The 288358-nt window shown below is 42.7% G+C and overlaps 5 protein-coding genes and 1 long non-coding RNA gene across 13 annotated transcripts; 2 read left to right on the forward strand and 4 right to left on the reverse strand.

Moving 5' to 3' along the window:
* Positions 1 to 3216: 3216 nt before the first annotated feature.
* Positions 3217 to 43521, reverse strand: LOC139566971 (inactive tyrosine-protein kinase 7-like). The gene is made up of 20 exons (XM_071388356.1): positions 43040 to 43521; positions 27967 to 28263; positions 25875 to 25977; positions 25414 to 25598; positions 24578 to 24725; positions 19435 to 19565; positions 18841 to 19107; positions 18236 to 18372; positions 17377 to 17512; positions 14972 to 15091; positions 14265 to 14414; positions 13753 to 13897; positions 13197 to 13324; positions 12631 to 12828; positions 12096 to 12257; positions 11712 to 11965; positions 11260 to 11337; positions 10799 to 10950; positions 5281 to 5459; positions 3217 to 4840 (listed from the first exon to the last, which is right to left on the reverse strand). The coding sequence occupies exons 1-20, from the start codon at positions 43161 to 43163 to the stop codon at positions 4680 to 4682; spliced, it is 3255 nt and encodes a 1084-aa protein (XP_071244457.1). The 5' UTR covers positions 43164 to 43521; the 3' UTR covers positions 3217 to 4679.
* A 4496-nt stretch (positions 43522 to 48017) lies between these two features.
* LOC139566958 (heme-binding protein 1-like) lies at positions 48018 to 60228 on the reverse strand. 3 transcript variants are annotated; one of them, XM_071388344.1, is made up of 6 exons: positions 60096 to 60228; positions 53518 to 53703; positions 52846 to 52937; positions 52280 to 52421; positions 51779 to 51962; positions 48018 to 51524 (listed from the first exon to the last, which is right to left on the reverse strand). In XM_071388344.1, the coding sequence occupies exons 2-6, from the start codon at positions 53675 to 53677 to the stop codon at positions 51350 to 51352; spliced, it is 753 nt and encodes a 250-aa protein (XP_071244445.1). In that variant the 5' UTR covers positions 53678 to 53703; positions 60096 to 60228; the 3' UTR covers positions 48018 to 51349. The 3 variants fall into 3 exon arrangements, with proteins under 3 accessions (XP_071244445.1, XP_071244444.1, XP_071244447.1); XM_071388343.1 differs by lacking the exon at positions 60096 to 60228 and adding an exon at positions 59626 to 59674; XM_071388346.1 differs by lacking the exon at positions 60096 to 60228 and adding an exon at positions 57150 to 57170.
* Positions 60229 to 72056: 11828 nt separating this feature from the next.
* LOC139567033 (kinesin light chain 1-like) lies at positions 72057 to 113577 on the reverse strand. Of its 3 annotated transcripts, XM_071388448.1 has the most exons (16): positions 113250 to 113577; positions 103658 to 103932; positions 102626 to 102856; positions 101239 to 101317; positions 100640 to 100868; positions 100322 to 100409; positions 99652 to 99753; positions 89580 to 89753; positions 88889 to 88988; positions 86755 to 86804; positions 86136 to 86191; positions 85914 to 86022; positions 85481 to 85597; positions 79915 to 80039; positions 74276 to 74339; positions 72057 to 74003 (listed from the first exon to the last, which is right to left on the reverse strand). In XM_071388448.1, exons 2-16 carry the CDS (start codon positions 103904 to 103906, stop codon positions 73920 to 73922), a joined length of 1857 nt encoding a protein of 618 aa, XP_071244549.1. In that variant the 5' UTR covers positions 103907 to 103932; positions 113250 to 113577; the 3' UTR covers positions 72057 to 73919. The 3 variants fall into 3 exon arrangements, with proteins under 3 accessions (XP_071244549.1, XP_071244550.1, XP_071244551.1); XM_071388449.1 differs by lacking the exons at positions 72057 to 74003; positions 74276 to 74339 and adding an exon at positions 75788 to 75917; XM_071388450.1 differs by lacking the exons at positions 72057 to 74003; positions 74276 to 74339; positions 79915 to 80039 and adding an exon at positions 80928 to 83523 and having other exon boundaries at positions 113250 to 113575.
* Positions 113578 to 114536: 959 nt separating this feature from the next.
* On the reverse strand, positions 114537 to 212417 carry LOC139567039 (phosphofurin acidic cluster sorting protein 2-like). Of its 4 annotated transcripts, none has more exons than XM_071388464.1 (25): positions 212030 to 212417; positions 165362 to 165449; positions 159015 to 159104; positions 158546 to 158671; positions 156345 to 156507; positions 154826 to 154917; positions 154385 to 154468; positions 152230 to 152289; positions 150836 to 150987; positions 150254 to 150347; positions 147606 to 147695; positions 145721 to 145872; positions 142786 to 142918; positions 142565 to 142669; positions 137082 to 137188; positions 136636 to 136790; positions 136182 to 136292; positions 131462 to 131564; positions 130941 to 130973; positions 128315 to 128357; positions 124545 to 124587; positions 124037 to 124175; positions 123149 to 123372; positions 122677 to 122790; positions 114537 to 118523 (listed from the first exon to the last, which is right to left on the reverse strand). In XM_071388464.1, exons 1-25 carry the CDS (start codon positions 212260 to 212262, stop codon positions 118405 to 118407), a joined length of 2853 nt encoding a protein of 950 aa, XP_071244565.1. In that variant the 5' UTR covers positions 212263 to 212417; the 3' UTR covers positions 114537 to 118404. The 4 variants fall into 4 exon arrangements, with proteins under 4 accessions (XP_071244565.1, XP_071244564.1, XP_071244566.1 ...); XM_071388463.1 differs by having other exon boundaries at positions 131462 to 131573; XM_071388465.1 differs by lacking the exon at positions 130941 to 130973 and having other exon boundaries at positions 131462 to 131573.
* Positions 176876 to 204224, forward strand: LOC139567032 (uncharacterized). The gene is made up of 3 exons (XR_011673211.1): positions 176876 to 177080; positions 203291 to 203508; positions 204024 to 204224. It is a non-coding gene; the product is annotated as an uncharacterized lncRNA (long non-coding RNA).
* A 38693-nt stretch (positions 212418 to 251110) lies between the features above and the next one.
* LOC139566986 (transmembrane protein 121-like) lies at positions 251111 to 259044 on the forward strand. Its single transcript, XM_071388380.1, has one exon. It carries the CDS (start codon positions 252942 to 252944, stop codon positions 253968 to 253970), a length of 1029 nt encoding a protein of 342 aa, XP_071244481.1. The 5' UTR covers positions 251111 to 252941; the 3' UTR covers positions 253971 to 259044.
* The last annotated feature ends 29314 nt before the right edge of the window (positions 259045 to 288358 follow it).

The raw sequence follows: 288358 nt of genomic DNA on the forward strand, positions 1-288358 counted from the left end.
ACAGCGTGTTTCACTGCTCCAATGGCGGCGAGCTTCACACCACTCCAGCCAACGCTTGGCATTGTGATCGTAGGCTTTTGTGCGGCTGCTCGGCCACGGAAACCCATTTCATGAAGCTCCTGGCGAACAGAGGCAGTTTGGAACTCGAGGCGATTTTCGCGCGCGACTTGCTTCAGCACTCGGTGGTCCCGTTCTGTGTGGCCTACCACTTTGCGTCTGAGCCATTGTTGCTCCTAGACGTTTCCACAGCACTTACAGTTGACCAGGGCAGCTCTAGCAGGGCAGAAATGTTCAAACTGACTTGTTTGAAAGGTGGCATCCTATGACTGTGCCACATTGAAAGTCACTGAGCTCTTCAGTATAAGCCATTGTACTGCCAATGCTCATCTATGGCGATTGCATGGCTGATTTTAAACACCTGTCAGCAACAGGTGTGGCTGAAATAGCAGAATCTACTAATTTGAAGGGGTGTCCACATTTTTGGCCATGTAGTGTAATCAAAATGAGCTGAAACGAGCCCCCTAAGATTCCCCACATGGCAGCAGCTTGTCATTGTTGCCAGCTATCTGACTGTTCAAAATCGTAAAACAAATCACTTCTTCCGGCCACATCAATGCGCGCGGATCATTTGTGACGTTCTCAACCTATACGATCCTTAAAGAGATTGTCATAATGACCATCCGTCATGCCCACCGGCACAATCAGTTGAAATGGAATTGTATTTAACATCTGGCTTCCCGCAGACTGTTTCTGTGCAAAGTATTCAGACCCCTTGACTTTTTCCATATTGTTACGTTACAGCCTTATTCTAAAATGTATTTAAGGTTTTTCCCCTAAATCAATATACTCACACACACACACAATACCCCATAATGACAAAGCAAAAACTGTTTACACATTTATTTAAAAAACTAATCACATTTACATAAGTATTCAGACCCTCAGTACTTTGCTGTAATTGCTGCCTAAGGTGCTTCAGAGTCTTCTTGGGTATGACGCTACAAGCTTGGCACACCTGTATTTGGGGAGTTTCTCCCATTCTTCTCTGCAGATCCTCTCAAGCTCTGTCAGGTTGGATGGGGAGCGTCGCTACATAGCTATTTTGAGGTCTCTCCAGAGATGTTCGATCGGGCACTGAATGGGCCACTCCAGGACATTCAGAGACTTGTCCCGAAACCACTCCTGCATTATCTTGGCTGTGTGCTTAGGGTCATTGTCCTGTTGGAAGGAGAACCTTCACCCCAGTCTGAGGTCCTGAGCACATTTCACCAAGGATCTCTGTACTTTTCTTTCCCTCGATCCTGACCAGTCTCCCAATCCCTGCCGCTAAAAAACATCCCCACAACAGGATGCTAACACCACCACCATGCATTACCGTAGGGATGGTGCCAGGTTTTATCCAGACGTGACGCTTGGCATTCAGGTCAAAGAGTTCAAGCTTGGTTTCATCAGACCAGAGAATTTTGTTTCTCATGGTCTGAGTCTTTAGGTGCCTTTTGGCAAACTCCAAGCGGGGTGTCATGTGCCTTTTTACTGAGGAGTGGCTTCCGTATGGCCACTCTACCATAAAGGCCTGATTGGTGGAGTGCTGCAGAGATGGGAGAACCTTCCAGAAGGAAAACCATCTCCACAGAGGAACTCCCTGACCAAGGCCTTTCTCCCTCGACTGCACAGTTTGGCCGGGCGGCCAGCTCTAGAAAAGAGTCTTGGTGGTTCCAAACTTCTTCCATTTAAGAATGGAGGCCATTGTGAATGCTGCAGACATTTTTTGGTACCCTTCCCCAGATCTGTGCCTCGACACAATCCTGTCTCGGAGCTCTACGGATAATTCCATGGCTTGGTTTTTGCTCTGACGTGTGTGCCTTTCCAAATCATGTCCAATCAATTTAATTTATCACAGGTGGACCCCAATCAAGTTGTAGATAAATGGAAAAAGAATGCATCTATGGTCAATTGAGTCTCATAGCAAAGGGTCTGAATACTTGTTTTTTTATTTGTAATACTTTTGCAAAAATGTCTAAATCTTTGTGTAGATGAGTAATTTATTTGATTTTTATCCATTTTAGAATAAGGCTAACATAACAAAATGTGGGAAAAGTGAAGGGGTCTGAAAACTTTCCGAATGCACTGTAAATATACCAGCGTGGCTAAAAGCAGCTAGGACTGCAACTGCTCTCTGCTGTGCTGGACGATCCACACTAGACTGGAGACGCTGAAGTAACTGTGGGCTACAGCAGGGTTGGTCTTAATGCCTCGTCTGTCTTAGTCCTCTAGAACCATTGTGGAGAATTTTGCAACTCAGTAACGGTTAACATTCTTCCACCTTGTGGACCATTTGATGCTGGAACAAACCAGAGCTTATGAAACGTAAGTTCAAAACTTTGTCCTAATATAGCTGGGGGAAATTTATTTCAATGAGCATAACTCTTCAAAATAATGTTATGTATTGTTACAGATCATAGGGACAATCTGTCTTAGGCCTAGTTATGACAAATGATATTAGCAGTCTGATAGAAAAATCTGTCCCTCGGATGCCTATCGGCTGACACTGTAGGACAGAGGAAATCGACATCTCCCGTTGAACCTAACAAACCAAAAGGGATTCGATGTCAAGAGCAGCTATTCGGCCACTGCTACTGGGAGGGAGAGTGGACTGGAGGAGAGAAACCCAGAGCCATATCAGTGGGGGTGATGTCTAAACAGACTCAGAAGGAGGAGTAGTGAAGGAGTACATGGGGCAAAATGCAAAGGCTGGGGGATCAAGTTCGATCCTTCCTCTTGACAGCTGGCCCGTGCTCATCAGTCAGTTTGGTGTTTATCTGAACTGGCCCAGAGACGGCCTGTGATTCTACCTAATCGTTTCACGTGGGTCAAGTGTTCCTCTGCATGCATTCCACACCACGTTCACAGAGCCACACAATGCTGGGTTTAGGATTCGCAGATCTTCATCCACTCTCTGCAAGCTGGACTGACCCTCAAAGACAAAACAATACAGACTTGCTGAGTTTGATACCGATATTAACTTTGGATAAATATCAGATTTGGACAAAGCTTGAATATCCTTGCAGAGGGTTATTTTTTGTTCAACTGTTGATAAAAAAAGATATCTAAGGTGTACTCTTACTCAAGCCACATGCTACATGTCACCAGTGAGATCTTATATTTGTTAATGATGCTATATGCACAATATTTCCCAAACGGCATAAACAGAAAATGTACATTTACAACAAAAATATTTTATTGGACCAGCGGCATTATGTGTTTGTATAAACATACTTAAAATAGAACCAATATCCAAATTACTACAATTCAGATGATAGATGGATTTTGTACATAAAAACAAAGGGGAAAAACTGCAATGTATAAAAATGTTCAAGTAAAAAAATTAATATTAAAACAATAGCAAGACTGATGCAAAGTCCTTCATTTGCCAGGCACTTAATTATTATTATTTTTTAATTTCAGGAGAACCTTAATTCCATATGTTTTGGTTCAATAAATGACAAATGAACTATTCCACACAAATCCTAAAATGCCTTGCACATAAAAATAAAATGATATCAAAGAAGCTTAGTACCTTTCTATACAGTGAAAACATACAAAACAGGACCTTGAAAATAAGTTTACAGGTCTCCGAAAACAATCCTTCTAGAATACAAAAATGTATAATTGTGATCAGTGCATGTTTTAAACATGTATACAAAGAAAGCTTTCTCCCACTCGGATTGGAAAATCTCAGGTCGCGGTCGGATGATTGATGGGCAAACAGAGCAGTAACATTCAGACATATTTGATAGGAGTACAAAACTGTCCATGACAGGATGGCCACAAGCTAGCCTATAATGCTACAGCTCAGATGGCCTGTTACCTCAAATAGCATGTTGAAGCTAATTCAGGGTCCATACTGTGTCATGACTATACTTTAAATAAACCAAAGATTTACCTTCAAGGCAAGGAAAACGAGCGTTGATTCCATCCACACTCCAGCCAAACTACACACAAGTATAATATTGCCACCGCTGGCCCTTTACCTTGTTCTGATCATATCTAACAGGGTGAGACACATTCGATTTTTACACCTGAAGAGGTTGTAAACTTAATGTCCCGTTTGGCTCTGGGCAGAAGATGTCCCTTTTGTCGTGTCCATTCGCAAACATGAGCAACAGCAAAGATCCAATTGGGGTGAAAACCGTGCCAACATTAACTGTCATTAGTTTCTAGATTAAAATGTTATAGACACCATTTGACCTGCTAAGGCACAATATAAGTCGTCATTGTAAAAAAAAAAAGGGTCATTTTAATCCATAGAGACGTGAAGGAGAAGCTTGTCCGATGTTGATCTCTTCTCGGCTGGGTCCTCATTTGGGACCAAAGTTCCTTGTTAAGAGACTCTTTCTGCTCTTGCAGACTCTAACTACAGAAGTCAACAAGGCAGAGTAGGATAGTCCTTGAGTGCGAGACACACAAATTCAAAAAGGCCAAAACATGCATGCTCACGCACACACACCAACACCTCTATACGTCCTTCACATACACACTGATCCACCGGTTTGTGTGTGTATGGACTTAAATCACATTTGTACACAACTGCTCTCACACACACACTTGTCACCTCCCCCATTCCTAACACATTCATACCCTTACACAAACACACACAGTGCACCTGGGCCGTGTGTGTGTTACACCTTGCTCTCGGAGGGCAGTTCGCTGAGGGCAGAGACGATGTCGCTAAAGCAGGAGCGGTCCTTGGGGCTGGAGGCCCAACAGCGAGTCATCAGCTTGTACACCCGGGAAGGACAGCCCTGGGGCAGGGGCAGCTTCCCCCGACCCTCTCTCAGCTCTGGTAGAGGGGAAGACGTGAGAGAAAGACACACACATGGGGTGAGCGAGCGAGATGCAGGGAAAGAAGTGAAAGATGGAGGGATAGAGAAATAAAAAGGACAGAACAGGAGAGAGCAATAAACCTTAAAAGGGCAATTCCACCACTTTTGAACCTTATAATTTCCAGCATTACCACAATGTCAAAATGTGAAAACAGCAGGTATCTATGTTTTGTACAAAAAAATGTATTTTTTTGGATAACATCTTCCAGTGACATTGGTGACGTCATCTGGTGTGCATTGTGTGGTTTTAAACAACTATGAGCTGGCAAAGGTTAGTAAACTAACCATGAGGAAGGTGACAAAATGTATGACCCTGGAATAGTGGACTTCTACCCGCATCTGGGGTGAATTAGCATCCTTCAATAACACTTCCAGGCGCCAGTTCGACTGGCCTCACCTTCGAGGACCTTGTCGTGGTCGAGGGCAGCGTGCGGCAGCTCGCCCAGGCTAAACACCTCCCACATGAGCACGCCGAACGACCACACGTCCGTCTTGGTGGAGTAGTCGTCCTCGAACACGGCCTCGCTTGGCAGCCAACGCAGGGGGATCCACGCCTGCCGGTAGTGATAGTACTCACTGGAGGGGGAGAGAGGACACACAGGTTAGCACCAGGACTAAGGTAACCTCCACTTTGGGTGTTTGGTAGTCTGGCCACTGGGTGTCACCACAATTTAATCTGTCAATTCATCAAATCAATCACATTTTATTGGTCACATTAACATGGTTAGCAAATGTTTATGTGAGTGTAGCGAAATGCTTGTGCTTCTAGTTCTGACCATGCAGTAATATCTAACAAGTAATCAGTAGTAGTCAGTATGTTGGCAGCAGCCACTCAATGTTAGTGATGGCTGTAAACAGTCTGATGGCCTTGAGATAGAAGCGTTTTTTCAGTCTCTCGGTCCCAGCTTTGATGCACCTGTACTGACCTCGCCTTCTGGATGATAGCGGGGTGAACAGGCAGTGGCTCGGGTGATTGTTGTCCTTGATGATCTTTTTGGCCTTCTGTGACATCGGGTGGTGTAGGTGTCCAGGGGGGCAGGTAGTTGGCCCCGGTGATGCGTTGTGCAGACCTCACTACCCTCTGGAGAGCCTTGCGGTTGTGGGCGGAGCAGTTGCCGCTCTCGATTGTGCATCTGTAAAAGTTTGAGTGTTTTCGGTGACAAGCCAAATTTCTTCAGCCTCCTGAGGTTGCGCCTTCTTCACCAGCTGTGTGTGTGGGTGGACCATTTCAGTTCGTCCGTGATGTGTACGCCGAGGAACTTTCCACCTTCTCCACTACTGTCCCGTTGATGTGGATAGGGGGGTGCTCCCTCTGCTGTTTCCTGAAGTAAACAATCAACTTTGTTTTGTTTGACGTTGAGTGTGAGGTTATTTTCCTGACACCACACTCCGAGGGCCCTCACCTCCTCCCTGTAGGCAGTCTCGTCGTTTTTGGTAATCAAGCCTACCACTGTAGTGTCATCTGCAAACTTGATGCTTAAGTTGTTGAGGATCAGCGGGGTGGAGATTTTTCCTACCCTCACCACCTGGGGGCGGCCCGTCAGGAAGTCCAGGACCCAGTTGGGTGGGGTTAATGACGAGTTTGGAGAGTACTATGGTGTTAAATGTTGAGCTGTAGACGAACAGCATTCTTACATAGGTATTCCTCTTGTCCAGATGGGTTAGGGCAGTGTGCAGTGTGATTGCGTCGTCTGTGGACCTTTTGGGGCGGTAAGCAAATTGGAGTGGGTCTAGGGTGTCAGGTAGGGTGGAGGTGATATGATCCTTGACTAGTCTCTCTAGTCTCTCAAAGATATGATCCTTGACTAGTCTCTCATAGTCGTTTAGCTCAGTTACCTTCGCTTTCTTGGGAACAGGAACAATGGTGGCCCTCGAAGCATGTGGGAACAGCAGACAGGGATAGGGATTGATTGAATATGTCCATAAACACATCAGCCAGCTGGTCTGCGCATGCTCTGAGGACACGGCTAGGGATGCCGTCTGGGCCGGCAGCCTTGCGAGAGTTAACACGTTTAAATGTTTTACTCACGTTGGCTGCGGTGAAGGAGAGCCTGCAGGTTTTGGTAGCGGGCCATGTCGGTGGCACTGTATTGTCCTCAAAACGAGCAAAGAAATAGTTTAGTCTGTCTGGGAGCAAGACATCGGGGTCCGGGGCTGGTTTTCTTATTTAGTCCGTGACTGACTGTACAGTCGTGGCCAAAAGTTGAGAGAATGACACAAATATAAATTCATAAAGTCTGCTGCCTCAGTTTGTATGATGGCAATTTGCATATACTCCAGAATGTTATGAAGAGTGATCAGATGAATTGCAATTAATTGCAAAGTCCCTCTTTGCAATGCAAATAAACTGAATCACAAAATTACATTTCCACTGCATTTCAGTCCTGCCACAAAAGGACCAGCTGACATCATGTCAGTGATTCTCTCGTTAACACAGGTGTTAGGACAAGGCTGGAGATCACTCTGTCATGCTGATTAAGTTTGAATAACAGACTGGAAGCTTCAAAAGGAGGGTGGTGCTTGGAATCATTGTTCTTCCTCAGTTAACCATGGTTACCTGCAAGGAAACACGTGCTGTCATCATTGCTTCACAGGCAAGGATATTCCTGCCAGTAAGATTGCACCTAAATCAACCATTTATCGGATAATGAAGAACTTCAAGGAGAGCGGTTCAATTGTTGTGAAGAAGGCTTCATGGCGTCCAAGAAAGTCCAGCAAGCGCCAGGACCGTCTCCTAAAGTTGATTCAGCTGCGGGATCGGGGCACCACCAGTACAGAGCTTGCTCAGGAATGGCAGCAGGCAGGTGTGAGTGCATCTGCACGCACAGTGAGGCAACGACTTTTGGAGGATGGCCTGGTGTCAAGAAGGGCAGCAAAGAAGCCACTTCTCTCCAGGAAAAACATCAGGGACAGACTGATATTCTGCAAAAGGTACAGGGGTAAAGTAATTTTCTCTGATGAATCCCCTTTCCGATTGTTTGGGGCATCCGGAAAAAAGCTTGTCCGGAGAAGACAAGGTGAGCATTACCATCAGTCCTGTGTCATGCCAACAGTAAAGCATCCTGAGACCATTCATGTGTGGGGTTGCGTCTCAGCCAAGGGAGTGGGCTCACTCACAATTTTGCATAAGAACACAACCATGAATAAAGAATGGTACCAACACATCCTCCGAGAGCAACTTCTCCCAACCATCCAGGAACAGTTTGGTGACGAACAATGCCTTTCCCAGCATGATGGAGCACCTTACCATAAGGCAAAAGTGATAACTAAGTGGCTCGGGGAACAAAACATCAATATTTTGGGTCCATGGCCAGGAAACTCCCCAGACCTTAATCCCATTGAGAATTTGTGGTCAATCCTCAAGAGGCGGATGGACAAACAAAAACCCACAAATTCTGACAAACTCCAAGCATTGATTATGCAAGAATGGGCTGCCATCAGGGTGGATTGCAGAGGTCTTGAAAAAGAAGAGTCAACACTGCAAATATTGACTCTTTGCATCAACTTCATGTAATTGTCAATAAAAGCCATTGACACTTATGAAATGCTTGTAATTATAGTTCAGTAATCCATAGTAACATCTGACAAAAGTATCTAAAGACACTGAAGCAGCAAACTGTGAAAATTAATATTTGTGTCATTCTCAAAACTTTTGGCCACGACTGTAGACCCTGCCACATACCTCTCGTGTCTGAGCCGTTGAATTGCGACTACTTTGTCTCTATCCTGACGCTAAGCTTATTTGATTGCTTTGCGGAGGGAATAGCTACACTTTGTATTCGGTCATGTTTCCGGACGCCTTGTCCTGATTAAAAGCAGTGGTTCGCGCTTTCAGTTTTGGGCGAATGCTGCCATCAATCCACGGTTTCTGGTTGGGGAAGGTTTTAATAATCACTGATGCACTTGCTAATAAACTCGCTCACTGAATCAGCGTATACGTCAATGTTGTTGTTCGACGCTATCCGGAACATATTCCAGTCCACGTGATCGAAGCAATCTTGAAGCGTGGAATCAGATTGGTCGGACCAGCGTTGAACAGACCTGAGCACTTTTAGTTTCTGTCTATAGGCTGGGAGCAACAAAATGGAGTCATGGTCAGAGTTGCCGAAAGGAGGGCGAGGGAGGGCTTTGTATGCGTAGCCAGAAGTTAGAGTAACAATGATCCAGAGTTGCCGGCCCGGGTCGCGCATTCGATATGCTGATAAAATTTAGGGAGCCTTGTTTTCAGATTAGTCTTGTTAAAATCCCCAGCTACAATAAATGCAGCCTCAGGATATGTGGTTTACATAGAGTCCAATGAAGTTCTTTCAGGGCCGTCGAGGTGTCTGCTTGGGGGGGGGGGGGGGGGTATACACGACTGATTATAATCAAAGAGAATTCTCTTGGTAGATAATGCAGTCGGCATTTGATTGTAAGGAATTCTACGTCAGGTGAACAAAAGGACTTGAGTTCCTGTATGTTGTTATGATCACACCACGACTCGTTAATCATAAGGCATACACCCCCGCCCTTCTTCTTACCAGAGAGATGTTTGTTTCTGTCGGCGCGATGCGGGAAGAAACCAGGTGGCTGTACCGACTCTGATAACGTATCCCGAGTGAGCCATGTTTCCGTGAAACAGAGAACGTTACAATATCTGATGTCTCTCTGGAACGCAACCCATGCTCGGATTTCTTCTACCTTGTTGTCAAGAGACTGGACATTGGCTAGTAGTATACTCGGGAGCGGTGGGCGATGTGCCCGTCTACGGAGCCTGACCAGAAGACCACTCCGTCTGCCCTCTGCGGCACCGTTGTTTTGGGTCGCCTGCTGGGATCCGATCCATTGTCCTGGGTGGTGGACCAAACAGAGAATCCGCTTCGGGAAAGTCGTATTCATGGTCGTAATGTTGGTAAGTTGACATTGCTCTTATATCCAATAGTTCCTCCCGGCTGTATGTAATAAGACTTAAGCTTTCCTGCTAGCTACTGCCCTCATACAATGCCATTTTGACTATGCTAGTACTTCCTGGTTTGAGGGCTTATCTAAACTTATGAAGGGGAAGCTCCAGAATTAGCTGATCAGGGTAGTATTGAAGGTGAGTCCACGTACTCACATAAGCAGGAACTGCTTTCAGGAACTAAACTGGCTGCCTGTTGAGGCTAGGGTGTCCCAGATTAGACTAGGTTTGGTTTACAGGAGTATTTATGGTCCTGCGCCCAGATATCTAAGTGATTACTTTCCTCGTGTTAGGGATGCACACAATCACAGCACCAGATCAGGTGTTGCTGATGTGTGCTTATACAGGTTCAGGAGTAATGCTGGGAAAGGTACTTTCTTGTATACTGGAACCTCAGAATGGAATGAGTTGCCTCTGCCTATAAAAACAACGTCGTCTCTGGACAGCTTTAAAAATAAAGTAAAAATATGTTTGATGTCCATATGAATAACCCCTATGATGTAACTGGAATGATGAGATAGATGTTCTTCTATATTTTTTGTTTGATTATTTCACTGCCATACTGGGTTGGATCTTGTCTAGCCATCTTGTCTCAAGAGGACCACAATGGAAATAATTCCCAGACTTTGTGTTTTATCCTCGATTTTATTCATGTGTATGTATGGCTTTTTCAAAGTTTTATGTGTGCTTAAAAAAAAAAAAATTGGTTGAATTACTAAACTCAACAGTGTAAGAAATAATACATAAAAAAAAAAAAAATACTGCATAGTTTCCTAAGAGCGCGAAGCGAGGTGGCCATCTCTGTCGGTGCCTTTTTCACTGTACATAATCACAGGTCTCTTTAAATGGAGACTTTGGGAAATCTAAATTATCGATACAATTATGCTGTGACTGGATTCATTGAAATTAATAAAAACCTTAAATGTGGTTTTCAACCGCAAGGGATCAATCAAGATGAAATCAAATGTAATCTTACTCGTTGTAGACATCTTTGCTGAGCCCCAGTGCAGACACCTTGACCTGTCTCTTGGCGCTGATCAGACAGTTGCGGGTGGCTAGGTCCTTGTGGACGAAGCGCTGATTGGATAGATGCTCCATCCCCCGGGCAACCTGCAGACACACCCCCACCTGAGGGAGAGAGAGAGTGGAACATACGGAGCATTATATCACTGTGTGTTTTCATGCATATGTGTGCCTTCAAGTGAGTGAGTTAGTGCGTGTGTTTAAGCATTTGAATGGCTTTTTTTTATTTATTACATCTTCTGGTTAATCTGTTTCTCCTTCTGAGTGGTCCAACAGACAGTGAATGCCAGTGGCATGATGCAACAGGAGAGACTTACTGTAAGCACCAGCTACCAAATCATGGCCTACTGCACCGAAGCCAAGACCTGATTAAGATGCTAATTTATGCCTTCTTGTGTGTGTGTGTAAACTGACCTTCTGCTTGGTGCTGAGGTGATGGGACTTGGGTTTCTCCTCGTTCTTGGACATCTTGAGGTATTGCTTCAGGTCCCCCTAGGAACATATACACAGGTCTGGGGTCGATGCTAAATCATGGATGATTTTTTTTAAAGTACACCCGCACACGTTTTTCAATGCACTGGGGTCAGTGTGTGCATACGTAGCTCATATTTTAAATAGTCTTTATTGTATCAAGGCATTTGCCCTTAATACCCATGTATTTCAATGATGCAATTGACTGCCATGTAGGATACATAAATAAAGTGTGTGTGTGTAGGATGAAGTTAAGTTGCCCGAAGACACTGATCTTGGGTCAGTTTAGCATTTCCCCCACTAATGGTTAAGGTTTGGCGGAGGGGAAGCTGATCCTAGATCTGTACCTAGGGGAAACTTCACCCCGGAGCGTAAACAGGTAGCTCCCTCCTTACCAATTCAGCGTACTCCAGTATGAGGTAGTGAGGCTCAGCTTCTCTACACATGCCCAGTAGGCACACCAGGTTGGGGTGGCCCAGCTTGCCGAACATCTCAACCTCGCGACGGAACTCCAGGTGCAGGGTCTCGTCCCGCGTCTGCAGACTCTTCACCAGCACCACTGTCTCCTCCTCATCCTCACTGCCTCTTGCTCCTGCCGACATGATGCCCTTGGCTTTGGCCAGGAACACCTCGCCAAACTCACCTTTCCCTGTGTAGGAGAGGGGAATCAGTATAATTTTTTATATAGCCTTTATTTATACAGGTAAGTCAACGAAGAACAAATTCTTATTTACAATGACGACGTGTGTGTGCGTGCACATGCATGTGTTGCTCTATACCCAGAGTGGTGATGGTGGTCAGGTTGGCGCGGGGGTAGTGCCCTTTGTCGTGGCTGCTGTTGCGCTTGTTGTTGGCGCTGCTGGCCGTGGTGCCCATGTTGGTCAGTGCCACCTCCTCCTGGATCTCAGCGGTGGCCTGTCCGTTGGTCTGCACCGTGCCCCCTGTAGTGCCAGGACAAAATGGCATCCTTCAATACCGGTAACTAAACATGACTGCTTGTACATACTCTATAGTCCTCTTCTTATTTCTAGGTACAGAAATGTTAAAGAAATAGAGCCATGGAAATGAAACAGTTCCGTTTTAGAGCCCAACTCAAGAGGATGTTTTTATTTTTTATTTTAGTCATTTATTGATATCGTACAAAAAAAAAAAATGCTGACACCAATATTGACTTCACATATCGGTGCCTGTCACAAGTAATAAATGTAAACGTATTGTTGTTGTACTACATACTTGTAATGTTTTCAATACATTTCACACTACCAGGAAAACCAGACACTATTGAATTCAACTGAATGGACTGCGAACGCTGACCGTTGAGGTGCTCCGTCTCGGCCTCCTCTCCCTCGGGGCCCTTTAGTCTCTTGGCGTTGCGTCTCTTCTTGCAGTAGAACATCAGGCCCAGGACGATGATGATGTAGGCCACGGCGGCGCCCACCGATAGGCCGATTGTCTGGATCATCTTGTATGGCGCCTTTTCGTCGTCCTCCAACGAGTGGTGCACAGGCTTCTCTGTTGACACACACGTAAGCATACGCACCACACACACACGAAAGAGTCAGGCGATGTGCTTCTCTATTGAATTAAAGTCTTCTATTGGAGTCTCCACTGAATCACCATCTCAACCTCAGATGCCAAGTGGACAGCTCAAGATGGCACCTCTCAACTACATTCTTTCTAAATGAGACGTTGCAGTGCTGAACTGTGATTCATTTGTCTTGACCCCGCTACTATCATTACACATTCAAGCGCCTAAAGAGGTATTTACAGTTTGGTGCGCTGCTTTATTTCCTCCACCTACCACAACCATTAAAATACTTTAGACAGCCGCCTGGCAGACACAGGCGGCACAGTCGACCCCCCCCCCCCCGGTGTCTTACCTACGACATAGAGCTCTGCCGACGTGTGGCCGATATTGCAGCTGTTGCCAGCGATGCACGTGTAGCTTCCCGTGTCCTCCACACTCACGTCGTGGACGACCAGAGAACCGTTGGGCATCTTCTGAAACCTGGAGAGCAAACGGCACGGGAGACAGGGGTGAGGCCGTGGCTGCATTCAATTCTTTCCCCCCTCGTTTACGCCCATTCACAGTTGATCCGGTTCTAATTTCACTTCCTACCCCTTCCCCCTGGCCTTAACCCTTTAATATCAGAGGGGTCTCGAGGTATCAGCAGTGTGGTAAAAGCCCTTCCACCATATTGCATTTGCCTTATTGTATTTACCAAACAATGAAGGGTTAGGCCTAAGGGAAGGGAATTGGGACTGATGGCAATATGGCAAAGGCTAGATATTTTTTTTTTTGGATGGTAGGGAAGATGTCACTATCCAGACATGCTGCTTAGCACGGTGTTCAGAACGAAAAACACACAAATGAGAAACCAAAATACTACAAAATGACTTTGGGCCTTAACAAAACAGACAGTTGTGGTTCTCCACCTGCTCTTGCGAGGCTCCAGGAACTTGTCTTTCTTTTTCCACTGGATAAAGGGCTGGGGGTCGCCGGTGGCCTGGCAGTGCAGAATGGCTGTGTGGCCCTGGTAAACAGTGGTGTGCTCCGGCTCCATATTAAACGTTATATACACTGGGAGAGAGAGAGAAGGAAATAAAGAAATAGTGGAAGTGTTGGTTAAGATGGATTTAGTTGTGTTGGGAGTCTAGAGATGGTGGCATTAGCACTGTTGAAATCAGATAACATAGTTCTGACGTTTTTGTTTCTAAACCTAACCCTGGAACTTAATCAATTACTGTCACAGGTTGGCTGGAGCACACACACACACACACACATTTTTCACAGGTAGAAATCAATCTCTGGTAAAAGGTAGAGGGCGACAACCGGAGGACCCTTGGTCTGTGTGGTGTCTGGTTGTATAGGTGGCAGCTTTGTGGTGCGTCTGTGACCTGCATTGGTGTGGTTGGCATTAGTTCCACTGGTGTTAGTGAAGGGATACCTGCTACGGTGAGCTGCACAGCGGCTGTGATCTGGCCCTGCAGGCTGTTGGAAGCCAGGCAGGTGTAGTTGCCCGCATCGTCCCTCGTCACCTTTGCGAAGTGGAGCACGCCGCCGGACTGTACTACATGCTCTGGCATCTCACTGCCATCTGCAAAGGGGGGAATATTAGAGATTCAGATTCACATTTATTGTCCTACAAGTGGAGCATAGCTCACACATTAAATAGTTTTGTCTATTTAGAAAACACAGCAGGAAGCAAACAATGTAACAGTTGAGAGAGAGCAGTCCAATATCAACCCCCTAGCCCAGGCTTATTCAATTCCATTCCTGGAGGGTCGAATACTCTTCTGGATTTTATTCTAACCTTCATGTGTCGGAGACTGACTTATACATGGGATAACATGTACGTGCAACTTCCATGGAGAAGTGGAAGCCCTCTAGCACCTCGATTGAATAGCCCCTCGACCCTACCCCTAAAACACATCTACAATTAAACAATGGGTGTACAAAATGCCAGAAAATCTGACTATGCCAATAAGCTAGGAAGTTATTACCATATTGCTTACACCCATGTTATCCTTTGAGATCAACTAGAAGCGTCTAGGTACAAGGGGTAGGGGCTAAGAGTAGATTTTGGATTGGCTTGAGCAACATAGGACTCAGACACACACGTACAAAGGCAGGCAAGGAGGTCCGAACACCCACCTGCTTTGGTCCACTGGATGGTGGGGATCTCGCGGCCCTTGGCGGAGCACTGCACAGTGCCCTCCTTGTCCAACTCCAGACACTGGGAGGGCTGGGGGGTGGGGGTGAACTTCAGCTTCTCTGGAGGAAGGAGACAACCGTGTTGGTGACAGAACGTGGAGTAGAGTGACACAAGCATACACACACACACCAGGGCTTCCGTTAGGAAAATTTGGCGCTGGCCAAATGACCTGGAAGAACACATTTATCGGACATTTGATACATTTACCGATCATCCATATGGGTTACGCGTCCAATGCATTAGGTCTTCCAGCCAGCGCCGCCAAAAGAAACACTTCGATGTCCTTAAACAGCCTATAACTAATTACAAAATATGATTTATTCCTTGTGTTTCGATGTGTAGTATATGCAAAACGGAATTTCTTTATACTTGTCAGAAAGGAGACTGTGACTGCTGTACAGATATAGCCGTTCAGAAGGGGGCTAATTCGTTAATTTTCTAACAGATAAGCGTTTATTGTAGTAGTCTGGTAGGCCTAAAACATTCTTCCTCACCTCATATGTCGAAGTCAGTTGGAGCGCCGGTGCACACTACCTTCATATTATAGGCCTGCAGTATAATAGGCTACACAACACCAAACCTTTACAAAAACTTCTAAACTTTATTAGGGTAATATCAAAAGTAAAAGAAAATGGCTCAACAGAATGAAACAAAACACTTGTCCAGAAAGTTTTGAACAGGCTATATTGCAGCAATTACCAAGGCAGGCTAATGCCTACCGTACCCAACAAACGCAAGCAATAGGCTAATGATATTTATATTTATTTTACAACAGGCCTACTTAAAACTAAATACAGAGCACACCATTAAAAAAAGACAGATCAAAATTAAATTTAGCCAACAAAAATGTCTCAACAGAATGAAACAAAACACGTTTTGCATATTTAAAGAACTGGTTTAGATTAATAAATAAGCCTACAATAAATACATATTTCAAAATTGCATCCTACCTGGATATCAAGTTGCAGCCTGCATTTGGCCATGCCAACATTAATCTCATCTTTGTCCACTACAATATTAGAAGGGATCCAGACTAACATTTTCCCCTGGTGGCACTTGTGCCAATAAGTTTTCAGTCGGTGGCACCAACCCATGATTTGTTCACAGCATCATGCAATAGAAAAACAATTGTAGGCCTATCATCTTGTAAACTAATTCAGTGCTTTATTAAAATGTGTATTAGACTACTGATGGTATTGAAGTAATAACTTGTTTCATTTTTTCATGCGATTCAAAATATTTATGTCCAACCATACTCCAGTGATTGTCATGCATTTTGGGTCGAAAATTATACTATTATATTTTACTGTTAATATTTTATAGTTTTTTGGGGGTTCAAAAGAGATGACTTTGCCTGCATCTTTATGTAATCTAATATCAAACGTATTTATTTGGTGCCAATTCACCACCTGAGTAAGTGGAAACTCAAAACACATGCTAGTAGCCATGTATCAAATCCAACAGTACATTTAATGTCCCCAAAAAACATTGCAGTTGTAGCCTACTGCCCAATGAGGCCTATGCACTCACAATGGCCAATGCGCAGCTCGTGCGCTCCGTATCACACAGCCATATCAAATATCTTATTTGTAAAATAGTTGCTATTGAACTCAAAATTGAAAGTTGAGAAATAAAAAGTATATCTACAGAAAGCTGAGAACATCCCCTCTCCCCTCTCTTTTTAAAATGTTATACAATCAGAACACTTCATTCTCCTGGAGCATTTTCCCCCCCCGGGAAAGGAAAGAGTGGCCCGCTCGACACAGCAGCAGGCTCCAGCGAAACCAGTCCAGGGGCAGGAAAGCAGACACTTTCATTACAGGAATCATGAGGATAATGCACTTTACTGTTTGGAGTGAGGTAAATGAATGTGCAGCTCGCACCGATGCGACCAATAGATGTTTTAAACTCGTACAGCCAAGTCAAAGGTCCGCAATATGCGACTAAATGGTTGCAGTCTGGAGCCATGCCTTCTAACTTTCGTTTTACTTGAATGAAAAAGGCCCAAATCTTGGTAATCAACAGTAGCCTAAGCCAAGGCTCCTCTCTCAGCGGGGCAGCCCCAGGCACTTTGGCCGACTCCAATTTTATTTACCGGCATTTCATTTATTTGAAAATCGGCCAAAAGCCGGCAATTACCAGCCAACGGAAACCCTGATACACACATATATAAAACATGGCACTCCCACACACAAAGTTCTTTCTCTCGCTCACATGCATACACTCTCACACATACACAGGGCACACCACAAACACATTACAGCACTAACCACAACACACTTGCATGCTGTCTCTCTCTCTTACAAAGTCACACCTACGCATGTGCGCGCACACACACACTCACCAAGAACGAAGACCCTGGCCCGGCCCTCCACCCTCCCGGCCTCCGTCTGGCTCCGACACATGTACAAGTGGTTATCATACACCTCCACGCTGTTGATCCTCAGGGTCCCGTTGGGGTACAGCTTAAAGCGAATGTCCTACAGTCAAAAGACAACAATGGGTTGACAATAGGTTTCATAGAAATGAAAGTTACAGATTGCACCTTTATGCATATTTATAGTTCTGGGCATTAAAAAGTTAATCTGTATTGCAGCACAGTAAAAAGTTTATGTAAATGCACCGGCAGGGGCATATTTGAGAAATGCATTTCATGACATGGATTATCGTTGATGAATCTTAAATGAACTTGACACTGCAAGAGAATATCACATTAGCAATGTCCAGAACCGTATGTAAATATAAGGATATACACGCAGTGCACAAAACATAACATATTGAGCTGCACCTCCGTTTCCCTCAATTCATCGGGGCGTTGACTACAAGGTGTCGGAAGCGTTCCACGGGGGCGCTGGCCCATGTCGACTCCTGTGATTCCCCACAGTTGTGTCAAGTTGGCTGCATGTCCTTTTAAATATTTTGCCTTACCCATTTACCCTCTGAATGGAACGCACACACAATCTACGTCTCAAGGCTTAAAAAGTACTTATTTAACCCGTCTCTTCCCCTTCATCTACACCGACTTAAGTCAATTTAACAAGCGACATCAATACAGGATCATAGCTTTCACCTGGATTTAACTGTGTCATGGAAAGAGCAGGTGGTCCGAATGTTTCGTACACTCGGTGTGTAGTAGTTCTTAGTGTATATTCCCACTTCTTTTCAGAATGATCAGGACACACAGTTCGGACCACAGGACTGACCTCGGCGGTGAGGGGGATGAAGTTGCGGTACCAGGTAACCTCGGGCTGGGGCGTGGCACGGGTGTGGCAATGCAGGTACCCAGGGAGGCCCTCCTCCAGTTGGCTGTCCTCTGGCTTCGTCACCCATTCCGGAGGGGCTAGGGGATACACACATTTAGCATCTCTTAAAAGTAGTGTCTACACCCAATACATTTCAGCAGGTGCAGGTCACAACGAATGCCACAATCCTTCAGAGTTTTGTCCAACTCCCGCCTCAGCAGTGAAACACCGAGTCGTGTTCATTAGGGTACACTGTAACAAAATGTTACACAACGGAAAATGGAACTTAGAGGTTTTATTTATTTATTTATATCTATTTTTTTTTTTTATCGGACAAGTTTACATACTACTTCCTTCGATTTTAGACCATTTTCATTCAGTTTGACCACAAATACCCTTTTCACACCACCTTGCTGACCTGGTCCAAACTGTGCTAGCTCCGATATTGTCATTTCACATTGTGCTTTTCATCAGAGTTCCAGAGACAATTGTGGATGTGTAACCAGACCAGCTTGGCTGGGCTCAGTAGTATGAAAAGCCTTTAGGGTCTTGAGGTCTATACTCACTGGCCACGGTGACGGTCAGCTCCTGCCTCCTGGTACCGGCCTTGTTCTGGCCCACGCAGGTATACAGTCCAGAGTCTTCCCCCTGGGTGGGGCTGAAGACCAGCTCCAGTCCGTCCTGGTATACCCTGCCCTCTGAGGGGACGCGTTCCCCGCCCCGCTCCCACCACACATCGGGCTCCGGGTGGCCGCGAGGGGGGCGGCAGGACATCCTCTCCAGGGAGTTGGCCGAGAAGACCCGGGTCTGGCTGGGGCCCATCTCCTCGATCTCTGTAAGGGGTGGGAGGAAGTATTTGAAGTGATAGTCCATCATGACATCAGTAACAGAAAACAAAAACCATGAATTAAGACTGCAAAACGAATATCTTGTGTTCTAATCATGAAGGCAATGCAGTATACCACTCAACTGCAGAGTGGAACAGTTGACCATGCCGTGCAAATCCAGTTAAAAATAGTGCAGATTAGCGAGGGAAAAAATGAATAAATGGCATTATACTCTGACAGGGTTAAGTGAGTTAGACACAAAGTGAAGGATTCAAACATCTGTCTTGAGACAGTGTGTCAAAACGGTGCATGTCTGTGTGCGCACTCCCTTACCTGCTAGGTTCACGGTGGCCTCCAGAGTGACAGGGAGTCCGCGGGACCATTTGGCTACACATTTGTAGAGCCCAGTGTTTCTGGGCTTCACCTGGGTTATGAGTAGGGAGCCATTGTTCAACATCACCAACCTAGGGAGGAAGAGAAAGAAGCGTCAAAACAAAAAAACACTGAATATTTTCTGGAAAGTTGGCCAACTCAGGAAAGAGGACTTGTTTGTTTGACATTTTCTGTGTATTTTTACATTTAAAAAAAAAAGGACTCTTGGAAGAGATACTAATAAACAATAAAAATTTTGCGGACTGCAGAATTAACCTGAATGTCGACATGCTTCAAAAACATTCATAAACAACATGCACACATCTGTATGCGCACACACAGCCGTAGAGTGGATGTATATAGCGGAAACCGTACTTCACATCTAGGAGACGGTACTTAGTCTTCACGCATCTGGTGTGTGTAATTATATACACGTCTAACTCACTGAACCATGTCACAGTATAATGCCATTTATACATTTTTATCTCTCACTAATCTGCATCTTTAGCTGGATTTGCACAGCAGGGTCAATTTATATATATATATAAAAAAAACTCTAATCTAGCGCACCTGATTCTAATAATTAGCTGGTTGATAAACTGAGTCAGGTTAGTTACTACTGGGGTTGGAGCGAAAACTTTCAGGAGGGTAGCTCTCCAGGAACAGGGTGTGAGAGCGATTACATACACCTTAGCCAAGTACATTTCCACTCAGTTTTTCACAATTCCTGACATTTAATCCTAGTAAACATTTCCCGTCTTAGGTCAGTTAGGATCACCACTTTATTTTAATAATGCGAAATGTCAGAATAATAGTAGAGAGAATTATTTATTTCAGCTTTCACATTCCCAGTGGGTCAGAAGTTTACATACACTCAATTAGTATTTGGTAGCATTGCCTTTAAATTGTTTAACTTGGGTCAAACGTTTTGGGTAGCCTTCCACAAGCTTCCCACAATAAGTTGAGAGCTGGTGTAACTGACTCAGGTTTGTAGGCCTCCTTGCTCGCACATGCTTTTTCAGTTCTGCCCACACATTTTCTATAGGATTGAGGTCAGGGCTTTGCGATGGCCACTCGAATACCTTGACTTTGTTGTCCTTAAGCCATTTTGCCGCAACTTTGGAAGTATGCTTGAGGTCATTGTCCATTTGGAAGACCCATTTGCGACCAAGCTTTAACTTCCTGACTGATGTCTTGAGATGTTGCTTCAATATATCCACATAATTCTGCTCCCTCATGATGCCATCTATTTTGTGAAGTGTACCAGTCCCTCCTGTAGCAAAGCATCCCCACAACATGATGCTGCCACCCCCGTGCTTCACGGTTGGGATGGTGTTCTTCGGCTTGCAAGCCTCCCCCTTTTTCCTCCAAACATAACGATGGTCATTATGGCCAAACAGTTCTATTTTTGTTTCATCAGACCGGAGGACATTTCTCCAAAAAGTACCATCTTTGTCTCCATGTGCAGTTGCAAACCGTAGTCTGGCTTTTATGGTGGTTTTGGAGCAGTGGCTTCTTCCTTGCTGAGCGGCCTTTCAGGTTATGTCGATATAGGACTCGTTTTACTGTGGATATAGATACTTTTGTACCCGTTTCCTCCAGCATCTTCACAATGTCCTTTGCTGTTGTTCTGGGATTGAGTTGCACTTTTCGCACATTCATCTCTAGGAGACAGAACGCGTCTCCTTCCTGAGCGGTATGACGGCTGCGTGGTCTCATGGTGTTTATACTTGCATACTACTGTTTGTATAGATGAACGTTGTACCTTCAGGCGTTTGGAAATTGCTCCCAAGGATGAACCAGACTTGTGGAGGTCTACAATTATTCTTCTGAGGTCTTGGCTGATTTCCTTTGATTTTCCCATGATGTCAAGCAACGAGGCACTGAGTTTGAAGGTAGGCCTTGGAATATATCCACAGGTACACCTCCAATTGACTCAAATTATGTCAATTAGCCTATCAGAAGCTTCTAAAGCCATGAAATCATTTTCTGGAGTTTCCCAAGCTGTTTAAAGGCACAGTCAACTTAGTGTATGTAAACTTCTGACCCACTGGAATTGTGATAAGGTGAATTATAAGTGAAATAATCTGTCTGTAAACAATTGTTGAACAATTTACTTGTCATGCACAAAGTAGATGTCCTAACCGACTTGCTAAAACTATAGTTTGTTAACAAGAAATGTGTGGACTGGTTGAAAAACGAGTTAATGACTCCAAGGTATGCGGTCAGCTGTAGGGCTGGCTCAGGGAAGAGGACGCCCCTGCCTTGCATAGTCCCGTGGGAAATCTTAATTGGGCATGGGACACAAGCTAAGGCTTGATCACCCTTTAGCTGGCCATCTTTGATGAGGGTGTTTAGTGATTAAAGGCCGAAACACCCACTGATTCGAAGGCACACTACTGAGGATGTGTCCCAAAATTGACATCTTAACCCAGTCTAAGAAATAAACCTCCCATGCCACTCTGTCAACATCACGGCAAATCTCATGTGAGTGCATACCATCTATTGGCACAATGGACAGTTTTAACATCTCGTCCCGTGTTTTATGATTCTAAGTGTACGTAAACTTCCGACTTCAACTATATGTATGTAGTGCCAGTCAAAAGTTTGGACACACCTACTCATTCAAGGGTTTTCCTTTATTTTTACTATTTTCTACATTGTAAATTAATAGTGAAGACATCAAAACTTTGAAATAAAACATATGGAATCATGTAGTAACCAGAAAACAAATGTTAACAAATGTTAAAATATATTTTATATTTGAGATTCTTCAAAGCACTTGTTGTCTGCTTTTCTCCTCACTCTGCGGTCCAACTCATCCCAAACCATCCCAATTGGGTTGAGGTCGGGTGATTGTGGAGGCCAGGTCATCTGATGCAGCACTCATCACTGTCATTGGTCAAATAACCCTTACACAGCCTGGAGGTGTGTTGGGTCATTGTCCTGTTGAAAAACACATGATAGTCCCACTGAGCGCAAACCAGATGGGATGGCGTATCGCTGCAGAATGCTGTGGTAGCAATGCTTGTTAAGTGTGCCTTGAATTCTTAATAAATCACTGACAGTATCCCCCAGCAAAGCACACCACCTCCTCCTCCATGCTTCACGGTGGGAATCCACACATGCGGAAATCATCCGCTCACCTACTCTGCGTCTCACAAAGACACGGCGGTTGAAACCAAAAATCTCAAATTTGGACTCAGACCAAAGGTCAGATTTCCTCCAGTCTAATGTCCATTGCTCGTGTTTTGGTAATTCGACGCAGAGGGCAAATCACTTCTTATTGGTGTCCTTTAGTCGTGGTTTCCTCGCAGCAATTCGACCATGAAGTCCTGATTGACGCAGTCTCTTCTGAACAGTTGATGTTGAGATGTGTCCTTTACTTGAACTCTGAAGCATTAATTTGGGCTGCAATTTCTGAGGCTGGTAACTAATGAACTGCAGCAGAGGTAACTCTGGGTCTTCCTTTCCTGTGCAGGTCCTCATGAGAGCCAGCTTCATCATAGCGCTTGATGGTTTTTGCGACTGCACTTGAAGAAACTTTAAAGGTTCTTAAATGTTCTGGATTGACTGACCTTCATGTCTTAAAGTAATGATGGACTGTTGTTTCTCTTTGCTTATTTGAGCTGTTCTTGCCATAATATGGACTTGGTCTTTTCCCAAATAGAGCTATCTTCTGTATACCACCCCTACCTTCTCACAACACCACTGATTGGCTCAAACGCATTAAGGAAAGAAATCCCACAAATTAACAAGGCACACCTGTTAATTGAAATTCATTCCAGGTGATAACCTCATGAAGCCGGTTGAGAGAACGCCAAGAGTGTGCAAAGCTGTCATCAAGGCAATGGGTGGCTACTTTGAAGAATCTAAAATCTAATTTGTTTAACACTTTTTTGGTTACTACATGATTCCATGTGTGTTATTTCATAGTTTGATGTCTTCACTGTTATTCTACAAAGTAGAAAATAGTAAATATAAAGAAAAACCTTGGAATGTTGTCTTAGGTCTCTTTATGTAGTGTTGTCTCTTGTGATGTTTTTGTGTGTGATTTCTTGTGTGTTTTGTCTTAGATATATATTTAATCCCAGCCTCCGTCCCCACAGGAGGCCTTTTGGTAGGCTGTCATTGTAAATAAGAATTTCCTGGTTAAATAAAATGAGTAGGTGTGTCCAAACTTTTGATTATATATATATATATATATATATATAGGCAGAGTTGCAAAGAAAAAGCCATATCTCAGACTGGCCAATAAAAGGAAAAGATGAAGATGGGCAAAAGAACACAGACACTGGACAGAGAAACTCTGACTAGAAGGCCAGCATCCCGGAGTCGCCTCTTCACTGTTGACGTTGAGACTGGTGTTTTGCGGGTACTATTTAATGAAGCTGCCAGTTGAAGACTTATGGGGGCGTCTGTTTCTCTACCTAGACACTAATGTACTTGTCCTCTTCCTCGGTTGTGACCCGAGGCCTCCCACTCCTCTTTCTATTCTGGTTAGAGTCAGTTTGCGCTGTTCTGTGAAGGGAGTAGTACACAGCGTTGTACGAGATCTTCAGTTTCTTGGCCATTTCTCACATGGAATAGCCTTGATTTCTCAGAACAAGAATAGACTGATGAGATTCAGATGAAAGTACTTTGTTTCTGGCCATTTTGAGCCTGTAATCGAACCCACAAATGCTGATGCTCCAGATACTCAACTAGTCTAAAGAAGGCCAGTTTTATTGCTTCTTTAAATCAGAACAACAGTTTCCAGCTGTGCTAACATAATTGCAAAAGGGCTTTCTAATGATGAATTACCCTTTTAAAATTATAAACTTGGATTAGCTAACACAACGTGCCATTGGAACACAGTAGTGATGGTTGCTGATAATGGGCCTATGTAGATATTCCATTAAAAAATAAAATAAAAAATAAGCGGTTTCCAGCTACAACGTTAACAATGTCTACACTGTATTTCTGATAAATTTGATGTTATTTTAATGGACAATTGTTTTTTTTGCTTTTCTTTCAAAAACAAGGACATTTCTATGTGACACCAAACTTTTGAACAGTAGTGTATGTAGATAGATATACACACACACACAAAATCCAGTCTTACCGGGACTTGTTGGTGATGAGCTCGTCCTGATGGTACCACTCTTGGGTGGGAGGGGGCTCGGCAGTGAACAGGCAGTTAAGGAGGGCCTCCTCGTTCCTCATCACCACCAGGTCCTCAGGAACCACCACGGGACGAGGGAAACTTTTATCTATACAGAGGGTAAGGGTGTGAGTGTGTGGTATGAAGAAACTGAGAAAGAGTACATAGGAAAGGAAAGAGACAGGTCAAAGGGCTCTCTTCGGCTCTGGCTTCTAGTCACAATGTTGATGCCGGTGGGGCTGGGTGTTCAAATTTATTTATAAAGCCCTTCTTACATCAGCTGATATCTCAAAGTGCTGTACAGAAACCCAGCCTAAAACCCCAAACAGCAAGCAATGCAGGTGTAGAAGCACTCTGGCTAGGAAAAACTCCCTAGAAAGGCCAAAACCTAGGAAGAAACCTAGAGAGGAACCAGGCTATGAGGGGTGGCCAGTCCTCTTCTGGCTGTGCCGGGTGGAGATTATAACAGAACATGGCCAAGATGTTCAAATGTTCATAAATGACCAGCATGGTCAAATAATAATAATAGTTGTAGTTGTCGAGGGTGCAACAAGTCAGAACCTCAGGAGTAAATGTCAGTTGGCTTTTCATAGCCGATCATTGAGAGTATATCTCTACCGCTCCTGCTGTCTCTAGAGAGTTGAAAACAGCAGGTCTGGGACAGGTAGCACGTCCGGTGAACAGGTCAGGGTTCCATAGCCGCAGGCAGAACGGTGTTGCCTTGCAATTAAACTATGGGGGAAAAACTGCCATCCCTCCTCACCTCTTCTTTATTGAATCTTTGTCCATATACACACCTATGATATTGAGGGTGAAGTTGACATTGCTGCACACGTGCCCAGCTGGATTTTTGGCACAGCAATAGTAGAGGCCATTGTTGTCTGGGCTGGCACTGGGCAGGGTCAGAGTTCGCTCCTTGTTGTTGATCTGATGGCTCTTCTCCGGCAGGCGCACGCCGTCTCTGTACCAGTGGCATGTTGGTCTGGGGGAGGAAGACATGACAACTTAATATGCATGAGTGAGTTGGCACATAAGAATAAGTGGAGAGACTGTTGAACGCTTTGAGGCCCCAAGGCGTCAGAATGCTTCAGTTCGGCTAGCTGAACGAGTATGCTCGCATACGCTCTTAAAAGATGTTCGCTTGAAAAATAAAAAAAAAGCGGCAAGTACTCTGTCTATTTTAATATGCATGAACTCTTCCGAACAGTTTCGGGAGGGGAGCATGCGGACACCTTAAGGCCGTGGTTGTGTTTCTCACCGTGGGTGTCCATCGATGTTGCACCTGAACGTCACAGGCGCAGAGCTCGCGATGTCCTGCTCTGATGCAGGATCCTTCAGGGTCACCCCACCACTCTCTAGCCCTGTGTGACAGATGGGGGGAGGGGAGAAAAAAAGAGAGAAATAGTTAGGGCAGAAAGGAGTAGAGAGTAGTAAGAGCGATGGAAGGTATATAGACAGAGAGGTAGGTAGGTTGAGTGAGTGTTAAAAAAAAAAGACAGAAAAAAAAGACAGAAGGTAGAGAGCGAACACGAGGGTTAATAAAAAGGCGTAAAAAAAAAAAAAAAAGTGTCAAACCTCCTCTTGCTGCCCATTTACGCAAACAAACCAGCCATTCACACCCAGCCGGCTAACTTAGTGCCCGGCTACCAAAACGTCCCCTTTCCTTTCAGCTGACCTTCCTTGTTTTGTGACACAGCCAGCCAGACCAGCCGGACGCTGCAACTTCACAAGCGGTGCATCTTGGTAGAGGACATAAATGACCGCTTTGTCCGCCCCACACTCAAAATAACTTCTCACGCAGGCGTGATTTCGTTTTTTGGTCCGGCGGAAATAAGAGTTAGAAAAGGAAAGCACTGGCGGGCTCTCGTAAGAGTCTTTATAAGTATGAGGCGGCGTTTTCTTAGCGCTTCAAGAGATGCGTTTGATGGTTGTAGAGACACACATGGGAGGACATACATATTGAGTTTGCATATGGAAGAATAAAACTCAATACGTTTGAATCTATGGCTGCAAAGGCAACTGTCAATATTCAAAACAGGTAGGTCCTCATAGGGTCTAATATGGTGTTAATAGCTGTGCAGCCAATTCAATGCATTTGGCAAAATTATTGCAGTAAAATAATTATGGCCTATCATTTGCTATTACGCTGCCACCCATGCTTAGTTTGAGTGCTAGTTTGAGTCATATCAATATATATTAGAGGTCGACCGATTATGATTTTAACGCCGATACCGATTATTGGAGGACCAAAAAAAGCCGATACCGATTAAAATCAGATTTCTTTTTTTTTAATGTATTTGTAATAATGACAATTACAACAATACTGAATGAACACTTATTTTAACTTAATACATCAATCAATTCATCAATCAATTTAGCCGCAAATAAATAATGAAACATGTTCAATTCGGTTTAAATAATGCAAAAACAAAGTGTTGGAGAAGAAAGTAAAAGTGCAATATGTGCCATGTAAGAAAGCTAACGTTTAAGTTCCTTGCTCAGAACATGAGAACATATGAAAGCTGGTGGTTCCTTTTAACATGAGTCTTCAATATTCCCAGGTAAGACATTGTAGTTGTTATTATAGGAATTATTGGACTATTTCTCTCTATACGATTCGTATTTCATATAACTTTGACTATTGGATGTTCTTATAGGCACTTTAGTATTGCCAGTGTAATAGTATAGCTTCCATCCCTCTCCTCGCCGCTACCTGGGCTCGAACCAGGAACACATCGACAACAGCCACCCTCGAAGCAGCGTTACCCATGCAGAGCAAGGGGAACAACTACTCCAAGTCTCAGAGAGAGTGACGTTTGAAACGCTATTAGCGCGCACCCCGCTAACTAACTAGCCATTTCACATCGGTTACACCAGCCTAATCTCGGGAGTTGATAGGCTTGAAGTCATAAACAGCAGAGCTGCTGGCAAAACGCACGAAAGTGCTGTTTGAATGAATGCTTACGAGCCTGCTGGTGCCTACCATCGCTCAGTCAGACTGCTCTATCAAATCATAGACTTAATTATAACATAACACACAGAAATACGAGCCTTAGGTCATTTTAACTGACTTGCATAGTTAAATAAAGGTGTAATTATTATTTATATCGGCAAAATCGGCGTCCAAAAATACCGATTTCCGATTGTTATGAAAACTTGAAATCGGCCCTAATTAAAATCGGCCATTCCGATTAATCGGTCGACCTATAATATATATGTGTATGAATTTAACAACTGCACCTCTTCTTACAGTATTTTGGTTATGAGATCTCAAAACACTGATTTAAGGGAAGGGCTTACATTGATGAGAAATAATGAAGTAAAATGAAGTAGTATTTAAGTAAACTCACATTTGATGTTGAAGGACGCCTCCATGGAGCGCTCTTCTCCTCCCGTGGCATTGTTGCTGGCCAGGCACAGGAAGGTCCCGGCATCCAGCACCCGGTCCACATAGGTGAACTTGAGGTTGCCGCCCTCCCGAAAGCGGCGCTCCGTGTCATTCACCGCGTCGCCGTTTTGCAGCCAGCTGTAACTCACGCCCTCTGCGTCGCTGACCTCGCAGCGTAACATGGCGCTCCGGCCGTGCAAGGCATCCTGGGACTTGGGCTCCTTGGTGAAGTGGAAGGAGGCGGCGTGAAGGCTGAGAACTGGAAGATGAAAAGAGAAAGAAAGAGAGGGGAATTAGTTGCTATGCTCTTACGTGTTACGCTAAACCAAAAATTATTCCGTTCACAAAGCCTGGATTTGATGCACATAAAAATTCATCTCATTTTTCTTCCTTGAAAAGATCAAGTCAAAGACTACTTTCAGCCATTCGCACATCAACTCAGATCATAAAAAAGGAAAGAGGACAATGCTTTTTCCCTTCCACCTTCTCCCCTCTATGCCCTTGGCTCTTTTGTCCACTGGCAGCTGGGAGTAGAGAGACAGACACCCAAGTGTGCTGCAGACAGAAAGACAGACACCCAGGTGTGCTGCAGACAGACAAACAGACAGACCATGGGCCCCAGCTTCTCTGGACATGGTTCCTAACTCCTTGGCCTCCCTCCCCTTGCTGAGTGACATGCCAGGTATGTACTCTCATCCCAAATAATAACCACGTCTCCTGCAAGACCATCCGTTTCCACTAGCATTGCTACATGCACAAAAAAATACTGGCCAGGAGATTTGGGATGTTGCTAAACACCCGGCCAATGAACTTCAAAGTGGTTTGGATGATACAACAACACCCTAGGTGAGCTGTAAATAAGCAAACACTTCACAAAAGTGAACTATCCCTTTAAGGGTGCAGTATAAGCCATTAGAACACCCTACAGGACACAGCCATTCATTCCATTAAAACAATACTAGGTTGTCCTTTCGGCTTGTTTCAGAGACATTCAAATGTCTAGATCCCAAATTGAGCGCATTGCAAATCAGACTTTCGCGCAACTCATTAATTGATGTCAATGGGAGATGTGACCTGAAAATTCTAGTTACACAAGCGGCTCAAGCCAAATTACTAGAATAATAAGTGTGCACCTTCAAATGAACAAATGCTAGTAATACTAAGTATGAATTTCAATGACGGATGCGTTTCTCTCTCTCTGTCCCAGACGTTGAATAGAGTGCCACTGATCCTCGGTGATTGGCAGGGCCTGTCTGGAACTCAGAGCCGCCCATTCATCCAGACAGACGACTGCCTGAGACCGAGACGGACTGCCGTCTCGCTCCAGTGACTGGTTATTGGGGCCCAGGCCGAGCGAAGGCCCACGCTGGGAGCGGACCGGTCTGCACTGGGAGTGGGAAATAAAGCCTCGGCTTTCCCGTGGAGAGGAAGGGGGGGGGGGGGGGGGAAATGGCACAAGTAGGCTACACTTATAATGAGAAAAGGGGATGAATGACTGGCACTCATCAACTGAGCTGTAATCAGTGTTTTCCCTCATATTGTCGCAGGTAGGCGGGCACTGTGCCATCACTCAGTTGACCCCCCCCCACTCCACCATGGAATGCATACCACCTTACTTTGGAATTTGGCCTCTGTTGGTGTACAGGTTGCTGTGTTTTACAAAGGGGGTGGGGGGGGGGGACAATAACTGGCTATGACTGATACTATATCTGTGTTTTTGAGTACTGAATTCGTCATAGTTATATTCATATTATGTTCCCGTTTCATAAGTCTATCGACAATAAAATGTGGTGCGATGGTGACATACGTGTGTGGAATCAAGAGACTGGTTGAAAGAACAACAACTAAACAAGAATGTGTCCTGGACAGTTGGAACCGAAACAGTTCAACTGCGCCCAACGCGGCCGCACCTGGTTCGGTCTCGTACTAATACACACGGGACACAATGTCAACACGCCGCAGGTCGAGAGTGCATACCGGCGAAGGGGATGGAATGCGGAGTGGCATCTGCCCGGCTTCAAGAGGATGAGGTATTCATTCATACTCCTCCTCAGCCTTGGACGAATGGGACTCCTGGGTTACCCAGCAAATGTGCGACCGAGTAAAAGTGTCTGAACATCCATGCATTTTAGTTACCTGTATTCATTTAAAAAAAAGGTTAAGTCAATTAAGAGAAAATGTTTATTTACAATGATGACCTGTCCAATGACCTCTTTGTTCTGGTGGGCTATCACGCTCCCCCCTCTTTCCATCCAAAATTAAAAGCTCAAAGCCTCGCTAGCTACACAACTCCAGTCAAATTACACACTGCTGTTCTCACTGTTTCCGAGAGTGGTTCTATCATTAGAAGTACCTAGTGAGAGTCTAATTGAGACTACAGGAAGGAGAGTAGCCCTTGGTGCCCAATAACAATGCCCCCAGGACTCGTCTCTTTGGCTCTGTACTAGCTAGTACACGTCCTGTGGTCCACTAATAAATAAAATGTATACACACACACACACACAGAGACTAGCTCTCTCCTCTACAGGGAAGGACACATTCCAAACTTAGCGCAGCCAGAGGGACAGGACAAGCCATTATCTGTGCCTGTTGCTGCTATGGAGACAGGATCCTCTCAGAGAATACTCTTGATTAAGAGGGTACCAAGACCTAGAAGAACTGAACGGACAAGAGAATAGGGAGTCATTTCTGCAATGTAGGCTATAGCTATTCTGTCTACTCACACCGCCATTATTCAAAACTACAAGTCACAACAAGTATAAAAACAGAGCCTGTTGGTGTCAGTCAAGAACCATTGCAATTGATAAACAAACCTAAATCTAGGCTATTCAATAAATGACCTCTTCTATTTAAAGATTGAACTCTATGTGCTCCCTGTCCCAGACCTGCTGTTTTCAACTCTCTAGAGACAGCAGGAGCGGTAGAGATACTCTGAATGATCGGCTATGAAAAGCCAACTGACATTTACTCCTGAGGTGCTGACCTGTTGCACCCTCGACAACCACTGTGATTATTATTATTTGACCCTGCTGGTCATCTATGAACATCTTGGCCATGTTCTGTTATAATCTCCAGAAGAGGACTGGCCACCCCTCATAGCTTGAGTATTTCCTAGCCACCGTGCTCCTACACCTGCATTGCTTGCCGTTTAGGGTTTAAGGCTGGGTTTCTGTACAGCACTGTGACATCAGCTGATGTAAGGGCTTCATAAATACATTTGCTTGATTGATTCAATCAGACGTTCCTCTCAGAAAACAAAAGAATGGTGACGCCTACTTTTATCATAAGCAGTGGTGAACTAGCAGCCACAGAGAAACCTAACATTTCCTGGCACTGGTACATTCCCAAACGTCTTCCTTGAGTCCAGGGCAGGAATTTAAAGTGACAAAGGTGGCATTCATGGTTGCTGGAGCAGTGGAACTACACTAACCGAGTGTAAGCAAACCTGATTGGCTGAAACATGAACCACAAATGGAACCTGTTGCTGCATAAAAACGCTGTACATTACATCACAACTGGGATCTGCTCGACAAACATAACCTACCTCCCAAGACGGAGCTAAAATCAATATTCATGTGAACCTAAAGAAGCAAATCGTGCACCAAACCAGGAAGCAAATAAGTTGAGGCATCAATTGTGATGTTACATGCGTTGGATCGGTCGAGTTGTAAACTCTTTCATTCGGTATAGGTCATGCACCCGGAGCTTTAGGGCACTGGTCTTTCTCTTCCAGCTCGTATAGTGGTACTCTACTTGGCTCTGTTAGTGCCAAAAAAAACTCCTGTGGTTTCTCCCTCGCTCTCACAAAGGAGGGCTTTGATGCACAGCGGTCAATGACCCTTTGGTGTAAAGATACTGGGTCTGTGACTGGTTCCATTTGAAGATGCCTACAAGGCTTCGTTGCAGATGCAGGGACCTCCCACCAAGCGCTACTGACTGTAGGCAGGAAAGATGGGCACGGAAATATTTTCGGGTTTAATTCCAAAGATACAGAACGCTGTGGAATGTGAAGAAGACTGGGAGAGACCACAACGGCAAACTGTAGAATAAAAATGAGAATGTCACCATATATTGTGGGCTTCCTCCGTTGTAACTTCAAACGGACCTATTTTGGTGCTATATATCAGGCGTTAGGATGACTCCATGGATGCGAGCAGACTCATATTTAACAATTGTGTCGAGTTGATTTGGACCACCTGTCCACTAAAAGGAGCCAAGCATTAAATTGAGCCATAAAACAAAACCGCCCTGTGAAATATGACCTACCATAAGGGGTGTCCATAAATGACAACAGCATTGTACGTACGCTTGCCATAACTTTTACTGAGGTATGTTTCACCACACCCGCGGTCCACAAGGCTGAGGAGCATCGTTATGCAAATACACAAGTGGAAACTGAATCTCCCGTTGTCCTCATCTCATCCACTTGAGACAAACGCCACGGGAGCATGCGAAAAGCCATTTATGACATCAAGCTCCGTGGCTGGCAAGAAGGCAACATATTAAAGCACATCACATTCAGCTGCTGATTTCCCCGGGGTAACTTAATAGTCCGGAACGGCCTAATAGTCGGGCAAGGCAGTTGGGCCTGCGGTATCACTGGGCCTGGACCCCTCAGACAAACAGCCATTTAAGGGGCGTTGCAGTCGAAGGGAGTAGGTAGGCGTTCACGAGGCCAATCAGAGGGTCCGGGACAGCAGGAAGTTGGATGTTTGTGCAGCTGCTCCCACGTTGAGGGACAGCGTCAAGCTGGACATGGATAAACAGGTGCCCGCTCTGAAAATGCCCGCAGATACTGAGATGAACCAGTTGGGGACTGCAGTCCATTGGGACGGTGCAGTAGGAGCAAGTCACCCTCCATTTAATAACACAGTCCAGATTGAGACAACAGGCAAAAGGGGAGACGGTAAATCCACTCTCATAAGGGCCACGATGCAGAGGTGCAGGGTACCAGTGATTTGGTTTCTGGGAGACTCCTCCACGACTCACGTTCCTCAACCAGTCTGTCATGTAGGACGTGGAACTCATTTTAAAATATGAATATTGAGCATCCGCCATTAAAATTCAAACATAGTTCCTAATTTGACATCACCGTGCTCTTGTATGACATGACATTCCATGAAAGACAGATTAACTAGCGAGCAAAATTATTACAAACTTTGAAAGTGATTTAATAGTACGCAAAAATGTTTAAATAAACCAGTGGCTATCTCCTGCACAAAGGCTGCGCAAGGACGCTGGTTGCCATTGCAGTGACTTGATCAGCTGTGTAGCCAACTGTTGTAACTAGCTTACTGACATGAATGACACAAAAAGCTTGCATTAGCCTGTTTAAATTCCCCTGAAGTTGTAGACATGCAGCCCCACAATTCAAAAGAACTGATATCAGAAATCAGTCCGTAGGATCTCCCCGTAATTGTATCATTGGGTCAGCTGAGCACAACAGCTGACTCGCGAGGCTACTGCAGTGACTCGTGGCAGCAGAACAGCTGCTTCATGAAAACTCAAATGGAAGCACTAGCTAGCACTACCAGCTACAGTAACTTGCTAGCTAGCTTTTTTTGGAAGACGACATTGTGTGCAGTACTAGGTTAGCTGGTTAGTTAGCAGCACCGTTTCAGTCAAAGATGATTTCAGTGACTGGCTCAGTAACGTTAGCAAGTTAACGTTGGACAAATGTGTTAGCTTTTGGGCTTATAGTCAAAACTTCAGAACCACTGCTCGTTGAAGCACAATAATCCTTAGCTCACAAACTAACAAAAAAAGAAGACATTTGTTTTAGTTTAGATTAATTCATACAATTTTGATGCAGAAATTGAGTTCCGCAGACGATGTCACGTAGGGAATATTTTCAACGTTATGGCAGCACTTGGAGCCGAGCTAATTTTGATCTATCCCATTACCATTTACGAAGATACGAGACATCCTGATTTTTGCGACATCCCGATTTTTTTCAAAATCATGGGCGATTCACAAGATATTTTGTTTATGTTCTCTAAATAAGCATTCTTGTACAATTAAAAGGTCAAATACATCGCATTTCAAACAGTCAGCAATAATCTAATGAATTCACAGCGTGTGAAATTAGGCTAAATAATAATATAATTTCTCTAACTAGTTTCACCTGCTTTTGTTTTGCAATAATAGCTGATCTGACTTTCAAGTCTATGAAAATGCCCTTTTTGTTCAAACATTTTACCAGAACAATGCATAATGTACATTCACCAATAATGACTAACTTCCTGTAGCAGGTATTACCGTACAGAAAATTAACACAGGTCTCAATCTCTCAGGCAAAATAACATGCTAGTGAGTAGCCAGTTACTGTTTATTTCAAGTTTAGCAAACTTGAATCTATTTGTTCGCTAACAAGGCAGAACAGTTTAATTGTTGTGAACACACCCTTCTGTCCGTCTCCCAACTGTTTGAACAGCATGTTAGCCTGTCCACTTTGTTCAGATGTTAAAGATGTTAAAAATCAAGTGGCCTACCTTATTTCTGAATGAAAACGAGTTGCCAATTATGTTTGAATCCTTATGGCACATTTATTAAAATGAAAAAAGACCACACAGCTAGCATAACAGTCTATAGCTAAAATGCTGATAGAGGTACATGGTACCGCAATGCTGTGCGACAAACTGAGCATTCGTTTTCCAGAATCAATGTTCACTGATACTCCTGTTTTAGTAGCGTCTGCTCTGCGCGCAATTTGAGGAGTTGAGACATACAAAAAGGTATCGTTAGAAAGGTTAACTTCATGTATTACAGTAAAATGTGTTTCAGTCTCCATTTGACGGATTCCGTTGGACCGAACCTCAAATGCAAATTGCGAGTTGAAACTGCTTGTCAGAGGAAGAAGTGTTCTCTCAACTTTGTTGGTGTGGCGGGGGGAGGGGCTCGGTGTGTGTGTAAACAGAGAGGAAAAGGCGAAGAGAGGTTTCATTCTTGCCCAAATCCTGTCCAAAATAAGCTTGTCGCCTGCCTTGCGGCGAAGGAGACCAAAAAGACAACATGAGAACAAGCAGACAAACGCTCATAAAAAAAAGGTCATACAAAATAACTTCATGCGATACAAACATTTGGAATATCGCAGAAAAACATTCATTGGAATTGATTCGATAGAAGAGACCAGACCTAGGACAGGTTTGCATTGCAGCTGTTCTCTTCTGTCCTGTCATCACAGAGAGCACGGCATGAGATTGTATCGGAGGACGATGAGACTTTAAAATCCTTGGTGAACCGTTCCCTTCATTTAACGCAGGGGCCCAGCTGTGAGATGGATACCCATCTGTGGCCAAAACATTTATATGAGAATCCCCTGCCCCGTCACTGCACATACAAGGGACAAAACAGCTGGAGGGGGGGTGGGCGCAGAGATGAGTGGGAGCTTACTATGGCCATACATGGTCATTTTCTTGGTGGAGATTATGAATGTAAAAAAAATATTTAATTACATGACTAAGACAAATACTACAGAAAAGACTAATGGATTAACCCACCTATATACAGTATTATAATACATTTTTCTGTACAGTGCTACATTGTGCCGTACTCTATTTAGCCGACTAAACTCAACGATTTACGATGGAGTTGAACGGCGACTAGTGTGTGGGCAAACTGCAACAGTATCACATGAATTGTCCTGTGTAAAAGCGGCATATTCTTTGGGTACTGAAATGTGTAGTTATACTCCACTGTGCTGTGCTATCCAAACTTGTGAAATATAGGTTCAGATTTGGTCCAGTCCGTCTGCGGACGTTAAACATCAAGGCCAGGGTCGACTGACCAAATGTAAACTACTTTTCAACATCCATGGACGTCCGATGTCGGTCAGTGCGTTAGGATGCTTGTTATAGTAAAATCCCTGCAGAGTTTGTTTTATTATAAGTAGGATATTGTAGATGTGGGTAGACGTCAGTGTGTGTGTGTGTGTGTGTGTGTGTGTGTGTGAGAGTGAGTGTGAGAGAGTCCAGACTCAGCCTGTTTTAACACTCTTGGTTTGACCATGAGACAGACAAAGCTGTTCTGAGCTGAACATGACAGTGGAAGGGAGGACAGTAGCAGGTGAACCCAACTGTGATTTGTGACTATTATGATTTTCCATTGTAACCAATTCAGTTGCAGTAATTCCATTAGTGATTTATTTGGTAATTTAGTTACCAATTTGGTAACGGAATTACGAGTTATATTCACTTAATAATTCAAATAAAATTGATATCAGTAAAATCACTAACTAAAAAAATAAAAAAAATAGGTACGTTTACCATTACCTATTACTTTGTGAAGTTTCATTATCCTCCCTCATGAGGGAGAGACATTTTAAAATATCTTAAAAGATATGTCGGTTTTGGTTACGGAATTAAGAGGCCCAAGGCAATATATATAAAACAATATTTTTGTTTTTAAACTCAGAACGTAAACAATTCCTCCAAAACCAAATATAAAGTGTTGAAATTAGTTGGCAGGGGTTTTGATGCATTTCTGATAAGACCTTTTCCTTGTAGATTCTAACATTTTCTATCTGATCCAGAAATCAAAGCCTTTACTTATGCCTAATTTGACATGCTCCTGGAGAAGAAAATAAAAGCTGTGTACCTCCATCGTTAGAGTCCAGAGCCAAGTTTACGGCCCTGGAAGAGTCAGGGGTTCAGCAACTTTTCTCATGTGAGCCTTGGGGCTTTAATTTTACTGTTGGCTAACTGGCTTGAAGGTGATAAAGAAGCCTACTCTCTGTTTTCGTGGGGAAATAACAATTGATGCACCAAAGCCAGGTTACAACCCATGACATCTCAACTATGCCCCCTCATCCTCCGTGGTATGGCATCTGCCGCAGGCAGCTCAGACTTGGAAGTGTATCCAGAGTATGTTTTCGATGTGAGATTTAGAATGCGATGCAATTAGCTGTCCCCTGTGGGGGGGGGGGGGGGGGGGTTCATCCTCTCCACCCCCTGCTTCACCCCCTCCACGCCTGCCAGTTGGCAGTGTTGACCTCATGCTGCGAGAAGTGCAAGCGACTGATGCGTACCACAGAAAGAGTGGGGCCCCTGACAAACAAACAATACCCCTACAGCACACAAGGAAGGACAAAATACAATAAACATTAAGGGAGGCCAACAGCAGAGGATGTTGAAAGTCAGAAAAAAATTTAGGAGACGAGGCTTGGGACTTTCACAGTTGCGCAACCCAGCAGTTTTTTAGACCTCATATGTTGATAGTTAACCAAGTAATTATTTCTTCTCACAAACTAAATTGGCGGGAAGGGGTAATGTGTGTAGTACTGAAGGTTAGTCTTTCCTCCACAGTAAATTCCACACGCTTCTCTTTATAGTACATAAAATCTAAAAAGCCTTTGGTGCTCTGGGAATGTTGTGGTACTTCTAAATCCGGTTCTGGAAATAGATGGAGCTTAATGAAAAGCATATGGACTTCAATTTAATTACACAAATTCTGAACTCATAACAAGAACCACTTGTTCTCTCTGCAGAGCACTCAGGAGTTTCACCAGGCAACTTCACATTGGTTCCAGGCAGGTCAACAGACTAAAATTGTCCCTAAAACAAATCCCTCCAGACAGCCCTTGAGAGGACCGGGAAAGGGTTAATACGCAACAGAGGGCAAAAATCTGGCAAAACATCTAGCAATAAATATTGTTTTACCACAGAGGGACTCAAAAGGTACCAGCACTCATGTCCCTAGTTCTTCAAACGGTTCAGACTGAGCTTGTTCTTGGGTGGCGAAGTGTAAAAACATCTCTTCTCCCCTGCTCGTGACCTCTCTGCCCTGGATTCAGTCTGTGTGGGTTTCCCTTGATGATTGGAGCCTGTGGCTTTTGAGCAGCCTTTGGTTTACCTCATGTTCAACGAGAGCCATGCATAGCTGTGATTGGCTCTGTCAGACAGGGTTCTTTTCATCTCAAAGTTTTGCTGTCCATTTCACATGCCATCGTCATTTTAGAGGAGCATGAAGGGATGGCACGGACATAAACAGTTGGACCACTACTTTGTGTAAACTTTATACACTGTGTCAGTGATTACTCTTATTTCATTACTTATCATTCGCACAAAACCCAAGCAGTTCTGGGCGTGTGTTATTCAGGGTTTACACGCAAGTATTTTGATGGCATGCTATTTTCCACTCTATTTTATCTGCAAATAATCTTATCAAAAAGCCATAATCAGTCTTCAATAAATTAAATACGTGTCACATGCGTCATAAACGACAGGTGTAGACTAACAGTGAAATCCCGCTCTAAAAAATGGGAAAGAAATGCAGCCAAATCTCTATGTGGAATTGTGAATGACATCTGCCGGGCTCTCCTAGTGTACTTTACAACATGGAAACACTCTTCTTCCCAGTCAGCAGCACTGAGGTTTGCCAGGGTTATAAGGCTATGCACCTTGACGATGGTGCCAATGGCTCATATGTGGCTGAAAGACAAGCCTAGGTCCTAGCTTCGGCAGAAAGGCATGTCTAAAAAAAGGGTGACATTTTGATTAATCTATAAAGTGGCAATGAAGTGTGTGCAACGGCAAAAAAAAATGTTTGACCTCATGCCCAACAGACTACTTAATTTCATCCTTCTCCGTTAACGTAAAGACAATGGAATCATAAAACAAAATTGGGTCATCAAAGGTATTCTGCAACTGATGACTCACACTGTCTTTGGGATTTATCTTCCACACAGTTTTTAATCCTTGTTGCAACCAGTGAAAGCTGTTGATTTCAACCCAACGTTTCCTGGCCACACAAAGGAAATTGGAGCCGTTTTCAGGAACAGATCCTCCTGAAATAGCCAAAGGAGCCTACTTCAAGTTCAAAGCTAAATATAGCTCTTTTTTTTTTAACCAACAAAGCCGTTTCCATCAAGGAGTGAAAAAAGGGATTTTTATTTTTTATTTTGGTATTTTTTTTAATAAGCACCTAAGTACGCCAGAGTAACAGATCCACACACAAATGTCGTTTCCTAAATTGGTTCTAAAGAATGTCCAATTTATCAAGAATAACTATAGTTAAACCAAATGCTTTGAAATGTTTAAAAAACACACACTACCTACCATGAGTCTGGAGACCAAATAGTTCTGAGCTTTGTTGTTGTTGAACAGTTCCTCATTAGACACTTCAAAACAGACCCGTTCTCCCACCATTTTGTTCAGGTCATTCCTGGCAGACACTCCATATCAGACAACTTGACATCTTATGAGCAGAATATCTTCCTCCTTGCCAAGGCCCTGCTACTTCTCTGCCGGCGAGCGATCTCACGACGGGTGGCATGGTTTTACACGGGCATTCGTTTCAAACATCCGCCAGGCTGTCATTTCAGGAGCTCTTTAAGCGCCATCAGATCAAAACATCAGTTATGTCAGCCGCTGGCATCGTCTTTATGCACAGGGTCGGGCGCCAAATACGGAGGGCATTGTGGAAACTAATTACAAGCGCCTCGGTTAAAACATGCTTTGGCACGACCCGGCTGGGTTGACCCAGGGTAGATTTACTCAACAAGCAAATAAAGTGGCGTCAATCATCCTATGAGTTGGGTATAGAGGAGCATCTACCATATCAGAGGACTCAATTATAAAATGTTACCTTTACACCCCCCCCCCCCATGTCATTTTGAAACCTTTGACAGTGTAAATAGTGTCACTGCTGTTTTGCTTTAAATACTGTGCAGCAGTTAACAGCTACTCCTCTAAATACTGAACGTCCACCGTTACATTTAAAATTGTGCATATTTCATTTGTGTGTGTGACGCTGCAGAGGTCGAGGTCTTATTTTTACACTTCTAATAATAGTACGACAAATCTTTATACATCAACCTCCCTCTCAAATAAATGCCCTATATCAGGGCTGCCCACTGACTGCTAACACCATTTGCTTTGGCTGACTAAAAGGGCAATAGTGTTGAGATTGATTATCCCCCCCCCCCCCCCCCCAAAATAAACTCCTTCAAAACATATTTTCCAGAGCTTAAAGTTCGGCTGTAATAAACACTTGTGTGTCTGATCAAACCGCAGCTGCCAGAGGTGTACCAAAAGAGAATAGTGATGGTTACCCCTGACATTTAGCGGCACAGTCCCAAAGACCCATGAGACCTCAGAGGAGAGACAAGAGGGAAGAACATGCCATCACGCCTAATCCAGAATGTGTTTCAAGAAAACAGTCAGCTGCTTATCCTCCATCCTCACATTTGTCATAGACCAGAGTGGCCCTCTCTTTCATGCGAGTAGTTGCCATTGCTTTAACAAGACACACACAGTAGGAACAGATGGCAGTACCGGAAATAAGGACTGGGTTTTGATCGAAACAGGAAATTTGGACAAGCTCTGAAAGGACTACACAAATTGGATGAATGTTGGAAATTAAATTAGAATACTATCGGCATAATTCAATGTTTCAGAAAATAATCCAGTTCCATTGCTGCAAATGGTGATGATTGATCTTATTGTAAACCGAGGAAGCTCAATTATCATTATTTCAGTATGCGTTTGGTTATCCTCGCTTCCTCATCTCTGTGATATAGCCGGCTGTAGCATCCCCTATGCCCTGTGTGATATAGCCTTCTGTAGCGTTGCCTATGTCCTTATGTGGGTGCTGTTGGTTTAAGAGAGTTCACTCAATTTACAAATGTACCTCATGTGAAAGGTAATATTACCAAGAAAATAATCTATACTAGCGTCAGCAGCCCAGACACTGGCAATACAGCAAAGTAAACAAACCCAAATATTAGATCGCCGGCTCTCCGGGTACATAGACCACTCTCCAAATAACTATAAAACAAGTTACATGTGCAATCAAACTGAAACCTCCTTAGACTCAGGCCATATTCCAGTACTTCAAGGCGAAGGATGTTTCACATTATACACTGTAGATCTTAATCACGACACAGGACCATCTTGTCAGGGGAAAAGGGGTCACAATATGGTTTTGATGTAGAAGTATCTGAAGACATTTTTATCTCCCTCTCTGAAGCCCCAGAAATCAAAACGTTGGTATTTCAAACAATACACGGTGCATTGCATCATTTAAAAACAGTCCAATAAGACCGAGGGCTCTTTTCCACTTAATTATAGTGTCAAAACCATACTACAGCATAGCATGCTTCTCAGTCCTCTTAGTTTAGAATAAACAAAAAAATGTGAGTCCAATTCAGAGCAAAGGGACTTGTCAAGTGAAATGATACTACCTCTGTCTTTGCAACTACAGTGAGTGCTTCTAAAAGTATTTTTCCCCAGACCAATCCTGATTTCCATAACAATGGAAGGAGATGGTCCCCCTCGCGTTCTAAAGATCAAGCAGGCCTCTCAACTACCTGTGAAGTCCCTTCAGGCTGCTTTTATCTCTTGGCTTTCCATGCAAATGTCATCCCATTTCCTCCAGAGACCCTGAGGCCAACGACAACACCCCAACACACATTTTCTCCACGTCTCCAAAAAGATACAAATCCATTCCCTGACTGTTTCTCGACACTTCCACTTACCTACATGAGAAAAAATATATACTGTAGTCATAGATTGGGGGCATTGCGGAAGAACTAAAGCAAAAGCATTGAGCTTGAGCCATACCACTTCTTTGCTTACCTTAAACTTCTACAGGCGGCTTTAGCCTGCAGCATATGTAAAATACCCTTCTACACGCTGTACTACAGTATGTGCCTTACCAGCATATCCATAGGATCCTATAATTCAGTTACAGGATCTCTATGAACATATCATTCCTGACAAGCTATAACAATCAGCCTGTGCTGCCCAATTAGAATTGGAGCTCTTGAGATGACTGGAAAACGTTTGAGCAGTAAGAACGCCTGCTCTCCATGACAGACTGACCAGGTGAATCCGGGTGAAAGCTATCGATTCCTTATTGATGTCACTTGTAAAAATCCACGTCAAATCAGTGTAGATGAAGGGAAGGAGACAAGTTAAATAAGGATTTGTAAGCATGGAGACAATTGAGACATGGATTGTGTATATGTGCCGTTCAGAGGGTGAAAGGGCAAGACAAAAGTGCCTTTGAACGGGGTATGGTGGTAGGTGCCAGGCGCACCGGTTTGTCTCAAGAACTGCAATGCTGCTGGGTTTTTCATGCTCAACATTTTCCTGTGAGTATCAAAAATGCTCCACCACCCAAAGGACATCCAGCCAACTTGACACAACGGTAGGAAGCATTGGAGTCAACATGGGCCAGCATCCCTATGAAAAGCTTGACACCTTGTAGAGTTCATGCCCCCAACAAATTGAGGCTGTTCTGAGGGAAAGAGTGGTGCAACTCCTTAAGATGTTCTTAATGGTTTGCACACTCATTGTAGGCACACTCACTTCCCCCACTCTCTTCAGCCCAGGTCTGGCCATATTCTATGAAAGAGCCTGTTGAATCAAGCTGAGCAGTAGGGAACCTTCTGAAGTCAGGCCATGCCTGACATGAATTATAATTATTCTGCCTTCTGCCCAAAAACAGTTGTTAGTCATGGTCCTGTTATGAGCTCTACTACGCTCAAATGACATACTGTAAAATGCATATTGTTATGGAAATATTATGGAAATTGCAGCATTACCATGTGTGGCATTGGAAGACAGTTCTTTGTGTGCCCTGCAATGCTGTCAAGTCAAAGACCAATGCTCAAGGGGATAGAATATGTGGTCATGACATTATCCAAACTAACCAACTGGACAGCAAAAAATACATAATGGGTAACACGATTTTCACTGATTATGTTTTTGGAATATGGAGTTTTTTGGGGAGTGGGTGACAACGAGCTTCCTGCCGTTAAATATTACACAAGACTTTTGTAAAATAAAGGTTTACATTTTTAAAAAACAAGACAACGTTGTTTCCACTTTGTTTGTGGGCGCTTACAACTTGGGCTATTGGATAACGTCCTATACTCTAGTCACCAACATTTTTCTGAAAGAAAGCTTGTTTGTTACATTGAAGTAGTAGTCTATAGTATAGTATAGAGTATTGTACCGAGTGGTAAGCACACCTTCAGATAACTTAACATGTATAACACCCGGCGGGCTTGTGGCCACTTGGTGTCTTCTTACCTTTGGTGAAAATAAGAAAGAGAGTCGTGGTGTGTATGGTCGGCATGACTCCTTGTCTACGCCTATTCGCCGAGTTCAGGTTACTCTCTTTGAAACCATTATTTTCTGTGGACGGTAACTCCATAATAGAACTCCAGAAAAGTAAGCCACGACTAAGTTAAATCATTCGCACAAGAAAACGAGACCCAAAAGCAAGGGAAGTCAGCGCGAAAACCTGAACTATCAGCGTTTCACAAGACCTAAAAGGTACTCCAACGAGGAACGACTGCTTTGTCTAGTGGTCGTCCGATGATACGACTGTTGCACGATCAATTCGTAAATGTGAAGACGTGGGCCCTATTCCATTATTTCAAATAATGGCAAAAAAAAAAAAAAGAAAGGTGCCTAAATGCCATTACTTCGACACTACTGAATGAAAGTAGCCTTTTTATTTTTCTCTCTCTCTCCTTAGCTCCGACTTTGGATGAGAGGCTTCCGGTGTTTGGAGAAGAGAGGGAGGGGTGAGGGGATGGTGGGCACTAAATAATATTTTTTTTGAAGGTAGCGTTAGTAGGTCAAACGTGTTTGCACTTTTCTATGCAAACATTTTATTATTATTTTTTATTTTACCAGGTAAATTGACTGAGAACACATTCTCATTTACAGCAACAACCTGGGGAATAGTTACAGGGGAGAGGAGGGGGGGATGTTATTTTATTTGGATCCCTTTTAGTCCTCATTTGGACTAATCTTCCAAGAGTCCTTAAACATTAAAAAACTATTTGTAATAAGATCACATTTTCACATATAACACTGTTACAAACAGACATATTATTATTATTGACCCGATAAATACTCTAACAGTCTAAAAAGATAGATTGATTCTTCATCTAGTCAAGCACAACTTTCCTATGTATTATATTTAAATTGTTTTAAAGCATTGTTTAAATTGGCAGACCAGGGGGTTTGATCAAGACGTTTACACAGATCAGACACGGACAGAGTATGATTAGCTCGGTTTCAAGGGTGTTTATTAAATAATAAATCAAAAGAAAAGGATCGGTCTCCCCCATGAGACCCTCTCTGGGACATCGTCTTCTGGGCTCCGTCTTGCTGTATCCTGTCGGGCACACAAACTCAAACTCCCTCGTCTTAGCTCGGGCACCGTCTCCAACTACACGAAAGTCACCTTACTTCCCCCAGTCCTCTCCTGTGTGCTGCCCTTCTGGCAGCTTTATGGGGCTTCACCAACTCCCCAATCAGCCCCAATTAGTCCTGGGCGGAGAGCCCGTCGAGACCTGGCACGTCCAGCAGATGGAGCCATCGCCTCGTGATGTATACTCCGTCTGTCACTAGGCCTCAACGAGTCTCCCGCCGGTGGCTGACCTGCTGTACGCCACACTCTACATCGAAATGTTATTTTGCCTATTTCTCTTTTCTGTCTGGATAACACATAGATGGTGGACAATCTATTCCTAGTATTTACTGAATATCTGTCTCTTACCAACTGAATACCTTTTGTGAATAGAGTTTGGCTGTTTTAAATGTTGTATAGTGTGATGAAACAGGCAGGGAGCAGGTCTCGAACCCTCAACCTTCTAGTCCGAAGTCCAGCGCGCTATCGACTGTGCCCCAAAAGCATGCTCAAGCGGCAGAGTCAATATCCCCACTTATAAACCCAGGGTCGTTACACTACTCCCTGATATTTTCCAAATCTACTTGTAGAGCTTGCTGTACATGTTGAACCGATTGTCTTGCTGTATAAATTGTAGTATTATCTGCAAATATAGTAGCTTGAGTTTTAGATAAGGCATAAGGAAGGTCGTTGGTATATATTAAGTAAAGAAGTGGCCCAAGGCAGCTGCCCTGCGGTATTCCACAGTTTAAAGCATGAGGGGAAGAAAATGAACCATTGACATAGGTGGACTGTTTCCTGTCAGTTATATATGACTGACCCAATTCAGTGCTACCTCCTTAAAACCATAATGCATTAATTTTGTCAAAATTATTTCATGATCCACTAAATCAAATGCTGCACTAAAATCTAAAAATTGAACACCCACAAACCTGCCATTATCCATAGCATTGAGCCACTGGTCAGTCATGTCAACCAATGCAGTTGTAGTGGAATGTTTTTTGCGATCAGCATGCTGATTGGCTGTAATAAGATCATTCTTTTCCATGTTCTCCCATATTTGTCTACTCACAATTACCCTCCAATATCTTACTGAGTGAAGGGAGTAGACTAATTGTGTCACGATCGTCGTCAGGGTGGAAATGACCGGACCAAGGTGCAGCGTGGTAAGCATACATTTTCCTTTATTTTTTGAATGTCGCCAACAAAAACAACAAACAACAAACGTGAAGCTGACTAGGGCCATACAGGCCACTAACACAGACAACTACCCACAACTAAGGTGGAAAAACAGGCTGCCTAAGTATGATTCCCAATCAGAGACAACGATAGACAGCTGTCCCTGATTGAGAACCATACCCGGCCAAAACATAGAAACAGAAAACATTAGAAATAAAGAAACTAGAATGCCCACCCTAGTCACGCCCTGGCCTAACCAAAATAGAGAATAATGGCCAGGGCGTGACAAATTGGTCGACTATTGGCAGGAGTAATGGGTTCTTTGCTGTCTTTCGGAATAGAACACAGTTTAGCATGCTTCCATACATTTGCAAAAATCCCCTTTTCCACTGACCAATTAAATATGTATTTCAGTGGAGCTGCAATCTATGGAGCAGCATAGTGAAGTAAAAAATTGTCCATAAGACCATAACCTGTAGATTTCAATAGGTTTAACACCTCCTCTACTGACACCATTTGTAGACTAAAAGAGCAGGTTTTGTTACTCATAATATGATCATCAATACGTTGGACAATAGCTTGTTTGGAAGAATGTGTGTTTACATTATCACTCAGTAAATACATTTTCTTTGTAAAAACATTGGCAATATCAGCTGGTTTTGTTATTGTTCTCCCGCCAACCTCCACACTAGATGGGCATGATGAGATAGATGTACAAGTAAGCCCTTAACTGTATTCCACACCTTTTAAGAATAATTTTTACAATCAATAAAAGCATTTTTGTAAAATAACATTTTTTTCTTCTTAAAATATTCAATTTATCTGCATAATTACGCAATGTTCTATAATTCTGTTCATCAGTTTCTAGTTTAGATTTGGCTGCTAAGACTTTTACCATATTTCTTTGATAAAAAGCCTCACCCAGTTAATCATCACTCCATGGAGATGCACGAGCCCCAACTGTCCACTTTCTTACTGGGGCATGATGGTCCATTACCTCAGTGAGCAAATCAATAAAACATTCTGTACTGTGATTTAAATCATCCTTTTGATAAATCAGCTCCCAGGGTACAGCAGCCGTACTATTTAGAAATAGCTCATGATTAAATGTTTTACAATTTCTCTTGACCACAATCCTTGGGGGTTTCTTTGGAACCTTGGTGTTCATGGTTATGGTTACAATATTATCGTCTGTCCAGCCCACTGGCATTGATCTGGCTTTTAAGCATTGCAATGGTATATTACAGAAGTTCAGATCAATGCATGTGTCTGAACGGTGACCCAACTTAGTTGAAGATCTAGTAGTATCATTATCCATTTGTTTCAAACCACAGTTCTCGGCATATCTCATCAATTTAGTTATATTTGAATTATTATGATCCTTCCAATTTATATTAAAATCACCCAAGATAAACACATCTCTGTTACTATCTGTGGCCTGGTCAAACCCAGTGCATAAGTCATCCAGATAGGACACCTTAGAGCTAGGAGGTCTATACACACATCCTACCAATATGGGTGCCTGGTGAGGCAGATGTACTTGAGCCCATAGTGCCTCTATTTGACATAAATTAAGGTCATCCCTCCTCTTAAAAGGTATATGATTCTGAATATACAGTGCTACACCCCCACCATTCCTATTCCTGACCCTTCTCAGTAGACTATATCTATGATTCCTGTCCCTTCTCAGTAGACTATATCTATGATTCCTGTCCCTTCTCAGAAGACTATATCTATGATTCCTGTCCTTTCTCAGTAGACTATATCTATGATTCCTGTCCCTTCTCAGTAGACTATATCTATGATTCCTGTCCCTTCTCAGTAGACTATATCTATGATTCCTGTCCCTTCTCAGTAGACTATATCTATGATTCCTGTCCCTTCTCAGGGCTACATACATTAACCTGAGCAAAATGCAGCCCTTTCCTTATCAAGTGGAGATCAATAGAGCATGTATTCATTATAGTGGAGATCAATAGAGCATGTATTCATTATAGTGTAGATGAATAGAGCATGTATTCATTATAGTGTAGATGAATAGAGCATGTATTCATTATAGAGGAGATCAATAGAGCATGGATTCATTATAGTGGAGGTCAATAGAGCATGTATTCATTATAGTGTAGATGAATAGAGCATGTATTCATTATAGAGGAGATCAATAGAGCATGGATTCATTGTAGTGGAGGTCAATAGAGCATGTATTCATTATAGTGGAGATCAATAGAGCATGTATTCATTATAGTGGAGATCAATAGAGCATGTATTCATTATAGTGGAGATCAATAGAGCATGTATACATTATAGTGGAGATCAATAGAGCATGTATTCATTAGTGGAGATCAATAGAGCATGTATTCATTATAGTGTAGATCAATAGAGCATGTATTCATTATAGAGGAGATCAATAGACCATGTATTCATTATAGTGGAGATCAATAGAGCATGTATACATTATAGAGGAGATCAATAGAGCATGTATTCATTATAGTGTAGATCAATAGAGCATGTATTCATTATAGTGGAGATCAATAGAGCATGTATTCATTATAGAGGAGATCAATAGAGTATGTATTCATTATAGAGGAGATCAATAGAGCATGTATTCATTATAGTGGAGAGCAATAGAGCATGTATTCATTATAGAGGAGATCAATAGAGCATGTATTCATTCTAGAGGAGATATATATTATATATATTTTATTTTCATTTTACATAAAAATACAAATCGTACAGTGCAAAGATTATGAAATCTGCATACAGTGTCTTCAGTATGTATTCTCACCCCTTTACTTTTTCCACATTTTGCTGTGTTACAAAGTGGGATTCAAATGGTTTTAATTGTAATTTTTTGTAATTGATCTACACAAAATAGTTAGAATCACCTTCGACAGCAAACACAGCTGTGAGTCTTGTGGGGTAAGTCTCAGAGCTTTGCACACCTGCATTGTACAATATTTGCCCATTATTCTTTTAAAAATTCTTCAAGCTCTGTCTAAGTCGTTGCTGATCATTGCTAGTCAGCCATTTTCAAGTCTTAACATAGACTTTTAAGCAGATTTAAGTCAAAACTGTAACTAGGCCACTCAAACATTCTATGTCGTCTTGGTTAGCAACTCCAGAGTATATTTGGCATTGTGTTTTAGGTTGTTATCCTGCTGAAAGGAGAATTTGTCTCCCAGTGTCTTTTGGAAAGCAGACTGAACCAGGTATCCTATAGGATTTAGCCTGTGCTTAGCTTAATTCCATTTATTTTTATCCCAAAAAACTCCCTAGTCCTTGCCGATGACAAGTATACCCATAACATTATCAATGTTATTATCAATGTTATTATCAAATCAAATTGTATTTTTCACATGCGCCGAATACAACAGGTGTAGATGACAACAAGGTGACCTTACAGTGAAATGCACACTTACAAGCCCTTAACCAACACTGCAGTTTAAGAAAAATAAGTGTTAAGTAAAAAATTGATTATATATTTTTTAAAGTAACAATTAAAGAGCAGCAGTAAAATAACAGTAGTGAGGCTATATACAGGCGGTACCAGTACAGAGTCAATGTGCGGCGGCACCGGTTAGTTGTGGTAATGGAGGTAATATGTACATGTAGACAACACCATGCTTGAAAATATGACGAGTGGAACTCAGTGTTGTTGCTCCAAACATAATGCTTTGTATTCAGGCCAAAAAGTAAATTTCTTTGCCACATTTCTTTGCAGTAAGTGCCTTGTTGCAAACAGGATGCATGTTTTGGAATATTTTTTTATTCTGTACAGGCGTCCTTCTTTTCACTCTGTAATTTAGGTTAGTATTGTGGAGTAACTACAATGTTGTCGATCCATCCTCAGTTCTCACATCACAACCATTCAACTCTGTAACTGTTTTAAATCCCTGAGCGGTTTCCGTCCTCTCCTCTCAAGTTAGGAAGGACGTCTGTATCTTTGTACTGACTATAGATACACCACCTAAAGCTTAATGAATAACGACACCATGCTCAAATAGGTCATTTTTCTTTTTCTTTCCCATGTACCAATCGGTGCCCTTCTTTGCAAGGCATTGGAAAACCTCCCTGGTCTTTGTGGTTGGATATGTAGTTGAAATTCATTACTCGATTGAGGGACCATATATGTGGTCCCTCAATGTATATGTGGTACAGAAACTGCGTAATCATTAAAAATGAATGTTAACCACTATTATTGAACACAGAATGAGTCCATGGAATTTATGTGATTTGTTAAGCAGATTTTTACTCCTGAACTTATTTAGTCTTGCCATAACAAAGGGGTTCAATACTTATTGACGCAAGGCATTTCAGCTTTTCATTTTTAATTAATTTGTCAAATCTGTGACAAAATCTAAATTTAACACAACAAAATGTGGAAAAAGTAAATGGGATGTGAATACTTTCTGAAGGCACGGTACGTTTTTAAGTGTAAATGTATATCAAATCTCCGTTAACTTACACTGGCAATCTTTTAAGTAGTTTAAAGATGCACTATACAGAAACCTCTCTGTTTGCTAAAATTTCTAATTTTGGTATGTGACAAAACAAGCAAAAATAGTGTAGAGGGATCATTGTACCATCTAAACTGCTGTGAAATATATTTTCCATAAACAAAAATATAGTATTTTCATCTGTTTGAAGTTATTGTACAAAACAGAAAGTAAAAGAGGTCAAAACTAAACTTAAGAACAGAAAGCATAGAAATAACACACATAGAACAGATCTACTACATCTTAGACTTGCTTTCAATGAGAATGAATGATCTATAACTCCTCACAATTCTACTTGAATTTGGTCAGGTTGCCCAAAAAGTTATATATTGCAGCTTCAAATTGAAGCAACCCACTACAATTCACACTGCAATTCTGAAATGTATGCTTTGAAAACAGTTGAAAACAGCATAGAAATACAAGGTCACAAAAGAGAGGCCGGGTGCAATTTTAACATATCAAAAGTATACCGTACTAATTATTGGAGAATAGAAACAAATACACACTTACTCTGAGAAATATATATATAAAAAAAAATAGGCAAGCACAGTAAGAGCACATCATTTGGCCGTGCTGAACAGACAGGTTCATAAGTCACTTAAATTAAACTTCCATTCCCCAACCATCATTAACTATAGCTATGAATCTTCAAAAAGCTTGAACCTTCCTCAAAATCTAAAGAGCCTGGTCCCAGTCTCAGCTCCATTTACAACTAACCTCACCAAAACCAATCTATTCATTTGTGAGATATTCACCAATAAGCAAATAAATAGACCAAAAAACATAATACAAACGTTACTGTTTGGTTGACACCTAGTGGCAACCGAAGGTAACGAATGACCAATCTGTCTATCATTTTGTGGCTGGGGGAAGGGGGATAACCATTTACTTATTCGGACACCTATACCCAAAATCCCTACACCAGCCTCAAAATTTAGGTAAAGTAGCAAAGTGTGGGCAAAATTCACTAGCAGGATCAAATTCAATGGCAGTTAAGAGTAAGAGAACACCCACATATCATAGCAAGTAACTTTGAATGATAAAGTTGTGTCAGAATGACCTACGTATATGGATAATAATAGGTGAAACCTGGATGCCTACTCTAGTCAACTGCACATACAACATTTTTGTAGTAAGTTACAGACCTATAAGACATAATCCTTATAGTTTAGAAAAAACATTATGGTATCAACATCATTAAGAAAAAAAGTATTCAAAAGTATGCACTCACTGCTGTAAGTCGCTCTGAATAAGAGCGTCTGCTAAATGACTCAAATGTAAAACGGACTTTGACACTACGTGACACCAGTTTGCAATGATTAGATGATATTCCCAATTTTCTTTTACATAAAAAACAAGAAAAATAAAATAAAGATAAAACGTGATGGAAATATAAGACTAATGTAATGCCCAGACAGTTTTTCACAGAGATACAATATACTTGTATTTTAAACACCATATTTGTGGGATAGGGGGATGTCGGGATGATACAGGAGGGGACAGGTGGATGTTATAAGAGATTTAGGGGTCTCGTCGAATTAACCAAATCTCGTTCCTGCGACAGGACACCCCAGGGTTGTCGTAGACAGCCACCATGTAGGAGTTGCGATGCATCTCCTCGCTGGGGCCCAGCATCTGCCACAACAGGTTAATCTGAGGCATGATTGTCTCCTCCGTGGTGGTGCCGAAGAACGTCCTACAGAAGACCGCATTTGTTATTCTTGTTTAAATAAATACTATCATTACTGCTATTATCTGATTATTTTTTACCTATAATTATTTCCACCCATTTTGGCTAGATATTGTCTATCTAAATCCATTGTCTATTTTTACATGTAGATATGTAAATAGGTCAGAATAGGGCTCAAAACCACAGGCGAAGTAGAATAGGCCTCAAATCAAGCCTGGGGCTTGAGTATAGAAGTCAGCCAGAGGTGGGAGTGTCCTTACCGGGTGATGACTCGTAAGTCCTCCCTTTGGAGTATGGTGATTTCTAGGTCAGTTGGCTGGGGCGGGTTGGCCTGGAACTCAGCAGGCAGGTAGTATGCCGTCAAGATGTCCTTCTGAAAGCCATTGCCGTCCTCCAGCATTTGGATACTGTTCACAATGGGTACAGTCATTCCCAAATAGCGTCCTGTCGATACAAGAGTGTGCTATTATAATTACTCACTGTTACCCTGTCTTACTACACACTATATTTAGGTCTATGGTAAGGATTAGGATTACTGATGTAAGTACAGTAAGAATGACTAATTAATATACAATAGAGTCTAGGCCCCAAATCAATAAATTGTAGATACACTGTACTTAAGGTTATGGTTAGGGTTACTGCTGTACGTACAGTGGAACAACGAGTGATTACAATATAGTTGTAACAATGAGTGATTACAATAGATTTTGCACTATACTTACATCAATAATTACACAGTAACATGAACACTAAGCCCTTACCGACAGAGTTCTCCTTGCAGATGAATTTCATGAGTTTCATGAAGCCCAAGGAGATGCTCTGCTCGTACAGCTTCTCCCCTTTAGTGATGCACGCCCACTTCCCTGCAGGGTACACCCTCTCCTCAAACAGCACCTCGCCCAGCTGCAGAAATAGACAAACACACACTTCGTTATCCAGGGAATATAAGAGATCTTTCACTTCACTCTGCACTCGAGCAATGGCATGGATGCTCAAGCTGAAACACACACGCGAGCACACACACACACAACATACATTGCACTCAAGCAAATACATGGACGGTCATACGGCAACACGCACACAGATTTTACACACCACATTGCACTCAGGCATTTACACAAATCCGTTTGAACATACACACAGCTTTCATTATTTATTTACTTATTTATCATTCAAACACTCAAAAGTACATATTTTACTACAGACTTTCCTTCACTTCCTGCCATTACATGATGGATAGACGACCCAGAAAATGGAACAGCCAACATATCTGCCATTGTCATCCTGACCTAAGATTGGTAAGAAGTGGAAGGGACACATACTGTACCTTTTCATGCTGAGAGATGGAGGCAAAGGGGACCTGCTCTCTTTCTTGGGTTTGGTTCCGTCGCGTCATCTCTTGAATTGGTCCTGTCATTTCTATCAAAACAACACAGAGGTCCTCTTCATTTATTTTAAAGTTTAGAGAGAGCAGCCTGAACGCAAACCTCACTGGTAAAAACCTCACCGGAACCAAGTGAAGTGGGGGGATATTCGTCATTGGCTTATGCTTTATAAACGGTACCCAGGGCTAATGTCAAGTATTCAAGTCTCTAGGAAAATGGGCCTGCTCTAATATCTACAAGCTTCTTACTAGGCCTAAAACTGTTACCCATTTTGAGTACGCCATGATAGAGACTTCAGTACACACACTATAGCAATCAAGTGATACTGCTGTATTGCAGACGGTTTGGAATGTGGAAGATAAAACAATGTGCCGTAAAACAATGCACCGATATTGTTGAAATGTCATCATCATTATCTGGGACTTGGTTTCGCCGTCTTTGCTTATGGACAGGATGTAGCAACTAGAATCTGAGATTTTTTAATTTCAACTGTTGGAAGAAACCATGTCCTGTTGCAACGAGTTTGATTTCTCAGATTGATTGTCTCCAAATACACTGCTGCCAAGCAACTACCTCGAATGGGACTGTTTTACTCCACCGCCTATCTCGCTTACCTCGGGGGACGGACACCTGGTGTGTGCTGGCGATCGCCTGCCAATGGGTGTACAGCCTCTGCTGCTCGTCGTCCTCCATTGGATCAGGGTTGTCAGTGATGTCATTGTCCAGTTCCTCGTCCTCCAATCCGTCGAGATCCTCGAGGGAGATTAGTGCCATTGTTTTCGTCCACAGGCCGGGTAGATCTGCAAATACAAGACCAAGAAGACAAGTTTGTTACTTTTCCGAGAAATAGGGCCATTGTTAACGTCCATCTCCAGTTGACCTGGAAATAACTAGGCATTTAGGCCTACTAAGATATGACTTGGTTGTGGCCTGGCTGGTCTAGTGTTAATGCCGCAGCCTCCAGCACACCTCTACAGTCTGCATTGGTACGAATCGGGCCTAACGCCCTTTGACACAACCTCTCTCCGACTTTCCCCACTGTCACCCTCCTTCACTAATTGTTCAATAAAATCAGAAAATCCCATATATATATATATATATATATACACTGCTCAAAAAAATAAAGGGAACACTTAAACAACACAATGTAACTCCAAGTCAATCACACTTCTGTGAAATCAAACTGTCCACTTAGGAAGCAACACTGATTGACAATAAATGTCACATGCTGTTGTGCAAATGGAATAGACAAAAGGTGGAAATTATAGGCAATTAGCAAGACACCCCCCAATAAAGGAGTGGTTCTGCAGGTGGTGACCACAGACCACTTCTCAGTTCCTATGCTTCCTGGCTGATGTTTTGGTCACTTTTGAATGCTGGCGGTGCTTTCACTCTAGTGGTAGCATGAGACGGAGTCTACAACCCACACAAGTGGCTCAGGTAGTGCAGCTCATCCAGGATGGCACATCAATGCGAGCTGTGGCAAGAAGGTTTGCTGTGTCTGTCAGCGTAGTGTCCAGAGCATGGAGGCGCTACCAGGAGACAGGCCAGTACATCAGGAGACGTGGAGGAGGCCGTAGGAGGGCAACAACCCAGCAGCAGGACCGCTACCTCCGCCTTTGTGCAAGGAGGAGCACTGCCAGAGCCCTACAAAATGACCTCCAGCAGGCCACAAATGTGCATGTGTCTGCTCAAACGGTCAGAAACAGACTCCATGAGGGTGGTATGAGGGCCCGACGTCCACAGGTGGGGGTTGTGCTTACAGCCCAACACCGTGCAGGACGTTTGGCATTTGCTAGAGAACACCAAGATTGGCAAATTCGCCACTGGCGCCCTGTGCTCTTCACAGATGAAAGCAGGTTCACACTGAGCACATGTGACAGACGTGACAGAGTCTGGAGACGCCGTGGAGAACGTTCTGCTGCCTGCAACATCCTCCAGCATGACCGGTTTGGCGGTGGGTCAGTCATGGTGACTGAGGGTGGTATTTCTTTGTGGGGCCGCACATGGGGTGGTATTTCTTTGTGGGGCCGCACAGCCCTCCATGTGCTCGCCAGAGGTAGCCTGACTGCCATTAGGTACCGAGATGAGATCCTCAGAGCCCTTGTGAGACCATATGCTGGTGCGGTTGGCCCTGGGTTCCTCCTAATGAAAGACAATGCTAGACCTCATGTGGCTGGAGTGTGTCAGCAGTTCCTGCAAGAGGAAGGCATTGATGCTATGGACTGGCCCGCCCGTTCCCCAGACCTGAATCCAATTGAGCACATCTGGGACATCATGTCTCGCTCCATCCACCAACGCCACGTTGCACCACAGACTGTCCAGGAGTTGGCGGATGCTTTAGTCCAGGTCTGGGAGGAGATCCCTCAGGAGACCATCCGCCACCTCATCAGGAGCATGCCCAGGCGTTGTAGGGAGGTCATACAGGCACGTGGAGGCCACACACACTACTGAGCCTCATTTTGACTTGTTTTAAGGACATTACATCAAAGTTGGATCAGCCTGTAGTGTGGTTTTCCACTTTAATTTTGAGTGTGACTCCAAATCCAGACCTCCATGGGTTGATAAATTTGATTTACATTGATCATTTTTGTGTGATTTTGTTGTCAGCACATTCAACTATGTAAAGAAAAAAGTATTTAATAAGAATATTTCATTCATTCAGATCTAGGATGTGTTATTTTAGTGTTCCCTTTATTTTTTTGAGCAGTGTATATATAAAATAGAAAAAAGACAAGGTCAAACTGTAACAATGTAATAACCAATTATTTTTAGTAAGTACCAAGAGCGCCTATTGTTAAAATGTCCCATTAAAAACCAGGTGAAAACAATACCATAAAATAATGTGCTACCTTATTATTACCAGTAGAAAATAGAACAATGTGATATTATTCAGTCATTTATTCACTTGTTGAATGTAGGCTACACGGGATATTATGATCTGTACAGGATCATGGATACCATGTAGATACATGAAGCTGCTTTGACACAGACTTCACTATTTAGATCACAGTCACACTGGATCATATCAAAGCTGCTTGTCAGACCTTTTCGAAAAAAGCTTAAGGGGGATTGGTGCCTGTGGTAGGAGCTTTATCCTATCTCTGCAAATGACCAAACGGCCATATGGTAGACAAATGTGTGTGTTATTACAAATGGCCGATTATATCTGCTATCAGATCCAAGGCTATACATTTATTGTTCCAAAACATTTATTGCTGCAAAATAGGTCTTAGCCAACAATGCATAACATTTAAGGTGAGGGCTCCAAATCAAGGTGGTTCATTCAGAAAGTGTCAGCTACAGTCACAGAAATCCTATAATTCTATGGCTTGGGTAATGTGAACTAATCTTATTATACACCATATAAGTCATAGATGCTTATAACAAGGAATAAAGCATTTTACCTGTCAGCTTTTAGTATTAGCTTATAGGGCAACCTTTACTTGGCTTTTGGAACAAACTTAACTAAACACAATAGCCTACACCATCGGGCTACTGTCGCGCCATCATGAGGACACAGGTTTGAAAATGTACAGTAAAGAATGGCATTGAAGACTATACCACCTCAGTCACTGGATTCATCAATAAGTCTATCGACGACGTCATCCACACAGTGACCGTACGTACATATCCCAACCAGAAGTCATGGATTAAAGGCAACATCCACACCGAGCTATAGGCTAGAGCTGCCGCTTTCAAGGAGCAGGAAACTAACCCGGACGCTTATAAGAAATCCCACGATGCCCTCAGCCGAACCATCAAACAGGAAAAGCGTCAATACAGGATTAAGATTGAATCCTACTACACCGGTTCTGACACTTGTCGGATGTGGCTGGCTTGCAAACTATTACAGACGACAAAGAGAAACCCACCGGCAAGCTGCCCAGTGATGCGATCTACTAGATGGGCTAAATGCCTTTTATGGTCGCTTCGAGGCAACCAACACTGAAGCATGCATGACAGCACCAGCTGTTCCGGACGACTGTGTGATCCCGCTCTCTGTAGCCGATGTGAGCAGGACCTTTAAACAGGTCAACATTCACAAGGCCGCAGGGCCAGATGGATTACCAGGACGTGTACTCAGAGCATGCGCGGACCAACTGGCAAGTGTCTCTACTGACATTTTCAACCTCTGCCTGACCGAATCTGTAATATCTACATGTTTCAAGCAGACCACCATAGTCCCTGTGCCCAAGAAAGTGAAGGTAACCTGCCTAAATGACTACCGCCCCATAGCACTCACATCAGTAGCCATGAAGTGCTCACATCAACACCATCATACCGGAAAGCCTAGACCCACTTCAATTTGCATACCGCCCAGACAGATCCACAGATGACGCAATCTCAATCGAACTCCACACTGGCCTTTCCCACCTGGACAAAAGGAACACATATGTGAGAATGTTGTTCATTGACTACAGCTCAGCGTTCAACACCATAGCGCCCACAAAGCTCATGACTAAGCTAAGGACCCTGGGACTAAACACCCCCCTCTGCAACTGGACTGTGGACTTCCTGGCAGGCCGCCCCCAGGTAATCAGGGTAGGCAACAACACATCGGGTGAGCTGATCCCTAACATGGGGGCCCTTCATGGGTGCTTGCTTAGTCCCCTTCTGTACTCCCTGTTCACCCACGACTGCGTGGCCAAGGACGACTCCAACAGCGGTAGGCGGTAGACTGACAACGATGAGACAGCCTATAGGGAGGAGATGAGAGACCTGGCAATGTGGTGCCAGGACAACAACCTCTCCCACAACGTGAGCAAGACAAAGGAGCTGATCGTGGACTACAGGAAAGGGAGGGCCGAACTCGCCCCTATTCACATCGACGGGGCTGTAGTGGAGTCAGTTGTAAAGAGGGCATGACAATGGGTCCCCAGATCCTCAAAAAGTTATACAGCTGCACCATCGAGAGCATCCTGACCGGTTGCATTACCACCTGGTATTGGCAACTGTTCGGCATCCGACCATAAGGCACTACAGAGGGTAGTGCGTACGGCCCAGTACATCCCTGGGGCCTAGCTTCCTGCCATCCAGGACCTATATAATAGGAAGGCCCAAAAAATTGTCAAAGACTCCAGTCACCTAATTCATACACTGTTCTCTCTGCTACCGCACGCAAGCAATACCGGAACGACAAGTCTAGGTCTGAAAGGTTCCTTAACAGCTTCTACCCCAAAGCCATAAGACTGCTGAACAATATATCAAATGGCCACCCGGACTATTTACATTGCCCGCCCCACCCTTTGTTTTTACACTGCTGCTACCTGCTGTTCATTATCTATGCATAGTCACTTTACCCCTACCTACATGTACAAATTACCTAGACTAACCTGTAATCTGCACATTGACTTGGTACCTGTACCGACGGTACCTGTTCTTGGTGCCCCTGAATATAGCCTCATTATTGTCCTTTTATTGTGTTACTTTTATATATTTTTTTACTTTAGTTTATTTAGTAAATATTTTCTTAACTCTATTTCTTTGACTGCAATGTTGGTTAAGGGCTTGTAAGTAAGAATTTCACAGTAAGGTCTACACCTGTTGTATTCGACACATGTGACAAATACATTTTGATTTGAAAAGGTGATTAATGCTTCATCTGGTGTGATGCAATTGTGGAGCCTCTGGAGGCTTGTGTAGGCCAAATTGAGGTAGCAATGCGAAGGGCTCCGCATAGCTCTGTATTGGCATGTTGGTTGGCATTAGGTGGGGGCGGTACATCCTGTATAAACACAAACATGGAGAACTTTGATGAAAGTCTATCAGAACAAGTTCACAAATAAAATACATATTTATGATATCTCATGTAGGGATTTCAAAGACACAAAAAGGAGTTAGAACTCCTGGAAGGAGATCAGGGAGGATTTGTACACATTCAACAAATCATATCAAACAAAGTGGATATTTGTCAAATCCGTTATGATTTATGTATTGTAACAGGCCCACAATGTGGTTACTAAAATCAGATTTTGATCAATTTGGCTGTTTTCGCTGCATAACATTTAGAAGTTGTCCCTTTTCCGGTTTAGATCAAGTGCTGCCATGCTCCCATTCATATAAACTGGTAGCATAGCTCGCATACAGAAATCGGTGCTAGTATTCAGTCACTTTTAACTGTAATGCAGTTGATTGATGACATGAACATGTATTGGGGTTGACATCCATACAAGGACTATACTCTTATGTTTACCTCAACATAGTGTGACATAAACAATAGCCTGAATGTAGTCTAATTTTGCTGGGGGACATCGGGGAGATTCAGGTGGAAAACCGGTGCAGCATTTTTACTACTAGAATTGGCTGAGCTCCTACTCCAACATCTCAGAAGATGTAAGGTCTTGTCATTTCGTTTGGCCAGTTGTTCGTCATTAGCTGAAAAGCTATCACTACGAGTGGTGCACCGCAGACCCAATTTATTGGATGCGTATGACAGCTCCCCAAAGCGCAAGCAGTATGAATGCTTTGACTTCTGCAGAGGTCGCATCTCAGTAAATGCTGTACTGCCGCTACAGCGATCGGATTAACCATAGGTTTAGCTTTTACCCCACACAATTAAACTCAGTTAACTACGGCAGCCGGGCTGCACATTACTCAACAAAAAAACAAACACAAAACCACTAAAAGGAGTGCACAACAGCACAGCCTTCATTAAGGATTTTAGTAGAACATCCGATTAATCATAGCTGGTGAGATAATTAAATGGGCAGTGAACTCACTACCGTGTTCGAGAGCGTCAAATCCATGATGCATTGTGGGTAAATGGTGACACTGGCTGATCAACAAATAATAATGAGTAGTTATTTGTGATGCAAGGTATTTGTAGATCAGTCCGTCGGCAAGTCGCCTGCAATGTCGAACAAACACCCTGACTGCAATGCATGACAGCAAAAGTAGGTCAACCCTAGGGAACCAGCACACCTAATAACGCGGCAAAAATGTCACTAGTGGTTGCTTGAACGCATGCCATGAAATTAATAGGCTTTAGGATAGACAGCTCGTCGTTTTTTTTTGTTTTTGTTTTTACAATCATTTATATTGGTTAAGCCCCAATCGGTTATTAATTGTGTAGAATCTGTGGACTTTTCGGACATTTAGCTATTCATTTGTTATATTATTCCCTGTACACTAGTTTAGACCAACTCGTTTACCCGAATGTAACATTTAGTAATAAAGTCGGCGTTCTTACCTGGTCAACAAAGTAAAGGATCGTATTTGAGCACTACTTCTTCTGATCTACTGTACAATCAAACAGGACATATAAACTCAATGCCGCACGAGTATTCTGCCAGCAGCACAAACAATGACGGCAGTTCTGTATGCTAATAATAATCCCTTCAAAATAAAAGCCCGCATTTCAAAATATTAAAATGTGGATAACTATTTCAAAAGATACAGTATAACATTTTAATCAATGTCCCATTTTTATTGTGCATAAAGCAAACGCAAAAAGGACTTTATGAAAACAATTACAAATATGCTTCTAAAAACCTTTTGTAAGACCACTATCAAAAATCACAATGTTCAGATCGATATGTTCACAACACTGGGCTGTAGAGAAAAAACGATTCTATGTGCTGAGTCAAAAGAGAGGTTGGTAATTCTCAGGAGAGTAGAATCGATATATGGTGTTATTTTTTGGGGGACTGAAGTCTAAATACCAAGCCGCACTTTCCACTCGACCTACAGACCCTACTGAGTATTCCCAACCCACTTTTACCTCAGCATATACAGCAGTTTATATGTATAAACCCATACAGTATGTAATTCATATGCAGTGTATTGGATTGTAATGAATGTAGCGGCTGGAGTAATGAGTCACCAGCACTCTGTATTAAACCCACTGCCCAGCACAAGAGACCAATTTAAGTTTTGCAGACTCTATATTGAGTAATTCCGATTACATATTGTATTTTGTTAAGTGTATAGTGACTGCCCCTGAAAAGCAACTAATCCCTTTGAAAATGGCCTATGTGGCTTCGAAATGAGTCAGAAACATTTATTATAGTGTCAAAATTGACTACAAAGTGAAAATAGGATCATTTTTGTCATAAATGCAGTCTCGTCAAAAATGGTTTTTTTAAATTTATTTTTTTACATGTCTTTTTCTGTTTTGACTGTTGAGCAATACATCCTTGCCTAGTCATGTCGAGTTATGTGGATCTATGTATGTGGAAATGTTTAATTGTGGAAAAACTACACTTAAGAAAAATATAAACGCAACATGTAAAGTGCTGATCCCATGTTTCATAAACTGAAGTAAAAAGAACCCTGAAATTTTCCATAAGCACAAAACCCTTATTTCGCTCAGATTTCTTTGCATCAATTAGTTTGCATCCAGGTTTGTGAGCATTTCTCCTTTGCCAAGATAATCCATCCACCTGACAGGTGAGGCATATGAAGAAGCTGAATTAACAGCATGATCATTACACAGGTGCACCTTGTTCTGGGGACAATAAAAGTCCACTAACATGTGCAGTTTTGTCACAACACAATGCCACAGATGTATCAAGTTGAGGGAGCATGCAATTGGCATGCTGACTGCAGGAATGTCCACCAGAGCTGTTGCCAGATAATTGAATATTAATTTCTCAACCAATGACGTTTTAAAGAATTTGGCAGTACATCCAACAGGCCTCACAACCGCAAACCACATGTATGGCGTTGTGTGGGCGAGCTGTTTGCTGATGTCAACGTTGTGAACGGAGTACCCCATGGTGGCGGTGGGGTTATGGTATGGGCAGGCATAAGCTACGGACATCAAACACAATTGCATTTTATCGATGGCAATTTGAATACAGAGATACCGTGATGAGATTCTGAGGCCCTTTGTTGTGCCATTCATCCACCGCCATCACCTCCTGTTTTAACATAATGCACGGCCCCATGTCACAAGGATCTGTACACAATTCGTGGAAGCTGAAAATGTCCCAGTTCTTCCATGCCCAAAATTCTCACCAGACATGTTACCCATTGAGCATGTACAACAGTGTTCCAGTTCCCGCCAATATCCATCAACTTCGCGCAGCCATTGAAGAAGAGTGGGACAACATTCCACAGGCCACAATCAACAGCCTGATCAACTCTATGAGAAGAACATGTTGCGCTGTATGAGGCAAATGGTCACACCAGATACTTACTGGTTTTCTGATCCAAGGCCCTACCTTTTTTTTTAAATTTACGTATCTGTGACCAACAGATGCATATCTGCATTCCCAGTCATGTGAAATCCATCGATTAGAGCCTTATGAATTTATTTCAATTGACTGATTTCCTTATATGAACTGTAACTCAGCAAAATCTTTGAAATTGTTGTGTCCCTTCATTGAATGGGACTCCATTGTGTCATCACCCCCAATGCATTCAAAGGATGGCAGACTGAAAAGCCCTATACGGATTGACCATGCCTCCACAGCCAAAGTTGTATGTCTTGCAATGCATGCCCTGCCAAAGGACCCTAGTATGCAGAATAGTTAGCCCTGCCAAAGGACCCTAGTATGCAGAATAGTTAGCCCTGCCAAAGGACCCTAGTATGCAGAATAGTTAGCCCTGCCAAAGGATCCTAGTATGCAGAATAGTTAGCCCTGCCAAAGGACCCTAGTATGCAGAATAGTTAGCCCTGCCAAAGGACCCTAGTATGCAGAATAGTTAGCCCTGCCAAAGGATCCTAGTATGCAGAATAGTTAGCCCTGCCAAAGGACCCTAGTATGCAGAATAGTTAGCCCTGCCAAAGGACCCTAGTATGCAGAATAGTTAGCCCTGCCAAAGGACCCTAGTATGCAGAATAGTTAGCCCTGCCAAAGGATCCTAGTATGCAGAATAGTTAGCCCTGCCAAAGGACCCTAGTATGCAGAATAGTTAGCCCTGCCAAAGGATCCTAGTATGCAGAATAGTTAGCCCTGCCAAAGGACCCTAGTATGCAGAATAGTTAGCCCTGCCAAAGGACCCTAGTATGCAGAATAGTTAGCCCTGCCAAAGGATCCTAGTATGCAGAATAGTTAGCCCTGCCAAAGGACCCTAGTATGCAGAATAGTTAGCCCTGCCAAAGGATCCTAGTATGCAGAATAGTTAGCCCTGCCAAAGGACCCTAGTATGCAGAATAGTTAGCCCTGCCAAAGGATCCTAGTATGCAGAATAGTTAGCCCTGCCAAAGGACCCTAGTATGCAGAATAGTTAGCCCTGCCAAAGGACCCTAGTATGCAGAATAGTTAGCCCTGCCAAAGGACCCTAGTATGCAGAATAGTTAGCCCTGCCAAAGGACCCTAGTATGCAGAATAGTTAGCCCTGCCAAAGGATCCTAGTATGCAGAATAGTTAGCCCTGCCAAAGGATCCTAGTATGCAGAATAGTTAGCCCTGCCAAAGGACCCTAGTATGCAGAATAGTTAGCCCTGCCAAAGGACCCTAGTATGCAGAATAGTTAGCCCTGCCAAAGGACCCTAGTATGCAGAATAGTTAGCCCTGCCAAAGGATGCTAGTATGCAGAATAGTTAGCCCTGCCAAAGGATCCTAGTATGCAGAATAGTTAGCCCTGCCAAAGGATCCTAGTATGCAGAATAGTTAGCCCTGCCAAAGGACCCTAGTATGCAGAATAGTTAGCCCTGCCAAAGGATCCTAGTATGCAGAATAGTTAGCCCTGCCAAAGGACCCTAGTATGCAGAATAGTTAGCCCTGCCAAAGGACCCTAGTATGCAGAATAGTTAGCCCTGCCAAAGGACCCTAGTATGCAGAATAGTTAGCCCTGCCAAAGGATCCTAGTATGCAGAATAGTTAGCCCTGCCAAAGGACCCTAGTATGCAGAATAGGTGGTTGGAGTGAGCTGGTCCCCAAGTCTGCACCAGTAACGCTAGCTTGGTGTGCAACGACTAGTGGTGGTGAGTATAACCAGAGAGACTTGAATATCCGACGGCTGCAGCTGTACATAGTCCATCTGTAAATAGCCCACCCAATCTACCTACCTCATCCCCATATTGTTTTTATTTACTTTGCTGCTCTTTTGCACACCAGTATCACTACTTACACACCATCATCTGCTCATCATCATCTGATGATCTATCACTCCAGTGTTAATCTGCTAAATTGTAATTAATTTACTACTATGGCCTATTTATTGCCTTACCTCATGTCATTTGCACACACTGTATATAGACTTTCTTTTTTTCCTATTGTGTTATTGACTGTACGCTTGTTTATTCCATGTGTAACTCTGTGTTGTTGTTTCTGTCGCACTGCTTTGCTTTATCTTGGCCAGGTCGCAGTTGTAAATGAGAATTTGTTCTCAACTGGCCTACCTGGTTAAATAAAGGTGAAAAAAATCTATATCTATAATGACCTCGCTGGTGAGTATAACCAGAAACACTGGAATATAATGACCTCTCTGGCTTTTCAGTCTTAGCTGAGTAACATTCCCCAGCAAGAAAACCAAATGTCACTCAAACAGAAGGGAGAGTCGCTGACAACAACCAAAACAGGTGGGGTTTTAGGAGGAGTTCTGAAAGACACTCATGTGGGCGTCCACTTAAAGTTGACTAGCAATGAACAACAACTGGAACCTAAAAGACACCCACCCACTAAATTAGCCTAAGAAGAGGAAAACAAAAGAAAAACCTACACCAAACTTAAAGACAGTAAGAAAACCAAAAAGATGGGGCAAAACTAAATCAGATAAAGGATTGTTTGTATAGAAATCAACATAGGGAGCGCCAACTAAAGGTGTTAACCCTCCGCCACCATCAAGACAAGTGGAGCACTGGGCCACCCACTCTTAAATAGCACCTGGGCCAGCACATGTGAAACACCTTCCCAATAACAAGATGGCAACCAGCACAGGTGTAACACATACTGACTAACACGGCAACACCAAGATTTACGTGCTAAAGTCCAATCTCAAAAAAGAAATGGAAAAACCAAAGCCTGTAACACCTTCCCCCTTACGATGAGGACAGAGGGCGCTGTTGTCACTTTGGGGGAAAAACGTGCCCAATTTAAACGGCCTCGTACTCAATTCTTGCTCATACAATATGCATATTATTATTACTATTGGATAGAAAACACTCTCTAGTTTCTAAAACCGTTTGAATTATATCTGTGAGTGAAACAGAACTCATTTGGCACAAACTTCCTGACCAGGAAGTGGAAAATCTGAAATCGATGCTCTCTTCTGGGTCCTGCCTAAAAAATGGGCATGATACCTATTAGTATACATGCACGTCATACACCTTCCCCTGGATGTCAAGATGCAGTGAGAGAAGAAATGGAGTGTTTATCTTGGTCTGAGATGGAATACGTCCTCTTGGAATGACGTGTCACCGATTTCTTGTTTTCAGGAATGCGCGAGGAAGACAGTGAGATTGCCTTTTGAAAAGCTGTCGTTATAGGCGACTACTATCTCCGGCTTTGATTTTATTTGATACATGTGACCATATCATCGTAAAGTATGTTTTTTCAATATAGTTTTATTAGATTTTTGAAATTTATTCGGGACGTTAGGCGTGTTGCGTTGTGTGCCTTTGTTCAGAAAGGAGAGCTTATCGCCACTTGGCCAGTGTGCTTGCTAATTCAAGAGGGAAAAACGATGTTCTAAATCCAAACAACGACTGTTCTGGACAAAGGACCCCTTGTCCAACATTCTGATGGAAGATCACCAAAAGTAGGACCCATTTTGTGATGCTATTTCATATATCTGTCGAACTGTTTACTAGTAGTTTTGCGCCCAGGTTTTGGCCACTCTCTCGCTATAACATAAGCCTTATGTCGTAATGAAGATATTTTTAGAATTCTAACACTGCGACTGCATTAAGAACTAGTGTATCTATCATTTCCTATACAACATGTCTTTTTTTGTAATGTTTATGAATAGCTATTTGGTCAGAATAGGTGAGAGTCTAATAGAAATATCCGCACATTCTGGGAAAAAGAAGCTACGTTAGCATAATGGATAACCACTGATTTCAGCTCTAAATATGCACATTTTCGAACAAAACATAAGTGTATGTATAACCTGATGTTATAGGACTGTCATCTGAGGAAGGTTTATGAAGGTTAGTGAAAATTAATATCTTTTGCTGGTTTATTCGCTAACGCTAACGTGCCTATTGCTATCGCTAACGTGCCTTGATGAATGAATGCGGTAGTGTGGTAGGCTATTGTAGTAAGCTAATATAATGCTATATTGTGTTTTCGCTGTAAAACACTTAAAAAATCGGAAATATTGTCTGGATTCACAAGATGCTTGTCTTTCATTTGCTGTACACGATGCATTTTTCTGAAATGTTTTATGATGAGTATTTAGGTATTCCATGTTGGTCTCTATAATTACTCTGGCTGCTTCGGTGCTATTTCTGACGGTAGCTGTGATGGTAGCTGCAATGTAAAACTGATTTATACCTCAAATATGCACATTTTTCGAACAAAACATAGATTTATTGTGTAACATGTTATAAGACTGTCATCTGATTAAGTTGTTTCTTGGTTAGTTTGGTTGGTTCTTGGCTAGTTAGGTTGGCTTTGTGCATGCTACCTGTGCTGTGAAAAATGTCTGTCCTTTTTTGTATTTGGTGGTGAGCTAACATAAATATACGTGCTGTTTTCGCTGTAAAACATTTTAAAAATCGGACATGTTGGCTGGATTCACAAGATGTGTACCTTTCATTTGCTGTATTGGACTTGTTAATGTGTGAAAGTTAAATATTTCTAAAAAATATATTTTGAATTTCGCGCTCTGCCTTTTCAGTGGAATGTGGGAGGAATTCCGCTGGCGGAACGCTGGGGCGGTAAAGGATAACTTCTTCTGGCCTAATCTGAAACAGGATGTTGTGGCTTACTGTAAATTCTTTCATGTTTGCCAACGGATGGGTAAACCGAACCAAACTGTGCCGGTTGCATCTTTGCAGTATATTCCTGCTTTTGACATACCTTTCAGCAGGGTTCTGGTGGACTGTGATGGTCCTTTGCTCAAAGCAGAGTGGTAACAAGTTTCTTTTGACCATCATGTGCGCTGCCACTCGTTTCCCTGAGGCCATTCCACTGAGGAAAATCACGAGAGGAAAGTTACTACTGATATTGCAGCAGTTCCCCCTTGAAATCAGACATGTCCGTGGTCGAGCCAACTTGGTTGCTGATTGTCTTTCAAGAGAGGGCAGTCAATAAGTTTTGTCTTTTGTGTTGAGCCAGTGTGTAGCCCTGGCTCACAATTGATTTTGACTGCACGTTTTGCCATTTTGGAGATGAGTATTGTTTTGGTTGCGATCGTTCCAAGGGGACAAGAGTTATAGGAGCGTACAGTATGTGAGTTTCTCAAAACTTCAGTTTTAGACAGCTATAAAAAAAAATATATATATATACAAATTCATAATAAAGATTGTAAAAAAAAAATTAAGCATATATATATACACATTTAAAAATAAGAGGTGGCTGTTTTGTCATGTTTTTGCAATGAAAGTTGTTTTCTGTTGATGATGAGAAAACTTGTCCAACAAAATTATAGGATATATTTGTTGTCTTATACAAGATACAGTCATACATCTTGTTGACCCCAAGATGGCTTGCCGTACTACCATCATGAGCCAACCTCAGTATCTCTTATCGTGGTGTAACTATAACGACAATTTGAGATACACTACACTAGGCCAATCGTCTTGCCCCGAAGTGAAGCGAGGATGCCATTTCCTCATTAGAACATTTTACTGTTTCGCAATCAGCTTATTCCTGGACATCGAAGTGTCAACTCTAGGAACCCTCGCTCACCTTTGGGGTTTTCAAAGGAGAGATCAACTCAGGAGGTTTAGCGAAATCAGGATCACCCATAAACGTCTCGGACATATCGACCACGGTGGGATCGCTGACATCCTCCTCAACACTGGACTTGCTCCCGGCGACTTTCTTAGACGTAGCATGTGTAACTGCACACACTCAGAACACTAAGATAATTTTTTGATAACCCATCAGGTTACTTTACTCTGGGTTCCTTACCAACAACAGGATTTGGCACGACCATCCCTCCAGCCAAATCATTTCCCAAAATGAACGAGACCCCCTTCACCGGTGGGCTAGGCCTCACTCCAACAACAACGGAACCAGAAATAAGATCAGACTCGAGTTCCACATTATACAAAGGAACTTCCATGCAATCCATCTCCACGTCTTGTACTAACACACTGTAACCAGTTGCTGAAGTGTCAGACAAAGGCAAAACACCCTCCAAAATGAAGGACTGGGCTGCCCCGGTATCTCACAGTATCTTCTCCGGCTGCTTTAACAGCATCCCAACTCCTCAGAGGCACGAACCCGTCTGAAACAAAGGGTTATAACACATCTGATCCAAAATCTTGTTTACGAAATACACCAGTCCTAACCAGCGACTTGAGCTGGAGTGCTCCCACAAGAAGAAACTGCTTTTTCTCTCATTTTTCTGTTTCAACTTAGAACACTGATAGACAATGTGTACTTTCTCACGGCAGTATTGACAAACTGGCGGATACAAAAAAATAAAAAATAACAGTATTCTGCTGATCTTAATCTTTGGGCACTGTAGAAATGGACTGAAACCTCACAGTAGGTGACTTCTCTGGATTGCTTTTTGCACAAGGATACCTACTGGTTGATTTGTTTGTGAAGGTAGTTGTATGTGTCAACAAACTCATCTGCTAGAACTGCAGCTTTCTCAAGAGTGCGATCTTTGTGCTCATGAATCCAGGTTGCAACCCTTTCGTGAAGGCAATTCTCGAACTGCTCGAGAAGTATGAGTCTTGTTCCCTTGCGAACTCACATGGCTTTTATTTTTTTTACATTTACAGAACTGATGTCTGTATGCCTCTGTGACCAACTCACAAGCCCGAAGGACAGTAACTTCAACAGTGCACAGTCCGATCTCCAGTCAAGAAACAAAGCAGTGCACACCCTCTTATTTAAAGCCTGTGTGTTTATTCAACTTTCAAATTGATTCCACCAATCTTATAACCCCTCAAGGTGGATGTCAGTGAAAGAAACTTTACCACAAAAGTTTATTTTGAACACTCAAATATCTGGGTATAGCAGAGCTTCAGAGTATGTGACTGGAGCGACCACCATACTCATGGGAAACAATATCCCAGACAAGCCCCCGTTTTGTTATGTTCCCTAGCAAGAAAACCAAATAATGTCACTCAAACAGAAGGGGGAAACTAACAAAAAGTCACTGACAACAACCAAAACGAAACAGGTGGGGTTTTAGGAGGGGTTCAAAAAGACACCCACCATGAGCACCCACTAAATTTGCCCAAGAGGCAAAACAAAAGAAAAACTCACACCAAAATTAAAGACAGGAAGCAAACCAAAAAATTTGGCGCAAACCAAATTCAGATACAGGATTGTTTGTCTAGAACTCTTTCAATAGCTAGCCCGCTAACTACATAATTACCTTGCTAACTACCTCATTACAATGTATCTAGGTCATCATAGCTCATACAAGTTTGTGTATTTTCTAGATACTGTTGGTTATGTAACGTTATCATTTGATAATGCTAGCTAACATTTGCTAAAGTGCTTATACAAGTGTATTGTCTAGGGCAAAACAAAATAATAGATGCCGCTATTGTCATAGCTAACTCACTCACGTCTGAATCTGACTAACACAGTGAACTAGGAGCAAAAAAACGTATAGGCGGCGTCATCGGTCTGAATCTAATCCAATCTGGAGCTACAGTCAGGCTACATCTGTCAAGCATAGAATAGAATTCGCTTGATCCGAGTTACTGCCCTGATGACACAGAAGGCTTCATCAACAACTGTAATGGGTGTTATATGAAAAGTTTTATAAAAAAATACATGGTTTGATAAACTTGTAGGTTAATTACCCAGCCAAGCAGATACAAGTAGTAGAGTCATTTTGGTTGTGAAGTGCATTATCAAAAAAGTTCAGGAATGGTTAAAAAATCACAACATGCACTTAAAATGAACCTTACAAATAGTTGTGTTGGGCGATTTAGAAAGCCATAGTCAGTCAATTAATAATACTCGTAGGAAAGGTTTTCATCTTTAGGTCACAATCTGTGGATAAAGGTATGATTTGAAAGGTTAAAAAATAATGTAGGACATCACAGCAAAATTGAAAAATAAATTGAAAAGTATATGGCACAAACCGACATGTCCTTGCTTTGAGCATTCCTATAATTGGAGCAGGGAGTACACTTAAATCAGGTTGGTGACATTTGACCCGGTCAAAGGTCAAAACAGTTTAGAGTTTTGTCCAAATTCACCTTCATAACCTAGCCTGGTGAAACCAGCCTGATCAACGTGTTTACCATTCTATTTCACTTCACAAATGATATCTGAAGTGAAATAAAAAGGTGACTGCATCGATCAGGTTGGTTCAGTCATGCTAATCATAACCACCATTGACAATGTAATCAGTGCTTTGGGACTGTGTTTGTGTGTGACTGTCCAGTATATTTGACGAGGGGCCAGGGGCTGATCTGTACTGCCATACTTATCAATGGGGTGCTGGCAAAGACCTTACCTCCAGCCTCATTTCTTTCCCACTCATCAATGGTCGTTGATTAGGTAGGTTTAGTCTGACCTCTTCAAGCTTCAACATAGTATATGTTTGTCAGATATCACTTATCCTAACTGCCATTGGTAATAGAACAGTGACTGCGTGTGCATGTGTTCACAGAAACATGTATGCAGTCAGCACATGGAGACTTGCAAGATGTGAAGTCCAGTCTGACAGATGGGCTTGATACTGATGTCTTTAAATGGAGAGACCTGTCACTTAGCATAAAAAAACGTACTAAACTTTTACTTGTATTGTATCAGTCATTATGGGGAGGGAGTAACCCTGTGTATTCTGCAAAAGGATCTAGGAACTCCTTTTGCATACAGGACATCATATAGGAAGGTATGACCACTGACATGTTTGCCAAGGTTGCCTCATTTCCATCAGACAAAATTATGAATAGGCACAGTATCTGTATCGGCTGGGAATGACAATAAAAGGTGCACATTGTTATATTAGTAGAACACTGCTTCTATGGTAATTATGTAAAGGCTTGTTTATTCTACATTGACCTGTTACTACATTTGAAAGTTATCAAACCACTTTGTTTAGAATAACTACATAAATTCAGCAATTGCATTCTCCTCAAATTACTCTGTAGGCTACTGACCTATTTAAAGCTTGCTCTGGCATCTCACCATACATGTATCTGCCTGTAGTTATTGAACTCAACATGCGTGAGGTTTGTTTGTTGATTGAGTGGGGTGAAACAGCTGCAGGCAAGGTTCTGACAGATGGGTGTGTCTTGATGGTGGCAAGGACACACCCAAGAAACACCCACATCAAAGTTTTGCTTCTGGCATGGCCACCAGGATTTCTTGAGCAACCCAAAAAACAAGGCCAAATCAGCCGCTGCAGTTCCCCTTGAAATATAACCTGCCCTATACAATAGCACAACAATAATACTTTGAACAAACCTGATTGGTGTAAACTTTTTAAAGAAATGGTAGTATAAATAATACATAAAAAAAAAAAAAAGGTATGTCAAATTATCCTTTTATTTTTTTCATAGGTGGTTGCAATCCTGTGAAAAACAGTTGTGCTGCACTAGAAAAAAAATCGATATGCCCAAAGTGTTGCATTAATTTGCAGGAGGACTCATAATTAAAAATAAATCCCCGATCGAGCTGCCAACATAATATCCTGCTGCTATGAGAACGGTACTCAATGCAGCTGCTGTATAGGAGACGGGGGTGTCATGTGCACGTCCTTGGGAAAGAACAAATGTGCTACATCAAACCGATGACAGTGCGAATAATAATAGGGTTTATACAGTATACGACATTGGTATATCAGCCAACAATGTTCCATGAAACGATGCCTACCATTGACTACACACTATACTTGACTCTTAAAATGATAGTTTATCATTAAGTCTCGATTCCTCGTCGGACTCTATTTTGTTCATTCTATTCAATATGCTGTTCTTGTTCTATTATGTTACATTCAATTTCCATTATTAGAAAAGCGATACCCCTTGATAAGTTATAGTTTGAGCCATTTTCTCAAGACAACTGCTGATGGCTTGCTATGATTACCCAGCAATGAAATGACTGCAGTTATGCATACAGTCATCAAAGGCTATCAAAAGGTTAGTAATAACAATCAATACCAGGATATGATAGCAGGTATTTTATTAAGGGTTTGTTTACATTCAATAAAGGAATTCTGACTGAAAATGATTGCATGAGTAGAATATCATAAACTGAAAATGGTTAACAATCAGTTTTACACCACTAAAAGACCCTTTAAAACATTGAGTCATCTGAATATGAAAAACCTTCCGATCTACATATATATTAACACATATATAGCACCGAAATGAAACATTTGAAATCTTAGTCATATTTAAACAAGTATTAAATATTAAAATATATTCACAATTCAAGCCTAATGATCTTTTTAGTGCAATACTATATTCATATGATTCATAAACTCAATAAAACAACCATTTTTCATTATATAATTTGATTTCTGTGCTACAACTGGTAAATAGATCTAATGGAACGCATCTCTTGCATGGCTGAATGAAAACAAATGTTTTACTTTGTGTCTCTCCAACGTTCTTAGGGAGGAAAAGCTAAAGAGAAAATGAGCCTCCACTCTTCAACATTGGAACATTTTGACATCCATAGAAAGTTAGCCCGTGCCAGTATGTTTGTGCTATCATGCCAAACATGACAATTTTGCTGTGAGGCTAGACTGTTGGGCTTGACAATGTGCAATGGCGTGGGTAAGAGCACAAACAGATCAAGACCAGGGAAGACATGGCATAGTTACACGCTTAGGAAAAAAGGTGCTATCTAGAACCTAAAAGGGTTCTTTGGCTGTCCCCATACAAGAAACCTTTCAAGAACCCCTTTTTGGTTCTACATGGAACCCAAAAGGTTTCTTCTATGGAGACACCCGAAGAACCCTTTTAAAACCCTTTTTTCGAAGAGTGTATTGCATGAATTGATACAGCATTGGAAAGTATAGCTTTGGGAAACACTCGATCCCAGACCCTGAGAAAAATAATTACCTGAATTGCCTGAAGAAATGTAAAATAACTAGGTCAATATGTGGTTACCATCTAACCTAAAAATGATAATTGCATTTGGCCTTTACTGAGTAAGTACTTAGATTAAGGTTAATTTCAGTAGGTGCGCACCCCCCCCCCCCCCCAAGAGTTATTTGTGCTCATATTGCCCCTTTACTTGAAAATCTCTGAGAACACCCTAACTAATAAACATGGTCAAAAAATAAGTCATTTGAAACAAGCAAAACAGGAGTCCTAGCACCACTTCAATTGTTTTACACTCAACAATGCTCAAGGCTAAGCTGTAGTAGCTATATAAACAAGAAATATCTGGCTCCATCAACTATTTTCTTCATGTACATTTTTACGAAGTGAGGTACCCCTTTAAAATTGCAGATATATTTGATTGTATATTCATGAATACCATCTTCATGACTTAATTACTATTTAACTACAGTACCGAGTATCTTCATGGTTATGGAAAGGGGGGAAAACAGTGTAAAAAGAAGCGTAATGGCTGAATTGGACAGCTCTTGAGAAGAATAATCCTCTCTGATATGGGAAGAGTACTGACCCACCATGCATTCGGAATCTGCAGGTATAGTGAATAATAGCTAATAACCATGCTTGGTCTCCATGTGAAACACTATGGTCCACAATACACTGCCCTGAGTGTCTGTTTGCACAGAGCACCTTAAGGGGATTTGTATCAAACTAATCCAAGCAGTAAGGATTCTCGCTGTCTAATCTCACAATATATCAATGACATTAAAACCAAGCACATTTTTACAATATATTTTTTGAATTCTACAGAAAGTCTACAAAATTTGTACAATGTCTAGAAAGCAGCAATAACATTAAAGAGTGTTTAAATGTAGGAATGGAAACTACAGAATTTAGATTCAGAATGGCACTAGTGAAAATTAAACATCATATTTGGAAAAACTGTTGGGAGTGTGTGTGTTCAGTTTCCAGTTCCACTGTAGAGGTCAACAGTACTGGAACTCAGGTTCCTGCTCTGCCTTAGCCTCCTGTCACCTGCTGGACTCTGTAGAGAGAAAGAGGAGGGGGAGAGAGAGAGACAGAGAGAGAGAAAATGAAAGAAATACAGAAGAAGAAAAAACAGAAAAATACAAGGTCATGCTTTATCGCTAAACTTGATTCTGAAGAGAGAGAATAGTGTTTTTAGAACAGGTATCGTGGTCCTGGGTGAACTAAGGTGAACTATCCAGCAGGCAGCTGATAAGTTGCTACAAGGCCATAATGCAAACTAAGCAAGAAGTATGAATAACGGAATATATTCACTAGGAGACGTGTTACCTGAAAGGAGTCGTCGTCATCACTGCTCTTGTTCAAATAGTTCAGAGAGGCAGCTCGTTTCATACTGCAAAGGAAAAACAAAGCATTTTCATTGGAGTGGGTCTTAAGCCAATTTATATGAAATGTTTTATGCTTTGGCGAGTGTGTGCGTGAGGCCACTGAAGGGTACTGGACCAAGCATGAATAGAGGGGTGTATCATGTTGTGTGAATTTGTGTGTCAAGTGAATGTCACAACATTTTAATTTGTTTACACATTTATCAGGTGCATTTCATATTTTTTTAAATTATGATTCAGTAACACCGTTACTGAGGTACTTGGTTAAAATAATGTCCAATGTGTGAATATTGTAATCTAAATATATATATATTATATAAATATATATATCTTTTTTAGGCCAGGGTATTTTGACACTATTGAGACCGCATGGAAATCAGATAGGGAAACATTGTACTGAAATGAATCACGTTTTGACATAGGCTATTTTGGCATTTAAAGCCCCTTCAGCCTCCAAAGCACCTCATTTCCTGAGTCACTTTGTTATGCAAATATATATTTTTAAACCTTTCCCATATGCGTTCATCCCCCTCTTCAAAGGGGGGGGACACTTGACCCAAACTGCTCCAGACCTATATCTATCCTACCCTGCCTTTCTAAGGTCTTCGAAAGCCAAGTCAACAAACAGATTACCGACCATTTCGAATCCCACCGCACCTTCTCCGCTATGCAATCTGGTTTCAGAGCTGGTCATGGCTGCACCTCAGCCACGCTCATGGTCCTAAACAATATCTTAACCGCCATCGATAAGAAACAATACTGTGCAGCCGTATTCATTGACCTGGCCAAGGCTTTCGACTCTGTCAATCACCACATCCTCATCGGCAGACTCGATAGCCTTGGTTTCTCAAATGATTGCCTCGCCTGGTTCACCAACTACTTCTCTGATCGAGTTCAGTGTGTCAAATCGGAGGGCCTGTTGTCCGGGCCTCTGGCAGGCTCTATGGGGGTGCCACAGGGTTCAATTCTTGGGCCGACTCTCTTCTCTGTATACATCAATGATGTCGCTCTTGCTGCTGGTGAGTCTCTGATCCACCTCTACGCAGACGACATCATTCTGTATACTTCTGGCCCTTCTTTGGACACTGTGTTAACAACCCTCCAGACGAGCTTCAATGCCATACAACTCTCCTTCCGTGGCCTCCAACTGCTCTTAAATACAAGTAAATCTAAATGCATGCTATTCAACCAATCGCTGCCTGCACCTACCCGCCCGTCCAGCATCACTACTCTGGACGGTTCTGACTTAGAATATGTGGACAACTACAAATACCTAGGTGTCTGGTTAGACTGTAAACTCTCCTTCCAGACTCACATCAAACATATCCAATCCAAAGTTAAATCTAGAATTGGCTTCCTATTTCGCAACAAAGCATCCTTCACTCATGCTGCCAAACATACCCTCGTAAAACTGACCATCCTACCGATCCTTGACTTCGGCGATGTTATTTACAAAATAGCCCCCAATACCCTACTCAATAAATTGGATGCAGTCTATCACAGTGCCATCCGTTTTGTCACCAAAGCCCCATATACTACCCACCACTGCGACCTGTACGCTCTCGTTAACTGGCCCTCGTTTCATACTCGTCGCCAAACCCACTGGCTCCAGGTCATCTACAAGACCCTGCTAGGTAGTCCCCCCTTATCTCATCTGCTCACATTGTATATAGACTTATTTTTCTACTGTATTATTGACTGTATGTTTGTTTTACTCCATGTGTAACTCTGCGTTGTTGTATGTGTCGAACTGCTTTGCTTTATCTTCGCCAGGTCGCAATTGTAAATGAGAACTTGTCTACCTGGTTAAATAAAGGTGTAATAAAAAAAATAAAGATATTTAAGTAATTTCACAATTTGTCTTAATAGTCTTATGAACATAGCAACTTGGGTGCATCTTCTATCTGTGCTATAGTGGTTCAGAAGGCCATAAAATAAATGGATATTGGTAACAGTCCAGAATATCCATACCGGTCATCCCTAATTGAATGTCTAAAACCAGATAGAAAGTATTGTAGGCAGGTCCAAAATTATTGGCACCCTGATAAAGATCAGCAAAACATTTATATTATACAAATACTGAGCAATATATATTTTTGTTTTACAATTATAGTATTTTATACTAATACTCAGAGAAAGAGAGATTTTGTTTAACAAGTAATAAATAAATACAAAATCGATAAAAGGGTCAAATATATTTTTATGAGATTGGCGAAAACAATGGGAGGGATCTTAGACCATTTCTCCATACAGAATCTGTCCAGAACCTTGATATCCTTTGTCTGCACTTATGGACTGCCCTCTTCAATTAAAATCACAGGCTTTCAATGGGGTCCGGGGACTCATATGGCTATTGCATAAAAATCTTTAAAAAATGGTCAATTAACAATTTCTTTGTGGATTTTGATGTGTGCTTGTGGTTATTGTCTTGCTAGAAGATCCACTTGCGGCCAAGTATCAGCCTCCTGGCAGAGGCAACCAGGTTTCTGGCTAAAATGTCCTGGTACTAAAGATCATGATGGAAATCAGATTGGGATAAAGGCAGGTGGGAGAAACATTGGGATATATGAATGCAGGGATTGAACCCTGGTCTCAAGCAGGGAGATTTGTACATGTGACTTATGCTGGGAGTGTTACCACTCAACCATGGCTCTGACCTATAATGTCCATAATATAATCACTTCACTATAGTGGCTTGGGAGTGTGAACACAACTAAAAGTATGCAAATAATTAGTAGGAAACCACTTCATCATAATGACGTCAAATTTACTTTAGACATGGCTGTGTTGCCACATTAGCGAGCAACTATAGTCATAAAAACCTAGCAATTCTAACAATAGCTTACAAAAATACAGCAGTTTTTATTCAATTTTTGACAGACAAAACCTTGACTTCAGATGTAGTATAATGTTGGCTAACTATTTGCTTACTTGAGAAATCTAATTGTATTTCCAGCCACTGTCAGTCAACCAATGCCAACTTTCAGTTGCTGATTGGTTGTTGGAAATAAAAAAAAATTCATGACAACATTTTGTAAAGAAGACGAACTAAGGGGCTTTATTTTCATGTGGCGCAAGTGTCCAACGTACGTTAGTTGGCTATTTCGGCATGTAAAAACAGGCGATCTGGCACTAACCACCCCTGTGCCTAACCCAACCTGGTCTCTGAGCATCTCGTATTATTCATTATCTAAATTTACACACTGCAAAAACTGAGCTTGGATATGAGGCTTCCACTATTATTTATTGTTCCTGCAGTGAGGGTTCAACCAACGATGTATACAAACCCTGGATTACTGATGCTATGTCTTGGCCAATGAAAGGCTTTGAAGCCGCCTTTGACCTTAAGGGCCCCAGGACCAGTGGAAGCAAAATAACCCCATAACATCAAAGCCCCCCACCATATTTTACAGTAGGTATTTGTATTTATTATGGATCCCCATTAGCTGGTGCCAAGGCAGCAGCTACTCTTCCTGGGGTCGAGCAAAATTAAGGCAGTTCATACAATTTTAAACATAATACATTCACAGATTTCACAACACACTGTGTGGACTCAGGCCCCTACTCCACCATTACTACATATCTACAGCACTAAATCCATGTGTATGTATAGTGCGCATGTTATCGTGTGTATGTATACATGAGTCTGTGCCTACGGTGTGTGTTGCTTCACAGTCCCCTCTGTTCCATAAGGTGTATTTTTATCTTTTAAAAAAAATCTAATTTGACTGCTTACATCATTTACTTGATGTGGAATGGAGTTCCATGTAGTCATGGCTCTATGTAGTACTGTGCGCCTCCCATAGTCTGTTCTGGACTTGGGGACTATGAAGAGACCTCTGGTGGCATGTTTTGTGGGGTATGCTTTGGTGTCCGAGCTGTGCGCCAGCAGTTCAAACAGACAGCTTGGTGCATTCAACATGTAAATACCTCTCATAAAAACAGATTGACATGCATATTATTAATATTAGCTCTCTGTGTACATCCAAGGGCCAGCCGTGCTGCCCTGTTCTGAGCCAATTGCAACTTTCCTAAGTCCTTTTCTGTTGCACCTGACCACACACCTTTACAGTAGTCCAGGGGCAACAAAACCAGGTCCTATAGGACCTGCCTGGTTGATAGTGCTGTTAAGGCAGAGCAGCGCCTTATTGATATACTCCTCTTAGCTACTGTTGTATCAATATGTTTTGACCATGACAGTTTACAATCCAGGGTTACGCCAAGCGGTTTAGTCACCTCAACTTGCTCAATTTCCACATTATTTATTACAAGACTTAGCTGAGGTTTAGTCAATTATTTGTCCCAAACAACAATGCTTTTACTAACTTATTCCTTGCCACCCACCTACTCTGAAACGAACTGCATTTTTTTGTTAAGTGTTAAAGCCAGTGGCATGTCATTAGTAAAGATTGAAAAAAGTAAATTGGCCTAGACAGCTGCCCTGGGGAATTCCTGATTCTACCTGGATTATGTTGGAAAAACTTCCATTAAAGAACACCCTCTGTGTTCTGTTAGACAAATAACTCTTTATCCACAATATAGCAGGGGGTATAAAAGCCATAACACATAAGACTATGATCAATAATGTCAAAAGCCACACTGAAGTCTAACAAAACAGCCCCCACAATCAATTTCTCTAAGCCAATCATCAGTCATTTGTGTAAGTGCTGTGCTTGTTGAATGTTCTTCCCATATACGCATGCTGAAAGTTTGTAGTTAATTTGATTACTGTAAAATAGCACTGTATCTGGTCAAATTTTCTTTCCCAAAAGTTTACTAAGGGTTGGTAACAGGCTGATTGGTCAGCTATTTCAGCCAGTAAAGGGGGGCTTTACTATTCTTGGGTAGCGGAATGACCTTTGCTTTCCTCCAAGCCTGGGAGCACACACACATTCTAGTAGGCTTAGACTGAAGATATGGCAAATAGGAGTGGCAATATCATCCACTATTAATTATCCTCAGTCATTTTCCATCCAAGTTGTCAGACCCCAGTGGCTTTTCATTTTTGTTAGACACCAATCATTTTCTCACCTTTTCCACACTCACTTTACAGAATGCAAAATTACAACGCTCGTCTTTCACAATTTGGTCAGATATACTTGGATGTGTAGTGTCAGCGTTTGTTGCGGACACCACATCCGTTTTTCGATGCCAAACTCACCACCGGTGTGTGTGTGGCCAAAGAGCTCTATTTCACGTCATCGGACCATAGCACCGGTTTCAATCCAGGTGCCAATGCTGTTTCGCAAACTCCAAGAACTGCTATTGTCAGATGGGTCTTGGGTCCTTCGAAAAGCAAGTGGCCACGCATCTTATGTGAGAGCACACACGCCAAATTCTACAGCCAAATCGTACTCGAACACTGTTATACTAGCAGCTGCCAGAGGCGCAACACTGGGGTCTGAAGTTATGTAATCTTCAAAGCATTTTATTCTCTGATCCTTGCCACTTTATTATGGGCATTTAAAGCCATTTGAATGAAGAAGTATTACATATTGTACCTTTAAGGCAGCAAAATGTTATAACTGTGCATGGGGTGTGAGGACTCAATAAGCACTGTGTGTTTGCGCATGTTTCTCTTACTGGGGGTTGCGTGGGTCGGGGGGACCGTTCCCCTGTAGTTTCTTCACCAGCATCTCGCTGCTTCGCCGTAAGACGTCCCGGAGCCTCCCCATCGATCCTGCTCTCCTCAGGATCCCACTGCCATCCTGAAACAACACCAGGGTCAGACAGTCCTGGAAACTCAGTTTCCCAATCCATTCCTGATAGACCCCGGGGGGTGTGCATTCTTTTCCAGTCCAGCCCAAACATACCAGATTGCTTTGACAAATTGTGTCCAAAAAGCATCAGCAATAAATCTCGGCTGCCATCCTGAAACTTCCTTTCACAATACCCACTTAGGTTTTTTTTTGTGCTGGCCTCGAACAAAAGCCTGCAGACCTAAGGGCTCTCCAGGGGTGTATCAACAATCTAGTAAAGTGGCTTACTCATACTCACCTTGTCTCCTTTCCTTCATCTGCTATGATCGGTTAGGGTTAGTACTGAAAGACTAAAATCAAGTCCACAAATTTGTATCCACCCTATGGTTTTATACTGTTCAGTATTTTTCAGACCAGTACAAATGAAGGCGGCAGACGAGAAAGCTACCAAACCTAACCCTGCCCTCGCTAAGGCATAGTCAAGGGCATTATTTCAAAATCAGTACTTCTCCAGTAGGGGGCAGGAGAGGAATTTACAGTGTGTCGAAGATAATACATTTCAAACAAAAATGTATGAATAGGATGAAGCTGTAGAAATGCTCTTTGCTTTGAGAAACTAGTCTTTCATGCCCTACCACAACTGAAGCAAACCTAAAGTACTTAGACACTAAGTGCACACTTCAGGTAGAAGGGGGTGAAATGTAATTGGATTAAATCTGCAGCGTACTACATTTTAGTATGGCAGTGAAGCCTTCATGCACCAGAGCTTCCGGGTTGTGAAACTAGGTCAATGGACTCCAGAGGGGGGGGAGATAAAGAGAGTGAGTGGGAGAGACCATTTTGGATGTGCGGTTCCCCCTCAGGTCGGTTTACACAAGCATCCAGCCAAAGAAAAGCCCAAATGAAAGTCTTTATTTTCAGTCAATGTCAAACAAAGTTAAGAGACCCATTCATCACAATGCAACAAAGGGAGGGTGTACGTAGGCCTACACAATGCCAGGACAGGAGTATTAGTAATGGAGAGCATTCTACAGACAGACCAATGAAATAAAGTGGGACGTAGCTAAATTGCTCCACTACATAGGCCTACCAGCCGGACAGCCAGTGTGTTTCAGAATTGGCTAGCTCCACTATTACCGTTTATTATTATATTTTTTAAAATCGGTTAGCAACATTGGAGTCGTCTCTTTACACCGAGATACCAAAATGCCAGTTACACGGAATTGCATTTCCATATGGTATCAAGTGTAATTACCTTTAACTAACTGAAGTAATAGTCTCATAGTACAGCATGTGTTTAGGTTTAGCACATGCACTTTAACACATCTGTAGATGTACTATGATGTACTAGTATATGCCTGCACTGATTGTGATAGTTATTATATAATAGTTAAAGTGCTTATAGAGTAACTACATGGCATACAGGCAACTTCAATTTGGTGGTGTTGGCTAATGCTGAAACGACTGGCTAGCTAGGTTAGTTACTAGTACTACACTTATTCAGCCTAAAATACATCATATGAAGATAGTTTCCCTCATTCTAAAGTGACTGAAACATGGGAAATATAAAATAAAAACATGGGAAAGTTAGGGGACAACAAGGCGTACATTTCAAGCTACAGCGCTGTTTGAAAAATCTTTACATTCAGGTAACATAACTGTTCAACGATGCCTCACAATGATCACGCCTAATTTAAATTCCCAATCTAAAGCCGATCTTTAAGCTGCTGTAAGCAGAGCAATGTTGCCATCAGGAGCGTTCATAAAATCTGATGTCAATTTATAACATATATCTTATGAGCAGCCGGCTAGGTCACATGTCACTGTGTTCAAGGTAACTAGGTTGTTGGCTGACAAGATAGCTCACCTTGGTCGTTTCATGTGCGCGCCATGGCTGCTCATAGGTGTTATAAACTAACATAAGCTGTTACGACTGCCTTGCGTCATAGCAGGGTAAAGTAGGCTTTTAAGACGAGACGATAACAAGAGTGAAAGCTGTGCGAGGAACAACAAGAGGACCATTAGGCTAAAACCAAATAAGTGACCTCACGAAATGCCACTCAGAAGCTTACAAAGTCAAATACAACAACTTGGTGCAGCAGTGTACATTAAATGTGTGTGTTTCTGTGTCTCTGGTGTTTGTGTTCCTTTTCAATGGCTACTTGAAAATATGAAACAAGTTCTCTAGCTTGGAGCATAATTAGAGAGAACATTTTTTCCCCAAGCTATGGCCTTGGAGAAAGCAATTTGCACAATGCCATTCAATTCAAAAGACACTGATTCTACAGTTAGTAAGCTGTTCCTCTTTAAAACGTCAATACCATAGTCAGGAACCGGCACCATCATTACTAAACTTATGGCTATATAATAATAATAAAGCAATTGCTTAGAGGTAAAATGCAAAGATAAATAAACATCATGATAAACACTATCCTATATAAGAAAATATTTAAAAGTAAACAAAATAAAAACAGGAGACAGATACACTAATCTCAATAAAACATAAGTAATCGGTGTGTAAACTCAAAAGGTGCTTTTAAGTGGCGACGTGACTTGGAATCATAATAGCGTCACTATATATTTTTTTATTGTCTTACATTGGCTCCTATATAACATAACAGTACGCATAAATATTTTACAAGGGTCATGGTCACACTTAAAACAAGTTGCAAGTTAACAAAATTTGTGAACATAAAAAAAGGCACAAAGGTAGATCAATCCTGGTCAAATGTCAGGACAAAAAGCGGGCAGCAGCGAAACAAAAACCACTACTCTAGCTGGTTGCTCGTCAGTGGCCAATAAGGTCACAGCGATAACAAAACGAGATAACAATTCTGACTGGTCTCATTTGGTAGTGGACCAATAATTGATGCCGTTATAACTGCGCGACTGTGCTTGGTGGAAATATCGAGATCAATTGAAAAACAACCATATTTGCATACAAGAAGAACAGAAAAGAGAAAATCAAACAACCACAGCTTTCTTTGATGGTTAAGTTTCCAGTGTTCAATTGGACTCTGGTGCCACTGTCCACCGTCTCTTATTGGTTAGAATATCATACATACTAGACAAGTGATGACACGGCAAGAGGAAGGGAGAGACGGGGGATAGAGGAAGAGAAAGGCTGGAAGATGTGACGCAGAATGATGAGAGGAATGAGTGGGCATGAACGAGAGCGCAAGACGGCTAGAGAGAGGGATAAAGACAACGCAAGAGGAAGAGGGCAAGAGACCAGGGGAAGAGGGGCAGATTGTGGACAATGCAAGAAGATAGAGAGAACATGCGTGGGAGTGAGAGTCCCCGAAAGGATGGGAGGTAAAAGGGATAATCAGTTTTGGGATAGAATTGGGAGTGGGGATGAAGGAGGAGTCCTCCATGAAAGATTAGAAGAGGCTTCACACAGAGGAAATGACAAGAGACATCCATTTTGATTCGATTGGCTTGATTGGTTGAGGAGAGTGAGGCGGAGGAAGGTCATCCTGCTGATTTAGGCCTAATGGAGGACAGAACGAGAGAAGAGAACAAGAAAAGTGGAGAGCGAAAGAGACAGACAAGAGAAATTGAGGAGAGAGAGAACCAGAACGGGGAGAAAGAGACACAGCAGAAAAGAGAAAGATGAGACAAAAACACAGGTAGAAAAACACAAGGTTAACACACCCTTCAAGAGAGGAATACAGCAAGATTAAAAGATCAAAGCTTGGAACATTGTTATGACCAATATTAATCAATCTGTATCAAATGACTGCACATTTGCATTTTGCCATAAAGAATTAAAATGTAGAAGACAATCATTTGTTGCCCTACACTGTGACAATTATCACATTTGAAAAGGTTTAGAGAAGAAAGCGAATACTACAAAAGCTATGCTGCACTGAACGCAGTCAGCTAATGACATCAGTGTGAACCGCAGTGGGACTCTAGGGGCACCTTAGCAGTCTGCTCACCCTGCAATGCAGCGTGCTCCTAACCATCTACAGTTAGGGACCAGGGCTGTGGAGAATCTGCTTTAAAACCATTATACACTCAGTACACCAAACATTAGGAACACCTTCCTGATATTGAACAGCCTCAATTCGTCTAGGCATGGACTCTACAAGGTGTCGAAAGCGTTCCACAGGGATGCTGGCCCACGTCGACTCTAATGCTTCCCACAAGCTTGTCAAGTTGGCTGGATGTCCTTTGGGTGGTGGACCGTTCTTGATACACACGGGAAGCTGTTGAAAGCGAGAAGAACTGCAACGCTGCTGGGTTTGACAAACCGATGCGCCTGGCACCTACTACCATACCCCGTTCAAAAGGCACTTACATTTGTTTGTCTTGCCCATTCACCCTCAATGACACAATCCATGTCTCAATTGTCTCAAGGCTTAAAAACCCCTCAACCGGTCACCTCCCCCTTCAACTACACTGCGTGAAGTGGATTTAACAAGTCGCATCAATAAGGGATCATAGCTTTCACCTGGCCAGTCTCATGTATACCTAGTATATATTAAACCCAGTAGAATATATAAAGACGTGATTAGAAGGTATTAAGTTATTAATAATATGTCTTCTGGATTGACAAGTTGCTGGCAAAGAACCAAATCTGTGTTAGAAATACACTACACGAGCAAAAGTATGTAGACACCTGCTCGTCGAACATCTCATTCAAAAACCATGGGCACTTATATTGAGTTGGTCCCCGCTTTGCTGCTAGAACAGCCTCCACTAGATGTTGGAACATTGCTGCAGGGACTTGCCTCCATTCAGCCACAAGAGCATTAGCGAGGTTGGGCATTAATGTTGGGCGATTAGGCCCACAGTCAGCGTTCCAGTTCATCCCGAAGGCGTTTGATAGGGTTGAGGTCAGGGCTCTGTGCAGGCCAGTCAAGTTCTTCCACGCCGATATCAACAAACCATTTCTGTATGGACTTCGCTTTGTGCACGGGGGCATTGTCATGCTGAAACAGGAAAGGGCCTTCCCCAAACTGTTACCACAAAGTTGGAAGCACAGAACCGTCTAAAATGTCATTGTATTCTGTAGCGTTAGGATTTCCCTTCACTGGAACTAAGGGTCCTAGCCACAAAAAGCAGCCCCAGACCATTATTCCTCCTCCACCAAACTTTACAGTTGGCTCTATGCATTGGGGCAGGCAGAGTTCTCCTAGCATCCGCCAAACCAAGGTTAATCCGTCAGACTGCCAGATGATGAAGTGTGATTTATGACTCCAGAGAACACGTTTCCACTGCTGGAGAGTCCAATGGTGGCGCCCTTTACACCACTCCAGCCGAGTGGCGTGTGTGCGGCTGCTCGGCCACGGAAACCCATTTCATGAAGCTCCCAACGAACAGTTCTGCGCTGACGTTGTACCTTTGTATATATAGTGTATATTTCACACTACATTTGCACTCTATGCCTTCCTAAATAATATATTAAGTCTCAGGTGTGCGTGTCTGTGCAGTGCACTCACCCCGTTCCAGTCCACGCTGCCGTCCTCCCCCGCTTCGGAGGCGCTCTCATATTTTACGCTGCTCAGACTCTCCCTGCTCCTCCTCCTGTCTCCGTCTCTCTGCAGCTCCACCACACCCTGAACAAAACACACAAATCCGTTCAATTTTGCAATATCATTTCACCTTTTGATCTAACATTATTATTATTGAAAGTAATTGGTGCAACTGATTGGTAAAAATCCGTAAACCATGCAGTCACAAACACACAATCAAGCAAAATAGTCCATGAATATACAGATGCAAAACACAAATAACAAATATGCAACAATAGATCTTAAAGTCTCTGGATGTCTACCTTCAGTTCAAGCATTTCCATAACTGAATATACACACACGTTTGGATTTAAGCTTGAACGTGTGGGTGTGTATTTATAAATGTGAGAGAGAAGCTGACCTGTTTTCGGGACCTCAAGGCACACTCCTCCAGGGTCTCAGCGGCCTCTATCTTGCCTTGCCGGCGGTACAGAGCTCCCAGATTACGCAGGGTGGTGTTGACAGTGGGGCTGATGGACACACACACCAAGGTCACTTCAAAAATCACTGCAGTGACTAGAGATGCTAATCAGTGCCATTCCTTTGCTTCGGTAGTTCTAACAAGTCTAAGTGGACTTCTTACCTGTTCACCTTGCAATTTTTATACCAGCCGCCATAATCTCCATAGCCGTCTTTGCTCTGGTGATACAAGGATAGAGAAGGAGGGGGAGAGAGGAGCACAAAAATACATGTCACAAAAAGGGAAACCCCTCACATTTTCCAAAAAGTCCTCTCCGATTGACTCAGATATTTGACAAACACAGCGGGGACAACATCCTGCTCAGAGAAAACAGATTTGAAATCAGTCCAGACCACCACTACTGACTGTTAGCAATGTGCACCTTCGGTAAGAGCTTTTTGCTGCTGCGGATTTCAGTTAGCAGGATGTTGCTGCCTCGATGTGTATGGTGTCTCATCACTGAGTCTACAAAAGATAAGCATTTTTTCCCCCTCATTTTTGACATTTAGCAGACGCTCTTATCCAAAGCAACTTACAACAGTGAGCGCATACATTTGAAATGTTTCTTACTGGTCCCCCATGGGAATCAAACCCACAACCCTGGTGTTTCAAGCGCCATGCTCTACCAACTGAGGAACATGGGACCAGACAGTATTGACAACAAAATAGGCACTCCTTATAAAAATGGGCACCCCTGCCACATGCCTGTGCTCTCGCACACACACACTTTACATAGACTCACCTTGCACTCCTCCCGCTCCTCGGCATGCATCCAGATGGGCTTGTTCTCAGCTGCAGAGACAGAGGAGAAGGAGAAAGGTGTGCTGTATGCTGGCAAAAACATCCTCAACAAGTAACAGACAGGCATTTTAACAAAACGGTAGGATACAGACGTAGACACCTGCACCTTGCCGACATGTAGGCAACATTAGTTAAACATGGTTCCTTTCTTTTGCGAGACGAGATCCTATCGCAACCTCTCAATCTCAGTAATGGTTTGAGATTGTTTAAACGCTGTTTCAACCCGAGACCAGAGTTCTAATAATCCCTCAAATTCATCCCCACCCCCGCACATAATCAATTGAGACCTATTTGTTAATTAACCATGTATTATATATTGGCATAGTGAGAAACTCAAGAGAGAGACAAGGTCACAATTATGTCTCAAATTTATTGAGAATATGGAAAAGGAAATGTGAAAAAGTCAACCCATCATTTCACATGTTAAATCTTGAGAGAACTTTGATTAAAGGCATTTCATTTAATTATGGATAAAAAATAAATGAAGCATATTTAATGACATAAAAAAATATTATAAATCATTCAAAATAAATTCTAAAGAATATTGTCAACGTCAAAAACATTCAATACAAAATCAACATAACATGTGACTGAAAGACAACGGAAGCACAGTAAAGAAAAATACATGAGAAATTAAAAGGATGTGGTAGCTTACTTGAAATATCTTGACATGTTACGCCTGAATAACACTAATCATAATGAAGAAAACATGCCTATCAAAAAAAATATGTTTGACAGTGTACAATAACCAACCTTTTCTTTACAGCGACATCATAAGTATTATGCTAGTAGTTACAAGAAAAGGTTGGCTGTAGTAAGTGGTCATGTATGTGATTCTATAACAGTGTTACGAAGGCATTGTGTCAAGACTACTTCAAGAAGGGATTTCCAAAGAAAGTTGGTGAAGTAAGAGACGTCATGACAGATGAACCCAAAAATACAATGAAACATAAAATGTTTCACCATCACAAAAATCATGAAAAATATATAAAAAGTATGGAATTTTACACAAGACAAAAACAAAACACAAAACGAACAAAGTCTAGACTTAAATATCTTTGTTCACATTCTTTATATCGCAACTGGTAATAAATAATTAAAATGGTGGGCAATATAATAAGCACCACCTATGTAAACCAAGTTGGATTTTGTTCTTGTTTCAGAATTGTGCATATTTCACTCTGGGGGGAAAAACCCCCATCAATGTTCCACTCACCTTCATTGTTGTGTATCATGTTGTGTATCCTACAATGTGACATGGCATTTAGAGTGACCTTATGGCACTTTGATCATCCATAACACCTCAAATGAAAAAGATCATTCATTGCGCATCAGAAACAGCTAGAAAATAGGAAAAATGTTCACGTTCCCAATACACTCAATATGGGAAGAAGTTTTTTTCCAAATACTTCTTTCAACATAGGAATTTAACAAAACAGAATCTGTTAGTTAGCCAGCTAGCCCTTCAAATATTCTAAATCTTTACGTCTAAAAAATATATATATAAAAAAATAGAAATCTACAAAACAATCCTTTCATATACTCCATACTCCTAGTAACCAGTTGCTTTCTTTATGATCTAGAAAGTAAAACATTATTTTGAAGTATTTACTGAACAGCTCTTAAAATCGGTCTGCTCTAGCCTGCACTATTCTGTAAGTGGTTGAAGTCAAATGTCGACTATGTTCTCATTAGCAATGAACCCTTACACTTCAAGTCGACTTGTCAACTACGTTGTCATTAACTGGGGCGTCATAACCCGTCGTAACAATTGATGGCAAAACTTAACAAATCAGTTAGCCAGTACAAAATGCTACGTGTGAAATAACGTGTTCTACGATGTCAGATCCACAGACTTACTGTATGTCTGTGGTCAGTACAGTCCAGCACTCTATTGTTCATTCGAGAAACGTAAGACTTTGAATTCATGTGAAAGAAACACTAGAACGTACTGTATCTTTGAGTAGATGAAGAACAGATTGAAAAAAAAAAAGGTTTGCAAATAAGGAGGCAAAGTGACTACTACCCCCAAGTGTTTGTTGTGGCCCTTTCGAGTTTCGGACTAGTTTGCTCACCATCCACGGATCCAAATTCCTTCTCGTGAGCTTGGGTGAGAATCTCTTTGTAAAGGACTTCCGCCTCCTTGTACTTCCCCTGCTTCAAGTAACACGAAGCCTGGGAGACGAGAGAAAAGGTCAGACATTTCACCTTTGAACTAAAAGTATGCACAAGCAAATCACCGAACCAGGTTCTATCTACACAAAGCAACAACCGTCACAGTTAATGAGACTTAAAAAGGAAACAAAGTTCATTCCCTGCACCATCTTGTTTAGTCATCCACCAATATAAATAAGAACATAACAGGATCAAAGAGCTACGGCAAGGATGAGCAACTTTGGTTCTCATAGGACAGGGTTGTCAAACTCATTCCACGGAAGGCCTAGTGTCTTTCTAAAATATTTGTATTAAGCCCTAGACAAGTAGGTGTGGGGAGTTAGTTCATCAATCAAGTGCAAGGGAGGAGCGAAATCCCCCAGACACATGGCCCCTCTGTGGAATGAGTTTGACACCGGTGTCGCAGGGCCTTAGTGTCCGCAGGTTCTTGTTCTTAATTTGAAACCGCCGTCTGATTTAGACCTGGGAAACCAGGTGTCGGCACTTCTGTGCAATTAGTGTTAGATGAAAGAGAAAACCAGCAGACACAGAGTTGTTCACCCATGAGCAGCAGTAGTCAAGAACGGCAGTCAAGACAGGCAGCCCCCTCACCAGGTTGTTCTTGGTCTTGGCCACGTTGGGGTCGTCAGGACCCAGCTTGCGCTCGTAGATCTCCAGGGCACGGCAGTAGTAGTACTCCACCTCTTCGTACTTGCCCTGATTCTGGCACAGCAGGGCCAGGTTGTTCAGCTGCTTGGCCACATCAGGATGGTCCTTGCCCAGCACCTATATGGGAGGCGAGAGGACAGAAGCGTCAACCAACACGAGTTGAGGTGCAGCCAAATAACCATTGGAGCACTTCGAAAGATGGCAACGCAACTCATTTTTTAAGATGTACTGTATAAAGTCTCAGTCAAAAGTGGACACCTACTTATTCCAGGGTTTTTCTTTATTTTTACTATTTTCTACATTGCCGAATAATAGTGAAGACATCAAAACTATGAAATAACATATGGAACTACGTAGTAACCCAAAAAGTGTTAAATCAAAATATATTTGAGATTGTTCAAAGTAGCCACCCTTTGCCTTGATGACAGCTTTGTACACTCTTGGCATTCTCTCAACCAGCTTCATGAGGTTGTCACCTGGAATGCATTTCAATTAACCTTTTGTCAATAGGGGGTGCTGTTAGCACTTTTTTTTTCTTGACGTTGCCAAATTAAACTGCCTAGTACTCAATTCTTGCTCGTACAATATGCATATTATTGTTATTATTGGATAGAAAACACTCTCTAGTTTCATTCTACAGCACTTTTCCTGCCAGGGAGTGAGATTTCAGAAATCTTGGCCCCTGCTCCCAGGTCAGTTTATAAGTCCCTGTGAATGCTATGGGGCTACAAACACTGCCTACGCCTTCCTCTAGATGTCAGTAAGTGGTGACAATTTGAATGGGGTCGATTGCGCAATCTGGGACTTTATAAAAGACCAAGATACGGAAGTACCTTTCTTTTCAGCCGTGCGCTCGACGCAGAGTGGTCGTCGGACTGGCCTCCTTCCAAGCTTTGGTTTAGGCACTTCTATATCCTCGGTCATATTTTTATTCGTTATAGGTGTTAAAGACATCATAAAGTAGTTAATTTAAACCGTTTTATAGCAATTTATATCCGTTTAGTGCGATTTTGAGGCATTTCTTTGTGATGCACTTTGAAGAGTTGGACACTTTTCCTGTAGATGCCGAACGTTAGTGGCCATTTCGACAGGACAAGAGGACATCTTTCGACCAAAAGACGATTAGACCGGAGAAAGGATACATTGCCCAAGATTCTGATGGAAGCTCAGCTCATAGTAAGAACTATTTATGATGATAAATCGTTGTTCTGTTGAAAAATGTTAAACGCATATATCGTCATTTTTTGTTGTGTAGCTTCGCTTTGGCGCACCCTGTATTGCACAGTAAGGATAATTTTAGAAATGTAATTCAGCGATTGCATTAAGAACTAATTTGTCTTTCAATTGCTGTCCAACTTGTATTTTTTTTGTCAAGTTTATGAATAGTTTTCGATAAAAATAGGTGTCTTTCCAAGATGGCGCCGGGCAGATTGCTTGAGTAGTTGGACAGTATTTCCATTGTGTAAGCACGATTTGTGCCGCTAAATATGCACATTTTCGATCAAACTCTATATGGATTGTGTAATATGATGTTACAGGAGTGTCATCGGAAGAATTCTGAGAAGGTTAGTGAAAAAATTAATATATTTTGGTGATGATAACGCTATCGCTCTTTTTGCCTTGAATCAATGCTCGGGTAACGTTTGCACATGTGGTATGCTAATATAACGATTTATTGTGTTTTCGCTGTAAAACACTTAGAAAATCTGAAATATTGTATGGATTCACAAGATCTGTGTCTTTCCATTGCTGTGCGCTGTGTATTTTTAAGAAATGTTTTATGATGAGTAAATTGGTAATACACGTTGCTCTCTGTAGTAATTCTAGTCGCTTTGGGGAGATTTGTGATGGTGGCTGCAATGGCAAACTATGATTTATACCTGAAATATGCACATTTTTCTAACAAAACCTATGCTATACAATAAATATGTTATCAGACTGTCATCTGATGACGTTTTTTCTTGGTTAGTGGCTATCAATATCTTTATTTGGTCGAATTGGTGATAGCTACTGGTGGAGAGAAAAAATGGTGGACTAAGAAAAATGGTGTCTTTTGCTAACCTGGATAGCTAATAGATTTACATATTGTGTCTTCCCTGTAAAACATTTTAAAAATCAGAAATGATTGCTGGATTCACAAGAAGTGTATCTTTCATCTGGTGTCTTGGACTTGTGATTTAATGATATTTAGATGCTAGTATTTACTTGTGACGCTATGCTAGCTATGCTAGTCAGCTTTTTTACTGGTGGGGGTGGTGGGGGGTGCTCCCGGACCCAGGTTTCTGAGGCGGTAGAAGTTAACAGGTGTGCCTTGTTAATTTGTGGAATTTCTTTCCTTCTTAATGCGTTTGAGTCAATCAGTTGTGTTGTGACAAGGTAGGGGTGGTACACAGAAGTTAGCCCCAAGTCCATATTATGGCAAGAACAGCTCAAATAAGCAAAGAGAAACAGTCCATCATTACTTTAATACATATAGGTTTGTCAATGCGGAAAATGTCTAGAACCTTGAAAGTTTCTTCAAGCGCAATCGCAAAAACCATCCAACGCTATGATGAAACATGAGAACTGCCATAGGAAAGGAAGACCCAGAGTTAACTCTGCTGCAGAGGATAAGTACATTAGTTAAATTGTACCTCAGATTGCAGCCCAAATAAATGCTTCACAGAATTCAAGTAACAGACACATCAACGGTTTAAAATATATATATATATATATATACAGTGGGGAGAACAAGTATTTGATACACTGCCGATTTTGCAGGTTTTCCTACTTACAAAGCATGTAGAGGTCTGTAATTTTTATCATAGGTACACTTCAACTATGAGAGACGGAATCTAAAACAAAAATCCAGAAAATCACATTGTATGATTTTTAAGTAATTCATTTGCATTTTATTGCAAGACATAAGTATTTGATCACCTTCCAACCAGTAAGAATTCCGGCTCTCACAGACCTGTTAGTTTTTCTTTAAGAAGCCCTCCTGTTCTCCACTCATTACCTGTATTAACTGCACCTGTTTGAACTCGTTACCTGTATAAAAGACACCTGTCCACACACTCAATCAAACAGACTCCAACCTCTCCACAATGGCCAAGACCAGAGAGCTGTGTAAGGACATCAGGGATAAAATTGTAGACCTGCACAAGGCTGGGATGGGCTACAGGACAATAGGCAAGCAGCTTGGTGAGAAGGCAACAACTGTTGGCGCAATTATTAGAAAATGGAAGAAGTTCAAGATGACGGTCAATCATCCTCGGTCTGGGGCTCCATGCAAGATCTCACCTCGTGGGGCATCAATGATCATGAGGAAGGTGAGGGATCAGCCCAGAACTACACGGCAGGACCTGGTCAATGACCTGAAGAGAGCTGGGACCACAGTCTCAAAGAAAACCATTAGTAACACACTATGCCGTCATGGATTAAAATACTGCAGCGCACGCAAGGTCCCGCTGCTCAAGCCAGGACATGTCCAGGCCCGTCTGAAGTTTGCCAATGACCATCTGGATGATCCAGAGGAAGAATGGGAGAAGGTCATGTGGTCTGATGAGACAAAAATTTAGCTTTTTGGTCTAAACTCCACTCGACGTGTTTGGAGGAAGAAGAAGGATGAGTACAACCCCAAGAACACGATCCCAACCGTGAAGCATGGAGGTGGAAACATCATTCTTTGGGGATGCTTTTCTGCAAAGGGGACAGGACGACTGCACCGTATTGAGGGGAGGATGGATGGGGCCATGTATTGCGAGATCTTGGCCAACAACCTCCTTCCCTCAGTAAGAGCATTGAAGATGGGTCGTGGCTGGGTCTTCCAGCATGACAACGACCCGAAACACACAGCCAGGGAAACTAAGGAGTGGCTCCGTAAGAAGCATCTCAAGGTTCTGGAGTGGCCTAGCCAGTCTCCAGACCTGAACCCAATAGAAAATCTTTGGAGGGCGCTGAAAGTCCGTATTGCCCAGCGACAGCCCCGAAACCTGAAGGATCTGGAGAAGGTCTGTATGGAGGAGTGGGACAAAATCCCTGCTGCAGTGTGTGCAAACCTGGTCAAGAACTCCAGGAAACGTATGATCTCTGTAATTGCAAACAAAGGTTTCTGTACCAAATATTAAGTTCTGCTTTTCTGATGTATCAAATACTTATGTCATGCAATAAAATGCAAATTAATTACTTAATAATCATACAATGTGATTTTCTGGATTTTTGTTTTAGATTCCGTGTCTCACAGTTGAAGTGTACCTATGATAAATATTACAGACCTCTACATGCTTTGTAAGTAGGAAAACCTGCAAAATCGGCAGTGTATCAAATACTTGTTCTCCCCACTGTATATATATTTTTCACTTTAAATTATTAATTTTTTTATCCCCTTTTCTCCCCAATTTTCGTGGTATCCAATCGCTAGTAATTACTATCTTGTCTCATCGCTACAACTCCCGTACGGGCTCGGGAGAGACGAAGGTCGAAAGCCATGCGTCCTCCGAAGCACAACCCAACCAAGCCGCACTGCTTTTTAACACAGCGCGCCTCCAACCCGGAAGCCAGCCGCACCAATGTGTCGGAGGAGACACTGTGTACCCGCCCCGCTCGGTTAGCGCGCACTGCGCCCGGCCCGCCACAGGAGTCGCTGGAGCGCGATGAGACAAGGATATCCCTACCGGCCAAACCCTCCCTAACCCGGACGACGCTAAGCCAATTGTGCGTCGCCCCACGGACCTCCCGGTCGCGGCCGGCTGCGACAGAGCCTGGACGCGAACCCAGAGACTCTGGTGGCGCAGCTAGCACTGCGATGCAGTGCTCTAGACCACTGCGCCACCCGGGAGGCCCTTTTTCACCTTTACCAGGTAGGCAACGGCGACCTAGGCAAGTTAAAGCACAGCAGTGCGACAAAAAAACAACAGTTACACATGGGATAAACACAAGTAGAGTCAATAACACAATAGAAAAATCTATATAGTGTGTGCAAATGGAATAAGGAGGTAAGGCAATAAATAGGCCATAGTAGCGAAGTAATTACAATTTAGCAAATTAAACACTGGAGTGATAGATGTGCAAGAACAATTTTTTTTAACAAAAACAATATGGGGATGAGTTAGGTAGTTGGATGGGCTATTTAGAGATGGGCTGTGTAGCAATAGGTAAGCTGCTCAGATAGCTGATGCTTAAAGTTAGTGAGGGAAATAAAAGTCTCCAACTTCAGTCATTTTTGCAATTCGTTCCATTCTTTGGCAGCAGAGAACTGGAAGGAAAGGCAGCCAAAGAGGTGTTGGCTTTGGGGATGACCAGCGGGTTATACCTGCTGGAGCGCGTGCTACGGGTGGGTGTTGCTAAGGTGACCAATGAACTTAGATAAGGCGGAGCTTTACCTAGCAAAAACCCCAGTGGGTTTGGCGACGAATATGTAGCGAGGGCCAGCCAACGAGAGCATACAGGTCAAAGTGGTGGGTGGTATATGGGTCTTTGGTGACAAAACAGATGGCACCGTGATAGACTTCATCCAGTTCGCTGAGTAGAGTGTTAAAGGCTATTTTGTAAATGACATCGCCGAAGTCAAGGATTGGTAGGCTTTGTTGCGAAATAGGAAGCCGATTCTAGATTTATCTTTGGATTGGAGATGCTTAACTTCTTTGGGGTAGGCGTCAGTATTTTCACATCCGGATGAAAAGCATGCCCAGAGTAAACGGCCTGCTACAAAGCCATAAAAGCTAGAATATGCATGATGTTAGTATATTTGGGTAGAAAACACTCTGAAGTTTCTAAAACTGTTTGAATGATGTCTGTGAGTATAACAGAACTCATATGGCAGGCAAAAACATGAGAAAAAAATCCAACCAGGAAGTGGGAAATCTGAGGTTGGTTGATTTTCAACTCAGCTCCTATTGAAGATAGTGGGATATTGGTAATGTTGCACTTCCTAAGGCTTCCACTAGATGTCAACAGTCTTCAGAACCTTGTCTGATGCTTCTACTGTGAAGTGGGGCCGAATGAGAGGGGAATGAGTAAGGTCTGCCATGAGCTGACCATGCGCGTTCACGAGAGGGAGCTCTGTTCCATTGCACTTCTGAAGACAATGGAATTCTCCGGTTGGAACATTATTGAAGATTTATGTTAAAAACATCCTAATGATTGATTCAATAGATCGTGTTTCTACTGACTGTTACGGAACTTTGACATTGTCTGCTTTTAGTGAACGCGCTTCGTGACTTTGGATTTGTTAACCAAACGCGCTAACAAAAGTAGCTATTTGGACATAAATGATGGACATTTCCGAACAAAACGAACATTTCTTGTGGAAGTGGGAGTCCTGGAAGTGCATTCCAACAAAGATCAGCAAAGGTAAGTGAAGATTTATAATGCCATTTATGACTTTTGTTGACTGCATAATATGGCGAATATATTTGTGTCTTGATTGGGCTCTGAGCGCCGACTCAGATTGCATGGTTTGCTTTTTCCGTAAAGCTTTTTTGAAATCTCACACAGCGGTTGCATTAAGGAAAAGTGCATCAAATTCCATGCATAACAGTTGTATCTTTTAGCAATGTTTATTATGAGTATTTCTGTAAATTGATGTGGCTCTCTGCAAAATCAAAGGATGTTTTGGAACTTCTGAACGTAAGGCGCCAATGTAACCTGAGATTTTTGGATATAAATATGAACTTTCCCAAACAAAACATACCTGTTTTGTGTAACATGAAGTCCTATGAGTGTCATCTGATTAAGATCAAAGGTTAGTGATTCATTTTATCTATATTTCTGCTTTTTTGTGAATCCTCTTTGGCTAGAAAGTGTTATTCTGTGAATAGGCACTCACCTAACATAATCGTTTGGTTTGCTTTTTTCATAAAGCCTTTTTGAAAATCAGACACTGGCTGGATTTACAACAAGTGTATCTTTAAAATGGTGTAAAATACATGTATGTTTGAGGAATTTTAATTATGAGATTTGTTGTTTTAATTTGGCGCCCTGCACTTCCACTGGCTGTTGTCATATCAATCCCGTTAACTTCTTACGGCTGAGATCCCGTTATCACAGCGTCCAAAGAAGGGCCAGAAGTATACAGAATTGTGTAATCTGCGTAGAGGTGGATCAACGAATCACCCGCAGCAAGAGTGACATCATTGATATATACAGAGAAGAGAGTCATTTAAGTCATTTAGAGTCGGATCGATAATTGAACCCTGTGGCACCCCATAGAGACTGCCAGACGTCCGGACAACAGGCCTTCCGATTTGAACACACTGAACTCTGAGAAGTACTTGGTGGACCAGCCAAGGTAGTCATTTGAGAAACCAAGGCTGTTGAGTCTGCCGATAAGAATGTGGTGATTGACAGAGTCGAAAGCCTTGGCCAGGTTGATGAAGACGGCTGCACAGTGCTGTCTTTTATCGATGGTGGAATGCACAGTGGAGACGGTACGATGGGATTCGAAATGGTCGGTGATCTGTTTGTTAACTTGGCTTTAGAAGACTTTAGAAAGGCAGGGCAGGATGGATATAGGTCTGTAACAGTTTGGGTTTAGAGTGTCACCCCCTTTGAAGAGGGGGATGGCCGCGCAGCTTCCCAATCTTTAGGAATCTCAGACGATACGAAAGAGAGGTTGAACAGACTAGTAATAGCGGTTGCAACAACGGCGGCGGATAATTTTAGAAAGAGAGGGTCCAGATTATCTAGCCCAGCTGATTTGTACGGGTCCAGGTTTCGCAGCTCTTTCAGAACATCTGCTATCTGGATTTGGGTGAAGGAGAAGCTGGGGAGGCTTGGGCAAGTAGCTGCGGAGCTGTTGGCCGGGGTTGGTGTAGCCAGGAGGGAAGCATTTGCCAGCCGTAGAGAAATGCTTATTGAAATTCTCGATTATCGTGGATTTATCGGTGGTGACAGTGCAGTGGGCAGCTGGGAGGAGGTGCTCTTATTCTCCATGGACTTCACAGTGTCCCAGAATTTTTGAGTTAGAGCTACAGGATGCACATTTCTGTTTGAAAAAGCTAGCCTTTGCTTTCCTAACTGACTGGGTGTATTGGTTCCTGACTTCCCTGAAAAGTTACATATCGCGGGGACAATTCGATGCTAGTGCAGTACACCACAGGATGTTTGTGCTGGTTGAGGGCAGTCAGGTCTGGAGTGAACCAAGGCTTTATCTGTTCTTAGTTCTACATTTGTTGAAAGGGGCATGCTTATTTAAGGTGGTGAGGAAATTACTTTTAAAGAACAACCAGGCATCTTCTACTGACAGGATGAGGTCAATATCCTTCCAGGATATCCGGGCCAGGTTGATTCGAAAGGCCTGCTCACAGAAGTGTTTTAGGAAGCGTTTGACAGTGATGAGGGGTGGTCGTTTGACTGGGGACCCATAACGGATGGAGGATACGAGGCAGTGATCGCTGAGATCCTGATGGAAAACAGCAGAGGTGTATTTGGAGAACAAGTTGGTCAGGATAATATCTATGAGGGTGCCCATGTTAACAGATTTAGGGTTGTACTTGGTGGGTTCCTTGATAGTTTGTGAGAGATTGAGGGCATCTAGCTTAGATTGTAGGACGGCCGGGGTGTTAAGCATGTTCAGAGGAGACTGCGTGAATCAGGCCTTCATGATCGAATTGCTGAAAAGAAACTACTACTAAAGGACAACAATAAGAAGAGACTTGCTTGGGCCAAAAAACAAAAGCAATGGACATTAGACCAGTGGAAATCTGTCCTTTGGTCTGTTAAGTCCAAATGTGAGATTTTTGGTTCCAACCTCCGTGTCTTTGTGAGATGCAGAGTAGGTGAACGGATGATCGGCGCATGTGTGGTTCTCACCGTGAAGCATGGAGAAGGTGTGATGATGTTTTGCTGGTGACATTGTCTGTGATTTATTTAGAATTCAAGGCACACTTAACCAGCATGGCTACCACAGCATTCTGCAGTGATACGCCATCCCATCTGGTTTATGCTTAGTGGGACTATCATTTGTTTTTCAACCGGACTATGATCCTAAACACACCTCCAGGCTGTGTAAGGGTTATTTGACCAAGGAGAGTGATGAGTGCTGCATCAGATGACCTGGCCTCCACAATCACCTGACCGCAACCCAATTGAGATGGTTTGGGTTGAGTTGGACCGCAGAGTGAGGGAAAAGCAGCCAACAAGTGCTCAGCATGTGTGTGGGAATTCCTTCAAGGCTGTTGAAAAAGCAATCCTCATGAAGCTGGTTGAGAAACTGTCAAAGTTCTTGAAAGGTTCCAGATTGACTGACCTTCATGTCTTAAAGTAATGATGGACTGTCGTTTCTCTTTGCTTATTTGAGCTGTTCTTGCCATAATATGGACTTGGTATTTTACCAAATAGGGCTATATTCTGTGTACCACCCCTACTTTGTCACAACACAACTGATTGGCTCAAACACATTAAGGAAAGAAATTCCACAAATTAACAAGGCACACCTGTTAATTGAAATGCATTCCAGGTGACTACCTCATGAAGCTGGTTGAGAGAATGCCAAGAGTGTGCAAAGCTGTCATCAAGGCAAAGGGTGGCTACTTTGAACAATCTCAAATATATTTTGATTTGTTTAACACTTTTTTTGGTTATTACATGATTCCTTATGATTTAATTCATAGTTTTGATGTCTACACCATTCTACAATGTAGAAAATGGTACAAATAAAAACATGCTTGAATGTGTAGGTGTGTCGGAACTTTTGACTGGTACTGTATATATAAAACATTGATATTTTATGTCTGCCATGAAACCATTAGAAGTGTTAAAACCTCTGCCATCATCAAATCTATAAAAAATGTATTGTCATGTAATATGACCTCAATGTCTCGCCATGTCATAAATCATAACACTGAGCTGGTGATGAACTTCGGTTATAAGCACCACCTGTGTAAAGTTAAATTTCAATTCCAGATTGCGACATTTGCAATTGTTGAGTATATTAATTAGTAATATTTCTAATTGAATGTAGCACAGTACAAATTAACTGACATTGTATCATTTTACCAAGTATGCACTGGATATGTACTGCGCTAGAACCTACCTTCTCTCTGATCTCCAGAGCCCTCTTGCAAAGGGGCTCAGCTTCCTTGTACTTCCCCCTCTTGCCATACAACACTGCCAGATTGTTCAGTGTCGCAGCCACCTGAGAAACAGAGATGGATTAGTGAGCAGCTTCCATCATGTTATGCAGCTGCTCTGTGCCTGCAATGCGGTGAGTCAAACAAGGGAGCCTGTACAGTTTAAATGCTCCCAAAAGTACAACTACAAATGTGTCGTCTTATAAACCTCTAACACCACTACATATTGTCAATATAAATTGACAATAGTTGTACAATTTGTGATAACGGACATTTCAACTTTGGGAGCATTTACATTACAGTGAGCGAGCACCTTTTGGAATCCTATTATGCCCATGTACTATCCAGGAGCCTGTGATGTGGATGCGTACGAATGGATGTTAACTAACTTCTCTCTGCCTAGATGTCTGCCCAAGTGCTGACAACCAGATTTGCCATTAGGAACGTGCTAAATAGTACATTCCTGTAATCTATTAATGGCCAACATGCTTGAGGCTTAGCCAGCCCTTGGAGCCGCTGACGGCAGTTTCAACCTGACCTTCTCCTTACGAATCCTAACAAAAACACCGGCAGAAAAGTCCCTTTTGTCTAGTGAAAAAAAAAATGATTGCTCCATCTGGTAGACTCACTCACCGCAGGGTGGTCTTTCCCAAGGGTTTTCTCCCGGATAGACAGTGCATCATTGAGCAGGTGAGCCGCCTCCTTGTATTTGTTCTGGTCCCTGAAAAAAAGAAAAAAAACATAATAGTCTAAAAGAAAACCCTGAATAAACTCGGTGCAGAAGGGAGAAGCAGTGTGTAGATAAGTGGTATTGATGGTGGAAAAGTGTGGTTATATAGATGTTACAGTATAATGATAAAGCATAGCAGCACATACGTGTGATAACCGGTTTCCTGCTGGAGCCGTGTTAATATGGTGGCTACAACAAAAAGACCAACGTAAAACGCACACCTGTAGACCAGGGCCAGGATGTTGAGCATGGTGGCCACGTCAGGGTGGTCGTGTCCGGATGTCTTCTCCAGGTCCTCCAGAGCCTGTTTGCAGAGGGGCACGGCCACCTCGTAGCGGCCCTGGGAGGCGTACTGGATCACCAGGTTGTGTAGGGTCCTCAGGCGGGCAGGGATCTCATAGCCACCCTGCTGGGCTGCGGCCACCGCTGCACTGTTATGCTGGTGTGGCACTGAAGGAGAAATGCGCTTTGTTCACAGGTAGAAGTTTTGGGCAGTTGCTGCAGAGTTTTACGTTCATATAATATGGATTTAAAATTCTATCTTTTGTATACAATCCATAGAATACATAAATATTTGAAGATCAGTAAAATGCCAGTTCTGTGCTGATAAAATGATCAGATGAGGGTCCTCAGCTCTATATTAGAGCTACTCAAGTTCAAATATGGGACCTTAAATATATATATATTTTTAAATATGACGCAACAGGTTGTTGTTTGACGTTATACACCAAAGCAATGAACATTCAACTAAAATAAATAAATCTATGCTAATCCGATACAGGATGATGACGCAGGATATGGTTGTAGGTAGACGGCTTACTTCCTTGACTGTTGTCCTCCTCATCATTGGGGAAGAGGTCGTCCAGTGTATCTTTAGGAGGCTCTCCATCTTTCTCCTCCTGGAAAAAATACTATTTGTCACTTATTGGTTTAAGGAGTGGAATTCTAATTCTATACTCAGTGACAGTTACATTTGCCAAGACACACACCACAGTTTCAAAGAGCTGGGCAGCACTTGACTAGAAATTAAAGTTACATTGTGCCTTTCAATTCGATGGAAACTTCTTGTGGCCATCTGGGATTTAGAGTTAATGTTTGAGAGACAACATATGAAAATCCATGCCGCAGGGTGCTCAAGGAGACTCATGTACCTCATCACGGTTCCCTTCAGGCTGAACTAGAAATACCTCACCCCTCACATCTTCCACATTCATACCCCTTGTCCTTGCATTCTCAAACATATACTACAATTAGAAATATGCAACAGCTGACATCATTTGAACGGTTCTAAATTCCAAGACTACATTTGGTACATATTAACAAAAGCTCGTCAAAATATTAATGACTAAATTAATTGCCTTAGCAGCCAAACGATAGAGGACTTCTGTCCACCATAAACTTTAAACAGTTCATAATGGTTGGTGCGTCATTGTAAATTAGAATTTGTTTTTAACCGACATGCCAAGTTAAATATAGGGCAAATAAAAATGTAAGTAAATAAGACCAATTCATTCACCTTGGCAGCCTGCATTGCTCAGAGGGAAGAATAAAGAAGATTACAAGAGGAGTGAAATGGCTCTTTTATGACAGAATATGGAGCTTGTCAGTCAGGCCTGGGCAACTCCAGTCGTCGGGGGCCTGATTTGTGTCACACTTTTGCCTCAGCTAACACACCGGACTCCAATAATCAACTAATCATGATCTTCAGTTAAAAATGAAATTAGTTTAAAAGCAGGTGTGTTTGCTAGGGATGGGGGTTAAAGTGTGACCAATCAGGCCTTCGAGGACTGGAATTGCCCAGGCGTTAACTAGGCTTTACAAAAGAGGTGCTCTCAGCTTTCATTTCATCTTGTAGGGAGAAATCCCTAGCCATCAATCCGCTCTAAAAAATTATCTTGCACATTAATGGAGAGATCAAAACCCTGGTTGAGAATAGAGAATGTAGACTATAGGCAGAAGAAAAGAGGTCAAGTTTTATCGATAGGTCACAGTTGCAACCCGCCAGAAGGGGCTTCATCAGCTGAGGCTTATGCAAAGCCTGATTACTTGCATGATGATTACAGCTCTATGATCAGGGAGTGTGTGTGTATATATTACCTCAGAGAAGGAAATGTTCATCATAATTCATGAACTGATTCGCGAGCAGTGCGTTTGTGCAAGCAATTGTGTTGTGCATTTAAGTGTGGGTGTGTGAGTGCATAACTCACAGTAGGGGACACATCCTCGTCGTACTTCTTGAGCTGGTTCATGAACTCCAGGTGCTTCTTCTCCTCCTCTAGCTGGGCCACACTCTGCTCGCTCTTCTGCAGCTTTTGCTGGGTGCCCGCCAGCTCGTCTCGCAGCCACTGGTTCTCTTGGCACAGCCGACGTACCTGGGCACGCAGCTTCTGCTTCTCCGACTCCACAGCGTTCAGGTGGGCAGACAGGGCCATCATCACCTGACAGAGAAAGGTGCATACATGCAGAGGGATCAATTAATTATGCATCATTGTATGCGATTCAGCCCGAGGACCATGCCTCAGGACTACCTGGCCCGACGACTCCTGGCTGTACCTGTCCCCAGTCCACCTGGTCGTGCTGCTGCTCTGCCTGCGGCAATGGAACCCTGACCTGTTTTCACAAGTTTTACTACCTTGCCCCAGACCTCCTCTCTTTCGCTCTCTCCAGAACCTGCCCTCTCAACCTCGGAATGCTTGGCTATAACTAGGTTTCTTCTTAGGTTCCTGGCTTTCGAGGGAGTTTTTCTAGCCACCGTACTTCTACATCTGCATTGCTTGTTCTTTCAGGTGTTAGGCTGGGTTTCTGTATAAGCACTTTGTGACATCTTTAAAACACATTTGATTGATTGAAATACGATTGATTGATAAAGGTAACAATTTGTGGCAGCTGGCAACAAGCCAGAGAAAGACTAGTCAACTTCAAAACATGAAACTGCCGCATGCAACATTAATTCCAGTTAATGTTTACTTTATTTAATTAGGCAAGTCAGATAAGAACAAGTTCTTATTTACAATAACCAAAAAGCTTCCCGCGGGGACGGGGGCTTCACATTTTTAAAATAATAATATAGGACAAAACACACATCACGACAAGAGACACCACACCACTACATAAAGAGACCTAAGACAACTCATGGGGATCCACCCCAAGAACGGATTGATTAACAGTGCTATAACCACCCCAAGACTCTCCCGTATGGCTTACTCTATCCATATCACCCAGGGACCGTCAACCCTTACCTGCGCCTCGCCCAGCCCCAGCTCGATCATCTCCACTGACTTGCGCAGCAGGCTGGACTTCTCGTGCACCAAGTTGGCCTCCTCGTCCTTCTTCAGGCAGCGGATGGTCTCCAGCAGGCTGTGCAAGATTGAGTTGTGCTCGCTCTTCAGCGCCTCCAGGCCCTGGATGACCAGCTTGGTGCTGGAGATGATCTCCTCCTGGGACAGCTTCTCCAGACGGTCCTCCCTGGGGTACACCATTATTGACATTGCCTGGTGGACCTAGGACTTAGAGGCTGGTGGAGGGAGAGAAGTGGAAGAAAAGGAAGGTAGACGTTAGGTCACTCTTGGGGCAGTGGTTCCTTTTAATGCAATGACCTCACTTTTGGGGATTTTCTTTGGACCCATCAGAATAAAATAGCAGACTTCACGAGATTCCAACATTGAGACTTCCACTGTCATTATCAGCAGAAAAAAAAGGTTGCTCCGTTTACAATCCATGATACATGTCTTTAATTAAACTGGATAGAGATGTACGAGAAAATGGAAGCCTTGGGATAAAAAAAATGACAGGGTAGGAGTCCAATCTAGCCCACACTCCCTGCAAATCGACAAAGCCAGAGTAATAAAACACTTGGCTCCCTCTGCCTTCACAAGACAGTCACATGATTAGGCTTGGCGTGGGCATAGCAGCAGAAAATTAGGCTAACCCCCGAGTAGTTAGCCCTGAGTTCACCATCAAAGCGCTTGTAGATAAATAGGAGTAAACTGTTGTAGCCGACTTAATGTGTATTTCCGTTGTGGAATAATTCCGCTCTAGTCACTCGTATTGGTATTCATATTCCAAAACATAAAACAGGCATATAATCTCTAACTCTGTGGTGATTTTGGCATTTAAATATCCCATTAAAAAAGGTCTGTTTAGAGCCATGGAAACAGCCTGACAGAAATAGACCACCAAGAGCCAATCATAAAATGAGAACTAGTCCTGCAACTGTGCCTACGTATCATTTCACCTGGATGCACACTTGCACAAGTGCGCCCACACACACACACACGCAGCTTGCCAGAGTAGTACAGTACGCTACTAGCTTGTATGACATTCCTTTCATATTGAAAACACACATGGCATTGAGCCCCAATCCATTCTTTTCAGCAAGCCTTCTAAAAAAATAGGTTGACTATAGAGCCAAAACCTATAGATTCAGAAGAATACAGAATTGCTTTCATGGGATTCGGCTGAATGTAACCTGGAAACAAACTAAAAGGATATCTAGACTCTAGATGTGCTGTAGACTACACTGAACACAGGGTAAACAACTAGTGCAAATGGTAGCACATAGGCTTGTCACCAATGTTGATTCTAGGCATGACGGATTACAGAGGTCCAATTTCAAAGAGTCATGGCGCTTTTACAGGAGCATGAGTCATACTTCATGAAAGCGGCTACGAAGTCCCAATTAGACTTCTCAAAGGACATCTGTAGGGAATTCCAAGTCAGATTAACCCCGAGGCACAGTCAACAGCGTTATTACCCAGGGGGGGTTCCCTTTGGAGGACGCCGTGTTCCAAGAAAGAAAAAAAACATGATTCTTTGAGCAAGCATAGACAAAGGAAAGACTATTTCAATACCATAACTCAGTTAGTCCATACGTTCAAAAGGTAATGAGATCTGGTATCAAAAACACTATAGATTTACTTTCATGGTAAAGCAAAGTAGTACAGCAATAATGCCCCACATGTGAGCCTAGGATACAGCAGTGATCGTCTTCACAGGGTCAAGTACCGTTAAGCTACAGTTGGTTAAGATGTAGGCTAGTAGATAGTCATTTTTTCTAATTATTCATCACAGTATGTTAGTTAGCTGTGGGCAAAAAGGAAGCTTGAAATGAGTGCTCTTAATTATTTACACAATGTCCCACACACAGAAGAAGCAGAAAAAGGCACAAAGCAGAAAAAAATCATGATGTTAGCTCACATGAATAAGGGATATTGGGTTCCCTCAACAGAAAACACTAGCCAGTGTTGTAGTCATTTTCAGCCAGTCAATTTAGGGAATTTAGGGAAATTAATTGAAATTCAACAAATTAATTAATTGCTCATAATTCTTTACTATGGAGTTTTCAATTAATGAATTTGAATTAAGTTCCTTAATTGACATGGCACTGACCCCAATCCAGCTTCGAGCAAATATGACGATGGGCTCAAACTGATTTAAAATGGTGACCAGAGCACACTACCATTTAAAGGAGAAAGAAGCTGAAATATAAAATTGCCCGCCTTATCGCTTCCTCTGCATAATAGACCACCACGAGTGACATAAAAATTTCATGAGAACAGTGTGGGTTATACAGACGCTGCCTCCATCGCCACGCCCTGTCTCGTGTCACCCCGTCTCTTCGGTAGCATAAAGCCATTCCTCTCCAATCCCATCACGTCCAGATGGAATTATAGGGCCCATTGGAGAGCTATATTTTTGGTGTTGATGGCTATGGGAGTGCTTTATCACCTCCTGCCTCTGGTCTCTGCCGGTTACTAGTGGATAGGAGAGATTGCAGACTGATGTTTCGGATTTAGGGACACGTGGGAAGGAGGCACAAGGTGGCTTTGGTTGGGGAGATGTAGGGACAGATGGAAACCTACTGGGGATGTTAATTAAAAAAAGAATACAACTTCAAAATACCTAAAATAGCTTGGTATCAGTCAGCTTGGTACACAGTCATCATAAAATCAAAAAAGCCTTCTTTGCAAAGTGGTGAAATTGATGTAGCCTACTGTTTACATTTTGATCTTCCATAAACATGAGTATAGCGAAACAGGAAGATACTGCTGCTTATACTGATGGTGGATTGGCTAAGCAACCATCTTTTGAAGAACCTGACTTCGTGCTCTTCACTTCTTCCACTGACATTTGCAAGTACAAATGTTACAGAAAGTAACTTTAAGATTGACAGCCTTACTTGAGTCTAGAGGTCGACCGATTATTATTTTTCAACGCCGATACCGATTGGAGGACCAAAAAAAGCCGATACCGATTAATCGGCCAATTTTTTTTAATGTATTTGTAATAATCACAATTACAACAATAGTGAATGAACACTTATTTTAACTTAATATAATACATCAATAAAATCAATTTAGTGTCAAATAAATTATGAAACATGTTCAATTTGGTTTAAATAATGCAAAAACAAAGTGTTGGAGAAGAAAGTAAAAGTGGAATATGTGCCATGTAAAAAAGCTAACGTTTAAGTTCCTTGCTCAGAACATGAGAACATGTGAAAGCTGGTGGTTCCTTTTAACATGAGTCTTCAATATTCCCAGGTAAGAAGTTTTAGGTTGTCGTTATTATAGGACTATTTCTCTCTATACGATTTGTATTTCATATACCTTTGACTATTGGATGTTCTTATAGGCACTTTAGTATTGCCAGTGTAACAGTATAGCTTCCGTCCCGCTCCTCCCTGGGCTCAAACCAGGAACACAACGACAACAGCCACCCTTGAAGCAGCGTTACCCATGCAGAGCAAGGGAAACAACCACTCCAAGTCTCAGAGCGAGTGACGTTTGAAACGCTATTAGCGCGCACCCCGCTAACTAGCTAGCCATTTCACATCGGTTACACGAGCCCAATCTCGGGAGTTGATAGGCTTGAAGTAAGTCATAAACAGCAGAGCTGCTGGCAAAACGCACGAAAGTGCTGTTTGAATGAATGGTTACGAGCCTGCTGGTGCCTACCATCGCTCAGTCAGACTGCTCTATCAAATCATAGACTTAATTATAACATAATAACACACAGAAATACGAGCCTTAGGTCATTAATATGGTCGAATCCGGAAACTATAATCTCGAAAACAAAACGTTAATTCTTTCAGTGAAATACGGAACCGTTCCGTATTTTATCTAACGGGTGGCATCCATAAGTCTAAATATTCCTGTTACATTGCACAACCTTCAATGTTATGTCATAATTACGTAAAATTCTGGCAAATTAGTTCGCAATGAGCCAGGCGGCTCATACCGATTTCCGAAAATACCGATTTCCGATTGTTATCAAAACTTGAAATCGGCCATTCCGATTAACTTCTCTAGGATAGGGGGCAGCATTTTCACGTTTGGATGAAAAGCATACCCAAATTCAACTGCCAGCTACTCATCCCCAGAAGATAAGATATGCATATTGTTAGTAGATTTGGATAGAAAACACTCTGAAGTTTCTAAAACTGGTTGAATCATGTCTGTGAGTATAACAGAACTTATTTAGCAGGCGAAACCCCGAGGACCACCCATTCAGATTTAAATTTTTTTGAGGTCACTCTCCTTTCAATGGATTTTCATTGGGAATACAGATTTCTAATTGACCTTCTTGCAGTTCCTACCGCTTCCACTGGATGTCAACAAGCTTTAGAAATTGGTTGAGGGTTTTTCCTTTGTGTAATAATGTACGGACATTTTGAATCAGGGTCACAAACTGTAACCAGAAGGCTGGCTACAGTTTGTTTTAATACTGTATTGAACACAGATCATCCCGCCTTCAATTTTATCGATTATTTACGTTAAAAAAATACCTAAAGTTGTATTACAAAAGTACTTTGAAATGTTTTGGCAAAGTTTACAGGTAACTTATATGATATTTTGTAGTCACGTTTCACAAGTTGGAACCGGTGTTTTTTTGGATCAAACGCGCCAAATAAATTGACATTTTGGATATATATCGACGGAATTAATCCAACAAAAGGACCATTTGTGATGTTTATGGGACATATTGGAGTGCCAACAACAGAAGCTCGTCAAAGGTAAGGCATGAATTATATTTTTATTTCTGCGTTTTGTGTCTCGCCTGCAGGGTTGAAATATGCTTCTCTCTTTGTTTACTATGGTGCTAACTCAGATAATAGCATCGTTTGCTTTCGCCATAAATCCTTTTTGAAATCAGACATGTTGGCTGGATTCACAACAAGTGTAGCTTTAACTTGGTGTCTCATGTGTGATTTCATGAAAGTTTGATTTTTATAGTAATTTATTTGAATTTGGCGCTCTGCATTTTTACTGGCTTTTGGCCAAGTGGGACGTTAGCGTCCCACATATCCCAGAGAAGTTAATCGGTCGACCTCTACTTGAGTCTTGAACAAATGCATCTGCAGCCTTCTAATGTATCCATTAACTCATTCAACAATCAATAACATAGCCTCTCACAAGTTGACTGCAAGGATCGAGATATACAAGACTGTGCAAAGTGCACATTCAATAATATAAGCTACCTAACAGTGGTGTTCGCTAAAATTACCACATGCTTACAGGCCTAGGTCACACATGCATGCCATTAAGTCTTGCTCTGGACTAGACATCATAGGCTTCGCTCAGCATTTCGTGTCTGGTTCCTCAGGGTTTCTTCCTGTGTTTATTCGTAAGACTACACTTTCCCATAACGTTTCCGCCCAACTGTGGCGGAATGGTTGATTTACTGCATGTGAACATAGGTAGGCCTATTTGTACACAATATAAAATGAAAATAATGCATTGATGCTCACAGAACTCTTCTTGCTTTGATACACTGAAGGCCTTTAGACTATAATGGACACATGTGTGGACTTGAGATCCATATAACTTCACATTTCTCAGAACTCTCTTTTCGAAATCAACACTTTACATTTTACATTTTCCAACCAGTCTGACTATGGTGAGTCATAGCAATGAATCATTGATGCTGGTTCAAATGCCACGCTGCCTCTTTCACAGTGAGGCAGAAGGAAAGGGAAAGAGGGATACCTACCTAGTCAGATGTACCTAGTCAACTGAAATGTCTTCTGCGTTTAACCCAACCCCTCTGAATTAGAGAGGTGCGGGGGGGGCTGCCTTAAAATAAAAATATCGTCACTCGGGGGAACAGTGGGCCTTGCTCAGGGACAGAACGACAGCTTTTTTTTTTACCTTGACAGCTTGGGGATTCGATCCAGCAACCTTTCATTTGCTGGCCCAACGCACCTACCTGCCAGAGCGAGGCAAAAGGAGCGAATAACTAGCACAAGTAGAGATCTGAGATAATTGTCTCTTCAGTCTCTTGGCTGTGTCTTCTTGTCACTCATCTCCATTACTAGAATATCAATAGAAATCCCAACCCGTCTGGTTTGAGAGCAGTAATCAGATAGTGGTATTAATAGGATGCGTTTTATGAAAAAACAAGCTTGAAATTTACAACACACAATTTATCTCTCTCAAGTTAGCTACATGAGGAAACAGGAATAAGAACTCCAAATCAATATGGCCCTGAACATGTATTGATTCAACATGATACCTAAATTCAGTCCTGAAGAACATGATTCCCTATTTGTGCAAGGCTAGTACCTTTTCTTATACATATAAGCTAGAGCAGTAAATGGAGGTTTTATGATTTTACAGCATTTCTCTCCGATTCATTTATTTCCTCCTCCCTCTAATACAGGGGTGGGCAACTCCAGTCCTCGAGGGCCTGATTGGTGTCACACTTTTTCTCCATCCCTAGCAAACACAGCTGATTAATCAAATTGTATTCTATACTGAAGATCATGATGATGTGATTATTGGAATCAGCTGGGGCAAAACTGTGACACCAATCAGGCCCTCGAGGACTGAAATTGCCCACCCCTGCTCCAATAGGTCAGACACACAAGAAATCTGACTGACGATAGGTGCTTAGCACAGTATGAGGCCGTCCCTTCTCTTGCTAGACCTGGTACTGTCGAACCTGCCGTTTCCATTTGTAGAATCGCAATGCTCGGCAGTGGCCGACTGATCCAATCAGAGAGCATGAACCTCCACGTGAAGGAGCTGACAGTGACAAGAAAAAGGAAAAACAACAGTCTTTACATCTAGCTCAGGAATTTTGTGCTTGAAGGATTTTTTTTGTGTTTTGAAGGATTTTTTTGTTAAGTTTGATATGCACTAGCTCGTTAGCTAGCCAACTGAGAAAGGCAGTCACACACTTCACATGAAACTAAATGGGGTGGTACGTGCAGCACAATGTACACAACACAAATGTATTTACTAAGCGAGCTATCTAGCAAGATGAGGAAATAATACAATTCACTATCCATTATCCCATACTGCCAGTGCCAGTTCACTTGCTAGCTTAACGGTTAGTATCACCACTTGCCAGTTGCACAGCATAGCTAGCTTCTCCACTGAATCTCAGAGGTTTACAGGCAGCGGCTTCATTCAAAACGAACCCATTGTGATTTAATTACAAAATGTTGAGCTACGCTAGTTATGGCCATCTGGCTAGTATCAAGGGCTTACTACCAATACTAGCTAGCTAACATTAGCAATCTACAGCAGGCACAAACCAAACAAACTACTGCCACCTTGTGGTCTGGAGTATTTACGTTGACAAGAGACAATGAAAAGTATTTCCCCTGAGTGTTGCGAACCATTCAACTGGAGATAAAAGCACAACCTTATTCATGCTTCAATTCCCTGCACTGGTAAAATTGTTATGAGACATGGGTAATGATAGGAATACATATGGAATGGAAGGAATAATAGTCAAATGGAGATGTTCTCTTCAAAGTGTAGTAGCTATTAAATGTTTCAGATATTGTCGGTTTCGTAGGCCTCTTTGTATGTACATTTGTCTGACGAAGAGGGCAAGGACCCAACATGATTTCAAAAGTCGTAGTCCAAGAGTGCACATTTTACAGCATCACGAGGGTCAATTATAGGCCTATTACTGTTTGTGCCAGCCTGCTTCAAGGTTTCACCACCAGAGCATACATTTATTTAACAGAGCACGCTGAGAGGAATCTTCATTGCACACTACTATGAAAATATTTACAGAGGAACAAAAGATTTCATACAGTACTGTATGTCTTCTGGGTGTGTGCATTTGAGCACCTGTCTGGTAAAACTGTAACTAGGGGACCAATTTCTTCCTTTTATCTCACTCTTTCAGATCCAGTGACATATTTGACTGCTGTTATGAGCTGTCTGCAGTCCAAAGGTCACTATTTCTTCACTGGCCTTGATTTAACTTCTCCACTCCAGTAAATACAAGGCAAAGTGGACTGGACAAGCATCTCTGCTCAAATCGTTTGATGCCTGTTATTAGGAAAAACCAGCATTGTTATTTGTAACACTGGTGCTCCCAACTTAAATTCTAGATACTTTTGGAAGCACGTTGTGCCCTAGAAACTAATATGGAAATCTGTAAAAAAATAAATAAAATAAAAACTTGATAAGAATACCAGTCATTGAAATTAAAGTCATTTGTGGAATTTATTGAGATGCATTACATTGAGAAAAAAAGCCCGGCAGGTTTGTGATGAGGACATGCAAGAGATCTGTCATTCAATGATGATCATTGATCTCCTGAAGGAGCTATCCCTTTTCCTTTCTGTGCCCCCAAAATGTGTGGATATACTGGTAAAGTTGCCAGGTTATTAGCCAACGAGGTAACATGACTGAAGTGTAAACAAATGGTTATCGACGTTGACGAGCGAGTAGTTTTAGAACAGCCCACGACATGGTTTATTAATGTAAAATGCGGTCAGGCCGATATACTGTAAGACCTAGTTGGGCAACAAGCAAGCTGTTTTCGCTGCAGTGATGGTGACACCATGACAAACGAATCTGCACTCCCTTGTTTTTCTAGGGCACTTAAACAGTACAGCAAAACGTTATCATTACAATAATTATCTGGGAGATTTTGTTTTCATAGTCACACAGCACTCCCAAAATAAAACTCCTGGTCCCATGAGAAGGGTGAAATTGCAGCCCCCTTCATACTTCTATTGGTCCATTTTTACGCTAGGACTCCAGTACAGGCGCGAAGCGGGGATGCTCCAGTACAGTAGGTGGCGGTAACGTTGAATGCCAATCACCAATAAACACCAAAGAAGAAGAGGCGGGGGTGACAATGTTGGCTAGTTAGCTAGGACACCGGTATATGCAAAACCGGAGATTCCAACAAGTAGATGTAGACATCACCATAGACAACTTTGGGCCATTTGGTAGGATTGTATCCCCAGCTATGGGTAAACAAACAGTGACTTAAGAATACTGCAACAGCTTTACTGTTAGTCCTAGCATGTCAGCTAACAAATTAGTGGCAGAATAAGTATCATGCAAATCTTGTTTTGAAAGCCAATTATGTTAATAACGACGAAGCTGCTGAAAACCTTTATTGAAACGACAAGTGTCAGCAGTCTGCTTAGGATGCCGCCAAACTGAAGTGAATTAAATATTAAATATAAATACGGCTATATTCTACTCGGGGGCGTGGTCACGTCAAACCACGCCTCGCATCTAGACAATAGCATGAAGATAGCGAGGGCGTTCGTGCATCAATCAATGGGATGCACCCCTGCCCAGTCATGTGAGGGCCTAAAGAATTTATTTCAATTGACTGATTTCCTTAAATGAACTGTAACTCAGTGAAATGGTGCGTTTATTTTTTCCAGTATAAATAAAATAGGCCTTTACAAGGAATGTTATTATAGGCTACTTACTGTCTGTAGCTGTGTAACGTTAGTCAATAGGGCAAGAACAATCACACTGCCTCTGTGTTCTTTCTTATGCAGTGTTGAATTCTGTGAGCCAAGACAAAAACAGATGCTCCTATATGCATGTGGTTACATACCTAAATTGGTTATTTCCTCGTAGGACAGCCAGGAACTATAGGAGCCTTCTCGATGTACATACACACAGCTGAGCCAGCAAGAAACCTATCCCAACAGAATTCGCAGATGAGCGCGGCAATATGGTTTGGGATAAATGCGTGGAATTTTTCACAACGACGCCATTTCATTGCGCACAACTGACAAACCCATTTGACGATACATTCTAACTGAATATCATGGTGACCGCAATGATAAATGGTGTTGCCAACGGAGCATATTTTCGTCAACCACTAAGTGAGCTCGTTTTAAATCCAAAATGTCTTCCTTGGTTATTGATCTCCCAGCATCCACAGCGAAAGTTCTTAATGACGTCGTCATGTATTGGATTTTTTTCGGGCGTGGCTGCACAGAGGCTGTGTGTGAATGGCACTGACTGACGGTATGAATAACAAATCCAAATGCATAATTTCCAAAGATACATCATTGGTCATATAAATAAATAAATCCCCCATTTATTTTATAAATGTTAATGTACACTTGCCTTCAACTAGTCTACATAGCAAATACATAAAATGTGTTGATTTGATTAATAACCTAGTTGTAAAATAAATAAATAGGCCTAACCAAAAAACATAGTAAAAAATTATAATTCAGTATTTCACAACTTAATGTCAACTCATCAGCAGACCTGTCTTTAAACAATGCCACTTTATATAATGTTTACATACCCTACATTACTCATCTCATATGTATATACTGTACTCTATACCATCTACTGCATCTTGCCTATGCCGTTCGGCCATCACTCATTCATATATTTTTATGTACATATTCTTATTCATTCCTTTACACTTGTGTGTATAAGGTAGTTGTTAGATATTACTGCATGGTCAGAACTAGAAGCACAAGCATTTCGCTACTCGCATTAACATCTGCTAACCATGTGTATGTGACAAATACATTTTGATTTGACTCTGAGCGGCACAGAGGTAGGGTGTAGGCTTCATATTTGACAACCAAAGTTGGATCGGAATTTATTAGTATGAAATTAAGCTCTGGTGTGTGGAATGTCTGACAATATTAACATTAAATTGAAAGATTCATATCATGATTCAGATGTGTACAATGACACTGCCATCTGCTGTTGGTAAGGAAAATACAACACCATGTAACACTCTCCAGCCTCAGATATGAACTCATATTCTGTGTGTGTGTGTTCTGTATGCAAAGACAACTCTCAGTATGGTTAATAGCTACATGGTATTATGACCACATGAGTATCTTTCCCACTAATAAAACAACGCAAATTCTCTCAACACTCCTTTAATAGCCTGTTTTTCACTTACAACACTTCAAAACCCAATTTCCAAACAGAATTTCTTTACAAAAGAGCTCAACTCTTTTCTTAAAAAGGGTTAGAATAATAAAATGGCCATACAAAAACTTAATAAAGAGTAAGATGTAAATAAAACAAAGAATATTTCAATAAACAAAAACTGATATGAAACATGACATCATAAAAACAAGAGATTTTACCTTGTATTCTTTTAGTGGTTCATTTAAAAAAGAAAGAAAACTGTCACATCATTTAAAATAATGTTTGTGCAAAAACATATGCAAACTTTAACTATACGTAAAAGAGCTGTAAAGCTCAATGTTGGAGACATTAGACTGTCCAGTTTTTCCTAGGTATTACTTGGTGCCGATTGACTTCCCAAAAGTAGTGCTATAATATAAATATGTATTATGAAGTAGTGGAACACATTTAAGTATCAGTTATGTATACATACACTACATGACCAAAAGTATGTGGACACCTGGTCATCGAACATCTCATTCCAAAATCATGGGCATGAATATGCAGTTGACCAGGGCAGCTCTAGCTGGGCAGAAATTTGACAAAATGACTTGTTGGAAAGGTGGCATCCTATGACAGTGCCACGTTGAAAGTCACTGAGCTCTTCAGAAAGGCCATTCTACTGCCAATGTTTGACTATGGAGATTACTCGGCTCTGCTTGATTTTATATACACCTGTCAGCAATGGGTGTGGCTGAAATAGCCAAATCCACTAATTTGAAGGGGTGTCCACATACTTTTATATATATATATATATATATATATAGTGTATATTTGTATCATGAAATAGTGGAACATTGTACAGTCAAATGAGTGGGATTGACCGAAGACTTTTCCTCTTTCCGAGGCAAAACACGAGACACCTTGACGGTCAGCAATGCATGAGGATAAAATATACTTTAACATACACTGTTGTTAAAATCAGCTACCACTGAAGATGAACAATAAATACATAAAATGTAATACCATAGATGTAGCATCTAATCGCAAGTGAAGCCATAGTTTTCAAAGGGTTGAAATTGACAAATGGGGTTACACAGTATCCCTTATCAACGCATGCACACACAAACACACACACTTAAGTCTCCAAAACACACTTTCATCCAAATGAAATGCATTTTCGTGTCAAGTCACATTAGACAACACAAACATACTAGGTCAAAAGACGGAGGCGAAATAACTAAGGAAGGAATCTGATGTTTTGACTTCCAAGTTCCTTCCGGTGTCCTGCATAGCCTCGACTGACGAGGCACAGGGCGTTATTTTCCCTCATAGGTCTACGAGAAAACACACCTCGTGAAAGAAAACATCAACACACAATACAGAAACATTGCTGACATGAAAACGGTCCCTCACAATGCACCCAGGGTCAATCCTGGCAATTCCCTAAAAACCAATGAAGCCCGTGGCCCTTTTTGACTCAACGCTATGAGTGGGTCTATCTTTAAAGAGACTATAAAAACAGAGAACAGTCGACAGCAATTTGTTCATCGTTGAATACCGGCACGCTAGTTTCGTAAAGGGATTGCTGTCTTTCAGAATGGATGAAGTTAGAAAAAAGAACCACTTCAAAGTCACCGGTAAATAGTTTTAAGAACCGAGCAACGCACTGGGGAATTCTTATACCCTTTTCACACTACTGTACCAAGCCAAACTGTACTATGTGTTCAACTGCATTTTCTTTTCACCTGGTCATTTTGAACACAGTTCCAGCAACTATAATGGATGCTTAACCAGGCCAGTGCAGTACAGCTTGGATCAACTCAGTAGTAGTGTGAGAAGGGTATTACTGAAAACTGTATTGCTGAGCCCTTTGCAGAGACAGTAGGCTAATCAGGTGTGTTAGAGCAGGGCACTGGGAACAAGACATTTGTTTCCTTCTTTCCTTGTCCTCCCCCTCTCTCTCTCTCTTCTCTCTCCTATTCACGTTTGTGTCCAGAAATTCTTGCATGCACCTACGGCCCTCTTCACAAATTCACAAGTGAAGTCCCTGCATTGAACTCGTCTAAGGATACATCCCACTCTCTGATGAACGCCTCTCGTTATACAGTGCCAAGTTTCTTGGTTACAGATTGTCCCTATTCTGTTTCCGTAAAATGCGCTTCGAAATCAAAAAGGCAAGTATACTAGCTTGAAAGTAGTGTATCAAAAACTTAAGTCACTTTTCTCAATAAAAAAAAGAGAACGAAATACATCTCCATTTAGCAAGAGGGGTTCCTCTGCAAATTTCACAGCAATTCCTCTCTTAGCATCCCACCCTTTCCCTTAAAAATCAGTAACACACACTGCCTCCCGGCACACACTGCGAACACACTCCAATGCACCCCTTCAATCCTCTTGCATTATATACAGGACATTTACCAATATAGGATTTCACAGAAATAATAATATAGTAACAAAAGAAAGTGCCAACAAAGCTGCCATTACCGGTGGGCATTATACATGTCTAACCACAATATACACTATTATACTTAAAAAGGCAGCATACATTTTTTTCCTTCTTTTTTTGCTGGTGTATATAACAGTAACATTTGACGTTGACAACAACATCCATTTTATACTGGGAACACAGGTTTGTAATAGGACAGTTTCCACAGGAAAAGGACTAGGGGGTTTGTTTACGTTTTTTGCTTAGTCAGAGCAGCCTCGGCTGGGTTCCAATCTGGTGGATTACTCCCAGCTTTCCCCACTACCTTCTGTAACTTGGAGAGCCCATGGAGAGTTGGATTCATTTCAAACTTAGACTTAGAAATCTATTTCTAATCATTGAATTTTGAAACATTGGGAACCAGCATATAAGGACCTATAATCTTCACTTGATGGAGCTATTACCATATTTATAGCCTCAATATCTAGTAAATACAAATATCAAAAGAGGGAGGGGAGTGATTTTTCAGAATGGAATCCAGCTTGTCTCTCTCTATGGGAGATAAGGGCTGTTCTGGGGTCAGGGTTTAGAGAGAAGGGAGTAGCTGCAGCCCAATATGTCGACCGGAGTATGGGCGAGTGGGTGTGTCGAAAGGAAAGTAGTGGGCGTGTGGAAAGGAGTGGGTGTGTCGAAAGCGCTCTGCTATAGGTTAGACCACTGGTTCTCAATCCTGGTCCTGGGGACCCAAAGGGGTGCACATTTAGATTTTTGCTCTTTTTGAACCAGTGGGTTAGACAATTTCTTTTTGTTCCGGTTCTTACCACACAACTATCGTACTGAGAGAGTTTGGACTTGAGTTTGATTCGTATTTCGCTGTTAGTTTTACACAAATAATTGTACCTTTTAAGTTGTAAAACTGACAATTGTTTATTTTTTTAATTAAAAGTACTGATGATGGGTGTACTATTGCTTGCATGCGTATGCTCACTGTGACTGTCACCCTGATATTGGCTACTAAATAGCTACTTCTCACACCGGGACAGTAGTGCTTGGCAAAGCGGGAGCAAGGACACTGTGTCCAGGTGTTGTTGCCCTTCATGCCCTGCCCATTGAGTAGACTGTATGTATGTATCAATGTGAAATCTCAATGGTTATCAACATTAGTTATTTCTTGTGTAGGCTTCTATCCTATTGGAAACAAAATCATGGGAGAGAAAAAAATTGCCATGTTAGCTACCACTGGCGACAACGTGACACAATAAGCCAGTGGTCGGTGGCTTATTGACTCGTATCAGCCATGCAAAACGGTCTTGAGTGGCAATTAGCCGATGCCCAATTAGCTGATTAGCTTTCCATACACCCACTCCTTTCGACACACCCGCTTGCCCATACTCCGGTCGCCATATTGGGCTGCAGCTACCCATACTTGGGTTTAGGTGGCAGTGATATGTCACATGGCAGGCTTGGTGTAGCCGAAGATGCCAACAGGGAAGTGCTTGACGTGAGTGGGCCACTGGGCGGCCAGCTGGAAAAACTTGACGTCATTCCACTCCACACCGTCAATGGACACTATAGAGAGAGAGAGAGGAGAGAGATGCAAAAGTGTTCATTTTCAACCACTTGGTGGCAATATTGCACATCTTAAAGACTCAAATTGAGTTGAGGCTATTCAGGGTATTCACATGAACCTATGTGTGTGTATGTCTCCAGCACATACTCTACAGTATGTGTATAAACAGAATGAGTATGTCGTGTACATGTATTATTGAACATGTGGATGCGTGCTTGCGTTGAAGGGATGCAGAGTGGGATGTGTGGGGAGGGCTGTGTCGGTCGTGACATTTCGTCAGCCGTTTATTGTCGAATTACTGTCGGTCTCGCGGTAATTTGCCGTTAATTAACATAAACACGTTCAGCCTCCACGCATACACGCTGCTGATGTGCACCTTTGGAACATCTACATTTAATAGACACACCATCACAATGAATCCATTATTTATTTTAGGCAGGTCTAAGGAACCATTATTATACAAAGAAAATGTATTTCAGAAGAAGAGAATATATGTCATCTGGCTATGCTCCGCGCCATACGCTGTAGGCTAGTTCATTTAGCAGACAAGATATGCTTATAAGTCCCGTGACATTATGATTTTATAATAAGAAGAATATAATTTGAATATAGCTGAATAAAATAAAAAGGATATTTGTCCTATTCCGGTGCGAGTGCACATATGAAGGCTTTGTTGAGTGTAAAAGTGATCATTTGAAACAGGTCCTATACGCTAGATTTAGAGTTATTTGATAACTTAAGTTGTGAATGATACAAACCTTAGAATGTCTCAGAAATCCAAACATATACAGTGGGGTAAAAAAGTATTTAGTCAGCCACCAAATGTGCAAGCTCTCCCACTTAAAAAGATGAGAGAGGCCTGTAAATTTCATCATAGGTACACTTCAACTATGACAGACAAAATGAGAAAAAAAATCCAGAAAATCACATTGTAGGATTTTTAATGAATTTATTTGCAAATTATGGTGGAAAATAAGTATTTGGTCAATAACAAAAGTTTCTCAATACTTTGTTATATACCCTTTGTTGGCAATGACAGAGGTCAAACGTCTTCACACACTGTTGCTGGTATTTTGGCCCATTCCTCCATGCAGATCTCCTCTAGAGCAGTGATGTTTTGGGGCTGTTGCTGGGCAACACGGACTTTCAACTCCCTCCAAAGATTTTCTATGGGGTTGAGATCTGGAGACTGGCTAGGCCACTCCAGGACCTTGAAATGCTTCTTACGAAGCCACTCCTTCGTTGCCCGGGCGGTGTGTTTGGGATCATTGTCATGCTGAAAGACCCAGCCACGTTTCATCTTCAATGCCCTTGCTGATGGAATGAGGTTTTCACTCAAAATCTCACGATACATGGCCCCATTCATTCTTTCCTTTACACGGATCAGTCGTCCTGGTCCCTTTGCAGAAAAACAGCCCCAAAGCATGATGTTTCCACCCCCATGCTCCACAGTAGGTATGGTGTTCTTTGGATGCAACTCAGGATTCTTTGTCCTCCAAACATGACGAGTTGAGTTTTTACCAAAAAGTTATATTTTGGTTTCATCTGACCATATGACATTCTCCCAATCTTCTTCTGGATCATCCAAATGCTCTCTAGCAAACTTCAGACGGGCCTGTACATGTACTGGCTTAAGCAGGGGGACACGTCTGGCACTGCAGGATTTGAGACCCTGGCGGCGTAGTGTGTTACTGATGGTAGGCTTTGTTACTTTGGTCCCAGCTCTCTGCAGGTCATTCACTAGGTCCCCCCGTGTGGTTCTGGGATTTTTGCTCACCGTTCTTGTGATTTATATCTCCCGGGTGGCGCAGTGGTCTAGGGCACTGCATCGCAGTGCTAGCTGCGCCACCAGAGTCTCTGGGTTCGCGCCCAGGCTGGGCTGGGTTCGCGCCCAGGCTCTGTCGCAGCCGGCCGCAACCGGGAGATCCGTGGGGCGACGCACAATTGGCATAGCGTCGTCCGTGTTAGGGAGGGTTTGGCCGGTAGGGAGGGTTTGGCCGGTAGGGATATCCTTGTCTCAGTATGTAAAAAATGTAATAAAATGTATGCACTCTACTGTAAGTCGCTCTGGATAAGAGCGTCTGCTAAATGACTAAAATGTAAATGTAAAATGTAAATGATCATTTTGACCCCACGGGGTGAGATCTTGCGTGGAGCCCCAGATCGAGGGAGATTATCAGTGGTCTTGTATGTCTTCCATTTCCTAATAATTGCTCCCACAGTTGATTTCTTCAAACCAAGCTGCTTACCTATTGCAGATTCAGTCTTCCCAGCCTGGTGCAGGTCTACAATTTTGTTTCTGGTGTCCTTTGACAGCTCTTTGGTCTTGGCCATAGTGGAGTTTGGAGTGTCTGTTTGAGGTTGTGGACAGGTGTCTTTTATACTGATAACAAGTTCAAACAGGTGCCATTAATACAGGTAACGAGTGGAGGACAGTGGAGCCACTTAAAAAAGAAGTTACAGGTCTGTGAGAGCCAGAAATCTTGCTTGTTTGTAGGTGACCAAATACTTATTTTCCACCATAATTTGCAAATAAATTCATTAAAAATCCTACAATGTGATTTTCTGGATTTTTGTTCCTCATTTTGTCTGTCATTGTTGAAGTGTACCTATGATGAAATTTACAGGCCTCTCTCATCTTTTTAAGTGGGAGAACTTGCACATTTGGTCGCTGACTAAATACTTTTTTGCCCCATTGTATGGGCTGCATGATGCGACGATAGGCTATTGATGATTTGAGAAAGTCGCAAAAAAAAGCTTGCGCTCTGTTCCTTGACTCAGGCTGCACACGCTGCTCTCTCATCAAGTGCACTCAAATAGTAAACGGAGGCCGCTTTCCATGGTTCGTTTTTCAATCACGCCGGGTAGGCTATTCCGGTTTTATAGTGGAGCATGTGCTTAATATGAGCAGCTGAGAAATAAATATAGTAGCAGCTGGGATCCTCCTCTTTTTGGTGGAAACCATAGTAACGTTTTCACAACTAAACATATTTCAGTTATATTGTTGACAGCCCCTCTCTCTGCATGCTGGAGAAAGGAATGAAGGAGAGAGAGGAGGAGAGGGAGAAGCATGGTGGTGAGATTCTGTGGCTAAAGGAAATGTCAGCCTATTAGTTGTGGAAATATAAAAAATGACCAGGCTAATCAAATTCGAATAAAAATTCACTATAATTGTAGGCCAACTATGTAAGCCACCCTGCACAATCAATGAACCAACAGCATCGCCTAGGCCTATACGTTCTCTCCCAGACTCATGGATAGAAAGTTTGGAACGTAGCATAAGGTAAGGTAACCAGTCCATCCAGTATGCTTAATAATACAGTCCACATTCAAAGGCGATTACTAGAACTTGTTTCATTTGGGAGTATAGGCTAGAGTAGAACAATTACTTTCTATAACTTAAATCTATCTTGTTTTTTAAGTTTTTATGCCGTGCGTAATAGGCCTATTGCGGTAGGCTTTGTATTGTATAATGGCACAATCATGATTTGAATTTCAGTTGGACTCATATATAGGCCTATGCGTATGGGTGTTTTGAACTAATCATCACCTTAGAAAGTGCTGTCAATTTCGTTATGTTAGGCTTTGAAACAACATCCACAGCGACCATGTTTTCCACTCAGTTTCAACCTACAGTTGAACTTTCTTCAAATTGATCAATCACAGTGAGGTGAGTTTTAAAAGCATCATACTGTTTTGATGAGTGTTTGATGTGATTTTTCGATTCTATTAGCATTGCTGTGAGAGTTGTTAGAGGGACAATAGAGCGCGAGTTGGGTACTACTAACACATGTCCAGAGGAGAATACCGTGACTCAACGGTCACGTGGAATTTGACTGCGGTCATGACTCATGACTGCAGGTGTGGCGGTAATACGGTCGGCAGTACTTGATTTGGACTGAAATAGGTGACCGTACTCATTTTGGGTGCAGGTACTGCTTATATTTAGGTGCAGGAGCTCCACAATACTTTGAGCAAATGTTCTATTCGAGGAACAGGAGGTCAAGCGGTAGAAAATGTGATGTGCCAGTACTCAGCTCTGGTGAGCTCCTGCCCAAGTCAAGCACTGACGGTGACGGTCACCGCAACAGTCCTGTGTGTGGGTATGTGTGTATGCTTACGTGTGTGTGAGTGTGTTTGTCAGGCCTGTACCTCTCAGCATGGTGTGCTGGTGTTTGGCAGTGCAGATCAGCCTGCTGATGCCCTCGATCACCTGGCTCTTGGAGTCCACCTCCTTCTCCTTGGGCTTTTTACTCAGGAATATCACTGCTCATCAAAGTGTGTGAAAGTGAAGAGAGAGAGGACATCAGTAAAATAAAGAGATCATTTGCCTTACACGGTACAAAATAAAATATTTATTTTACAATTATTATATTTCTTTTTACTAAAGATGTAAAGGTAAAAGGTAAATACGTCTTTTTCATGACGACATAAAACACAAAATCTGGTTGTTGCTGTATTTGGCCAGATAACTAGATTACAACCAGAAAAATACGTCTTCTTCACCAGGCACACATTTTCATAAAGAAAAACCAGAACATGCTATGAGTTGTAAGGTCGCATTACCGCTTAAACCGGGTAATAACGCATTACACTCTTCGGCTCTCAGTGAAGCGACACCCACCTTTCTTGTTCTTCTCCTTCATGACGACCGTCATGGCCATGCCGGGAGGAGGGGTCAGCTCGCCCCCGTTGGGGATGCGGGACACCTGCAGCGAGCGGAAGTTGCTTTTCAGGGTATTCTTGATGCCCACGTCTCGCTTCTCGCCTTCCTTCTTCTTGTCGACGCCGTGACATGCCCAGTAGTCCACCTGGAGCCCCATCACCTCCCCGCCCGTCACCGGAGAGCTGCACGGCGGAGGGATATGGGAGAGAAACGTCACAAGAACGTCATATGAGCGTTTCGTATGCATGAAAGGGAAGATAAAAGGCCCAAACTGCAAGGTAGAGTACCATCTGAACTTGTGTGGGGCTGTAGCCAGTTTAGTTCATTATGTACAACTTACAGGTCAAGTCATAAAAAGGAAGAAGAGAAAGGGTACAGTAGAGCTCCAGTGAAAGACTGGAACACAGAAGACAAGTGGCCGTTCCCCCCTTCCCTCACCCTACCCAACATCTGGTCTCCAAGGAACATCTGGATGGAGAAAGGTCATTCATCTGGGAGTGGCAGGAAAGTGGGGTGGGGTGTTTGAAGGATGGCTATCCTTTGTCACTCACTCCAGATTGGTCTATCTTTTGCCATTTAAATTAATAACATATAGTTTACAAATGCCTCATGAGCATAGTTCAACTGCCCTACCCCATCAGAACCCAAAATATAATAAGAAACGAATTAATGTGGAAGGTGTGGTCTGTACCTTCTGAAATTGTTTTATTGGCTACTGTGGCCAATGGGCCTCTGTCGGGGTTGTAGCCATTGTACAGTTATAAGGTTGAACCTTCAGATCAAATAATGGTTATGAGGGAAGGAAAGAGACATTCATTAAGAAGACAGCTAGGGTACAGTACGTACCCGGCTCCGGCGAGGGTGGCTGAGACGGAGGGGGAAGGGGGCGGGGTGCAGGTCAGGTCCTTCATGTAGGGTGGTCCCGGCTGGGGGGGAGGGGAGGCCAGCATATTGATGCTCCCCATCACAGCATCATCAGAGTCCACTGGGGATTAGGGAGGAGGAGGTTTTGTTAACGTCTTTAAGTAACCAGAAAAATGCATCTTTATCTGGTTTATTCGGGTTATCTAACGAGTTAACAACCAATATGACGTCTGTCTCATGACGTCTTGATCTCGTCATGAAAAAGGCGCAACAGTGGTTGTAAAAGAGTTATATGATGTCTTTTAACCAGAAAACCATTTTACAAGAAAAATATTACATGATTAAGACGTCATGCATACAGTATTTTGCCTGCTGGGCCCCTTCTCTCTCAGTCTTCCCTTCTTCCTCCCATCTCATTCAAAACAATGGATTATCAGACAATACAAAGCAAACATAGGGTCAAAGGAAAATAAAGAGTAAGATGTCTTACTCGAGGTCGAAAGGTTGTGCTCAACGATGCCCACTTTCACCAGCTGTGGGGGGACAAAAACCACGATTGAGATTTACATTTTGGTAATTTAACAGACACTCTTACCCAGTCAGTACATTTAACCAAGGTACAATACATGACCAAAAGTGTGTGGACACTTGCTTGTCGAACATCTCACTCGTGCATTAGTGAGGTCGGGCACTGATGTTGGGCGATAAGGCCTGGCTCGCAGTTGACGTTCCAATTCATCCCAAAGGTGTTCGATGAGGTTGGGGTCAGGGCTCTGTGCAGGCCAGTCAAGTTCTTCCACACCGATCTCGACAAACCATTTCTGTATGAACCTCGCTTTGTGCACGGGGGCAATGTCATGCTGAAATAGAAAAGGGCCTTCCCCAAACTGTTGCCACAAAGTTGGAAGAACAGAATCGTCTAGAATGTCAGTGTATGCTATAGCGTTAAGATATCCCTATACTGGAACTAGGGGGCCTAGCCCGAACCATAAAAAACAGCCCCAGACCGTTATTCCTCCTCCACCAAACTTTACAGTTGGCACTATGGTAGCGTTCTCCTAGCATCCGCCAAACCCAGTTTAGTCTGTCAGACGGTGAAGGGTCATTCATCACTCCAGAGAATACATTTGCACTGAACCAGAGTCCAACAGTGGCAAGCTTTACACCACTCCAGCCGACGCTTGGCATCGTGCATGGTGATCTTAGGCTTGTGTGCAGCTGCTCGGCCATGGAAACCCATTTCATTAAGCTCCCCACGAAGAGTTATTGTGCTGACGCTGCTACCAGAGGCAGTTTGGAACTCGGTAGTGAGTGTTGCAACAGAGGACGAAAGATTTTACACGGTACATGCTTCAGCACTTGGTTGTACCGTTCTGTGAGCTTGTATGGCCTACCACTTCGCGGCTGAGCCGTTGTTGCTCCTAGACGTTTCCACTTCACAATAACAGCACTTACAGCTGACCAGGGTTAGAAATTGACAAACGGACTCAACGTCAACAGTGAAGAGGCGGCTCCGGGATGCTGGCCTTCTAGGCAGAGTTCCTCTGTCCAGTGTCTGTGTTCTTTTGCCCATCTTAATCTTTTCTTTTTATTGGCCAGTCTGAGATATGGCGTTTTCTTTGCAACTCTGCCTAGAAGGCCAGCATCCCGGAGTCGCCTCCTCACTGTTGACGTTGAGACTGGTGTTTGCGTGCACTATTTAATGAAGCTGCCAGTTGAGGACTTGTGAGGCATCTGTTTCTCTAACTAGACACTAATGTACTTGTCCTCTTGCTCAGTTGTGCGCACTGGGGCCTCCCACTCCTCTTTCTACTCTGGTTAGAGTCAGTTTGCGCTGTTCTGTGAAGGGAGTAGTACACAGTGTTGCATGAGATCTTCAGTTTCTTGGCATTTCTCACACAGAATAGCCTTCATTTCACAGAACAAGAATAGACTGACGAGTTTCAGAAGAAAGTTCTTTGATTCTGGCCATTTTGAGCCTGTAATCGAACCCACAAATGCTGATGCTGTCACGCCCTGATTTGTTTCACCTGCCCTTGTTATTGTCTCCACCCCCCTCCAGGTGTTGCTTATTTTTCCCAGTGTATTCATCCATGTGTTTCCTGTCTCTCTGTGCCAGTTCGTCGTTTCCAAGTCAACCAGCATTTTTCCCATTCTCCTGCTTTTTGCATTCTCCTTTTTCTAGTCCTCACGGTTTTGTCCCTTTCCTGTTTCTGGACTTTGTTCCCGCCTGCCTTGACCATGAGCCTGTCTGCCATTCTGTATCTCCTGGACTCTGATCTGGTTTTGACCTTTTTTCCTGTCCACGACCACTCTCTTGCCTACCCCTTTGGATTAATAAATATTGTAAGACTCCAACCATCTGCCTCCTGTGTCTGCATTTGGGTCTCGCCTTGTGCCTTGATAGATGCTCCAGATACTCAACTAGTCAAAAAAAGGCCAGTTGTATTGCTTCTTGAATCAGATTTTTTTTAGCACAGTTTTCAGCTGCGCTAACATAATTGCAAAAGGGTTTTCTAATGATCAATTACCCTTTTAAAATGATAAACTTGGGTTAGCTAACACAACGTGCCATTGGAACACAGTGTGAGGGTTGCTGATAATGGGCCTAGTTGCTGATAACGGGCCTCTGTACGCCTTTTTTAATCTACCGTTTACAGCTACATTAGTCATTTACAACATTAACAATGTCTACACTGTATTTCTGATCAATTTGATGTTATTTTAATGGTCAAAAAATGTACTTTCCTTTCAAAAACAAGGACATTTCTAAGTGACCCCAAATTAAAACGGAAATATCACATTTACATAAGCATTCAGACCCTTTACTTAGTACTTTGTTGAAGCTCCTTTGGCAGAGACTACAGCATTGAGACTTCTTGGGTATGATGCTACAAGCTTGGCACACCTGCATTTGGGGAGTTTCTCCCATACTTCTCTGCAGATCCTCTCAAGCCCTGTCAGGTTGGATGGTGAGCGTCACTGCACAGCTATTTTCAGGTCTCCCCAGAGATGTTCGATCTGGTTCAAGTCTGGGATCTGGCTGGGCCACTCAAGGACATTCAGAGAATTGTCCAGAAGCCACTCCTGCGTTGTCTTGGCTGTTTGCATAGGGTCGTTGTCCTGTTGGAAGGTGAACCTTCGCCCCAGTCTGAGGTCCTGAGTGCTCTGGAGCAGGTTTTAATCAAGGATATCTCTGTACTTTGCTCCGTTCATCTTTCCCTCGATCTTGACTAGTCTCCCAGTCCCTGCCACTGAAAAACATCCCCACAGCATGATGCTGCCAGCACTATGCTTCACGGTAGTGATGGTGCCAGGTTTCCTTCAGACGTGACGCTTGGCATTCAGGCCAAAGAGTTCAATCTTGTTTCTCATGGTCTGGTGACTTTTGGCAAACTCCAAGCGGGCTGTCGTGTGCCTTTTACTGAGGAGTGGCTTCTGTCTGGCCACTCAACCTTCAAGGCCTCCTGGAAGGTTCTCCCATCTCCACAGAGGAACTCTGGAGCTTTGTCAGAGTGACCATCGGGTTCTTGGTCACCACCCTGATCAAGGCCCTTCTCCCCTGACTGTTCAGTTTGGCCAGGCGGCCAGCTCTAGGAAAAGTCTTGGTGCTTCCAAACTTCTTCCATTTAAGAATAATGGAGGCCACTGTGTTCTTGGGGACCTTCAATGCTGCAAGAATACCCTTTCCCTGAGCTGTGCCAAAACACAATCCTTTCTCGGAGCTCTACGGACAATTCATTCAACGTCATGGCTTGGTTTTTGCTCTGACATGCACTGTCAACTGTGGGACCTTATATAGACAGGTGTGTGCCTTTCCAAATCATGTCCAATCAATTGAATTTACCACAGGTGGACGGACTCCAATCAAGTTGTACAAACATCTCAATGCTGATAAATGGAAACAGGATGCACCGGAGCTCAATTTCAAAAACCTGTTTTCGCTTTGTCAGTTTGTGGTATTGTGTGGAGATTTAAGAGGAAAATGTTTAATTTAATCCATTTTAAAATGTAACATAACAAATGTAAAAAAAGTAAAGGGGATGAATACTTCACGAATGCACTGTAAGAGTAAAAAACAACCACATATCACAGTCATTGCAAGTAAAACTTTCCTCAAAGCAGCTATCAATAAAAATCTGTTCTCATTGTGTATTATCTTGACAGCTTCAAATAAATGACAGATAATTGCCAGTCTAACTGGAGATGAGCGCTCAAAGATAACACTCAAGTTATTTCGTTGCAAGTGAATATTCTTACCCCAATAAATGGCACAAACTTCTGACAGGAGTCCTCGTCAGGGCTGAGGGAGCGAATGGATAACATATAACAAATGTTAGTTTCGCGTTAACACACTCCCTGTTTGGATGTGGTGGTGTGATGGGTCTGAAGGAAGAATGAGTTTGTGTGTGTGGCTAAGGGATGTCCAATCGGAATCGATGAGACATGGCTTCTCAGAAGTGGTTTTCCAGTGGTTCTGGAAAACCAGGAACATTTTGGGAATGAAGGTCACGCCGCGATGAGAATGCCAGGGAACGCTCCTTACAACCGACCCCTAAACGGGTGCGTTGTAAGCCTGCCGTGACGTGAGCAGTGGAGGACTGAGTGAGGGGATTAACATTGTTGGTGACATTGAATGTGAACCCAATATACAGGGTGAGTTCTGCAATCCCGCTGGTTTTGGATTCTCAGTACTTAAGAATACTGATTGGCTGAAAAAAAAATCAACACGAAAATCAACAGAACTATGACACTCAAGGACCAGAGCTGTGCACACCCGGTATACAGTGCGAGGCAAATCCTAACTTCCATTTAGGTACATTTTCACTTAGTTATTCATTGATGTCAATGGGAGACGAAGCAAAAAGTTTACTTAAGTAGAAGTTAGAATTCACCCCTGTATTTGTAAAGGGTTAAAGTATAGTTAGCATATTTCATTTGTTCGGTCCCAGTCGACTACTTCTGTGTGAAGTTGGTAGTGCTGCCGTCTTCTTCCCAAAGCTATCCTTGCCCATTTCTCACAAATCCCACCCAAATTAGCTCAAAAAGCTGGATACAGCTGGTGTAAAACCAAAATAACCTGCAAAATGAGTCCAGAGGGGGTGAAATGTTGGAGCGCATGGTGAAAAGAGCTGTGAGAAAAGCATGTTCGGACAGCAAAGAGGTAGGACAAACAGAGCATGACAAGTTCATCTCCCTCGTGAAACACGCCCGAGAGTAGCATTGACGTTTTTCTAGAGTTTTTAAAGATGGAAAAAGCATCGACTAAAATATGGAGTATACACATCTGAGACTTTGCACCCTTGCTTTTCAAAGAGAAAGACGACAAGTAGGTACAAACGTTGCACATTGAGCAAACTCAGTCGGGCCCTTGGTGTACAGTACAGTCTCCCCTGCCTATCTGACCAGAATATTATCTAGGACAGGGCTCTCCAACCCTGTTCCTGGAGAGCTATGATCCTGTAGGTTTTCACTAACTCTAATCTAGGGCACCTGATTCTAATAAATAGCCGGTTGATGAATCGGTTTAGTTATAATTGGGGTTGGAGCAAAAACAGTCCAGGAACATTGTTGTAGAGCCCTGATCTAGGATAATCTTCAGGTGTGTCTCAATATTCTAACGCGGCTTCCTCTCCTGGTTTCCTGTTCTTCAATGGCACTGATCTGAAAACACATGATAAATGAAAGCATTACTCCTCTCTGCAGAGTTTGGACTCGATCGGCTCTCGTCATGTTCTGACAATGCTCAGTGGACTCTGTCTCTGTCACCAAGGGGAGACTGGGATTAGCCAACCAAAAGTCACCTTTCAGCACCCCTTTGTTCCTATAATACAGTGCACTGTGACTTTTATACGCCTGGTAATTGTTAAGGTGACCTTTAAATGTTTGAGTGCTCATCCTCCCTGGTGGATATAAAGTGTGTGTGTGTGTGTGTGTGTGTGTGTGTGTGTGTGTGTGTGTGTGTGTGTGTGTGTGTGTGTGTGTGTGTGTGTGTGTGTGTGTGTGTGTGATTATACTCTTACAAGGCCAACATTGTTTTCTGAGGTGGGTCAACAGTGACATCTGAGCAGAGATTTGAAAACAACAGTCACACATGCAGGTGTGTGTGTCGAGTGTGTCACGTGGCTGGTGTTCTCTACCTCCGCACTATGCACTCCTTCCTCCCTCCCTCCCTCCCTCCTTCCATCTCTTCAAACCACCTAATTACATCTCCACTGTCACCGCTCCTTCTTTACACTCGTCCTCCTCTCTCTGAGGTAATAGGAAAGAACACATCAATGTCAACCTTTTTCCCTTAGATCTCATTGAGTCAACAGCCGTTCCCAACTTTAAAGAGCAATGTATGTGGGAGACCTTAAAAGGTAGAGTCAGCAATGTGACATCGTCAAACACAGCGGGGCGACTTCCCGATTACATATTTCAACAATAACAGGGTTTCAATCCACCAAGATGGCCAGTATTGGCTCTTTCCAATTTGCACGTTCGGCACTCCTTTGAGGCATGCCGACATTGGAAAGATCCAATAATGGCAGCCTTAGAAGATTCGACTTTTGTTGTTGACTTCTGTAAGCAGGAAGTCACCCCGCAGTGTATGATGATGTCATATTGCTGACTGTACCTTTAATGCGGTTGTATATTATCCAAAATCCACATATCCAAACCAAATCCAAACCAAAAGCCAACCAAGCCAGACAAGTGGTTATTAAGACAGTAAGACATGCAAAAACTCAAATCAATTCGGGGGTAGTCGATGCAGACCAGATATGAAGTTAAGACGAACAGCGAGTTATGTGTGGGTGGGTTAGACAACAAACAGAACAGGTTGGTGGACAAAATGCAACACAGCAGGGGGGGAGGGGTCAAACGGAAGGCTGCGGCCAGGTACCTGATGTAAAAATCAAAATACAAGCTTCTCTTCCTTGAATGCAAATGAAAGAAAAAGGTAGAATAACTCAGTGTGGTAAAATGGTACGAGTCGTCGTTGTTCTTTCTTCATGAGTTGTGAGTCAACTGTCACAAAATATGTTCTGTCAAAGTGGAGTTGACATGTTATTATTCTGTTGGTGCTAATTTAAATAAGCGAATGTGGTCGATGAATGTGATTGAATATGGTTGAAATTAGCAATACTAGTGTTGCTTTTTCCAAAGATAAATTAATGAGAATGTAGCCACTAAATTGACAAATCTGACATGTAGAGGGAGCACTTGCTACACAATAGATAATCCAAATATAGTTTAATAGCATAATAGAATAATAGCATACAAAAATATCTACATACATAATATCTACATTTTACCAGACATTTCATAAACACATGCACAGGCGTGCATGCGCACACACACACCCTTAAATATCACCCATTCATTCTGCACTCACACGCTTGCTTGCACACACACACACCTTACCTTTTCTGTTTGTAGGTGAGCATGGCCTCAGAGATGGGACACTGGTGTGAGACGCTGGCCCCAGCCAGGTACTGAGACACGCGGCCTGCTACATCAATGTTGTCTACGGAAACTCAAAGTGGAGGGCACAACCTATCATGTTTTTGTTCTTCCACTCTCTTCTTACACCCTTTTACAATCCCATTTATTATTATTCATGTATTGTATTATCATTCAACACATACAGTAATGCAACAGTAGAAGCATCAAAATATACTAATATTCTGTGGATACGAGCATATTATACTAAAATAAATATTCGGTAAAACTTCCTGCAATGAATACCCTGTACAATAAATATTAACATATATTTTGTAATAATGTTTTTAATAATAAATACAATATTAAAATTAACAAACTAGCACATTTTAAGAACAATTATAAAGACTTTAGCAAATTTGAAGAAAATTATGCCGAAATTCTATCAGCATATCGACTGTAGTACTCGCGCTGCTGAAACATTAGACCACTGTTACTCCAACTTCCGGGATAGAAGCCCCCCCCCCCCTCCTTTCGGGCAAATCTGAGCACGACTCCATTTTGCTCCTCCCTTCCTATAGGCAGAAACTCAAACAGGAAGTACCTGTGCTAAGGACTATTCAATGCTGGTCTGACCAAATCGGAATCCACGCTTCAAGATTGTTTTGATCACGCAGACTGGGATATGTTTCGGGTAGCTTCCGGGAATAATATTGACGAATATACTGAAACGGTAATTGCCTTTATCAGGAAGTGTATAGGATATGTTGTACCACTGTGACTATTAAAACCTACCCTAACCAGAAACCGTGGAGAGATGGCAGCATTCGTGCAAAACTGAAAGCGCAAACCACCACATTTAAACATAACAAGGTGTCTGGGAATATGGCAGAATACAAACAGAGCAGTCATTCCCTCCGCATGGCAATCAAACAGGCAAAACGTCAGTATAGAAACAAAGTGGAATCGCAATTCAACGGCTCAGGCACGAGACATGTGTGTCAGGGTCTACAGACAATCACGGACTACAAAAGGAAAACCAGCCACGTCGCAGACACCGACGCCTTGCTTTCCGGACAAGCTAAACACCTTCTTTGCCCGCTTTGAGGATAACACAGTGCCACCGACGTGACCCGCTACCAAGGACTGTGGGCTCTCCTTCGTTGCCGACGTGAGTAAGACATTTAAAAAGTGGTAACCCTCGCAAGGCTGCCGGCCCAGACGGCTGGCTGGTGTGTTTACGGACGTATTCAATCTCTCCCTTTCCCAGTCTGCTGTCCCCACATACTTCAAGATGGGCACCATTGTTCCTGTACACAAGAATGCAAAGATAACTGAACTAAATGACTATCGCCCCGTAGCACTCACCTCTGTCATCATGAAGTGCTTTGAGAGACTTGTTAAGGATCATATCACCTCCAACCTACCTGTCACCCTAGACCCACTTCAATTTGCATACCGCCCCAAAAGGTCAACAGATGATGCAATCGCTATCACACTGCACACTGCCCTATCCCATCTGGACAAGAGGAACACCTATGTAAGAATGCTCTTCATTGACTATAGCTCAGCATTCAACACCATAGTACCCTCCAAGCTCATCATTAAGCCCGAGGCCCTGGGTCTGAACCACGCCCTGTGCAATTGGGTCCTGGACTTCCTGACGGGCCAGCACCATGTACTGAAAGTAGGAAACAACACCTCCACTTCGCTGATCCTCAACACTGGGGCCCCACAAGGGTGCGTCCTCAGCCCCATCCTGAAGTACCTGTTCACCCATGACTGCGTGGCCAAGCATGCCTCCAACTCAATCATCAAGTTTGCAGACGACACAGTAGTAGGATTGATTACGAACGACGACGAGACAGCCTACAGGGAGGTGGTGAGGGCACTGGGAGTGTGGTGCCAGGAAAATAACCTCACTCAACGTCAACAAAAAAAAAGAAAATTATTGTGGACTTCAGGAAACAGCAGAGGGAGCATACCCCCATCCACATCGACGGGACAGTAGTGGAGAAGGTGGAACGTTTTAAGTTCCTCGGCGTACATATCACTGACAAACTGAAATGGTCCACCCACACAGAAAGTGTGGTGAAGAAGGTGCAACACTGCCTTTTCAACCTGGTGAGGCTGAAAAATTTGGCTTGTCACCTAAAACCCTCACAATCTTTTACAGATGCGCAATTGAGAGCATCCTGTTGGGCTGTATCACCACATGGTATGGCAACTGCACCGACCACAACCGCAGGGCTCTCCAGAGGGTGGTGCGGTCTGCACCAACGCATCACCGGGGGCAGACTATCTGCCCTTCAGGACACCTACAGCACCTGATGTCACAGAAAGGCCTAAAATATCATCAAGGACAACAACCACCCGAGCCACTGCCTGTTTCCCCGCTATCATCCAGAAGGCGAGGTCAGCCCAAGTGCATCAAAGCTGCGACCGAGAGATTGAAAAACAGCTTCTAACTCAAGGCCATCAGACTGTTAAATAGCCATCACTAGCACAGAGGCTGCAGCCTATATACACAGACTTCAAATCATTGGCCACTTGAATAAATGGAACACTAGTCACTTTAATAATGGTTTACATATCTTGCATTACTCATCTCATATGTAAACCCAGCAAAAAAAGAAACGTCCTCTCAATGTCAACTGCGTTTATTTTCAGCAAACTTAACATGTGTAAATATTTGTATGAGAATAACAAGATTCAACAACTGAGACAAACTGAACAAGTTCCACAGACATGTGACTAACAGAAATGGAATAATGTGTCCCTGAACAAGGGGGGGGGGTCAAAATCAAAAGTAACAGTCAGTATCTGGTGTGGCCACCAGCTGCATTAAGTACGGCTGCGCATGAGATCCGGGCTCTTCGCTGGCCATGGCAGAACTCACATTCCTGTCTTGCAGGAAATCACGCACAGCACGAGCAGTATGGCTGGTGGCATTGTCATGCTGGAGGTTCATGTCAGCCTGCAGGAAGGGTACCACATGAGGGAGGAGGATGTCTTTCCTGTAACGCACAGCGTTGAGATTGCAGGCAATGACATCAAGCTCAGTACGATGATGCTGTGACACTCCGCCCCAGACCATGACAGACCCTCCACCTCCAAATCGATCCCACTCCAGAGTACAGGCCTCTGTGTAACGATAAATGCAAATCCAGACAAAATCGCGACTCGTCAGTGAAGAGCAGTCCTGTCTGGTCCAGCGACAGTGGGTTTGTGCCCATAGGCGACGTTGTTGCTGGTGATGTAAGGCAGATGCTCACCAGACAACAGGCCTACAAGCTCTCAGTCCAGCCTCTCTCAGCCTATTGGAGACAGTCTGAGCACTGATGGAGGGATTGTGCGTTCCTGGTGTAACTAGGGCAGTTGTTGTTGCCATCCTGTACCTGTCCCGCAGGTGTGGTGTTCGGATGTACCGATCCTGTGCAGGTGTTGTTACACGTGGTATGCCACTGCGAGGACCATCAGCCGTCCGTCCCGTTTCCCTGTAGCGCTGTCTTAGGCGTCTCACAGTACGGACATTGCAATTTATTGCCCTGGCCACATCTGTAGTCCTCATGCCTCCTTGCAGCATACCTAAGGCACGTTCACGCAGATGAGCAGGGACCCTGGGCATCTTTCTTTTGGTGTTTTTCAGAGTCAGTAGAAAGGCCTCTTTAGTGTCCTACGTTTTCATAACTGTGACCTTAATTGCCTACCGTCTGTAAGCTGTTAGTGTCTTAACGACCGTTCCACAGGTGCATGTCCATGAATTATTTATGGTTCATTGAACAAGCATGGGAAACAGTGTTTATAACCTTTATTTTAATTTTTACAAACTATCTTTGAAAGACAGGGTCCTTTCTTTGTTTGCTGTTTATACACTGTATTCTATACTATTCTACTGCATCCTAGTCTATGCTGCTCTGACATTGCCTGTCCATATATTTATATATTTATCCTTAATTCCATTCTTTACTTAGATTGATGTGTATTGGGTATATGTTGTGAAATTGTTAGATGTTACATGTTAGATGTTGCCGCACTGTCGTAACTAGAAGCACAAGCATTTCGCGAAACCCGCAATAACATCTGCTAGACACGTGTAGGTGATCAATAACATTGTTTTGATGTGACGCATAATGCACCATAATGCTGATAGACGTTCCTAAACATCTGTCACTGCATGAAGCATTATGAGCAGATCCCTATCAGATCCCTATCATGCACGGTGCTTGCCTACGGAGCTGTGAGGGGAACGGCACCTCCGTACCTTCAGGCTCTGATCAGGCCCTACACCCAAACAAGGGCACTGCGTTCATCCACCTCTGGCCTGCTCGCCTCCCTACCTCTGAGGAAGTACAGTTCCCGCTCAGCCCAGTCAAAACTGTTCGCTGCTCTGGCACCCCAATGGTGGAACAAACTCCCTCACGACGCCAGGTCAGCGGAGTCAATCACCACCTTCCGGAGACACCTGAAACCCCACCTCTTTAAGGAATACCTAGGATAGGATAAAGTAATCCTTCTAACCCTCCCCCCTTAAAAGAGTTAGATGCACTATTGTAAAGTGGTTGTTCCACTGGATATCATAAGGTGAATGCACCAATTTGTAAGTCGCTCTGGATAAGAGCGTCTGCTAAATGACTTAAATGTAAATGTAAATGTACTGTGGCTCATAATAAGCGTTTGCTGCTCCAGCTCTCTGCTGTACCTGATGTTGGGGCCTCCAGTCTGCCGAACAAGTCCCTCCAGCCAGCGTCCATGAAGATGTTGTTGAACTTGCTGTCGAACGAAGACATGTGTTTGGCCAGAGGATGAGTGCCTGCAGAGGGAGGAGCAGACTGATTAGAAGGCCACAGCAAAACAAAACAGAGTCCAGCTTTTGTAGTCTGTGTGTTGTTAGCCTGCTATGATACCCAGGGTCCTATATGAGATCTGTTCCTGCAACTAGTGTTTTGTGTGCAGTTTTCCATTTGACGTCAATGCATGTTTTACGGGAGTCTTGCGTTATGCGTGCAGAATTGTAATTGGCCATTCTTTTCTACAGTTTATGGACTTTTCCAATGCATTAATGATATTTTCAAATGATCCCCTAAATCTACTGAATTGAAATGGAATTGACGACTAACCCGAACTCCATTGCGATTGGCTGAATTGCTGCTTACCAACAGGGATGACCAGGAAGCGGATGTAGCTGAGCCAATCCGGCGTCTTGTTGGCCAACTGCTCCACGAAGCACCTGAGGATGGTGCTGAGGTAACTCTGGTCTCCGGCCACCGCCACTTTGATGGTGGGGGGTGTCTGGGCATTGCAGTTACAGCTAGTCAGAGAAGTGGGGGGGAAAAACATGAGAAACAGCAACTTGTTTCCACTTTATTCTGCGCTGTAATGGAAAGTGCCACCAAAACGTTTCACATATCAAAAATTACACGGGCCTAATCATGATCATCATAAGATCCACTCGCCTTGGTGACCACGAAATTAAAATTCACGTGAAAAAGTCCACAAGAAACATTGACATTTTTACAATGAAGCAAAGACAAAGTGAAATCGATTTGTTCCTCTCAACTACAACCATTGAATTAGAAAGAGGAAGGAAGCGAGTTCTTACAATCTCTGGATCCTGGTGACTATGGTGTTGAAGGCTGCATGGACATCCGCACCAGAGATGGTGCACACGATAGGCTGGCTGTGCTCATGGAGAATCTCAGATAGATACTGCCGGGAGGGAGGGAATGAGAGACAGAGGGCAGAGAGAGAAAGGGGTTGAAAAGGGGTTTCAAGACAGAGGTGAGACGGTGCTTGGGATCAACGGGGCTTGGGATCAATGGGGCTTGGGATCAACAGGGCTAGTCAATCAGAAGCCGACTCAAAAGGCCTCAGGTCTGTGCATGTGAGTGTACAAGCGCGCACGTCTGTGTTTGTGAGCGCACATGCTTCAGAGTTGCATTATGTTTACATAAGCAATGGATTCCACGATTGTTAAGCCTTTCTCCAGCTAGGAGAAAAAAAGAACAAACCTGATCTTGCACATGTTCAAAAAATGAGGATGTTTATTGAGTGCACAGCTGATGCAAATGCTACTGATTGAGTAGCATAATACACTATATGTACAGTTGAAGTCGGAAGTTTACATAAACAAGTTTTAATGACTCCAACCTAAGTGTATCAACCACTCCACAAATGTCTTGTTAACAAACTATAGTTTTGGCAAGAACATCTACTTTGGGCATGACAAGTAATTTTTCCAACAATTGTTTACAGACAGATTATTTCACTTAGAATTCACTGTGTCACAATTCTAGTGGGTCAGAAGTTCACATAAACGAAGTTGACTGTGCCTTTAAACAGCTTGGAAAATTCCAGAAAATGAAGTCATGGCTTTAGAAGCTTCTGATAGGCTAATTGACATAATTTGAGTCAATTGGAGGTGTACCTGTGGATGTATTCCAAGGCCTACCTTCAAACTCAGTGCCTCGTTGCTTGACATCATGGGAAAATCAAAAGAAATCAGCCAAGACCTCAGGAAAAAAATTGTAGACCTCCACAATTCTGGTTCATCCTCAGGAGCAATTTCCAAACGCCTGAAGGTACCACGTTCATCTGTACAAACAATAGTATGCAAGTATAAACACCATGAGACCACGAAGTCGTCATACTGCTCAGGAAGGAGACGCGTTCTGTCTCCTAGAAATGAACCTACTTTGGTGCAAAAAGAGCAAATCAATCCCAGAACAACAGCAAAGGACCTTGTGAAGATGCTGGAGGAAACAGGTACAAAAGTATCTATTTCCACAGTAAAACGAGTCCTATATTGACATAACCTGAAAGGCCGCTCAGCAAGGAAGAATCCACAGGTTTGCAACTGCACATGGGGACAAAGATCGTACTTTTTGGAGAAATGTCCCCTGGTCTGATGAAACAAAAATAGAACGGTTTGGCCATAATGACCATGGTTAATAAAATAATGACCCAGGAATAGATATAGCCCTTGCTTCACTCCAGACCTGACTGCCCTTGACCAGCACAAAAACATCCTGTGGCATACTGCATTAGCATCGAATAGCCCCCATGATATGCAACTTTTCAGGGAAGTTAAGAACCAATATACACAGGCAGTTAGGAAAGCTAAGGCTAGCTTTTTCAAACAGAAATTCGCATCCTGTAGCACAAACTCAAAACAAGTTCTGGGACACTAAAGTCCATGGAGAATAAGAGCACCTCCTCCCAGCTGCCCACTGCACTGAGGCTATGAAACATTGTCACCACCGATAAATCCACCATAATTGAGAATTTCTCTACGGCTGGCCATGCTTTCCACCTGGCTACACCCCCCACAGAAACTCGCCCAAGCCTCCCCATGGACCCCTACAAATCAGCCGGTCTATACAATCTGGACCCTCTCTTTCTAAAATTATCTGCCGAAATTGTTGCAACCCCTATTTCGTATCGCCTGAGATTCACAAAGATTGGAAAGCTGCAGCAATCATCCCCCTCTTCAAAGGGGGAGACACTCTAGACCCAAACTTCTACAGACCTATATCTATCCTACCCTGCCTTTCTAAGGGCTTCAAAAGCCAAGTTAACAGATTACTGACCATTTCGAATCCCACAGTACCTTCTCCGCTATGCAATCTGGTTTCAGAGCTGGTCATGGGTGCACCTCAGCCACGCTCAAGGTCCTAAACGACATCATAACCGCCATCGATAAGAGACATTACTGTGCAGCCGTATTCAACGACCTGGCCAAGGCTTTCGACTCTGTCAATCAGCACATTCATATCGGCAAAGCCTTAGTTTCTCAAATGACTGCCTCGCCTGGTTCACCAACTACTTCTCTGATCGAGTTCAGTGTGTCAAATCGGAGGGCCTGTTGTCCGGACCTCTGGCAGTCTCTATGGGGGTGCCACAGGGTTCAATTCTCGGGCCGACTCTTCTCCGTATACATCAATGATGTCGCACTTGCTGCTGGTGATTCTCTGATCCACCTCTATGAAGATGACACCATTCTGTATACTTCTGGCCCTTCTTTGGACACTGTGTTAATTAACCTCCAGACGAGCTTCAATGCCATACAACTTGCCTTCCGTGGCCTTCAACTGCTCTTAAATGCAAGTAAAACGAAATGCATGCTCTTCAAACGATCGCTGCCTGCACCTGTCCGCCCATCCAGCATCATTACTCTGGACGGTTGTGACTTGGAATATGTGGACAACTACAAATAGCTAGGTGTCTGGCTAGACTGTAAACTCTCCTTCCAGACTCACAATAAGCATCTCCAATCCAAAATTAAAATCTAGAATCGGCTTCCTATTTCGCAATAAAGCATCCTTCACTCATGCTGCCAAACTTACCCTCGTAAAACTGACCATCCTACCAATCCTCGACTTCGGCGATGTCATGTACAAAATAGCCTCCAACACTCAACAAATTGGATGCAGTCTATCACAGTGTCATCCGCTTTGTCACCAAAGCCCCATATACTACCCACCACTTCGACCGGTACGCTCTTGTTGGCTGGCCCTCGCTACATATTCGTTGCCAAACCCACTGGCTCCAGGTCATCTACAAGTTTTTTGCTAGGTAAACCCCCGCTCACTGGTCACCATAGCAGCACCCACAGATATATCTCACTGGTCACCTCCAAAGCCAATTCCTCCTTTGGCCGCCTTTCCTTTGGCCGCCAGTTCTCTGCTGCCAATGACTGGAACGAACTGCAAAAATCACTGAAGTTGGAGACTCATATCACCCTCACTAGCTTAAAGCACCAGCTGTCAGAGCATCTCAGAGATCACTGCACCTGTACATAGCCCAACTGTAAATAGCCCATCCAACTACCTCATCCCAATACTGTATTTATTTATTTATCTTGCTCCTTTGCACCCCAGTATCTCTACTTGCACATTCATCTTCTGCACATCTATCACTCCAGTGTTTAAATTGGTATATTGTAATTACTTTGCCACCATAGCCTATTTATTGCCTTACCTCCCTTATACTACCTCATTTGCACACCGACTTTTCTTTTTACCCCCTTTTTCGTGGTATCCAATTGTTAGTAGTTACTGTCTTGTCTCATCGCTACAACTCCCGTACGGACTCGGGAGAGGCGAAGGTCGAGAGCCATGCGTCCTCCGAAACACAACCCAACCAAGCCGCACTGCTTTTTAACACACATCCAACCCGGAAGCCAGCCGCACCAATGTGTTGGAGGAAACACCGAAACACCTAGCGACCTGGTCAGCGTGCACTGTGCCCGGCCCGCCACAGGAGTCACTAGTGCGCGATGAGACAAGGATATCCCTACCGGCCAAACCCTCCCGGACGACGCTAGGCCAATTGTGCGCCGCGCCATGGGCCTCCCGGTCGCGGCCGGCTGCGACAGAGCCTGGACTCAAACCCAGAGTCTCTGGTGGTACAGCTAGCACTGCGATGCAGTGCCTTAGACCACTGCGCCACCCGGGAGGCCCATATATAGACTTTTTCTACTGTATTATTGACTGTATGTTTTGTTTATTCCATGTGTAACTCTGTGTTGTTGTATGTGTCGAACTGCTTTGCATTATCTTTGCCAGGTCGCAGTTGTAAATGAGAGCTTGTTCTCAACTAGCCTACCTGGTTAAATAAATGTGAAATAAATAAATAAAAATAGTTATGCTTGGAGGAAAAAGGGGGAGGCTTGAAAGCCGAAGAACACCATCCCAACCGTGAAGCACGGGGGTGGCAACATCATGCTGCTTTGCTGCAGGAGGGACTGGTGCACTTCACAAAATAGATGGCATCCCGAGGTAGGAAAATTATGTGGATATATTTTTTAATTTTTTTTAATTTTAAAATTGTATCCCCTTTTCTCCCCAATTTTCGTGGTATCCAATCGCTAGTAATTACTATCTTGTCTCATCGCTACAACTCCCGTACGGGCTCGGGAGAGACGAAGGTCGAAAGCCATGCGTCCTCCGAAGCACAACCCAACCAAGCCGCACTGCTTCTTAACACAGCGCGCCTCCAACCCGGAAGCCAGCCGCACCAATGTGTCGGAGGAAACACCGTGCACCCGCCCCCCTCGGTTAGCGCGCACTGCGCCCGGCCCGCCACAGGAGTCGCTGGAGCGCGATGAGACAAGGATATCCCTACCGGCCAAACCCTCCCTAACCCGGACGACGCTAAGCCAATTGTGCGTCGCCCCACGGACCTCCCGGTCGCGGCCGGCTGCGACAGAGCCTGGGCGCGAACCCAGAGACTCTGGTGGCGCAGCTAGCACTGCGATGCAGTGCTCTAGACCACTGCGCCACCCGGGAGGCCCTTATGTGGATATATTGAAGCAACATCTCAAGACATCAGTCAGGAAGTTAAAGCTTGGTCGCAAATGGCTCTTCCAAATGGACAATGACCCCAAGCATACTTCCAAAGTTGTGGCAAAATGGCTTAAGGACAACAAAGTCAAGGTATTGGAGTGGCCATCACAAAAGCCCTGACCTCAATCCTATAGAACATCTGTGGGCAGAACTGAAAAAGCGTGTGCGAGCAAGGAGGCCTACAAACCTGACTCAGTTACACCAGCTCTGTCAGGAGGAATGGGCCAAAATTCACCCAACTTATTGTGGAAATTTTGTGGAAGGCTACATGAAACGTTTTACCCAAGTTAAACAATTTAAAGGCAATGCTACCAAATACTAATTGAGTGTATGTAAACTTCTGACCCACTGGGAATGTGATGAAATAAATAAGGTGAAATAAATCATTCTCTACTATTATTATGACATTTCACATTCTTAAAATAAAGTGGTGATCCTAACTGACCTAAGACAGGGCATTTTTACCAGGATTAGATAAATGTCAGGAATTGTGAAAAACAGTTTAAATGTATTTGGCTAAGATGTATGTAAACTTCAGACTTCAACTGCATATGGTAAGAGGGTAATTTCATCGTCTTTATACAATACTGTAATGACGATTTTGTAACGTTCCAATTGATTGATTTCCAAAAAAGCGGATACCAATGGTTTTGAATGATTTTATATGACCAGATAGTAGCCTTTGTTTTTTACCACTTAATTAGTCACACTGACCAACATAAACACAAAAGTGGCCTACCTGGCCCTGCCAGTCTGTGGTGTTGATGAGGATGATGCTCTCAGGGAGCTGCTCGTCAGAGATAAGGATCTGGTTTAGCTGGTCGTACACCAACTTCCTGGGGACCTGGCGGAGGAAGAGGCAGAAGTAAAAGACATGACCTATCTGTTATACACATATGTAGATCTTGTACACACACATACTAGCTTACTGCACTATCGTACACACACACTCACACACACCTGGACAGCGATCCTGGATTCCGGGGATGTCTCGCTGTCGATGCTGCTGGTCCTGTCACTCTGGGCCTTGGAGTTCTGCCGGTCCTTCATGGACGTGCTCCTAGGACGCCTCTGCAGCTTGTTCTCGGTTTTACTGTGGACCACAAACAGGCACGGACCCAATGAAGCACTGAGCCAGGTTGAACCACTGCTGAGAAATCTTAATAATAAAAAAAAAACGTTATTCACAAATACTAAGTAGTAGATATGCCTACAGCAGAATTCAGACAATCCTGGCCATCTAATCCTTCTCGTTGACTCTCCCCAGCAAAAGCTTTTTAAGCTTTTGTTCCGGAAGCATTTTATGAGCACAAAATGGCTGCCACACATTATATATGTGGTTGCTTTGAATTATCCTTGCACAATGGAGAAATGTACAATGACAAATGAGCAATGTCTGTACTGGGCAGATTGCTTATTCAATGGATCTGACTTCGATTCATCAGATGAGTAGAGTCGGTGGAAGTAGTGCTAGGGGACGTCCTTCTGCTGATCAGTTTGTTTATAGACGGGTGTAGCGGGGGAAATCACTGTATTGCGCTGAACAACCAAGACACCAGGTGCTCAATCAGAGAGGTAAACCTGATCTCACCCTCTCCCCCCCCCCCCCACTCTCTTCCTCCCTCTCTCTCATCAATTTTATTTTGGGCATGTGTCACTAGCCACTTTAAACAATGCCACTTAATATAATGTTTACATACCCTACATTACTCATCTCATATGTATATGTACACTGCTCAAAAAAATAAAGGGAACACTTAAACAACACAATGTAACTCCAAGTCCATCACACTTCTGTGAAATCAAACTGTCCAATTAGGAAGCACCACTGATTGACAATAAATTTCACATGCTGTTGTGCAAATGGAATAGACAAAAGGTGGAAATTATAGGCAATTAGCAAGACACCCCCAAAAAAGGAGTGATTCTGCAGGTGGTGACCACAGACAACTTCTCAGTTCCTATGCTTCCTGGCTGATGTTTTGGTCACTTTTGAATGCTGGCGGTGCTCTCACTCTAGTGGTAGCATGAGACGGAGTCTACAACCCACACAAGTGGCTCAGGTAGTGCAGTTCATCCAGGATGGCACATCAATGCGAGCTGTGGCAAAAAGGTTTGCTGTGTCTGTCAGCGTAGTGTCCAGAGCATGGAGGTGCTACCAGGAGACAGGCCAGTACATCAGGAGACGTGGAGGAGGCCGTAGGAGGGCAACAACCCAGCAGCAGGACCGCTACCTCCGCCTTTGTGCAAGGAGGTGCACTGCCAGAGCCCTGCAAAATGACCTCCAGCAGGCCACAAATGTGCATGTGTCTGCTCAAACGGTCAGAAACAGACTCCATGAGGGTGGTATGAGGGCCCGACGTCCACAGGTGGGGGTTGTGCTTACAGCCCAGCACCGTGCAGGACGTTTGGCATTTGCCAGAGAACACCAAGATTGGCAAATTCGCCACTGGTGCCCTGTGCTCTTCACAGATGAAAGCAGGTTCACACTGAGCACATGTGACAGACGTGACAGAGTCTGGAGACGCCGTGGAGAACGTTCTACTGCCTGCAACATCCTCCAGCATGACCGGTTTGGCGGTGGGTCAGTCATGTTGTGGGGTGGCATTTCTTTGTGGGGCCGCACAGCCCTCCATGTGCTCGCCAGAGGTAGCCTGACTGCCATTAGGTATCGAGATGAGATCCTCAGACCCCTTGTGAGACCATATGCTGACACATGCACATTTGTGGCCTGCTGGAGGTCATTTTGCAGGACTCTGGCAGTGCACCTCCTTGCACAAAGGCGGAGGTAGCGGTCCTGCTGCTGGGTTGTTGCCCTCCTACGGCCTCCTCCACGTCTCCTGATGTAATGGCCTGTCTCCTGGTAGCGCCTCCATGCTCTGGACACTACGCTGACAGACACAGCAAACCTTTTTGCCACAGCTCGCATTGATGTGCCATCCTGGATGAACTGCACTACCTGAGCCACTTGTGTGGGTTGTAGACTCCGTCTCATGCTACCACTAGAGTGAGAGCACCGCCAGCATTCAAAAGTGACCAAAACATCAGCCAGGAAGCATAGGAACTGAGAAGTGGTCTGTGGTCACCACCTGCAGAATCACTCCTTTTTTGGGGGTGTCTTGCTAATTGCCTATAATTTCCACCTTTTGTCTATTCCATTTGCACAACAGCATGTGAAATTTATTGTCAATCAGTGTTGCTTCCTAAGTGGACAGTTTGATTTCACAGAAGTGTGATTGACTTGGAGTTACATTGTGTTGTTTAAGTGTTCCCTTTATTTTTTTGAGCAGTGTATATACTGTACTCTATATCATCTACTGCATCTTGCAATCTTTATGTAACACATGTATCACTAGCCACTTTATGTTTACATACCCTCCATTACTCATCTCATATATATATACTGTACTCTATACCATCTACTGCATCTTGCCTATGCCGTTCTGTACCATCACTCATTCATATATCTTTATGTACACATTCTTTATCCCTTTACACTTGTGTGTATAAGGTAGTAGTTGTGGAATTGTTAGGTTAGATTACTTGTTGGTTATTACTACATTGTCGGAACTAGAAGCACAAGCATTTCGCTACACTCGCATTAACATCTGCTAACCATGTGTATGTGACAAATAAAATTTGATTTGATTTACAACTCACGGCCTGGAGAGCTACTGGGTTTGTAGGCTTTGTTCCAGCCCAGCACTGAGACATCGGTTTCAAATAATTAACTAGTCACGGTCAATCTGGATCACAGTTAGTGGTATCAGGTGTATTAGTGCTGGGTAGGAATAAAGCGAGCACACCCATCCTTGTTTAGTCATAGTGTAATGGTTAATAAGCGGTACTGTGTGTGAGACTGTGCGTCTGAGCGGTTATGCATGTGGGCGGCTACCTCGGCGACATGAGTGTCTGGGACTCGGTCTTGCAGAGTTTGGCCACTGGGCCGGGCAGTTTGTCCGTGCTCAGGTCCCAGCTGATGGGAGTGGGGTTGGGGTTAGCCTCCCCTGGCCCTGTGCCAGCCCTAGTCTCCTCATCCTCCGCGTCCTGTACATAATGGACATAATGGGAGAAATATAGTTCAAAATATATATACCATTTTCAATATATAGAGATTTACAGTACATACTAGGGTATTTCACTCATTCATTGGATTTCCATCCGCTGCACCGCGTTCCCGCTGGTTCATTTCTCTCCCTAGAGATTAATTAACACTTTATTTAACAGTCCTTTTCCAGTTGGTATCGTCAGTGGGAATTCACTGACACCAGAGACACGAGTCACGAAGGTTCACCCTGTGCGAGTTGAGAACACCTGTTTTACAGGTGAACACAATTATCTGCATCCCACCCTATCCCATTTATAGTGCACTACTTTTGACCAGATCCCTATGGGCCATAAATTAGTACACTACATTGGGAATATGGTGCCATTTGGAACGCAGCCATTGAGATCATTGTTTTCTCAATTGGATCATGCCCAAGAGGTAGCAACCGCAACCAATACGTAATATGATGAAATGCACACAGTATCTAGAAATCAGCTATTTCTGTGCAGGGTACCCATTGTCGATGCATTTCAATGTGCTGTCATGGTGACCGTGACAACATCACATAACGCCTGGCAGATGTCCGCAAACACATTCACATGAAGCCCAGTGTGTGCATGTAAGTATCATGTGTTTGGCCACCCAACATCCCGTCCTTGGGCCCCAAACACAAGCCACCTCAGAGTCCGTCCCTCCCTCTCTCAAGAAATGCGTCGTCAGGTGCTCCTCGTTGCCGGGGCTCCCGGGGTGAACAAGTGCAGAGGAGGCAACGGAGCACGAGAGACAACGGTGAAACACTCTTCTCACGGACCAATACATACGCTGACGCCCTCTCTACAGCCAGCTGGACCTGGGCCTCAGAGTGGTGTCGGGGTGTTTATACATAATGTGTGTGTGTGTGTGTGAATGAGCGCGTTCATGTGTGTATGTGTGTGTACAGAATGTATGTGTGTGTGTGTGTGTGTGTGTGTGTGTACAGAATGTATGTATGTGTGTGTGTGTGTGTGCGCGCATGTATGCTTGTGTGTAATAACAGAGGTCTTTGCGGTAACAGTGTAAATGTACTCTTGTTCGCGTCAAAATGGTCGAGTGGAAAATAAACAGATGGGTGCTGATTTATGATCATGGACAAAACAGCAGCGCAGAGAGAGAGAGAGAGAGAGAGAGAGAGAAAGAGAGAAACAAAATGTTTAAGAACCCCCGGATCTATTTCCCCCGTGTCTACAGTATTTCGTTCTGTCTACATTTTAGGAATATTTACTGACAATTGCTGTTTCCATTAGGCCTGTCTTGAGTTTTTTTTAAATGCGTTTTTTTATTACTTCCATACAAATGGGTTGATGGAAACATGGTTAGTGAGAAAGAGAGAGAATGGGTAAAAAAAAGACAGGTAGAGAGAACGACAGACATCAAATGAGAGAACATGAGTGAGTTGAGGCAAAGAGACAGGCAAAAAGAGAGACAGAGTGGAAAGAAAGAGAGAGGTACTAGGAGACAGAGAGACCGGCCCAGCCCTTGATAAAGAGAGAGAACAGCAAGAGAGAAAGAGCACTTAGGATGAGCACACAATATGTTAAGCCTACAGGGATCCTCCAGAGGTTGCCCGGTGTAGAATAAAGTTGTCCTTAGACACCGATCTTGGGTCAGTTTCTCCCCACTTATGGTTAAGGTCAGAATTGGGGGAAGGGAAGCTGATCCTAGAGCTGTACCTAGGGGCAGCTTGCCCACTCACCCCTGCAGGAGACTCCAATCCGGCGCTGTCGTCTATATACTTGGTCCCTATTTGGACTTTGGCCCTGTCCGGGGACAGCAGCTCTCCACCCTAAAAGGAACAGAACACAGGACGCAGTTACCAAAACCGTCTGCTAGGGGACACCCTTGAGCATATCCTAATTCCATGTATAGAAATCACATGAACTCTATTCAGTGTGTTTTCATATGCGCCAGCTGCCAGCGAAATAGGTGACTACTAACCCTTAGGTGGCTGGCTACCCCTTAACTATCTACTTTTGTCATGACACAAGCGACATCAGATTTTCAGGAACACACTGCATTCGTGACATTTCTATCTGCAACGTTCCAGACGTTTGCTTACTTAAAGCTGTAATCCTTAATGGTGAAACTGTCACGCTCCTTTGCGATATTACAACAAACAAACAACAAAACACTGTTTTCTTCCCTATGACATTGCATGCGGGACAGAACAGCAGAATATTTACCACGCTCCTCACCGCTTCGTCAACAAAGCAAAAACAATAACAGCGGTGAGGCGGACAGTGAAACTGTTACCCGTACTGTTGATTCCAGGGTCCAACTCTGAAATGCCTTTATCGATACTGTCATAGCTGGTGTCTGCATATTTAATGAGACGATCAATGTTCTATTTTTGTGGCAATGTTTGATATGCTTGAACTGACAACAATTCCTCCTCAGTACAAATCATTTCTGCAGGCCTTAGGACAACGTGCGCGCAGAATCGATCGGGCCTTACTCAATATCTGACCCGCACACTAAGAAATCACCCACACAGTTAAAGTGTCTGGTGCAGCAGTACACGGCACTACCATACATACAATTCAGAGAATATCCAAGAATGGCCATCTAAAATTCCTGGCATATGGATGCCACACATAATTGGCTATTTAAAGGGTATAGCTACAAATGTATTAAATCTTAAATGCCTGGCATACGGATGCCAAAAATAATTAACTATTTATAGGGATAATTCATCCAAGCTACAAATGTACCTAATCTAAAATGCCTGGCATTTATATATGGATGCACTAATCATAACTATTTAAAGGGATAGTTCACCCAAGCTATATATATATATATGGATGCCACTAATCATAACTATTTAAAGGGATAGTTCATCCTTTGAAATGCCTGGGGCTTCATTTATCAATCACGTGTAGCCACAAATCTGTGTGTAAACCATGCGTGCGATCATTTCCACACAAAGTGGGAGATTTATCACAATGAACGTTTGGTTGAGAGTGTGTATATGTATGCACAGCCATGACCATGCGTACGCACAGTGATAAGTGGTGGAATAAGGGAACTGCTTGTCAAACTTAGAATTGGAAAAACACACCGGGTGTACCAAAACATTAAAACGCATGCCATTCTGGTGCACATTAAAGTGCTATCCACCCTCGTGTTTTTAGCAATGGCCACTTTTCAGCGGGAGCTTGCTGATCGGTATCTCACATCCCTGGATGAGCCAATGTTCTTCGGATGCAATCGTCAGCAAAACAAACCGTAACATACCACTTCCATACACCATCGCACAACAGGTTGAAGTCAAGAGGGGTTTCTTTGCCATCAATGGGTTCCCAAATCGAACGGAGCAATAGACGGCACACACGTCGCCATAAAACATAACCCTAACGAGTTCAAATAAGTGAACAGAAGAGGCTTCCACTCTCAATGTGCAGGCGATGTGACGTGTAAAAACACTGCTGAATTTCGTGGCCAGGTGGAACCCACGACTCGTTCATTCTGCAGAACAGCAATGTTGGCCTATACGTCTACAGGAGGGAACTGTTGAGGACGAATGGCTTATTGGTGAGTGTCGCTTACTCATTTGAAGTATATTTGCATTGCTAAAGCAACTTGAATTGTCCTCTCTTTGTAGCTATGTTTTCATTTTTACTCGTCAACCCACAACTGAGCAAACCAAATAAAACATTTTGGTTGTACTCTATTTCAGTCTAGAAGCAGTTTTTTTTTTTCTTTGCTTGTTTTGGTTGCGCCGTTGTAGGCTATTTCATGGTACGACGTTGTATATTACATACTGGCATTAAAAGGGATGATTTTTCTCATGTATGGTTAATTAGGGGTGTTTCGAAATGCAAATAGCCAAGGTCGTGCACAAGCACTGAGGCTGAGAACATTTGGTATTTATCAACAGTTATCGCCTATGTGTATGACGCTCGTAGAATTGTTTGATAAAACACTTATTTTTCGTAATTGTTTCTATGCAATATTGATAAATGATTCCCCTGGCATATATAGGAATGTCACAAATCACCACTAAAGGGATAGCTCATCCAAGCTACAAATGTTCCTCATCTTATTGATAGCTTCATAAAGAGTAAACCTGGAGATCTAAATAGACAATGGATCTGGATAGTCAGCAACCTACCCATGTTTGCATAGCTTTAGAGCATTTGAGCATTATTGGGTCAAAAAAAACTATGGGAGCGGTAGGACCTATGTTAGCATTAGCATGCTAATCCAAATTATATTAAAAAGCTAGTTCAGCAGAGAAACAAAACAAAACACTTTTGTGTGTGTGTGTTAGTGTGTGTGGCGGGGCTTGTTGTGGCCTTATGCTCCACTGGTAACAAGGCGGAGTGAGTGCGTGTGTGTACTTACGATGCAGGCCAGGTCCCTGGGCTGGCTCTTCTGACTGTGTAGACTCCCAATCTCAGTCTGGGAGCTCGAATGGGACATTCCCTCAAAGAAGGGCCTGAGTGACAACCACATAAAAAAAAAAACATATTTGATACTTTCACAAAAAGTACATACTTGAGAGACAATAACTGTGCTGAGGTGGGTAGTAGCGACACTAACTTGTGTACCCATTTAGGTGATGTTTTCATGTGTTTTCATATTAGTCATTCAGCTGCAATTGTTTCTAACGTTTCTCCCCTGCAGCGACTTTCTTTTCTCTCGCGTTGATTTCATGTACAGTAACAATGCACAAATGAACTCCCCTTAAACACTGAGGAAAGAATGTGGGGTCTTCACTTTGACTAGCGTGTGAGCATTATATGGGACCCTCTGAGTTTAGCTGTACTCACAACATTTGTGCGGTCATATTTGAGTGTAGGTGTACTGGCGACATGATATGGGGCCCTACTTGAGTTTGGGTTTAGTGGTCTGTATTTGGGACATTTTGTGGGGCCTTACTTCAGATAAGGTGTACAATACCGATAACATTTTGCAGAACCTTACTTGAGTTTGGGTTTGGGCGTGCTGAGGACACTCTCGTTGTCCTCCATCTCAGGGCCGCTGTCACTCTGGTTGTAAACCTCCAGACTATCATAGAGCAGGTCCAGATCCTCCTCCACCTCCTGGGTCTGGTCCACTGGGTCCGAGTCCAGAACCTAGCAACAACAAATGGACTTATGTCATGCAATAAAATGCAAATTAATTACTTAAAAATCATACAATGTGATTTTCTGGATTTTTGTTTTAGATTACATCTCTCACAGTTGAAGTGTACCTATGATACAAATTACAGACCTCTACATGCTTTGTAAGTAGGAAAACCTGCAAAATCGGCAGTGTATCAAATACTTGTTCTCCCCACTGTATATAGCTCTGAATCCACGATATGGCAGACGTTGAAAAGCAATAGCACATACGTTTTCTCAACAACAGGTTATGGACAATAATATCAAAGGCTGCACTGAAATCTAGCAGTACAGCTCCCAGAATCTTCTTATTATCAATTTATTTTCAACCAATCATCAGTCCTTTGTGTCAGTGCAGTACATGTTGAGTGCCCTTCTCTATAAGCATGCTGAAAGTCTGTTGTTAATTTGTTTAGAGAAATAGGACTGTATTTGGTCGAACACAATTTTTTCCAACAGTTTGCTAAGAGCTGGCAGCAAGCTTATAGGTCTGCTGTTAGAACCAGTAAAGGCCGCTTTACCACTCTTGGGTAGGGGAAGCCTCTTTGGCTTCCCTGCAGGCCTACGGACAAAGACTTTCCTCTAGGCTCAGATAAAAAAAACATGATAGGAATGGCTATAGAGTCAGCTACCATCCTCAGTAGCCTTCCATCTAAGTTGTCAATGCCAGGAGGTTTGTCATTATTGATCTGTGGAAAATACTTATTTTCCACCATAATTTGCAAATAAATTCATTAAAAATCCTACAATGTGATTTTCTGTAATTTTTCTAATTTTGTCTGTCATAGTTGAAGTGTACCTATGATGAAAATTACAGGCCTCTCATCTTTTTAAGTGGGAGAACTTGCACAATTGGTGGCTGACTAAATACTTTTTTGCCCCACTGTATTTGGGACGTCATTAACAGATATAATGATATATACTTTTCGAAAAAAGAGGCTACCTAGAACAAAGGGTTCTTCAGCTGTCCCAGCACTGTAGTAGGAGAACCCTTTTTGGTTGGTATAACATTTTTCACAAAATGGTTCTTTGAGTGTTCTTCGTTGAGTGAAAGTTCTACCTGAAAACAAGAAATGGTTCTCCGACAGGGACAGATGAAGAACACTTTATGAACCTTGTAGTATTCTACAAGCACTTTGAAGCAGTGGCAGATGAATCCCTTGTAGCTTGTTATTCCTATAAAACAGAACAGTTGAAGCATGCAATACTAACCTCATCCGTCACTTTGAATCTCTTCAACAGGGCCACAAACTTCTGTTTGAAATTGGGTTGCTGTAAACGGAAGGTGAGATAGAGGGAGGAATAGAGGGAGAGAGAAAGAAAGAGTTTGGTGTCAACAAGACTACACAAACTACATTTTTTATTATGATCCCCATTAGCTGACGCCATGACATAAGCTAATCTTTCAGAGATGTCAGTGTAACCAACAAAGCTGTTGAGAGCGCAATAAATCACAGTGAAGTTAACACAATATACCTTGAGTCTAGTTTTCACCGCCAAATGTTATTACGCTCCGGAGTGGAGTATCCCCTAGGTAAAGATCTAGGATAAGCTTCCCTTCCTCCAATCCTAACAATATTCATTCATTGGGAAAATGCAAAACTGACCCAAAATGAATGTCTAGGGACAATTTCACCCTACTCCTATTAATATTCTTATCTGAAGAGTGGCAGCATCTCAAGTGTACTTGGCTACACCATTAAAAGTCAGTTAATGTTCACATGGCTTAGTGGCTTCGACCTCGGTGACCTTATGTGACCGTGGCGTGTTGCATGATTCACCAATGGCACATTAGGTCATTGGAGAGAGCCAGACGTGTCATTATTAACAACACCAAGGATTATCGTTTGAAGCAAATACCCGGGCCTAGGGAAAAGGATTTGATAGTGTGCGTTATTTGTGATTTATGTTTGTGTGTGTGTGTGTGTGTGTGTGTGTGTGTGTGTGTGTGTGTGTGTGTGTGTGTGTGTGTGTGTGTGTGTGTGTTACCAGCTCCCATGTGCAGGTCTCAGTTTGTGTGTGTTGGTGCCTGCTTAATTTGTATCCTTAGTTGGTGTTTTAGTCTGCACAGTGTTTTGGTCTAAAAGTGGATGTTGAACTCATTCCAGGACAACTCTCCTGTCACTACTGCTTAGCAAAGGATTTAGGATTTAGCAGACTGAAGACATCTTCTGTGCCATCCCAGAAAAGAACAAGACTGAGGAGCAGACCTAACACAGACACATCTTAAAGAGATTATAGTCGGCACTTGTTGACTGCACCCATTTGCACTGGCTTGGAACTTTCTAGACAGCACACCCACTAAACCTAAGCATGCAGTTATCAGGAGCAAGGAATTGGGACCGAAAAACTGTATTGCATTTAAAATGTAGTTTGTACTTACAGTGCCTTCAGAAAAGTATTCATACCCCTTGACATTTCCACATTTTGTTGTGCTACAAATTGGGATTCAAATTAAATTAATGGTACTTATTTTATGATCTATACAAAATATTTGGTAATATCAAAGATATTTTTTTTAAAGATTCATGAAAAATAAAACTAATATATATTGATTACATAAGTATTCAACCCCCCAGTAAATACATTTCAGAATCACCTTTGGCAGTGATTACAGCTTAGAGTCTTTTTGGATAATTCTCGAAGAGCTTTGTACACCTGGATTGTACAACATTTGCCTATTATTTATTTTTTTAAACCCCTCAAGCTCTGTCAAGATGGTTGTTGATTATTGCTAGCCAGTCATTTTCAAGTCTGGCCATAGATTTTCAAGCCGATTTAAGTGAAAACCAGGCCACTCAGGAACATTCAATGTCGTATTGGTAACTCCAGTGTATATTTGGCGTTGTGTTTTAGGTTATTTTTCTGCTGAAAGGTGAATTTGTCTCCCAGTGTCTGATGGAAAGCAGACTGAACCCGGTTTTCCTCTAAGATTTTGCCTGTGCTTAGCTCTATTCCGTTTCTGCTCGTGGGCTACCCCTGCCAATAGAATTCTACTCCGTTGTGCTCTGGCTCTGCCTAGAACAAAATCACAGACTCAATCTTGCGAAGTTAGATTTGTTTTGGTTTGTTGCATTGAAAAGGGGCTAATATAATAAACAATCACAGAAAAAGCTTGAATCTATATAGTGCAAACTAATAGGGCGAACTCAGTGAAGTTCAAATCTCTTACGTCTCTGCGCGGAATGGCATTTCTTCTGAGTGGCATGCATAGAGGAGAAGCGCGGCCGCTCAGGGCTCTATGCTGGGGCTATTCTCATTCTAGCACTAAAATAAACTCACAAGCTAGGTTTGATGTGTATTTGAATGAATTTATCCAACCACATTGTAAAGTTGTTGATATAGAGAGGCTCCCCCCCATCCTTACCCTTGTCATGGATGTCGTACGAATCATTTTCCTCCGGTTTTTCTTTGGCTTCCTTTGCACATCCTCATCCTCATCGTACAGGTCCTACAAAAGAGAGTGTTTTGTGTCATAGAGAGCAGTGTTTTTACAACCCATGGGAATGTACCTTTTTGTTCCAGCCCAGCACTAACACACCCGATCATCAAGATTAGTGGAATCAGCTATGTTAATGCTCGGCTCGAACAATAAAGTGCAGTTCTGTGAGTTATCGATTGAAAAACACACAGCCAATGACATTTTGGTCTATAACTACAACTAGAACCCAGGAGAAATAGTATGCAGGGATTTACTGTATTGGTATACAGTGTGAATTTTGGGTTGTGTGACTGCAAATATCCATTACAGATATTTCGAACTGGAGATCCATCCCAACAGCAAACTGTAAGATGTACTGTGTCTCACCACTGGTTGAACAGCATCGTCGCTAGCTTCCTGCTCCGAGGAGTAGCTGTCGTCGTCATCCTCGGAGTAGTTGTCCATATCCGGGGAGCGATCTGGGGTGAGACAGGAACATAAGCTACATGTCAATTCTCCATTCACTCACTGTTAAACTCTGGCGAATTTAGCGTGGATTTTAAGTGGCTATGTCCCATTGCTCCACTCAGAGGCTGTGAGCTAAAAAGAGGTCAAGTAAGTTTAAATGCCTCTAATGTCACTCCGTACTTCCTGAAGGACGGGAAAATTGAATGAATAAGTGAGTTCAGTACATTTTTTCAAGAGATTTCATATAGCTTGCCGGCCATCTGGCTAATATTTCATCCTTGACAGATGATTTCATTTTGGCGCGCAGGCTGTCAGTTTCAGAGGGAATTCCTTTACATTAGTGCATCTGACATCTGTATCGTTTACTGGGCATCCATTTTGGCTCTGGGAGCACGAGGATCCTAAGGGAACATCAGGCTGCCAGGCTGTAAATGCCTTAAGAATCACTGAGATTAATATCCTCCATTTCCCCTCAGTAACATTAGTCCTAATGTACTTAAGCTGTCATGGTTAGGGCTATAGGCCCAGGTAGTAACGGTGGTCTGTGGACACAGGCAAATACACGGGCTATTAGTGGGTCTGTGGTGGGCTTAATGCACTTCAGTAAATAGACTTTTAAGTAGTGAATGTATAGAAATCTCTAGTGACACAAGGATGACTGAAACATTGAGACATTGAAAGCCTACACAAAATACATTTCTTTCAAAATAATTTCTTTTTTAGAAAAGTTAACCTCAGCCATTCTGTGTCATGCCCTTTGTGGAAACGAGTTGTCAATATAGAAACAAATGTCTATTAAAATGTGCAATTGCCTGGGCCTCCTGAGTGGCGCAGCGGTCTAAGGCATCGCAGTGCTAGAGGCGTCACTACAGACCTGGGTTCGATCCCGGGCTGCATCACAACCGTCCGTGATTGGGAGTACCATAGGGCGGCACACAATTGGCCCAGCGCCGTCCGGGTTAGGGGAGGGTTTGGCCGGGGGGGCTTTACTTGGCTCATTTATGCTCTAGCGACTCCTTATGGCGGGCCGGACGCCTACAGGCTGACCTCGGTCACCAGTTGAATGGTGTTTCCTCCGACAAACTGGTTGTGGCTGGCTTCCTGGTTTAAGGATGCGGGTGTTAAGAAGCGCGGAGGAAATGGTTTCACTCACGCGACTGTCAGGCTAAGTGCAATGTAAATATGCACTTATTATGCCATTAAAAGCCCTGAGATAGACTAGCGTCCAGTCCAGCGGGTGTACTTGTACATCAAGCTGACTCGTGCTACAGAAACAAGAGATAGCCAGACCGGCCCTTAGGGCAGGAGACTCGGACAAGGATACTTTATGCAATGAAATAACATTATGGCAAAAACAACTGTTTTCGGGATGAATAGATTTCCTCAGCATGTGAGCCAAACACTTGTAATGACAGGCACTGGTTTCAAGGTCCCCCACCTAAGGCTTTGGCCTTGGTCCCTGGCTGCCCGCTGCCGTCCTCATGGTCAATGGGCTGACTGGACAGGGAATACACGCTGAGCTCGGCTGCACGCACCGGCACCTCCTTCACGTTGCTATGGAGACCCAGGATCTGGGCTCCATCTGTCGGATGCTGCATCACCTAAACCCAAATCAGGACAGAGAAGTGTGTGAGCGACATACAAGAGTTTTTGTGTTCATTGAAACAGAACAATGAGTACCTGAGTAAAATACATGAGCTAATGCAGACGCACACACACAGACACACAAATAAACACAAGCCCATGCAGGCACACACACATTCATAAATTTGCAAACACACACGCACCTTCCAACTGATGCACACAGTTTTTCTTAGAAACGGGGAAACTTAATTTTCTTCCTCATGTCTCACCAAATCGGATTTGTGCCTCTCACCTTGACAGAAACCCCATCACAGCGACGCCTCTACTCCCACCCCACTTCTCTACGTTGGCTCTAAGCTCTAGGCTGTGTACCAAATCGCATACGGTGCCATTTGAGAGGCAGCCCTGGAGTTTCATTAACCATCCATCATTGGGGCAGGTTGCATCGAAAATGAAAGCCCCAAATGTTCTCCAATCCCTGCTGTCATTCAAACCCAAGGCAAAGCCTGACGGCACTTTGTTCACACAGTCACATCTCTACTGAGTATGACATGTTCTCTGTCATTCTCCCCAGCATGCTGTATTATTCAGGCGTTTGCGGAGGCGGAATTGTGAAACTAATTGCGAGTGTATTGCGGATGGAGACTTGAGGAAATGTAGCTATGGTAGTCCTGTAATGTGATTGGAGGAATGGGGAAGCATGCCTAAATCCGGGGGCATGGTTTAATGCTGGCTGGTGGTTGTTTGGAATAGTTCACGGATGTGCATATAATGACATTGGCTTGTGTTCAGTCAATTTCAAATAGTGGGTTTCTGTATATCACTTCTGTTCACTTTATGCATTCGGTTACAGTTCCCTGTTATGGCCAGTTAATAAGTTCCTTCTTGCTTTGGCAACTTTGAATTTAGCACAGACCTTGCTAAAAATGTATTCTGAATTGGAACTGGTAGAGCAGCCTGATCTCATAGACTAGACGTAACATAATATACGTAAATCAAATTAGTATGATGTGTTACCTTTGGTACTGTTAAATAAGACAGAAGGTTACTTAACGCAACTTACTACTTTTAAGCTACTATGCAACTACTTAGCATGTTAGCTAACCCTTCCCTAACCTTAACCCTTTAACTTAACTCCTAACCAACCTCCTCACCTAACCTTAACCCTAACCCCTAGCTATGATAAACATTAGCATTAGCCACCTAGCCAATGTTAACCACAAAAAAATTGAATTCGGAACATATTATACGAATTGCTATTAGTAACATCAAATAAATTGTAATGCGTAACCTGTTTTGAGTGCACGCGCCTAACAATAAAGACATAATTTAAACTGTAAAAATGAATTCCCTTTTATTGTGGCATAAACACAACCAGTCATGATATTTTCATCTGATTGTCAAACAAATCTCTTCAAAAAGTAGATACATACTCGCGCCATTTTATGATCGGAAATAGACATGTGTTACAAAACACCAAAAAAGTGTGCCTAATGAGATTCTGCGATTGCTGACAAATTGAGCTTTTTTGTAGCCTGAAAAGTCGGGACAACTTAAATGCATTGGAATAAAGGCTATTTTTTTCAAGGACGCATGGCAAACAAATATATTTTCTTTTTTAAGTACAAAAGGAAAATCTATGCGAAAAGGAGCTCATCTGAAGCCGAAATTCAGCACTACTGGATGGACAGCGCTGCCACATGGAAACACGTGGTTTAAACCATGACAAAGAGGTGGGGGTGTTCGTTTCATAGGAAGATTTTATTTTCATATTTACCACTGTAAACCATATTTACCACTGCATTTTAAATTAATAGGAGAATGGTTAAATTAGCATTTTTTTTGAGACCCCACAAAGTTTGACTTAAGTTGCATTTAGAGGAGATAACGTCTCATTCAGGGGGGCTGAGCCCTGGGCTCCCCCGTAATTCGCACCATGGGCCTTGTTTTCCATAGTTACGGATGTATAACCCCATGATAAGCAACGTGCGTTTGACTTCATATGGCGTTGTGATTAAAAATAAATTGTCACAAATATTAAGCTGTTGTCTTTACCTCTGCCATATTGATGACGCCCACAGCTAAGGTCTTATATCCCAGGATGGTGCGGTTTTTATATCGCTTCCTCCTCTGCAGCATGATCTGCAATCGGTTGGCGTCCCTTTTGAGGAAGTGGGGATACTAGGGGGGACAGAAAAGGGCGGAACACACATTAGGTGTTACAGGAAGTTACATCACACCTTGCATCACGTCTGTAGCCATGACAACATTTTTCTTCAGTCAGTCATTTCTTTGATGCCTTCAGACCCGCCACCTCAGATGGGCTTTGAACGCCAAAATGAGGTGTGGGAAATACACTATAACTAAAAAGGGGGTATGATGTTTACATAGGCACTACCATTACTTTAGCAAAAATGCGCTGTACATCAACCGTTGGCTATTGAAAATATGTATTTCAGTCACATAACGGATCACTCTTTGACACTATATAATAGTTTTGAAAGCCGTGTTAACTTGGCCCTACCTGGAGTGAGAAGGTTAGCTCAAGGTCAGTCTCCATCAGTCCATCTGGAGGAAGGACATACTCGTTGGACCTCAAGATGCGCTTGGAGCCCTGTGGAGGAACATTTAAAAGAGAGGCACAGAGAGAGTTAGGGATGTCATGGCGACTGAAACAAAGACATTTGGTGGTAACACTTCGACTTTGCAATGCTCCTTTCCCTGAGAAACGTGTATAGACACTCAAATCTAAAACTCACACATCCCCGTGTCAAAGAAGGAGCGTTTGCCAATGATGCTTCGGACTTAAGGGTTGTTTCTGGACAGGGTCTTGGAGCTGCGTGCTACCTCAGTAACCTACTGATCCAGCCACTTTAAAAGGAAGACTCAGCGATGTGATGTAGATACAGAAAGCAAACAGCATAATTGATAAATTTCCCGCAACAACTTAGAACGCTGAAGCATAAGGCATTTCTTTGGTGCCCTCGCTACCACGCTGTCAACAGCGTGATGCGAACACGTGCACAGATACTGTGTGTGTGTGACTGTGAGAGAGCATCTCGCTCATTTCAATATATCTGGTTCTGCTCGTGGCAACGTCATTTCTTTCCTAGCATGCTCCATCATCTCACCCAATACTAGTTCGCTTTCGTCGTGTATCAGTGGCCGTGTCTGAAACCCATACTTGAGTCCGAAAAAAATGATATTTTATGGTGTGACATTTCGAAAAATCTAGTATACTTTAAATGCCTGGATGTCATACTAATTTTGGTTTTGACAACAGCTGATCAATTAGATATTGGGGATGCGCTACCAAAATCAATGAATATATGAAGAACGCCAAGAGTGTGCAAAGCTGTCATCAAGGCAAAGGGTAGCTACATTGAAGAATCTCAAATAAAATAAATTTTGATTTAACTTTTCTTTTTTTTGGTTACTACATGATTCCATATGTGTTATTTCATAGTTTTGATGTCTTCACTATTATTCTACAATGTAGAAAATAGTAAAAAATAAAGAAAAACCCTTGAATGAGTAGGTGTTCTAAAACTTTGGATATGCGACTTTACGTCGTCACTGAAGAGAAAGAAAATTAAGATGTGTAATTTCAGTTAATTTAATGAGATCGTGTTAGATTACATTTTTCCCCATGCATCTTTTTTAAATGTAAACATTTTTGTAAAATTTTCTCTTTTTACTGAAACCTATTTTAGTAAACATTTCTAGTAAGCGTCTTTCATTTAACTTTTATACTGTCCCAAGATGCACAGAAATGCAACAACAATACATCACAAAATTACAAAAACAGGGTGTCTTTCACAAAACATCTAGCTGGTATCTTAATATTGGTCATTTCATATCGATTATACATGCAAAAATGCTACATTATGCAATTTATGTGGTTACTCATGTTCATCGCTGAAATCTTTTGTAAGTTTACCCCTGCACTTTCACTTTGGAAGGGCCTGTAGAATTTGTACTTACCATTTACAGTTTTAATAGATAATGTTTTGTCGAACTGAAATACTGTTGTTACTGCATATTCTTTGATATCCTGCAATAACTGGCTATTGAGACTGTTGTTTTTTTATGGGAATTCACTACAGAGCTTTCTTTATTGCTTGGCTTAGATATGGGGTTGCGCTACAGAAATCAATGAATATCGAGAAACAACGCGATCGCGCATGACGCAAAATATAACATTTTTATAGTACGTGCATTTTCAGACTCTGACATTGCTCGTTCTGATATTTCTTAATTTCTTTCTTTTTGGATTATGTGTGTATTGTTTTGTATTGCAAAGTATTACTGCACTGTTGAAGCTAGAAACACAAGCATTTGGCAGCACCTGCGATAACATTTGCAAGTCTGTGTACGGGACCAAGAAAATTTGATTTGATTAAGCAGTAGATTTATGTATTTTGTATACATTTTATTTATAGATATTCATTTAGTAGCATTTTTGGTGATGTCCTTTTTATAAACCCAAAGTGGATTTCTGTTCTCATTTAAAAGTGTTTCTTGTTTGTAATAATACAAAATCAGTACATCTACTGTTATACTTTCAACATAAAATGATGTCGCACATCTGAGCTATGTTATTGCAGGTGCAATACATTATCATTAGTAGCCTAGCTATAGTTGGCTAGATCAACTAATAGAGGCCAAGTCTTTGAGTGCTGGCTTGATCAGAAGAAGGTGGTTAGGGATATGGTTGATGAAGACGGAGTCTGGTGATGATCTTGTTGAGGGCTACTCTGGGAACCAGCCCGAGTCGTGTAGCCACTGGACTTCTCCGTCACAATGTCTGACATCCACTTGCGTGATTCCTCAGCAGCTCTGGCCACCAGAAAGCTCACCACACACAGTTCAGAGTAGTAGCTAGCCAGTCGCCCTCATTACGAGCTCTCTGCATCATTCCTCTACTGCATCTCCCCATTCCTCTCAAGCTTCAGGTGACTCTTCAATTGATGCATGCTTAGGCCTACAGTTAACTCGAGTTTACTCCAAATTAGTGATGCACCGATATTACGTTCCGATATTTCCTTGCCCCAAATAATCGATACCGATAACCGAAATAAAAACATTTTGCGGCCTTTTAAGCATTCTAGTACAGTTAAATAGTTAACACACACAGACACAGCGGTCTAAGGCACTGCATCTCAGTGCAAGAGGCGTCACTACAGTCCCTGGTTCGAATCCAGGCTGTAACACATTCGGCCGTGATTGGGAGTCCCGTAGGGCGGCGTACAATTGGCCCAGCGTCGTCTGGGATTGGCCGTCATTGTAAATAAGAAGTTGTTCTTAACTGACTTGCCTCGTTAAATAAAGGTAACACACACCACACTGACCAAAAAGTTATTGTTGGCATTTACGTATGTCCCCATTACCAGTAAAACATGATCAAAACCTATTTCTGTCACTTACTTACTGTGCTGTTTCGTTGTTCATTTGTTCAGTCGTTTCATTCTCAACCCGGATTTCCTCACACAGGTCAAGCAGTGAAGTTTCAGCTCGTTTGTCCGTGGCCTCTCTTCCTCGGTGCGCACTGTTTCCATCTTGTCCAGCTGTGTATGCAACATTTCACGTAAACCCTGTTTCTTGTCTGCATCGAAGTAGCGGTCCTTGTACATGGCATCGAGCATGGTGGCGACACAGTAAAGAGAATGCCACCGAATCGCTTGTTCAGAGCCTGTGTCGGCAGTTTTGTTGAGCAGGCGTTTTCAATGCCAGGACAGAGGGTATCACGCCTGCTGCAGGAGCAGTCGATGATCATATATTTTGTGTCAGTTGTTCGACTGGAGCTAGCTAGTGTGTTCATGTTTCAAACATGTTCTCAAATGCCATTGAAATGGCAGCAGCGGTATGACAACCAGCACATTCATGAGCATGCAATACGACTTTCCTCAGTACGAAATCCTCGACGACCCACTGTGCTGTCAGACTCAGCATGCTCATGGGGCTGATATCGCTGGTCCAAATGTCAGTCATGAAGCTAATTGCAGTGACGCCATCACTGTGTAACTGCGGTAGGGCAACATCTGAAAAATAGCGCACCGTGTGTACCGGTGTTCGACCAGTCGGCAAAAGCCAACATCACCCACGACAGAGAATGGTTGATTGTCAAGGGCAATGAATTCCATTATCTTGGCTTTAATGGATTTCCCTTTTGAATCGTCTCGCTGAAATGTTCTTACTCTTTCAAATGACTGCTCGACTTGTTGACCACTCGATCCACTCAGCAGACATTCTGGGCTAGGTTAGGAATGCTGTGTTGCACGTGTAGCTCTACATGCACGCCATGTACCTACGTTTATATAGGTATGCACGTCAGCTTTGATATCAGTTTTGCACATTGGCGTTAAACTAGACATCGGGCCGATACCAATGTTGGCATTTTTAGCCAATATCGGCCAATTACGAATTCCAAAAAACGTTTTTCCAAATGCTACTTAGCTAACAACACTCTGGCACTCCGCTGTAGTGAAAGATCACTGGGTGGAGCTACAGACAATCCTTTCCGGTTCATATGCGAAGCCATAACTGTTGGTGCATTCAAGACAACAGGGAAATCGGAAGAAAAAAAATGCTCCGACTGGGAAAAGTATTTTTGAACAGTCATCCAACTCAGATGAAACTCGGCATCCTACTAGAGCTGAAGATCACCAATGTCACGATTTTCCCCAGTCTGAGCTCATTTTGTTTCCGAGTTCCCAGGTGCACTTGCGGCCGTGGCATACTACAGCATTCTAAACAGTACGTGCTAAATAGTACGTAGTACGATTAATATGTATGCAGTTTAAGTAAGTAGTAGGCAAGCCAGAATTAGGACACGGCTAGTGACATGCAGGAAAAAAATTGGGGCAAAAGCTTATTTTCTTTCTATCACGGTCAGTTAGCGCTTCACTAACTCTCCATGCTGACTGTTTAGTCTTCTTGTGGGAGGCTAGCTTCACATCCAAAAGTAATTGACTGTAAATGCAACAGGCTAATTGCTAACAAGACAACAGCAGCAGTCAGCATCTAACGAGCGTCTAATGAGCTGTCGCACACAGCTGTACTAAAATGGACCAGCAGAGTGATGAAGTGATGAAGCATCACAATACATTCAGTCTTTAGAGACGAAAGGGAGAAGGAAAGTTTGTGAGGAAAATAAAAAACAAATGGAAAAATCTGTGTTCTGACATGCATTCCTCTCATGGTGACTCGGCTAAAAAGGTGTGCTAGCTACTTCAAGAAATGAATGCTAATTGATACTAGAGCAGGAAGAAGAGACATGTGGCTTCCAAGAGTAGCCCCATGGGTCCTGACAACTAAGTGCGTAGGTAGGTGTCGGCTTCAGACACGTCTGCAACCAAAGCTATTGGCTAGCTCAATGACAATAGAATTAACTCATTTCTGAAGGCGTTCCAAAAAACTGAAAGGTCCAAAAACAAGTACGCATTATCGTGTTTTAACATACGGAACAAAACCGCCACAATCTTCTGAGTTCAGTAGCTAGAGATACAGAGTGACCCAAGAACAGAAATTTTCCGCACTCTTTTCCCTCCTGTCAAATGGGGAATACAGAGCAGTCGAGACCCGTCTTAACTCCTGCCTACTCCGCAACTTTCGGTTCTTTTGTGTTGCTGCTCAACATGCTGTCATCAGATGTGGCCATTTAAGTCACTTTTCTGACAAGTGGCAGGTAGGCGGCTGAGACAGGCGCTAGCTAGCCATCACAATCAACACAGGAAGAAAGGAATAGTTTCTGAATAGTGTTCTCAGAAATACGCTGAAGTACAGAGTTACTTGAGGACAGCGCAGCGGTGGGCAATATTGACTGACACTTCAGGGTCTGATAGGGAACAGCCACCGAAGGTTTTCTAGCACCTGGTGAACTGTAACTGTCATGCTGACAAGTTTAAAATCTCTTGAGGTTTGTCTTCCTTCACAAACACCAGTGACCATGTCAAAAATGTTCAGACCTGTTGGGCCCCTCTTAGATTAAAGTGCAATTTATTTATGTATTGACAAATCAATCCAACCAATGTAGTAAAATGTCAGATCTCTGCGTGTATCTGAAAGTTAAGCTTGCCATTTACAGTATATAAAATTATTGCAAAGATTTTTGATAATCTACCTCTCAATACTCATGTAGTGCATAGTGAAAATGACCAGTGAATTTACCACCAGTAATTAGAGAGAACAGAAAGAACACAGTTCAACCACACAATGCTCTCTCTCTCTCTCTCTCTCTCAGATTGCACAGAACCCTGAGCAATACGCGAGCACTGGGCAGTACCGCGGGCCAAAGCGACTACTTTAGAATGCACAGTGCCCCAAGTAACGGTCGGACATAACTGTATTATTTTTCAATTTTCTCTCTGTACCTATCGAACAAGCCGTCACCTTGGTAACCGCTCGGGCAGTCCTCAGACTATTGAGCTTAGTGGAAGGAGAGATTCTGGGGGAGGTTGTTAGGTGTGAAAGGAAAAGTATGTGGCTAAGTCGCAATTCTGCCAAGATGCATGAAATAAAGGACGTACAAAATATATGCCATGGCTTCAGAAATAGCTTGTAAGGAGGACCACAGAGAAGTGGAAAATATTTCCGATGTTGGCCATTAGCTTTTGTTAGTTATTTCCATATTTGAGTAAATTGACTATTAGTATTGACCTTGATATAGTCCTTTGATTTTGTGTTGTTTATTTCAGAATATATTATCAGTCAATTGATGCAAACAGTTGTCACCAAACCATCCCACAACACAAGACTTCAATGGTCAACAGCAATCCAAGTTCCTGTGTTTGTATGGACACTCCATTTGATACTAATACAATCCGAAGCGCGTTACTTAAAATCGTCATAATCTTCTTAACCTGGACTCACCTGTATTTTGACAGCTATCACCACTGAGCTAAGCTCCCGGTCCAATTCTTTGAGGACAATCAGCTTCTTGAGGGTCAGGCTGCACAATCTGTGGTCAACAGGGGAGACATGGAAGGGATTTCATTTAGTTTCATTCATTTAGATCAGTGGTTCCCAAACTTTTTATAGTCCCGTACCCCTTCAAAACGCTCAACCTCCAGCTGCGTACTCCCTCTAGCACCAGGGTCAGAGCACTCTCAACTGTTGTTTTTTGCCATCATTGTTAGCCTGCCACACACACACACACACTATTCGATACATTTATTAAACATAAGAATGAGTGTGAGTTTGTCACAAACCGGCTCGTGGGAAGCGACAAAGAGCTCTTATAGGACCAGGGCACAAATAATAATAATCAATCATTTTGCTCTTTATTTTGCCATCTTACATCTTATTTGTTCATCAAACATTGTGAATAACTCACCACAGGTCAATGAGATGGGTGTGCTTGAAAGGATGCACACAACTCTGCAATGTTGGGTTGTAAAGGAGAGAGTCTCAGTCTTAAATCATTTTCCACACAGTCTGGATTATAATTTAATGCATAGACATTAAAACCAGGCAATTTAAACAGTCCACAGCTGTATTTTTTTTTAAGAAGCCAATGATCATCTGTGGCCAAATCATGCTTTTTGATCTAGTAGCATATTTTGAATAATTTTTTGTATAGACAGGAGGGGCTATAGGCTATATAATTTTGGCAATTTAATTCAATTACTTTAGGGGAAGCTTAGCTCGTGGACACGGTGCCTATGTCTGTAGTACACTTATGAAGGAGTTTTCCAAACAAATGACCACTGGATTGAAGCAAATAATCACGATCCTGCCAGGTAGTAATGGCTACCTTGTAGTTACCTTTTAATTGCATTTCCATCTACTCTAAGACGTTTAGGCGATCATTAGCGTCGCTAAAGGCTACACAAAGTGGTAGACATAGGCCCTACCCGCGCTGAACACACAGACAGGGGTTATTCCCACGCTGTTGTTTCCTCTTCAGAAAGAAAAAATGTTTCTGATAAATTGCACATTACTGTTTGAATAAATCATGATAATCAAAAATAAAAAAGCTAATTCTGAGCCGAAAACTAACGTGGCCAAGTCCATTTTTTGCCCTGGCACCCTTGCAATCAATTAAACATGTGTGTCGCACTGCCAAGTCAAACAATGCGACTGTTTTAGCAGTGTCGAACACTGTATTGAGACCTAATTAGTTCTCCGTCATTAATCTAACGGCTCAAGGAGAGGATATGCTCTTGGATCGTTGGCTTACATAGGCTTATTACAATATAATACTGTTCGTTAATGAATGGTTATGAATCCCTATTTTGAACTTACAAATGATAAAAAATGCCTATAATGTATAGGATTTTGAATGTTTTATATTGCTAATAAATCTTTTCAGGCTTTATTAAAAGTGGGTACTGGCAAAATTTGGAGGACTTAACTTGTGTGAACATGACTCATCCAATAGACTTAGGCGCTCGTGCCTGATTGTTGATTATTGGTTGAAAAGCCCTATCCATGAGGAAATAAAAAAATACATTGTTGGCGAGTCCAGCAACATTAACACGACCCCCCAAAAAACTAAACCTCAACGTATGAAAACAAGGTAGCAAAAAAAATAAAAATCTGCACACATGCTCCGAAGTGAGATCATTTGAATAATTACAACATTTCAAAACACAATAGGTCTTCGGTCAGGAGACCGTGAAACCAATGTACGCAGGCAGAACATGAAAACATGACAGAAAAGTAGGAAACAAAACAGATATTGTCAGTTCAGACCTGAATACGAGCGCTGCTGTGAGCTTCATTCAAATCCCACAGTGGCCCTGAGCTCTTCCTTTTCCCCCCAGACTAACTTTCCCCAAATGGCACCCTATTCTCTAAAGTGGACCATGGGGCCCTGGTCAAAAGTAGTGCACTAAATAGGGGAAAAGGTGCCATTTGGGATGTAGCCTTTATGGAAGTACTGCATTGCCAGAGTGCGAGTCATACAGGAAGCTAGAGACGGCTCCTATTCTTCCATTCTAGTGCATTTGGAGGAGAAAGTAGAGCTGGGGTTGAATGAATGTGTTTTCTCTCCCCTTTTCACTCTCACACTCTCTGTGATGGGGTGGCAACCTTGGTCAGCAAAGTAGAAACACATTCACGTTCCAATTCCCCATGACTACAGACCCTTACTCCAACACATACACATGCACAAAAACAATACAATGGAAATGCAAGCACTTTCGACAGACTTACACTAAAATAAACACACATCCTCGGACCCACACACAGCTACCCCCCCACACACACACACAACCGAGGGGAAGTTGTGGTCACAGTCTGTCTTTGAGAATTCTGACTTGTCTGGAGTGTTAGTTGACAGGCAAACACAAACAGGCCAATTCAACATCCAGTACTGACAGCGCACGCACACAGACCATACAAAACACAAATACACAAACGCACCCAAAGAGATGCACACAAACACACTTGGACACAAAGGGTCTGGAATGTTCAGACGCAGTGACGGAAGAAACTTTGCGCTAACTCAGCACAAAGCCAGACCACCTGATTGAATGCATTCTGTACTGGCCATTCATCGGAAGGACAGAGGCAGAGAGAGAGAGGCAGAGAGAGCGAGAGAGAGAGAGGCAGAGAGCGACGAGAGGGGTGGATGGACAGAGAGATGAAAAGAGAGGGCTAGGGGGAGGGAGATTGTTTGAATGTCCAGTCATTTGAGGCCATGCGAAAGAGATTCAGTATATTTACAGGAAATACTCACTCACTGCAGTAGACTAAAACTATCACAGTACCATAGAGGCACAGAATAAGTTAGAGGAACATATTCAAGAAAGATCAAGTGAAGTATATTATTAAATAAAGCGAACTGGATGGAATATGGGGGAAAATTCATCAAATAGAAATGCTACCAAAATAATTTGCGATGATTCACTAAACAACATTTTGAAAGAGGAAGCAAAGTACTTAAAATAAAAATCTATCACAGTGCAGTAAAGCAATGCTTATGTTGCAAGCCTCAAAGCTGATCTGCTAAAATGGCATATTTGCTGGGGATATTGTGCGAACAAAATAGTTCTTGTTGGATTAAACACACAGGGAACACACTTAATGTGTTGTGAAAAGTGTTATGAAATGTAATGTAATATTTTAATCTGCATTTTAATCTCTGGAAAAAATTAAGAGACCACTGCAAAATGATCAGTTTCTCTGGTTTTACTATTTATAGGCATGTGTAAACTACTGAACATTTCTCCCAAATTCCAAATAAAAATATTGTAATTTAGAGCATTTATTTGCAGAAAATGACAACTGGTCAAAATAACAAAAAATATGCAGTGTTGTCAGACCTCAAATAATGCAAAGAAAATAAGTTCCTATTCATTTTTAAACACAATACTAATGGTTTAACTTAGGAAGAGTTCAGAAATTCATATTTGGTGGAATAACCCTTTCGTGGCTTTCATGCGTCTTGAAAGCTCCTCCACCAAATGTCACAGTGGGTGCGAGACACTGTGGCTTGTAGGCCTCTCCAGGTCTCGCACCCACTGTGAAATTTGGTGATGATTTGGGGGTGCGTCATTAAGGCTGGGATTGGGCAGATTTGTCTTTGTGAAGGCATGAATCGAGCCACGTACAAAAACTTGCTCCCTCCTGCTCTGACAACATTCCCCAACTCTGAGGATTGGTTTTTCCAGCAGGACAATGCTCCATGCCACACAGCCAGGTCAATCAAAGTGTGGATGGAGGACCACCAGATCAAGACCTTGTCATGGCCAGGCCAATTTCCAGACCTGATCCCCATTGAAAATGGAATGTGATCAAGAGGAAGATGAATGGTCACAAGCCATCAAACAAAGCCGAGCTACTTGAATTTTTGTGCCAGTAGTGGCATAAAGTCACCAACATCAATGTGAAAGACTGGTCAAATAAAATAAAATGTTATTGGTCACATACACAAGGTAAGCAGATGTTAATGTGAGTGTAGCGAAATGCTTGTGCTTCTAGTTCCGACCATGCAGTAATATCTGACAAGTAATCTAACAATTTCCCAACAACTATCTTATACACACACAAATGTAAGGGATGAATAAGAATATGTACATATAGATATATGGATGAGCGATGGCCGTGCGGCATAGGCAAGATGCAGTAGATGGTGTAGAGTACAGTATATACATATGAGATGAGTAACATAGGGTATGTAATCATTATATAAAAGTGGCATTGTTTAAAGTGACTAGTGATACATTTATTACATCCCATTATTAAAGTGGCTAGAGATTTGAGTCAGTATGTTGGCAGCAGCCACTCAATGTTAGTGATGGGTGTTAAACAGTCGGATGGCCTTGAGATTAAAAAACAGCTTCGGTCTCTCGGTCCCAGCTTTGATGCACCTGTACTGACCTCGCCTTCTGGATGATAGCGGGGTGAACAGGCAGTGGCTTGGGTGGTTGTTGTCCTTGATGATCTTTTTCGCCTTCCTCTGACATCGGGTGGTGTAGGTGTCCAGGGGGGCAGGTAGTTTGCACCCGGTGATGCGTTGCGCAGACCGCACTACCCTCTGGAGAGCCTTACGGTTGTGGGCGGAGCATTTGCCGTACCAGGCGGTGATACAGCCCGACAAGATGCTCTCGATTGTGCACCTGTAAAAGTCTGCGTGTTTTCGGTGACAAGACAAATTTCTTCAGCCTCATGAGGTTGAAGAGGCTCTGTTTGCGCCTTCTTCACCACCCTGTCTGTGTGGGTGGACCAATTCAGTTTGTATGTGATGTGTACGCCGAGGAACTTAAAACTTTCCATCTTCTCCACTACTGTCTCGTCGATGTGGATAGGGGGGTGCGCCCTCTGCTGTTTCCTGAAGTCCACGATCATCTCCTTTGTTTTGTTGACGTTGAGTGTGAGGTTATTTTCCGAGGGCCCTCACCTCCTCCCTGTAGGCCGTCTCGTCGTTGTTGGTAATCAAGCCTCCCACTGCAGTGTCGTCTGCAAACTTGATGATTGAGTTGGAGGCATGCATGGCCACGCAGTCATGGGTGAAGAGGGAGTACAGGAGAGGGCTGAGAACGCACCCTTGTGGGGCCCTAGTGTTGAGGATCAGCGGGGGGGGATGTTGTTTCCTACCCTCACCACCTGGGGACGGACCGTCAGATAGTCCAGGACCCAGTTGCACAGGGTCGGGTCGAGACCCAGGGTCTCAAGCTTAATGACGAGTTTGGAAGGTACTATGGCGTTAAATGCTGAGCTATAGTCAATGAACAGCATTCTTACATAAGTATTCCTCTTGTCCAGATGGGTTAGGGCAGTGGAGAGCATGCCAAGACGCATGAAAGCTGTGATTGAAAATCAGGGTTATTCCACCAAATATTGATTTCTGAACAATTCCTAAGTTACAACATAGGTATTGTATCGGTTAAAAATGAATATGAACTTATTTTATTTGCATTATTCGAGGTCTGACAACACTGCATCTATTTGGTTATTTTGACCAGTTGTCATTTTCTGACAATAAATGCTCTAAATGACAATATTTTTATTTGGAATTTGGGAGAAAGGTTTTCAGTAGTTTATAGAATAAAACAACAATGTTAATTTTACCCAAACACATACCTACAAATAGTGAAACTGATCATTTTGCAGTTGTCTCTTAATTTTTTCCAGAGCTGTATCTCTGCCTTAATATTTCTGGACCCCAGGAAGTGTAGCTGCTGCCTTGGGGATGAGGATACTTAATGATACTTAATAAATACAGTATCTTTTGTTATGGTTTCTCTTCTCCAAACACTTTGACTTCAGCAGTAGCCCAATACAAGACTAGAAATAGTCCATTGCTACACCCTACATATCCAAAACCAACCTTGGGCAACACTTTTGCATTACTTTGGCATTATTTACGGGTTAGTAACTACACTGTAAAATAGATAAAGTTAAAAGTTGTTAAAGTGTGTTCCAATTTGGATATAGCAAATGCCGTTATGTCCAATGCTTCTTTGGGCAAGCGGCCAATAATCTGCAGCCTATAACATGGACACAACTGTGTGACAGGGGCTACTAGTCTTCAATACATCCCCCCTGTGTTAGTAATGACGAACTGTATCGAGAAGCATTTTATTCATGCCAAACCCATTTTCTCAGAACACCATTGGGCACACTGCCTGACAGTGCCCAAAGACAAACAGGGGGAGTGTAACGGTAAACTGCACCTCAGACGAATTGTGTTTCATTAGCATGACAGGAAGAGCATGTGCTCCTAAACCCCAATTCCCTGGAGACGAGGGGAAACGCGTTGAGGTAAAATGACGGATTATGCGTAACCGTTAAGCAATCAGCTACAGGGAACACGTTGCATTTGTCAAGAGAATGATTCATGCACTTGGGACTATTGACATGGCAGCTGGTGGAGCCCTACAATAGGCTTGGGCGGTATCCAAATTGTCATACCGACCTTGTGCCACATTTGGTAATACCGACACTGAACACAAGGGAAGATATTTTCAAACTAAATGCTAACAAGCACATTGCGAACATTTTATACAGTCTCTGACTGAAAACATTTCAGGACAGACATCTCAGGTAATAAAGTTACACACAACTCAAAAATGCTACTTCACAGATGGCTGAACACACAACACGTTATATTAGACAGCAAGGCTCTTGATCCAAGGACAACAACCTCTCCCTCAACGTGATCAAGAAAGGAAAAGGAGGACCGAGCACGTCCCCATTCTCATCGACGGGGCTGTAGTGGAGCAGGTTGAGAGCGTCAAGTTCCTTGGCGTCCACATCCCCAACAAACTAAGATGGTTCGAGCATACCAAGACAGTCGTGAAGAGGGCACGACAAAACCTATTCCCCCTCAGGAGACTGAAAAGATTTGGCATGGGTCCTCAGATACTCAAAGGGCCAAGCTTCCTGCGATCTAGGAAGTCTATACCAGGCGGTGTCAGAGGAAGGCCCTAAAATTGTCAGACTTCAGCCACCCTTGTCATAGACTGCTCTCTCTGCTACCGCACGGCAAGTGGTACCGGAGTCTAGTTCCAAGAGGCTTCAAAACAGCTTCTACCACCAAGCCATAAAACTCCTGAACATCAATGGCTTCCCAGACTATTTGTGTGGCCACAAAACTTGGGAGGACAGATTGAGGCCAATGCTGACCCCACATCTGTCACGCCCTGACCTTAGAGAGCATTTTTATGTCTCTATTTGGTTTGGTCAGGGTGTGATTTGGGGTGGGCATTCTATGTTTTCTATGATTTTGTGTTTCTACGTTTTGGCCGGGTATGGTTCTCAATCAGGGACAGCTGTCTATCGTTGTCTCTGATTGGGAACCATACTTAGGTAGCCCTTTTCCCCTCCTTTCGTGGTGGGTAGTTGTCTTTGTTTGTGGCACTATAGCCCTTAAGCTTCACGGTCGTGTTTCTTGTGTTTGTTGTTTTGTTGGCGACATTTTAAATAAAGAGGAAAATGTACGCTCACAACGCTGCACCTTGGGTCTTCTTCCAGCATCGGCCGTGACAACATCAGTAGTTTGTAGCCCTTTCCTGCAGTCAAATTACCTCGTGGCCTCACGGGTGGAATGTTATTCATATTTTTCATTATTTCCTAATTAATAAAAACAATACAAATCCGGTGTTTGTGTCAAACTGTTTCATTTCAGTTTTCTGTGATGTATTTAAAGTGTAATATCGGGATGCAAACTCTAAATTGTACGCATTTCATCTCTATATGTTACACGTGTCTTCTTATTGTTAAGCCCATAACCATGTGTGTGAGGTGTCTTTTGTTTCAAAGTAGATTTGTTTAAGACTACCAAGAAACACACTGTGTGACCCTGATTTAGCCCACTGCAGTAGAATGTTAAGACTGAACAACTCAAAGGTAAATAATTAGGGTAGGGAGAGGTGATCCCACATCAGTTATTAGCAGAACTACTAATAATGCTCAACATCAGTTATTAAAGGTAGAAGGTTGTTAACGGGGGATAAGGTGTGGCATCAGGGCAGAAAGAAGGCCAGATATTAGGGCTTAACAGCAGTTATTAAAAGGTAGAAGGTTGTTAACGGGGGATAAGGTGTGGCATCAGGGCAGAAAGAAGGCCAGATATTAGGGCTTATCCCAGGTAGTGATAGTGTCTCTGTCCCCGGTGAAAAGTTTGTGGGTTAACGGGAAAACTAAAAGCTGTACTTAATTACTGTGTGTGTGTGTCATATGTGGGTGAGAGAAATAATGGATTGAGAAACGCTGCTGTATTGAACCTTTTCCGTCTGAAGCGCAAGGTTCTGTATCGACCCATCTTAGTTCTGCATTATACTGCACTGTAGTCTCATCTACCCTTTCTTATGCTATTATGTTGTACTCTCATCGTAACAGTAACAACACATTATCTATGCTTCCTCTTTGGAAAACGTCAATTACAGCTAAAGTGAAAGGTAAGGTAAATGCAGCAGGCTTGAACTCAGCCCTTATGTCTCTGTGCAGTATGGCTGCACAAAGACAGTGAGCCTGCCATAAAACCCAATACACACAGATAAAGTCACGTGTTTCTGAATATATGGACTTGTATGAAGCCATTAATGGAGTTCTATAGTATTTAATTTTACAATGCATTATATGTGGTTCTTGTCAATGTAGTATTTCCCCCAGCATTTGGCTCAGTGAATGAGTGACATCCCTGACCTTGTGCAAACACACACAGCCACAAGTACACCACACACACGCACTCATATGCACACACACAAATGAAAAACACCCCTGACCCTTGAAAGCACCGCGATGCTCTTGGATTAACCGAGCCGTGTGTGACATTGAAGGACCGTGGCAGAATTGCTCCTCACTACTGTATTCCCCCAAGTCGCACCACAGAGTTACAGAAAAGAGAAAGGGCGTTCAGAGCAGTCGGAACACAAGGTACTGGTTGAAGTGATCTGTCACCCACGTACACATATCCATGCTAGCTCTATGAAATAAAACACAAATGCACGCGCATGCGCACACACACACACACACACACACACACACACACACACACACACACACACACACACACACACACACACACACACACACACACACACACACACACACACACACACACACACACACACACACACACACACACACACACACACACACACACACACACACACACACACACACACACCGTCTCTTTGTGGCCCATTCATACATTGTGCACATAGGTCTTTTTACTAGAGGGGGGTGCTATAAATAATGGAAGGACGTGAGGGGATGTGAGGAGGTTTGTGATTGGCAGATGACATGTGGAAGAGGTTTGTGATTGGCTAATAATACTGGAAGGATGTGGGAGGAGGGTTTTGATTGGCTGAAAAAGCAGCTCGGAGTGTGTTTGCTGACCCTTCTCTGTACCCCAAGGGAGTCTCAAGGAGAAATAAAACAGAGTTAGAACATACTGTATTAAGCTTACGCATGGTCAGAATATGGAGTAAAACACACACACAGACACTTGTATAGGCAATCATTTGACAGAATTAAGAACACAAATCATCACACAACTGTGCTCATATGTAGGTTTGACCTGAAATCATAGCTCCCAAAATATTCTATGCATGGTCAGAATATGGAGTAAAATACACACGTACAGGCAACGATATGACAGAATGAAGCACACACATCATCACCCAACTGTACTGAAGAAGAGGGGACAAATGTCAAGAGGACATTTCTGCAATCCTCTCATAGGTTTGACCTGAAAATCGTAGCTACCAAAATATTCTATAATTTCTTTCTGCCTTTGATCATGACCCAATATATTGTCTGTAAAGTTGCTAATCTCTCTAAGGGCCTTGACACACAAAGAGAGAAGCAGGTTGCCTCCTGACCGAGTTGTTCAAGGCTTTAAGAAGATTAACTATGATTGGTCTAGCTCGTCCCATTTCAGCATCAAAACAGGGACACAAAAACACACGGCTCCTAATCTCCTCGCCTCCCGCCAGGAAGAGAATTGGACGTCGAATTGGTAGAATTCTACTTTTAGATGTCGGTGAAATCTGCAGCCACGATTGTGTTATTGTTCTGCCTTTATATTATGTTGTGGCTGTAATCAACCTACCCTGTGAGTAACAATTGCCTCAGTATTTCCCAAGGCTTTACCATTGATCGCCTCCTACTTGCTGTGATTTCAAGTGGTTACATTGAAATATTCAAAAGTGGGAAGCCGTCTAAGACGATTGACTATAGTATGTCAATAAATTGACTACCTCCGATGACGCAGCATAAAACTAAATTAGGATTTTGCACCATATCCATTTTGATTACAAACTACTTTTGTATGTACAGTACCAGCAAAAGTTTGGTACTCTGCATCTCACAAAGACACGGCGGTTGGAACCAAAAATCTCAAATGTGGACTCATTAGACCAAAAGGACAGATTTCCACCAGTCTAATGTCCATTGCTCGTGTTTCTTGGCCCAAGCAAGTCTCTTCTTCTTATTGGTGTCCTTTAGTAGTGGTTTCTTTGCAGCAATTCGACCATGAAGGCCTGATCCACGCAGGTCTCTTCTGAACAGTTGATGTTGAGATGTGTCTGTTACTTGAACTCTGTGAAGCATTTATTTGGGCTGCAGTTTGAGGCTGGTAACTCTAATGAATTTATCCTCTGCAGCAGAGGTAACTCTGGGTCTTCCTTTCCTATGGGGGTCCTCATGAGAGCCAGTTTCATCATATTGCTTGATGGTTTTTGCAACTGCACTTGAAGAAACTTTCAGAGTTCTTGAAATGTTCCTTATTGACTGACCTTCAAGTCTTAAAGTAATGATGGGCTGTCATTTCTCTTTGCTTATTTGAGCTGTTCTTGCCATAATATGGACTTGGCCTTTTACCAAATAGGGTTATCTTCTGTATACCACCCCTACCTTGCCACAACACTGGCTCAAACGCCTTAAAAATGAAAGAAATTCCACAAATTAACAAGGCACACCTGTTAATTGAAATGAATTCCAGGTGACTACCTCATGAAGCTGGTTGAGAGAATGCCAAGAGTGTGCAAAGCTGTCATCAAGGCAAAGGGTGGCTACTTTGAAGAACCTCAAATATATTTTGATTTAACACTTTTTTGGTTACTACATGATTCCATGCATGTTCTTTCCTAGTTTTGATGTCTTCACTATTATTCTACAATGTAGAAAATAGTAAAAATTAAGAAAAACCCTTTAATGAGTAGGTGTGTCCACACTTTTGACTGGTCCTGTATACTCTCTCTCTCTGCTGTGCCCTACATTATGCCCACAGCCTCGGGGGTTGCGTAATCCCGTGGTCGTGACACACAGGCATGGCACAATATCAACAATCCTCAGCTTGTGACATTTACAGGGGGTGGCCATGACTCTTCAGGCTTTACAGGCTACTGTATTACTCAAATCCTTCCAAAGCAAGTCCAAACATGCTATCTCTGACATATTCAAAGCAGTGATGGCTTCATCACCTTTATTGTTGTGGTTCGGTTGAATGACAGTGTTGGTTGCACTTTACTATTGCAGTAATATGATGCAATTGCTTGTTACTTACAAATGCCCAGTTCTGTTGTGAATGGGATGGCTATTTGCTTTGACTAACACTGTTGGACTGAGCCGCCTGCCTATTTCTGTTGGAACCGAGCAATCAACAGGAAATGCCTGCGCCGAGTGCCAAGAAAAGGTGGGAAAACTATCTTCCTTATTGAGACATACAGAACAATAGCTGGGAGGGATATTACAGCCAACAATTGTTTTTACTACTAAACCTACAACATTACTTTACAAATATATATATTTAACTAGGCAAGTCGGTTAAGAACAAATTCTTATTTACAATGACGGCCTAGGAACAGTGGGTTAACTGCCCTGTTCAGGGGTAGAACGACAGATTTTTACCTTGTCAGCTCGGGGATTCGATCGAGCAACCTTTCGGTTACTGGACCAATGCTCTAACCACTAGGCTACCTGCCTCGCCATACTTGCTGCTGGCCACAAGAAAGTCTTGACAATATAGTTTCTATGGGGTATTAATTCAAGGGATACTTGAGCTATACTTAAAAATGTTAACAGCTAAACCACAGGCATTACTGCAATAAAAAACAGGTTATCCGCTAAAGCTCCTAGCCTAGCACTGCACATGAGAACAACAGTCGTTAACAACAGAACCAATCAATTCCTTCCACTACAGTAACACTAGCGCTTAGCAATGACAGAGATAAATTGAATCCTTTGGGTTGTCACTCGGTCAGGCAAAAATCACACGAGCCACACAAACCAAGAGAATGTGGTTGTGTGTGGCTCACTTAAGAGCACGTCATTAGCAACGCCACAGTCATGGGTTCAAATCCTGCAGGGATCACATATGCTGAAATGTATGCACTCAATGTATTTTAAGTCACTTTGGATAAAAGTGTCTGCTAAATGGGATATTAAGAAACCGTATTATGAATGGGGGGGATGCTAATCATTTGCTAGTGATGAATGCTAATGATAAAAAGCGTAAATGATCTGCATTAGGGAGTGCAAATGGGGGGGCTGATAGAACAGTTTTTGTCTACTGCTGAAACCACAACAACCCTCGGCTAGATTTAAATACATCTGTGATATTGGAGTCAGAACAATGATGAAAAGTGCCATCGGAAAGTATTCATACCACTTCACCTTTTCCACATCTTGTTGGCTTACAGCCTGAATTTAACCTTTTCACGCGCGAGTTCCAAATATCTCGAACAGTCGCACCAGCGTGAGTTTTTTTATGTGCATGATGTCAGAATGTACTCACTGTTCTAAAATGTGATTGTTACGCAACATGACACTGCCCTCAAATCAAGGCACGCTGCCTGCTAATTATCTATAGGATGTCTCAACTTGTCAATTTCTAATTATTTTCTAACAGTTTGAATGTGTGTTCCACCTCCTCATTAATTCACATAAGTAGTAGCCTATTTCAATGTTACAGACAATTTATGTTTGAGGATTCACTGAGCAGCACAAACTTCTCTCTTTTACGAGAACCCTGTGTTTCCCCTGATCAAGTATGAAGTAGTCAGATCCAAACTTTTCCCCACTTCCCCAACTTTTCTGTCTGGCGACCGCATTGCCTTCATTGTTGTTTTCCTTACGAACAATAACTTTGGACATCTGTGCGTTCCTACCAAAGTAAATGCATTATTTTCACTATAGCGTGTTGTCGCTTCAACTGTAGCATACCGTATGTATGTATGGAGCATAATGTATTTACTGTTTTATTCACGTTTTCAAGTACTGTTGACAAATCATGTATTCCGATTCTTGCATAGATTGTAATGGACACGTGTGTAAAATACTTTTTTGAAAGTTGTACTCATTATGATGAGCTAATGCTAAGCTATTTGCCAGATGTGTGGCACCATGTTTGTTGACATATCTGTCAGACCAAAGATGTTATAAAAAAACAAGGTGAAGGGATATTTCACTCGATTGACTTATGGTGCTTTGAAGACAACTGGGAACTCTGAAGAATATGAGGTCAAATCATGACATCAGTGATCTTCGGGTCGGAAATACGGAGCTCTAGAAACAGGCCCAAGTTGGATGACCGTTGAAAAAGATTTTTCCAAGTCGGAGCAATTTTTCTAAAAGGTCAGAGAATTCCGAGTGATTTGTCAAAAACGATAAACGACTTATCATTTTTGTGTTCCGGTTCTTGTATACACTAACAAGTACATCAAAGATTTGTATGATGAAGCGGCCAAACTTAATATTTTTCAGGAAATGGGCGCAGCCATCTTTGACTATTTGCGTCTAATAGTGAATGGAATTCTGGGATATGGGAGTTTTCGCTTGTCAAAAATAAACAAGTATCATAAAGAATTTAGCTGCTGTTAGCTTAGCTGACACACATCTCTCCTGAACAATATTACAATATTATTTCTCCCTTGTTTACAATATACCACAACACCGGTGAGCACAAGTCTAGCTGTTAGGTCACTAACTTATGTTTGTTTTTTTGTCAGCGCAACCTGTCATTTAGACTGGTTTATGGAATGAGTTTGGCTGTGGATATGTTCTGTGTGATGTTTGGATTAGTGATGCACCTATATGACATTTTTGGCCGATACCGATATCCAATATTTTCCTTGCCCCAAAAAAACGATACCGATAATAAACATTTTAGCGGCCTTTAAAGCATTCTAGTACAGTTAAATAGTTAACACACACACACACGGACACAGCGGTCTAAGGCACTGCATCTCAGTGCAAGAGGCATCACTACAGTCCCTGGTTCGAATCCAGGCTGAGTCCCACAGGGCAGCGCACAATCGGCCCAGCATCGCCCAGGTTTGGCCGTCATTGTAAATAAGAATTTGTTCTTAAAACTGACTTGCCTAGTTAAATAAAGGCTACACACACACACACACACAACATTGAAGTATGTCGCCATTACCAGTAAAACATAATCAAAACCTATTTCTTTCACTTACTTGCTGTGCTGTTTCGTTGCTCATTTGTTCAGTTGTTTCATTCTCAACCAGGATTTCATTATACGCGTAAAGTAGTGAAGTTTCAGCTGTCTGTCCGTGGACTCTCTTCCAATGTGCGCACTGTCACTGTATCCGTTTCCATCTTGTCCAGCTGTGTATGTAACATTTCACTAAAACCCTGTTTCTTGTCTGCATCGATGTAGCGGTCCTTGTACATAGCATCGAGTATGGTGGCGACACAGTAAAGACAGAATGCCACGCTTGTTCACAGCCTGTGTCGGCAGTTTTGTTGAGCAGGCGTTTCAATGCCATGACAGAGGGTATCACGTCTGCTGCAGGCGCAGTTGATGAGCTTAGAGTCAGTTGTTCGAATGGAGCAAGCGAGTGTGTTCATGTTTTAAACATGTTCTTAAATGCCATTGAAATGGCAGCAGCGGTATGACAACCAGCACATTCATGAGCATGTAATACAACATTCCTCAGTACAAAATCCTCGACGACCCACTGTGCTGTCAGACTCAGCATGCTCATGGGACTGATATTGCTGTTCCACATGTCAGTCGTGAAGATAATAGCAGTGACGCTATTACTGTGTAACTCCAGTAGGGCAACATCTGAAAAATAGCGCACTTGGTAGTGTGTACCGGTGCTCGACCAGTCGGCGAAAGCCAACATTACCCACGACAGAGAACGATTGATTGTCCGGGGCAATTAATTAAATGATCTTTGCGTTAATGGATTTCGCCTTTTGAGTTGAAATGCCGAAATGTTCTTACTCTTTTAAATGACTGCTCGACTTGTTGACTGCTTGATCCACACAGCAGAAATTCTGGGCTAGGTTAGGAATGCTGTGTTGCACATGTAGCGCAAAATTCTACGTGGCGTCATGTACCTATATAGGCACGTCAGCTTTGACATCGGTTTTGCACTTCGGCGTTAAACTAGATATTGGGCCGATGCCGATATTTTAAGCTAATATCGTCCGATTCCGATATATCGTGCATCCCTAGTTTGGATGATGAAGTTCGCATTTATCTTTTACAATAAAATGTCAAATTGAGGAAATGTTGTTTAGACCTTTATTTCCCATCAGTATAAAACATTGTTTAGATGCTTTTCAGACAACAATGCTGTTTAGACTCGTTTGTTGTATCATACGTTCTGTTGCTACTGTTCCAATCACATATTTGCAATGGTACGCTGCATGGTCCACTCAAGAATGATCACAAATATGTGCTCGTACGCGTCAAAGGGTTAAAATGTTAGAAATTGAGATTTTGTGTCACTGATCAATACACAATAACCCATAATGTAAAAGCGGTATAAGTATTTAACCCCTTTTGTTATGGCAAGCCTAAATAAGTTCAGGAGTAAATATGTGCTTTACAAGTCACATAGTAAGTCTCATTCTGTGTTCAATAATAATGGTTAACATGATTTTTGAAAGACTACCGCATCTCTGTACCACACATATACAATCATCTGTAAGGTCCCTCAATCGAGTAGTACATTTCAAGCACAGATTCAACCACAAAGACCAGGGAGGTTTTTCAATACCTCGCAAAGAAGGGCACAGATTGGTAGATGTGTACAAATTTTAAAAAGCAGACGCTGAATATACCTTTGAGCATGGTACAGTTATTTATTAGGCTTTGGATGGTGTATCAATACACCCAGTCACTACAAAAATAACTCAGTTTCCAGTAAGATAGGAAACTGCTCAGGGATTTCACCATGAGGCCAATGGAGAGTTTAATTATCTGTGATAGGAAAAAACTGAGGATGTATCAACAACATCGTAGTTTCCACAATACTAAACTAATTGACAGAGTGAAAAGAAGGAAATATTCCCCCCCAAAAATGCATCCTGTTTGCAAGAAATGTACTTTTAGTCCTGAATACAAAGCGTTATGTTTGGGGCAAATCTAACACAATACATCACTGAGTACAACACTTCATATTTTCAAGAATGGTGGAGGCTGCATCATGTTATGGGTATGCTTGTGATTGGCAAGGACTAAGGAGTTTTTTGGGATAAAAATAAATGGAATACAGCTAAGCACAGAAAAAATCCTAGAGGAAAACATGGTTATTTCCATCAGACACTGGGAAACGAATTCACCTTTCAGCAGGACAATAAACACAAGGCCAAATCTACAGTGGAGTGCAAAGGGTGGCTACTCATCAAGGCAAAGGGTGGCTACTTGAAGAATCTCAAATATATTTTGATTTATTTAACACTTTTTTGGTTACTACATGATTCCATACGTGTTACTTGACAGGTTTCAGGTGTAGAACATAGTAGGTTTCAGGTTTCACAATGTAGAACATAGTACAAATTAAGAAAAACCCTTGAATGTGTAGATATTCTAAAACTTTTGACCGGTAGTGTATTTTTTGTTTAGCTCACATAATATAATTTAAAAGTATGCATTAAGGTGTCGGTAATAGAATAAAACACGGCAAAAACAAATGTAAACAGTAATAAATGCATTTCTATAGCTTCCAAAATATTATTTACAATGGTGCAAAAAAGGGACTGAAATTTTTGCAAATGTATTAAAAATAAACAGAAATACCTTATTTACATAAGTATTCAGACCCTTTGCTACGATAATGGGAATTGAGCTCAGGTGTATCTCCTGTTTCCATTGATCATCCTCAAGATGTTTCTACAACTTGATTGGTCCACCTGTGGTCAATTCAATTGATTGGACATGATTTGGAAAGGCCACACCTGTCTATATAAGGACCCACAGTTGACAATGCATGTCAGAGCAAAAACCAAGCCATGAGGTCGAAGGAATTGTTCGTAGAGCTGGATTGTGATTGTGTGGGGAAGGGTACCAAAACATTTCTGCAGCATTGGAGGTCCCCAAGAACACAGTGGCCTCCATCACTCTTTAATGGAAGAAGTTTGGAATCACCAAGACACTTTCTAGAGCTGGTCGCCGGCCAAACTGAGAAATCGGGGGAGAAGAGCCTTGGTCAGGCCGATGGTCACTCTGACAGAGCTCTATAGTTCCTCTGTGGAGATGGGGGAACCTTCCAGAAGGACAACCATCTCTGCAGCACTCCACCAATAAGGCCTTTATGGTAGAGTGGCCAGACGAGAAGCCACTCCTCAGTAAAAGGGCACATGACAGCCCGCTTGGAGTTTGCCAAAAGGCACCTAAAGACTCTCAGACCATGAGAAACTAGACTGAACTCTTTGGCCTGAATGCCAAGCCTGGCACCATCCCTACGGTGAAGCATCATGCTGTGGGGATGTTTTTCAGCGGCAGGGACTGGGAGACTAGTCAAGATCGAGGCAAAGATGAACGGATCAAAGTACAGAGAGATCCTTGATGAAAACCTGCTTCAGAAAGCTCAGGACCTCAGAATGAGGCAAAGATTCACCTTCCAACAGGACAACGAACCTAAGCACACAGCCAAGACAACGCAGGAGTGGCTTCGGGACAAGTCTCGGAATGTCCTTGAATGGCCCTGCCAGAGCCCGGACATTAACCTGATCGAACATCTCTGGAGAGACCTGAAAATAGCTGTGCAGCGACGCTCTCCATCCAACCTGACAGAGCTTGAGAGGATCTGCAAAGAAGAATGGGAGAAACTTTCCAGATACAGGTGTGCCAAGCTTGTAGCGTCAAACCCAAGAAGACTCAAGGCTGTAATAGCTAGCAAAGGTGCTTCAACAAAGTACTGAGGAAAGGGTCTGAATACTTATGTTAATGTGATATTTCAGGGGGGAAAACTATTTCATCAATTTTGGAATAAGTTTGTAACAACAAAATGACAAAATATGGAAAATGTCAAGGGGTCTGAATGCTTTCCGAAAGCACTGTATATAAAATCATTGGTCAGAACAAAGAAGGGAAGGTTTTTTTGGGGGGGGGTTCATAGTAAGAGAGAGTTATCTGAATGCATGAGAGGAATCTGTGCTTTCAGGGGGAAACTTTGCAATGCTTCCTCCAGCACTGTATATAGTCACAGCAGCCTACCGAAGGACGAAGCACATGCAATGGAAGAAAATGCATTTTGTGGTATCGTAAATTGGTGGTACATGCGACAACCAAACTGTATGGACAATGTTGATTGGCAGGTGAAATGATGCGGTTACAAGGTTAAAAAGTTGGAGTCGGGATCGGGTCAGCACCGTATTGTCCAATAAGGTTGTGGGGTGAGCCCAACATACACAGAGCATTTTTTCCCTCTTCAGGCACACGCTACAGAGGCTAAAAATCAATGGCGTGATGACGTTGTACACAACTGTGCACAACTTTCAGGGACCCGCATTGGCTTGTTAGTGCTAATTTCAAAACTACTGGCTGAAATTATACAAATCCTTTATAAAACGGATCTTTAACATTCCCCTTGCAACATTGAATCCCAGTTGAACAAAAATAAGAGATGCATAAGTGACATCAGTCACACTTGCATTGCAATATCAGTGAGTATTTACGGTAATGATTATTTTGATATGGTTATCATTCTGTGGAAAAATCGAACAGGATTTACGGTAAGGTAGGTCAACACTGTAGTGTCCAGCCAAGTGCCCTGAGACTTTACCTGACCCTTCTAACTGAGCCAGCCTTACTGGCCCCTATTCCTGTGGCAGTGAAACATTGTGCTCTGCACTGCAGAGACAAGTCCAGCTAAATGTGAATGAAGACAACAAGAGCAGAGTCATCACAGACACAGACTGGGTGTGTGTACGTGTGTGTTTTGTGGCTGAGAGAAAGAGAGAGAGAGTTGATGCCACAGCCACTCTCTGACGGACCCATTCACTTCTAACTCGTGCCACCCCGAATGCAGGAAGTGAGTCAAACAGGAAGTGACACAAGCTAGGTCAAACTTTAGAGTAGCAGTCTTGGGTGTTTTTGAATAGGGTTGGACTAAAACTAATTTCAAGCACAATAGCAGCTGTGATGACATTACTTATAGTGTTTGGTTGGGGGAGGAAGATCGCAGCAGTTGAGTTCAGGTTTTATATAAATTCCTACAAGTCTGCTGCAGCACAGGAAATGCTTGAATGAACATCTTCAAGTAACTGACTGCCAGGCTTGATGGCTGGTTTTGTGGCGAGATAGATAAGATGGTGGCACTTCCCACTCCAAGTCTGTGGTTTCCTCCCTGCCTTCGTGCTCCATAAACACGCAATGAAGACTGGACTCTGGACCCGATCACACAGGGCCCATAACCCAGCACGAAATCAACAGTGCCGTTTTCATTAGGCACCAAATGGAAGACAACAGACTGAAACAGGACGGAACGACCCAGACTCCTACAAGCAGCGATAAATTTGTATTGTCCGTTGCATATCTTTTCAAAAGCGTTATGCCCCAAAGAATACGGCCCTGGCTCTAATGGCTTGGATGGAATGATAACAAATGGAGAGGCTTTGTAACTGTGGCCTTAGCCACCGGACCAGACTAAGCACATCAATTCCACACTGCTGCTTCAGAACAATGACATGAGTCTTGACAGCCCAGGCCTAAAACAAGAGCCAAGCATTTGTATCGATCTGTCTGTCTCTGTCCCTTCGTATAGGCATCCAAAACTGATTGGAGGCCATTTCTTAAAACAAGAGCCAAGCATTCATATCAATTTGTCTGTCTTGGGACTCTTCATATAGGCATCCAAACTGAACAGGGGCCAGTTTTTAGTCAACAGATGTTAGTATTTATCACTCAGCACTTCTAGACTGACAATGTTTGACAGCTGGGAAAGTCTGTGTAGCTGTGTTGGTTGGGAATAAACAGCAGACAAGGATTTGGGGAGTGACACACACACACACCCTAATGCCACTAAAGGCTGGTCGGAACTCAAGAGTAAGTAAGCCCGGGATCCTGGAACGCACTATTTCCCCATGCTTATCCTGCTTCCTGCCATCAGCGCAGTGAGACAGAGAATTCCGTAAGTCAGGTTCACTCCCCTGCAGCCCCCAATGGACCTCTCACCCTGGCCACTGATCCAATAAAAACATGGACGACAGGATGTTTCATCCTGAATGGAGATGGGGGGGGGGGGGGGGGTTCCTTTACTTCCCTCTATTTCAGAGCAATGTCAGATCACAGCTCCGCTATCTGCTGTGCCCTGTGCTGCTGCTAACATGAAAAGCTAGGGAGCCGATGGGGAAACTCAGAGGAAGCTGATGCTACCGAATGCTAATGCACATTATGGGGAGGAATCCTCTTTAAGTGGCACAGGGCTCATTCTTAAAGAAAGATTCCACCCAAAAACTATCTTTTGGTATTAGTTTCATTAGTCCATTGTTGATATAGTCCCAAAATGTTTTGCATGTCAGATACATGTTACAATACTGTATCTCCCCCTATTGCTCTATATCCCCCTTCAGCATCCATCCATACAACAGGTGTAGACCTCACAGTGAAATGCTTACTTACAAGCCCCTAACCAACAATGCAGTTTAAAAAATACGGATAAGAATAAGAAATAAAAATAACAAGTAATTAAAGAGACCTTGCTTGATGTACAGTGTCGATCAATGCGGAACAATCTAATATTCTCAGGGATACCGGAGAATGACAACAGCAGAGGCTGTGAGGACACAGTCCGAGACTTTATGTCAACTCAACTAAAAAACTGCCCACTGATGTTGTGCGTAATGCCACTTTCTCCAGACTCCATAGAATGGGTAAGGCCTCCGGAAATAGGCCACGGGCTATTATTGCATGTTTTGATAAATTTAACAAAAGGAAATGAAGAACATGGGGAGAGAACTCAGAAACACTGATTTTGGAATGAATGATCATTTCCCCACCGAGTTCAATGAAAAGAGAAAAAAACTGTATCCCATCATGAAGGAAAAGCGTTGCCTGAATCAACGAGTCTCCATGGTGATGGATAAACTTTACATCAACGGGCAACTATCAGGACTCTAGAGTAACTCCCTGGCTATTTTAATTTAATGTTCAAATCTGAGTTTGTGTGTTGTAGTGTATCATGACAACTTCAACTATAATGAATACATGCTCTATTGATCTCCACTTGATAAGGAAAGGGCTGCATATAGCTCAGGTTAATGTATGTAGCCTTCCTAACAAAATACATGAGGTTTTTAACTTGGTCAACATAAATAATATTCATATTTTGGCTTTGACCGAAACGCATTTGGATGCATCTGTAAATGATGGGTAAATTAACGTTCAAGGATATAGTCTACTGAGAAGGGACAGGAATAGGAATGGTTGGAGTGTAGCACTGTATATTCAGAATCATATACCTTTTAAGAGGGATGACCTTAATGTATGTCAAATAGAGGCACTATGGGCTCAAGTACATCTGCCTCACCAGGCACCCATATTGGTAGGATGTGTGTATAGACCTCCTAGCTCTAAGGTGTCCTATCTGGATGACTTATGCACTGGGTTTGACCAGGCCACAGATAGCAACAGAGATGTATTTATCTTGGTTGATTTTAATATAAATTGGAAGGATCACAATAATTCGAATAGAACTAAATTGATGAGATATGCCGAGAACTGTGGTTTGAAACAAATGGTTAATGATACTACTAGATCTTCAATTAAGTTGGGTCATCGTTCAGACACATGCATTGATCTGATTTTCTGTAATATACCATTGCAATGATTAAAAGCCAGATTAATGCCAGTGGGCTGGACAGACCATAATATTGTGACCATAACCATGAAGACCAAGGTTCCAAAGAAACCCCCTATGATTGTGGTCAAAATACATTTTAAAACATTTAATCATGAGCTATTTCTAAATGATTTGGCTGCTGTACCCTGGGAGCTGATTGATCTAGAGGATGATTTAAATCACGCTACAGAATGTTTTATTGATTTGCTCACTGAGGTAATGGACCATCATGCCCCTATAAGAAAGAGTACAGTTGGTGCCCGTCCATCTCCATGGATTGATGATGAACTGGGTGAGGCTTTTTCTCAAAGAAATATGGCAAAAGTCTTTGCAGCCAAGTCAAAATTAGAAATTGATGAACAGAATTATAGAACATTACGTAATTATGCAGTTAAATTTAATCGAAAGAAGAAAAAGTTATTTTACAACAATGCTTTTATTGATTGTAAAAATGATTCTAAAAAGGTCTGGAACACAGTTAAGTGCTTACTTGGTACATCTATCTCATCATGCCCATCTAGTGTGGAGGTTGACGGGAGAATAATAACAAAACCAGTTGATATTTTTTACACAGAAAATGTAATTACTGAGCAACAATGTAGACATACATTCTTCCAAACAAGCTATTGTCCAATAATCCATTGGACAATAGCTTGTTTGGAAGAATGTATGTCTACATTGTTGCTCAGTAATTACATTTTCTGTGTAAAAAATATCATATTGATGATCATATTATGAGCTACAAGATCTGCTATTTTAGTCTGCAAACGGTGTCAGAGGAGGTGTTAAACCTATTGAAGTCGTTACCTGTTGGTAAATCTACAGGTTATGGTCTTATGGACAATTATTTGCTTCGCTGTGCTGCTCCCCAGATTGCAGTTCCACTGAGATACATATTTAATTGTTCACTGGAAAAGGGGATGTTTGCAAATGTATGGACGCATGCGAAACTGTGTCCTATTCCGAAAGACTGCAAAGAACCCATTACTCCTGCCAATAGTCGACCAATTAGTCTACTCCCTACACTCAGTAAGATCTTGGAGGGTATTGTGAGTAGACAAATTTGGGAGTACATGGAAAAGAATGATCTGATTACAGCCAATCAGCATGCTTATCGCAAAAACCATTCCACTACCACTGCATTGGTTGACATGACTGACCAGTGGCTCAATGCTATGGATAATGGCAGGTTTGTGGGTGTACTATTTTTAGATTTCAGTGCAGCATTTGATTTGGTGGATCATGAAATAATTGACAAAATTAATGCATTATGGTTAAGGAGATAGCATTGAATTGGGTACAGTCATATCTAACTGACAGGAAACAGTCCACCTATATCAATGGTTCATTTTCTTCCCCTCATGTGTTAAACTGTGGAATACCGCAGGGCAGCTACCTTGGGACACTTCTTTATTTAATATATACCAACGACAATCCCTATGCCTTAGTTGAAACTCAAGCTACTATATGTGCAGATGATACTACAATTTATGCAGCAAGACAATCGGTTCAACAGGTACAGCAGGCTTTACAAGGAGATTTGGAGAATATCAGGGAGTGGGTTTGCCAAAACAAACGTGTTTTAAACACCAAGAAAACCAAAGTTATGTTGGTCTGTTCAACTAGGAAAAGGCCAAAACAGCATGGGATACAATTAAGTATGGGAGGAGTACAAATTTAAGAAGTGGCAGAAACCAAACTATTGGGAGTGCAGCTAGACAACTGCTTATCAGGGTCGTCTCAAATAACTAATCTATGTATAAAAAAAATAACTAAAAAAACAGCATGCGTAATCAGGAGGATAGCTAAATATTTACCAGGACAAATTCTTCAGCAAATAACACAAGCATTAATTGAGAGTCAGGTGAACTACTGTTCGGTGGTCTGGGGAAATGCTTCATCAAGTGAAGTTAGGAGGCTGCAGAATGCACAGAACAAAGCAGCAAGGATTGTTTTAAGGTGGAGATATGGTTCTTCTGTTGCAGTCATGCGCAGTGTTCTTGGTTGGTCAACAATCGACAAGATAATTGAAAAAAACATGCTTATTTTATTTCATAATATACATAATTTAAAACGTCCAAGTTCTATTCACAACGGTATTCAGTTGGTAAGAGACAGACATTCCGTAAATACTAGGAATAGATTGTCCACCATCTATGTGTTATCCAGACAGAAAAGAGAAATAGGCAAAAGAACATTTCGATTTAGAGCGATGAAGAAATGGAATAAATTAACTGAGCAAACTAGAAACCTTTCAATATATAAATTTAAACATTATTTTAAAACAATTTAAATATAATACATAGAAATGTTGTGGGACTGTAGTAGATGAAGAATCAATATTTTTTAGATTGAGTATTTATTGGGTCATTATGTTAGTATATTATGTATGTTTGTAATAGTGTGTTATGTGAAAATGTGTTTGTATTATAAATTGTATTTTAATGTTTAAGGACTCTTGGAAGATTAGTCCAAATGGGGACTAAAAGAGATCCAAATAAATTTTTCAAAAATCAAATCAAAGAGCAGCAGTAAAATAACAATAGCGAGACTATATACAGGGGGGGTACCAGTAAAGAGTCAATGTGCGGGGGCACCGGAAAGTTGAGGTTATATGTACATGTTGGTAGAGTTATTAAAGTGATGATAACAGAGAGTAGCAACGGTGTAAGGGGGGGGGGGGGGGGGGAATGCAAATGGTCTGGAGTCTTATGGCTTGGGGGTAGAAGCTGTTGCTCCAGTTTCAACTGTTCTGCCTGCGGCTATGGAACCCTGACCTCTTCACCGGACGTGCTACCTGTCCCAGACCTGCTGTTTTCAACTCTCTAGAGACAGCAGGAGCGGTAGAAATACTCTCAATGATTGGCTATGAAAAGCCAACTGACATTTACTCCTGAGGTGCTGACTTGTTGCAACCTCAACAACTACTGTGATTATTATTATTTGACCATGCTGGTCATTTATGAACATTTGAACATCTTGGCCATGTTCTGTTATAATCTCCACCCCCTCATAGCCTGGTTCCTCTAGGTTTCTTCCTAGGTTTTGGCCTTTCTATGCAGTTTTTCCTAGCCACCGTGTTTCTACACCTGCATTGCTTGCCGTTTGGGGTTTTAGGCTGGGTTTCTGTACAGCACTTTGAGATATCAGCTGATGTAAGAAGGGCTATATAAATAAATTTGATTTGATTAAGAAGCCTCTTGGACCTAGACTTGGCGCTCTGGGACCGCTTGCCGTGCGGTAGCAGAGAGAAGAGTCTATGACTAGGGTGGCTGGAGTCTGACAATTTTCAGGGCCTTCCTCTGATACCGCCTGGTATAGAGGTCCTGGATGGCAGGAAGCTTGGACCCAGTGATGTACTGCGCCGATCACACTACCCTCTGTAGTGCCGAGCAGTTGCCATACCAGGCAGTGATGCAACCAGTAGGATGCTCTCGATGGTGCAGCTGTAGAATCTTTAGAGGATCTGAGGACCCATGCCAAATATTTTCAGTCTCCTGAGGGGGAATAGGTTTTGTTGTGACCTCTTCACGACTGTCTTAGTGTGCTTGGACCATGTTAGTTTGTTAGTGTGCTTGGACCATGTTAGTTTGTTGGTGATGTGAACACCAAGGAACTTGAATCTCTCAACCTGCTCCACTACAGCTCCGTCGATGAGAATGGGGGCATGCTCGGTCCTCCTTTTCCTGTAGTCCACAATCATCTCCTTTGTCTTGATCAAGTTGAGGGAGAGGTTGTTGTCCTGATACCACACGGCCAGGTCTCTGACCTCCTCCCTATAGGCTATCTCGTCGTTGTCGGCGATCAGGCCTACCACTGTTGTGTCATCGGCAAACTTAACGATGGTGCAGTCATGAGTGGCCATGCAGTCATGAGTGAACAGGGAGTACAGGAGGGGACTAAGCACACACCCGAGGGGCCCCTGTGTTGAGGATCAGCATGGCAGATGTGTTGTTACCTACCCTTACCACCTGGGGGCGGCCCGGTCGGGAAGTCCAGGATCCAGTTACAGAGGGAGGTGTTTAGTCCCAGGGTCCTGAGATTAGTGATGAGCTTTGAGGGCATTACGGTATTGAACGCTGAGCTGTAGTCAATTAATAGAATTCTCACATAGGTGTTCCTTTTGTCCAGGTGGGAAAGGGCAGTGTGGAGTGCAATAGAGATGCATCATCTGTGGAGCTGTTGGGGCAGTATGCAAATTGATGGGTCTAGAGATTCTGGGATAATGGTGTTGATGTGAGCCATGACCAGCCTTTCAAAGTACTTCGTGGCTACACATGTGAGTGCTACGGGTCGATAGTAATTTGGGCAGGTTACCTTGGTGTTCTTGGGCACAGGGACGAGCAAAACCTTGAGACTTCCTTCGATATCGTGCACCAGCTGTTATTTACAAAAATACTGCCCGTGCAGCGTATAACCAGCCAGATGTATGTTGATAGTGTCGTCGTTCAGCCACGACTCCGTGAAGAATAAGATATTACAGTTCTGTATGTCCCGTTGGTAGAACCCCGTTCCGCTAGCGGAACCCCTCGCCAACAGCCCATGAAATTGCAGGGCGCCAAATTCAATCAACAGAAATCTCATAATTAAATTTTCTTAAACATACAAGTATTAGACACGATTTTAAAGATAAAATTCTCGTTAATCCAACTACAGTGTCCGATTTCAAAAAAGCTTTTCGGCAACTACTGCAGTATACACTAAAATGTTATTCGATTATATTCTATAACTGGTAGAGCTATCAACATGTGTGTATTCATTAAAATGTCTATGCACACTGAGTAAAAAAAATACGCAAATGATTGGAAGTTTTGTTGTTTCACAGCCTTTCAGAACAGAAGAGTTGTTTGTTTGTACCTGATTCCCGGGTGGCGCAGTGGTCTAGGGCACTGCATCGCAGTGCTAGCTGCGCCACCAGAGTCTCTGGGTTCGCGCCCAGGCTCTGTCGCAGCCGGCCGCAACCGGGAGATCCGTGGGGCGACGCACAATTGGCATAGCGTCGTCCGGGTTAGGGAGGGTTTGGCCGGTAGGGATATCCTTGTCTCAGTATGTTAAAAAAAAAATAATAATAAAAAAGTTAAAAATAAATACTCTACTCTACTCTACTGTAAGTCGCTCTGGATAAGAGCGTCTGCTCTTGGCCGGTAGGGATATCCTTGTCTCAGTATGTAAAAATGTAATAAAATGTATGCACTCTACTGTAAGTCGCTCTGGATAAGAGCGTCTGCTAAATGACTAAAAATGTAAAATGTAAAATGTAGTCACAGAAAGCATACAGCGATTTTCCAACCAAAGAGAGGACTCACAAAAATCTGAAATATTGATAGAATTAAACACCAACCTTTGATATTCTTCATCAGATGACACTCCCGGGACAACATGTTACACAATACATGTATGTTTTGTTCGATCAAGTTCATATTTATATCCAAAAACCTACATTTGGCTTTGCCTACAAAACATCCCGTGAATTTGCGCAGAGCCATAATAAACATTAATAAAAGATACAAGTGTTATTCACAGATTTAAAGATATACTTCTCCTTAATGCAACTGCTGTGTCAGATTTTTTTTTTAACTTTACGGAAAAAGCAAACCATGCAATAATCTGAGTACGGCGCTCAAAGATCAACACAACCCAAGAAGATATCCGCCATGTTGGAGTCAACATAAGTCAGAAATAGCATTATAAATATTCACTTACCTTTGATGATCTTCGTCAGAATGCACTCACAGGAATCCCAGTTCCACAATAAATGTTTGATTTGTTCCATAAAGTCCATCATTTATTTCCACATTCCTCCTCGTTGTTTGCGCGTTCAGTACACAATCTAAACTCACAACGAGCGGGCAGGTCCAGGCAAAAGTTCAGACGAAAAGTCATATTACAGTCCGTAGAAACATGTCAAACGAAGTATAGAATCAATCTTTAGGATGTTTTTAACATAAATCTTCAATAATGTTCCAACCGGAGAATTCCTTTGTCTGTAGAAAAGCTATGGAACAGAGCTCGCTCTCACGTGAACGAGCGTCACGAGCTCGAAGCATTCTGCCAGACCTCTGACTCATTCCCCTCTCATTCGGCCGCACTTCACAGTAGAAGCATCAGACAAGGTTCTAAAGACTGTTGACATCTAGTGGAAGCCTTAGGAAGTGCAACATGACCCATATCCCACTGTATCTTCAATAGGGAATGAGTTGAAAAACACCCAACCTCAGATTTCCCACTTCCTGGTTGGATTTTTCTCAGGTTTTTGCCTGCCATATGAGTTCTGTTATACTCACAGACATCATTCAAACAGTTTTAGAAACCTTTGAGTGTTTTCTATCCAAAGCTACTAATAATATGCATATATTAGCAACTGGGACTGAGTAGCACGCAGTTTACTCTGGGCACGCTTTTCATCCAAATGTGAAAATGCTGCCCCCTATCCATAACAAGTTAATCTTCCGGGTTGGTCATATATTTTATTGTCCAAAGATTGCACGTTTGCTAGCAGAATGGAAGGAAGTGGGGGTTTATTCGATCACCTACGAATTCTCAGAAGGCAGCCCGCCCTCCGGACCCTTTTTCTCTGCCTCACACAAATCATGGGGATCTGGGCCTGTTCGCAAGAAAGCAGAATATCGTTCGCGTCGGGCTCGTCAGACTCATTAAAGGAAAAAAAGGATTCTACCAGTCCGTGGTGAGTAATCGCAGTCCTGACGTTCATAAGTTATTTTTGGTCATAAGAGACGGTAGCGGCAACATTATGTACAAAATAAGTTACAAACAATGCAAATAAATGAACAAAAAAACACAATCGGTTGGGGGCACATACAACGTCTGCCTTCTTCTCCGGCGCCATTTTAGTGTTTTACAAAGATGGTAGCAGAGATTTCTGAGTCTTTAGCTGACACTCCAGAATTCTTCTTAACCTTATTGAGCATTCTGAACTGTGCTCTTGCAGTCATCTTTGCGGGACGGCCACTCCTAGAGAGAGTAACAACAGTGCAGAACTTTCTCCATTTTATAGACAATTTTTCTTACAGTGGACTGATGAACATCAAGGATTTTCAAGATACTTGTGTAACCCTTTCCAGCTTTATGCAATTATTATGTAGAATGCTTTATGCTATTATTATGTAGAATAATAGTGAAGACATCAAAACTAGGAAATAACACATGGAATAAAGTAGTAACCCAAAAAATATTTTAACAAATAACAATATTTTATATTTGAGATTCTTCAAATAGCCACCCTTTGCACACTTGGAATTCTCTCAGCCAGCTTCATGAGGTAGCCACCTGTAATGCATTTAAATTAACAAGTGTGCCTTCTTAAAAGTTAATTTGTGGAATTTCTTTCCTTAATGCGTTTGAGCCAATCAGTTGTGTTGTGACAAGGTAGGGAATTAGGGGGGGGGGGTATACAGAAGATAGCCCTATTTGGTAAAAGACCAAGTCCATATTATGGCAAGAACAGCTCAAATAAATAAAGAGAAACGACAATCCATCATTAATTTAAGAAATGAAGGGAAGTCAATATGCAACATCAAGAACTTTGAAAGTTTCTTCAAGTGCAGTCGCAAAAACCATCAAGTGCTATGATCAAACTGGCTCTCATGAGGACCGCCACAAGAATGGAAGACCCTGAGTTACATCTGCTGCAGAGGATAAGTTCATTAGAGTTACCAGGCTCAGAAACTGCAGCCCAAATAAATGCTTCAGAGAGTTCAGACACATCAACGTCAACTGTTCAGAGGAGACTGCATGAATCAGGCCTTCGTGGTCGAATTGCTGCAAAGAAACCACTACTAAATGACACCAATAAGAAGAAGAGACTTGCTTGGGCCAAGAAACACGAGCAATGGACATTAGACTGGTGGATCATTTGTTTTTCAACAGGACAATGACCCAACACACCTCCAGGCTGTGTAAGGGCTATTTGACCAAGAAGGAGAGAGATGTTTGGGATGAGTCAGACCGCAGAGTGAAGGAAAAGCAGCCAACAGGTGCTCAGCATGTGGGAACTCCTTCAAGACTGTTGGAAAAGCATTCCAAGTGAAGCTGGTTGGGAGAATGCCAAGATTGCCTTGATGACAGCGTTGCAAAGTGTGCCTACTGTAAGAATCTCAAATATAAAATATATTTTAATTTGTTAAACACTTTTGGTGACTACATGATTCCATATGTGTTACTTAAAAGTATTTATGTCGTCACTATTATTCTACAATGTAGAAAATAGTAAAAATGAAGAAAAACCCTTAAATGAGTAGGTGTTCTAAAACTTTTGACCGGTAGTGTGTACACACACATGGCCAAAATTATGTGGACACCCCTTCAAATTAGTGGATTTGGCTATTTCAGTCACACCTGTTGCTGACAGGTGTATAAAATTGAGTACACAGCCATGCCATCTCCATAGACAAACATTGGCAGTAGAATGGCCCGTATTGAAGAGCTCTGACTTTCAACGTAGCACCGTCATAGGATACCACCTTTCCATCAAGGCAGTTCTTAAGAAGTCTGACCTGCTAGAGCTGCCCCGCGCAACTGTAAGTGCTGTTATTGTGAAGTGGAAACGTCCAAGAGCAACAACGGCTCAGCCGCGAAGTGGTAGGCCACACAAGCTCACAGAACGGGACAGGCGAGTGCTGAAGCGCGTAGCGAGTAACAATCGTCTGTCCTCGGTTGCAACACTCAATACCGAGCCGCACACAAGCCTAAGATCACGATGAGTAATGCCAAGCGTCGGCTGGAGTGGTGCCATTGGACTCTGGAGCAGTGGAAACGCGTTTGGCAAATGCCAAGAGAACGCTATCTGCCCCAATGCATAGTGCCAACTGTAAAGTTTGGAGGAGGAAGAATAATGGTCTGAGGCTGTTTTTCATGGTTCGGGCTAGGCCCCTTAGTTCCAGTGAAGGGAAATCTTAACTTCTTGCCGCACGGATCCCTTTTACGGGATCATTTTCGTAAACAACCGCTGAATTGCAGTGCGCCAAATTCTAAATAATACTAAAAATATTTATAATCATGGAATCACAAGTGAAATAAACCAAAACACAGCTTAGCTTGTTGTTAATCCACCTATCGTGTCAGATTTTGAAAATATGCTTTACAGCGAAAGCAATCCAAGTGTTTGTGAGTGTATCAATCACTGCTAGAACAGCTAGCCTTAAATTAGCTTGGTCACGAAAGTCAGAAAAGCAATAAAAATGTATCGCTTACCTTTGATAATCTTTGGATGTTTGCACTCAGGAGACTCCCAGTTACACAATAAATGTTATTTTTGTTCGATAAAGATTAGTTTTATAACCCAAAACCGTAATTTGGTTTGCACGTTATGTTCAGAAAACCACAAGCTTGTTCCGGTCCTGAAGGGCAGACAAATTCCAAAAAGTATCCGTAATGTTCGTAGAAACATGTCAAAGGTTTTTTATAAATCAATCCTCAGGTTATTTTTAACATACATAATCGATAATATTTCAACCGGACGGTAAACTGTTCAATACTACAGAGAAAGAAAATGTCAAGCCACATCTCTCCTGCGCAGGAACTAATCAAAGGACACCTGACACGTTTTGATAAATCTCGCTAATTTTTCAAAATAAAAGCTTTAAACTATGTCTAAAGCCTGGTCACAGCCCGAGGAAGCCATTGGAAAATGAATCTGGTTGATACCCCTTTAAATGGAGGAGGGGCAAGCAATGGAACAGGGATTTTGTTTTTTTTAAATAATGCACTTCCGGGTTGGAGTTCCTCAGGTTTTCGCCTGCAAAATCAGTTCTGTTTTAGAAATTGTGTTTTCTATCCTAATCTGTCAATTATATGCATATTCTAATATCTGAGCCTGAGAAATAGTCAGTTTACCTTGGGAACGTTATTTTTCCAAATATAAAAATTCTGCCCCCTAGCTGAAAGAAGTTAACGCTACAGTATACAATGACTTTCTAGACAATTACAACATCGTGGCAACAGCTTGGGGAAGGCCCTTTCCTGTGCACAAAGCGAGGTCTATACAGAAATGTTTTGTTGAGACCCATGTGGAAGAACGTGACTGGCCTGCAAGACCCCTGACCTTAACCCCATCAAACACCGTTGGGATGAATTGGAACACCGACTGCGAGCCAGGCCTGATCACTCAATATCAGTGCCCGACCTCACTAATGCTCTTGTGGCTGAATGGAAGCAAGTCCCCGCAGCAATGTTCCAACATCTAGTGGAAAGCCTTCCCAGGAGAGTGGATGCTGTTATAGCAGCAATGTTCCAACATCTAGTGGAAAGCCTTCCCAGGAGAGTGGATGCTGTTACAGCAGCAATGTTCCAACATCTAGTGGAAAGCCTTCCCAGGAGAGTGGATGCTGTTATAGCAGCAAAGGGGGGACCAACTCCATATTAATGCCCATGATGAACAGGTGTCCAGATACACTTTTGGCTATGTAATGTATTTCAAAATATAGAAATACAGCCGGTATGATATATTTTGAATCACATGATACAGAATGCCTCATATGACGCTGCGTTTTTAAAAGTTATACATCTTGATCTTGATCTTAAATCTTGATTGCTGACATGCAAAACATTTTGGGACTATATCAACAATGGACTAATGAAACAAATACTAATTGATAATTTTTGGGTGGAGTTTTCCTTTAATGGCGGAAATCAGACAAAACCGTCTCAACCCTGGCAGAAATTGATTGAGTCAACGTAGTTTCCTTGCGTCGTTCAACAAACATTTTAATGCATGATTTTCTTGTGTTAACGTGACTAGTTGATTGAATTTGCAATGAGTCATAACCGTTCATAGGTTGACTCATTGTAAGCCATTTTTTCAATTCTGTATATTTTTTGGTGTAGTAGGACAACAAAATATCTGTGAACTGAAAAACAGTCCATTTTACTACAGAAAGTCCAACTTTATAGCGTTGAACGGCTGGTGCTCTATTGGTCTGCTGTAGCGGCATCCCACGCTCTGGTTTCACATCGCACCCAAATGTTAGCTTAGCTGGCTAGCACTCTGGCGTCGAAACAGCTGCAGAAAGAAACACATGCTACAGCAGGTGTTGTAAACCTCAGATAATCCACACTAGACCAGATTATTTTCCTGACACACACACACCTCCACATTCTAAATCACAACAAAGATCCTGATCCAGTTTTTGGAAAAGAGAGCATGTGCTTCTGATTTGGGGTGAAGTCTTTTTGGTAATTCCTCCAATAACAATATGAAGCTGGGCCTCTTTGACTTGGACACACATGCCCCCACACACACACACGCCCCCAAAAGCAGATTTGGAAAAAAAATACACAAGCGATTGTCCACTATAGCTCAGACGGCATAACAACAGCATAACAACAACTGCATAATATATGTTGACATTTCTGTTGACCAAGGAACAGATTCGGAAATATTCACAACAAAAAACAGGCCACAAATAACAACAAAATGTAAAAAGCATTGGCATTCAACAACGTACAGTGGGGAGAACAAGTATTTGATACACTGCCGATTTTGCTGGTTTTCCTACTTACAAAGCATGTAGAGGTCTGTAATTTTTATCATAGGTACACTTCAACTGTGAGAGATGTAATCTAAAACAAAAATCCAGAAAATCACATTGTATGATTTTTAAATAATTAATTTGCATTTTATTGCATGACATAAGTATTTGATCACCTACCAACCAGTAAGAATTCCGGCTCTCACAGACCTGTTAGTTTTTCTTTAAGAAGCCCTCCTGTTCTCCACTCATTACCTGTATTAACTGCACCTGTTTGAACTCGTTACCTGTATAAAAGACACCTGTCCACACACAATCAAACAGATTCCAACCTCTCCACAATGGCCAAGACCAGAGAGCTGTGTAAGGACATCAGGGATAAAATTGTAGACCTGCACAAGGCTGGGATGGGCTACGGGACAATAGGCAAGCAGCTTGGTGAGAAGGAAACAACTGTTGGCGCAATTATTAGAAAATGGAAGAAGTTCAAGATGACGGTCAATCACCCTCGGTCTGGGGCTCCATGCAAGATTTCACCTCGTGGGGCATCAATGATCATGAGGAAGGTGAGGGATCAGCCCAGAACTACACGGCAGGACCTGGTCAATGACCTGAAGAGAGCTGGGACCACAGTCTCAAAGAAAACCATTAGTAACACACTACGCCGTCATGGATTAAAATCCTGCAGCGCACGCAAGGTCCCCCTGCTTAAGCCAGTGCATGTCCAGGCCTGTCTGAAGTTTGCCAATGACCATCTGGATGATCCAGAGGAGGAATGGGAGAAGGTCATGTGGTCTGATGAGACAAAAATAGAGCTTTTTGGTCTAACTCCACTCGCCGTGTTTGGAGGAAGAAGAAGTATGAGTACAACCCCAAGAACACCATCCCAACCGTGAAGCATGGAGGTGGAAACATCATTCTTTGGGGATGCTTTTCTGCAAAGGGGACAGGACGACTGCACCGTATTGAGGGGAGGATGGATGGGGCCATGTATCGCGAGATCTTGGCCAACAACCTCCTTCCCTCAGTAAGAGCATTGAAGATGGGTCGTGGCTGGGTCTTCCAGCATGACAACGACACAAAGCACACAGCCATGGCAACTAAGGAGTGGCTCCGTAAGAAGCATCTCAAGGTCCTGGAGTGGCCTAGCCAGTCTCCAGACCTGAACCCAATAGAAAATCTTTGGAGGGAGCTGAAAGTCCGTATTGCCCAGCGACAGCCCCGAAACCTGAAGGATCTGGAGAAGATCTGTAGGGAGGAGTGGGCCAAAATCCCTGCTGCAGTGTGTGCAAACCTAGTCAAGAACTACAGGAAACGTATGATCTCTGTAATTGCAAACAAAGGTTTCTGTACCAAATATTAAGTTCTGCTTTTCTGATGTATCAAATACTTATGTCATGCAATAAAATGCAAATTAATTACTTAAAAATCATACAATGTGATTTTATGGATTTTTGTTTTAGATTCCGTCTCTCATAGTTGAAGTGTACCTATGATAAAAATTACAGACCTCTACATGCTTTGTAAGTAGGAAAACCTGCAAAATCGGCAGTGTATCAAATACTTGTTCTCCCCACTGTATGTGTATCGAAATGCTAACCAGGTTAGCAACAGGAGGGCGAATGCTAACCAGGTTAGCAACAGGAGGGCGAATGGTAACCAGGTTAGCAACCGGAGGGCGAATGCTAACCAGGTTAGCAACAGGAGGGCGAATGCTCTGACCATGATCCATTCCACACATTAAAAAAGGGGCCTGAGGCAGTGACATCAGAAACTTGCAATTTAGTCAAACCCGTGGGGTTCGGTTATCTGCTTTCAAGCCAGTAGTAGACCTTAGGAGAGCACGGTATGAAAAACGAGCACAGTCGGGGTCCGTAAGCTGTCCTTTTCCAATTGCAATTAATTCCGAACGACGTCTGCCTACCATAGTAGTTTTAAAATATTAAAGAGTCAGAGCGAGACAGAGAAAGACTTCACTTTTTTTTCATTTTATACTAGCACTGACTTTGCTGATAGCTACCTTATTGAGGAATAATGTACTTACTATGACTAGTCGCTCTGAATAGGAGCGTCTGTTAAGTGACAGAAATGTTGAGAGAGATAAAGAGAGAGAGATAGACCAGCTGAATAAAGACATCAAATCCACTGACAGGGGATAAGAAATCGGGATCTTTAATCAAGGATTTGCTCTCAGCGGCAGATCAAGTATTGAAGAGGTTTTTCCTTTGGTGACAAAAGTGCCATGCTTCATTACTGAACTAAGTGGATTCTATAGGTTGATGTTTTAAGCATTAAAATATAAGATACAAATATTAAAGCTAAAGTGCATCGTCTACAAAGTTCAATCACGTTTTGGGGCAATGCTTTACAAAGACCTCCTTGCAGGGTAACTCATGGGTGGTGACTCAAATGACACCCTATTCCCTAGTAGGGCCCTGCTCAAAAGTAGTTCACTATATAGGGTATAGGGTGCCATTTGGGATCACCCCTGCTGTTTGCAGGGTAAATGTATGGGTAGAACTTTTGACTTTAACCAAAAAGCAAGCACGCAGCAGTGGGGATGTTGGTTTTGATGAGCACCTTACAAAGGATGTACCATATTCAACTCAGTTAATACCTCACCACCATTAGAAACTCATTCCATTTTCCATAGGTAGCCATTGAGAATCACTAGATGTCGTACTATACATTAGACAATATAGGCCCAGGATGTTGTATTAGTTGCGAGTATTAGTTGAGAAACCCATTCCATTTTCCATATAGGACGCATTTGAGAATCGCTGGTTGTCGTACTATACATTAGCCTATATGGTATTTGTCATTTCCAATATTAAATAGGTCACTCCCTATCCCACAGCACACTCAGTCAAGTCAACCCCATCCCTCTTCAACGCAGCTAGCCCACTCCATCAGGAATAATGGGTCCTGCACCAATTAAACACCAATGAAACAGCATGAATAACAGAGGCGCTATTGGTTGGCTAACCTGATTCCAGCGCACACGTTTAATTACTGTGGGTCCATCTATTCCTAGGTGGGTTCGCCATCACTTATCTCTCCCTTCTGAGGAGAAACCGGGGTTGGGGTGTGTGTGTGTGAGTGAGTGGTATATCAGAGACATTGTTTACAATATATATATAATGTGTGTGTGTATTAGGGCTGGGCGATATATTGAATTAATTTGATTCATTTAAATGTATGTTTTAGCGCAATGCTTTAAATGCCTGTATCGCGAGAATCGCGAGATCCGTCTTTTTGGTCTTGTCTCCTTTGCTCCTTCTATGCCGTGTTCACCTTCCCGTTCACTATTTCAGCCACAACCATTGCTGACAGGTGTATAAAAATCGAGCACACAGCCATGCAATCTCCATAGACAAACATTGGCAGTAGAATGGCCTTACTGAAAAGCTCAGTGACTTGTGAATCGCCCATAGGCCATGTCTCCAAGCCTTCGTGTGTATTTGTGCGATGCATATGTGCACGCATGTGCATGTGGAGGTCCCTGACCTCCCATCTGATCTTGAATAGGCTACCCTTTCTGTTCCCTTTGCCTGAGACGAAAGGGCGGATTAGATTGAGATATGTGACAGAAGACACGCTGAGCTCTTCCTTTTCAAAATGTCTGGAATGCCCTTTTATGGATGTACAGATACTAGTCCCCACTGATGGAGGAAACAGGGTTGGGTGAAGTTGCCCCTAGATGCTGATCTTGGGTCAGTTTAGCATTTTCCCCACTAATGGTTAATGTTAGGATTGGGGGAGGGGAAGCTGATCCTTGATCTGTCCCTATGGGAAACTTCACCACGAAGGTCACAACTAACAGTTTCTATATGAGAAAAGGCTAAATTGATTCCACGATTGGTCCAAACTAAAATGCCCACTTCTTCATATAAATGGAGTAATAATATACCTACTCATGCTATTATCTGTGTCAGTTACTACCACAACTATTATGTTTTTTGACTTGACACAAAAATGACAATGTACTACTACAATGCCTACATTCACCAATGTTAACATATCTACCTACATGTACATATTACCTCAATTACCTCGACTAACCGGTGCCCCCGCACATTTACTCTGTACCGGTACCCCCTGTATGTAGCCTCGCTACAGTTATTTTACTGCTGCTCTTAGATTATTTGTTACTTTTATTTCTTTTTTTGTGGTATTTTTCTTAAAATGGAATTGTTGGTTAAGGGCTTGTAAGTAAGCATTTCACTGTGAGGTCTACACCTTATTTATTATTATATATTTCTGGCGCATGTGACAAATAAAATGATTTGATATACGTATACTACATGTGTTTTTTGCAGGTATCTTAATGTGTGAAGAAATTGTCAAAGCCCACCCAAATGTAATTTGAGTAAACAGAACTATTCCTTTAAAAACGCACAACGCATCACCAGGGGCAAACTACCTGCCCTCCAGGACACCTAGAGCACCCGATGTCACAGGAAGGCCAAAAAGATCATCAAGGACAACAACCACCCGAGCCACTGCCTGTTCACCCCGCTACCATACAGAAGGCGAGGTCAGTACAGGTGCATCAAAGTTGGGACCGAGAGACTGAGAAACAGCTTCTATCTCAAGGCCATCAGACTGTTACACAGCCATCACTAACACAGTGAGGCTACTGCCTATATACAGACTTGAAATCACTAGTCACTTTAATAATGTTTACATATCTTGCATTGCTCATCTTATATGTATATACTGTATTCTATACTATCTGTTGCATCTTGCCTATGCCGCTCTGTCATTGGTCATCCATATATTTGTGTGTATATTCTTGTTCCATTCCTTTACTTAGATTTGTGTATTAGGTAGTTGTTGTGGAATTGTTAGATTACTTGTTAGATATTGCTGCACTGTCAGAACTAGAACTATGTGCATGGGACCAATAACATTTGATTTGATTTTGATTAAAAGGGAAATCTGGGATTCAAACAACAGGTAGCCCCCTACCACTTTTTGGATAAAGAGCTGAGGGATGGAGCTGGAGAAATGTTACCACTCTCAAATTTAACTCTCTCTCTGCATTCTCAGCCACTGTTCAATCCCTAAGGAGAGCTCCATAGCCTTGGCTCAGGAAGCCAACATCCCCGCTCTCGTTACCCAGAGATAGAGGACACATCTGGGCCAGCAATGAGGGATCTCCCCTGGGTCACCAGGCTGGCTCCCGCTGTGAATGTGCACAGGTGCCAAAATGGTGCTGGGTACCGTATTCATTAAAGGAATAGTGGGTTATTTTGGCAATTTTGTCATTTTTATACACACCCAGAGTCAGATGAACTCATGGATACCATTGTTATGTCTTTGCGTGCAATTTGAAGGAAGGTAGTTTTGCGAGAACTCCAACGCCCATCTACCTCAGCTATAATGGGGGCCAACTAAAGAAATAGATGATAATGAAATTATGAAGTTGCAAAAGCAGCTACTGGTTTGTTAGAAACGTATGTGAATGTAACAGAGTCCATGTCTGCCACTAAATGATACTTACATTCAAACCGGCACAATAGACAAACAAACCATGCAAACTTCTGGAACAAAAACCAAGAAGCTAGCTTGTCACACCAGGCATGTAGATCTCAGGTTCGGTGACGTCCTTGTGGGATGCTAACGCAGCTATCCGCTACAATCACACATTGAGGTAATAATAGGCATTGCCAAAGTGTTTTAACACGTGTTGTCTGAGGTGTTGGGGAGTAAAATCGTTGTTGAAAAAACTATTGTTTTGAACAAATAATGAAATTACTGCCTGTAGAAGTTTATAAAATATGACATGTTGCTCAAGGACAATGCGAACGAGACATACAATTGAAGTCGGAAGTTTACATACACTTAGGATGGAGTCATTAAAACTAGTTTTTCAACCACTCCACAAATTTCTTGTTAACAAATGGCTTAAGGACAACAAAGGCAAGGTATTGAGTGGCCATCACAAAACCCTGACCTCAATCCTATGGAAAATTTGTGGGCAGAACTGAAAAAGCGTGGGCGAGCAAGGAGGCCTTACAAACCTGACTCAGTTACACCAGCTCTGTCAGGAGGAATGGGCCAAAATTCACCCAACTTATTGTGGGAAGGTTGTGGAAGGCTACCCAAAACGTTTGACCCAAGTTAAACAATTTAAAGGCAATGCTACCAAATACTAATTGAGTGTATGTAAACTTCTGACCCCCTGGGACGGTGATGAAAGAAATAAAAGCTGAAATAAATCATTCTCTCTACTATTATTCTGACATTTCACAATCTTAAAATAAAGTGGTGATCCTAACTGACCTAAGACAGGGAATTTTTACTAGGATTAAATGTCAGGGACTGTGAAAAACTGAGTTTAAATGTATTTGGCTAAGGTGCATGTAAACTTCCGATTTCAACTGTATAAGACACGCTTCAAATGACCTGCCCACCTTGGCAAGCACAAGTAACAACAACAACAAAGATGGCGGTGAGAAAATAGTGCTTAGGCCTAGGAGTGTGAACGTTTAAACAAAGTTGGTATCCTTTACATTAAGAAAATCCATAACACAATTTAGTTTGTTTGTAGTTTTGTTAGGGGAAAAAACACAGTACAGTTATGAAAAAAACATTATTTTCCATGTTAAAGCCTAACTAGATTTCAGCCTGTAAAGGTTAAAATAGTATATGGTAGTTTAAATAAAACCATAAAGCTAAAAGCAAACAATTTGCTAGGCCTGTAAGACAACATATAGCGAGAAATAGATTACCAAGACATTCTTTCTGCCTGCCCCCTCCTCTCTCCTTCACGCTGGTTTGCCTGCTCTTGTTCTTCACCAGAGATCTGTATTTAATAATAAGATGCTCATGTCTCCGCCTTAACAATGGGAGTCATTGTCCCAAAGGCGGGAAGGCAGGTGACAAGCTTAGTTCCAAAATAAGCCCATAGAAACTCATTGGGTTAATTTTGGACAGATTTGAGTGAGACAGACCTCTTGCTTCGCCTCTTCCTCTCGGTCTTCACTAACGATGCGAGTGTGTGTTCAGTCTTCGGTCTGTTGCGTGTAGAATATCCTAGCCTATTCATTGATAATAGGCCCTGCTTTACTGAAGTTTCTAGACATTGTAAGCCAAGAAATGGCAAGATACAGCTTTCCATTGCGAGATACAGCATTTGATTGCTGATAGATAGGCCTATTGCATGGTTCTGACTGGTGGCCGACCTGCCTATACTGTGCCACTCCCCTTTCTCTCTGTCCCTCGCTATGAAAAATGCAAGTGGTTGTGTTCTCGGAAGGAAGTCCTGTATGGATATACTTTGAGAAGTTAAATGAGAAGGAAATGCAAACTTTGCGAGGTGGAATTGAGGTACAGTAATGGCAGTACAGGTGCAATGCTTAACCATCTTAAAAAGGGACACACCGTGAGATCCAAACCGTTGCTGGCAGCAGCACAGCTGCATTGTGAATTTAGGTGGAATTTCTCTTTAACAGGAATAAAAATATAAAAAATACAGTTTAAACATTATTTAAATAAATAAAAATGTCACATCCCTACATAGGCCTACTCTTTAATTAAGATTTAATTAAATATGTGAAAATGCTAATGATTCTGTCAGGTAGATAAGCACTAACCATGCAGGTAAATGCAGGTAACTTGAAAAATGTATCTCTAAAAAACATAAAATAAAGAACAAATTGGATCTAGACAAAATGCTCAGACAATCTTAACGGACAATAGCCTATATTAGAATTCCAATAAAAAGGTGTTTTTAAAATCCATCAATTTTCACACTCCGTAAATTTTTTAGCCCCTCCAGCTGAATATCTTTGCTAGATCCCATTTGTCTTTCATTTCATGCACCTTGGTTTAGGCGTAGGCTACTGTGTATTACTGTGGAGTGGGTAGCGAGTAGCGACTGTACGAAAAATGTCCCCACAAGCCTGTAAGGTGTTATAGAATGAATTCTGAAAATGAGAAAAATGGCAGTGTGGATATTGGAGTGTGTTGAAGGACACTGGAGAAGAAAAAAAAACATCTCCGTAAACACAATTACTTCCTTTCCTTCTCACTGTCTGCGGGGAACTATCCGGCTTAGCCACTGAAAATGTATGTGTACATGTGTTAGGCGAGTATGAGAACATCTGCCGCTGAGGGATCCCGCAAGACAAAGCTAATATGATACGATGTTATGATATATACATTTTTTAAATAACTTTCAACTCTGCTCTGCCAAAGTAAAGAAAACATTTTTTTAATTAAATAAACATGAAGAATTTGTGTGTGTTACATGGGGCTTGCATTTCACGATTTCAAGTTAAAGGGGATAGATTGAAAAAGATGATAAAGAACATCGAGAAAAAGGACATCAAATCTATGAGAATGTATTTATGTATGAAGCATGAAGTATTTCTAAAACTCAGTCACTGCTGTAATGACAGAAAGCGTGCCAATTATCAACAGGTAAAACCTGGCAAGCCTGTTACCTCATACAATATACATATGGCTAAGAGCAAAGACAGGCACAATTTGTTCAAAGGTTAGGGATATTGAAATTGTCTTCACTTAGCCTGCAGAGCATAAATCAGTTTCAGTTTCTAATCGCAAAATGTGGCAATGAAGCATAGAGAGTTATGACAGTGGTTAGACCTACTGTATGTGTGTTCTGTACAATATTACTTGACGTTCGGTGATATAAGAATGTTATGACATGTTTATGACACCATTGTGACACTTATGATATACAGTTCAAGTAAAGTGTTGTCAAATATTGAGTGAATAGGCCTAAGCCTACTTACTGTAAGTGGGTTGGACTGAAAAACAATGCTAAGTAGCCTATAAATACAAGAAGAGACATTGGAGGTAATCATTAGCATATTCTACTGTCATCATTGAACCCGTGATTTCTGGGTTATTAGAGCAATTAGATTAGGCTGGCATACTGTATACAGGTAACTGCCAAAATAAAGGAAACACCAACATAAAGTGTATTAAAGGTCCAATGCAACCATTTTTATCTCAATATCAAATAATTTCTGGGTAACAATGAAGTATCTTAATGTGACTTATCAATTTAAAAATTTAAAAAATAAACAAAAATAGCATCTTAGCAAAGAGCCATTTCTCAAGCAAGAATTATGCTAGGACTGTCTGGGAGCGGTCTGAGGGGAAAACTGAAAATTTATTTCCAAACACTTAAAAGACACACCCTATCCCCTCAGCCCTCAAATTAAGTGGACACTTCTGATGACGTATCATGACATCTGACGAGTATACACTTGCAGGGCGAGGGAGGAAGGAATGATTTCTTAATGGACCACCCTTGGCCGGAAATTCGTCACTCGTTGATCCCGCGATGATTGTGTTTTCAGCCACCGGTAGCTTGTGGGTGCTTTATATGCGCAACAGTCAATTATGATTGCATGTCCACTTCTATTAAATATATCATTATTAATATACGCCTACTGTAAGATAGCTAGCAAATTAATTAGCTAACTGACGTTAGCCTGCCTAGCTGGAACTTCTGACTTACAATTCCTAACTTATTTGCATCCGTTTTTACTTACACTTGTATGTTGACTTCTCAATTGATGTTGTTTTTAAGTTTTCGCTGACGTTTCTTAGCGGATGTACAATCGTCGCAAATGTAATTATGGGGAGTTTCAGGCCCCGGAGTGAACATAATTGTACACTCGCAAAGCTGACTAAAAACGTGGGCTGAGGGGTTCCCCTGCTTGGCTAATTATTTGGACCACCCTCCAAGATGGCGACGAGAGAAACTGGAGTTTCCATTGGCCAAATTCAGGTAGGTCCCTCCCAGTTTCTTAAGTTTAAGAAACGTTTTGCAACAGAATGGACATAATGAAAACATCAATGAATGCATCGATGACGTTATCCCTACAGTGACTGTATGTACATACCCCAACCAGAAGCCATCCACACTGAGCTAAAGGGTAGAGCTGCCGCTTTCAAGGAGCGGGACTCTAAACCGGAAGCTTATAAGAAATACCCCTATGCCCTCCGACGAACCATCAAACAGGCAAAGCATCAATACAGGACTAAGATCGAATCGTACTACACCAGCTTCGACGCTCGTCGAATGAGGCAGGGCTTGCAAACCATTACAGACTACAAAGGGAAGCACAGCCGAGAGCTGCCCAGTGACACAAGCCTACTGGACGAGCTAAATTACTTCTATGCTCTCTTCAAGGCAAGTAACACTGAAACATGCATGAGAGCATCAGCAGTTCCGGACGACTGCGTGATCACGCTCTCCGTAGCAAGACCTTTAAATTGGTCAACATTCACAAGGGCCAGACGGATTACCAGGACGTGTACTCTGAGCATGCGCTGACTAACTGGCAAGTGTCTTCACTGACATTTTCAACCTCTCCCTGTCTGAGTCTTGCAGCTTCATTAAATAGTACCCGCAAAACACCAGTCTCAACGTCAACAGTGAAGAGGTGACTCCGGATTAATGGCCTTATAGGCAGAGTTGCAAAGAAAAGGCCATATCTCAGACCGGCCAATAAAAAGAAAACATTAAGATGGGCAAAAGAGCACAGACATTGGACAAAGGAACTCTGCCAGGCATCCCGGAGTCGCCTCTTCGCTGTTGGAGTTGAGACTGGTGTTCTGCGGGTACTATTTAATGAAGCTGCCAGTTGAGGACTTGTGAGGCATCTGTTTCTCAAACTAGACAATCTAATGTACTTGTCCTCTTGCTCAGTTGTGCACCGGGGCCTTCCACTCCTCTTTCTATTCTGGTAGAGCCAGTTTGCGCTGTTCTGTGAAGGGAGTAGTACACAGCGTTTTACGAGATCTTCAGTTTCTTGGCCATTTCTCCAATGGAATAGCCTTCATTCCTCAGAACAAGAATAGACTGACGAGTTTCAGAAGAATGTTCTTTGTTTCTGGCCATTTTGAGCGCCTGTAATCAAATCCACAAATGCTGATGCTCCAGATACTCAACTAGTCTAAAGGACAGTTTTATAGCTTCTTTAACCAGGACAACAGTTTTCAGCTGTGCTAACATAATTGCAATTGTGTTTTATAATGATCAATTAGCCTTTTAAAATGATCAACTTGGATTAGCTAAGACAATGTGCCATTGGAACACAGGAGTGATGGTTGCTGATAAATGGGCCTCTGTACACCTATGTAGATATTCCATTAAACATCGACATTTCTAAGTGACCCCAAACTTTTGAACGGTAGTGTACATATTACCTCAATTATGTTGACTAACCGGTGCCCCCGCACATTGACTCTGTAACGGTACCCCCTATATATAGCCTCGCTATTGTTATTTTACTGCTGCTCTTTGGTACTTTTATTTTTTTAAATGTATTTTTCTTAACTGCATTGTCGGTTAAGGGCTTGTAAGTAAGCATTTCACCTGTTGTATTCGGCGCATGTGACAAATACCATTTTATTTTATTATAGGGAAAGCCATCCATCCCACCAAAACAGGCTTAAATGTCAGGTAGTCTTTTCAAACAGCTCTTACACTAAAAGGGTGGAAAAATATATAAAACACAGCCAAATCATGTGTTTGACTGCACTGGGCCTTTAATATGGTATTGGGCCACCATGCAGCTGCCAGAACAGGTTCAATGCGCCTTGGCATAGATTCTGCAAGTGTCTGGAACTCTACTGGAGGGATGCGACACCATTCTTCCACGTGAAAATCCATAATTTGTGTTTTGTTGGTGGAAAAATCTGTCTCAGGCAAAAGTCCAGAATCTCCCAATAACGGAGGCGCAAAAAGATGGCGGCCCCCATACACTTACAACAAATTCCTTGTTTTGATAAATTTACCGTATTGTACATTGCTCTCTGTCGCTCTTTTTTGGTATGGTCATTAGCAAAGTATAGCCTACAAGATCCACCTTTAGCTTCAAGACGCAGGCAATTTGAAAAAAACTAAAAAGTAGATTGTTCTGATTTATTGGCACATTGAACCATATCGCCCGCTGTTGTTACACTCAGTGGATAGTGCTAAAATGTTGTGAAATTGTTAAGTTATAATACTTGTTAGATATTACTGCATGGTCGAAACTAGAAGCACAAGCATTTCGATAAACTTGCATTAACACCTGCTAACCATGTGTATGTGACAAATACATTTGATTTGAAATAATTACGTCATATCTGAATTATGCCAGCTTTACGCACGTTCGCCATTGGGTTGAGATCCGGTGACAGACACACACACATTGCCTATGCTCCTTTGAGACACCTCTTTCAAAGTCACTGAAATCTCTTCTTCTAGCCATGGTAGCCAACATAATGGGCAATGGGTATTTTTATACATGACCCTAAGCATGATGGGATGTTAATTGCTTAATTAACTCAGGGACCACACCTGTGTGGAAGCACATGCTTTCAATATACTTTGTATCCTTTATTTTGGCAGTTCCCTGTAGATACCCTATGCAGTTTCATTGACTGGCAAACATTTTCTAGCTACATATCAAGTATGTTTTACCATGCAGCTCTGGAATGTAGGCTATGGGTGGATGGAATTCATAACAAACGGTTTAAACTCGGTGAAAATAGCTCCATGTAGAATAACGGTTATCTGCTTCAAATAACGGGAAAGTGTCTCTTTGAAAATCAAGAGGGGTCTATGGCAAGGCAAACCCTTTCTATGGAGAGCAAAACATTAATAAATGTAGACGTATTAACAAACTAGTAATTTAGCCAATGCAATTGTAGATTTTTTTGGTTGTTCAGAATGCGTATAGCCTAACCTTTGGCATTAAGATAGTTTTATCGTCATTGTTTTTTGTTGGCATACATTCTTAAAATGAACAAAAAAGGAGACTACGACGGCAGACTTTGATTTGATAAATCCAGAGAAATTGACTGTCTAGTCCGAGTGACCTACAACAAACAACCAAATGTCATTGAATTATGGATGTGTGAGGTTGCTGCTACGGACCATGGAACATCTCTCAAAATGTAGCCTAGCTGTCTTGTAACAACATGTAACAACCACTCCGAATTGGAAACATTACTACAGACGCCCACTCACAAAGAAAACGGATTACAATTGCGTGGTGGGCAATGTAAGTAGCTTAGCCTACCTTGGAACACAACTCGGAGAAGAACGGTCGATTTCCCATGTTGCAAAAAGATTCATAGGCACGGGCATGGGCCCATCCGACCCACCCGAATTCGAACCCATGCCTCCTGCTCCAACCGCGGCTCCGGGAGCAGCGGGCATAGGTGCCGGAGGTGGTCCACCGATCCCGCCGCCGCTACCTGGATTCAGGAAAGCGGCCCGCACTCCTCCTCTCTCTACGGCCGCCGCCATCATCGCCTCTCCCGGGGTAGCAGCAGGCTATCAGGCTGTGATGCTCGCTCGCGTAGCCACTCTCGGCTATATCGCAGAAACGTGTCAGTGTAGCAGGCAGCTCAAGCCTAGCATATCGAGATAGTGGTGAAACAGAAGCGTTCAAACACAAATCTGGGCGGGGCGCTATTAAGCACGCACACACAAAAACGAGGTACTATTGGACGCTAGGGGCGCCAGCAAAGGGGCGGGTCATTGGTTGATTGTAAATAAAAAATCAGAGCTGAATATTATTGGATTATAATAACATTGTTAAATGTAATTAACCGCAATGTGATTATAGCTAGTTGACAATTATTAGTCTATACATAATTATTTATTGGACATTTTATGACCATAGTAAGAAACGTTATATATAGACTAATGATACAATATATCAGGAATCATGAGGCATCATAATCAGGGTTCATAATAAAAATTGCTGCAACAACCAATGAAATATCCCTTAATATAAAATCCTACTCCTCTACTAGCCCACAATCCATTCCTGGGAAAGAAATGGCAAGTCATATTAAAATGTTATTTTTATATACAATCAAAATCCACTGTCGCTTGCACATTCCATTAAGAGTTGGAGAAAATATGTTTCTGTAACACTTCATTTGATGTTCTGCTTGTAATGTGTTTATTACATCGTTTATTTTGTGTGTGCTTAATTTAGGTTGGTATTTGCACTTTTGGGACTATTCCATTGGTTCCATTGTACTGGGCAAACTAAATTACTTCACATATAGGCCTATTTGACCCAGGTTTGATCTCCAACTGTAATTTCTGTCAGTATTGGTGCTAATGACTAGTGAACAGACTGAGTACTGACTAGGACAGGGCTTGACTTGGACCCAACCAATAAGGAGCACCCACACCTTGTTTACTGGGATGTAGTGCCTTCCAGTGGCAATCAAAGATACATTTACTGCTTCTACTACTGTATTTATATGTGATTCTAGCTTGTACAGGGACATTGCATGCATATCTTCTCTTCTGCTCATATCTGAGATTAACAGGAGTAAAGCATTCTAGTGTAGTTATAATGCATTGTAAGACTTGTCATGAGCATGTGTATTTATTAGAGATCCCCATTAGCTTCTGCCAAGGCAGCAGCTACTCTTCCTGATGTCCAAACACATTAAGGCACTTATATTACATATAAAACAAAATGTAAAACAGTACATCATATGACATTATTACACCACTACATATCTGCAATACAAAATGTATAATACCACCATACAACAATAATACAATGTACGTGTGAGCAGAGTGCGTGTGCTAGCGCTTGTGTGCATATGCGTGTTTCTGTCTCTTCACAGTTTTTACCTGTTTAAAAAAAAATCTGATTCTTCTGCTTACATCAGTTACCCGATGTGGAAGAGAGTTCCATGTAGTCATGGCTCTATGTAGTACTGTGCGCCTCGGAAGCAATACTGTTACATTGGTGCCGTGACCCGGATCACTGGTTGCTGCGGAAAAGGAGGAGGTCAAAGCGGGGTGCGCGCTAATAGCGTTTCAATCAGTGACGTCACTCGCACTGAGACCTTGAAGTAGTTGTTCCCCTTGCTCTTCAAGGGCCGCGGCTTTTGTGGAGCGATGGGTAACGATGCTTCGTGGGAGGCAGTTGTTGATGTGTGCAGAGGGTCCCTGGTTCGAGCCCAGGTATGGGCGAGGAGAGGGACGGAAGCAATACTGTTACACATGGGTGTCCGAGCTGTGTGCTAGTAGTCTAAAGAGACAGCTCGGTACATTTAGCTTGTCAACACCTCTTACAAAACAAGTAGTGAAGAAGTCAATCTCTCTTCCACTTTGAGCCATGACAGATTAGATTGACATGCATATAATTAATGTTAACTCTCCGTGTACTTTTAAGGGCCAGCTGTGCTGCCCTGTTCTGAGCCAATTGTAATTTTCCTAAGTCCCTCTTTGTGGCTCCTGACCACACTACTGAACAGCAGTCCAGGTGTGACAAAACTAGGGCCTGTAGGACCTGCCTTGTTGATAGTATTGTTAAGCAGGCAGAGCAGCGCTTTATTATGGACAGACTTCTCCCCATCTTAGCTACTGTTGTATCAATATGTTTTGACCATGACAGTTTACAATCCAGGGTTACTCCAAGCAGTTTTTGAAATAATTAGGACTAACTTATTCCTTGCCACCCATTCTGAAACTAACCGCAGCTCTTTGTTAAGTGTTGCAGTCATTTCAGTCGCTGTAGTAGCTGACGTGTATAGTGTTGAGTCATCCACATACATAGAACACACTGGCTTTACTCAAAGCCAGTAACATAAAGATTGAAAAATGTATATGACACCCTCAGAATGTCTTATTATCCTCTTATAATGATTCTGACTAAAATAACAAACATTTTAAGTCAGTTGAACATGTGCTACACAGATCCATATTATAAGCCATGTGATAAAACATAAACATTACTAGGGCTCGTACATGGTTATGTCAAGTAATAAAGCATATGACCTGATGGCTTTATGTCAAGTGTTACTGCAGTTCTCAAAGGAAATCATATTTCTAAACCAAAGATACTGGGTCGACAAGTGCACCAGATCAGACAGTTCGCCATCACTAATTGAATGAGAGGCAACAACTGCCCTCACTTACTTTAGGAGGCGTAACATTTTCTGGCCTATCCAGACAAAGAATAAATGATCTCTTCCTCTGAGTGAGAGAGTCCAGGGCTGCGTCCAGTCCTGGAACGTTCAATTGAACGGAAACGGTGCTGTACCAAAGATTGTCTATTATATTTAGAAGATAGTCGATTGACCACTCTAACAACGGAAATGTATGTCCTCAAAGATGGAAGGCAGGCGGGAGGAGGCGAGATCAGATGGGACCATTCTAGACAATGAGAGGGCAGATACGCATGTGAACAACAGGCCATAGAGATAGATAGTGGACTCATCTTTGTAGCTGTGCCATTATAGCGTCTGTGACAGAATGGTAAGCACCATTGATGCTATCTCCATTTTAAAGTAGTCAATTTTCTTCTTCATTCGTTGATTGCGCCCAACTCATAGGAATACTCATCCAGTTGACAACTACTGAAATCCTCAACGGCAAGGTGTCTCGAGAATTTTCAATTCCAATGATAATGACAATCAATCAATAACTCTGACCAATCCCCAAGATCTGTAAGACCACGGGTTTAATAATAATTAGTCAAAGACTCAGCTTATGCAAAAAGATAGTACTGTTTATTCAGAGAACGTTCTAAAGTCAAGAATACAAAAACATCCATTTTATAGCTGCGCACATACTTCCACACAAACAGTAGGTATCCTACGCACATACATACACACAAACAGTAGGTGAGTTTTATCCTTCTCCACAGTTCGCACCACTTTGTATCACTACCCAGCCGACAGTTCCATTCCCCCAAGATTAGGGTGACCTTGAGAAGTACTCCCTGTCCTCTCCCAAGTCTCTCAGAGGCCTAGCCAGGTCGGTCCAAACACAGTTTTAATTGTGTATTCAGTATTGTGTGCCTATTTTACTAGGCACACACACACAAGTTCAAATCCTAAACTACGCCTTGCTCAGACAGTCTGTGTTTTTCCACTATACAGATACCTTGTTTAACCTAATTCCGGCTAAAACTTCACACATCATCAGATTATAATTTTATGATTATAATCAATTTCACACAGTTATAAGGTTTCAGAGTGGAATTATTTTATCATTATCTTTCAACATTTAAATTATTTTATCACAATGTCCATGTTAAAATGGGTTATGTCCATGATGAGTCCTCTATCTCTATGACAACAAGCACAACTCCAAAGTTAGTCTTTTTTTTCCAAAGTTTCCGAAAATGCCACATGAGTCCACTTATATCAGTTTATTCGTAACAACCTTACCATTACGACACTTCTATTCAATCAAATAAGCCTCATGTAGTAAATTAGCAATTACATTTTTTGTTGACCAAATTCGACACGATCTCATTGACCTCCATACAAAAATGATTCACTTCGTGGGTTTATTTTTGGTTGACAGATCTTGAGTAAAACCTCTCACTTCGCCTCTTCTTCTCTGGCTGTACTGAACGACCAGTTGATGAGGGATGAGTTGGGTTGTGGGTTGGGTAACGCTGTCAGCATGGCCACTTCCCTTTAAATACGTAACTCATGGCTTCAAACCACACCTGACCAAACGGGAGCTAACATACCTCAAAGTCTGTTCAAGAACGTACAAGAGCATTTTGGGGAAACGAGTCGTTCAGTACAAAGCGTTCCACCGCGTACCAAACGTTCAAGTGAACTGAACCCACCTCAGTTTGGGAGACGGCAAATGAACGGTGACTGTCTAGCGAGTCCAGGCATTGTGGTTTCATCTCGCTGTAATATTCTCAGTCAGATTTAGAGCGCTCAACATGATAAAATAATCAAACGAAATAATTTTATAGAACTGAATGAAGACCCTTTTCTCTTGGTCACAGACGGATGAAATCACTCCGTGCTAAAGCTGAAGTTGTAACGAGTCTGCACACATTTTAATGTTGTCTCTGCGCTGCTCAGTGGACGTTTAGGATAAAATTATCTGTTGATAGTTAAATGAAATAGTGCCAATATTGTACTGTCACTAAGTATGATCATAATTATTTTAAAGTTTTAAGAAATGTAAAATATTATAGTAAGCAGTGGCGATCCATCCACCTGTTTTGAGCCAGCTCCAAAATGCAGGTGTTTCAACCTAGCTCGGTGCTTTCTGTGGTGGTTGGGCAGCCAGCGGAAAATACAGAGCGTAAGAGTTGGTAATGTTCTCTAGTTGCGCCATGATTGGCTCAGTATTCTGCCACTCACGGGGACACTACTACCGCAAAATCTACGGCGAGAGCTCGAAAAAGTAATCCCCTTTGGTGATTTACATTTGAAGTGCCCATCCAAGAAGGCTCAAGGTCATTGGCCACAGATAAAATGTCAAATCACATATCTAGAGGCGAAAGAAACGCACACCTATTTAGGCGAGGTGCTGGCTAGCGGAGTGGAACACTTAAAAAATTAAGGAGAGCCGCACACTCAAAAATATTTATGTCCAACGTTTCGACAGACAAGCTGTCTTCATCAGGGTATAATGAGAAACACTGCAGGATAAAGGTCTTTAAATTAAAGATCCAAGCAGCCTGTCGTTTTAACAATACATTGTCGAGGTCACCCCCTCTCCTAGGGAGGGTGACATGTTCGATGCCAATATAACGTAGACGAAATCGAGTGGTTTTCTTCCAAAAAGTGGGTCGCAACTGTCGAGTTTTTGCACCTAATGGTGCTACGATGCTCCGAGATACGTACTTTTAATTTGTTTTTGTTTTACCCACATAATTTTTACCACAAGGACAAGTTATAAAATAAATAACTGCCTTAGTGGAGCACGTGATAACACCTTTGATTGGGATCTGTTTCCCTGTTTGGGGGTGTTTGAAGGATCGACATTTATAAGTGCTATTGCATTGAGCACAGCCATTACACTTGTAGTTTCCATCCAGTAGGGGCGCAAATACACGTTGTGCAGGGATATCTTGGGGTGGTAAATCAGAGTTTACCAGTTGATCTCTGAGGTTTCTGCCCCGCAAGAATACAACCAAGGGAAGGTCCGAAAACACATTATCGATACTATCATCGGATCTTAGAATGTGCCAATGTTTGTAAACGATTCCCTTAATTTGTTCAGAGCACTTTGAATAGCGGGTAGTTAGAACGCAAGAATGCTTATTTTTGCGAGACTGACCTTGAAAATGGTCATGTCTCGTTTTTTATTTTTTTTCTCAATGGCAGTATTAATCTGACCATTTTTGTACCCCCTCTCCTTGAATTTTCTTTGCGTCTGAGCCATATTTCTGTTGAAATTCTTTTGATTCGACAGAATTGGCCGTAGGGCAAACTGTTTTTCAAAGGAAGTGGGTGACAACTATCAGCCCTCAACAAACTGTTACGATCAGTAGGTTTCCTGTAAAGGTCAGTGTATAGAACATTATTTTCACACAAGATCAGAAGATCAAGAAAACTGATTTGACGTGTATCAGATTACATAGTAAATCTCAGATGCTCAGAACAGGAGTTAAGAAAAGCATGGAACGCCTGGAGCTGTTTTGCATCACCCCTCCACAGAACAAAAAATATCATCAATATACCGTTTCCAAATAATGATGTTATGCAAGAAAACATTTTTGAGAGGATTGAAAATAGACTGTTTTTCCATGTAACCCACATACAAATCAGCATAGTTAGGAGCCATGGGGGATCCCATAGCAATACCCTTCGTCTGAATAAATAAATCATTTAGAAACATGGAATAGTTGTGTGTGAGTACTATTTCAGCCAATGTTAAATTACAAAGGAGGGGAGCTGTTCTGCGAGTGGTCTAATAAAAAAGTCAACAAAAGTAGATAGAGGGGCCGTTACTGCATCAATGGAGCCCTGGAGGTTTTGTAACATTCTTGTGTGATTTCGGCAAAGTATAAAAAGTGGCAATTTTAGGGTATTGAATAGCCAAAAAGTTGTGTTCTTTTTTGGTTATCTGACCAGAACTTAAATACGCATTTATATCTACCATAGCTTTGATTGGACTGATCATGTCAACATCATACTTCAACATTTTAGCAAGCAAGCTAGACAAGCAGTCATCATCATGAATCAAGTGGATAATCTACTAGCAAATCCTTTTTAATCCTTGTCATATGATAGATAAAACGTATTGGTGCTCATCAGCCATTGGACATTAACATTACACAACAAGTTGGAAATCGCAAATTCAACATTGAGTGGTTTGGAAGGAGTCAGTGGCTGACTGCAAGCATTGCAAAGCAATCACTAGCCTGCTATTTAGTGGAGTAGGTGTGTGGTCCTAGTCTGGGTTTAAGGGTCTCTTTTCCAAGCTTAAAAGGATAGACATTCACATGCAACACCATGGGCCAGAAAAAAGTTTGATACATTGGCCATGCTGTTAATCCAGCATGACTTCTGCCACGTTCAAAACAACTAGAAACTCGGAAATCTCAGACTTCAGTGAGTTCAAGACAACTGGGAACTCTGGAAAAAACTAGCTCCGACTGGGAAAATACATTGTGAACGGTCATCCAACTTGGAATTCCAAGTCGGGAACTTGGGCCTCTTTCTAGAGCTCCGACCTGAAGTTCTCTGATGTCATGATTCAAACTTGTTTTTTATGAGTTCCCAGTTGTCTTGAAAGCACCATAAATCCAGAGAATGCTGGACTTTGATGACAAATTTTGATGACGAAATTTTCCCAAAAGAAGGACCACCGCACCACCTTCCTGTTCAAGTGATTACAGCACAACAAGGTGAGTCCAAAAATGTCTTGTATGCTGTTGCATATATAATGTAATATGCCAGGGAGATATGTGTACTAAGTGTATGTTGTGTAGTAAGCTGTTAGTAGCCCATGTTCCTCACCCTAATAATTTCTCACCCTGAAATTTCCCAGTTGCGAGTTTCCAGTTGTTTTGAAAGTGGCAGAAGTCATGCTGGATTGACAGCATGGCCAATGTTGAATGTTTATCCTTTTAAACTTGGAAAAGAGACCATTAAACCCAGACTTGGACCACACATCCACTCCACTGAATAACAGGCTTACCGGTAGCCACTGATTTCTTCCAAACCACTCATTGTTGAATTTACTATTTCTAACTTGCTGTGTAATGTTTATGGCCAATGAGTACCGATAGGTTTTATCTATAATATCTCTTCATATGACAACGATTGAAAAGGATTTCTTAGTAGATTGTCGACTTGATTCATGATGATGACTGCTAGCTTGCTGGCAAATTTTTTGAAAGTATGACGTTGAAATGATCAGTCCAATCAAAGCTACTAAAGATATAACGGGGTTTGACGTAATTTTATCTGTGGTCAATGACCTTGAGCATTCTTGGATGGGCCCTTCTAATGCAACTCTACGGCAGCATCCAAGGGGCTTCTGACAGAACACTGAGCCACTCACGGCGCAACTAGAGAACATTACCAACCCCTATGCTCCGTAATTTTTGCTGGCTGCCCTACCACCACAGAAAGCCCAGAGCTAGGCTGAAAAACCTGCATTTTGGAGCTGCCTTACTCAAAAAAGCAAAAACGAGACCATCTTTGTATACGGCTTTATGAACTCAATATTATATATATTTTTTACATTGTTTGCAAACTGATATGTGACACGTATTAATGCCAAAATAACATGCAAAACAGGCCCAAAAAGAAAGAAAGAAATAATATATATCCAGTGCATTCGGAAAGTATTCAGACCCTTTTTCCACATTTTGTTACGTTAAAGCCTTATTCTAAAACTGATTACATAGTTTTTTCCCCTCATCAATCTACCCAGAATACCCAATATTACATAGTTTTTTAGAAATGTTTGCTTTTTTTATTTTTATTTTTTATTTAATGAAATATTGCATTTACACAAGTATTCAGACCCTTTGCTATGTGACTCGAAATTGAGCTCAGGTGCATCCTGTTTCCATTGATCATCCTTGAGATGTTTCTACAACTTCATTGGAATCCACCTGTGGTCAATTCAATTAATTGGACATGATTTGGAAAGGCACACACCTGTCTATATAAGGTCCCACAGTCGAGCAAAAACCAAGCTATGAGGTCGAAGGAATTGTCCGTAGAGCTCAGAGATAGGATTGTGTCGAAGCACAGACGTGGGGAAGGGTACCAAAAAATGTCTGCAGCATTAAAGGACCCCAAGAACACAGGGGCCTCCATAATTCTTAAACGGAAGAAGTTTGAAACCACCAAGACTCTTCCTAGAGCTGGCCGTCCGGCCAAACTGAGCAATCGGGGGAGAAGGGCCTTGGTCAGGGAGGTGATCAAGAACCTGATGGTAAATCTGACAGAGCTCCAGTTCCTCTGTGGAGATGGAAGAACCTTCCAGAAGGACAACCATCTCTGCAGCACTCCACCAATCAGGCCTTTATTGTAGAGTGGCCAGACGGAAGCCGCTCCTCAGGGAAAGGCACATGACAGGCTGCTTGGAGTTTGCCAAAAGGCACCTAAAGACTCTCAAACCATGAGAAAGATTCTCTGGTCTGATGAAACCAAGCTTGAACTCTTTGGCCTGAATGCCATGCGTCACGTCTGGAGGAAACCTGGCACCATCCCTACCGTGAAGCATAGTGGTGGCAGCATCATACTGTGGGGATGTTTTTCATCGGCAGGGACTGGGAGACTAGTCAGGATCGAGGCAAAGATGAACGAAGCAAGGTACAGAGAGATCCTTGATGAAAACCTGCTCCAGAGCATTCAGGACCTCAGACTGGGGCGAAGGTTCATCTTCCAACAGGACAACGACCCTAAGCACACAGCCAAGACAACACAGGAGTGTCTTCGGGACAAGTCTCTGAATGTCCTTGAGCCCGAACTTGAACCCGATATAACATCTCTGGAGAGACCTGAAAATAGCTGTGCAGTGATGCTCCCCATTCAACCTGACAGAGCTTGAGAGGATCTGCAGAGAACAATGGGAGAAACTCTCCAAATATAGGTGTGCCAAGCTTGTAGCTTCAAATCCAAGAAGACTCAAGGCTGTAATCGCTGCCAAAAGTGATTCAACAAAGTACGGAGTAAAGGATCTGAATACTTATGTAAATGTTTTTGTTTTTGAAAATAAATTTGCAACAATTTCTAAAAACCTGTCTTTGCAGGTGTGTGTAGTTTGATGAGGGAAAAAAATAATTGAATCCATTTGAGAATAAGGCTGTAACGTAACAAATGTGGAAAAAGTCAAGGGGTCTGAAGACTTTCCGAATGCAATTATATGTGCAATCTTTGGGTGTAATTCATATGTTTGTGTAATTCATATATTTATCTCAATGTATGATTAAGATTTTAGTTTGATTACGAGCACATTTAATTCATATATAATCAAGTAAATTCACAGCCAGGGTACCATAAGTTGTGTTGTGTGAAGTTAAAGCTAGAATCCTTTGTTGCATCCATAGCTCTGTCTATGAATTTGAGAATGGTTACACATTTCTCCAGGCCCATCACTCAGCCTTTTAAGGCATTTATTTATTATATCATGCTGTATGCTCTCTCTCTTTCTCTCGCGGAAGTATTATCAATAGGAACTTGCTTCATAAAGTACTGTAGGTCAAATTTATCCTCAGGTAGACTCCCTTCACAGGTAGTGTGTGCATGCGTGCATGTTTACATACCTGCAGTAGCTGGGAACAAGGTGGTTCCTGAACACTACTAGGACGGCTTGAATTGAATTGAATTCTCATGGTCTACCAAAAGATGGCAGAATTGTCCAGCAGTTGTGCTTTGCTGATTGAAGTTACAACATAGAGGTCGATAGAGGGACCTTCTTTGCATACATGCCATAATGGCTTCTGTGACCGCATGGGCAGTGCCATTGAGGGCTTTCTTCATTTCAAAGTAATCCATTTCTTTTACTCCAACTTCTATTAGTCGGAGAAACTGAAAGGATGCATACTGCCACCTGGAGTGAGTTGTCTGAACAGGTGTACAGACAAGGTTGGTGATTTACTGCTACCTGCAGTTATTTAATGTTTGCTCAGGAGTAACATTTATTTGTTTATACCTCCTTTCCGTAACCCATAGGAAGTCCCACCCAGTTGACTACTTCAAAATGGTTAAAGTCCTCAGGCTTTGGGGCACTAGCACTGTCTATCTAAGTCTATGAGTTACACTCACAACTTTACTATAGCACCACCAGTAGAGAGCACCCTTTTACTTTTTGAATGACAGATCATCTACGTAACACTGTGCTCAAACACTTGCATTTCTGTCCCAGTCCATCGAATCATCTTTTTCTCAGGTCAATGGAAATGACTATGCCCTAGCACACCAGGGGCCTAATTTCTAAACGTTGTGTACACACAAAATATACCCCAAAACATGCGTGCACCAGTTCTCACGCCAAAGGTTTTGCGTTTATCAAAACTGAACTTGATGTGAGAATGTGCACACGCGTGCGCACAGTTTCTAGTGGCTGAAGTCTTGCGTTGCAAGAAGGCAAAAGTAGCCTCGTGTTAGCCTTATACAAATGGGGAACATATGATGACACTTATTCAAAACAAAAGAACAGGTAAGCCTAGTGAAATATAATAACAAGATGCAATCATCTAAAATAATTAGGAATAGGCATTTATTTCCATGATCATTGCAGAATAAATTCCTCAACTTTTATGACTGTGATAGGCTACTCGCAAAATAGCCTATAGGCAGGCACAACAACAAGGTAGAATAGGCTATCATTCGTCCCATCTCTCATTTAATTGGACCCACTTCCAAGTAGTAAATAAAATAGAATAGCTATTTCAAGCAGCGTATTTTGCTATATGCGATCCAGTCCGAAACACAATTTAATGGTATAACAGACAGTTCACCTTTTCCATTGACGTTTGTAGGCTACGTCGGAATACTGTAATGTGAAATGTGTTGCGTAGCAAAATATTTAATTTATAAATATAATACATAACACACAATGTTCGGTACTGAGCAAATTTCAGTTCTGCTGATCGCAAACTTGAATGTTGTGAAAATTCTGTGCTGCATTATTATTCCCATACCAATATAAGAGAGAATCAGACAAATTATTGTCACGCCCTGGCCTTAGTATTCTTTGTTTTCTTTATTATTTTAGTTAGGTCAGGGTGTGACATGGGGTTTGTGTTTTTGTATTGTCTTGGGTGGTTTGTAGTGTCTAGGGGGATTTGTTAGAGTGTATGGGTTTGTGTTGAGTGGATGTGTCTAGATAAGTCTATGGTTGAGTGTAGGTGTTTAGAAAAGTCTATGGCTGCCTGATTTGGTTCTCAATCAGAGACAGCCGGTTATAGTTGTCTCTGATTGGGAGCCATATTTAAGGGAGCCATAGGCTTTAGATGTTTGTGGGTAATTGTCTATGTTTAACGTTTGTAGCCTGTGTGTGTGCACTACGTTATTTAGCTTCACGATCGTTTGTTGTTTTGTATAGTTTGTGTAAGTGTTTCGTTTCGTGTTCTATCATCTTCATAAATAAAAAGAAGATGTATTCATATCCCGCTGCGCCTTGGTCCGTCTCTCCACACGATCGTGACAGAATTACCCACCATAGGATCAAGCAGCATGATCAGCGGCAACAGGAGCAACGCAAGGAGGAATGGCAATGGGAGCGTAATCTGGACTACACTACGTGGGAGGAGATTGACAGGTGGGCGATCGACCCAGGGCGAATGCCGGAGCCCGCCTGGGATTCTCTGGCGCAGTGCGAGGAGGGATACCGGCGAATGGAGGCAGCTAAACGACGCGGTAGGAAGCCTGTGAGTCAGCCCAAAAAAATTCTTGGGGGGGGGGCTTAAAGGGAGTGTGGCGAAGTCAGGTAGGAGACCTGCGCATACTCCCTGTACTTACCGTGGAGAGCGAGAGTACGGGCAGACACCGTGTTACGCAGTAGAGCGCACGATGTCTCCTGTACGTGTGCATAGCCCAGTGCGGGTTATTCCACCTCCCCGCACTGGTAGGGCTAGATTGAGCATTGAGCCAAGTGCCATGAAGCCGGCTCTACCTATCTGGCCACCAGTGCGTCTCCTCGGGCCGGCTTACATGGCACCAGCCTTACGCATGGTGTCCCCGGTTCGCCTACATAGCCCGGTGCGGGTTATTCCACCTCCCCGCACTGGTCGGGCGACGGGGAGCATTCAACCAGGTAAGGTTGGGCAGGCTCGGTGCTCAAGGGAGCCAGTACGCCTGCACGGTCCGGTATTTCCGGCGCCACCTCCCCGCCCCAGTCCTGTTCCACCAGTGCCAACACCACGCACCAGGCTTCCAGTGTGTCTCCAGAGCCCTGTTCCTTTTCCATGCACTCGTCCAATGGTGCGTGTCTCCAGCCCATTACCACCAGTGCCTACACCACGCACCAAGCCTCCTGTGTGTCCCCAGAGTCCTGTGCGTCCTGTTGCTGCTCCCCGCACTAGCCTTGAAGTGCGTGTCCCCAGCCCGGTACCACCAGTGCCGGCACCACGCACTAGGCCAAATGTGCGTATCCAGGGTCCAGTATGCCCTGTTCCTTCTCCCCGCACTAGCCTTGAAGTGCGTGTTCCCAGCCCGGTACCACCAGTGCCGGCACCACGCACCAGGCCTACAGTGCGCCTCATCCGGCCAGAGCCATCCGTCTCCCCAGCGCCATCTGAGCCATCCGTCTCCCCAGCGCCATCTGAGCCATCCGTCTCCCCAGCGCCATCTGAGCCATCCGTCTCCCCAGCGCCATCTGAGCCATCCGTCTCCCCAGCGCCATCTGAGCCGCCCGTCTGTCCCGAGCCGTCAGAGCCGTTCGTCAGTCAGGAGCCGCTAGAGCCGTTCGTCAGTCAGGATCTGCCAGAGCCGCCAACCAGACAGGATCTGCCAGAGCCGCCAACCAGACAGGATCTGCCAGAGCCGCCAACCAGACAGGATCTGCCAGAGCCGCCAACCAGACAGGATCTGCCAGAGCCGCCAACCAGACAGGATCTGCCAGATCCGCCAGCCAGCCATGAGCAGCCAGATCCGTCAGCCAGCCATGAGCAGCCAGATCCGTCAGCCAGCCATGAGCAGCCAGATCCGTCAGCCAGCCATGAGCAGCCAGATCCGTCAGCCAGCCATGAGCAGCCAGATCCGTCAGCCAGCCATGAGCAGCCAGATCCGTCAGCCAGCCATGAGACATCCAGCCAGGATCCGCCCTTCAGTCCGGTGCTGCCCTTCAGTCCGGAGCTGCCGTACCTCAGTCCGGAGCTGCCCCTTATCCTGGGGCTGCCCCTTATCCTGGTGCTGCCCCTTATCCTGGTACTTATCCTGGTGCTGTCCCTTATCCTGGTGCTGCCACTTAGTCCGGTACTGCCCCTTAGTCCGGTGCTGCCCCTTAGTCCGGTGCTGCCCCTTAGTCCGGTGCTGCCCCTTAGTCCGGTGCTGCCTCTTAGTCCGGTACTGCCCCTTATTCCAGTGGGGTTAAGTAAACGGGTAGTGACTATGGTGGGGTGGGGACCACGACCAGTGCCGGAGCCGCCGCCGTGGACGGAAGCCCACCCAGACCCTCCCCTAGACTATGTACTGGTGCGCCCGGAGTTCGCACCTTAAGGGGGGGGTTATGTCACGCCCTGGCCTTAGTATTCTTTGTTTTCTTTATTATTTTAGTTAGGTCAGGGTGTGACATGGGGTTTGTGTTTTTGTATTGTCTTGGGTGGTTTGTAGTGTCTAGGGGGATTTGTTAGAGTGTATGGGTTTGTGTTGAGTGGATGTGTCTAGATAAGTCTATGGTTGAGTGTAGGTGTTTAGAAAAGTCTATGGCTGCCTGATTTGGTTCTCAATCAGAGACAGCCGGTTATAGTTGTCTCTGATTGGGAGCCATATTTAAGGGAGCCATAGGCTTTAGATGTTTGTGGGTAATTGTCTATGTTTAACGTTTGTAGCCTGTGTGTGTGCACTACGTTATTTAGCTTCACGATCGTTTGTTGTTTTGTATAGTTTGTGTAAGTGTTTCGTTTCGTGTTCTATCATCTTCATAAATAAAAAGAAGATGTATTCATATCCCGCTGCGCCTTGGTCCGTCTCTCCACACGATCGTGACAATTATGTTACCCTCTGCCTATTGGCTACTTAGCTTATTCAAGCCTGTTTCAAAAATACAACAATGCCCCTTTAAGACAAAAAAAGCTCTTATTTGACTCGCTTTTCAAAGATTTCTACAAAAGTATACATTTTGTGTATCTTGTAGGAAGCAATCACTCCCCTATTGCTGAATGGAATAATGGTCTGGGGCTGTTTTTCATGGTTCAGGCTAGGCCCCTAAGTTCCAGTGAATGGAAATCTTAACGCTACAGCATACAATGACATTCTAGATGATTCTGTGCTTCCAACTTTGTGGCAACAGTTTTGGAAAAGCCCTTTCCTGTTTCAGCATAACAATGCCCCCGTGCACAAAGCGAGGTCCATACGAAATGGTTTGTCGAGATCGGTGTGGAAGAACTTTACTGGCCTGTACAGAGCCCTGACCACAACCACCTCGAACACCTTCGGGATGAATTGGAACGCCGACTGCGAGCCAGGCCTAATCGCCCGACCTCGCTAACGCTGTTGTGGCTGAATGGAAGCAAGTCCCCACAGCATTGTTCCAACATCTAGTGGAATGCCTTCCCAGAAGAGTGGAGGCTGTTATAGCAGAAAAGAGGGAACCAACTCCATATTAATGCCCGTGATTCTGGAATAAGATGTGCGACGAGCAGGTGTCCACATACATTTGGTCATGTAGTGTATTTCCTTTAGATACTGTCTTGGCCTAATTCCACTACTTCCAAAGTATGCAGCAAATAAGGGCATTATTGCCACCATTAAAGGTGTATGATGGGTGTTTTTCAGGCGTAGATATAATGCTCGTTCACGCGCACACCGTTTTATGAGAGATCCGATTTAGTGTTACATTTACTGTATGCAACAGTTAGAAATGAGGCCCCAGCAAGATGCTGGATGGGTGCATAAACAAAAACAGCTGCCCAATTCGAGTGCCAGAGGGAATGTGTTAAATGTACAATCTGCTATATTTAATTCATTGTAATAATATTTCAATAAGGATATATAATCCATTGATTTTGGAAGACCATCACTTATAAATCCCGAATGAGCTTAGTACGACTGTCTTACCCCATCATAACCCAAAAATCTAAGGTTGTTTTTCTCTGTTATTTGTAGGAGAGAGTGGGGTAAGTTGAGCCAAAGGGGTAAGTTGAGCCATCCTTGTTTCTTGGAAACTATACACAAAATGTATAATTTGACCAAATATTTCGGAAGAGGTCATCATTTCATGGAGTCTTTGAAGGAAGAAACCACATGGAATAAAAATGGTAAGAAAGTTACGTCCAAAAAAAAGTCAAGTTCATTTGTGTTAAGAGGTTTCAAGATGCTTTCATCAAAACCAAAGTGAATACTTTTTAGATTGTTCTATACATCAGTTGGGGTCTCTTTTTTTAATTGAACCTTTATTTAACTAGGCAAGTCAGTTAAGAACAAATTCTTATTTACAATGACGGCCTACCCCAGACAAACCCAAACCTGGACGACGCTGGGCCAATTGTGCGCCGACCTATGGGACTCCAAATCACGGCCGGTTGTTATACAGCCTGGAATCAAACCAGGGTCTGTTGTGACACCTCTAGCACTGAGATGCAGTGCCTTAGACCGCTGCGTCACTCGGGAGCCCAGGAGTCTCTATGAGCTTCAATATGAAGTTCTAAACCTAGCATGAAAATGCATCCTTGTGGCAATGGTTGAGCCAATGGCTAGTTGAGTAAATTGAAGCGTTTTCTTCCCAGGCGTAATACAAAGCATTATCGCTGGGATATGAGGTGACAACAGGGCCTATGTTAAAAGTGTTTAAAAAAGGGGTTAAGCCTGTTTTAAAAGATGCTTAAATTGATTCAAACACACACAAAAAACAATTGTGATTGTGTTTAATTGTCTTTGGGAAATAAAGATTGACATGGTTTAAAAAAAGTAGTGGGCTATATTTCATTCAGTACAAACATTTTTGGACAAGCTATATTTTCAAAATTGATTATTTCCAGGGATACACAACATCCTGAAATATATGTAGATATCTTTGTAAGAACAAATACCATACTTCTTTTGAACGATTAATGCTTAATGTAAAAAATGGCTCAACTTACCCCACTCTCCCCTAAAGCTTAAAAACATGTTTAAAACTAACATTTTGATCTCATGGACTCACAGTCCTATGAATTGGAGAGTGCTTATATTTATCCAGCCTCTACCAAAACAAGTGATGGCATAGCTGCCGTTTGACTGAAAAATAAATGAAGGACTGTGCCTTTAATGTCATGGCTATTAGCTCTGTAATATGACACAGTATTGGACACACTTTGACTGCTGTCTGGTGCCCCAAATCAATAAAAAGCACCTTCGCTGTCACACTACAAGACAGATGTACCAATACAACAGGGATGCTAATTAGCACAAAATGTTAACACCAACACAGAGTCCAACACTCTCGTGTGCTCACTGTAATTAATTCACACCCATGCAACTTATTATACATTTTTTTTGTACGCTCCTTTAGGGGTTTCCCTGTGGAAGTGCTATGAATGTTTTATGAAGACAATATGAAAAGTGGAGCCCTTGGGTTATGTCCCAAATGCCACCTATTCACATTTTAGTGCACTACTTTTGACCACGGCCCATACGGGGCCAAAACCTATTTGGAATGCAACCTTGCCCTACTCTACCGTTTGTAATCGGTACTCCGGGGAGATAACCGAGCTGAAGCTGTATTTACCCAGCATGTCTGTCAAAACTGGTGCCATCAAAACCACTTTGGTTCTTAATACGAGAGACATGTACAGAATTTTAACAGGATGATTGCTCCCACCCACGATAGGCAATGTACAGTTGCCAATGTGACTGACAGATTGCTGTGTCGAAACACACAAGCGATCCTACAAGCGATGACACAGGATTTTGAATGCACACACACACACACACACACACACACACACACACACACACACACACACACAGGATAAGAATGGCACAGGAGGACGTGTGAGATATGAGATGTATTGTTTCACACGTTGCTGAGCCTTTGAAGCTCTTGCTCCGGGCACTGTTGCATGCTGGGAGGATGGAGACGTTCCTAAAAAACATCAGAGGGGGTCTCCCAGGGAGTCAGCGCTTGGTTGGTGTGTGTGTGTGTGTGTGTGTGTGTGTGTGTGTGTGTGTGTGTGTGTGTGTGTGTGTGTGTGTGTGTGTGTGTGTGTGTGTGTGTGTGTGTGTGTGTGTGTGTTTTGGGGCAGTCTACCACCTTGCAATTTACAAAACCAACTCTATGGTAAGCATTTGCTTAGTTTGAATAAGGAATAGAAATTGTAACATGCTCAGGGGAGAGAAACATGCAGAGGTTTCTTTTTCCCAACAAGTCATTCAGGTAGAATTCAGGTAGAACACTTACGAGGAAAACAGTGGTGTGGATTAGTTAGAGAGGTTACCCCCCCCCCCCCACACACACAACTGACATAGGATCAGATATTTCCTAAATCTTCTAATGGTTGAGGTTAGATCGGGGGTGGGATAATCTAATCTCCAAGATCTGCAGTTACAGTAACACAGTGCGCTACTCTACATACTGTAGCATCATTCCAGAGATTGAAAGGTTGAACATGCCTGCTGCTTCCTGGAACCAGATAATGATGGAGTCAGCAGAAATTTGGCACAAAATGTGGAAGGAAATACTTCTTTATACACAGTAGTATTGAACAATGATAGATAATGGTGTAAGGGAGTGCGTAACTGGCGGCAGGGAAGACGGGCGCAGGAGAGCAAAACTGGGTAATCCTACGGAGCCGTTTTATTCACAAAACCACCGGAAACCAGAACACCAAACAAACGGGTACAAAACCCGTCGCGCGCCAGAGAAAACGTGCACATGCACTTACAATACACAATTCCGCACAAATACATGGTGGGGGAACAGAGGGTAAATACACAACATGTAATGAGGGAATTGAGACCAGGTGTGTGGGAAGACGAGACAAAACACAGGGAAAATGAAAAGTGGATCGATGATGGCTAGAAGACCGGCGACGCCGAGCGCCGCCCGAACAAGGAGAGGAACCGACTTCGGCGGAAGTCGTGACAAATGGCCTGCGACCTCTGGCGGACATTGAGGTTCCCTGGAGGTCCATTAGTGTTAGAGGGCTGGTGAGCTGAGGGAGTTAGCCAGCTGGCCCAAAGGGCTTAACCTCCTGTAGGGCCTAGCTGACTCTCAGCAGGACAATGTGTGAGAATCCTCCACTACAGTCTCCATATTATGAACGCCTCAGTCTCAGCATAAATTATTTCATTCTCAGCAGGAGTTGCCTCTGATATGCCTCCTAATATAGACACCGTACTCCACAATTTCCTTAACAGTCTGAGATGGTCTTTACATAATGGTTACAGCATTAATTAATAGGAATAGATCATGCCTACAGTACTTTGATTATGTATAGTTCCTGATTAGTTCATAGTTAATCATTTTTGGTCTGGGAATAGTCGTTTTATACCATGGGCAGAATATGAACTATGAACTGACCTTTTTTACCAATCAAAAGGGGTCAAGGTCAACATGCTATTGATTTGGAATGGAGGGTCCCCTCAATTCCTTTTTATGGTGTATTATAGTGTGTGTTCAATTCCTTGACAGCAAGTATCTCTTTAAAAAGTATTTATGTTAGTATTGATGTCATCCATCTGACTAAACCTTCCATTACTCTGCCCCTATTGACAATACCGTGCATGGCTAAAACAAAACATCCATCCAAAGTTCTCCATCCATCCTGGTCAAATGGGCGCTATTGGCTTCTGAAATGGAGGCGATTGCCATAATATCTGAAATATTCTCGATTCACGTTTGATCAGTGCTGATACAATCATCACTGTGAAGTATTGAGGCAACGACCACGACACAGCAAAATCAATGCACACATCCCATTAGCTACGCTCCAATGGAGATTAGCTGAGAGGATGTCCTGTCACGTGATCGGCCATTTGATAACGGGTTGGTATAGTCTGATTTGCTCTGAGACCCCTTCACAATCCAATCAATGACTCAGCAGGCTCCTAAATGATGGTCTTTAGGGGTTGAGGGAGTGGGAGGGAGAGGCTTGAAGACGGGCTTTAATTCAATATACATTGCATAAGAGGGGTGGGTAGAAATTAGTAATTATTATGTGGTGGGTTAGGAGAGGTGAGCTGAGGAAAGAATTGAGTGGATTAGGAGATAGTCTGGGAGGGAGGCAGGGGTGACGGAAAGGTGCCGGATAATTCTCCGGACCTTGGTGACAGAATTGGCGGCCATTTTGGATTGAGTGTTCAGGGTGAAAATACTACCTTATGAGGGAGAACACAGTAAAAGTGTAAGCATGAACAATTAAATGTATTTATTATTGTCAAGTCATATGTATTTGTACTTCTATGTACATTTTTGTAAGACATTAACACTTCGACTATAGCCTATGACTATGAGATCATGAGAATGTGGTGTCATGTTAAAAATGCACTAATTTGCACTATAAAGCATTGAGTTCACAAGGAAGCTATCAATAATTCATAAACCCTCAAAACCCATTGGTGAGACATACATTTAAAAAAAAACTTCCAATCTATAACCACGGTTTCAACTGCTCCTACAGCCTTGCTTCGGTACTTCAGTTTAACTGACGCCCGTCCCAGAAAGACAATTTCCATAGATGGCCACATAGAGAAATCATATTTGAGAGCTCTTAATAAGAAACTTTATTCATCACCTTTGTACATAAAACATCCATTGAATCATTGAAAGAATTGTTGCTATGGCCAATTTCTTTTTCATCACTCACGGCCGAAGATATTTCAATTTTATACGAATCTAATGTCTGTCATGTTTTTGGATGACTTGATGACGTCGTCGCTGCTTGCCCTGCTGCCTGGTGCGCACTGAAAGCTAGTGCAAATGTGAATTTGGGCCGTGTAAACCGAATGCAACCCAGATATAGACGGTCCATGAATCGGTGTATGTGAGCATTAGTAAATGATGTCGAAAACAATGGTCAAGCATCTTGGACGCAGTCCCCAGCTATTTATACTGCAGTGTGATCAACTGTTTAATTACAGTACAATGCAATGTCTAGGCATTCATGATGTCTCCTTTAACAGCGACTGTACTGTCATCTCAAAGTATCTTATTTATGGTTCTATCGACCACCCAAAAACATTTTTTCATTGCTTCCGGGCCAGTCCTTGAAGTGCAATCATTTTATTCAAGCTCAGATTATTTGATACATTTGAAAACATCAGAACTTGATAAACCAAATTAAATTGCTGATTTGCTACAAAATAAAAACATTAAAAGGAGCCCCACTATCTTGTAACAAAATGACTGATTAATGTTGCAAATTCAAGTAATGAAACTTTAAAATATTAAGGCTTTTAGATGGTTGTGTTATATGATCTTTTTTATCAGGATTTTCAAAAAAAAACTTGACCTCTAACTTCTGTGCTCCCTGGTACTTTTATGTGTTGTGTTCTTGCTCCGACATGCTTTCGTCCTTTGCTGTCTGACCCAGTTGGGAGTAAGGTGAAGTTTCCCCTGGAAGGTTAGGATTTGGGGAGGGTCAGCCGATTCTAGATCTGTACCAAATGGCAACTTCTACCTGGAGTCCCAGCGGTGAGTACCCCGATACTACCCCCTGCCCTGGCAGAAGTAAGTCAAGGATTGATATTGTATATACACTCTTAGAAAAAAATGTGCTATCTAGAACCTAAAAGGGTTCTTCGGATTGTCCCCAGAGCAGAACCCTTTGGTTCCAGGTAGAACCATTTTGGTTGCAGGTATAAACCTTCCCGGGGTTCCATGTAGAAACCTTTCCACAGAGGGTTCTACATGGAACCCAAAAGGGTCCTGCCTAAAAACAAAACGGATTCTCCTATGGGGACTGCCAAAGAACCCTTTTATAACCCTTTTTTGTAAGAGTGTATAACCGCTTATAACTCCGTTATGACATGCTTGTGACTGTTTTCCCACAACAGCAGATGGATCTTAGTAGAATGAGGCTCTCTCACCTCTCATCTTCACGAAGGCAATCTAAACACATTAAAACCTCGTAGTGTCAAGGGCCGTCCGCATCCATTAAAGTAACCTGTGCAGACTGCGAGGAAACGGATGGAAACGAAGGGTCCCATGCACCGTGCAAGAGTTTTCAGATGACCTGTGCAGCTGCGGGACAAGCGTAGGCAGGCAAAACTCACTGAAGCATGAAGAAGAAGGATGTCATCCTCCGGACAATTACCCGCCTGGCTCCAGAACACCGGAACAGTCCTTCTGACCTGGTTGTGTGCTCAGAGTCTCACACTGTATATACACACACTTTTTCAGATGAGAGTCCAAAGCACTTCCCAAGGGGAAGACCTGGTACATACAGAACACTTTTTGACAACCAGAAGGCCAAGGAGTTGAGGATAAAAGATTAACAGACTGGTTAAAGTTATCAAAGCTGACTGAATTATCCAGGGCGATGCCTTACTTTGTGTAATTTATTGATGGTGTGAGTGTTGTGTCCACAGTCTTCTGACATTTGTATAAATTGTTTGATATTTCATTGTTCCTGATACGTGTTCCAGAAATGCCCGACAAAATGTTCATACTGTATGTGAAATCCTTGTATCTTGACTTTATTTATTCTGACACCATTTGTGTCTTTGGTAGCAGGCTGGTCTTTTGAAAGGTAAAGCGACCGTAACATTGTAGTGTGGACACATTGAAGACTCCTTGTCAAAATAATTTGGGATCTGTGAACAATTGGTAACGTAAACCTGTTTATGGCCTACAACGACTTTAAATGGTGTCAGTAACATAATAACCTGGAACACATGAGTTAGCGAATACCCAAAGACTGTATCCGCACGGTGCTTCACACACACACACACACACACACACACACACACACACACACACACACACACACACACACACACACACACACACACACACACACACACACACACACACACACACACACACACACACACACACACACACACACACACACACAAACATATATATTTTTAAATCTAGAGGGGATGTAACGAATGTCTACTTCATCCTCCTCCTCAGACAAGGAGAGGCGAGAAGGATCAGAAGACCAATATGCAGCGTGGTAGTTTGAAGACATAATGATTTATTAACAGAACCGAAAAACACGAAGAACACTTGATAAATTACAAAACAACAAAACGACGTAGACAGACCTGAACTGGAGCACTTACATAAACACGAAAAACGCACGAACAGGAACAGACTACATAAACGAACGACAAAACGAAATAGTCCCGTGTGGTAAAACATACAGACACAGGAGACAACCACCCACAACAAACAATGTGAAACAACCTACCTTAATATGGTTCTCAATCAGAGGAAACGTAAACCACCTGCCTCTAATTGAGAACCATATCAGGTAACCCATTAACCAACATAGCTACACATAACATAGAATGCCCACCCCAACTCACGCCCTGACCGACTAAACACATACAAAACAACAGAAAACAGGTCAGGAACGTGACAGGGGATGTATATTGGTCTAAGGACAGATACTGAAACATCAAACACTAATCGGTTTACCGCTAAACACACCCACATTTTATGGAGATTGAAATTGATTTCTGAGCCCGGATGCAAGGGACAAGACAACGAAAGTACCCCGATTTGTTTTGTGTGAAAAAATGTCAGGTTTTACACACTCCTTTCGGTTTCTTGCTGACTTCCAGTTACAAGCTCAAAGACGGAAATAACAGAGGGGGTAGCGCCTTATGGGCAAAGACAATGTGTGAGTTACTGGAACAGTCATGGGTTCATAATGAGTTCCATTAGCTCTTTTAGCTCTTTGACGTCTGGAGATTAGAGAGGGAATTGAAACATAGCATTCATCTTACATGTACTTTAGAATGAAAAGACAGAACGCCCCATTCTGTTCGACTCCCTTCAACTTGAAAGGGCTGATCTAGGACTTCCATGCCCATGTAACCTTTTTCATTGTGATCTAAAAGGCCCTTAAATTAGCATTCCTATAAAACTTGCATTTAAAATGTGGGGGAGCAACATCAGACAATGGTTCTGGGGGACTTCCTGCATTGCTATTCAAAGCTCTTTTACCAAATTGCCATTCAAAGCTCATTTCATACATTTCTACACTATCTAATTGGGCAATACATGATGACATCACTTGAGAAATGTGTTTGGGAGAAACATTTAACTTTAGAATGTATGTGTGTGCGTCCCTACTCCCTTGCCGACCTGGCTTTAAATAATATTTGAAGTCATTTCACATGCTTTATTATCACGACTCAGGATATGAATCAGATGCAGACACAGGAGGTGGAGGAATAGTTATTATCACTAAGGGGCAGGTAAAAGAGATCTAGAGATCCAAGATGGCGTAGCAGTGTAGACGTGTTTCTTTAGTCCTCTCGTGTACGTTCGTATTTTTTCGTATTTCTTGTATATATTTTTACATTTTTTTTCTATCTCTTTTCGATTTTTAATTCGATTATACCTTCCGGTAACCTACCTCACCCAATGTGATACGGAATCGCTATTATTTTTTAACTTTGGAACACTTTCAAGAACCCCCAGTAGCTAACCAGCTAATCAGCTACAAGCTAATTTAGCCATTTTTTGCCGCTGCTAGCAGCTTTTACCTTCTGCACAGACACCAGCCCTGTTATTAGCCTGGATATTACTCACCAATTTACCAGCATCGGACTGTCTCTCGACAACAACGCCGGATTCCTGCCGTAATCCCTGAGCCACTACTTCTGATCCTCACAGCTAGCTTGCAGCTAGCGCAGCTAGCGCCACTGCCACGAAGCTAGCACCAGTTAGCAAACACAATTCTACAATTCACAACCTCTCTTTCGCCATCGCCATCCGGCTTGGATTCTCTGTCGACACGACCACGTCTGGTCTGCAGACGAATACCCCATCCGCTGTGCCCTCAACCGGCCTCCGTCTGAGCAGACCCCCTCCGTCTGAGCAGACCACCCCCCGGGCTACTAACTTTAAACGCCGCGTGCTAGCTTAGTGGAGGCCTCCCTGCTCCATCTACGGCTGCCCCCTGGACACTATGATCACTTGGCTACATAGCTGATGCCTGCTTGACTGTCCATTAATTCACGGTACTCCATTCTGTTTATTTGTGTTTTATCTGTCGGCTCTGTGCTTTAACTCAGGATCTGTGTGTAGTTAATCCGACCCTCTCTGCCTAGTCGTCGCCATTTTTACCTGTTGTTGCTGTGTTAGTGGACTAGCTGCTGTTATCTTACCTGTTGTTTTAGCTAGCTCTCCCAATCAAGACCTGCAATCACTTTATGCCTTATTGTATGTCTCTCTCAAATATCAATATGCCTTGCATACTGTTGTTCAGGCTAGTTATCATTATCATTGTTTTGGTTTGCAATGGACCCCGTAGTTCCACTCTCCGTACCTCTGATACCTCCTTTGTCCCACCCCCCACACATGCGGTGACCTCACCCATTGAGACCAGCATGTCCAGAGATACAACCTCTCTTATCATCACCCAGTGCCTGGGCTTGCCTCCGCTGTACCCGTGCCCCACCATACCCCTGTCTGCACATTATGCCCAGAATCTATTCTACCACGCCCATAAATCTGCTCCTTTTATTCTTTGTCCCCAACGCTCTAGGCGACCAGTTTTGATAGCCTTTAGCCGCACCCTCATCCTACTACTCCTCTGTTCCTCGGGTGATGTGGAGGTAAACCCAGGCCCTGCATGTCCCCAGTCACCCTCATTTGTTGACTTCTGTGATCGAAAAAGCCTTGGCCTCATGCATGTCAACATCAGAAGCCTCCTCCCTAAGTTTGCCTTACTCACCGCTTTAGCACACTCTGCCAACCCTGATGTCCTTGCCGTGTCCGAATCCTGGCTTAGGAAGGCCACCAAAAATTCTGGGATTTCCATACCCAACTATAACACTTTCCGTCAAGATAGAACTGCCAAAGGGGGAGGAGTTGCAATCTACTGCAGAGATAGCCTGCAAAGTTCTGTCATACTTTCCAGGTCTATGCCCAAACAGTTCGAACTTCTAATTTTAAAAATTAATCTCTCCAGAAATAAGTCTCTCACTGTTGCCGCCTGCTACCGACCCCCCTCAGCTCCCAGCTGTGCCCTGGACACCATCTGTGAATTGATCGCTCCCCATCTAGCTTCAGAGTTTGTTCTGTTAGGTGACCTAAACTGGGATATGCTTAACACCCCGGCAGTCCTACAATCCAAGCTTGATGCCCTCAATCTCACACAAATCATCAAGGAACCCACCAGGTACAACCCTAAATCCGTAAACATGGGCACCCTAATAGACATTATCCTGACCAACCTGCCCTCCAAATACACCTCTGCTGTCTTCAATCAAGATCTCAGCGATCACTGCCTCATTGCCTGTATCCGCCACGGGTCCGCGGTCAAACGACCACCCCTCATCACTGTCAAACGCTCCCTAAAACACTTCTGCGAGCAGGCCTTTCTAATCGACCTGGCCCGGGTACCCTGGAAGGATATTGACCTTATCCCGTCAGTTGAGGATGCCTGGTCATTCTTTAAAAGTTACTTCCTCGCCATATTAGACAAGCATGCTCCGTTCAAAAAATGCAGAACCAAGAACAGATATAGCCCTTGGTTCACTCCAGACCTGACTGCCCTCGACCAGCACAAAAACATCCTGTGGCGAACTGCAATAGCATCGAAGAGCCCCCGCGATATGCAACTGTTCAGGGAAGTCAGGAACCAATACACGCAGTCAGTCAGGAAAGCAAAGGCCAGCTTTTTCAAGCAGAAATTTGCATCCTGTAGCTCTAACTCCAAAAAGTTCTGGGATACTGTAAAGTCCATGGAAAACAAGAGCACCTCCTCCCAGCTGCCCACTGCACTGAGGCTAGGTAACACGGTCACCACTGATAAGTCCGTGATAATCGAAAACTTCAACAAACATTTCTCAATGGCTGGCCATGCCTTCCTCCTGGCGACTCCAACCTTGGCCAACAGCCCCGCCCCCCCCCCCGCTGCTACTCGCCCAAGCCTCCCCAGCTTCTCCTTTACCCATATCCAGATAGCAGATGTTCTGAAAGAGCTGGAAAACCTGGACCCATACAAATCAGCTGGGCTTGACAATCTGGACCCCCTATTTCTGAAACTGTCCGCCGCCATTGTCGCACCCCCTATTACCAGCCTGTTCAACCTCTCCTTCGTATCATCTGAGATCCCCAAGGATTGGAAAGCTGCCGCGGTCATCCCCCTCTTCAAAGGGGGAGACACCCTGGACCCAAACTGTTACAGACCTATATCCATCCTGCCCTGCCTATCTAAGGTCTTCGAAAGCCAAGTCAACAAACAGATCACTGACCATCTCGAATCCCACCGTACCTTCTCCGCTGTGCAATCCGGTTTCCGAGCCGGTCACGGGTGCACCTCAGCCACGCTCAAGGTACTAAACGATATCATAACCGCCATCGATAAAAGACATTACTGTGCAGCCGTCTTCATCGACCTGGCCAAGGCTTTCGACTCTGTCAATCACCATATTCTTATCGGCAGACTCAGTAGCCTCGGTTTTTCTAATGACTGCCTTGCCTGGTTCACCAACTACTTTGCAGACAGAGTTCAGTGTGTCAAATCGGAGGGCATGTTGTCCGGTCCTCTGGCAGTCTCTATGGGGGTACCACAGGGTTCAATTCTCGGGCCGACTCTTTTCTCTGTATACATCAATGATGTTGCTCTTGCTGCGGGCGATTCCCTGATCCACCTCTACGCAGACGACACCATTCTATATACTTCCGGCCCTTCCTTGGACACTGTGCTATCTAACCTCCAAACGAGCTTCAATGCCATACAACACTCCTTCCGTGGCCTCCAACTGCTCTTAAACGCTAGTAAAACCAAATGCATGCTTTTCAACCGTTCGCTGCCTGCACCCGCACGCCCGACTAGCATCACCACCCTGGACGGTTCCGACCTAGAATATGTGGACATCTATAAGTACCTAGGTGTCTGGCTAGACTGCAAACTCTCCTTCCAGACTCATATCAAACATCTCCAATCCAAAATCAAATCAAGAATCGGCTTTCTATTCCGCAACAAAGCCTCCTTCACTCACGCCGCCAAACTTACCCTAGTAAAACTGACTATCCTACCGATCCTCGACTTCGGCGATGTCATCTACAAAATAGCTTCCAATACTCTACTCAGCAAACTGGATGCAGTTTATCACAGTGCCATTCGTTTTGTTACTAAAGCACCTTATACGACCCACCACTGCGACCTGTATGCCCTAGTCGGCTGGCCCTCGCTACATGTTCGTCGTCAGACCCACTGGCTCCAGGTCATCTACAAGGCTATGCTAGGTAAAGTGCCGCCTTATCTCAGTTCACTGGTCACGATGGCTACACCCACCCGCAGCACGCGCTCCAGCAGGTGTATCTCACTGATCATCCCTAAAGCCAAAACCTCATTTGGACGCCTTTCCTTCCAGTTCTCTGCTGCCTGCGACTGGAACGAATTGCAAAAATCTCTGAAGTTGGAGACTTTTATCTCCCTCAACAACTTTAAAAATCTGCTATCCGAGCAGCTAACCGATCGCTGCAGCTGTACATAGTCCATCTGTAAACTACCCACCCAATTTACCTACCTCACCCCCCATACTGCTTTTATTTATTTACTTTTCTGCTCTTTTGCACACCAGTATCTCTTCTTGCACATGATCATCTGATGATTTATCACTCCAGTGTTAATCTGCTAAATTGTAATTATTCGATTTATTGCCTACCTCATGCCTTTTGCACACATTGTATATAGATTCTCTTTTTTTTCTACCATGTTATTGACTTGTTTATTGTTTACTCCATGTGTAACTCTGTGTTGTCTGTTCACACTGCTATGCTTTATCTTGGCCAGGTCGCAGTTGCAAATGAGAACTTGTTCTCAACTAGCCTACCTGGTTAAATAAAGGTGAAATAAAAAAAATAAAAAAAAATAAAAAAAAGGCAGGTCGAGGGCAATCAGAGGTTCGTAAACCAGATCAGAGTCAGGCAGGTACAGGATGGCAGGCAGGCAGGCTCAGGGTCAGGACAGGCAGAACGGTCAGAACCGGGTAGACTAGAAAACAAAAACTTGAGAATAGGAGAAACGGGAAACATGCTGGTAAGACCTGACAAAACAATTCGAACTGGCAACAGAAACAGAAAAACAGGTATAAATACACAGGGGATAATGAGTAAAATAGGAGACACCTGGTGGGGGGTGGAGACAAGCACAAGAGAGGTAAAACAGATCAGGATGTGACACTTTATATGTGCTTAATTGAGCTTGTCTGGCTTAATGGACCAGTAGAATAGTCACAACGCTGCAAAACCCACCCACCTGGCACTCCAGGCTGACTAGGGCAAATGCTCAAAGTATTTGAGAGATGTCAAATAGTATTTGAACCCAGGTTTAGTCCCAAGTGGAAATTACGCCCATGCATCTCTCCCAATGAGAAGTATTTAAACCATCAGCTGCCACAAATTAGGGTGCATCTGCAGGTATGTAAATGTATGCTAATGTGTGGCCTCTTTCCTCTCCCGCAGCTTTGAAGTAAGCTAGGGCAAGTGGATGGCTGAGAGTTTGGACTAGCTAGCATCAGGAAGCATGTGACTGGAGGCTGATGCAGGCACTGTCCCTCGAGTCCTAACGAGACAGATTTAATGTATACAATCGGTAATTCACATATACACGCAGTTAACAATATAAATAGACCCCTCATATTTAACTCAGCAAGCCAATCAATTAATAATTGTTATATGTTGCATAAATTAGGTACATTTCCTATTAAGTACGTTTTTTTTAACCAAAATGGATGACGATTTAAAACAGAATAAGACTTGTTTGTTCTCCCACCAGGCTTTGAGAATTGTTTGGTGAGCTGTGGAGTACATTTAATTCAACTTTCATTTCATTCTGTGAAGTTTATCTCCAGGATTAAAGTGTTATAGTCTGATTTGATTTGGAGTTGAAGAAAACAGATAGTCTACCTCCCACAGTAGAGAAAGAGTACGCATCTCATGCCAAGTACACAAGCAGAGAAAATGCCAGAAAAATGTCTCAGCGTTTTTTATCACGTGAAGGCGGGAAATGCAAAGAACTGTGGGAAGCGTGTCTGCGGCGTAAGTGCCTTTGGGTGCCAGATGCAATTTTCCACTCATGAGTGGAATACTGAGGATTTGGATGTGTGTGTGTGTGTGTGTGTGTGTGTGTGTGTGTGTGTGTGTGTGTGTGTGTGTGTGTGTGTGTGTGTGTGTGTGTGTGTGTGTGTGTGTGTGTGTGTGTGTGTGTGTGTGTGTGTGTGTGTGTGTGTGTGTGTGTATGCATATGTGTCTGTATCCATCTACATTACCTCTTTGCAAAAGAAACACCCACACACTATGAAATATAAGCTCAAGATATAAGAGTGGACATTCAAAGTAAAGGAAGCCATGCTGAGAGAAACATATATTTAGGTAACGCTTCAGGCACCCTACTGAGCTTATGAACCACGTAACACATTCATAAACAGCTCTAAAGGCATTAGAGGCGCCAATAGAGTTTCAGTTCTGTTTTTTCAAAGGAGATGCAATGCCCTGCAACACATGTTCTATATCTGATTTCCCCTATATGAATGACATGAAATAGCACAATCAAATGCCTGAACACGTTACAAACACTCCTAATCTAATTCCTATTACAACAGTACAACCCTTGAAAACATGTTTTCTTTTTTTAAAGTACCCTTGTGACCTCTGATAGGTGAGAGGAAAAGATTGTATACATGGGTGCATCTCAATAGTCTAAAGTGGCTTCCTCTCCTCATCTCCTTTCCTTCATCTGCACTGACGTGAAATAACTTGAAGGACAAAAGCACAGTGCTGGTGGCAACCACAACGTTACTCTGACCTGTCCTGTGTTTTGAGGTAGTCCAGACCCATTGGGCCAAGTTGGAAAGGAGACTAGGGAAAGAACTACGCTATAAAAATATTTGGACCTACTGTAGACACTGGTTTTGGGTGTGCTTCTGAGGAAATCTATGGGAGTAAATTGGGCTAATTTGATTCCTCCATTTGCATTTCCAGAGCATCTTTTCATTACTTTTTAATGTTTCCATCCCATCTAAAACTTTTTAAAAATAACACATTTGTGGGTCAGACGATACATTTGTAAGATTTCTGGTGTCTGGGAATCTTGGTCTGATCACTGACTCACGTGGTCATTAAAATGAAAAAGTGAAGATTCTGATGACTCATTTCTATCCCAATTTTTACTTTGTACATTAGTTTTATGAGTCCCAACAGTGCTGTTCTTATTCCTGTCTAGCAACACTGTGCTTAAAGTAGTTACAACATCTTATTAATAAGGTGCTGCTTATTAACTGCATTATAATTGCCGTGTGTCACGCCCTGGCCTTAGTATTCTTTGTTTTCTTTATTATTTTAGTTAGGTCAGGGTGTGACATGGGGAATGTTTGTGTTTTATCGGTTTTGGGTGGTTATATGGTAAAGGGGGTGTTGGGTGTAGTGTATGGGTTTGTGTTGAGTGTATGTGTCTAGCTGTGTCTATGTTGGGTGTAAGTTGTCTAGGAGAGTCTATGGTTGCCTGAATGGGTTCCCAATTAGAGACAGCTGATTTCTGTTGTCTCTGATTGGGAGCCCTATTTAAGGTAGCCATAGGCTTTCGTTTGATGTGGGTAATTGTCTATGTCTGAACGTTTGTAGCATGTATGTGCACTACGTTTATTAGCTTCACGGTCGGTCGTTTGTTTGTTTTGTTAGTTTTGTAAGAGTGTTTTGTTTTCGGTTCTCCTTCTTCTTAATAAAAAGAAGATGGCTTATTTTCCTACTGCTGCGTTTTGGTCCGTCAATCCTCCACACGATTGTAACAGAATTACCCACCAATACAGGACCAAGCGGCATGTAAAGCGGCAACAGGACCCACCTACACAGGATTCTTGGACATGGGAGGAGATACTGGATGGTAAGGGGCCGTGGGCACAACCGGGAGAATATCGCCTTCCTCGTGAAGAGCTGGAGGCAGCTAAAGCCGAGAGGAGGCGATATGAGGAGGCAGCACGGAGACAAGGCTGGAAGCCCGTGAGTACAACCCAAAAATTTCTTGGGGGGGGCCTTAAAGGGAGTGTGGCGAAGTCAGGTAGGAAACCTGCGCCTACTCCCTGTACTTACCGTGGAGAGCGAGAGTACGGGCAGACACCGTGTTACGCAGTAGAGCGCACGGTGTCTCCTGTACGCGTGCATAGCCCGGTTCGGTACATTCCAGCTCCACGTATCGGCCGGGCTAGACTGAGCGTTGAGCCTTATGTCATGAAGCCGGCCCAACGCATCTGGTCACCAGTGCGTCTCCTCGGGCCGGCGTACATGGCACCAGCCTTACGCATGGTGTCCCCGGTTCGCCTACATAGGCCGGTGCGGGTTATTCCACCTCCCCGCACTGGTCAGGCGACGGGGAGCATACAACCAGGTAAGGTTGGGCAGGCTCGGCGCTCAAGGGAGCCAGTACGCATGCACGGTCCGGTATTTCCGGCGCCACCTCCCCGCCCCTACCCAGTACCACCAGTGCCTCCTCCACGCACTAGCCCTATGGTGCGTGTCTCCAGCCCTTTACCACCAGTGCCTAAACCACGCAACAAGCCTCCTGTGTGTCCCCAGAGTCCTGTGCGTCCTGTTGCTGCTCCCCGCACTAGCCCTGAGATGCGTGTCCACAGTCCGGTACCACCAGTTCCGGCACCACGCACTAGGCCTAACGTGCGCTCCCAGGGTCCAGTATGCCCTGTTCCTTCTCCCCGCACTAGCCCTGAGATGCGTGTCCCCAGCCCGGTACCACCAGTTCCGGCACCACGCACCAGGCCTACAGTGCGCCTCAGCCGGCAAGAGTCTGCCGTCTGCACAGCGATGCCTGAACTGCCCGTCTGCCAAGCGCCATCTGAGCCATCCGTCTACCCAGCGCCATCTGAGCCATCCGTCTACCCAGCGCCATCTGAGCCATCCGTCTACCCAGCGCCATCTGAGCCATCCGTCTGCCCCGAGCCATTAGAGCCGCCCGTCTGTCCCGAGCCGTCAGAGCCGTTCGTCAGTCAGGAGCCGCTAGAGCCGTTCGTCAGACAGGATCTGCCAGAGCCGCCAACCAGACAGGATCTGCCAGAGCCGCCAACCAGACAGGATCTGCCAGAGCCGCCAACCAGACAGGATCTGCCAGAGCCGCCAACCAGACAGGGTCTGCCAGAGCCGCCAACCAGACAGGATCTGCCAGAGCCGCCAACCAGACAGGATCTGCCAGATCCGCCAGCCAGCCATGTGCAGCCAGATCCGTCAGCCAGCCATGTGCAGCCAGATCCGTCAGCCAGCCACGAGCAGCCAGATCCGTCAGCCAGCCATGAGCAGCCAGATCCGTCAGCCAGCCATGAGCAGCCAGATCCGTCAGCCAGCCATGAGCAGCCAGATCCGTCAGCCAGCCATGAGCAGCCAGATCCGTCAGCCAGCCATGAGCAGCCATGAGCAGCCAGATCCGTCAGCCAGCCATGAGCAGCCATATCCGTCAGCCAGCCATGAGCAGCCAGATCCGTCAGCCAGCCATGAGCAGCCAGATCCGTCAGCCAGCCATGAGCAGCCAGATCCGTCAGCCAGCCATGAGCAGCCAGATCCGTCAGCCAGCCATGAGCAGCCAGATCCGTCAGCCAGCCATGAGCAGCCAGATCCGTCAGCCAGCCATGGGCCGTCCCTCAGTCCGGAGCTGCCGTCCCTCAGTCCGGAGCTGCCGTCCCTCAGTCCGGAGCTGCCGTCCCTCAGTCCGGAGCTGCCGTCCCTCAGTCCGGAGCTGCCGTCCCTCAGTCCGGAGCTGCCGTCCCTCAGTCCGGAGCTGCCGTCCCTCAGTCCGGAGCTGCCGCCCCTCAGTCCGGAGCTGCCGTCCCTCAGTCCGGAGCTGCCGTCCCTCAGTCCGGAGCTGCCGTCCCTCAGTCCGGAGCTGCCCCTTATCCTGGTGCTCTCCCTTATCCTGGTGCTCTCCCTTATCCTGGTGCTGCCCCTTACCCTGGTACTGCCTCTTAGTCCGGAGCTGCCCCTTAGTCCGGAGCTGCCCCTTAATTCAGTGGGGTTAATGTGGAGGGGGGTCATTTGGAGGAAGCTAAGGAGGCGGTTAGTGACTGTGGTGGGGTGGGGACCACGACCAGTGCCGGAGCCGCCACCGTGGAAGGAAGCCCACCCAGACCCTCCCCTAGACTGTGTGCTGGTGCGCCCGGAGTTCACACCTTAAGGGGGGGGTTATGTCACGCCCTGGCCTTAGTATTCTTTGTTTTCTTTATTATTTTAGTTAGGTCAGGGTGTGACATGGGGAATGTTTGTGTTTTATCGGTTTTGGGTGGTTATATGGTAAAGGGGGTGTTGGGTGTAGTGTATGGGTTTGTGTTGAGTGTATGTGTCTAGCTGTGTCTATGTTGGGTGTAAGTTGTCTAGGAGAGTCTATGGTTGCCTGAATGGGTTCCCAATTAGAGACAGCTGATTTCTGTTGTCTCTGATTGGGAGCCCTATTTAAGGTAGCCATAGGCTTTCGTTTGATGTGGGTAATTGTCTATGTCTGAACGTTTGTAGCATGTATGTGCACTACGTTTATTAGCTTCACGGTCGGTCGTTTGTTTGTTTTGTTAGTTTTGTAAGAGTGTTTTGTTTTCGGTTCTCCTTCTTCTTAATAAAAAGAAGATGGCTTATTTTCCTACTGCTGCGTTTTGGTCCGTCAATCCTCCACACGATCGTAACACCGTGCCAAAACACCTAATGAAGTCAAAAACATAGTAATGGAGTTGAGTGTTTTTTGTAATAGCACAAGAAGAAAACAGACTGCTGCTTATACTGCCGGTGTAATAACAATAACTCAACTTCATTATTATACAATTACTAAAGTACAATGTATAACAATGCTACCATCACCATGTTACCATACCAAAGTGCTACCATCACTTTCTTCCATATGGTTTCTCTCTATGGTTGGACATAATCCATTTGGATGAAAGTTATGGAAACACTATGTAACGCTGTTAGTTTTGCAGGTCTTGACACAAACCGGGGCGCCTGGCACCTACTACCACACCCCGTTCAAAGCCACTTAATAAATATTTTGTCTTACCCATTCACCCTCTGAATGGCACACGTACACAATCGATGTCTCAATTGTCTCAAAGCTTACAAATCCGTCTTTAATCTGTCTCCTCCCCAACATCTACACTGATTGAAGTGGATTTAACAAATGACATCAATAAGGGATCATAGCTTTCACCTGAAGTCACCTGGTCAGTCTATGTCATGGAAAGAGCGGGTGTATCGAGGCACAAGGTCGAAACCCAGATGCAGACACAGGAGGCAGATGATTGGAGTCTTACAATGTTTACTAATCCAAAAAGGGGTAGGCAAGAGAATGGTCATGTACAGGCAAAAAAGGTAAAAACCAGTACAGAGTCCAATAGGTACCGAAGGGCAGGCAGATTCAAGGTCAGGGCAGGAAGGATGATCAGGCAGGCGGGAAAGTAGTCCAGAGTCAGGCAGTGGTCAAAACTGGGAGGACTAGCAAAAGAGAATAGAAAAGGAGTACGGGGGGAAAACCGCTGGTTGTCTAAACATACAAGACGAACTGGCACAGAGAGACAGGAAACACAGGGATAAATACACTGGGGAAAATAAGCGACACCTGGAGGGGGTGGAGACAATCACAGGGACAGGTGAAACAGATCAAGGTGTTTTTAATGTTTTATATACTCAGTGTACAATTTACAAATGAGCAAGTTGATTTCTGTAGCGTAGTAACTTTGGATATTTGAATGAACACCTTTAATCCATATGAATACTTTTACACTTAATCACAACAAAATAATAATGGGATCGCCATATTGGCTTGTTGGCACCAGCCCGCACACACACCTACACAATGTTTGATAATGCCCAAGTACAATATGTGGCTGTATATCATCGATTCTGTTTGATGCTCATCAACAGATGGACTTGTTCACTTGTGTATGTTCCAACGACGGACCCATCGTAATGCATGTCAAGCCAATCTGTCAATTAAGAAAAACAAAGCCTTTGAAAAGCCCTGCCTTCTGGTAAAGTCAGTGTTTACCAAAATGGACTTGCAAAGTTTGGTCACGCTGTTCTTTGCACACAAAAAAAGCTGTGGTAATTGAACTTCCACGAGTCTCAGAAATGATGCAGGTAGGCCTATTTCTTCTGTTCAAAAACATACATGTGAAGGGATTTTTTAAATCAAACGTAAGTGGCACATTTCCTACAGTCAAGCAAATGTGACTCACTATCCAATATGGTAATTAACTGTAGTGCAGCAGGCTACATTAAACATCATTTGTCTTTCTGTGTTCTTTCTGTAAAGAAAAAGGTGACATGAACGGTTGTGGTTACATGTTATAAATAACCACCAATGTTCCCAAGAACCCACCCCCCCACCACACTTACACAAGCCCCAGGTGATTACTCAAAGGAAAAAAGCATTGTCTTCAAAGGGGAGAAAATTACAATGGAACTTGAAGTGCCCTTAAACATAAATGGCCATTGTCAGTAATGGGCAGCCTCTCTCCATGGGGTTCACTGGGCCTCCGGCCCAAATAGCACCCTTTCATCTACATAGTGCACTACTTTCTATGGGCCCTAGTGAGAAATACTGCCCTACATAGGGAATAGGGTTCCATTTGGGATACAGGCCGGGTATCTACTGCAGCTCTCTACTTCTGTGCCCCCGAGTGGCACATTCGAGTCCAGATAAACAAATTTGGCACGTGGTATAGTGTGTGGATTATACCACCCGTACGCATTTCACAGGACATACTGTCCTTCTTATGTATAACACACTATAACACTCACAGACAGGTGGAATTTGGAAAAGTCACTTTGAGAACTGTAATTGTAACATTTTCGAGGTTCGCAAAAAAAAGGAATTTCTTTGCATGTCAAAGTTATTTCCATACACCGTCCTGAACTCCCTTTCGAACGACACATTCCAATTCCACCAATACTCACAAAAGTTGCCACTGGGATGATACGATTCATACTTATTATGTGCTATTTGAGCTGTATCAGATCATGTTGTGTTTGGATGGTGTTGAGTGCGATGTTGCCCAAATTGCTCACTTACACCTTCAAGTCCGTTGATACAATTATGCGAGCAACAGCAATTCCACCCCTGTATCGAACAGTCCTTGAGACTCCAAAATCCTCCAAAGGTATTTTTTTCTCAGCTCTAGAAAGGATTTTTTCATTAGTTCATCCAATTTATTGGAGGGTGAAGTCATATGTGTAATGCATGTTGTTGGATGCTGTGGAACTGTTATATCGCCCTCGTAGTTTATTGCCTCTTTGAGAAAATACGATTTGAGAACCTCACATTTTGCACTTGCGTCTCCTGTTTCATTACAGTAATTGAGTTAGCTCTACTTTGGGAACTTTGTGCATTGAATAGAAGAAATGGGGCTGGTGCCAGTTGCAAGTAAAGGAATTTAGACACTCCTTGGAGTTTCCATAGCAATAACCAACGAACAAGTTGTAATTCCTTTTGATATGTTATAATTTCCCTAGTCCCATTTTCCCTGTTAAAATGTAATTACATCGTAAGTAAGAAAGCACTTTAGCTCTTGCTGAAAGCTTTCACAGTGTCATTGTGATTGATTATACATCATTGTATATTTTGAAGTGGTTTTGGCTGTGATAATGTTGACAGTGAGAAAAACCATAAGAATATTGAACCAAGTCATTACAAAACATGTAATAGAACCAGAGTAATTTAAATGATTTTATTGTTATGGCACATTCAAATTGACAGATTAAACACACGTTAAAACATTTAAGAGATACAATTAAGAGTATACTCATGAGAATAAGTGGTTACATCAAAGAAAGACCAATCTTGGTTTCAGGGATTATTTCTCGGAAAAAAGGAACCTACAGGAAAGGCAGAAGGAGACGAAATGATTTCCCGGCAGAGAGAGAGAGAGAGAGAGGCTACAAAGCACAATTAATTAACACATGTATCTACTTGGTGGAAACACTTTCCATTTCTACTCGGATACAGCTCGTGCCTCACTACAGTGGGTAAGGACGATAGTCTGTCTATGCTTCACTGGTGTTTAGATAGATTAGCATAAGCATTCACGACAGGGAGAGTGCCTGGAGTCAATGACACGCGATCCAATAAACGGATGGCCGGTGGCGGTGGCCTTCCCGACACCCCACTCCAACCCCGATCAAGCCCCCCACCTGTGTGCTCATATTTGGGAGTAATGCGTCACAGAACCTGTCCCCTGAGGGGTGTCTTAACAGTCCGATGTTAGGATTTATGCCAAGTGATCAAACATGCCTTATTAGCATAGCGTAGCTTAGCGCTGGGGCTAACGCTCCCCCACACTGGCTCAAAGACCTAGTGTGGTGCTAGCCCTCCATCTCTCCATACCCATTTATTATTACATGCTTAATTAGCCTAGCGAAGCGCTGGGACTAGGCAGCTAGCTCCTTCACACACTGCTAGCCCTCCCTCTTGCACATGTATTATTTACGCCTGACTGTTAATTCTGGAAAAGAGAAGTCTTTCATCAATAATGAAAGAGCCTGTCTTTCCGAAAAGAGAGATTGTGATGTTGAGGTACAGGTTATGGCTTGTAATGATATATGATTATAAGTACAAATATGATTTCTGGAACAGGCATCCTGATTTAAGTCAATGCTCAGGTCATTGTTCCATGATTCTATTTCTAAGTTATTGACAATTCTATTTCTATGCTCCCCTATCGTTATTGTTATAAATTGTGTATAATTGCACCCACATTTAAGTGATCTGAGTATCTCTTGTCTCTCATCCCTGTGTTCCCTTTAAGAAATCAGTGCAAAGGTTCTGAAAGAGCAGCCAAGGTTTAGCCTCCCCCTTCTCCTCTCTCTCTCTCACACACACACACGTACGTACGCACGCACGCACACACACACAGGGGGCCGCTGGAGGGGACGTGTGTGTGGGGGTGTGTGTCACTCGTCTCAGTGGAGTGTGTGTGTGATTTGTGTGTGTGGGGGTGTGTGTCACTCGTCTCAGTGGAGTGTGTGTGTGATTTGTATGTTATTGAACCCCCCCCCCCCCCCCCCAAGCTTCTTTGCCCTCCCCTGATAAAAGGAGGATCTCGACATCTGAGGGGTTGGTTGGACTTCACAGCAGGGATCAGTCACTCTGAAGGAGAGGGACAGAGGGCTTTAAAGAGCATGGGCCAGGAGGGGAAAAGGGATGAAAAAAAGAGAAGAGAATTTGATGGCAGGAGGCAGCTCACACATGACCGTCACCATCGCTCCCTTATATCCCTATCTCTCTTTCCCTCGCTCTCTCTCTCCTCCTGCAGCTGTGGCTTTCTGAGCATGCCTCTTCGCCATCCAACGGCTGAGCGCACACGAGTGGGGGAAGGAAGAGAGGCAAGAGAGGAGGGGCGAAAAAGAGATTCCAGCAGACCTAGTTTGAGAAGGCACAGACAAAACAGAACCTCGAGTAGGAGCAAGGAGGGCAAATGTTTAGAGATTTTCACATTAGAGGACATTTGAAACAGGGAGAGTTGACAATGCTGTGACAATGTGATGGCCATTTCGCAACTCCTTTTCGGAGGGGGAAAGAAGATGACAAAGGAGGGAAAAGGGCTTTTCGTTGATGGCCGTGTGTGTCTCAATGGGCAGTAGGGCACGTCCGGCATTCGAGGGTTGACCGCACTCCGATGGACATTCTAGGACATGCACCTAGAACAGATAGTTGATCAAAGCGACACATTATTTTTATCGTTCCGCAGGAAGAGCTTTCGTGTTGTCAAGGGGAGAGCATCTTTGAAGTGAGAGCACTTGTTATTGAAAAGGACAAGAGGCTTGTTGTTTTTCCAGGGATTCAACTTGAAAGATAAACTTTTATCAGTCCTTTCTTTTTGAGGTTGCACACACAGGTCCCTGTTCCCTTTTATGACTCAAAAGGGGAGTTCGGCGGATGATTTTGTGGGTCAGCGGAAAGAGAACATTGGATTTGCAGTTGTTCATTTCCTTTTGTCAACACAATATATTGGGAATATCACAGTGTTGGGAATGTGTGAGGATTACAATGGAGACGAAACCTATAATTGTTTTGCAGTGGATATCCAATACTCAAATAATGGACCATATCCATCATGTTTTTTCACTCCGTGCCACTGTATGGAATTAGTGCTGGAGTTCCCAATTCCACATTGGCATCCAACCGGAAATGTAATGCTGCGAATCCTTATGATTGATTATGACTGGAGAAGTAAGTGTAAGTGCATTGCTGAAACCATTGCGCTTTTTCTTACTGCTCGGCAAGAGCTTTTTATGCGGCAACTTATCTACAATGTCCAACATCTAAAATGGTATCAACCACTGGCACAATTACAAGAACATTAAAGTAATACAAGAGCAATTCCCAGTTACTTCAAATACTAAAGGACTACAAATCAATGGCGTGGAGGTATTGTGTTTAGAGTGTAGAGTTTTAGAGTTTGGGCAAAAACTATTATTGGTGGTAAGGATTTTTTGAGTTATTACAGTCCCTAGGCAGCAATGCGGTTTCAAAGTTACTCTGCTTGACCTTTTCCCTGCTTGCTAAGTACTGAATAGAGGTTGAAGGATAACTATTCATATTTACGACGGTATTTTGGGGGAACTGATGGCAGGTCATGCAAGTGGACCTGACTTTGTACTCATCTGATGGGACTAAAACTGTCTGAACCAACTGGTGGTATATACCTGATTCAACCAACAGGACTAAAATGAACTGATGAACAGAGACAGTTACCACACATTTATTATAATACACAACCCTCTTTGAACCCAGGTTTTTGCTTTGACCCACAACCTTCATTTATTTGATATTTTATTAAATTTTTTAACAATTTTTTTCCTTGGAACTTCATTTTCCTTTGACCTGTGTTTCGTCCTTTCTTCTTGGATCTTGGTTTCACTTCTTTCTTGGACCTATTTTTCTCTTTGACCTTCGCCACCTGGTCAGTATGGTGCCACCACCGCCCACCAACAAGCCTCATGTGTGCTTGTCGGCCATCTTGATCATGAGTAGCATGGCGCTGATGGACGCCTACCTGGTGGAGCAGAACCAGGGGCCCAGGAAGATTGGTGTGTGCATCATGGTCCTTGTGGGGGACATCTGCTTCCTCCTCGTCCTACGCTACGTGGCCGTGTGGGTGGGTTCCGAGGTGCGGACCTCCAAGCGTGGCTACACCATGATCCTATGGTTCTTCTACGTCTTCGTCCTGGAGATCAAGGTCTACTTTGTCTACCAGAACTACAAGGCCGAGGACGGGAAGAGGGGAAGTTTGGACGGTTGGACTGGCGGCGGCATGGACGGGGTGGCACGGAAGGCGCTGACATTGCTTCTGTCCATCTGTGTGCCCGTGGTCTACATCACGTTGGTGGCCATCGACCACATGGAGTATGTGCGTCCGCAGAAGAAGAAGGAGGAGATCCGGCGTCGACTCTTCTGGGTGGTGGTGGACTTGCTCGACGTCCTGGACGTGCAGGCCAACCTATGGGAGCCTCAGAGGAGAGGGCTCCCCCTATGGGTGGAGGGACTCATGTTCTTCTACTGCTACATCCTGCTGCTGGTGCTGCCGTGCGTGTCGCTGAGCGAGATCAGCATGCAAGGGGTGAACATTGTGCCCCATAAGATGATGCTCTACCCGATTCTCAGCCTGGTGACCATTAACATTATCACTCTCTTCATTCGAGGCGGGAACATGGTTTTCTATAGGGACTCCAGGGTGTCTGGGATACTGATGGGTAAAAATGTGATCGCCATTGTTCTTAAGACGTGCAGTTTCGTCCAGTATCGGAGGCATCTCGGCGAGGTCCCGTCTCCCGCCCTTGGGGTAGAGATGCAGAAGAATTGCGTTGTCCATGGCCCGAAAGTGACTATGCCTGTGCCCATGCCGATGCCCATGCCACCCCAAGTAGTGATTCAAGACTTCACAAAGTTTCCCGAAGAGATGGTGTGTGTGAGTGACACAGAGGTTGAGCAAACGTGACACAGGTCTTGGTGAGAAAGTAATAAAGATACATAACATATTATAAGCATTATTATAGGACATTATAAAAGACTAATTTGTGCGTATAACAAGTTATTAAGCATGATGCCTGCAGGGTTTCAGTAAAGTGTTACCAGAACAGTTGACACAAGGAAGCACTGTGTAGGGTCACGACAAGGTGTTGCACCATTTCCTAGGACAAGGGAGGAAATGACTATAGGGAGAAGTGAATGTGTGTCCCCCCCAATGATGATGATCTAATGGAGAACAAAAAACAAAAATGAAAGGATCTTCTTAAGTATCGGACCCTTTTTTGAAATGTTCGCCTAAAATGACATACCGAAATCTAACTGCCTGTAGCTCAGGACCTGAAGCAAGGATATGCATATTCTTGATACCATTTTAAAGTAAAACCTTTGAAGTTTGTAGAAATGTGAAATTAATGTAGGAGAATATAACACATTAGATCTGGTAAAAGATATTACAAACAAAAAAACATGTTTTCAATTTTTTTGTTCTGTTCCATCATCTTTGAAATGCCAAAGAACAGCCATTAAATCGCATAGGAGTTTAGGCACAATTTAGATTTTGGCCAGCAGATGGCAGCAGTGTTTGTGCAAAGTTTCAGACTGATCCAATGAAGCATTGCATTACTGCACAAAATGCAATTGTATCAAGTCTGCCCAAATGTGCCGAATTGGTCAATTGATACATTTTCAAGTACATAACTATAGAGAACATACAAAAATTATATGGTAATAAAATATTTCAATTTACACACTCCCAGGAATGTTATAAATGATGGATAATTAGCATCCCTAAAGAAAAGACACTAACCTTCACACATCTAGATGGCCAGGTGTGGTGGGTGTGGGGCCAGATACAGCAGGGGTTCAAATTGTAGAACCCAGTTCCTATATTTGAATATAAAATTGATTTTATCAAACAAAACTACGCTACATTTTATTTCTGGGACCCTCAGCAAGATTACTGAATGTAACTACATTATTTACCTTTTGAGGTGAATGTATCAAACCAGTTGCCGTGATACATTTTTGTTGTTGTTGTGCACTCCTCAAAAAAGAGCATGGTATTTTTTCACTGTAACAGCTACTGTAAATTGGACACTTCAGTTAGATTAACCAGAATTTAAGCTTTCTGCCCATATAAGACATGTCTATGTCCTGGAAAGTTGGCTGTTACTTACAACGTCAGTCTAGTCACATTAGCGCACGTTAGCAACAACCGTCCCGGTATAGGGACACCGATCCCCTAGAGGAAAGGGATACTTCTATTTTAATAAGATGGGGATGATTTGTGTCTCTTTGTGCACCTGTAAAACTACCTAAAAATATGAATGTGCTGGATGCTGGATAAAGTAAATGAAAGAGATTCCGCACACTCTACTAATAATGTCTGTGTTTATTATTTATTTCAGCATTGTAGAGGCAGTTCAATGAACAGTAGAGTACTTTCACTCTGACCGGTCCTCCTTTCCAAACAGTTTTTGTTCTAATGCTGTTTGAGTGTCAATGTGAACCATTTGCATTGACTGACTTGTCTTTGATAAATGAGCCCTGCATTGAGAGAGTTCAGGTTGTGATTGTTATGTATTTTGTATTGGATTAAGCGATATGCGTGACACTGAAGAGCTTTAAAAGACATAAAGGAACAATTTGAAGCATTTTCTTTTCCAATCATTTTTTTTTTGTTGCTAAGAGAAGTAGACTGTTTTCTTAAGACGATTTCTTAATGTTCACTGTGGTCAACAAAATAAGATTGAAGAAAAGACTTTAATGCGACTGGTGTATGTGTCTCCGAAAATAGGCCTTTCTCAAATATGTATTGAAAATGAGCGATGTCTGCTAACTTGTTCTGACACATGCTTATGAAGCTGAGCTTTTCAGCTTAGCCTGATGACTACAAAGACAGATATTTGCACTGAAAGAAGACTATGGTGGAGAAATTACAAGATGATGTTATAATACTGTCATTGCATCAAATGGTTGTTTTATGCAACAGAATAGGGGGGTTCTTAGAACACTTTCATCTGTCTGTGTTCTACTGAGGATGGGCCTCTGGGAGATCAAACACTGACAGAAGACTTACGATGTCTTTGGGTGATAAGCCTAACAAGACCATAGCATGAGTTAATGTTTCTATACTGGGGTACCAGGGGGAGATGGCTCCAGTATGGAGTTGGGGGCCAGACCCTGGTCTCTACACGACGAGAATAGTCTTTAGAGCAGATACTGTTTGCTGTGAATTATTAGTATCTTTCATACAAATCCGAACCTTGTGACCCATTTCATACATTTGTGATTTGTCATGAACATCCAGGAGGATGGACTTTGCTATAAAATGCTGTGGCTTAGTCCTGCTGGTTGGGCTCTCAACGAATCACCTACAGGAGGGTCGTTGACAAGCTCCATTACTGCAGTAATTAAATAATAAAGTTGACTTGTTTTGAAGAAATGCAAAAGTCTCTCCTTTTGATTAGAATAATTCCACGGCAAGACATTTTTATCAAAGAGAGATATTCTACACACATTCGTGTTCAGACAGAGAAATCACAAGAGAACTTCTGTCCTGTGAAAACGACATATTTTTATAATTGAGGCATGGCTGTTCTCTTCACTCCCTCCATTCACCATGGCTGTTCTCTTCACTCCCTCCATTCACCGTTGGAAGATGGGTTCCCATTTTTCAAAAGTACAATTTCAGTATACATAAGAAAAACTATATCAAGTGCATAATTAATCCAAAGACCTTGAATTTGGCAATCAGTGCTCCCTCAAAAAAGAAGGGCATGACCCCTCTGCATTCAGAGTTAATATATTCCGAACAGTATGAGCTCTATGTTTGAGAAATGATCAATATAAAAATTCTGTTTACAGTTTTCTCAGAAAGACCATGCTGCATAATTGGTGTGGTATCCATGGCTACCCAATATCTTGTAATGACTGATATCCGCAGTATGAGGAAGATAAGTTAATGATTATGTAACTGCATTTCCTTCTGTATTGTTCCCTGATTGTTTTACAATGCCTTTGCAACAGCATTCTTTGTTTGCGGTTACGCTTTGAACCCTTAAAAGCACATTATTTATAGGGTATTACAGTATGCAGGCAATGTTCCAACTAAATATTTCAGCTCACAATTTATCCCTCACTTTTTGGACCCTTAGGGGAAAATAATACAATATGATAAACTTCATTTAAATATGATCAAGGACAAAATGTACACTGCTGCTTGGCAGTTATTCATGTTTTAGGAGGTGTATGTTGCTGAGGTTGTCTATAAGGAATGGGTAAGTGAAAGTGTAGTGGTCTTGAGATCCTCTGACGGGTCAAAATCTGACCCATACTCACACACGTATATGATATATGCACAAATACAGATGCAGTATTTTTTTGCACGCGTTACATCACAGCGTGGCATGCCACACTCGCCTGCGTCAAAATCGCCTGCAGAAAATTGAAATAACAAATGCCATCGCTCCTCATCATCACCAAGGAAATTACATTACCGTTTTTCTTTTGACCCATAATTTCACTGCAAAAACTGATGTTTGTCCAAAAGACACAAGCATCACACTGCAAGTCTGCATTCAAATACCCAATATCTATGAGGAATACCTATGTGAGAATGCTGTTCATTGACTACAGCTCAGCGTTCATGATATATGTAAATCCTCTGGTGCAGGAAAATTCTCAGCAACAACAGATTGATCAAATTAAGAGCATACATCTGTAGTCCCCTCCAAGCTTGTCACCAAGCTTGGGACCCTGGGACTGAACACCTCCCTCTGCAACTGGATCCTGAATTTACTGACAGGACGACCCCAGGTGGTGAGGGTAGGCAACAACACCGGGCCTGTCATGCCAAATAATGTCCCCCGGCCAAATAGTGTCCCCCTCTACGTCACAATGGAATTCGATAAACTATTAGCGTTGCTATATCAAAGGTGTGATGACCTAATGATTATCATTCTGGAGATCATTACAGCCTAAATTACGTTATTTTCATCATCACTATGCAAACAAGGCTGATTTCCGCGGCAATTTCACTGTTTAAACAAGTTATGTTTAGTTAATAAAATGAAAACATTAAATTCAAGCTACTTTTGGGTACCTTGTTAACATTACAACATTAAAAAAATCCATGTCTTAAACATTGCTACGTTTCGAAAATGGCAAAAAAAGTGTGTAATCTGCTTGACACATTAAAGTTACTTGCCTTACAGATCACAAAGACGGCTAATTTCCACTCCATTCATATGCAAATCAGTTTGATTCAAACACTGGTTCGTCTGGCAGTCATGTTTTTATTTTAACCTGCCCTTCCCTTATCTACACTGAAATAATATAATTTGATGATTTTTTCCAACTCGCATAGCTCATATATGGATCTATTGTAGGTCCTAGGATACAACAATGAATAATGTGGAACAAATAAATACCATCAAAGAATACCTTTTAACTTACAATAATGAACACCTTGTGAAACAGCTATGAAAACCAACCTGGCAATATTTAAGATTTTAATACAAACTTTGATAGGTTTTGGTACGGATTTTTTGTGCGCTCATATGGCAATCACAGACTAAAATACTGAATTCTGGTGTGTGGAATTCTGCCTGTCACTTGTTCTCAACAGGCAGCAAGTCTCAGAAGGGGGACTTGAAGAGGGAGACTGCAATGTCCAGACACTGCCGCTCTCTTTTTTCTGAGTGTTTGCAGTGCTAGCGTTTTTAGTTAATCTGTGTATCTCTGTCACGCCCTGACCATAGAGAGCTGTTTATTCTCTATGTTGGTTAGGTCGGGGTGTGATTAAGGGTGGGTTATCTAGGGGAATTATATGTCTATGTTGGCCTGGTATGGTTCCCAATCAGCTGTTTATCGTTGTCTCTGATTGGGGATCATATTTAGGTAGCCATTCCCCATTGTGCTTTGTGGGATCTTGACTTTGTATAGTTGCCTGTTAGCACTATTTTGAGCGTCACGTTTCGTTTTGTTCGCTTTGTTGTTTTTGTTCTTTGAGTTCTCTTCCTAATAAAAGGGATGGAAACATACCACGCTGCATCTTGGTCCAATCATTATGACGATCGTGACAATCTCACATATTATGTGCCCAGTATGTTAGATCAAGAACACTTTCTTAGCAGATAATGACAACAACAGTAGCTGTAGATGATGTAATGAAAAGTTGGAGGATGGTTGGTAATGGAAGACATCAGGTGGATCCACATCTGGGTGTTGGCCAGAACCCCTAGGTCCTGGAGAACAGGAGCAGAGTTAAAGGGAACAGGGTAGGAGACAGAGACGTAAACAAGCAAACACACAGGTTGCACTTTACTGTGAGAAAATTTGATGGATTAGTGTAGTGTTATTAACAGCGGGCAATCCTTTTTATCTGGTATAAAACCTCCACTTCCTTCTCAGTCCGTGCCTGAAGGTAGTACTCAAAGGCGTTCTGATCTGGTTTGACAACTTCCACCACACCAGGTGGGGTTTCAATGATCTGAAAGTATGTTATACAAAAATAGCAATAGACAAACAACAACACTAAGTCAATCACACATTTGAAAGACTACAGTATATGCAATAATTGTATATACAATTGTATTGTTTACCTCAGTCAACAGCTGCAGCTCCCGTACATACTCGGCCTGGATGCTGCTGTTGTGTGCAAAGAGAATTACCTTCAGGTTGTCCCACCCTTCCTGGTACCAATCAAGGGACCAGCCCATGGCAGTCTTGAGGGTCTGGTTGGTCCATTCACCAAACCTAGAGGATGGGGTAGGAAAGCGATATCTATTGACAATGTAAGACATTGAAATATGTCTGATTATGTACCATGGAAAAACAAATTGTAAAAAATTAATAAAACAAACCATTGGTGACAGAATATAACCTTTAACCTCTCTTGGGTACGTGAGACGTTAGCGTCCCACCTCTTCAACAGCCAGTGAAACTGCTGGGCGCCAAATTCAAATACAGAAATACTCATTATAAAAATTCAGAAAACAAAAGATATTTTACATAGGTTTAAAGATTAACTTCTTGTGAATCCAACCACGGTCTCAGATTTTTAAAAATGCTTTACGGCAAAAGCATACCTTACGATTATTTGAGAACATAGCCCACTAGACAAATCATTACAAACAGTGACCAGCCAAGTAGAAGAGTTACACAAGTCAGAAATAGAGATAAAATGAATCCCTTACCTTTGATGATCTTCATATGGTTGCACTCAGCAGACATTAATTTGCTCAATAAATGTTCATTTTGTTCGATAAAGTCTCTTTATATCCAAAAACCTCAGTTTTGTTCGCACGTTTTCTTCAGTAATCCACAGGCTCAAACGCAGTCAAAACAGGCAGACAAAAAAAATCCAAATTGTATCCGTAAAGTTCAAACATGTCTAACGATGTTTATATTCAAGCCTCAAGTTGTTTTTAGCCTAAATAATCGATAATATTTAAACCGGACAATAACGTCGTCAATTTAAAAGGTAAACAAGAAAGGCACTCTAACGGTCTCGCTCATGAAAAAGCTCTGTGACACTTTAGGGTCCACTCATTCAGACTGCTCTTACTTCCTCATTTTTCAGAATACAAGCCTGAAACAGTTTCTACAGACTGTTAACATCTAGTGGAAGGCATAGAAACTGCAATTTGAGTCCTAAGTCAATGGATACTGTAATGGCATTGAATAGAAAACTACAAAACCAACAAAGAAAAACTACTTCCTGAATGGATTTTTCTCAGGTTTTCGCCTGCCAAATCAGCTCTGTTATACTCACAGACACTATTTTAACAGTTTTGGAAACTTTAGAGTGTTTTCTATCCAAATCTACCAGTTATATGCATATCATATCTTCTGGGCCCGAGAAGCAGGCAGTTTAATTTGGGCATGCATTTCATCCAAAATTCCTACCCTAGAGAAGTTAACAGCCGTACCTTGTTCCAGCGTTCCTGACCTCGGTCACTCAAGATGACCTCAGGAGAACCGTGGGTGTTAAAGATAGTCCACCATCGCCTTGGAAGTGGCCTCGCTAGTCTCATCCTTGATGGGTATCATACTAAACGAAAATCTATTTTTGGTTCCAAGCACCTTTTTAATGGGTTACAGAAGGGAATTTAGAGTTAAGCACATACTCTTCCTTTACTGACCTTACTGGGTATTGCCTCCACCCACTTGGTAAAGTGATCGGTCGCAGGCAGGCACCAGCTGTTGCCATTCCTGGATTTCGTGAAGGGTCCGATGAGGTCAACCCCTAACATTTAAAGAGTTAGAGAGAAGATTACTTTATTCTTACCCGTATCTGTGTAATACAGTCTGCAGATTTTCATATTTGTAAGGACACTGACACACACTATAATATTGAACTCTGATGTGGTCAAATAAAGAAACCATTACAAAACAACTTATCAGGGCAAAATTAGAATTGGGACAGTTACCGATCATGTGCCATGGTGAAATAACTTAGACATGGTACTGACATTTAAGCAAAAAGTGACAAATTGAAACATTGTGTGCTCTCTGATATATTAATTGAAATCATAATAATTTCAGATATAATATTATGTGGTTGATAAACAAAAATGTTATTTCACTTGCCCAGCTGTCTACCCCCTTGACAATTCCCCATCAGAAGAAGCGTAGGTTGAATTTGGCATTCATGCATTTCACTCCGAAATGTACAAAATGCATTTCTGTCAGCATGGCCTCCTTCTCCTTAATAAAAATCGCCCTCCTGTGTGGCTGGCCATCCTACCCCCATAGGTAGATACGATTGCCTAACAAGTTGGAAGAGAAGAGTTGTTGAAATACTAAAGTCTAAGTATATTTGTACTGCCGTCTTTCTCTCTCTTTGTCTTCCACTCTCTTCCCACCTCTCTCTCACTTTCACCCTTTCTTTCTCACTGCCCCCCCCCCCCCCCCCTCTGTGTGTGTCTGTCTAGCGAAGACACCTAGTTTAAGCCTATCAATTTGATTGATCAGATTTAATTTATAGCTAGACACCTCAATATGACAGAGATATAACTATATCAATGGAGGCTGCTGAGGGGAGGACGGCTCATAATAATGGCAGGAATGGAGTCAATTGAATGCTATCAACCACATGGAAACCATGTGTTTGATACCATTCCATTTACAGTTGAAGTTGGAAGTTAACATACACTTAGGTTGGAGTCATTAAAACTCGTTTTTCAACCACACATTTCTTGTTAACAAACTATAGTTTTGGCAAGTCGGTTAAGACATCTACTTTGTGTATGACACAAGTAATTTTTCCAACAATTGCTTACAGACAGATTATTTCACTGTATCACAATTCCAGTAGGTCAGAAGTTTACATACACTAAGTTGACTGCCTTTAAAAGCTTGGAAAATTCCAGAAAATTATGTCATGGCTTTAGAAGCGTCGGATAAATGATGTCAATTGGAGGAGTACTTGTGGATGTATTTCAAGGCCTACCTTCAAACTCAGTGCCTCTTTGCTTGACATCATGGGAAAATCAAAAGAAATCAGCCAAGACCTCAGAAAAATAATTGTAGACCTCCACAAGTCTAGTTCATCCTTGGGAGCAATTTCCAAACGCCTGAAGGTACCACGTTCATCTGTACAAACAATTGAACGCCAGTATAAACACCATGGGACCACGCAGCCGTCATACTGCTCAGGAAGGAGACGGGTTCTCTCTCCTAGAGATGAATGTACCTTGGTGCGAAAAGTGCAAATCAATCCCAGAATAACAGCAAAGGACCCTGTGAAGATGCTGGAGGAAAAAAGTAAAAAAGTATCTATATCCACAGTAAAACGAGTCCTATATCGACATAACCTGAAAGGCCGCTCAGCAAGGAAGAAGCCACTGCTCCAAAACCGCCATAAAAAAGCCAGACTACAGTTTGCAACTGCACATGGGGACAAAGATTGTACTTTTTGGAGAAATGTCCTCTGGTCTGATTAAACAAAAATAGAACTGTTTGGCCATAACGACCGTCGTTATGTTTGGTGGAAAAAGGGGGACGCTTGCAAGCCGAAGAACACCATCCCAACCGTGAAGCACGGGGTGGCAGCATCATGTTGTGGAGGTGCTTTGCTGCAGGAGGGACTGGTGCACTTCACAAAATACAGTCATGGCCAAACGTTTTGAGAATGACACAAATGTCAATTTCCACCAAGTTTACTGCTTGAGTGTCTTTAGATATTTTTGTCAGATGTTACTATGGAATACTGAAGTATAATTACAAGCATTTCATAAGTGTCAAAGGCTTTTATTGACAATTACATGAAGTTGACGCAAAGAGTCAATATTTGCAGTGTTGACCCTTCTTTTTCAATACCTCTGCAATCTGCCCTGGCATGCTGTCAATTAACTTCTGGGCCACATCCTGACTGATGGCAGCCCATTCTTGCATAATCAATGCTTGGAGTTTGTCAGAATTTGTGGGTTTTTGTTTGTCCCCCCGCCTCTTGAGGATTGACCACAAGTTCTCAATGGGATTAAGGTCTGGGGAGTTTCCTGGGCAATGGACCCAAAATATTGATGTTTTGTTCCCCGAGCCACTTAGTTATCACTTTTGCCTTATGACAAGGTGCTCCATCATGCTGGAAAAGGCATTGTTCGTCACCAAACTGTTTCTGGATGGTTGGGAGAAGTTGCTCTCGGAGGATGTGTTGGTACCATTCTTTATTCATGGCTGTGTTCTTAGGCAAAATTGTGAGTGAGCCCACTCCCTTGGTTGAGAAGCAACTCCACACATGAATAGTCTCAGGATGCTTTACTGTTGGCATGACACAGGACTGATGGTAGCGTTCACCTTGTCTTCTCCGGACAAGCTTTTTTCCGGATGCCCCAAACAATCGGAAAGGGGATTCAGAGAAAATGACTTTACCCCAGTCCTCAGCAGTCCAATCCCTGTACCTTTTACAGAATATCAGTCTGTCCCTGATGTTTTTCCTGGAGAGAAGTGGCTTCTTTGCTGCCCTTCTTGACACCAGGCCATCCTCCAAAAGTCTTCGCCTCACTGTGCGTGCAGATGCACTCACACCTGCCTGCTGCCATTCCTGAGCAAGCTCTGTACTGGTGGTGCCCCGATTCCGCAGCTGAATCAACTTTAGGAGACGGTCCTGGCGCTTGCTGGACTTTCTTGGGCACCCTGAAGCCTTCTTCACAGCAATTGAACAGCTCTCCTTGAAGTTCTTGATGATCCGATAAATGGTTAAATTAGGCACAATCTTACTGGCAGGAATATCCTTGCCTGTGAAGCCCTTTTTGTGCAAAGCAATGATGACGGCACGTGTTTCCTTGCAGGTAACCATGGTTGACAGAGGAAGAACCATGATTCCAAGCACCACCCTCCTTTTGAAGCTTCCAGTCTGTAATTCGAACTCAATCAACATGACAGAGTGATCTCCAGCCTTGTCCTCGTCAACACTCACAAACTTCCTAAGGCTAGGGGTTCCGCTAGCGGAACATCTGCTGAAAAGGCAGAGCGCGAAATTCAAAAATATTTTTTTGAAATATTTAACTTTCATACATTCACAAGTGCAATACACAAAATTAAAGCTTAACCTCTAACGAGCCTCTACCCCGGGTCCGGGATCACCCCACACCCCCCCACACACTGATTAGCATAGCTAGCATAGCTTCACAAGTAGATAGTAGCATCTAAATATCATTAAATCACAAGTCCAAGACACCAGATGAAAGATACAGATCTTGTGAATAAAGCCACCATTTCAGATTTTTAAAATGTTTTACAGGGAAGACAAAATATGTAAATCTATTAGCTAAACACGTTAGCAAAATACACCACTTTTCTAACTCCATCAGTTTCTTACTACTTCAGGTGCTATCACCAATTCGGCTAAACTAAGATATTGATAGCCACTAACCAAGAAAAAACCTCTTCAGATGACAGTCTGATAACATATTTATGGTATAGGATAGGTTTTGTTAGAAAAAAATTGCATATTTCAGGTAGAAATCACAGTTTACAATTGCACCTACCATCACAAGACGACTAGAATTACTATAGAGAGCAACGTGTATGACCAATTTACTCTTAATAAAACATTTCATAAGAATAGACAAAGCATAGCAATGGAAAGACCCAGATCTTGTGATTCCAGACAATATTTCAGATTTTCTAAGCGTTTTACAGCGAAAACACAATAAATCGATAAGTTAGCATACCACATGTGAAAACGTTACCAGAGCATCGATTCCAGCCAAAGAGCGCTATAACGTAATCACCGCCAAAATATATTAATTTTTTCACTAACCTTCTCAGAATTCTTCCGATGACACTCCTGTAACATCATTTTACAACATACATATACAGTTTGTTCGAAAATGTGCATATTTAGCCATACAAAACCGTGGTTACACAATGAAAATACTAGGAAATCAAGCCTCAAAATGTCTGACGTCATCTTTCAGAGTGATCTAGTTTAATTGAAAGCTAATCATATACTTGACTAAAAAATACAGGGTTGACAGGAATCGAAAGACAAATTAGTTCTTAATGCAATCGCTGATTTACATTTTTTAAATTATCCTTACTTTTCAATACAGGTTGCGCCAAGCGAAGCTATAGCAAACAAGATGGCGACATAAACGTTTAACATTTATCGACAGAAACACGATTTATCATCATAAATTGTTCTTACTGTGAGCTGTTCTTCCATCAGAATCTTGGGCAAAGAATCCTTTCTTGGGTCGAATCTTCTTTTGGTCGATAGATGTCCTCTGTCCTTCGAAATATCCACTAACGATCGAACGGGACCCCGAAACGTGTCCAAAGTTTCAGAGTGCACGACAAAGAAATTCCTCAAAATCGCACTAAACGGATATAAATTGCTATAAAACGGTTCAAATTAACTACATTATGATGTTTTTAACAACTATAACGACTGAAAACATGACCGGAGAAATATCACTCTCTAAACAACGATTTGGAAGGAGGCAGGTCTGATGTCCATTTTGCGCATGACGCATGCAGGAAGAGAGCGGTACTTCTACGTTTTCGTGTTTTATAGTGGCTCTGATTGCGCAATCGAATCCATTCAAAACGTGATGACGTACTGACACCCAGAGGAAGACGTAGGCAGTGTCGGTTTCTCTATAGCATCTACTGGCACCTTAAAACCGATCCCAGATCAGGGGTAAAAATTTCTGAAATCTGACTCCCTGTCAGGAAAAGTGATGTAGAAGTAGTTCTGTACCACTCAGAGACAAAATTCCAACGGCTATAGAAACTAGAAAGTGTTTTCTATCCAATAATAACAATAATATGCATATTGTACGATCAAGAATTGAGCACGAGGCAGTTTAATTTGGAGACCAAAAAATGCTAATGCGGAACAGCACCCCCTATAGTTGCAAGAAGTTAACTTCTTGTTAATCTACCCATCGTGTCCGATTTCAAAAAGGCTTTACAGTGAAAGCACACCATATGATTATGTTAGGTCAGAGCCTAGTCACAAAAAAACATACAGCCATTTTCCAGCCAAAGAGAGGAGTCACAAAAAACAGAAATAGATATAAAATGAATCACTAACCTTTGATGATCTTCATCAGATGGCACACATAGGACTTCATGTTACACAATATATGTATGTTTTGTTCGATAAAGTTCATATTTATATCCAAAAATCTCAGTTTACATTGGCGTGTTATGTTCAGTAATGTTGTGCCTCGAAAACATCTGGCGAATTTGCAGAGAGCCACATCAATTTACAAGAGATACAAGTGTTATGCACAGAATTAAATATATACTTCTCCTTAATGCAACCGCTGTGTCAGATTTAAAAAAAGCTTTACGGAAAAAGCACACCATGCAATAATCTGAGTATAGTGCTCAGACACAAAAACAAGCCATACAGATACCTGCCATGTTGTGGAGTCAGTAAAAGTCAGAAATAGCGTTATAAATATTCACTTACCTTTGATGATCTTCATCAGAATGCACTCCCAGGAATCCCAGTTCCACAATAATAGTTTGTTTTCTTCGACAAAGTCCATAATTTATGTCCAAATACCTCCTTTTTGTTTGCACGTTTAGTTCACAAATCCAAATTCAAGAGGCGCGGGCAAGTCCAGGTGAAAGTTCAGACGAAAAGTCCAAAAAGTTATATTACAGTTCGTAGAAACATGTCAAACAATGTATAGAATCAACCTTTAGGATGTTTTTATCATAAATCTTCAATAATATTCCAACCGGACAATTCCTTTGTCTTTAGAAATGAAAAGGAACAGAGCTCGCTCTCATGGTCGCGCACATGACTGAGCTCATGGCATTCTGCCAGACCCCTGACTCAAACAGCTCCTATTCTCTCCCCCTTCCTAGTAGAAGCCTGAAACAAGCTTCTAAAGACTGTTGACATCTAGTGGAAGCCATAGGAAGTACAATATGACCCCATTTACACTGTATCTAGGAAAGGCAATGAGTTGAAAAACTACAAACCTCAGCTTCCCACTTCCTGGTTGGATTCTTCTCAGGTTTTTGCCTGCCATATGAGTTATGTTATACTCACAGACATTATTCAAACAGTTTTAGAAACTTCAGAGTGTTTTCTATCCAAATCTACTAATAATATGCATATATTAGCTTCTGGGCCTGAGTAGCAGGCAGTTTACTCTGGGCACGCTTTTCATCCGGACATGAAAATACTGCCCCCTCCCCAAGAGAGGTTAACAGTTGTGAGCATACCCTTCTTGCAAGCGATTTTGAAGTCCATCAATGTTTTCTGTCCAGTTTTCTTCCCTTCGGACAAGTCTCTCACAATTCTTCGAGTAACAAAGCCCAAGTCGACCTGTGAGGAGTCAGTGTGATTGGATGACTGGCTCACCTCGACATCAAGACGTTTTTGAGGGGTCTTCGCTTCTTTCAAGAGGTCTGGCTTAATGAATCTGCTCATCAAGCTTTTAAGCAACTTGAACAAGTCTGTAGAGAGAAATGGCACCATGGGCTTATCGGTCTGGTAGCGTGTGTGGAATCATGTCATTTCTTTGCTCACTGACAAGATGAATTTCATTTTGCTGTCATGAGAGGGTTCTTAACTTCTTTCAGCTAGGGGCAGAATTTTTATGTTTGGAAAAATAACGTTCCCAAGGTAAACGGACTATTTCTCAGGTCAAGATGCTAGAACATGCATATAATTGACATTTTAGGATAGAAAACACTCTAAAGTTTCCAAAACGGTCAAAATATTGTCTGTGAGTATATCAGAACTGATTTTGCAGGCAAAAACCTGAGGAAATCCAACCCGGAAGTGCCTTTTATTTGGAAAAATCCCTGTTCCGTTGCCTGCCCCTCCTCCATTTAAAGGGGTATCAACCAGATTCATTTTCCAATGGCTTCCTCAGGCTGTGACCAGGCTTTAGACATAGTTTCAAGCTTTTATTTGAAAAAATTAGCAAGATTTTTCAAAACGCGTTCCTGCGCGCGAGAGATGTAGCTCGTCATTTTCTTTCTCTGTGGTATTGAATAGGTTTGACATGTTTCTACGAACATTACAGATACTTTTTGGAATTTTCGTCTGCCTTTCAGGACCGGAACGAGCCTGTGGTTTTCTGAACATAACGCGCAAACCAAATGGCGGTTTTTGGTTATAAAACGAATCTTTATCGAACAAAAAGAACATTTATTGTGTAACTGGGAGTCTCGTGAGTGCAAACATCCGAAGATTATCAAAGGTAAGTGATTAATTGTATTGCTTTTCTGACTTTCGTGACCAAGCTAATTTGGGGCTAGCTGTTCTTACTGTTTTGTCTAGTGATTGATAAACTCACAAACGCTTGGATTGCTTTCGCTGTAAAGCATATTTTCAAATCTGACACAATAGGTGGATTAATAACAAGCTAAACTGTGTTTTGGTATATTTCACTTGTGATTTCATGATTATAAATATTTTTTGTAATATTTTTTGAATTTGGCACTCTGCAATTCAGCGGTTGTTTACAAAAATGATCCCGCTAAAGGGATCCGTGCGGCAAGAAGTTAACGGCCTGTGCCTGGATTTGGACATCTCTACAGCCTTCACATATGTTGCCATATGGGGTAAAAACTCTTTCAAGCACGGGCGCATTTTCAACCACCATGTCTGGCAAAACTTAACTGGCACTGGGGGATCTGACGATCCAATGATGTTAAAGTAGTCCTCCCTGTGGCCAATTTACATTTGGTCCATCCATGCAGTTCAGAACCTGTTTTTCTTTTGTAGATCTTCGGTGCTCTTCTCATAGACCGCTTTAAGGTCCAACGCAGTTGCATGTCCCATAAATGTTTCATCATAAAATCTTGTCACAACTTTGTCCTCATCCCGTAAACGGACGTGAAAGTCACACTGCTTTTACTGTGTTTTTCTGTTAAGGCTCTCATCAAAGAGAAGTACATAGTCCTTTAGACTACAAGTGCCTGAAATGAGGAGCCATATAGATTTCCCGTGGATCTTTAACAAGCCAGTCTTTGTAAATGTCTTTGGTGAGCCAAGAGTCCTGGAATTTCAATTTTCCAGGCATAGCTGAAGGTTAGCTTTCTCGCTTGCTTGCCGCTGTTTAACTTGCGTCATTCGACTTCAATCACGCACTTTTTCGAGGCAGGTGGCGCGTGAAACAAGGACACACAGACGGCGGGAGACACACATGCAGACAGCGGAACGTAGCCTGTTACTGAGGTTAAAAAAAATATCTAAAGAACCTAAATTTCTATTCTGGCACAAAATATAATATATAAATTCAAGCACTTTCAATGACCCATGTCTATTTATGTATATTTTCAAAAACTTTCAAGGCCTTGATTTTTTTCTTCTCATTTTCACAAAGTTTCAAGGATTTCAAGGACCCGTGGGAACCCTGGGGTAACGTTACATAAGAAATTTCATGACGGATTATTGGGACCGAGGTCAGAGGAGCAGACTTAGTCAATTACATAATTAGAGATGGTCTTGTTATGCTGCTGGAAATGTGATGGAATAACAATGTGAGAAAAACATCCACGCCAACACATTATGTTCTGGGTAGGCACAATGATGTAGAAAGGTTATTAGTGTGTGAATTAATGTGAGTAGGAAATTTGAAGAATTCTTGCATTTCCCTTCCCGTCTGTTCTCTCAACGAGGGGTACTTTTGAATGAGTGCTGTGCACACACGTCCATGTAATGCCAGGTAGTGGAGTACATAAAGCAAAAGCGAAACATACAGATTACATTTAGACAAAAAATTCTGTTTGTAATACAAATGATATTGATTGTTGCCGTTGATTATCAACAAGTAAAAGTTGAGTATGTGCTATGCTATTAGCTGCAGTGATTATGACAAGACAATATAGAGAGGGAGAGTATGGAGGACAGGAGTAACAGCACCCAAACTTTACAATTTAACTGGACAGTGGCAGAATAAAATGGGGACTGAATAAGGATGGAAGGAGATGGAAAGAGTGTATCATGGGTTTAAATGAAGACTAACATTTCTCAATATTGAATATAAATTAGCTAGCTAAAGTTAGCTAACGTTACAGAAACTTTAACTGGCCAGCTAGCTAGTTAGCTAACGTTGGCTAAAACATACCAACAATTATACAACAATTATCAGGTAACATTAATCAAATCAAATCAAATCAAATCAAGTTTATTTTATATAGCCCTTCGTACATCAGCTAATATCTCGAAGTGCTGTACAGAAACCCAGCCTAAAACCGCAAACAGCAAGCAATGCAGGTGTAGAAGCACGGTGGCTAGGAAAAACTCCCTAGAAAGGCCAAAACCTAGGAAGAAACCTAGAGAGGAACCAGGCTATGAGGGGTGGCCAGTCCTCTTCTTGCTGTGCCGGGTGGAGATTATAACAGAACATGGCCAAGATGTTCAAATGTTCATAAATGACCAGCATGGTCAAATAATAATCAGGAGTAAATGTCAGTTGGCTTTTCATAGCCGATCATTAAGAGTATCTCTACCGCTCCTGCGGTCTCTAGAGAGTTGAAAACAGCAGGTCTGGGACAGGTAGCACGTCCGGTGGACAGGTCAGGGTTCCATAGCCGCAGGCAGAACAGTTGAAACTGGAACAGCAGCAAGGCCAGGTACACTGGGGACAGCAAGGAGTCATCATGCCCGGTAGTCCTGACGCATGGTCCTAGGGCTCAGGTCCTCTGAGAGAGAGAAAGAAAGAGAGAAGGAGAGAATTAGAGAGAGCATACTTAAATTCACACAGGACACCGGATAAGACAGGAGAAGTACTCCAGATATAACCAACTGACCCTAGCCCCCCGACACATAAACTACTGCAGCATAAATACTGGAGGCTGAGACAGGAGGGGTCAGGAGACACTGTGGCCCCATCCATTACAGGGTATGTAGCTTGGCTAGCTGATGAAAAACTTAAAACGCAGCCCTAGGACCATGTCTCAAAAATAAATACCGTGTCTAAATGAATTACCTTGAATTGATTATGAGGTTTAATGTTTGATTTGTTACATTACATAATTAAGTAATGACTCAAAAAAGTTACGGCAATCATCTGTTTTATCACCAGTAAGAAACTGCTAGCCATTTCCTGCTAACAGCTGAGAACTGCTAGCTAACTGGCGAGAACAAAAACAGTCAACAACTTCGGGAGTACAGACCCCTAGAAATCGACCGATCGCGAAAGTAAGAACTGACGAAAATGCACAGTCAAAGAGGAGAATATTTAAGGAAACTTTTTTTTTTATAGAGGCATACTAAGACAGAAGAAACATGACACAGTGTGTAAATGATAACACATTAGTGCAGGACATGAAGACATTTATTAAAATGCTGGAAGTGAATGCTGGAATGAAACAATTAACTATGCAAATCAGCAAAATCTGTGTGCATTATATATTTATTTTTATTTTTTATTTCACCTTTATTTAACCAGGTAGGCTAGTTGAGAACAAGTTCTCATTTGCAACTGCGACCTGGCCAAGATAAAGCAAAGCAGTTCGACACATACAACAACACAGAGTTACACATGGAATATATATAAAAAAACAAAAAAATAGATGCCTGGTGTAACAGTATAACTTTACGTCCGTCCCCTCGACCCGGGCGCGAACCAGGGACCCTCTGCACACATCAACAACAGTCACCCACGAAGCATCGTTACCCATCGCTCCACAAAGGCTGCGGCCCTTGCAGAACAAGGGGAACCATTACTTCAAGGTCTCAGAGCAAGTGACGTCACCGATTGAAAGGCTATTAGCGCGCACCACCGCTAACTAGCTAGCCATTTCACATCCGTTACACTGGCTCAAATAGAAGCCTGTCTCTAATAAGCGCCTGTTGTGTTCAGTGATTCAATTTAAGTTTTACGGTACATTACATTATGCATTTTTTTTTTAAATATATATTTTTATAGTTGTTTGATTATTATCTTAGCTAGTGAATAGCTAATGTTTACTCGACTTCCATGTCGATCCGTTGCAGTTGTCTCTCACCTGTTGTGTATCCAACCATCCACACTCTTCCTATTTCCAGCGCGTCTTTTGACCAAGTGCACTTTACTCGTGAGCACACTTCTGGTTCCAAAACAAAGCCCTCTTTTAAAAAGGGTTCTTCAAAGCAACCCTTACGCTTACAAAGGTTTACAAATAACTGGTGGCAGAGACTGGGTTATTAAACGCACCATAAGGTTACTTGTTTAACCTTATATTATCGTAAAGGATCATACAGGAACCTGAAGTACATTTATTTACCTTAAATTATCCAGAAACCTTTTCTTTTTAGTGTACAGGGAGGTGGTCAGACGCCTGGCAGTATGGTGCCAGGACAACAATCTCTCCCTCAACAAGTATGGCCCGTCCACATCGACGGGGCTGCAGTGGAGCAGGCCAAGAGCTTCAAGTTCCTTTGTGTCCATATCACAGAAGACCTTACATGGTTCACACACACTGGCACAGTCGTGAAGAGGGTGCTTCGTCTCCCTCATGAGGCTGAAGTGACTTGGCATGGGCCCTCAGATCCTCAAGAAGTTCTAATGCTGCACCATCGAGGGCAACTTGACTGGCTGCATGACCACCTGGTATGGCAACTGCACTTTCCACGACCACAAGTCTCTACAGAGAATGGTGCGGACGGCTCAGTGCATCCCTGGATATCCAGGAAATTCATATTAGGCGGTGTCTGAGGAAGGCCCGGACAATACCCAAAGACATCAGCCAAACCAGCCATGCACTGTTCTCTCCGCTACTGTCTGGCAAGCAGTACCAGAGCATCAGGTTTCAGACCAGCAGACTCAGAGACAGGTTCTATCTCTAAGCAATAAGACTGTTGAACAGCTAACCGATGGCTGGTCACCCTCATTAATATACTATCTGCACTGACTATATGCACACTCTCAGGTCTCTGTTCTCACACACATAAACACGTAAACACGCACGCACACGCACACACATTCACCTATATATGCTGCTGCTACTATTATTATGATTTACTTTTTAAATTTTTTGTTGTGTTACAAGATGGGATTAAAATTCATTCAATTGTAATTTTTTGTCAATGATCTACAAAAAAATACAGTGTTATGTCTAATTGGAGGAAAAATAAAACACTAATATATCTTGATTACATTAGTATATTGGGTAAGTCTCTAAGAGCGTTGCACACCTGGATTGTACACTATTTGCACATAATTATTTTTTATTCTTTAAACTCTGTCAAGTTGGTTGTTGATCATTGCTAGACAGCCAAGTCTTGCCATAGATTTTCAAGCTGATTTAAGTCAAATCTGTAACTAGGCCACTCAGGACCATTCTTTGTTGTCTTGGAAAGCAACTCCAGAGTATATTTGACATTGTGTTTTAGGTTATTGTCCTGCTGAAAGGTAGATTTGTCTCCCAGTGTCATTTGGAAAGCAGACTGAACCAGGTTTTCCTCTAGGACTTTTCCTGTGCTTAGCGCTATTCCCCTTTTTTATCCAAAAAACTCCCTAGACCTTGTTGATGACAAGCATACCCATAACATGATGCAGCTACCAGCATGCTTGAACATTTGAAGAGTGGAACTGTGTTGTGCTGGATTTGCCCTGAACGTAACGCTTTGTATTCAGTACATTAAGTTAATTTCTTTGCCACATTTTTTGTAGTTTTACTTTAGTGCCTTATTGCAAACAGGATGCATGTTTTGGAATATTTATATTCTGTACAGGCTTCCTTATTTTTACTCTGTGTTGATCCATCCTCAGTTCTCTTATCAACAGCCATTAAACTCTAACTGTTTTAAAGTCATAATTGGCCTCATGATGAAATCCCTGAGCGGTTTCCTTCCAACTGAGTTAGGAAGGACACCTGTATCTTTGCAGTGACTGGTGGTATTGCTACACCATCCAATGTAATTAATAACTTCACCATGCTAAAAGGGATTTACTCATCTACAAATAGGTGCCTTTCTTTGCGAGGCATTGGAAAACCTCTCTGGTCTTTGTGTTTGAATCCGTGTTTGAAATTCAATGCTCGACTAAGGGACCAGACCTTTATATGTGTGAGGTACAGAGATTAGGTAGTCATTCCACACAGAGTGAGTCTATGCAATTTACTACGTGACTTATTAAGCACATTTTTACTCCTGAATGTATTTAACCTTGCTGTAGCAAAGGGGTTGACTACTCATTGACTCACGACATTTTCAGCTTTTCATTTTTAATTAAGTTGTTAGCAAAAATCAAAAAACATATTTCCACTTATGGGGTATTGTGTGTAGGCCAGTTACACTAAATCTCAATTTAATCGATTTTAAATTCAGGCCGTAACAACGAAATGTGCAAAAAGTCATGGGGTGTGAATACTTTTGGAAGGCACTGTATCTACCCTGACTACCACTGTATCCCTGCACATTGCTAAGATAATGGTACTGACCTTGTGTTTAACATACATTCTCATGTGTTTTACTTCTTGTGTGTTTTTATTCTTAGATTTGTTGTAAAGTCATTTTTATTTTTAGATATCTGACCTTGTATTGATTCTGTGCTCTTTAAGATCCTATTCTGAATTTTTTTTTTTTTACTTTTATTGAACACTATTGTTGAGAAGGAGCTTGTAAGTAATAATTTCGCTGGACTGTTTTACATCTGTATGCTGTGCATGCGACAAATAAACTTTAAAATGTGAGACTGGCTTACCGGAATGCACAACAAAGATATCATGCTCATTCGCCTCTAGGGCGCAATAACCTTGAAGATAAAGTTCAGGCATTAACTCGTGTGAGGTTAAAGGTGCAATATGCAGAAATTGCTCTGCCATTTTCTATGAGTGAGATGCAAGACTTCTCTTTCACATAGGCACATAGTATCTGCACATGTGCATGGGTTCGCTTCATGCTGTTCCAGCGTGGTAGCAACGGGACCAAAACAGCAGAGATGTTAAGCCTCGCCATCAAAAGTTCTTAGTTGTTGCAGAAATTGACCCACTATGCTGTTTACTTTGTACATCTACGTTAAATCGCTGAATCTACCTTTAAAACAGAAAGACAAAACAGAAACAAAACTGAAAGTGTAACAAGTGCCTGATTTGAGGATCAAACCCACAATGATGGAAGCTGTAAGCAAAGGTTTAAAGGAAAAATGTCATAATTTTTCAACCTCATATTCATCATCAACATATGTGAAAACGGTGGGTTGTTTTGTTTTTGTAGTTCACACAATTTGTGCATTTATGTTAAAATAGCTACAGTAGGTGAGACAAGAACACATCACAATCGTATCAAGTACATTTTCCCTGAACAAATTATTTATCAGCGAAGTCAGTTCTAGTGGGAAAAGAGAAGGGGGCACCATGAGAGTTATTTTAGATACTCTTCAAGGAGGTAGGTTTGCAGAAGTTTTTGCAATATGAGCAGGGACTCCGCTGTCCTGACTTTAGGGGGAAGCTTGTTCCAACATTGGGGTGCTAGGACAGAGAAAAGCTGACTGGGCTGAGCGGAGCTGCCCTCCCATAGGGGTGGGAGGGCCAAGACACCAGAGGTCACATAGGGTTTGAGAATAGCCTGAAGATAATGAGGTGCATTTGCCCTAGCTGCTCCATAGGCAAGCATCAGGGTCTTGAAGATGATGTGAGTTTTGACTGGAAGTAGTGGAGTGTGCGGAGGAGCGGGGTGACATGGTAGAACTTAGGAAGGTTGAACATCAGGTGGGCTGCGGCTTTGTGGACTGGGGACAAGTCTGGACAAGTTGCAGGGGTTTGATGGCACAAACGGGAAGGCCAGCCAACAGAGAGTTGTAATAGTCTAGACGGGAGATGACAAGTGGCTGGATTAGGACCTGCTCCCCTTTCTGTGTGAGGAAAGGTTGTACTCTGCGGATGTTGTAGAGCATGAACCTGCAGGAGCGAGTCACTGCTTTGATGTTTGCAGAGAATGACAGGGTGTTGTCCGGGGTCCCACCAAGGTTCTTTGCACTCTGGGAGGGGAACACTGTGGAGTTGTCAACTGTGATGGAGGGGTCTTGGAGCAGGCAGGCCTTTCCCGGGAGGAAGAGTAGCTCTGTTTTGTTGAGGTTGAGCTTGAGGTGGTGGGCCCACATCTAAGCGGAGATATCTGCCAGGCACACAGAAAATGCGTTGCCACCTGGGTGTCAGAAGGGGGGGTGGAGAAGAGTAGTTTAGTGTCATCTGCATATCAATGATAGGGAGACCATGTGAGGATATGACAGAGCTGAGCGACTTGGTGTAGAAAGAAAAGAGGAGAGGGCCTAGAACCGAGCCCTGGGTGGACACCAGAAGTGAGAGCACGTGGTCAAGACACCGGTCTTCTCCACGCCACCTGGTAGGAGCGACCTGCTAGGTAGGATGCAATCCAGGAATGTGCGGAGCCTGAGATGCCGAGCCTTGAGAGGGTGGAGAAGAGGATCTGATGGTCCACAGTGTCGAAGGTAGCAGATAGATCTAGGAGGATGAGAACAGAGGAGAGAGAGTTAGCTTTGGCAAAGTGGAGAGCCTTTGTGACACAGAGGAGAGTGGTCTCAGTTGAGTGAGTTAAGGTCAAGAAGATCGTTCTGAGAGAGATAACGAGAGAGTTGGTCAGAGACATTATTCTCAAGTGTTTTGTAAAGAAAATAAAGAGGGGACATCGGTTTGTAGTTTTTGATGTCAGAGGGGTCATGCTTGTTTTTGCTGTTCTCCAAATTGCGTTTATGAGTTTTTTAATTGTGTATAAATGCAGTAAATTCGTTTTTTTTTATCATATGGAATTTTGCACTTTTTTTTTAACCTTGTTGAGTTGTTTTGAGCTATGTCACATCTGTGCTAATATGGCAAAAATTCGCTAGGTAGCCAACCAACAAAGGTACCGATTTATTTCAGAGCCAAGAAGTGCTCATTGTGCAAATGTATTTGTTTTCAATACAAATTTGGAGACAAAATATAAATTACACGTCAATAATCCTATGATTGTAAACCAACCACATCTGTTTCCTAACTCTTGGATGAGCGCACATCATTTTGGCAAGTAAGCATTCCACCCGTTTATGGATACTCACACACACAGAGCATAGGGAGCAGGGGGAAGTGCAGTGAGCTGGGAAGAGAGCGAGACCAGCAGCTATTTAATTTTGGCAGAAGCAATAGGTAGGGTAGGGTCTGAATGTTGCGGGCATGGAAGGGGCTCGCACACTCGCACACACAAACTCGCAGAGTGAACTCATCAACAGCAGTTCGGTTGTCTTGAGTCATCCTCTTGACTCTCCCTCCCATCATCCTCATCGTTCACCCTAGTCATGGGTTCACTAGGTTCACCGTCTTCACTGAGATGGCAATCTAATGTCTTACTGTCGGCACTCTTTGCTCTCACGGGTCTCTGTCATGTTGCTATAGTTACCTTTCATTCCAGTAATAACAGAATGAGTGAACCAACACAGAGAGGCATATACTCCTTGTACAACAACAACAACAACAAGCGATGACAAGGACTGAAGGTGGGGGCTGCCATATGGAGTGATTTTAGTGGCAACAGAAATTGACTGTGAATTTAATCATTAATTGGACTTAAATATTGTTTTAAAAAATACTATTTTCCGTTCACCGGTTAACCCATTCACATGTGAGTTCCAAATATCTCTAACGGTTGCCTCAGTGAGTTTTTATGCATGTGATGTCAGAATGCACTCACTGTTCCAAAATATGATTGTTAAGCAAAACAGGACAGTTAACACATGCTGCCTTATAATTATCTATAGGCTATGTTTCAACTTGTCAATTTCAAATTATTTTCTAACAAGTTGTATTTTCTAACAACAGTTTGAATTGAGGTGTGTTCCGCCTCCTCGTTAATTCACATAGAAGTAGCCCATTTCACTGTTGTGGACAATTTATGTTTGAGGCTTTACTGAGCCGGACAAACTTCTCTCTTTGAGGAGAGCCCAAGCACTTCCCTAGTGTTTCCGCAGATCAAGTATGCAGACATTTGCGCAGTCTTGCACGAACTGGCACATTTTCTGGCTGGCATTTACAGTTTTATTCACCATGTTTTCAAGTACTGGTGACAACTAATGCATTCTGATTATTGCATAGATTATAATGAACACCTATGATGTGTGTAAAATACTTTTTTGAAGGTTGTAATGATTATAATGAGCTAACGCTAAGCTATTTGCCAGCTATGTGTGGCGCCATGTTTGTTGACAATATACAATGCATTCTGGGTGTCACGCTCTGGGTGTCGCTACTTCTGTGAATGTCTGAACATTGCGTCCAAAAATTAACCGGTCACATTCAGGACATAACTTTGTAAGGACTGTGTTAGTGCAAAATGTTTCTGTGAAAAAACAGTGGCCAGCTCAAATGCTGACTATTGCGTCAATCGAAACTGACGTTGTAAATAAGCGTTCTAATCCCACAACCACAAAAATAAGTTTAAAGAGCTAAAGGAAGTCCCACCATTCTTTTTAAATGGAAAATTTAGTTTAGAATTTTGTATCATTTTCAATTCAGAACAATTTTCTGTTGGCACTAATATCACTCCATTCTGACATTACCTTTGGTATGGTATAGGATGGACTGCTGAATAAACTGCAGGTTGTTCTTTCTTCAGCTTGGCTTGTAATATGATAGGAAATTGACAATTTCATTGTTTTTTATTCTGCACTGGCACAAACTTTAAAAAATAAATGAGTAAAGATCTACAGTAAGCAATTAGACCGTTTCAACTTGAGGTTTGCCATATTACTTACACTACATGAGTATGTTGAACATCTCATTCCAAAATCACGGGCGTTAATATGGAGTTGGTCCCCCCTTTGCCGCTATAACAGCCTTCACTCGTCTGGGAAGGCTTTCCACTAGATGTTGGAACATTGCTGCAGGGACTTGCTTCCATTCAGCCACAAGAGCATTAGTGAGGTCAGACTCTGATGTTGGGCGATTAGGCCTGGCTCGCAGTCCAATTCATTCCAAAGGTGTTCAATGCGGATGAGGTGTCATAACTCTCCTGTGATGATCTGAAGGATCAGTGGGTCTGCTCTACAGCGTGCTCTCTCGCTCGTAGAGGGGGAGATTGGGAAGTCGTCTGTTTTATGGGCGGTCATAAAATACGCTGCCTCCATGCTCTGTAGTGTTCAAGATTGGAATGTAAACTGTGGAACACCGAGAGACCCTTGGACATCGAAAGTTTGAATAATTAAACAATATTATTTCAATATTTATATTTTTGAGAATGTGGGAGTGGTCCGTGGACACTTAAGGGACAGTCATGACGAGTGTGTTTAATTTGGTGATCTCATGAAAGACAGGAAACACTCATTACTGGGTCTTTGGTTGTGTACACTTCTTAATTATGGGGTTTACATTTAAATATTGTGTAAAACATATGATTACATATGAAACTATTTGTGAAAAGATGAAATGTAATGTTAGCCTTCTAAATGAGAGTATGAATTTTCATATAACGTTTAACTAGTCAGTGGCCACACCCCCGTGAACCCAGACATCACATTATGCGGCATAGAACCCCTTCTTCCACAGAGTATAAAACCCACTTCCTACAAAATGTACATTAAGTCATTAAGTCAGAGAGTCCCCACATTGGAATGGCTACAACTCTACCAAGGACAAGACCAGAGAATGCGGAGATCATTCTCACGTTGAAATGGCAAAGAAATCTACAAACTAAAGAACAATTATGCAGACTGCCGCTGTAAATACTTTAGTCTGGTAAACGCATTCGATCTAAGAACAGTTCCGAATGGTACCCTGAAGCATCCATTGTAACAACTACGACAGACTGTGATCCTGGGGAACGCAACCAGAGACTTTTCTGTCGACTCTCTCCAGCAGACGTACCGGCGACCACAGAAAGAGACAACAAGACATACACTTGTAAATATGTAAATTGAAATGTATATTCGAATGAGCGGTCGTTCATGTAAAGTATTAGCAATTTCTATGAGTGTAGTTATCAGCTATGAGTTTCCCGCTCTTGAGCGGTCCACACCCCCCTTCCCTTGTCTACCAAGCCGTCATATCTACTTTGTCCGCTAGGGACTTTATCAATGCATTGTGTTAGTAGCCAATATCTACTGTTTATTTGTTATGTATTTCTGTGATTATTTAGTTAGTTAGTAAATAAATAATTAAGCCAATTTGTATATCGCTGATTCATCATTTAGGCTAGGGTTCATGCAGATATCCAAGGGTTTGCGATGTTCAGTAATGAGAACTGATGAGGTAATAATGATACATTAATAGAAGACTAATCGATAAGATATGAAAATATCTGAAGAGTCAATTCGGGAAATAGAGAATCTATAAACATTTTCCCGTGGTGCCCTGACTTCCTAGTTAATTAAAGTTGACATGATTAGTTTAATTACGTAATAATAATTACACAGAGAATTGATGATAAAATAACAGTCTTCACATTTAATGAGGTCAGGGCTCTGTTCAGGCCAGTCAGGTTCTTCCACACTGATCTCGACAAACCAGTTCTCTATGGACTTCACTTCGTGCATGGGGGCTTTGTCATGCTGAAACAGGATTTGGCCTTCCCCAAACTGTTGCCACAAAGTTGGAAGCACAGAATCGTCTAAAATGTCATTGTAAGCTGTAGCGTTAAGATTTCCTTTCACTGGCCTAGGCCGAACCATAAAAAGCAGCCCCAGAGAATTAAACTTTACAGTTGGCACTGTGCATTGGGGCAGGTTCTCCTGGCATACGCCAAACCTAGATTTGTCCGTCGGACTGCCAGATGGTGAAGAGTGATTCATCACTCCAGAGAATGCGTTTCCACTGCTCCAGAGTCCAATGGTGGCGAGCTTTACCCCACTCCAGCCGACGCTTGGCATTGCGCATGGTGATCTTAGGCTTGTGTACGACTGCTCAGCCATGGAAACCCATTTCACGAAGCTCCCGACGAACAATATTTGTGCTGACGTTACTTACAAAGTCAGTTTGGAACTAGGTAGTGAATGTTGCAGCTGAGGACAAACTATTTTTCGCGCTACGCACTTCAGCACTCGGCGGTCCCGTTCTGCGAGCTTGTGTGGCCTACCACTTCGCGGCTGAGCCGTTGTTGCTCCTAGATGTTTCCACTTCACAATAACAGCTCTTACAGTTGACCGTGGCAGCTCTAGCAGGGCAGAACCGAATTGTTGGAAAGGTGGCATCCTATGACTGTTCCACGTTGAAAGTCACTGAACTCTTCAGTAAGTCAATTCTACTACCAACGTTTGTCTATGGAGATTGCATGGCTGTGTGCTCAATGTTATACACTCGTCAGCCACGGGTGTGGCTGAAGTAGTCAAAGCCACTAATTTGAAAGGGTGTCCACATACTTTTTTATATATAGTGTACTTAGTGTACTCAATAGTGTACTCAACCACTATGGGACATGAGATTACAATGAGGCCTGTGTTGCCCCTCGCTCTACGAGAGGTTAATCTTGGCCACCTCGCCCACCAAAGTTCTGGGACAGTTAGCTTTAGGCCTACCAGGTTCTCTTGACCCTGGTGGAATCCACCTTCGGAACTTTTGGGGATTGTGATCCTGCTCCATCCGGAAAACATGGCCAAGCCAACGCATTATTCTGATCTTGATTTGATGGGTGATATTCTGTCTTTTGGTTTTCCTGTAGAGTTCGAGGTTGGTGATTTTATTTGGCCAGAAAATGCAGCAGATTCTTCTGAGGCATCCATTATGGAATGCCTCAACTTTCTTCATGTCTGCTTTGACGACCCGCAAGCATTCAGACCCATACAACAGGACAGATTTTCCATTGCTGTTGTATAGGTGGATCTTTGTTTTAAGGCTGTAATGTTTGGACATCCAGATGGAGTTGGGAGAAGACACCCTGAGCTTTTCTCAATCTTGCCTTGATGCCCCTTTTGAGCCCTGCTGTCCTTGCTGTTGAGGCTGCCCAGGTATAGGAAGTCCTCCACAAACCCAGGTGGGTCACTGTTTACAACGACTGGTGCCGGGATTTCAAAGTTTTAAAATGATTTCAGTACAAATGTAAAGATCTATGAAATGTTGCATCATCGCATTACAGTGCTTAAATGCAAGGTTGTTGGAATGGTGTGTATAGATACAAGATACCATGATTCGAAGGTGAAAACACAATGAGTGTCAATGAATTCTCATTTATTGGTTTGTTTGAATTTTTTTTCTCCCCATTATCAAGGCAGCATTCAACGTCGACATTATATGACCTTGAAGGAAATGACTCCTTAGAAACCATCTAATTGAACTTCGCTGACAAAGTTGAGCCTGCATGCCAAAACTGTATGCACAGGAAATCAGCGTTATTACTCTGTAACAATTGACATGAATCATACCTTCATAAAACATACATTACACATCTATAAACAATTTAAGTATTAAACAATATTAGTGATTCATTAATATATAGATATATAGTCTGGCACAGTGGTTGCGTCATAATACCCATGAAACCTAGCGATAAAACCAGGCAATGGTTCCTATCATATTTTCACCATTCATTTTTTGCATCTGGGATTTTAAATCAAATCAAATCAAATCAAATCAAATTTTATTAGTCACATACACATGGTTAGCAGATGTTAATGCGAGTGTAGCGAAATGCTTGTGCTTCTAGTTCCGACAATGCAGTAATAACCAACAGTAATCTAACCTAACAATTCCACACTACTACCTTACACACACACACAAGTGTAAGGGATAAAGAATATGTACATAAAGATATATGGATGAGTGGTGGTACAGAACGGCATGGCAGATGCAGTAGATGGTATAGAGTACGGTATATACATATGAGATGAGTACTGTAGGGTATGTAAACATAAAGTGGCATAGTTTAAAGTGGCTAGTGGTACATGTATTGCATAAAGATGGCAAGATGCAGTAGATGATATAGAGTACAGTATATATACATATGAGATGGGTAATGTAGGGTATGTAAACATTGTATTAAGTGGCATTGCTTAAAGTGGCTAGTGGTACATTTTTACATAATTTCCATCAATTCCCATTTTTAAAGTGGCTGGAGTTGAGTCAGTATGTTGGCAGCGGCCGCTAAATGTTAGTGGTGGCTGTTTAACAGTCTGATGGCCTTGAGATAGAAGCTGTTTTTCAGTCTCTCGGTCCCTGCTTTGATGCACCTGTACTGACCTCGCCTTCTGGATGATAGCGGGGTGAACAGGCAGTGGCTTGGGTGGTTGTTGTCCTTGATGATCTTTATGGCCTTCCTGTGACATCGGGTGGTGTAGGTGTCCTGGAGGGCAGGTAGTTTGCCCCTGGTGATGCGTTCTGCAGACCTCACTACCCTCTGGAGAGCCTTACGGTTGTGGGCGGAGCAGTTGCCGTACCAGGCGGTGATACAGCCCGACAGGATGCTCTCGATTGTGCATCTGTAGAAGTTTGTGAGTGCTTTTGGTGACAAGCCGAATTTCTTCAGCCTCCTGAGGTTGAAGAGGCGCTGCTGCGCCTTCTTCACAACGCTGTCTGTGTGGGTGGACCAGTTCAGTTTGTCCGTGATGTGTACACCGAGGAACTTAAAACTTTCCACCTTCTCCACTACTGACCCGTCGATGTGGATAGGGGGGTGCTCCCTCTGCTGTTTCCTGAAGTCCACAATCATCTCCTTTGTTTTGTTGACGTTGAGTATGAGGTTATTTTCCTGACACCACACTCCGAGGGCCCTCACCTCCTCCCTGTAGGCCGTCTCGTCGTTGTTGGTGATCAAGCCTACCACTGTAGTGTCATCCGCAAACTTGATGATTGAGTTGGAGGCGTGCATGGCCACGCAGTCGTGGGTGAACAGGGAGTACAGGAGAGGGCTCAGAACGCACCCTTGTGGGGCCCCAGTGTTGAGGATCAGCGGGGTGGAGATGTTGTTACCTACCCTCACCACCTGGGGGCGGCCCGTCAGGAAGTCCAGGACCCAGTTGCACAGGGCGGGGTCGAGACCCAGGGTCTCGAGCTTGATGACGAGTTTGGAGGGTACTATGGTGTTAAATGCTGAGCTGTAATCGATGAACAGCATTCTCACATGGGTATTCCTCTTGTCCAGATGGGTTAGGGCAGTGTGCAGTGTGGTTGCGATTGCGTCGTCTGTGGACCTATTGGGTCGGTAAGCAAATTGGAGTGGGTCTAGGGTGTCCGGTAGGGTGGAGGTGATATGGTCCTTGACTAGTCTCTCAAAGCACTTCATGATGACGGAAGTGAGTGCTACGGGGCGGTAGTCGTTTAGCTCAGTTACCTTAGCTTTCTTGGGAACAGGAACAATGGTGGCCCTCTTGAAGCATGTGGGAACAGCAGACTGGGATAAGGATTGATTGAATATGTCCGTAAACACACCAGCCAGCTGGTCTGCGCATGCTCTGAGGACGCGGCTGGGAATGCCGTCTGGGCCTGCAGCCTTGCGAGGGTTAACACGTTTAAATGTTTTACTCACCTCGGCTGCAGTGAAGGAGAGCCCGCAGGTTTTGGTAGGGGGCCGTGTCAGTGGCACTGTATTGTCCTCAAAGCGGGCAAAAAAGTTGTTTAGCCTGTCTGGGAGCAAGACATCCTGGTCCTCGACGGGGCTGGTTTTCTTTTTGTAATCCGTGATTGACTGTAGACCCTGCCACATACCTCTTGTGTCTGAGCTGTTGAATTTCGACTCGATTTTGTCTCTGTACTGAGACTTGGCCTGTTTGATTGCCTTGCGGAGAGAATAGCTACACTGTTTGTATTCGGTCATGCTTCCGGTCACCTTGCCCTGGTTAAAAGCAGTGGTTCGCGCTTTCAGTTTCACGCGAATGCTGCCGTCAATCCACGGTTTCTGGTTTGGGAATGTTTTTATCGTTGCTGTGGGTACGACATCGTCAATGCACTTCCTAATGAACTCGCTCACCGAATCAGCATATTCGTCAATATTGTTGTTGGACGCGATGCGGAACATATTCCAATCTGCGTGATCGAAGCAGTCTTGAAGCGTGGATTCAGATTGGTCGGACCAGCGTTGAACAGACCTGAGCGCGGGAGCTTGTTGTTTGAGTTTTTGTTTGTAGGCTGGAATCAACAAAATGGAGTCGTGGTCAGCTTTTCCGAAAGGGGGGCGGGGGAGGGCCTTATAAGCGTCGCGGAAATTAGTGTAACAATGGTCTAGTGTTTTTCCAGCCCTGGTAGCACAATCGATATGCTGATAGAATTTAGGGAGTTTTGTTTTTAGATTAGCCTTGTTAAAATCCCCAGCTACGATGAATGCAGCCTCAGGGTGTGTGGTTTCCAGTTTACAAAGAGTCAGATAAAGTTCGTTCAGGGCCATCGATGTGTCTGCTTGTGGGGGAATGTATACGGCTGTGATTATGATTGACGAGAATTCCCTTGGTAGATAATGCGGTCGACATTTGATTGTGAGGAGTTCTAGATCAGGTGAACAGAACGACTTGAGTTCTTGTGTGTTGTTATGATGATCACACCACTTCTCGTTAATCATAAGGCATACCCCCCCGCCCCTCTTCTTACCGGAAAGATGTTTGTTTCTGTCGGCGCGATGCATGGAGAAACCAGCTGGCTGCACCGACTCCGTTAGCGTCCCTTGAGTTAGAACTACTTCATATAAGGTCTGTGTTTTGAGTAGGCTTGCCCTGGCGTGACGTTTTGATAGCCGTGTAATTCTCTCTTGTACAAGGTGAGTTTTATTAATATATTCGCCTTTACTTCTCAAAAATGTGAAATGCTAATTAGCAACAGAGAAGACCACAAGACTACAATTTCCTGCACATCATCTCTAGTTGACACTGTCCGCTACTGTTCACCAGCGCGATCAGAGGACTGTGTCCAATCCGTTAACTTCTTATGTCCCCTTTCTCTGTCTTAGCTAGCCACTGACTACACTTTAGGTAGCTAGTTAGCAGAGCAGTAGGTCAAACAATGATTTTGTTTCTACTTAGCCTAGATCAATGTTTGTACAGTATGTCGACTTTGGTGTCTATTTCAAAACTTTGTCTAAGGCTGAGCATACGAGCATTTAAAGGGGAGAAGACCACTACAAGTCTGCCATGTGGAGAAGTCTAGCTATAGTGAGGGGCAATTTAGCGGTTTGGTCAGGGCCAGCATGAGGGATAAAGTTTATCCTGTGTTGGTGAGTGTAGCTAGTAAGTTAAGTTTGATATACAGTGTGTTCTATACAGCTGTCGACATTCTACAAGGAAAGAGCCACTTAATCAATATTATAATCATTAACCAGATTGGCCCGGATGACAGACTTCGATGAGTGATAACTCCATTCTAGAATGTTGTCATGGATGAGAATGGATTTAAAAGAAAATCTTTTGACATTCAGAAGTGACTTTGTTTAGACATTCAGCATGTATTGTAGTTTCATTTTCAAAGGCAGTATTTATTTATTCGGGGTTGTACATGCATTCACAGTCTTGATTTATAGGATCCTTCCCACTGTATGATTGATATGTCAAATGATCCAATCTCAAGTTATCAATGAAAAGTTGATGGGAAAACTGCACATGTGTCACGTTCCTGACCTGTTTTCTGTTTAGTTTTGTGTGTTAGTTGGTCAGGACGTGAGTTTGGGTGGGCATTCTATGTTGTCTGTTTCTATGTTGGTTTAGGGTTGCCTGGTATGGCTCTCAATTGGAGGCAGGTGTTTGGCGTTCCTCTAATTGAGAGTCATATTTAGGTAGGCTGTTCACAAGGTTTGTTTGTGGGTGGTTGTCTCCTGTGTCTGTGTCGATGTTTGCACCATACGGGACTGTTTACGGTTTGTTCATTTAATGTAGTCTGTTCCTGTTCATTTCGTTCTTCACGTTGTATGTAAGTTCGTTGTTCAGGTCTGTCTACTTTCGTTTTGTTATTTTGTATCATTTTCAAGTATAGTTCGTTTTCGTGTTTGTTCGTTTTGTTTATTTAAAATAAAATTCATCATGTATTCACAACCCGCTGCGCCTTGGTTCGATCACTACTCCTCCTATTCTTATGAAGAGAGAGAGGAACGCCGTTACAACATGTCCTCGTGAAAATGTGTTTATGAAATATTCTACAGTACAGCTGTAATGTCATCAATCAAATCAAGCTTTATTTATACAGCACATTTCTTACAACGAATGCTTTTCCAGGTGTTCAAAGTCATGCATTGAAAGGCATGTGGCACTTAACATCCTTCCTCTTGGCAGGTCTCTATAGGTAACCAGGGGATTCTCTGTACTACATGCAAATGCCTCCACGGAGCTCATAAGTATAGCCATGCAGCCTATTTTGGCGGTTCACAATATCGGCCATACAGATGTGGAATGCGAGTGCAGGAAGCCAGCCGTGCCCAACCAGGTGCAGTCAGTGGATGAGCTGTACCCAGCCGAAGACTACAACCCTCTGTCCCGAGACACCAAAGAGGAGGATCTGTGCCAGAACAACCGCAACTGGCACACTATGAGTAGAGAAAGGTTGGTGGCCAGCAATTATAGAGCAGTGGTTAGGGCCAAGTGAATTACTTCTCCGCTGCTAAAAAAGGTCCTCAGTCGTTGGATGGGGTGTTGTCTGTAAAATAGGGCACATATAACGAAGAGGAGGGCACCAGACCATCCGGTTACGCATCAAGGCAAATGGCTACAGGGATGGATGTGCAGGAGTCTGGGCTTTGGGTCATGGGGTCTGGGATACTGGGTGCCTCACCGGATGATCTGGTGGGCACCACAGCAGTGGTGGAGGTCAAGTGTCCTTATGGTGAAGGGACCTTACCATTGAAGAAGCAGTGATGTCGAAGGATTTATATATCAAGAAAGGACTTATAGCCTCCGTGAAGAAAATCCTTACTGGCACTAGGTCAGCTCCACATCATTGGAAGGGACACCTGCTTCTTCACTGTGTGGACCACCAGAGACTCCAACACCATCCCCGTCAGTGTGGCGACCTCTGACAGACTCATATTGCTCCTCCTGTTAGTACCGGTTTTCA

This window comes from Salvelinus alpinus, unplaced genomic scaffold (genome assembly GCF_045679555.1).
Source record: "Salvelinus alpinus unplaced genomic scaffold, SLU_Salpinus.1 scaffold_40, whole genome shotgun sequence".
NCBI lineage: Eukaryota > Metazoa > Chordata > Actinopteri > Salmoniformes > Salmonidae > Salvelinus > Salvelinus alpinus.

What these genes read in the sequence shown, in the direction of transcription:
- LOC139567033 (XM_071388448.1), bottom strand. Translation starts at nt 103,906, where the DNA reads ATGTCAATAATGGTGTACCCCAGGGAGGACCGTCTGGAGAAGCTGTCC. An exon ending in ACGAGGATGTGTCCCCTACT is followed by an intron (nt 101,318 to 102,625) that starts GTGAGTTATGCA and finishes TATTTTTTCCAG; the next exon opens with GAGGAGAAAGATGGAGAGCC. An exon ending in CCAAGACCAAGAACAACCTG is followed by an intron (nt 88,989 to 89,579) that starts GTGAGGGGGCTG and finishes CTCGTCTCCCAG; the next exon opens with GCTTCGTGTTACTTGAAGCA.
- LOC139566986 (XM_071388380.1), top strand. Translation starts at nt 252,942, where the DNA reads ATGGTGCCACCACCGCCCACCAACAAGCCTCATGTGTGCTTGTCGGCC.
- LOC139567039 (XM_071388463.1), bottom strand. Translation starts at nt 212,262, where the DNA reads ATGATGGCGGCGGCCGTAGAGAGAGGAGGAGTGCGGGCCGCTTTCCTG. An exon ending in GATTCAAAGTGACGGATGAG is followed by an intron (nt 150,988 to 152,229) that starts GTTAGTATTGCA and finishes TGTTGTTGCTAG; the next exon opens with GTTCTGGACTCGGACCCAGT. An exon ending in GATTGGAGTCTCCTGCAGGG is followed by an intron (nt 145,873 to 147,605) that starts GTGAGTGGGCAA and finishes CATTATGTACAG; the next exon opens with GACGCGGAGGATGAGGAGAC.
- LOC139566958 (XM_071388343.1), bottom strand. Translation starts at nt 59,659, where the DNA reads ATGCATCATGGATTTGACGCTCTCGAACACGGTA. An exon ending in CCATCTCTCAGCATGAAAAG is followed by an intron (nt 52,422 to 52,845) that starts GTACAGTATGTG and finishes CTATTTCTGCAG; the next exon opens with CTGGGCGAGGTGCTGTTTGA. An exon ending in GACTTACGAGTCATCACCCG is followed by an intron (nt 51,525 to 51,778) that starts GTAAGGACACTC and finishes GGTCTTCTGTAG; the next exon opens with GACGTTCTTCGGCACCACCA.
- LOC139566971 (XM_071388356.1), bottom strand. Translation starts at nt 43,163, where the DNA reads ATGGAGTTACCGTCCACAGAAAATAATGGTTTCAAAGAGAGTAACCTG. An exon ending in GGCGTCCTTCAACATCAAAT is followed by an intron (nt 25,978 to 27,966) that starts GTGAGTTTACTT and finishes TCTGTCACACAG; the next exon opens with GGCTAGAGAGTGGTGGGGTG. An exon ending in ACCTCAGCACCAAGCAGAAG is followed by an intron (nt 10,951 to 11,259) that starts GTCAGTTTACAC and finishes TCTCTCCCTCAG; the next exon opens with GTGGGGGTGTGTCTGCAGGT.